Below are 288,358 nucleotides of genomic sequence, written 5' to 3'. Positions count from 1 at the left end.
ATCTCCAAATGTCCCCTAGGGGATAAAATCATCGCCAGTTGAGAATCACTGGTGTAAGCCAACTGAAATAAACTTTCTATTACTCGAGACCGAACTTTGTTTACTCATAACAGACTAATGTCTTTTCACCTTTCCATACCCACCTCTGCCTCCAGACTCAGACCTGCTCACAGACTCATTCACACGATTACACCTTCCCATCAGCCCCCTTCAATCCGGGCCTTCCTTACCTCTGCTTTACATGAGCTCTCCATACTCACTCACTGCAGCTACCACATCCCAACCATCTCTGCTGTCACCACCTCCTGCCATTGGCTGTGGGAGCTGATGGGAGTGCTCTGTGTCATGCTCCTGCTCTGACACAGGTCTCTGCTATTTCTCCCAGGCATCAGGGTGAGGCTGCTCAAAGTTTCCTTTAAACCTCCCCTACCAAGGCTCTTTCCCATCCCTCCATTTCTGCCTCATTTGCTTCATTATCTTTCCTTCCTTCCTTCCTTCCTTCCTTCCTTCCTTCCTTCCTTCCTTCCTTCCTTCCTCCCTCCCTTCCTTCCTTCTATCCATTCACCCATTCATCCTCCTATTCATTCATCTACCCATTCTATTCATCCATCTGTCTGTCCACCTGCCCATCCATTCATTCACCCATCCATCCACTGTTCAACATTTATTTTGCACTCTTACTATGTGTTAGGAGCTACAATAGTCACTGGACAGCAAATTGATTAAGATACAGAACTTGTCCTTAAAGAACACACAGTCTGGCCCTAGCTAGTTTGGCTCAGTGGATAGAGCGTCAGCTTGTGGACTGAAGGGTCCTGGGTTCGATTCCGGTCAAGGGCACATGCCCAGGTTGCAGGCTCGATCCCCAGTAGGGGGCATGCAGAAGGCAGCCGAGCAATGATTCTCTCTCATCATTGACATTTCTATCTCACCCTCTCCCTTCCTCTCTGAAATCAATATATATATTTAAAAAAAAACACACACAGTCTGGCTATGAAAACAGCTTGCTAAGTCAATGAGAAGTGCTACTAATGGTGAAGATCTCAGGCCTATTAAGAACAAATGTGTTTTCACACCCTATGTAGCCCTCGCATTTAATTAGGTTTTCAAGAGGATGCTAGAGACGGTCTTCATCTGTACATGAAGCAGGTCTGGTAGGACTGCATCTGCCAATATGGTTAATCCAGTTCCAGTAACTGCATGAACTTGGGGGAAAGAGAAGGCCTAAGTTTAAACATATTCTGTTAAACTAGACTTTTTTCTTCTTCCCCTCTGGTCTTTTCTCCAACTGGTCTGAATTAGTGAGGTCCAGCTGTTTCTATTTAAAGAAAAAGGCAACAAAATCTTTAGGGCGTGCCTCCAAAACTCATGCCAGAAGACACACACACGCACATGCACACACACACACACACACACACACACACACACACACACCATCGCCACCACCAACTCCATCATCCACACACTGTGCCCCAGGGACAGGGACACACACTGACACACACTGTCAAGCAGTTAAGGAAAAAAAACAACAAAAACCAGCAACTGGGCATCAGCTCAAGCAGCTTGCAGCTAAAGAAATGGAAGGACAGCGGTGAGAGGGCAGGGCCGGAGGGGGGTTGGTGAAGAAACTGTTCCAAGCACAACAGAAAGGTCTCGCCTGAAGATTTTGGATTTCCTCTTTGGTTCTTTCAAAGAATAAGCCTCTGGTTCTGTTTGGCTGGGGGACCCGCGCTTGTGGGGTGTGGCCTTGGGCTCCCTCTTCCCCTGCACAGTAACCCTATTGTTCAGAAACTGTGGCCAATTTATGGAAAGAGGTGGAATGTTTATGTAACTGACTCTGCGTTAGACAAGACGTTTGAAAGGGGGGAAAAAATGACAGATGGAAGCAGGCCAGTCCAAACAGGGTTTTTCTTCCTTTCTGGACACAGATGTTGGAAAAAGGAGGCGCGGGAAGGAGGGAGGGAGGGAGAGAAGAAAGTCGGGGACTGAGAAGGATGCCAAAGTCCGAGCTGGCCAGAGACAGCCAGAGTCTGTCTTTGTGGCCAGGGGCTGAGCCTTGGAGCAGAACCTCCGTTTTTGGAAGCTGCTGTTTTAATTAAATAGGTCAGCCCAGTCGGAGCAGCTCTGGTGTGAGTCTGGATCTCATTAGCCTCCAGTGGGTGGGGTAGAGCTGGCCGTAGGGGAGTGGATCCCCTGGTGTGTGCGTGGGGGGTTGGGGCCAGGGATGAGGGAACTTCTTTACTGCTTTCCCCAAAGCCAGGCCCCAGGCAGCTGGAGCTGCCAGGAGGGCCAGACCACAGATGGAGAAAGCCTTCATTAAGCAGGAGTCCGCTCTGCAGCCTGGAGGCCCAGGCAGACTGGAAAAATCAGAACTGCTTTGAGGGGGGGGGGGGGAGGGGGGTAGGAGACAAGAATTGCCCTCCACCCAGCCCAAGTGGGTGGGGAACCAGAAGAATGGGCCTCGTAACTTCCCTTGAACCTTAGAGGTGACTTGGGACTGTGGGATGCAGAAGACAAAGGCAGTAGCAAGGAGGAGGTGAAATCTTTGTCTTCCTGACCTAGCCCTGTCCTTGGGAGCCCCTATCTGACAGGGGAGACAGTTCCCTGCCCTTAGGGAACCCCAGTTTGATGGGGGAGACCTAATCCCCGCACTTAGTAGATAGCCCTGACCCGGGGGTCACTGGTCTGATGCGGGAGCAGGAGGGCAGTAAAAGAAACAGACATCAGATTCACACGAAATTAGCATGAAAACAGGCTCTGGTGAATTTCACGCCCAGTGAGGACTTGGTATAGCAAAGAACTTCTATTTGCCGTGGGAAAGGGTGAGAAATGATTCCAGAGGAGGCCAGATCCCAGCAGCAGGACAAGCTGAGTGGGACAGTCTGTGTGTGGCACATCCTTAGCTCGCAGGGAATAGAGCTTAGGAGCCCACATCCCCAGAGAGCTGGGTATGGCTGGCTGGGGGTGGCGAGGCAGGGCCTGGATGTCCCACGTCGGATCCTATGAGAATAAAGACAAATCAACTGACTGCCAAGATTTCCCCATGGAATTCAAACTCAGCCACTGGCATGGATGGGCCAGGCTGCAATGACATCTCTGTCAGCACATCCTAGAGGCCACAGGCCTGCCAGGTGTCCCCCAAGAATAAGATGACCATGTAATTTATCATCTAAATGGGGACACGCTGGACAGAGAGGTGGATGTTGTTAATACGTATGCTGGGCCCACAGGCATACATCAGGCCTGTTCCACATAAACCAAAACATGTTGCCACCCTCAGTTCTTCAAAGCTTTAAGGGCCTCGGTGTGTATGCAGCTGAGATTTTAAGAAACCAGATTAGCTTCAAATACCCTCTGCAGAGCCTCAATTCGACTCCAAGATTTTTGGAGAAATGTGATTACTATGCTAAATAAAACATGTGTGTGTGTAGTGTGTACTTATAGAACAGTGTATGTGTATCTATGTCTATATAGGTAGATAGAAATCTAGACACATGTATCGATGTCTATATAGGTAGAGAGCTATACACATACAGTACAGAAGTCTCATGAAGTTTCAAATTTTACTTATATTAAAATGGAGCCATGAGCAGCGCAGGCATCTTGGGACCTCGTTAGCTTGGTGACTGCTCTTTTCACTCATTCTTAACCTTTTTGGTGTCAGAGACTCTGTTAAAAATCAGATCCTCTTTCTCCCTGCCCTCACCCCCCAAAATTACACACACTCTATTTTCTAATGTCAAGGGGGTTGTGGGCAGTTTAAAGCCCATTTCTTTGGGGAGGCAATTCAAAGTTTTAGTCAGACTCCAGAGTGCCGGGGTCCAACCCCAGCGGGTCCAGGGGTCCCCAAAGGTGTGGACGGAGTCGGCGAAGAAGGAATGACACGGAGGCAGCCTTCGGGTGATCATCATAGCCAGGTTCCTCTAGCCAGGTTCAGTAGCCAGGTTCCAGTCAGGTTCTCCTGCTAATCTCTGTAGTCAGGTTCCGTCCAGGATCCCTTGCCATGTTCTCCCGCTAGGCTCTGTCTCTAGGCTCTGAGGCCAGTCCCTGTCCAGGATCCTCTGGCATGCTCTCGCCAGCGAAGTTCTTCTGTCTCTAGAGAACGTTCTGTGTAGGTTCTGTGCCTAGGCTCTGTCTCTCTTGGTCCTGTCTTCTGAGTTCTGTGTTCTGAGTTCTGTCTTCATGAGTTCTGTGTTCTAAGTTCTGAGTCTTGCTGTCTTGTTACATCTGTATTTATACCAGTTGATCCAATCCTATCAATCTCTATTACAAAGGTTAGGGCGTTTCTTATCTCCATTCCAGGGAGTAAAGATTATGTAGCTTAAGCATGATTGTTCATAGTTAAAGTGATTAATTACCCGCCTGGCACTTAGTTGAGGGGTTTTATTCCCTCCCTAACTTCAGGGGAAAATCCCTACCTGGGGATTCAACCTTTCTCGGAGAGGTGACCTTGGTTAAAACACAGCGCCAAGAAGGTGAGCAAACATATTAAGAACCGTATGCCATATATGCCAGGTCCCTTGAAACAGCAAGGATGGACCGGCTCCCGGCACCAGAGTAGATCTGAAACCCCCAAATTGTGAAATGCCTGCCCTCAGGCCTTCGCGAGTGGTGCTCAGAGAATGGAGAATCTATGATGGAAGGGCTGTCTGCCTGCTCCTCTTGGCTCTCCCCCTTGCAGAAGTCTTTCACTTTGTCAAGCCACAGTCTTCTCATCTGTAAAATAAGGACAATGATACCTGTCCTACCAACCTTATAGGATTGTTAGGAGAATTACATCGTCATAGAGGTAGGTACAAGGTTCTGCAGGCTACACATTGTTTTATAATCGGGAGAGATCAATGAGCCAATTTACATTTCCCTTTTCTAACTTCTGGGGGATGGTGGTGACATCAAGTCAGAGTCCACAGAGTTCTTGGCATGAGAACTGGCCCTCACTGATGGTCTCTTACCAACAGGTGACCAATCTCCTCCCCACTCACGGGCCACACTGAGGTGGCATCATGTTCCACTGTGCATGTCACTTCCTTCAAAGTCTTCCTTCCATTGCGCATGCTGCCTGTGGCTGCCTGAGGGCATCTTTCATACCCTGCCCCTTGGGGAACAGTCATGTGGTCACTCACCCACTTCTGTTGCACAGAGCTGCAGGCAGGAAGGGAGGACGGACTTGCTGAGTACGGTGCCATCTCTCCCAGCCTCGTGGCCCTCTCTCACACACTCCCGTTTCTCAGACCTCATGTCTACATTCAGGGCTCGGAACGGATGAACCCAGGGCCCATTCCCCCTTGGGGTGCTCTCAGACTGAGGGGAGTGCAGCCTGGTTAGGGTCCAGGGCACATCCTCACATGCACACACCCAGTCACACTCGCCCGGGGAGGGCTGTGTCTGTCACAGGCCTGACCTGGCCTGCGTGGCACCCAGGCACTACATCAAAGGAGGGGAGTGGTGGAGTCCTTGGTTACTCGGGCATGCGGCTCACCTTCCTGCCAGGATTCTCCAGGCAAGACTTGACTTGCCAACCACATCCTCCCTCCCTGGTAGCAGAGAGGATTAAAGGCCGCTCTGTTCTAACAAAGGCCCCGCCACCCTGGGAACACCACCGTCTGCAGCCCTCCCGCCACCTGCCTGCCCTGTCCTGGCACCGCTCCCTCTGGGATGGCCCCGCACATTCCCTTCTAGGGAGTGGGCAAGATGTGAGGAGGGACGGAGTGGACCAAGGCCAGGCCCGCCCCCAAGATGATGACCCTGGAGTGCCTGGGAGTTTTACTGGGCAATCGCTGGGAATGGCAGCAGCTTCTAATACCTTTTTGTGGTCCCATGGCCTTGAACTAGAGGGCTGGGCCTGAGGGTCCCCAAGAAGCAAGAACATGATGCTTAGACGGCAGGGAGGGGCAGGGAGGTGGTTGTGAGCCAGGTGGGACCCAGGCAATCGTGGGGACCCAGGCTTAGACCCACACCCAGGCCGTGGCCTGGCCCAAGGGTCCAGGACTACACCGTCCACGATGGTAGCCACGAGACACATGTGGCCACAGAGCACTAAGTGATACGTGTTGTAAGTATAAAATCCACACCAGATTTCAGAGGCATAATTCAAAACAAAAAAGAACGTAAAAATACCTCATTCATAATTTTATGTTGATAGGGTGAATAATAATATTTTGTATGTAGTGGGTTAAACACAATGTGTTATTAAAATCAATGTCACCTGTTTATTTGAATTTATGCTTTTAAGGTGGCTACTAGAACATTTAAAATCACATGTGTGGTTTGCATTATATTTCTACTGAACAGTGCTGGCCCTGTAGAGGCAACCAAGGAGCCCCTCAGGGCAGTCAGCTTTGGAGGGAGGGCCAGGGAGGGAGGGCCTGCTGTGCCCACTCACAGTCCTCACCACGCATTCAGCGGGGAACGGGGGCCTCCGAAGAGCTTATCTGAGAGTGAGCTGGACCCGGAACTGAACCTGACATCCATTCCAGTGCTCTAGTCCCTCAAGACAAGCCCCTCATTCCCTCACTCCCAGGGCTGGGCTGAGGATCTTGTGGCGCTTGGTGGAGGGAAGGAAGGTGGTGCCCCCAGGACTCTGGGCATCTGTCTAGCAGACCTTCCCTGCTGGGCCCAATGCAGTTTCGGGGACCAGAGGTGAAAGGGTGGGGGTGGTACATGTTTCTCCCTGCCGGCAGGGCTTGCCACACTTCCGCGCGCAGAGAAGAGACACCCCCTTCCAACAGAGGGCATGTTCTATTATTTATTAACCCTGAGGAGGGCTGCCCACGCTGGCCTTCCAGCTGGTTAATTGGATTTCATGACAACTTTTTTAAAGGGAATGTTCTGAGGAGCAGTGTTGTGTCCTGCCTCAGGGGTCCTGGGAGGTTTTCCTCCATCTCCTTGAAAACACAGCCTCTGCTTTAATCATACATGTCGGGGTGGTCCCAGCCCCACCGGAAGCTGTGCTCAGGGGTGGGAAATAGGTCCCTTTCTTGGCTGAGATGAAAAAAAATAGACACTGTGTCTGATTCGCAGGGGGCTGCTGCTTAATGTGTGTGCCACTTCCGCTTTGATCCCAGCCCCTGGAAGCATGGTGCTTATCCGAATGAGAATGTCAAAGGTTCGCATTTCCTTCTGGCAGGGAGACGCTAATAAACATAAGGTCTTGTGATGATAGTTATTATCAAGGCAGAGGCCTGTACTTAAACAATTACTTTGAGAATAGGCAGCAAAACACTAGGATGTCACGGATCTGTTCATTTCTCTCCTCTGCGGTCAGTTCTGCTTCATCCAGAGGATGCTCAGGGGTGGACCAAAGAGGAGGGGGGGGTGCGGGGGGGAGGGGACGGTGGAGGGAGGGCTGCTGATTCATGGCCACTCACTGTTTCATGGCCTTAGCAACAGATGAGGAGAGACACAAGGCCTGCTGTGCCAAATCCACATACCAGTACCGCCCAACCTGTGTTTGCAAGGACAAGGGAGAATTCTTGGGTTTATGGTAGGCCTTAGGCCAGCGGTTCTCAACCTGTGGGTCGCGACCCCTTTGACGGTCGAACGACCCTTTCACAGGGGTCGCCTAAGACCATTGGAAAACACATATATAATTACATATTGTTTTTGTGATTAATCACTATGCTTTAATTATGTTCAATCTGTAACAATGAAAATACATCCTGCAAATCAGATATTTACATTACAATTCATAACAGGAGCAAAATTACAGTTATGAAGTAGCAATGAAAATAATTTTATGGTTGGGGGTCACCACAACATGAGGAGCTGTATTAAAGGGTCGCGGCACTGGGAAGGTTGAGAACCACTGCCTTAGACTGTTCGATTCCTGCCGGAAGGGGTTTGCTTATAGGGAGTGTTGCTGAGGATGGGTGCTGAGGAACTTAAAGCAAGAAGGCACGGAGCTGAACCCCTGTCCAGTGTCTTTCTTGTGCTAAGTCCTGACACTAGACACTCCTGGTAAGTATGTGCCCCTAAACCATTGTCTCATGGACTCCAGAGAAGGGTCCGGTCCTAGGGTTGAAAGGGACTCTGAGATGAGGGAGGGAAGGCAAGCAGGGAGACGCTGAAAGCCCTAGAGATGAGGCTGGTGGGGGTGCAGGCAACCAGGGAATCCCTTTGACTGTGGGCTCTCTCTTCCTGGCGCCCTTGCCCATACCCTCTGGATTGTCCCCACATTAACAAGGACAATGACCACAGAGGGGTTCGTGTTCTATGCCCACATTGTAGAAAATGACTTACGAGCACCATTCACTTTCACATCTCAACAGCCTAGTGAGGCGGGTAGCGTCATGAGTCTCACTTTACTCACGAGGAAACCCGAGTTTCGGGGAGTCAAGTCATTTGCTGGTTACAAGACATTTATAGTATGTGCCCATTAGCCACTGTTCCATAGTCACAACATTATGTGAAGCCAGCCTTGTAACCAAGGCTTCTGATTTCAAAACCCATGTTTAATTCCTACTGTATAATGCCTTTCTAAAAAAAGAACCTAAAATTTTATATATATATATATATATATATATATATATAATGATTCTAGTTGAAAAAGACATTCTAGAGAGGGGGCATATATATCACATTTTATATGTCATAAAACAGGTATCGAGTAGCCAAGAAGGCTCCCTACAAAATGTGGACCTTGAATTGACCTTGAGAGGAGATAGGCGGAGGTTGTCCCAGGCTGAGGGAGAGGCTGGTGAAGGCTGGGAAATGGGAAGGAGCTGGTCAGCAGGAGAGGATGCCCTCTCTGGGCTGGAGCGGAAGCTTCCCGACAGGGATTGGAAGGTGGGGTTGGGCGAGAGCCCCGGCCAGGTCTGGAAGGCATTGAAGTCAGGTGGGGGGTGGTATGGGAGAGAAAGAAAGCCTGTTAGGCTGGTGCTTTAGGACAGTGGTCAGCAAACCGCGGCTCGCGAGCCACATGTGGCTCTTTGGCCCCTTGAGTGTGGCTCTTCCACAAAATACCAGGTGCGGGCATGCATGTACAGTGCGATTGAAACTTCGTGGCCCATGCGCAGAAGTCGGTTTTCGGCCTGGGCGAGTCTATTTTGAAGAAGTGGCGTTAGAAGAAGTAGGGGGTGTCGGTTGGTCCGGCGACGGGACATGCGGCGCAGGTGGCCCCGGGATACACAGCATGGGGGAGGAACATTGTTTTAGGTACCTTCGCTGAGGTCGACCCCTTCCAACTCTCCCATCCACACTGGTCTATCTGAAACAAGTATACAAGACGAGTGTGGATGGGAGAGTTGGAAGGGGTCGACCTCAGCGAATGTACCTCAATCAGATTGAGGACGTTTTTAGCAAAGGGCAGCTTAGGAGTACCCTAATTAAGTTAATAACAATGTACCTACCTATATAGCTTAAGTTTAAAAAATTTGGCTCTCAAAAGAAATTTCAATTGCTGTACTGTTGATATTTGGCTCTGTTGACTAATGAGTTTGCTGACCACTGCTTTAGGACAATCAGCCACAGAATGGAGGGGAGCGGATGCCTGGGACTGATGGGCAGCTTCTGGGAAGGAGTGAGGTCTGGGGCAAGCCAAGGCTCCCATTTTCAATGTCAAGGTAGAACTGACCTGTTGTGGGAGCAGAAGGAGACGTTCGGGTGACTCTGAGACTGGTTGGAGAATGTGGACAGAGGATCCCTCCCTTCAGCTGCCCCCGGATGGTACGAGGCTGCACCCAAGTCTGAGGGTGCCGGTCCACCCACTGGGCGCTCCTACCCCGCAGGCCTGGCCTGGGGCTCTGGCCTCCCTTCCCAGGACTCCCCTGCCCCCGCTGCAGGAGGCAGAGAGTTCCCTATCTCTCCCGCCTCTTGTTTCTCTAATTTTATGATTGTATGAAAATAAGGTTCCCAAATTGCCTTTAATTAGCTTTAATAAGACAGCCTTTTTGCTAATTAAAATGATTATTACGAAACCATTTATGGAGGATGAACACAGTTGCTAGAACCTAGGAGAATTCCGAACTCTTAATAATAACAGCAGCCACCACCAACCCCCTGGGCCATCCACTCACCTGACCCGTTCCTGAACTCCGATGGGGTGGCTCTCAGGCTGGGGGCCCAGGGTTTCAGCCCTCTCCCCGCATCCCCAAGGCTGCTCTTTTACCCTCTAGAATGTGACCCCCCATTAGTCAGCACTGGGGTTTGCCTATCAAAGGGGTTGGTGCAGACAGAGCAAAGCTAGGCAGGTAGTCAGAAGGCTGTGCCACCTCCAGACTCACTTCCTCTCCCTGGGCCTCTGTCTCCCAGGCCTGGAGGAGGGCGGGTGGGCCTGGGTGGCCTCAGAGGCTCGGGCCCTCTAGAGCTGGTGATGCTAAGGCCTGATGGAGCAGGCGCCCACGGAACCACACACCTCCAGCGGATGAGGGAGCTGGGGGCTGGCGGAGCCCGCAGCTCATTTCAGTTCTCTGCTCCCTCTGCCCAGGAGAGCTGTGCAGGCAGCCGAGGCAAGGGACTGCTGTCGCAGAACGCGTGAGGAGCCTCAGAGACACCGTGTTCCCGCAAGGAAGAAGCCCGCGCGGCGGTGCAGCGAGGCGAGACCCCGGCGCTAGGTCCCCGGAGAGGAGGTGTAGCTCTCCGCTCTCCTGTCCCCAGGTCCCCGGCTGGGGCTCTTCCTCCTGCCCCCTCCCTACTCCGCCCCTGGCTGCGCAGCTGCGCAGCTGCCGACAGCTCCAGGGTGACAGCAAACGACTTGTGCTGTCATCTTCCCTTCCTGGGAGGGGCTGGACCAGGACCTTGTAGCAATTCCCACGGCGGGGGAAGGAGAAGGACAGCTCGGAGCCCAGGGGGTGCAGCCGTGGGGGCCCGGGAGGCCTCGGGCTTCAGTTTCCAGGGACATCGTGGGGGCCCTGTCTCCGTCTCAGACTCTGGGTCCTGCTGCGCGCTGGCCTCCCAGGGTCCTCCCAGGGTCCTCCCAGGGTCCTCCCAGGGACCTGCTCAGTTTGAGTCTGACGGCGCAACTAAAAAGCAGTGGTTTTTAAAAAATATATTTTTATTGATTTCAGAGAGGAAAGGAGAGGGAGAGAGATGGACACATCAATGATGAGAGCGGATCATTGATGGGCTGCCTCCTGCACGCCCCACACTGGGGATGGCGCCTGCAACCCTGGCAGGTTCCCTGACCAGGAATCAAACCGTGACCTCCGGGTTCGTAGGTCGATGCTCAACCACTGAGCCACGCCAGCCGGGCAAAAAAAGAAATGTTTTTAGGTTTTAAAATATTACAGTGGAAAGAACGTGGGCTTTGAGCCCCACGGCCCTGGGCTCCAATTTGGTCGGCAGCGTTACTAGCTTTGTGCCCTTTTGTGACATTTAGCCTTAGTCCCCACCCCCCCCCTCCCCGCACCCCCCAGCTGCTGTACAATAACATGCAGCCACGAACTGAGGTTGCCCAGTCAGAAGCTTGAGGCCAGCGCAGGTGTCTGAGGAACTCGCACTTGACCTCAGTCAGGGGTGGCGAAGGCTCATCTTGAAGGCCCTACACCCCAGGCTGCGGGCCGCTTACTCACGGGCCTCTGGGTGGGGTTGGGGCCTGGTTCCCCAGGGGGTTCCGCGGGGCGGCCTGAATTGAGAACCGGTGCTCTCTCCCCCCACTTTGGGGAAGGGATAAACCAAGGGCCTGGCGGGGAGGCAGGGAAAGGACCTGGTGGTGCCCTTCCGTCTGCTGGCGGCCCTTGCACACCACACTCCCGTGTCTGCACCCTCAGTCACGTGCACGCCTCTGCACACACGCACGCACCTTCAGAGGGACCCACACTCGCCCACTCACGCTGTCACCAACGCTCACATGCACGCCCAGTGTTTTCTCCCCGATGAACCTGGGGGCCGAGACCCCCGCAGACCCCGGGGTGGGGCAGGGCCCGGCCGCTCCGAGGGTCTCGGGCCGGGCGCCCGGGGCGCGCTGCTGCGGGTGACAGCTCCGTAGAGCCCCCGCCGGGCCGCGCGGCTCTCGCTCCGGCTCTTTGTTATGCTAATTCCCCTTCCCAGCTGGTGCCAGCTGCCTGCTCAATGAGCGCCCGGAGCCCTCGCCAGCCCTTGCCAGCCAGGGAGTGGGGGCGGGGCGCCTGGGGCGCGGGAGGGGGGTGGCGCTCGGTGGCCTGCGTCTGGGATCCCGGCTTGGCCCAGCCCGGAGGGGTGGTGAGCGGTCCAATAGGCGGCCTTCCTCCGTCCCCCCTCCCCCACGCTTGCAGGGCCGCGCCCCTCGGGGTCTGCAGGGCACCCACTGATGCATTCCAGTCGCCCCGGCTGCCCGCCCTCCAGGTGCCAGGCCTTGATGAAAAGTAAAAGGCTCCTCGGCGGCTGGGGAGCAGTGCGGATGAAAGAGAAGCAGCCGCCTCGCAGACCACACAGCTAATCCTCCTATAAACCTCGAGCAAATAAGGGAAGAGGAAGAACAGGCCGGCTGCAGATGTGGAGTGCAGCCTCCGGGGATCCCCAAATTAAAACTCGTGCAGGGGAAGCTCTTGGACCACCACCAAATGACACTAATTGGGTTATGGGACCATAATCTTGGCTCGTATGAAAAAACAACAACAACAACAACAAAACACCTAACAGTTACAGTCACAGCTGCAAGGACTGTCTTCAGGGAAAGAGGGGGGAAGTCCGCTATTTTATTACTCATAAATGAGGGAGACGAGGGCTCTCGGATCTCCTGCCTGTGTGGGGCGGGCAGGCGGGCTGGTTGCTTGAAGGGAGGGCAATCTGGTGCCAGGGGGAGCAGCGCGGTGCCTGGCTGGCTCTGGATGTGTGTAGCTAATGGGCTAATGGGGGTGGGGGAGGGGGGTACCAAGGCACCACCGGGGAGCATGGCCTATCTGGAGGAATGCATTTCAGACAATAGGTTGCAGCCATATGCAGAAACCATCATTCTGGACAGGAAAACCGAGAGATTTATTCTTTAAGAAATATCCAGAAGCAATTTCTCAGTTGCTTTTGGAGGGGGGGGAGCAAGGGGGGGGGGGGGGGACAAGGGAGAGGCTTCCTGAGGAAAGAAAGGAAGGGATGAAGGGTAGAAAATTCAAGTGAAAATCTTCAGAAAGATCATCATTGTTAGAATGACAAATCTTAGAGCCAGAAGAGACCAATCTTAGAGGCCCTTTAAGTGCAGCCTCGTCATTGAGGAGAGGAAATTAAGTGGCAGAGCTCGGCTAGAGCCTGTCTCCTAGCTCCGAATCTGGTGCTCTCAATAGTAACTTGGTTATAATTTTGTGGTTAAGAAACAGCAGTCATTTGACAGAAAACCAATGCAATAAACTATGACAATAAGTAAAAAGCTCAAAAATGTTAGAATGATTGAGTTCACGCTTGTTTGATCTATAATGAGAATAAGAGTTGGAAATCAATGAATTCTTACAAATGCCATCCGCGGGTGCTTCCTGGCCTGCATCTATTTATTCACCCATTACAACCCCAAGATGGACAGATGGACACAGGATTTCTTTCTGGGTCCATTCTGTGCAGAGACAGATACTGTTTTCAGAGAGATGCCCTCCATCGCTCGCATCCCTTGTACATTAAAGTCATCTTGGGTAAAACCAGCTGGGTTAAGATTGGACTGGTGGAGAATTGTAATTGATCATCCTTATATATTGGAATCCTATCCACCAAGAAAAAAAAAAATCTACTCCAGCTGCCGAGTTTCCAAACAGGGAGGACAAGGGGCTGGAGGTGGCTAACCTGGATCTTCCCGGATAGGCTGAGGACTCTGGCGCCTACTTCTCATTCTCAAACCAAATGGTTCAGTTTTGTTCTCATTTCAGGCCTACCAATCAGCAAGCATCACTACAGATATACCGCACCTTATGGAAAAGTATATACTCTTTTTGCTTTCTACATTTTAAAAAATCCTCACCCAAGGATATGTTTATTGATTTTAGAAAGAGGGAAAGGAGGAGGAGGAAGAGGAGAAGGAGGAGGAGGAGTTGGAGAGAAACATCAATCAGTCACCTCCCGTACTCACTCCAACTGGGGATCGAACCTGAAACCTAGGTTTGTGCCCTGACCTAGAATTGAACCCACCACCTTTTGGTGTATGGGATGACACTCCAACCAACTGCACCACCCAACCAACCGAGCCACTTAGAGGCCTGAGTGCTGTGTCAGGTGCATTACAGAGATATCTACTCAGTTCTTGCTTGCCAGGACACAAGGGCAAAAAATATATATATTCTTGAAAAAATTGAGAGATATAAAACTATAATTTTTTAAATGGAATCCTATTTTGAAGCCATCAGTTGGGCTCTGAGTTTAAAGGCAACATAAAAAGGGATGAAGTTTTGAAGTAGGGACACTCACACCTTAGTTGATCTGCTTTTTAAACTTGGATCTTATAAGTGGAAACTATATGTTACTTATTTTACAATAGGCCATGGTCTCAAAGTCACACGTATACAGAAATTTCTGCTTTGGCCTCCTTTATTAGATACAGTAACACTAGAAATAATGTTTGTTTTAAATTTATTTACTCAGTTCTGTATTTTTTCTGAGTAAAAACTAGGGTCTAAGAGAATGCTTCAATATAGTAATGAAATAAACTTGAACTTTGGCAAATCCTGGGGATAATTCAGAGATATGTGGTTTTAATCTTTTCACTTGTAAGGGACACCTCTTATTCCCTTCACATGGCCAATGTTCTGATGAAAGATTCTATCCATAGAATTATATTTATTCATTTTCCCGTCAGAGCTCTCTGTCTGTGCTAACTGTGTTAACTCAGAGCTGATTTAATTCCAGCCAAAGGTAAAGAAATTTGACATGGGTTCACCTGGGCAAATGCTTTTAGAAAATTTTATGATTTCCAGTAAGCTTTTTGAAATAGTAAAAATTTCTTAGGGACACCAATGACTACCTTCCAAACTGTCTACGGGTTCTGGGCCCCCAGATTTAAGTTCAAGCTTTCTGTACAGAACCCAGGGGGCTGAATACTTTCCACAAAAAGGAGGAAGTGGTACAGCCAGGTCTGGGCTTCAGGGTGCCAGGGACAGCAGTGGAGGAAGTCCGAATAATCCATAGCACCCATCATGGGCACCCCGGCAAGGGCGAGTCACTTCCCCAGTATCAAAACCTCTAATCTAGACATCTCACAAGGTGGGCACAGTATGCCACCCCATCTTACAGCCAAGGAAACCAGGAAACCGTGGTTGTAGGAGGTAAAGTGGCTTGCTGGTCAAGGCCAAGGTTGTACAACTACAGTGGCAGAGCTGGGATTTGTGTCTAGCCAGTGTGACTCCACACCCCTACTCTGAACCCTCCGATGTATTCCCAAGTAACCCGAAATCGCTGTGCCTGAGCTGAACAAGAGAAGTACCTTGGGCTAATGCCTATACATAATCACAAAGATGTTTTGGTGGGTTCATTGGAAAGCACAGCATCTAACGACCTGACCTGGAGAACAACAGTGAGAAACCCTCCCAGCTCCAAGAAAGGGCGGACAAGGCATTTCTCTCTTTCTGCAAAAACATAAAGGAAATCCTTTAGTCCCTGAAATGGTTATTCCTGTGTTTTTAAAGAGGTCTGACAAAAAAAAAATTGTCTTCTTTCCTTCTTAACTTTAAGACATTCCCTTAAGGAAAGAGAATTCGCTCTGCAATGCACACGGAACACTGTATTTCTCAGACTTCCTTCAGAGATCAACGCCAAACCTTTTGCTGAAACCCCTTGCCTTTTAGCCTGCCATTCTCTGCCTTTTCCTTACTGTGCACTCAGGGGTTTCATGGGTTTTGAGGATGGTATAGATGCCTGAGGTCTGTGCCAGGTGCATTTCAGAGATCTCTGCTCACTTCTTGATGGCCAGGACACAAGAGTTACGTCACATCTGAGCTCAGCTCATTGCAATGGCTCAGAAGGAATCTGCAGAAAGAGCTCCATGTCTAGAAGTTTCCAGGCTGGGTTCAGGTGTGAGCCCACCCATCAGAAGGGGCAGGGGAGGATCACAGGCTGATGCCTGGACTCAGCCGCTGCCATGGAATTACCCGGATGGAGGCAGTGCCTGTTGAAGGCCATGTCCCTCCTCCATAACGCTATTTGCCCACTTGTCTTGGGTTCTTAGCAGGAAGCAAGACCACAACTTATGCATCTGCAAGTTCTTCTCTATGTGTGTTCTCCCCTCCCCTCAAGAGAGGGCATTTTACAAGATTTTATAACTTTAAATCAAGGGAACAGTAATAAAAGTGCAGCTCGGAAACATGGGAAATTTCATGAGAAATGACTTGTTCATCTCCATACATTCTATCAGTCTCATTGTGGTCAAAAGCAGGTGTTTCCAGCCTACGAATAAGTAACTTGCATTTTAAAAATTACAAAATTGGACCTACACCAAAAGGAAAAAAACCAACCATAGGGAGCCCACCAGAGAACAGTTTACCAAGGAAGATGAAACTCCTGGTGGTGGTTTGCAAACAGCGGCAGACTAGCTAGTGTAAATCCCCTTCATTTAGTCATCGGTTCTTCAGCCTGTCACAGATACTGAAGGGAAATGCAGAAACAGGAAATTACAGACTATTTTAAACAGCATGTTTTATTAAACTCACTTGCTGATGCACTTTATGGCAGGATGCGAGACTCAAGTGTTCATAACTTACATTTTTTGCAAGTGCTTTTCCTAAGTGAGTTCTCCCAGCTGAAATATGGCTTGTACACAGAGCTGGAAACAATCTCTAAACTAGTCACTGGCCGCAGGTCATGTAGCTGTGTCACATGCAATGGAAAAGTTTTAGCCATGTGAAGGGAATATACCTCGCTTATCCACTGTAACGCTAAGAAAACGATGTAGTAACTAAAAGATTCTGAATGCATTTATTTTTATCCACAGAATCAAAACACAGCAATTTGTTTTTTAAATGTTTTTTTTTTATTGATATCAGAGAGGAAGGGAAAGGGAGAGAGAGAAACATCAATGATGAGAGAGAATCATTGATCAGCTGCCTCCTGCATGCCCCACACTGGGGATCGAGCTGGCAACCCCGGGTATGTGCCCTGACTGGGAAACGGACGTGACCTCCTGGTTCATAGGTCGACGCTCAACCACTGAGCCACGCCGACTGGGCAAAACACAGCAATCTTAAAATAAATTACTAGGAACTATACATTGCCTCTTTTGTTATCTAAATAGTGATTTCATTCTTCCCTTCCTGGGACAGTTCTGCCTCAAGTTTAAACCATCATTAATGCCATGCAGAATCCTGGTTTTGGAAATTGGCAGAGCTGTGATCACCTTAACTACAAATAAATGACTTCACACTTAAGCGACTGTCATGAAAATGGATTTGATCAACTTATTTTCAAGAACGTTTTCTGCTCACAATTTGAGGGGTAGGAAGGCCTAGCTGTGTCGCAGAAGAATCTATGTCCTCGTCTGACATTGACGGTGAGGGTGACACCTCTTCGGCTATGCATGCCCATGTCTTCTGCAAGGTATTCTGGGCTCTCCTCTTGATACATGGAAAGGAAGTTGTCAAGTGGAGCTGTAACACAAACTCATGATTGGAGGGGTAGGTAGTCACGCCTTGACGGAGTTATCTATGAGCTCTAAAAGTAAATACCTTCATTCACTTGCTTCAGCATTTACTGAGCAAAGTAGCATGCAAAAATGGTCTAAATGTCTATTGTCTTAAAAGATTATGCCAAAGATGCTTTACCCTAATGATTGATTGGTTGTCAAATAGTCACTTTCAACGGTTTTGAGTTTTCCTCCCTTCCTCCCAGGTCCCCATCCCTGCAATCTTTTTTTTTTTTTCTTTTTAAAATGTCAATAGACTTTATTTTTATGAGCACTTTTAGGTTCACAGCAAACTGATCTGGAGGTACAGGGATTTCCCATATCCCTTCCCCACCCCCTCACCCCCTCCCCCGCCCCATGCACAGCCACCCTCATCTCAATATCCCCCATCCCCACAAAGGAGTGCCTTTGTTACCATCTATGCACCTGCATTAATACATCATCCCCCCCCCCAAATTTACATTGGAGTTCACTGTTCATCCCTGCAATCTTGTTCCCAGGACCCCTTTCAAGGTGAAATGTAGAATAATAGGATTTTAGCGTGGAAGCATATAATGGTGATTACCTTTGCCCTTTTAAAGGGCCTTTACAGGCCATCTTCTACATCGCCCACTTTTAGGGAGGAAGGACCAGAGACAAAGGTTCATGATTTGGTTAATGACATGCACCTCGCTGCCTAGGGGTAGCAATTAAAGGCACTCTTGGGGAGCTGGGCCATTTTCTTAAGTGAAGATTTCCCCTCATTTAACTTTGAAAAGTCTGGATTCTGCCACATCAGGTTTCCCTTATAGCTGAGCGCAGCAAGGAGAAAAGGTGCTATTTTCATGTGGGGAGAGAGCAGTGTGAGGTGAAGGAGGGTGTGTTCGATTTCCCAGGCTCAGAGGATACAATATAGAACCCAGTTAATCGATTGAACTTGCTGCTAAAGGGGTGCCATGGCCAAAAGGGGTGCCATGGCCATTCTGGAAAAACCCAGCTTAGTGTCTCCTGAGCAGAGATGACAAGGCAGGCACGCAGGAGGCCCTGGTGCTCTCATCCCAACAGGAACATTTTTGTTATTCAGGTGGATGGTTCGGGATTGTTTTTTTGGTAGTGACAAAGGTATTCCTTGTACTATGTTGGCAATGTCGTGAAACTAAAGCTTGATGACTGACAATGACAAATGTGACACTGCTGGATCCACAGGCATCGCTGCGCCTGCAGGGGAGCTCTAGCGGGCTCTCCGGAGCAGGTGCTGGGCCCGCAGTCAGGTGAGTGCTGTGGAAAGCCACCAGCGCCGCCATTTCCAGATCTGCCATCAGGAACAACATCTGGAAGTGCTGGGCTTTTTAAAAGCAAAACGATAAGTCCTTCCTTTCATATTTAAATCTCCATGATGTATCACACTCATAAGGATGGCACATTTGACAAATTAATTAGCTGCCAACGAGCATTCCCCTTTCTTCAGATAAAATATTAGCCTCTGAGAATAACATGAATACGGAATTGTATGGAGTATTACCAGCAATCATCTGTAGCCGGCTTTACCACTTACAAGGTCATCTTCTTGACAATTTGACATTTCCTAAAGGAATGAACTAGGAGTCAGTATTTACAGATTCATCTTATGCTATTTTTTCCCCCCAGAAACTCTGTCAAAGCTAAAATCGCTGGGTTCTTTAAGATAAAACCTTACTGATGATCAATTACATTGTGCTCTTAATCCATAGAAATCTAAACCTATAAACCAGGACCATTCGAAAACACCTGTCATACTGACTTCAAGTAAAAACTCCCATGTGGCCACTGCCCACTATAGTTTCTAGACGTTTTGAGTTGTTGGGTTGTTTTTTTTGTTTGGTTGGTTTTTGTTTGTTTGTTTTTAAGGAGAAAGAGCAATGGAAAAGAGAAACATGGCCGATAATCATTAAAATAAGAAAATCTTAATGAATTTTGATCATTTTAATAAATATATATCAAGAAAACCTCACTTTATTACAACAACACATTCATATACAAGCGTCTATCATCTAAGTTTTCAACATCAAATGTTTATCAAATATTGAAAATAAAGGACAAACTTTACTAGACTATTTAGCCATAACACAAGAACATGTTTGAAAAATTGGTCCTTGTGGACATTGTCCAAATAATGATCCTACTCATACACTGTATGAATGAGACCTATATTTAATATTAATAGCAATAATAAAAAAAGCTTTATCTTGGAGAAACTGGGAGGACTTACTTATTTCCTCCGTTTGGCATTTGGTTCGTGCAGTCCTGTTTAAGGAGGCCCAATCAAATAGTGACCTTGAAATTGGAACACAGTTAAGCAGGAGGAACTGGCTGGAGCAGAGGGAAGGAGGGTCAGAGGGGCACTCTGAACCCTCTTACAAATGTACAGATTAAAGAAATGATTGAGAAAAACGTTGACCAAATACGTAGACTGTAGCTATTGCCGGCTGAGTCCCATTTCTCCAAAATAACTTTCCCAAACCTAAAATCTTTACATTCTTTAAGATAAAACCTTATTGATCACCACATCATTTATTAACATTGTGCTTCTTAATCAACAGCGAAAGTTATATATAAAAAACCACATGCTTTTATAATCTAAACGAGTGAAATGATGCAAAACAGTTTAAAATATAATGCATGCCACTGGTTCATGAACTTCATTGGACAAGAAAACCAAACCAAACCAAACGATCCCAAACCCAAAAAACCCAACCCCAGCAACAGACGGTTGCCATAGAAAAGCCCAAGCAGCTAGCGCTGGTTCCCAACAGCTCTCTCTATTGTTTCCTCCATCCTTTCAAAAAAATGCCAAATTCAGAAACAACTGGGCATCAAAAATAAAGGAACAATAGAGATGTCGAATCAAAAGTTGAACGCAATAGCTCGAAGGTAACGGTTTCCAAACAATATCAATCCACCCTGTGTGTCTTTTTCCTGTTTGTTAAATCCCTGCTGTAACTCTGATTCATCCTTAATTTTCACATTGGCAAAAATTAAGATAAAGTAAGGCACCGAAAATCGCCCTGTATACCACTTCCCTAAAAGCCTCATCACCCATCGCAGGCAAGCGGGAACTTGCAGGGAGCCCCCTCCACACATAGTGCTGATTGCCGCCCCTAGACAGGTGTGTCTCCTTTACGTTACGTCCTATTTTCATCTGTCACACAAGACTGTTAAATACAAATACTTAACAGTACCATGAAGCCATTTCACCTAGCTCCCTGTCTTCAGTCTTTCATTCAGAAAAAAATACTGTAGCCTATAGACCAGTGGTTCTCAACCTTGGCTGCACATTAGAATCACCTGGGAATCTTTTTAAAATCCTGATTTCTGGGCCTCACCCTCTGGAAATTCTGTTTCTTTGTTACTAATGTGGCCTCACCCCATAACAAAGAAACAGAATTTCCGGAGGATGAGGCCCAGAGATCAGGATTTTAAAAAGATTCCCGGGTGATTCTAATGTGCAGCCAAGGTTGAGAACCACTGCTATAGATGAAGCAGACCTCTTTTGCTGGTTATATTGATTTGTTTACCAAATACCTACCTAATTCATTGGCAAACGTTGAAGTTTCTTAGCTAGTGACAGGCTCCTTGGGGATAATGGACATGTCACAAGGGCGCACTGTCCCCCCCGGTCTAATCTACTGGTCTTTTCTGTAAGAAAACTAAGGTAGACTTTTAAGCATGAAGTCAACTGTTTTCTTGGAAAAATTACCACACTTCTAAGTAGCTCACTGATGCCTACTATACAGATGTTTTACGCAATCTGCTCTCCAGGCATTAAAACGACACGGCATGTTCATGGCATAATCGTATCAGTTGTACAAAACTAGAAAAATCCATTCAGAATAAAATGTAGGCGCGCTAATTGATCATGCTGAGCATGCGTCGGAGTTGCGGTGGGAAGATGGCTCATGTTTCACTTCCTTTTGCTGCAGCACAGTTTGTTGCCCGGTGAAGGCTCCTTTCTCCTCAAGGACTTTTTCCAGGACTCACTGACACTGTGTTTTTCATTAGAGCCAGTCTCAAAATAATCATAAAATTGGCCTTTGCACTCAAAAGCGAGGTCATTTCCCACAGGTTCATGGCTTAGGGGGCCACCAGCCCTGTCAGTGTCATCGTTTGATTTCTCCTCATGTAATTTGGCCTTTTCCTGAACACCAAGCGACCTGACATTAGTAACAAAGATTTCGCTGGCAGGTATATGGCCATCGCCCTTGTAAATTGGTGCACCGCCTACATCAAAATCCACCTGGTGGGAACAACTTGGTAAAGGCAGAGGGGAAGAGGAAGAGGAGGAGGAAGAGGAGGAGGAGAAGGAGGAGGAGGAGGAGGAGGAGGAGGAGGAGGAGGAGGAGGAGGAGGAGGAAGAAGAGGAGGAGGCAGTGGTGGAGGCACTTCCAACATTAGCATTGACAGAAAGGGGTAAATTTAAGTAGTGACCACCACAATCTTGGTAAAAGCAGCAGGCATGAATCTTTTCACACTCCTCTTTGGCCATCCGCGGTCGTTTCCGGTAAGGGCAGTCCTGAGCCACGAACCACTCCTGGGCGGGGGCGCCATTGAACGAGCAGGCAGGGAAGCACCAGTTATTCTGCATGATAATTTCTCCATGGATCCTTTTCATCAAATTGTTTATCAGGACTGATCTTCGGAGGTACACTTCAGGATCGTCGATAAACTTTAGCTTCTCTAAGGACATGTAAAGGATGTGGGCTCGCTCCTCAAAAATGGAGATGGTCTAAAAACCCAAACAGGAAGAGAAAGCTTAGGAAAGGGACTCTATGAATATATCATCGCAGCATCATTCTTTCTGGGCCGTGTCTGGATCTGGGAATGCGTGGCCCTGTTTCCCCAGGTTCCTGTAGAGCAGTGGTTCTCAACCTTCTGGCCCTTTAAATGCAGTTCCTCATGTTGTGACCCAACCATAAAATTATTTTCGTTGCTACTTCCTAACTGTAATGTTGCTACTGTTATGAATTGTCATGTAAATATCTGATATGCAGGATGGTCTTAGGCGACCCCTGTGAAAGGGTCATTCGACCGCCAAAGGGGTCGCGACCCACAGGTTGAGAACCGCTGCTTTAGAGAGGTTGACCCCAGTGATACTAATGGCCCCTTCCTGACTCACCGGTGTGGCCAAGCCCCAGGGAATCCAGCCACAAGTCAGACCTCCGCAGGGACAAGCCAAGTTGTTGCCTCTTTCATGGCACAATGAGGAGGACGGAAAAGATACTGAACCCCTGCTGTAATAAGTCATGAGGATAGTTTCTCTGGAGGGCAGAGAGGTAGTGACTAGAAGGGGAGTCATGGAAGGGTTCTGGGTTCTGGTGATGTTGCTTCTTGATCTGGATACTAATGACATAGATATGTTCACTGTGTGAAATTCTCCAAGCTCTACTCTTATATTGTGCTTTTATGTGTGCAACACACATGCATATATGTGTCGAGCCGGCACGGACATGGCATACTCAGCCCCACATTGGGCGCCTTATGTGCCCCGCCAGCTCAGCCAGGTTCGGTGACCCTGAGAGGGGGCGGTGAAGGATTAGAAAAGACAGACAAGAGAAGAAAGCTGGGTCTGGGTGGGACGCTGCCCTCTCGGATGGAGACACAGCCCCATGGACTATAAGCCGTGTCTTTATTTTATAGCCAGATTCCACAGGGCGAAGTAAGGGCGTGGTCAAGATGTTTACAACATTCTTGTGGGTTTCGATCCTACATGCACCTCAACTCTATCAAGCCCACATCACTCAGGCACATGGGGCCACGTGTTCGGACCATAGGGTCAAGCTTACAGCTACAGCTGTTGGCTATAATTGTGCTGGGAGGGCTCTGCCCTCCAAGCTGAGACTTGCATGTGGCCATGAGAAGACTGTGCCCTCTCATTAGTCCGAAGCTTGAACCTATCCAAACACTGTAGCTGCTCTCCACACATATAGACACACAGACTCACATATTGTATGTCAATAAATGCTTTTAAAAAGATGCCAACATACAAGTCATAATGAGTCTACTTCAAAGCCTGGCCTAGCCGTCCAGGGGCATGAGATCTGGTCTCCATGTTGTCCCTCTTTCAATCCTCTGGGTTTCATATTTGCAAGGATCTTTGCTCGAAAGGGGGACGATGATTAAGGAATGAAGCTCAGAACCTGAAAAGTTCTGAAGGGCCAAAGTAGGCATCCTTCTGGGCCGGGCGGGAGCAGGGATGCCGAGAGGGAATGAGAGGACTCACTCCTGAGCTGGGGGATACCATCACTGTGTGATGGTTGGTACAGATGCAGCAGCAATTGGAAAACTGCTACAAGCACAACACAAGCTAAAGAGGAAACACACTGCTGGTGTTCTAGGGGCCAGCTCTTCCAGCTCATAAAAAAGCCAGTGGTGACATAACCCAAGGAGGGGGGAACCGAACCAGCCCAGGCTGACCAAAGGCAGGTACTACACACGCAGGGAGAAGCCCAACACCTGCCAGTGTGCGCTGATGTCTTCATGAGCAGGGTCAACGTGACTTCTACAGGACACGGGTGGTGACAGGGATGTGGGGGAGTCAGAAGAGACAGAGAGAAAGATGAACCGAACAACTAAAACTCCTCTCTGCCTTTCAGACAACTAGGGTCTGGGCTGATTAAATCAGCAGCAAGGAAAAAGAGATGGTGTTTGAAAAGCTTAGATGGCCAGTTTCATACTTCTACACACTTTCCTGATTCTGTAATTTTCTTATAATACGTGCAAAAAGTGAGCTTTGGTGTTTTCTTGGGAATGGATGATATAGTTGAAGAAACTGAACATATGTAACAAATGTGCAATGAAGTGCAGGTTTCTACTTTCATGCACACACTGGAGGGAGGGTGAGTCCATCCCTAAAGGGTGGGGCAAAGCCCGGAGGAAGCACCCCACGTGGGCACACGCAGAGGGGGCGCTGTCCCAGGAGCCAGAGCTGAGGGCGAGAGCGGGTCAGGGAAGGGAAAGGTCATTTCAGCTCTGCACACGTGAACACCAGGACTAGCCACAACCCATAATACAGCCCAAGAAGGAAATCATCTGTAAAAGAGACGCTCCTTGGATTATATAATTCTGTTATTTCTGGGCAGTGGAGCGCCTGCTGGCTCTTTTCTCAACTCCTTGTGAAAAATAACGCAGGACCCAAAAAAGTGACAACGATTAATATGGCTGTGATGAGAAGTAGCTCCCTTTCATTGCTTGGGAGGAACAATTCAATTTTTGGAAATGGATCAGGCAACTGTTACTCAGTATCTTAAACTCTTAATAAAAGTAATGACTATTAAAAAAACATACTTTATGGCTACAGCTGCTGAGTGGTGGGTGAAAATCCTCTTCTTCCACATACTTCCTCTTAAAGTATGTGATCTTGGATGTTGTTATAGGATGTGAAATTCCCCTGTAATGTGATCCTGTGGTAATAAATCAGATATGACAAATGACATGCGGTTTGCCAGAGGTTCTCCAAACAAAATACTTTTCTCTCCTTTCCTTCTCTAGAAGATAACTTGGCTACGTATCTCTCTGTACATGTGGTGATTAAAAACAAACACTTGTCTTAATAATTGCTATCATACAGAATCCTGTGACCCAGGCCAGGCAAGGCTTTCTAGACAATGAGAGAGGAAAACGACATATTTCAGCCTTCACTACATACTCAGATTCTTTACACAGGCAAACTCAAAAGGGGAGGACTGTAACAACTCTGAAATAATATTAATATATATTCAAATTGTTTAATTAAATCCATGATACCCTAACACCACTCAGATACAGGGTGCCCCCTCCCCAAAATGTATACACTTTAACAGCCGATAGTTCAATTTTGAAAATGAAATGTATTTTAATAAACGCTGTCTTTATAATCATTCAAAGTGTGTGTACATTTTGGGGGACACCCTATATATACATATACTAAGCTATAAGCATAATAATTAAACAACTTTCAAGTATTATTGGCTTTAGGTAAGGAAAGAAATGATTAACGGTACATGGGAATTGTAATATTTCTTCTTTCAAAATATGAAATTTAAAATATTTTGGATAACTAAAGTCCTTTTGGCTCTCAAAAATGGAACATGTCCACCATGAATAAGTAGGGTCTACTTTTTAAAGACCACAGCTTTTCATCCTTTCTAGCAAACCAGACTTCACAAGTACTTGTCTTACATTGTAGGGTTCTTTAAAAATTGCTAGTACTACACACAAATCCAAAGGAGCTTACCTTAAAATATTACAATAAAGAGTGAGAAAGAACGTAGTTCTGTTTTCTGAGCTTTGACGTTTTTCCCTACAATACCAAAGCCAATTGTGTGCCTGATAGGAAGAAGGGACACAACGCTGCTGGCCCCAAGAGCAGATTCCTTTTTGTCTCATGGGACGAGGATTTCACTGTCAAGCCCCCCCGGGGCTTGTCTAGCTGAGAGAACCATGCAATTCCACAAAACCCAAACCCCAGACTGAGAGTTTCAAAATCTGGTTTGGTTCTCTTTAAAAAAAAAAAAAAAAAAAAAAAGACACATGACTTCGACCCGAAGCAGCAGCACATGTCCAGACTCAGATTTGAATGCAATTTAAGTATCACCTCTGGTCCTCTCCCTGGAGCCCTGGGCTCAGGGAGGAGAGATGCACAGGCAGCTTGGAAAAGGCCCTGGAGCTGGGCTCAGCTCAGAGAGGCCCTGCAGACACCCCCTCCTCCCACCAGTCTGGCCTCAGAGAGCAGCAGGCGGAGGTCAAGAGCAGTACCTGCCAGCGGGGGGCCGGCTCCCCGGTCTCCCTGCAGAGGAGCCTGTGCTGGCCCTGGGGGGCTCGGGCCTCCGTAGCTGTCAGCCTCCCATAGTGTCTGGTACCCTGCAATTTCAGCAGCTCCTTCCGAGACAATGGGCTCGCAGAATCTATTCATGGACAGAACCAGAGTCATCGCTGACAGCCTCAGATCTGAAAAAAACAGAAAACAGCCCCGATCAGGAGGAAGCCAGGCCCTGGCCTTGGCATCTTCATCCCTTTGCTCTGGGAAACTTTTACTTCTGGGTCCTCCCTTCACCCTGAAACAGTTGATTATTTTTTCAAAGAGAACCTCAGCAAACTCTCTGGCTGCTGTTAGCTCAGCCTCTGCGTTCTTCGGCAATCTGCATTTCATGGGCGGATCTTTAAAACCCCATCTCGTATTGTTCTCAGATTCCCCTCAGCCCTCTTCAAGACAGCTGCTTTGCCTCCTAAACACATTTTCCTCCTGCCCTTGCCGCAGAAAATGTACCGCTGGCAGGCAAGGCCAAAACCCTTGCGCTTCCTTTCTATTAATAAGGCGAAATCAATTTTCTAGCCAATCCCCCGAGAGTCTCCTTTGATGAAATCCGCTAATCAATCAAAAGAAAGGGGTAGGGGAGGCAGAAACCTCCACCAGGAATCCCTACTGATGCTCTCAGGCTCCTCTGTCCCGCTGCCCCCTCCTCCTCGCGTTTCCGCAGGGCCAGTTCCTCTACAACGCGCTGGGGTTCCCTCCGCTTTCTTCTCCCAAAGCGAAGCAGACAGAGACACACTTGGTAGTTGTTTCCACCAGCCCTGATCGGCCTGAACTGGATCTGCCTCCAGTCAAAACACTGAGAGATGAAGACAGAAAATTGGCTCCAGTTTCAAGCCGTGAGTTGCAGTCCCACAGGAGCCAAGCACAACATCAACGGAGCAGGCAGAATATTAAACAGGAGCCAGGGCTTTGGGGCCAGAGGCAGCCGACAACTCTTTACACGGCAAAGCCCAGACACAAGGCAGGAACTTTCCAAGAGGCAACACACCACACTCATGCCCTTCTCTCCAGTTCATGTCCTTCCCCAGGGCCTCCAGGGAGACAGGGAGCCTTCTTGCTCTGTGAAGCGAGCTGGGCCCCTCCATAACTCAGGTTTGGGGGGTGGTGGGCCATGTCCATGGGGGCTCAGTGCCTTCCCTTGGTCCTAAGTAGGCCTCAAGGTGGGGTCAAGAGTGAGTTCAAGGGAGAAGAGGGTCTGATACTAAAGTAAAAGGACTCAGGGCCACAGATCAGTGGTGACAGAAGAGCAGCCTCGGTGCCTCACTCAGTGCCAGGTCCTTTAGGAGAGCCAAACCTTCACCCTCACTTTGCAGTTTAAAGAACTGTCACCAAGAGTGATGTCAGGCCTGCTTTCTGCAGTTTGACTGTCTTGCACATACGCATGAAGGGTCTAGTTCTTGCTTTCTTCTCCAAATTATACAGCTTTGAATGTTTTGGGGAAAGGGTGACTCCCATTGTCTCGTGGGAGACTATTATTACCTACATGTTATAACAAGGGGCCACTTCCAGGTAAAAGACACCAGGGGCAGGGAAAAATAGCTTCATTAAAGTGACAACGTCCTTCTGACAAACACAGAAGCTCTTGGCAGCAATGGCTCCATTCTTCACACAGGCTTCTCTTGGGGACCCTCAATTCCATCTCAACCTCACTAGAGAGTGAAGCGAAGCCTTCTATAGACAGGGAAGTGTCTGGGGTGGTGGTGGGGGGGGTGGGGGGAGGGGGCTCAGTGGCTGGAATTAGGTCCCAGCTGATTGGGCTTCTAAACCACTTACCCCTTCCATTTCCAAATGCCCTCCAAAGAAGCAGCTGCTAGGACTTATTAGAAAAATCTTATTGCAAGAGAGGAAGAAGAGGAAAAAAGAGGTTCAGTGAATTCTCTAACAAGAAATGGTGGGACACATCATTCATTTTGTCCTCTGCGTCACCAACCAAAGAATTTAAACTACATTGATTGAACAAACTACGCCATTCTGTCCGTCACCCCCTCCAACGCTGCATCCGAACAAGTTATAAAACCTCATGGTAATTTATTCCCTGAAGACTCTCATGACATGGTCCAAACTGAAACTCCTAACCTATTTTAAGACAATTGCATCAGGAAGTGCTATTGCCATGAACATATGAATTAGAGGTTTTTCTGAGGCAGCAGCCCTCTCTTAGTGACTGCAACAATATTTTCCAGCTTGACATTTACCCTCCCTTTTGTGCTGGATTCTAGGAATAAGATCCAAACTTTCTGCCCAAGAAGAACTTTTATTACATTGCAACCAAAGCAGGTTGACAAATCCATGCCCCGTAAGAGAGGAAAGTATTTGCAGGCCCGAGCAGCAATTACCTTTGTTTAATAGGACATTATGTGGGCCCTGGGCTGTGTTATGTCAGTAAGAGTTTGTTTACATTTTAAGGACTTATTGTTGTAGCTTTTCTGGTTAAGGATTTCAGTGTTTCTATTTGTTAGTATTGTTTCCAGTACATAAATATTTATCATCACGCATTGGAACTTGAATCGTGAACTTGAAACCAGGCAAAATTGTTTTTATTTTGGCTGTTTTTTCCCTTTATGATACTAATTTCAGTAAGTTTTTCTTTTCTGAATTGAAAACTTTGACACACAAAATCCTAACCTGGAGAGGCTGAGTTCCACAGCTATTGCGTCTTCCTAGTCTATTTAAAATTTACAGTCGAGGATGTTAACAAATGAAGAAGGCAAGTTTAAGGTTCAGGAAGAATTGGAGTGTGCAGCGCTAAGCACCGATGTTTCACGTGATTCTTTATTTGTGTTATATATGCAGACCGACACTGTCATTATTCTCTGTAGGATGAGATTTACATATCATTCTACTACTGAAGTCAGAAGTTTAAGTCCACAAATTAATGTGCTGTTAATATTAAATATAGCCACCAAGATCTATATTAATGGCAAAATCTGCTTAACATGAGAGATGAGTGGATTAAAAAAACAAAATAAAACAAAAACAAAAGTGTGTTCAAATGTGTTTTGTTCATACATTGGGTTTAAAAAAATCAAAAGGCTCTAACCTTTTATCCTCAGGCTCCTACATGCCTGTTTTGTGAGCCAAGTGGATGTAGTGGTATGACCCCTCCAGCATCCCCAGGCGGCTGAGGGCTCAAGCTTTCCCAGCAAATGCTCCCAGTAAAGTTACCAGGCACTTCTATTCAGTTCGGTTTTTCCAGATGGGCTGGGCTTTTTTTCTCGGAGCCATTATGATGCTAATAGGAGTGACTGGCACACAGAACAGGGGAGCCCCAGATTCAGTGGCACCTTGAATCTAACTGAGGCCTCTGGTCATTCTTTGCCCCGCACCCCCCATCTGTCCTTAGAAATTAGAGAACATTTTATTAAGAGCATTATAGCAGTTAGAGGTCTGATCCCAATCCTGGAAAGCAGGGAAGAAAAGGGCTTGATATTTTCAAAGCACCGACATTGCCCGCCTCAAATGCCCTGCCCCAGTGGAACCAAGCCCAGGCCTCCAGTGTCCCTAATAAGATCTCAACAGTTCAACTCAGCTCTTGATGGCGGTGGTGGGCGAGGCTGGATGGGCGCAATAAAATCCTTCCAACCCTTCCAACATAGACAAGATACCGCTCTTCTGCCAGGCCTGGCAGAGAACACCTGTCTGCCCTGAGAAGTACATTTCTCTGAGGGCCATGAGCTCTAGGTCAGGTCCTGGGCCCGAGGAGGAGCGGTGGAAGGTGGGTGTCCACGTCGCTGGGGCCAGGTCTTCCCATCCCAGGCCGTAGCCTGGGATTCGCAGCTTAGAGGACCGACCCCCTGCGGGCTGGCAGCAGCCCTCAAATCCCGGCTCCCAACCAGACACACCCCCGGGGTCGTGCCCCAGCCTCCGAGCCCCTCGGTGGGGCAGCGAGCAGCGCCCTGGCTACCACCGGCCGCAGGGGAAAGTAAACAACATCCCAAGTGTCTGGGAACAAAGGCAAGTTGTCTTTCCACCGGCTCTCCTGCAGAATAAGAGCTATTATTATTCTTTCTTTTCTTCTTCTTTTTTTTTTTAAACCAAGTTTCCTTCTAAGGGAAATAAACACCAAAGGTGGGATTCCAAGGAAATGACTCAGGGCGGTTGGCTGGGCTCTGGCGATGCTGGCCGGGTCCGAGCTCAGCCCGCAGCCGATGCCGCCCGCCCGCCCGCCCTCCCCGCCAAGCCCGCTCGGAGCCCGCGGCTGCGGGAGCGCCCCGCGCGGCGGGGGAACCGGGGCTGCGGGTCCGCGATCGCACCTCCCGCCGGCGTCCGCCGGTTTGCGCGCCCCCCCCCCCCCCCGCCTCGACCGTCCGCCACAGCCGGACCCTCGGGAAAGTTGCTAGGGCCGCTGGGGGCGGGCGGGGGGAAGGGAGGAGAGGGGCGGAGGCGTGGACCAGGCGGGCAGCCGCCGAGCCCGCCGGGGAGGTGAGCTGAGGACAGAGGAGCCGCCGCCGCCCGCACGCGGCTGGGCTGCCGGGGCGGAGGGTGCGGGGGCGGTGGTGGCGGGGGACAGAAGGTGTCAGCTCCGGCGGCGATTCCTTTTTCCTGCAAACGCGCGCTTCTGGCGTCCACATCCCTCCCCTCCCCACCTGCCAGGTGCCGCGGCGTGCAGACCCGGGGGCACCCCTCCCGCCGACCCCCGTCCTCTCGGATCAGGGGACCAGCGGCCACCCAGGACCCCGAGGGCTCGCCAGGGCTGCCGGAGCCACCTGCCCCTGCGCTCGGCTCGGTGCGCGCGGGCGGCAGCCGGAGCCCCGGGAACAGGAGCCGCGGCGCACCAGCCCCGTGAAAGCCCGGGCCACCTCCGCGCCCAGCTGCGCCCTGGCCCACGCCGCTCCCCGCCCCACCCCACCCCCGGTCCCGCTCAGGCCCGAGCGAAACCACTCGGTGACCTCGGCGCAGCTCGGGGGCCGGGAGGGCGCGGGGAGGCCGCGCGGGTGTCCGTCCTCGCGAGCCGATGCCCCGGGGCTCGGCCCCGCCGCCCCCGCCGCCCCCGCCCAGCCCGGCTCTTACCGCGGGGTCAGCCGGGAGGCGGCGGCCACGGCGCTCCAGCCGCTGCTTGTCCGCTGGGGGCTCGGCGCCAGCCCGGCTGCCGGTGCCCAGTCGCGCCGGTCCCGCCCGGCGGCCCGATCGGCGGTAGCCGCTGGTGAGCGGCGGGCGAGGGTCCGGGCAGGTCCCGCCGCCGCGACTGGGGCGCCGCGCCGCCGTCGCTGCAGACGGTTATGGTAATGAGCGGCTCTGTCTAGCGAGGTGCGTGTGAAACCCGTCAATCCTGTTTGCCATTTCCCCGTGGATTTCCGCGGAGAGGTGGTGCAGGATGCCCCCAGGGTGAGAGAGGGAACATGACAAGCGTGCCCGCTCTCCCGCCCTCCCTCTGCTCCCGCCGCCGCCGCTCCTCCGGCAGCACACGGGGCGCCTTCCCCTCACCCCCACCCCAGCCCGCCCCCTGCCTCCTGCCCGCCCTCCCTCCCCTCTCTCTCCCCTCCCCTCCCCTCCCGGTGCCCGGGGACAAGCGGGCCCAGCTCCAGCCCGCAGCCCAGACCAGACCCCACGCGCTCCCGGCTCCCGCCCTAGCCCTGGGGGCTCGGTTTCAGCCGGATAATGCATTCACTCGGCAGCCTTCGGAGATAGCTTCTCATTTTTTTAAAAATTCGGTTTAGTTTTGTTGTGCGTGCGTGCGTGTGATTAAAAAAAAAAAAATCTGTGCTTTCCCACCCTTTGCAAAAGACTTTCTTCTCCTTTGCCACAGCGAACGGAGATGAGAAACAGATGTCTTTGCAGGACCGAGCAGTTATTCCCCCCTCGCCGCCCGCCCCCGCCCGGTCCCCTCCGGAGCTGCATGTGGATAAAAAAGCAACCTTGGTCTTGCTGCAACTTCCATTGGCAACACTTTCTGGCTGGGGAGCCTCCAGGGAAAACCTCCAGGAAATAAAAAAGCAGTAAAGGAGGCTGTCCTTGGTCAAGAGAATGTAATTTAAACCACCCCGGAATCACGTTATTTTTGCAACTAGTAATTTTCCCCTATATTGGGCTCAATTGGAGTTTGTTTTTTTGAAACATTAATTCATAACTTCAGTCTAGGGACCCCTCGGTAGTGGAGATGGGTCATTTCAGGTGTAATGAACGCAGAAGCTTGGAAGGCAGAGACCTCATAAAAGCAGGGGGAAAGGCACCTGCACAAAAGTGTTACAAAGACTATAATGTTTGTTTACTGCTACTACGCCAGATGTGCTAAATATAACACTTCTTTAAAACAGTGATCCTCCGACTGTGAAAAACCAAACCTCTGGCTGCCTGGCTCCCTGGGAATCCAAGAGAGGCACAGGCTGAAAATGGGGGGGGGGGGGGGGGGGTAGGGGAAGGAGCAAGATCAAGCGTGAGGATTAGCATCTGCAAATTGAACTCTATCTAATTTGCATGTTTATTTCTTAGAATTGTAATTAAATTTGTGTAATAAATGTTTTCCATTTCATTTGTACACTTAAAATTTGGGTGACTGACATGCAGTTAAGTGAATTTCTTTTTGGGGAAAAAAAAAGCAAGTGTAGTTTATTCAATAAAGCAGCAAACAAATATTAACCATAATTAGAACTAATCTGCTTTGAAGGTATTTTTGTTGAACTTTGTACATGAAAGCCCTCTCAGAGGTTTGAAGGGTATTAGGGAGCCGAGAAAAGGCAATTATGCTGAAAACAGACAAACTCCACAGACTTCCAGGAGCAGAATTTAATTTTTTTTCCAAAAGACATTTCAGGGTTGCATGCCTAAAATTGGGAATGGGCATTCATTTTGGCTTTATTCTGAATCATATTAAATTGCATTGGCTCAGGCATGATATAGGCCATTATGATGATAATTTAAGAATTGTAAAGATGCCATTTTGTGCAATCAATGGGTGTTGCATGCCCAGATTATGGGTAGAATATAATTTTCATTTGGGTGGGGGAGGAGGGCAAGGAAATGCACAAGGGCATTCAGAGCTGTGCAAGGACTTGAAAAATCTAAATATCAAAAAGTGGTTAGTGCTTAACGCAAATGAAGAACTAGGCTTGGAGGCATGGCTTATTACTGTTTTTATCTCCCGATATTAAAGTTTTATAGCATTTAAAGGACTATGGGGAAATCCCCACATACACTTGGCTGTGTCAAAATACATAAAACCAAAAGGAGTAAATTAAGCATAAAATTGAGAAATAACATGAGACGAAGTATCAGCATGGGTTGCACTGGCATCTTCGGAGCGTTGGCTCTGAGAAATGAGCCTTCTGGGAAATGGGCATTGCCCTTGGGAGGGGAGGGCTCTTGGCTTTCATGTTACAACAAAATGACACCACCACACAAGTATGAGATCATTGTACTTCACAGCACCCCTTGTGGTTCTGAGTATGAACTTGACCCTCGCCTGTGCAGATATGTTATGTTAGCATGTTGTACTGACAGCTTTGCCTGCCCTGCCTTTAATCGCAAGCTTAATGTTTTCTGAGATGCCGTGCCCAACTGTTGACAATGTGAACCAAAGTCTACAGGTAGAAAAGGCAGTCAAACAAATGTCCATGGAATGAGAAACATTATTTAACCATTTTGAAGAAAAGACCTAATGATAAATCAATAATGAGATATTTGGAATGAGCTAATGTAATTTATAATGAGTTGAAATATTCAACCTGAGAACTATGATGTCATCAGTGTGTGTGTGTGTGTGTGTGTGTGTGTGTGTGTGTGTGTGTGTATGAGAAGTTCCAGGATAGAAATTAGATGATAAAACTTAAAATACCTTGGGCTGCAAGTTCACTGAAGGCAGTGATTGTTTTTTCTTCAGTTTAAAAAAAAGAGGATGTCAGATTCACAGCTGCTGAAACCTAGTTCAGAAAAAGTTTCTGTCGTTTGAAAGGGGGATTTCTCAAGTAAAATTTGACTAACTCAGATTGCTGTGGATACAGCGCTCATTTGGATTAGTAAAATATCTGAATTATGGGCTTTTAAAATAAAGTACAACCTCTTTACAGCAAAAAGAGGTGCCTCTGTTCAATTGCTCTAACAACTCCTCCAGCTCTCAGATCTTCTCCAGTTAGGCTTTCTCATCCCATCCCTCCATTGAAACTGTCATTGTCAGGGTCACCAATGACCTTCATGTTGCTAAATGGAAAGCCTTTTCTTGGTTCACATTTTCCTTGACTTATAAGCAGCACTTGATCAAGTTGATAACCTTCCTTTCCTTGAAACATCTTTTATGCTACTTGCAGGAAAGCATACTTACCTGGTTTGCCCCCTGCTCTTCCTTTTCAGTCCCCTCTGCTGGTTCCTTGCCTCCTCTATAACCTTGGAATGTTTGAGTGCCTCCAGCTCAGTCCTCGAACCTTGCCTCTTCCTCTTAGCCATTCTCTTCTCTTGTAGATCTCATACAGTTTCATGGCTTCAAATACCGTCTTTATTCTGACTCTCAAATAGATCTCCAGTCCAGACCTCTCTCCTGACCTCCAGATTCCAGATGTTTCCTAGATACCACAAGCGTCACCTATCCAATACAGAACCCTGGTTTTCTCTCTCCCCCAACTCTGCCACTCACTCTAAATATTCTCCATTCCAGTTAATGAATCATACTATTTTTTAGTTGCTCATGCAAAAAAAAAAAAATCTTTGGAGTAATGCTTGACTCTCTTTTCTCTTTATGCCCTATATCAAATACATCAGGAAATCCTTCAGCCTCTACCTTTAACATTCTAGACTCTGATCACTTATCTCCACTGCCATCACCCTGGTCAAGCCACCGCCATCATCTCTTGCCTGGAATATTTGCAGTAGCCTCCTAACTGGTCTTCCTGCTTCAGTCTTTGACCCTTTTTACAGTTCAGTCTCAACTCGGCAGCCAATGACGCCAATTTTTGCTAAGATTCTCCCCTAGCTCCCACTTCACTCATTGTAAAAGCCAAAGCCTTACAAAGGCCTACACAGGCTGGAGGTCTCCCTTCACTTCTCCGACCTGTCTCTGGCTCCACCTACTCTGGCTTCAATGTGTCAGGCATGTGCTTACCTCAGGACACGGTTATTCCCTTTGCCTGGAATGCCTGTATCCCAGACAGCTGTGCATATCAATGCTTCACCTCTTCCAAGTCTTTGCTCAAATATCACCTTTTTAACAAGGCCTGACCACTGTGCTTAAAATTACAACACTTCATCTCCATGTCTTATTTTATTTTTATCCAAAGGATTTATCACCTTCTTATAAACTCTGTATTTTGCACATTTACTCTATTTATCATTTATCTCCTCCTGCAGGAAAGTAAGGTCCATGAGGACAGAGATTTTTGTCTTTTAAAAAAATATATATTTTATTGATTTTTTCACAGAGAGAAGGGAGAAGGATAGAGAGTTAGAAACATGGATGAGAGAGAAACATCGATCAGCTGCCTCCTGCACACCCACTACTGGGGATGTTGCCTGCAACCAGGGTACATGCCCTTGACTGGAATTGAACCTGGGACTGCTCTATCCACTGAGCCAAACCAGTTAGGGCTTGTCTTTTTTATTCACTCATGTATCTCCAGCACCTAGCACAGTGCCTGGTACACTGAAAGCACTCAATAAATATGTGTTGATTGATGGAGCCATTGACCAATAGATAGTTTCACATGTGTACATAAACATGAACAAAGCTACTAGAGCTACTCTAGCTAGTTTAGCGAGTGGAGACTAGTTAAAACAGGCAGTTCATTTTTATCACCAACTCATTTGCCTCTCATAGAATTCTCTGGCCCAGTGCTCTGATCTGACCTGCAGTATTCTAGGACCTGAAGACATTCCCAAGATCCCCAGGCGCCCCATGGCACGCTGCCTTTCTGCCTGAGAGCCCCCAATTTCATCCAAGTGGGTTGCCATTTATTGCCAAGATGCTTGTCCTAAAGATATCCTCTTAAAATTACAAAGTGTGTGAAGTTGCTCTCCAGGACCCTGTAATGTTGCTTCTTGGCAAAGCCACCCTTTCAGAAGCCAGAAACTCCTCCACTGTCTTTCTCATCATCCTTCAAAATTCAATAACAGTTTAATAACTGTGTGCATTTTATATGCAAGCATTGAGCTAGGCACTGCAGGTGAAGTAGAGATGAATAAGACACTGTTCTAAGATTTATGGAGTTGTCAGTAGAATGAGTAGCATAAGACAAGCATAAAAATAATGGTACTACTTAATAATGCAGGGCATCATAGATACCATGGGAGTTCCGTGGTGGGACAGATCACATCCAGCTGAGGAGAGCCAGAAAGAGTTATTTAAGAAAGTAAAATATGAAGTTGACCTTGAAGGATAGGTAGGCTTTCGATGGGTGAAAGTGGGATGAAAAGTATTTCAAGTAGAGGAAACCATTTGAGGCACATAGGTTGGAAAGCAAAGGGCATCTTTAGAGAACAGGGAATATTCCAGTCTTGCTAAAGTAAGGGATGTGAAAGAAGGGAGGTGAGGCCATCTAATAATAAACATTTAAAAGCAGGATGAGTTTGATTTTAATTTAAGCAATGGGAAGCATTAAAGGTTTTTGAACTAGAGAATGACATAATCAAAGCTGAGCTTTAGGAAGAGTAAGTACAATGGAGAGTGGTGTTGGGAAGGTCGTTCAGTAGCTTAGGCGAAGAGAAATGCTGGTCTGTGTTTGCGTGGTGGCTCCTGAAGGGGAAGGACAGAGGTGGGGGACAACACCGATTGCGAATCTTTAGGGTGAAATCATTGATTGGTGGTGGGGAAGAGAAGTGTGAAGATGACTCCGAGATTCCTACGTGAGTTACTGTGTGGCTGAGTGAATCCAGTACAGATGAGAAGAGGCAAGTTTGAAGGGAATATAATGTGTTGGTTCTGATTATGTTGACATGTTCATGGTACAGACACATGGAGATGTCCAATAAATAGCTGAATAATCAGGTCTAGCTGACTATGGAATTTAAGAACAAATTATAACAATTTATGATTATTTCAATAACTATTGAGATTGAAGTCTTAGGACTTGATGAAATATGTGAAGACATTATAGAAAATCTAAGTGTGAAGGGCTTAAGTCAGCACCATAAAGAATCTGATAAATGTATTTATTCAGAGGTGAAAATAACTTTTTGGCTTAATGTATGACCTCTTTCAGGGATATTTCTATTTAATTATGTGCAAAGACTCTTTTGGCTTAAATTTAAAAGCAGAAATTTGGGGTGGGGTGGTAGATTTGGGGGAGCAGGCAGTCTCTCTTAACTATCCTACATCACAAGACAGAAATGGTTATATGCTATGCTTCTTTGTGTGGTTTAATCTATTGATTTACCATCACAGGTGGAAAGGGATTTGATATTTCATCAGAGATTCCTGAAATAATCCCCCCAAAATGTAAATAATTGATAATGAGCTTGAAGTGTTACTGGGATATTCATATTATAATAGGAATCTTCTAAATGCCACAAAAACGTTAATCAAAGCATTTAATATAATTAATGACATGATTTTAGATGGACTACAAGCCAATAAGTATTATTTCTGAATGGTCCCTTGCTCAAGCTACTATGTGGAGGGACCTATATTCGTGAATAGGAAGAACAGTTTACAGTAAACAAACCAATTACAGTGGGGCCTTGACTTACGAGTGTCCCCACTAACGAGTTTTTCGAGATACGTGTTGTCTCTTGGCTGAGTTTTTGCTTTGAGTTGCGAACTAAAATTCGGGTTACGAGCCAGCTTCAGATACCCCACCGCTAGTTGGCGCAGCGAACATCACAGTGAACGCCACAACATCAGCCCAGCATCACGTGTCTCACTCGTTCACTTTTTGATTTGACATACAAGTAATTTGAGTTACGAGCTCCGTCACGGAACGAATTAAAATCGTAAGTCAAGGGCCCACTGTCTTTATAAAGAGATGTTCTCCTAACATACTTGGTAATTTTTGAAATTAAAAATTTCTAGTGAAATCATTTTAATGCAGTCAATATCATATTAGCTAAACAAGTGTGGTGATCAGGTGTATATCAGCCCCAACACTCATCCCATGTCTTCAGGGGAAAGATGGGCCATAAGTTAGACAGGAAAGTTGGGTGGGACCTGGATAAGCAGAGAGGAGGAGGAGAGGGGAGCCCTCCATGAGGGTTAAGGGATAACAATCCCTGATCACACATAAGGGCACAAGCACGGAGTGAGGAACTGGATCAAGGGCACAGGAGGAGGGACTGGATCAAGGCTTAAATCTTCGTATTTGGAAAGATGGCAGTGCTATTCGCAGAAGCACAGAAAGTAGAAGAAAGATCTATTTGAGCAAGAGAGGGGTGAAGTGTGGTATGTATGTGCATGTGTTGTGTTGGGGGTGAGATGGGCTTACATTTTTTACAAAATGAACTGAGATAAACAAACAAATAAGAAAAATGACAATGAGACGATAGAAATATTTTCAGAGACTATTACATTTTCTGTTCTAATTTCCTTTTTCTCTTCCAAGGAGATGTTCCCCACCATATTCTTTTCATTCCTGTAGGGGGAAGGGCCTGTACGGTTCGTTGTTGACTGAAAACCTGAACACATAGGTACACACTGCCACACACTAGTTCAGAAGAACAAAAGAATGAATTACTGAATAAAAAGGTGCAATGCTTCATCCAGAACCTTAAGACAGACTTTGTTGAGGCCAGAAAGAGGCTATGCCAGGTTGTGTGAGGGTATCAGAGCCAGACAGCGGAGTGTACTTAAGCCTAAGTATAAATCTCACTGTGTAACAAGGTAGGCCCCAAAATTCCCAACTTTGTCATCCTGTTACAAAAAGACATAAGTAGTAGAGAGACAAACCAAAGAGAGGTAGTCTTTAGAGAAACCATAGCTACTTGTAAATTTGATTTTAAACCCCTTTCCTCCCCTATTTACCTTACCTATACATTGTTATAAAACAAGTAAGCTAAACATTTTATGAAGCTTAATATTAGAAGAGCAGGTTATATTTATAACACTATGTCATCATATCGAAAAGCACTCATTAGGTGACTAATTGTTGCATTGGCACACAGATAATTAATTCAACATGGTTCTTGTAGGAACTGGAAGATTTGTATTTTCTTGGCCTCAACTTCTACCTTGTAGACATGTAATTTCTAGAAGTCTTTTAATCTTAGTGGCTAGTTATTCTATTTTTGTTTTTTAAATTTTTTAAAAGATTAAAGCCTCAAAGAAGAGTTTTGATAACTGGCAAAGGCACTAATATAACCTGATAAAGTAAAAATTTAAGCTACATGAAAATTATAGAGATTTAAATGGATGTTAATTAAATTTATTAAATATTATTCAATGTGCTTTAAGTAGTATGCTCTCTCTGTACTAAAAGAGTCTATATGGAATTTAAGTAAAATGTGTGTTTACACAAGTATGCGTGATTTTTATAGGTCAAACATTTTTTTTTTAATCCTCACCTGACAATATGTTATTTTTATTTACTTATGTATTTACTTTAAAATATATTTTTTATTTCAGAAAGGAAGAGAGAGGGATAGAGAGAGAGAATCATCAATGAGAGAAGCATTAGCAATCAGCTGCCTCCTGCACGCCCCCTACTAGGGATCAAGCCCACAAACCGGGCATGTGTCTAACCAGGAATCGAACCCTGACCTCCTGGTTCATATGTCCACGCTCAACCACTGAGTAACACCGGCTAGGCAACAATATGTTATTTTTAGAGAGAGAGGAAGGAAGAGAGACAGAGAGATCTGAGGGACATATTGATCCATTGCCTCTGATGTACGTGCCCTGACCAGGGATGGAACCTGAAACGTGGAATGTGCCCTGACTGGAATAGAACCCACCACCTTTTTGTGTACTGGACGGCGCTCCAAACACTGAGCCACCCAGCCAGGGCTCATAGGCCAAACATTTTATAGTAGAGACCTAGAATAAGGAAGTCAGTATTATGAAGGCACAAAGCTCTAATTAGGATGAAAACATAAGGGAACTATAGGACATGGTAGTCATTCTTTCCGTCTGTAGGCATTGGCCTTGCCTTGATTTAGAACTATTTCATGAAACGTGCACGTATAGAATGCCAGCAGAGTAAAATGCCTATATTAGCAGCTCGTGTCAGGGGAAGGGAATACGGAATCCTGTTCTGACAGGGGGATTCTTGGGGACAGAGTCATCTTTGAGCATTTCATTCTGTACTCCTTTCTCCTCAGTGGTACAGGGTGTGGAGGCAAAGCAAAGTGCATAACAAAAGCTGCTTTTGCCATCAGGAAGATGTATTTATTTTCAATAATGTAAAGGGAAACACAATTGGGGTGGGGAGAGAGAGAGAGAGAGAGAGAGAGAGAGCTGTGGCAGACATCACCTGAGCAGGAAATGACACAGCCTGCACACACACACACACACACACACACACACACGCTCTGCACACACATGCACAGAATTCATCTCTGACAATTTAATTGTTTAATGGCAGGACTAACAAGGAATCCTTTCTAAAGTAATGGCATATAAAGGCTTCCTAGTGAAGTTAATATTCCTGCTGCATTTGATGGGTGTTTCCCATTTGTGCAGTTCAGCCCTAGCAGACTCCTGGCGCATGGCGGGGGAGGCGGGAGGGGCGGCGGTGTCTGTCTGTGCTCAAGAGCAAGATCTGGAGAACGCCTTAGCCTGTGACCTTAGCCATTACAGCAGTAAATCTGAGGCCACGGTTGGCACCGGAGCAGCTGCTCCCATCGCTTGTCATGTCTTGGCTGGCAGTCCTAGGATCTGGGTTTCTGGACCAGAAGCTGGTGTCTGGAGCAGATTCCTTGCTGCAGAGTCGTCTGTTTTTTCTTAGTTCACTGGAACCTGGGTTTGGCAGCCCTTGGTGCTGAGGTTTCAGGACCACAGTCTGACCAAGTCTCCTAGGAAATGCAATGCACAATGTTTCAGAGACCGGGGTCCGAATGCTCATCGAGCTGCAGGCTCTTCTCCTCCTTTTTCCGTACGGTTTAGCCTTGCTTGTTTCTGTGCTTTAATTGGGTCCCTGGGTGGCGGGCCTGTCCAGGCCTCGGACGTGACAATGGATGATCCGCGGAGAAGATGTGTCTCAAGAAACCAAGTTCTCAAACCAGACCCACATGTTCTCTCATTTGGAAGTTTCCATTCTTAAATCAAATAATTATTGATTTAAGAATAGAACATTTATCACTCTGGTTACTTGGCTTTGAGAAAAAAGTTTCATTGCTGCACCAGAGAAACGCAGAGGAGGCGCTGGGGATGGACTCTGACCACAACAGAGGCGTCCCTGGGCCCGGAGCGTGGTTTCCCAGGCTGTGGACCGGCTCCCGGGCAGTCGGCTCCTCTCGCTGGGGCTCTGTCTGCGCCTTTCAGTCTAGGAAAAGGCTTAGTAGGCAGAGTTGAAAATGACAGGCTATTTTTAACACGAGCATTATATCCCACAGTTCTGGTTCTTACTTCTATTATCATGACTTATTCATAGACTTTTATCCCCAAATATCATTACCCTTTACAGTAATAGGATCAGCAAAGCAACCACTTAAAACCAAACAAACAAATGCAGAACCATTTCCCCCTTCTCTTTAGCTCGCTGGCTGGGAGGGGAGAAGGGTGGAGGGGGGAGTAGGCATTCTTACCAATCACTAAGAAGTTCTGCCGCTTCAGAAATCCCCATGTAAAGGCAGCTTGGCCGTGGGGAATATGAAGGCACAGGCAGTCTAAGGGAAGAGGACAGAGGTAAAGAATTTAAAAAACACAAAAGAGGGAGCGGAGGAAGGTGGGAAGCTCCAAGTGTGCATTCCCTAAACTCGGTCTCAGCAGAGAAAAACCCGTCTAAAACAGACCCCATTACAGTGACTCTAGAGTGGAATCACGTCATTCATTCTCCCCTGGATAGTAACAATACCTAGTATTCTGAGGGCCTACCCAAGCCAGGTGCTTTCTATATGTTTCTATTTGTACAACTTTCAATAGTGGGTACGATTATCCCCCTTTTACAGTCAAGGAAACTGAGGTTTAGAAAGCCCATGTGGCTCATCTAAAGTCATATGCCTCAATTGGGTGGACCTGGCACATAAGATGGGATCGTATCAGTCCAAAAACTGTGTTTATAGCCACTACACCTTTTTCATATTGACACCCACCACGTTATATTGCCTTATATTTTATCCAGTCATTTGTCCCTCCACTCACATATTTATTTACCATACATCTTGTTCCAGAAATTATTTAGGATGGTGCAAATGCCTCGGAGCTATGCACATATCTAAGTAGTCAGGACATCCTCCTAATTTGTTGTTTTGAGCTGTAGAACATCAATGGTCAAGAGTCAGAACTAGTTCACTGTGGAGTCCTCCTTGTTTTTTTATATTTAAAAGTAAACCAGCCAGCCCGGCTGGTGTGGGTCAGTGATTGAGCATTGACCCATGCACCAAGAGGTCACGGGTTCAATTTCCGGTCAGGCCACATTCCCAGGTTGTGTGCTGGATCCCCACTAGGGGGCGTGCAGGAGGCAGCCAATCGATGTTCCTCTCTCATGGATGCTTCTATCTCTCCCTCTCCCTTCCCCTCTTTCTCAAATCAATAATATATACATACACACACACATACATATATATATATATACATATATATGTATATATATATATACACACTAGGGGCCCAGTGCATGAATTCGTGCACCTTGAAAGGAACTGTGGGCCTTGAGGCTGCAGTAGGCACAGGGGCAGGTCTCGGCCCATCCTCCGCACCCTCACCCAGCCCCTCCCACTGTAGCCCCTGGTCCCTGTCTGCTGGCAGTCCCATTCCCACTGTCACCGCTCACACTCACTGACAGCGTGGAGCAACTGGGGCTGGCACCAGCAGAGTGAGTATGGCCGGCACCTTCAGTGGGTGCGAGTGGCAGCTGCTGCCCCGATCACCCCTCAGGAGCAGGGGAAGGTGGAGAAGCCCTCAGGGGTGATCAGGACTAGTGCCGAGAACAGGCAGCAGGTGCAAGTGCCAAGTGGGATCGCAACGCGTGGGAGCAAAGAATTTTCAATAACCACTAGAGGCTCACCCTGATGACAATGACCAGTGCCCCACCTTGGTCTGGCATCCCCGCTCACTTGCTCCACCATCCCAACACAGCCAATGCCCGCCATGTTCTGCACACACCCCCTGGTGGTCAGCACACGTCATAGTGACCGGTTTGTTCAGTTGTTTGGCTGTTTCAGTTGTTCCGCTGTTTAGTCTATTTGCATATTAGCCTTTTATTATATAGGATTTATTTTAAAGTAAGCCAGCCAGAAACCCATCTGTGCAGGATGGCTTGGCCCAGAGACTGGAGTAACTAATCTCCCCAAATCTCTTCTTGATCCACACTTCTATAAAGGGTTAGATTACCATGCTTTTTGGGAATGATCTTCTCTTCACTAATTAATTACAGAAATGTAAAAGGTGAATTGGCAGGAGGGAAAAAGAGAAACTCTACTATAAGTAACCTGACAAACACTACTACCTCAGCCAGGTGAACTAGGCCAACACCAACACTAATTAGTCCTGTTGCTCTTGATCCAATGCTTTGAAAATGGCATATACTCTTGATCCGATGCATTGAAAATGGCACTTTACCTCTTAGGTCTTCCTCCCCCAAAGCCATAACTTCAGTCTAATCGTGAGAAAAACATCAGATAAATCCAAATTGAGGGACATTCTACAAACCACCTCACCATTACTCCTTAAAACTTAAGGTCAATAAAAACAAGGAAAGTCTGAGAAACTGTCACAGTCAAGAGGAGCCTGAGGGGTGACTAATTGTAATATGGGATCCTGGTACAGAAAAGGACATTAAGTGCAAACTAAGGGAAACGGACCTAAGTATGGGCTTTAGCTAACCATAATGTACCAATATGGTTCCACTAATTGTAACAAATATACCAGACTAATGTTAGATGTCAATAATGGGAAACTGATGCAGAATGTATGGGAACTCTCTGTACTACCGTCTCAATTTTTCTGTAAATCTAAAGCTGTTCTCAAAAAAAAAAAAAAGTCTAGCCCTAACCGGTTTGGGTCAGTGGATAGAGCATCAGCCTGCAGACTGAAGGGTCTTGGGTTCGATTCCAGTCAAGGGCATGTACCTTGGTTGCAGGCACATCCCCAGTGGGGGGGCGTGCAGGAGGCAGCTGATCGATGTTTCTGACTCTATCCCTCTCTCTTTTTCTCTGTAAAAAAAAATCAATAAAATATATTTTAAAAGTCTATAAAATATTTACACACACACACTCACTCACACACACACACTCACACAAACACAAATTGACCAAAATTACTGAGAGAACCAGTGGCATGACTAGAAGTAGAATATATGTCCCTGGCTTGAAGGCCTAAGCCAATGAGATGAATGGCTCTTCTTGAGTAATGCAATTTTGTGTCCTGTGGACCCCTGGATTTTTATGAGTGCCTTTGAATATCTGAAGATAGGGCCAAGCTCCTCAGGAGGGGTGCACTCAGTTCCTTGTTTTCAGCAGATGATTCTTATTGAATGAATAAATGCCATTTATTCAACCTTCACTTAGGGAGCCTTCTGGCTCTAGGATGCATATCTCAGCGTAGGTTCCAGACCTTTCGGTGAGGGCACCCTGCATCCCAGACCATTATCAAGGTCAGTCTTGTTCTTCAGAACCCAGCAATCACTCCAGAAACCGATCAAACAATTATTTCAATTCAAAGCTCTAATGCCACCTTCTGTTTGGATTTCTATTTATTGAGAACTGCCAATATCTTACATGTTGCAATATCAGTGACTTTGTCTCCAACAGGAATCACAGATATTTGCATATCACTTTACAGTTATTGTAGATAATTAAAAAAAATCACTTGTACTCATCACTACTTTGGAATTGTGTCAGTTATTAAATTTGCTACTGTATCTTGATATTTAATGCATTAATAAAGAAGCATATGTAGACTGCGTCAAACATATTAAGTATTTTGATGTTTGTACTTTAATATAATTGGTTTCCTTTGTAACCCGATGGTGCTTTTAAAAATGCAATTATAAGCATTTTTCTGAGAAGAGGCCCAAAGCTTTCTGCAGATTCCCAAAGAGTGAGCTCATGGCACAGAAAGCTTAAGAAACCTTGATGCAGTGGAAAGAACACTGAAGCCAGGAGTCACGGGTCCTAAATTGTGTAATCTCCATCAAATTCCTTGACGTCTAGGTTCCTCCTTTTTCCCACCAGTGCCCATCTCAACAAAATAAAAATAAAAATCTGAGCAGATCAAATCAGACAGCACATAAGGAAATGCACGTAACTTCAAAGCCACATAAGTGAAAGGAATCGCTGTTATTATTTGTTATGTTTGGCCATTAGATAAAAATGACTTTTTTTTTTTTTTACACCAAGCTTTTAAATGCAGTTCATTGCTAGGAATATTTCTCACCCAATGATTTAGGCCAGGCGTGCACGAGCAAAAAGAAATGGAAAATTGAGTCAATTCTCTGGGTAATAATTCATGCTAATAGGTTCTTACGTTTGCCTGCAACATCCAGACAATAAAGGAAAATGTGTTTTTAACTTGAGTTATCAGCATAGCTATATCACAATTCTCAACTCTCCTTTGAATGTATAGATTCAACGGCCAGGATTGAAGTTCTTAATAGTAAGAGGAATAGAATTATTTTCTGGCCCGTTTTAAAGATACTCCAGAGGTTCACACTGAGCTAGCTCCTGTGTTCAGAGACATCCATGGTTGACTGTGCATCTAGGCACATACATAGCATTGATTAGAAATTTCATTAGAAATGAAATGTGTTAGCTAAACGTTTTTTTCAACTCTACTTGTATTCACAGATGCCTAAGCCACTTGAACTTCTGTGTAATACCTATGTCTTAAGATGGTGTTGCTTAGTTATACCCTCAGCAGTTTGCCAGTGGGGAGCATTTTAAATGGACAGTGTATAGATCCTACACAATCTATACACAAATATGTGTATCCACTTTTTAAAAAAATATATTTTTATTTATTTCAGAGAGGAAGGGAGAGAGAGATAGAAACATCAATGATGAGAGAGAATCATTGATCAGCTGCCTCCTGCGTGCCCCTACTGGGGATGGAGCCTGCAACCTAGGCATGTGCTCTGACCAGGAATTGAACCGTGATCTCCTGGTTCATAGGTCGATGCTCAACCACTGGGCCACACAGCATTTTTAAAGAAAACTTACAAACCAAATGTAAACAGAAAGGACTTGAGTTAGAAAATAAATGTCTCGCAACTAGAAAGCCTTAGTGATTCTGAGCCCTTCGACTCTGATATAAAAGTAAATTTATTCATTCAGTCCAAAGAAATCGGTAATTACATTTTCTTTCTCTGCTATCTCCCCCCATTACTTTTATATACAACTATACAAATGTAACTCAAGAGGAATTTAATTCAATTGATGGTGCAATTATGTTAGAAGATATACTATAACTAAATTGACGCCCTGGGAAAGATTTGCAACAAAAACAAAATCATCTGGGGAATAGCCCATCACTGAACAGAGAAAACACATCACACACCGTATTCGTTTGCCAGGGCTGCCATAAGGGAGGACCACCAACTGGGTGGCTTAAGCAACAGAAAATTATTTTCTCACAGTTGTGAAGCTGAGAAGTGTGAGATGAAGATGTTGATAGACTTTGTTCCTTCTGAGGGCCATTAAAGAGAATTTGTTCCATACCACGCCCTAAGCTGCAGGTGGTTGCTGGCAATCTTTGGTGATTTTTGGCTTGTAGAAGCATCATTCCCATCTCTGCCTTCCTCTGCACAAGGCATTCTCCTGTGTGTGTCACCATGTCCAAATTTCCCTTTTTTATGAGGACACCTACCATATTGGATTAGGGTCCAGACTAATGATGTCATCTTATCTAATTATAACTTAAATGATGCTATTTCCAAGTGAAGTCACATTCTGAGATACTGGCGATTAAGACTCCACATGAATTTTTGGGGTACACAAGTCAACCCCTAACACACATATGAAATGTTCAGTCTAGAGTATCTTTGACACACTGTATTGAAAGGAAATAGACTTGCAAAGAGCTATAGGGGCAAGCACTTCTTGAGAGGAGGCAGGCCAGACACGCTCTGATGACATTGGAACCATGCATGTAATTCAGCAGCTAAATTAACCCAAATCTCTACCCATCCTTAAAGTAACTTCTAGCAGTAGTTCTTAATTTTTATTCTGAAGTGTCTTCTAAGAGGGAAGGTTGACTACATCTCCTGGGGTTTTATCTAAAAATGTATTGGAATGTTCCACCATCATCCCTAACATAGCTATGTTTTCTAAGACAGCAAAGAAGCTTTACATGAATTACCCTTGGGTAAACTATTTCAAACAATAATAGGTAATTTAAAAAAATATTTTTGTTGCTAAGGGAGAGGGAGAGAGAGATAGAAACATCAATGATGACAGAGAATCATTGATAGGTTGCCTCCTGCACACCCCATACTGGGGTTCCAGCCCGCAACTTGGGCATGTGCCCTGACCAGGAATTGAACCGTGACCTCCTGGTTCATAGGTCAGTGCTCAACCACTAAGCCATGCAGGCTGGGCATGATAATAGGTAATTTTAAAAGCTCCTTTCATGGGCTGGGCACTATGCTAATTACTTCACATGGGTTTTCTCATTGTTTTTTCACAGTGTGCAGTCCTATAATGGACATTATTTCACAGAAGGGCGATAGACATTTAAAGAAGATAAATACCTAGCTGAAGGTTGATGAGTGTGGAGCCAGGGAGGAACCAAGACAGTGTTTTCAAGAAATGGTGCTAGAAATTGGACACCCATAGGCAAAACAAAACAAAACAACCCACAAAGACGAAACTAAATACCTCTGTTCTACAAAAGCACCGAGAAGAAAATGAAAAGAAAGCCACAGACTGGGAGAAAAAAATTGCAAAACACAAAACTCCTAAAGGACTGGTAATCATATTAAATATACAAAAAAGCTCTTAAAAAAACCCCCAAAAACCACAACCTCAAAGATAGAGAAGCAACCCATTAAGAAAAGAGGCAAAAGATTGAACATACACACCAAAGGACAGACAAATGGCGAATAAGCCCTTTAAAGGACACTGAACGTTATTCGTCCTTAGGGAAATGCAAATTATAATCATAATGTGTTACCACTACACACCTATTAGAATGGCTAACATTAAAAAACAAAAAACAACTTAACTTTTCATACAATTCCCATGCAAAATGTTATTGACCCTTTGGAAAACAGTTTAGGTCTCTAGGAGTTTTTAATAAAGTTAACATGTACTTACCGTATGATCCTGAAATCACACACTGAGATATTTACCCAAGAGAAATAAAAACTTACCAGTATGTTCACACACACACACACACACACACACACACACACACACACACACACACACACTGCAGGTGAATGCTAATAGCTGTTTTATTTCTAATCGCCCCAAACTGGGAACACAACAAGCGGCCATTAGGTGGTGCGTGGTACACCCACACGAGGGAACACTGCTCAGCAATAAAACCGGACAGGCTGCTGACAAACACACGTGGGTGCATGCATTCTGCTAAGTGAGAAAAACCAGCCTCGCAAGGTTAAATATGTATGAGTCCACCTCTGTGACATTCTCAAAAGGCAAAAGCACAGGGAGACAGCTGGTGGCACTGAGGGCTGAAGTGAGGAAAGACATATTTACGGAAGTGTGAGGAAAGATCTGGGGAGAGGGAGATGCTATGTATCTTGAGTATAGTAGTGGTATGTGACTGTGAGGACTTGTTGGAACTCAGAATAAATAGAGGACTGTGCTCTATTTACTAAAAGTGATGAATTCTGTTGTATGTAAATGACTCCTTAATGCACCTGAAAGAATAGCCTATAGGATTAGCATTGTAAGACAGTAACCTAATGAGTCCAGGTAACCTTAAAATATGGAGAAGGTATCTCTTTGTTTAATTAGTAAGTCTTCCACATAAGGAAAGGAAGGTTACCAAACTTAGCTCATATAGAAGGTGCTCAGAATTGTAGAGTATCTCTTTAGCATAAATCTAAAAAACCCCACAAAACTCCTCTGGTCATATTTATAGGCATGCTCACATTTTTTTTTTACCTCCCTAATAAAGCTGTTAAGAATGTGAAATCTTTCCAGTTTCCTCTTCAACGACAAGCACTTTTCATTTAGGTGTTCTGGTGTGCATGCAATATAAATTCTGTTGCATCACTTTATACCTTTGGTTGTTTCTGACGGCAGCATTTGCAAGTCATGTTTAATTTTGTTTGCCTGGAATGACAATGAAATGCTAAAATATATGTGTGTCTATATTCTATTCACGCTTCACTCTTACAGCAACAGAAGAGCCTTAATGCACCTCTGTCCTCTGAGGAAGCTTGTGGTAGAGCAGGAGAAACATTATGAATAATTAAAAATATGCTATTTACTCCAGGAGAAAGAAAACTCTTTGAAAAATCTCTGCTGGCAGAAAGCTTCCCAATCAGGTACCGTATCCTTATAAATAAATTGCTAGTCTTTCAGGTGTCAAGGGATTTCACAGTCAGATATTAATAAGATAAAAATGCTCAACTTGATCATTAAGGTGAAGAGGAATGAGGATGGATTACTGCTTGTTCATGCTTATCATTCTTCATTGTTAACTAGCAAGTAGGTACAGGTGCTTAGTGTTGTGCCCGAACTGGAGTTATAGAAAGAGAAGGAGAATCTCAGGGTGAAGAGTTAATTCTGAGAGATTCCATTTCAAAATATTCAGACCTTCCTTAGGATGAAAGCTTAACTTGTTTTCATCATGAAGAGCTGATCTCTTTTATGTGATTGGCCTTTTGGCCTATTATTATTATTTTTTTTACATATTATTACAGAAAAAAAATATATCCTCTAGGTAAGAAAGAAATGGGTTAGTCAATCTGGCCAATCAATGGATATGGTGATCAGCTGGGGTTCAATAGATGGGATCCAGCTCTACTATAACATTAACTAGCTGTGTGACTTTGGACAAGTGACTCAGCCTATCTGTTTTTTTGAAGAAAAATAAAATAAAATATATATTTAAATCCTCACCTGAGGATATGCTTATTATTTTTTAGAAAGAGAGAGAGAAACATCAATGTGCAAGAGAACATTGATTGGTTGCCTTCCATACATGCCCTGACTGGGGAATGAACATGAAACCTTGGTATGTACCCTTGACTGGGAATCGAACCCTTTTAATATATGGGAGGATGCTCCAGCCAGCTGAGTTACACCAGCCAGGGTGGGCCTTACTTTATTTTTATTTCCTTATTTTAGAGAGAGAGAGAAAAGGAGGGAGGGACACACACACACACACACACACACAGAGAGAGAGAGAGAGAGAGAGAGAGAGAGAGAGACAGAGAGACAGAGAGAGAGACATTGGTTTGTTGTTCCACTTATTTATGCATTCATTGGTTGCTGCTCATATGTGCCCTGACCTGAGATAGAACCCCAAATCTTGGGGTGTCAGGACATGCTCTAACGAACTGAACTGCTCAGCCAGGGCCTTGGCCTTGTTTTTCTTATGTGTACATGATGTGGTTGAATTTTATAATCTCTAAAATCAATTATAGTTCTAAAATAATTGCTGATTCTGCATGCAACATCAATTTTCAAATTATTTGAATATTATGTATAAACCTATATTAAGTATAATTAAATCCTCAATAACTCAGAATGCATTTCAAAACACTGCATGGTGTAGAGTCATCACTAAGAATGCCTAGCAAAGTGCTGGTTAAATAGAAGTTCAAGACAAATGGAATACTCATTAAATTAGCTTTTAAAGTGTTTTACACAAATATACAATTTTAATTGTAATAAAAAAGTTTTCCTCATTTTAATAAAACAAAACCTAATTCTGAAATTAACCAGTACCAAAGGCATGTGAACTCCTTATATACGGGTTGAGAAAGTTCACCTATGGCATTCTGACTCTTTCACTTCTGTGAAATGGAGATTATGAACTATGGTTTATAAAAAAAACTTAGACAAGACAGAATTTTCCAATGGTTCTACATAGTTATCTGTGATGCAGTTTATGTGGATTTCACTCTAGTTAGAAGCCAACAAATTAATTTTTAAAAAAATATTTTTTATTGATTTCAGAGAGGGAGGGAGAGAGAGATGGAGACATCAATGATGACAGAGAGTCATGGATCGGCTGCCTCCTGCATGCTCCCTAATGGGGATTAAGCCAGCAACCTGAGCATGTATGTGCCCTGGCCGGGAATTGAACCCTGACCTCCTGGTTCTTAGGTCAATGCTCAACTGAGCCATGCCTGCCACGCTTAAAACTATGTTAACTTACTGTTAAAAACAGTTGCTTGTATTCTGCTTGAGCCCGAGCAGGTACGTGTTAGTGATAGCATATATTAACATATATTTGTAGAAATAGCTTTTTATTATTAATAGTCTGAGATTCATGGCTTCTAATTAGGCAGAAAATAAACAACAGTAAGCTTTACACATTATTCAAGATCATATTATGGGTTTACTGCCATAAAAATTGTTTCTGTAAAATCTATATGACTTATGCAATCCCACTGGATGAATTTTATTGCTTTCCTATGGCTTTGTGCTTTGTCTTAATATTATTTTTGAGCACCCCTTTGAGTTTATATGATAGCATTTAAAAATCATTAGTACAACCCTAGTCGGTTTGGCTCAGTGGATAGAGCATCGACCTGCAGACTGAGGGTTCTGGGTTCCATTCTGGTCAGGGGCACATGCCTGGGTTGCAGGCTCGATCCCCAGTAGAGGGCATGCAGGAGATAGCTGATCAATGATCCTCTCTCATCATTGATGTTTCTATCTCTCCCTCTCCCTTCTTCTCTGAAATGAATAAAAATATATTTAAAAAATAAAAATCATCAGTACTAAATAACTAAACAGAATGCCTAACACAAAATAGAAAAACCAAGCTACATGGCATCTTTACACCAAATCTTCCTTATCCAATTATCTGGATATTTTGATGAGAATTAATTGAGGTCAAGGTTGCACTGACATCTTTTGTCTAAATATATTTGAGAAAAGTTTTGCAATGCTTACGGAATCCAAATATGAAACCTAATGTGTGGCTATAGTTTCACCATTCCAAAGATTTAAATGTTTTCTTGATTATATTCAATCACCCATTTACTTTCCATTTGCTCCCAAACTCTGTGCTATTATTTGGAGTTGCAATATAGAAAATTGTTCATCCTCCAAGTAATGAAATCATATTATAAAAGTCTATCTCTTTAATGGCTACACATTCTCTGTTACTCCTTCTATTAAGAGAAGGTGTCTAATTTCACTCCCCTTGAACTTGAGCTGGCTATAGTGACTTGCTTGACAAATGGAATGTGGCAGAAATAACATTCTAGGGCTCCCGAGGCTACATCATAAGAAGACTTGCAGCTTCTGCCTGGGCCCTGGTATACTCATTTGGAGCTCTGCTTATCTTTTTTTTTTTTTTTTTAATATTTTTTTATTGATTTCAGAGGGGAAGGGAGAGGGAGAGAGCAATAGAAACATCAATGATGAGAGAGAATCATTGATTGGCTGCCTCCTGCACGCCCCCTACAGAGTTTCAGGCCTGAAACCGGGCATGTGCCCTTGACCAGAATCTAACCCGGGACCCTTCAGTCCTCAGGCCAATGCTCTCTCCACAGAGCCAAACCGGCTAGAGCAAGTCTGCTTACCTTGAAGCCACCATGCTGTGAGGATACCCAAGCTAGTTCCTACCCTGTTCTAGCCTCCAGCCACTCAACTCCTACCAGCTGAGGCCCCAGGCATCATGAAGTAGAGAAGAGCCATTCCCACTGTGCAATGTCTGAATTCCAGACCCATAGATTTATAGGCAAAACAAATGATTGCTGTTTGGAGTAGTTACACAGCATAGGTAACTGGAGCATGTTTCGATGCCTTACAAAAAAAGGGTGCTGCCTCAACAAAACCTGTAACATATGACACTGGGCTGGGACTGGGTGGTAGGGGGGACCTGGAAGGGCCCTGATGAGACTGTGAAAGCTGGAAGAGCCTCCTGAGACGCTTAATCAGGCCTTGAGGGATGGCGAGGAGAATGGTACCAGAAGTGGAAGGAAGGTGCATGCAAGGTGTGTCCTGGCAGAACTGCTAGACAACCTGTTGACTGTGGTAATGTGGGGAAGATCCTGAGGATCTGGCTAAGTGGTTTCCAGGCAGCACGCTGAAAGTGCTACTTGGCTTTTTCTAGTTGCTTATTACAAAACACAAGAAGTAAGGGAAAAGTTAAAAGTGGAACTGTTCAAGTTTTGAGGATCTCTAGAGGACATCTTAAGGAGGCAGGACTTTTTGGAGTTTGAAAATAAAACTGTCTTATCTCCAGTCTCTTTCAGCAAAAGATTCTCAATGTAAGAAATAGCTTCAAAGCAAAGGAACTCTTGATATGTGTCTAGATCAGCGGTTCTCAACCTGTGGGTCGCGACCCCTTTGGGGGTCGAACGACCCTTTCACAGGGGTCACCTAAGACCATCGGAAAATTCATATGTAATTACATATTGTTTTGTGATTAATCACTATGCTTTAATTATGTTCAATTTGTAACAATGAATTTGGGGCTCACCACAACATGAGGAACTGTATTAAAGGGTCGCGGCATTAGGAAGGTTGAGAACCACTGCTCTAGATGGATATCATGAATGTTGTGGATCAGTGACTACTATGAACCTTTTGTTCCATCCTCCCTCCACTTTTTTTTTTTTTTGCTGCAAAAAGCTTGTTTCCAACTCTAATGCATGGGAGAGGGCTTCAGGGTAGTTACAAGAATGGCCAGTAGTTTCGGGGAGAGGCTCAGGCAAAAGGCAGACACCAGGGGAGGCAGAGGGGCCCCTCACAGGCCTCTGGGCTCCACAGGCTCCTAGTTGTGCTGACAGTGAGACTTTCCAAGAGCCACTCGCCCAGCCCAGCCCGGGGCCGCAGCCTGCGGAGGGAGCCAGGTGTGGCCCATCTTCTTGATGAGCTTCCCTCCTCACCCGGAAGTGGCTCTGCAGGAAGTCAAAAGCTGAGGGTCTGCACGGGCAGAAGCCAGGGCACGCAGGTGCACAGAGGTCTGGTTCAGGTTCCTCCCCAAGGCCAGGCGGCTTCCCTGGTGCCCTGAGTTCTGCCCACTCACCTTGGGGAGGCCTCAGCATGTCCTGGGGAGAGAGCGTGGCCACCGTGCTGGGTTTGCAACTTTAAGAGACATTCGGAGCCCTGGTGCTTCTTCTCCGCCATCTCGCCCAGAGACAGGTAGGTGTGGGCGGCCCGCAGAGCCAGGGGGACAGGGGGGCCGGGCAGTTGACCACAGCCTCCACCTCGGTGGGATAATTCTGACAAATTTGGGAGCTCATGGTTGTTCAGCAATGAAGAGTTAAGGTAGAAAAAACCCGGTGTGTTGGCTGGTCTCGGAGGTGGTTCTGAAGGTGGTGACTGGATAAGACGCTGGAGAGTGGCCAGAGGCTGGGAGAAGGGGCGCCCCTAGGTCTGTTCTGTCCAAACACTGTTGAAGCAAGAGACAGATCTTAGACTGCTAAGGGCACTCCATCTCCCCCCACTCCCTTTTTTAATGGCAGTGTTTACAGCAGTTACCTACTCTTGTGCCACCATTGGCTACTGGGTGTGTGGAGGAGGCAGAGAACTTGTATCTGTGTGTGTGTGTTGGGGGAGGGGGGCCTTCAGATCCAGAGGAACTGTATTTAAGGAGCTGCATCCTGATGTTTACATGGTGAGATGCTGGACTTTGGGTCAGTGCTGAAATGGGTGGAGACTTTTGGGAGCCTTCAGAGGAGATAAGTGTATTTTGCATGTGGAATAAACGTGAGTTGTGGCCAGAGGACACACTACAGAGATGGTTGTAAATTCCTTGCTACTCTTTCCCACTGGTAGGCAGAGTCTGTTTCCTTCTCCATGCATCTCGGTTGGTCCTAGTGATTACTTAATAGAATGTGGCAGACGTGACATTCTGTGACTTCTGAGGCTGGGTCAGAAGAAACCGTGCAGCTTGCAGCCAGGCCTCTCAGAACCCTGACTGCCATGTAAGAAGTCTGACATCACCGAGGCTGCCATGCTTTGAGGATGCTCAGGCTCGCCATTTGGAAAGGCTGTGCTCATAGAGAGAAACAAGGGGGAAGGGGGAATCTGGGGAACCAGGTGTTCCAGCTCCAAAACATCAGCATGATCCCAGCTGAGATCTCAGACATGGAGCATAGTTAACCCATTCTCGGTGTGGCTTGTCCCAATTCCTGACTCCTAGATTTGTGAGCAAAAGAAATGATTTTTTTGTTTGTTTGTTATCAGGCATTAAGTTTTGAGATTGTTTATTATTTAGCAATAGATCATTAAAAGATCACCCTTCATTCTTAGGGGTCCCATTTCCAGTCCTGTGATACAGACTTGATTTGGGTCTACCCCAGTTCATTGAAAATGTTATTTTATTCTGAAACTTCAGTGGGTGACAATTATATTCTTGCTCCTCAGTGTTTATGTAAATCAGTTTATGCATCACCAATCAATGCAATTTAAGCTGATTGAATCCACACTTTAGTACCTATGAACTAGGCTCGACCCCAAAAAAGATTTTAGCAGTGAGGGGTAAAGAGAAGTTCCTGCCCAAATAAAATTACTGAGGCAATTTTAAAACAATATTCAATCTACAATAAATACATTTCAGGTGTATATTAAACATTAAAGCCAGGTGATATTTTTTAAAACTTCTAGAGATCACACATTCATTTAAAGCCTGGTGATGCTGGAGAGTAGATTCTGCACCTGAAGTTTCTACATTACATCAGGATTCAGCCGCAGGTTCAGGCAATTTCAGAAGAGACATTTAAATAGTTTGCAGAGGAAGGAGCTAGACAGAGTAATTCTGCGAAGTTGAGAAGAGCTGATGCCTAGATCCGGTCGAGAGGAATTCATCCCTAGCTGGTTTGGCTCAGTGGATACAGCGTCGGTCCCCAGACTGATGGGTCCCGGGTTTGATTCTCGTCAAGGACATGTACCAGTAGGGGGCATGCAGGAGGCAGCTGATCGATGTTTCTAACTCTAGCTCTCCCTTCCTCTCTATAAAAACAATAACACAATATATAAAATAGTTCAGTTGGCTCAAGAGGAAATCTAATTGATTTTTGGGGTATCTTGAGGTGCCTCTGTGAGGATGGGGCCTGAAAATCTGTGTTTTAAACATGCATCCATCCTCAGGTGAATCTTAAGTGCATGAAAGCTTGAGTAAAACTGAAAAACCTGAGATTTTTTCCTAGGCCTCCCTCCACCGCCTAACCTTCCAAATACCCTTCAAGATAGTTCACTGTTGCTGCCAAAGAGAAACCCATTTAGAACAAAATCAAAACGAGAAGAAAATCAGAAATAGCTCTATTGGGAGCAAAGTGATTATGTTTGCAGTGTCAATGAGCACGTAATGATGACCAGCCACTGAGGGCTGTCAAGCAATGAATACTAAAAAGCCTTGAGTAGCCCTAGCTGGTTTGGCTCAGTGGATAGAGCATCGGCCTGTGGACCAAAGGGTTCTATTCCAGTCAAGGGTACCTTGGTTGTAGGCTCCTCCCCAGCCTGGGTCCTGGTTGGAGCACCTGCAGGAGGCAACCAATTGATGTGTTTCTGTCTTTCCCTCTCTCTTCCACTCTCTCTCTAAAAAAAAAAAATGCATTGAGTAACCCAAATGATATTTCTTTCTCTTCTATGCTGCAAGCCCTAGGCACATTTCTATAGTTTCTAGTGCATTTGGCATTACTCTAGTTAGCCTTTCATTTTCAAACCATGAATCCCATTGGACTCCTTGAAATATAGCCTTGTGACTCGTATATTTTATTTCACCCAGAGATTTTCATGGAAAATATCTTCTTCACTTGATATTAATACTGCTGCATTCAGAGCCCCTGTCTTCTAATTATTTTATAATAGACTTTTTTAATGAGTGGTAGGAGTGTTGGATATTGACTACACAACCTTCCCATTGGGTTTCATTTGCCTAAATGAGTGTTCACCTATGTAACGAAGGTTATACTATATACTATGGGTATATAACAAACCCCATTTATCCGGACTCCAAATTATTTGAAATTTGATGAACCACGAATCCATGTCTTTAGCTCAGAGTTTTCTTCTGAGCGTCAGACCTTCATATGCAACACCTGTTGGAAATCTCTGGGACATGCCCACAGGCACTGGAAACAGACTTGCTCAGCATCTCTTCCTACAGAGGCTCACCCTGTTCTCTGTTCCTTAGCAGACAGCAACATCCTCTGTCCAACTGCCCAAACCCGAAACTGAGTATCTTCCCATAGTTCTCTCTCTCAAATCCTGCACATCCACTTAGTCCCCAAGGCCTGTCTTCTCGAGCACTTCACGTTCTCTTTTTCTGTATTTCCTCTGCTATCACCTTAGTTCAAGCCCCCAGGGTTTCTCCCCCAGACTTCTGGAATGGCCTGTGTATAGGAGGTTCTGCTTTCAGTTTTTTCCTTTGCTCAAACCATCCTCCAACTTGTTGCAAGAATGGTCTTAATAAAATGAAAATCTTATCATGTTACGCTCTGGTTTGAAACTCCCCAGGGATTCTTCACTGCCTACTGTTACAAGTGAAACGCTTAGCCAGGCTAACAAAGCTCTCCACCAGCCATTCCTTGCCTATCTCTCTAGCACTCTCTTTCATCCTGTGGTTCTCACATGTCACACTCCACTATGAGAGATGACTTACGGTACTGATAAAGAAGCATGCTCCCCATGTCTTCATTCCTGTGTTCAATCTGCCACCTCTCTTCCCAACTCCCTAGAAAATGTATAGACTACAATCATGTATCAGATCCTTGTTAAGTTCTTTCTGATGTGCCCCCATCCCAAAGAAGAACCAGCCACTATGGCATGCGTGAGCCCTTGGGACCATTGACAGGTTTCCCTTATTGCACTTTTAACAATTTTTTGCCTTGTTTTATGTTCAGGTCTGTCTCTCTCCACCAGGCCACATGCTTCATTTGGGAAGGAACCATATCTTGTTTGTATTTAAGCCCTTGGATAAATAAAGTCCCTAACACATAGTAGGTGTTTAATAATTACTTGGCAGATAAAGCCCAAGTAGAAAAGTTTTCTTTGATATTATTCTACTTTTATAACAGGGGCAAATGAGAAAAACTGATATCATAAAATCTATAGTATAGATCCAGATTATAACATGCTCTAAAAAGTATAAAGATTGCCCTAACCAGTTTGGCTCAGTGGATAGAGCATTGGCCTGCAGACTGAGGGGTCCCAGGTTCGATTCCAGTCAAGAGCATCTACCTTGGTTGCAGGCACATCCCCAGTGGGGAGTGTGCAGGAGGTGGCTGATTGATGTTTCTCTCTCATCAATGTTTCTAGCTCTCTATTCCTCTCCCTTCCTCTCTGTAAAAGATCAATAAAATATATTTTTATTTATTTATTTTTTAAATATATTTCTTTATTGATTTCAGAGAGGAAGGGAGAAGGAGAGAGAGATAGAAACATCAATGATGAGAGAGAATCATTGATTGGCTGCCTCCTGCACACCCCCTACTGGGGAACGAGCCCGCAAACCCAGGCATGTGCCCTTGGCCGGAATTGAACCTGGGACCCTTCAGTCCGCAGGCTGACGCTCTATCCACTGAGCCAAGCCGGCTAGGGCAAAATATATTTTTTAAAAAAGTATAAAGATTTTACACACACACACACACACACACACACTTTCATACTCACATCTAGTCTGGAATTCTTTCACTTGTAAATCTGGTATTCATACTAAGTATTCCAGAGTACTGTTTCTGATTCATTTAAAAATATCTCCACTGAAGTTTAACATTTTTTTGTCACTTTGAAATTCTCTGGGTAGCTAAATGCATGTATGGTATGCAATATATGGCAACTTCTAGTTAACAAAATGTGAAACTAATTTGGGTGAACAGCTGTATTACATAGGTTAAGTAGCAAAATACTAGCTAGTGGTAAAAAATAATTCTCAAATTTTTTGTTTTGTTTAAATAAACGTTTTGTGTAAAAGCCTGTAAGTAATTAATATTGAATCCTCACAGTCATTTTGTGCTTCAAAAATAAAGGAAAAGTAAGATAAGTGGTATAAAATGTTGAGACATAAAGTAAACCCTTATGTTCAGCCCCTCAACAGATAATTGGGTACAGGCTCAGATTTTACAGATGAAGGGATGTTAAGATAGTTCAAAAGGATCTGGCTGGAAAGGCTGGAAAATAGGGTTTATTAAAGTTATTAGTATTATTCAGAATAAATATGGATGATTTAATAATGGTCCCTCAAGCATATGAAGTTACTAATGAGTTTCCTTTCATTAAGGAGAAGATGAAAATAAAGAAATAAAATTACATGAACACTTACTAAGGGGCTATGAGAATCAGCTGTGTCAGCAGTGAGAGAACTTCTGTCCTCTAGGGAGGTGCTAATCTAGCCTTTGCCTGAGGCTATCCGGCAAATGCCTCTGTGCAGGGCTTGGGCGGGGCGGGTCGCACAGGATCAACAGGGTGGGCGGGAGAGAGCAGTTATGGCGGCTCTCAGTCCTGTCCCAAGGAGCTCTGCCTCTCTGAGTCCCAGCACCCGCTGCAAAGCTCGTAGAGAAAGCTGCACTCGCTCTGACCGAAGCCAGACAGTCCCGCTTCTCCCGTTTGAGTCTGGGTCCCTAAAGACTCGCCCGGATCTGGTGCTCAGAGTCTGCGACTCCCTCCCGATTGAAAACAACAACCGCGCCCTCCGCCGCCAGCCCGCTCCGCGCACTCCACACCTCAGAATTTGACTTCAGCACTGCGCCTCCTCTGAGTGTCCGTATGCGTTTCTCTTTCCTCCTAGTTGTAGGACTTCCACTCAGCCAGCGTTCCTGTGGTTCTGGGTGATGTCCCTTCCGTTTTTTGGTTTCACTTTTGAAGTAGTTGTTCAAAGCAGCAAACTCCGGCGTTAACCTATGCCGCCATCTTGGTTCTCTGAACACTTACTAAGTACTAGATAAGTAAACCCCAGTAAGTCACTTCAAACTCAACTCTGTGCTGAGTAAGTCATACCTCCAGATGAAATAAGCTCAAGTGATTAAAAAACTTTCGGCCTCTGATCGGTGTGGTTCAGTGGTTGACCTATGAACCTGGAGGTCACGGTTTGATTCCCAGTTAGGGCACATGCTGGGTTGCAGGCTCGATCCCCAGTGTGAGGTGTGCAGGAGGCAGCTGATCCATGATTCTTTCATTATTGATGTTTCTCTCTCTCTCCCCCTCTCCCTTCCTCTCTGAAATCAATAAAAACATATTAAAAAAAATTTTTTGAAGAACTTCTGGTTTCAGTTCCAAGATGCTGGAAAGAGCTTGGAAGTAGTCTCTGATATCCTTAAAACAGGGTCAAGTGAAACAAACTGAAATTCAACTACTTTTCTGATTTGGAAATTAAATGCATTGCTTCTAGCCGAAACCGGTTTGGCTCAGTGGATAGAGCGTCGGCTTGCGGACTAAAAGGTCCCAGGTTCGATTCCGGTCAAGGGCATGTACCTGGGTTGCGGGCACATCCCCGGTGGGAGATGTGCAGGAGGCAGCTGATCGATGTTTCTCTCTCATCGATGTTTCTAGCTCTCTATCTCTCTCCCTTCCGCTCTGTAAAAAATCAATAAAATATATTTAAAAAATAAAAATAAAAATAAAATAAAATAAATGCATGCTTCTAAACAACAACAGGCCAAAGAAAACATCTCCAGAGAAATTTCAAAATATTTAAACTAAATGAAAACGAAAAATATAACTTATCAAATCTGCGGGATACAGAGAAAGCAGTGCTTAGAGGGAAATTTACAGCTTTAAAGGCATATATTTAAAAAAAAAAAAAAAAGATCTAGCCCTAGTCTGTTTGGCTCAGTAGATAGAGCAGGGGTCCTCAAACTACGGCCCGGGGCCACATGTGGCCCGCGGAAAACATTTATCCGGCCCGCCGGGTGTTTTTGCCGCCGCTGTGTGCATAGGAATTTGTTCATAGCTTTTTTTAAAACTAATGTCCGGCTCTCCAACGGTCTGAGGGACAGTGAACTGGCCCCCTGTTTAAAAAGTTTGAGGACCCCTGAGATAGAGCATCAGTTTGCAGACCAAAGGGTCCTGGGTTCGATTCTGGCCCGGGCCCTTGTCAGGGCTCGTGCAGGAGGCAACCAATCAATGTGTTTCTCTCACATTGATGTTTCTCTCTGTCTTCCCCTCTCTCTTCCACTCTCCCTAAAAATCAATGGAAAATATCCTCCGGTGAGGATTAACAACAAAAAAAAATTAAAAAGAAAAAAAAAAGATCCAAAATCAGTCATCTAGGTTTCCACTTTTGGAAACTAGAGAAAGAAGACCAATTTAAGCCTAAGCAATCAGAATAAAAGAAATAATAGAAATTAAACTGAAATCAATAAATTAAAAATAGGAAATCAATAAAGAAAATCAACAAAATCCAAAGATGGTCTCAGAAATAACATACATCCCTTCCACTCACGTTCCAGTTGGCTAGAACTTGGTCCTATTGCCACAGAGTTTTGCAAGAGAGGCTGGGAAATGTAGTCTAGCATGTGTCCAGGAAGAGAACAAGGTTTTTGTTAAATAACTTACATACTCCCTAAGAGAGACAACCTCAAGTCCCACCCAATTACTGTAATCTTTTCAAAGTCCCACATCTCTGGTGATGCACTCTCCATGAAGTCCAGTGACCTGGGAATTTAGAGACAACTCACCACCCCCACCCCCAACTTCCACCAAATATACAATGTAGAGCAGGAGGAAGAGCATTCATGTGAAAAGGAAAAGAAGGAGAAACATACAGCAGTCCTTGCTTTGTAGCAGTGAGAACCCCAGCTTCTCTCTTGGTAGAGGAGTTTTTCATTTATTCTGGATCTTCTCTGAGAAGAGCTCCCTTTCCCATTCTCAGTTGTAACCCACTCTAACTCTGGGCAGGTTGTCCCTTTTCCACTAAATGCCGCATTTTCATTTGAACTCCGTGCAGAGAATCCTTTCCTTCTTGGCGGCTAGACAACATTCAGAGCTCGCTTCATCGGAATCGAGTTTCCCTTGAGTTCCGCTGAAATAAGAGGCAGCATTAAAAGTTCTGATCTTCGGCACATGGCTGTGTCCCTGTGTGTCCTTGGGCAGTCAACAGGCCTTTCGTTTTAGTCTTAAATATACTATTTGGGGTTCAGACGCAGTAAACTTTTCCTTCTTTTTTTTTCCTTAATTTTTAAAAACTTTTTTTAATTGAACGTATTGGGGTGACGTTAGTTAATAAAATTATGTAGGTTTCAGGTGTACCATTTCAGAAGCAGTCAACTTTTCAAAACCCTAAGGCACTTAATCTCTGGGCTCTCTCCATTCCCTTCAATATCTGCTTGAAAACACTTTTTGGCTGACTTTACTGCTTTTTTGTAATATCTTTTAGCAAATTATATATATATATATATATATATATATATATGATCAAATATACGGTTGCCTGGCTCCTTCCATCCGTTTTCCCTAAACTACAGGTTCAGTAGTCACAACGGCCGCCTTTCAAGCGTAACAGGCAATCATTTTATCAAATGTTTGGCATCACATGGGTTAGTTTTCCAGCCTGCTGTATCTACTTCCTCACCGCAGCTTCTACACCAGTGAACATACTGCAGGTTTTCATTCTCACAGCACCCCGGTGGAAGGCCCCAATACTGGTCTTAGTTTTAATTGCTTGCAGGAACAAATGGAGTCTAAAATGTGTAATGGCTCACATATAAGGTTTTTGCCCGGCCGGCGTGGCTCAGTGGGTGAATGTTGACCCATGAACTGCAAGGTCACGGTTGGATTCCTGGTCAGGGCACATGCCTGGGTTGTGGGCTCCATCACCAGTAGGAGATGTTTCTCTCTCTCCTTTCCTCTCTTAAATCAATAAAAATATATTTAAAAATTTTTAATTAAAAAAATATAAAGTTTCCTTCTCGTTTATGTTGACTTTCTAAGGTAGATGATACCTGGTTGTCTCTTTCCTGTGAGGTGACTCAGTGACACAGGATCTTTCCAACCTGTGGCTCTGCCTCTGTTTTTCTCCATATCCTCCTGGTGGAAAGTGGAAGAAGGCATGAAGGCATATTTGTTTCTTAAAAAGCCTCCTTGAAATTGGTATATGTCACATCTGCTCATATTCCATTGGCTACAACTTGGTCACATGGCCATACCTAATTTCAAGGGAGAGGCTAAGGAATATAAGCTAGCCATATGACTGAGAAAAAGAGGAAAACATAGATTTGGTAAAGAGTGGGAAGTTTCTACCACCTATTGAAAGTACTGTTTGGAAGGTTTCCCTTTGGATATATTTTCCTTCTGCCAACTGAAAATAAGCTTTCATTTTTCTTCTTCTTGCTAATTAATGTAAGTTTATGAGATCCTTAATATAATTTGTCTCTATTTATTTGGCATTTAATTGTGTAGAGGTATTTACTGTATTATTATACTATTATAATTCATTATAAAGTACTAATCAAACAAAATATTTTGGTATTTTACTCAGACTTTTTATTTTAAAATTGGGAATGGCTTTATTTTTGAATGGGAAACATCATGGAATAGTTTGATAACCTACAGAAAGAAAAAGTTGACTTAAATATATTTGTTTAAATACTACTGGAGATCAAAGGATTTACAATCAATTTACAATTAAAAGATAATCTTATGTGTTTTATATCTCTTATAAGCATATAAGATGAATATGATCAATAACTAGATAAGTCCCTCTGTAAACAAAAATGATTTAATGATATACTAGTCAGAATGCAGATGTGCCTGCTTTCTGCTGAAATTTCACTTTATTTTTTTTGTGGTTTTATTTATTTTTAATTTTTATTAAATTGATTTGGGTGATATTGGTCTACATGAACATATAAGTTTCATGTGTAGATTTCTATGTTACCAGATCTGTATATTGCACTGTGTGCCCACCACCTAAAGTCAAATCTCCTGTCACCTCATATTAGGACCCCCTTCCTTTCCCACCCCCTTCCCTCTGGCAACCATCACACAGCTGTTTGCGTTCATAAGTTTCAGTTTTCTATCCCACATATGAGTGAAATCATATGGTTCTTAGCTTTTGCTGACTGACTTCACTTAATGTTCTCAAGGTCCATCCATGTTGTTGCAAATGGTGCTATTTCATCCTTTCTTATGGCAATTCCATTGCGTAGAATTTAGGGGTCCTCAAACTTTTTAAACAGGGGGCCAGTTCACTGTCTCTCAGACCGTTGGAGGGTCGGACTACAGTTTAAAAAAAAACTACGAACAAATTCCTATGCACACTGCACATATCTTATTTTGAAGTAAAAAAACAAAACGGGAACAAATACAATATTTGTATTTGCATGTGGCCCGCGGGCCGTAGTTTGAGGACCCCTGGCGTAGATGTACCACATCTTCTTTATCCAGTCCTCTATCCCAGTACACTTTAGTTGTTTCCATATCTTGGTCACCGTGAATCATTCTGCAATGAACATAGGGGTGCATATATCTTTGAGAATATATGGCTTTGAGTTTTTGGTATATACTCAGGAGTGGGGTTGCTGGGTCATATGGTAGCTCTATTCTTTTATTATTGTTATTATTATTGTATTACATGTGTCTCCTTTTACCCCATTGCCAGCCCCCAGCACATGCCCTAGTGTCTGTGTCATTGGTTATGCTTATATGCATGCGTACAAGCCCTTTGGTTGATCTCTCTTCCTTACCCCCTCCCTCCCCTACCTTCCCTCTGAGTTTTGGCAGTCTGTTCGATGCTTCTATCTCTGAATCTATTTTTGTTCATCAGTTCATGTTGTTCATTATAGTCCACAAATGAGTGAGATCATGTGATATTTATCTTTCTCTGACTGGCTTATTTCACTTAGCATAATGCTCTCCAGGTCCATCCCTTGCTGTTGCAAATGGCAGGAGTTCCTTCTTTTTTTGCAGCAGCATAGTATTCCATAGTGTAGATGTACCACAGTTTTCTAATCCACTCATCTGCTGATGAGCACTTAGGCTGTTTCCAAATTTTGGCTATTGTAAATTGTGCTGTTATGAACATAGGGGTGCCTATATCCTTACTGATTGGTGTTTCTGGTTTCTTGGGATATATTCTTAGAAGTGGGATTACTGGGTCAAATGGGAGTTTCAGTTTTAATTTTTAAAGGAAACTCCATACTGTTCTCCACAGTGTCTGCACCAGTCTGCATTCCACCAGCAGTGCACAAGGGTAGCTCTATTCTTAATTTTTTAAGGAATTGCGACTGCTTTCCACAGTGGTTGTATTTAGTCTACAGTCCCACCAGCAGTGAGGACCTCTCCAACACTTGTTATTGCTTGTCTTGTTGATAATGGCCACTCTAACAGGTGTGAGGTGGTATCTCATTGTAGTTTTGATTTGCATTTCCCTAATTGCCAGTAGTTTTGAACATCTTTTCATTTTTCTATTGGTTGTTCGTTATGTCTTCTTGGGAGAGGTGTATTTTCAAGTTCTCTGCCCACTTTTTGATTGGATTGTTTGTTTGGTGTTGAGTTTTACGAGTTCTTTATATATTTTAGAAATTAAACCTTTGTCAGAGCTACCGTTTGCAGATATCATCTCCCATCTGGTTGGCTGCCTGTTTGTTTTGTTGCCCGTTTTTTTGTTTGTTTTTTGCTGTGCAGAAGCTCTTCAGTTTGACATAGTCCCATTCATTTATTTTTGCCTTTACCTCCCTTGCCTTTGGGGTCAAGTCCATAAAATGTTCTCAACGACCCAGGTCCATAAGTTTAGTACCTTGAAATTTCACTTTTTATCTATTGTAATTTTGTGAAAGACAATAAGCCATGATCCAGATAAATGTGACTCTTTTTTGGAGTAAACTCATAAGCAAGTCTATTATTTTTGCTGCTTCTTAAACACCTTACTAATGGAAACCCAAAAATGTTTGAGAGAAAGGGAGAATTCAGCAGCAAGAATTGGGAAGGAATACGAATTCCTTAAACTTAGTTGATTAAATGGTGAACACATTTATTTTAATAAGTGTTCCATGTCTTCATTGTGTTCAGTTCAGACAATTCTTACAAAAAGAAAGAAGATTAAACCAGACCCATTGGGCACTGGTGTTCTACGCTAAACAAAGTTGAATAAAATTAGCTTCTGGTTAATTTATCAGTTGCCTCTTATATGCACCCAGACTAGGGATCGAACCCACAACCTTTTGGTGTATGGGCAGACACTCCAACCAACTGAGCCACCTGAGGGCAACACTTATTTATCAATGATAAAAATTTGGGCTGATTTTTATGTATCATTATCAGAAGTGAGATGCTTACCCATTCCTAGTGCGTACTAACATGTGAAGAGATTTCTCACAGAAAGGTGAAGAAAAGTAACCTTTAACCCACGCAAAAATTTATTTTCTGGAAAATTAAACTGCCATTAAAATCTCTTTAGATTAATAATTTTAACAGTTTGTACATTGTTTACACAGAGGTCAGTAATTTCATTTTGTAATACAATTATACAAAAGGAAAAGGGCACCGAGACAATCGGTGTATATAGATAGTAGAAAAGTAGATATGAGAATAAAATGCAACATGTAGCACATTTTCAATTACATGAAAATGATGAGATATATGATCATTCTATAAAATGAGTTATTTCACACACGCATCTGTTTATATTTTGACAAAAAAATGCCTATTAATGTGACAATAATACAACACTATTGATAACCATACAGATACTTGTATATATTCATAAGACCCATTAATGTTGTAGAGTCACTGGAAACTATGCTGGAGACAGTTTAAGACCAAGGGGAGTGGTGAACAATAATGCATTTCTTCAGGTTAATAGTTTTGCTCACGGAGCATTTAAACTTCATCACACTATTATAACCATTATTAGAAAAATAAGTAAGAAAGCTCTGTAGAAACTCGATTAAGGAAGTTTCTTGTCTCAAAAAAATGAAACAGGAAGGAAGGACGTAGAAGGAAGGAGTGGAATGGAGAGAGGAAGAGAGAGGAGGGAGGAAAGTAGGGATATTGACTAAAAGATTCCACTAACTGAGTTTTCCATGTCACATTATTTTGAGAAATAAAACACAATGCACTGAACAATCATGGACCTCATGAGTTTTAGAAAAAGAACAGAACTCAACATTTATCAAGACCCTTAAAACTCGTAATAGCTGTTCTTCAGCAAAGACTAATTGAACTGAGAATATGGATATACTTTCTCATTTCAAAATTTTAGTAAAAATCCAAAGGTTGTTTGCCACTCTATGACAGCTTTAAAGATTCCTCAAAATTTTCGTCACTCTATTATTTTCACTATAAAAGCAAAAGTCATCTCAATAAAGTTATGCAGAAAAATCATAAATTTTGTAATGCAAGCTATAAGTTTTCTTAAAGTAATATTTATAATTTCACAATACTGTTTGAAGCATCACCTTTATTTTCTAGCTGTACTTCAAGTAATTGTTCAAACATACTTAAATACTAATAGAGCCAATTTATATGCAAAAGCTACCCTGGTCTCTCCTCACAGAAGAAATGGGACTTGATTATAGAATGTTGTAAATATTCCTAATATTTATCCAAAAGACTGCCCCAAACGAAAACCACCACCATCCCCCTGTCCTCTCCCCCTCCCCCCAAAAGGCTTCCTATGATTGACTTTGGTTTCCTTTTGATGAAATTGCCTGGTTAAGAACATTTGAAAAATTTAAAACTGATTTTTAAGGCTTTCTCATAAAATTTTTTGAAATGTGCAAGGCGAGAAGACAAAAAGGAGAAAATTTCGGGCATAAGGACTTAAACTCTCATTTCCCAGGCGCTGGCTTCTACTGCACTAGGCCTGAAGCCCCATTGAGGTGCTATAGCTGCCAACCTATATCAGGGCTCTAAGGTCCTGGCTCTTTACACTTGAGGGATCTTTCCTCCTGCTGGTGCGCATGTATTTCATCAGCATTAATGGGGGTTTTGAACAGGAATCACTGGTGAGAACCTCCCCTGTGGGTATAAAAAGTTTGGTCATTGCTGAAAATCCCACATGGAGATGAGCACACTCAGAAACTGACAAAGGAAGGGTTGGAAAGCGGTTCACAGCCAGATGTGAGAGGCAAGAGAAACCATCCTCAGGGATAAGGGAAAATCCCCATTTTCTCATTACACAGAAGAGTCATATTTAATATTAACTGCGTAGGTTTATGGAAATAGGCATTCTGGCAATATCTGCATATATAAACAAATTTCAGAAAATTATTTCTTTCAGTGTATAATGGAGTATTATATTTCATCCATCTCCTCTCATTCATTTTAAACAGTGTCAGGTGAGCGATCACATGTGAAAGGAATAAACAGAAAGGTATTTTTTCCCCTGTAGAGTAGTCCTGAATATTCAAAGGACAAACTCAAATATCAAACAGTAATCAGAATAATAATAATAAAAAAAGGGTGAGCCCTTTTTTCCCCTTTGGGCTGCGTGGCCATAGCCTGATTGCTTCTATAGCAGTGGTTCTCAACCTTGGCTGCACATTAGAATCACCTGGGAATCTTTTTAAAATCCTGATTTCTGGGCCTCCTCCTCCAGAAATTCTGTTTCTTTGTTATGGGGTGGGGCAACCACATTAGTAACAAAGAAACAGAATTTCCGGAGGATGGGGCCCGGAAATCAGGATTTTAAAAAGATTCCCAGGTGACTCTAATGTGCAGCCAAGGTTGAGAACCACTGTTCTATAGGGAATTTAGTTCAACTCAATATTTACTATGTGCCTATATGAGTAAGGGCTACATAAAGATAACAAGACAAGGCACTAACTACTATCAAGGGGAAAAGAGAAACGTGTGCAATAAAGTTAGTTGTGATCCAGTTATGAAGGGTAGAGGAGAACACAAGGAAGCTGCAATGAGAGCACAAGGGTCTCTCCTCTCACCATTGACATTGACCGATGAATACAGGCTATCCCTGTCCACTTCACAGGGCAGAAAGGCGCTCAGACATAATTCAACTGTCTTGGATTTCCAAAAGTATGCAATGAGTAGAATACATTGATTAATACAGTTTCAGAGTGTCCATATAGGCTAAACTGGCAACCTAAATGAAATCCCCAAGTCTTTGAAAATCAACTACAAATATGACACACATTTGTGTCCTGAGAAGAGAAACAATCTAATTTTCTTTTCTTTGTTTTGCATTTCTCTTTCCCAAGCTCTGTTGTTGTTCCTCCTCCTCCTCCTCCTCTCTGTAGCTCTGCCATTCAACTGAGGTGGTTGGGTTATTGATGAACATAATGTTGTCCTGTTTTTCTTGTAGCCAGTAAAGGGGGATGCAGCTGTGAGATGCATAGTATGGGTTTAGCGCAATTTATACCGGGGTTCTAACTCCAGTTCTGCTTATTGGGTGACTTTGGGAAAGTCAGTTTAACCTCTAGGCTGTAGTTTCTTCATCTATAAAATGTTAATAATATTATTTACCTCATACTGTTGTGAGAATCAAACAAAATAATAACTTATTGTGCTACATCTCAGTAAATTATAACAGTTACCATTATGATTATCATGCGTTTTGGTGGACATAGATGATGTTTTAAAGATAATTTTTAAAAAATGCTTCATAGCATGTTGAACTTTGTGCTCAATATTGAGTTTGGTCGGAGATGGGTGATACTGATGCTCCCTCCAGTGTTGGCCATGGATGAACTGGGGACAGTGAATGGGAAAAAAATAAAAAGTCTGAATAGTAACTATTAATGTGAAATAATATAACTATCAATGAGAAAAATCTCTACGCATTGACTATCTAGTCTATGTAGGAAAGTGGCAATTTTATGCGCGTGGATTTGTGTCATTTCTCCCCATCTGGATAAAGATCTTTGACAAAATTAGTTGGTGACTAGTATTCTTAATTCACCTAAAATTTATACCTTCAAATAGCCTCTCAGTTCACTTGAAAAACCATGATATCATTTGGTCTCCAACTTCATCTTGAAGAACACCCACAATTCCATGACCTCTGCCCCTACTGGTGCGATGTTACTTTGCAATCACTGATTATGCTTTTTATTAGATTGAAAAGCGAAATGAAAATGATGATGGTAGCAAGAAAATAATTTAATATAATAGCCCTGGGCTGGATGACACTGCCTTACCAGGCCCTACACTTTGACATACGTACATTAATCAGGGCAGTTTAGATATTTTCTCATTGCGTTTTCTTTTTCAAAACTGCGGTCCAAATTATTATTTTTGTCACTAAAATATCATATTATTGAGAATTCACTGGATGCAGAGTAAGAAAACATACAAATGGATTTCACACAAAATGTGGATAGTACAGAAGACACAAGACTCCAGAAGGAAGTTTCTGAAAGGTACAGGGATAAAATACTAATATTCTTTACTGATTTGAAATACACTTTGTTTCCCGGGCAGTAATAAATAACTATGTTTTGTAGCTCATTTGGGAGACAAAAAGTCTATAATTCCAGGCTCAGGAAATTATATGAGTGCCAGTCAATTGCCATATTTGGACTATCTCATGTTATTATAAAACTTGGGGGATTTTAAGAGAACAATAAGAAAGTGCGTTGCCTTTCTCGAGTTTCTGAGACAACACCTGCTGCCCCCCAGTGGGTCCCTATTTGCTATAATTGCTGAGATATAAGATTTTTGCCTTTAAGCCTTCATGCAAATTCAAGCACACAAAAGAGCAGTCGGACTGCCTGGTACAGCAGATTCAGTACAGGGAGGGGGTCTCTTGAGCTGTATGTAATCCTTTTTTAAAAGAATAGACAAACTTTTGGAAGTAATTAACTTGTGTCAGTCCTCAGGAAGAAAGATACATATTTTGCTGTGTGTGTGGAGGAGAATGGCAGCTAATAGCACCCAGAACCAAATATAATTTCTCCTAAATAGAGGAGAAAAAGAATCCATCAACTTGATAAATGTTTTTTCTAGTTCCTTTTCTGAAGAAGCCAGGGCACCTTCACCTTTACATACGTGTGTGTGTGTATGCATACACACACATACATAGTGTGTATGTGTGCAGGTGTGTATGCAGATACACATACACATAATCCATAATCTTTGAGGACTTGGTAGCTGGGATGGAGACAGGGTCCTTGTTGAAAGTTTTTAGGATTGTTAATTACTTTTTAGGCCACATTGGATGTGATACTTACACCAGGCAAATCCCTAAGGACACATCAGAGCACACACACAATTCTGGGCACAGGCTGAAGGACAGACTTAACAAGTAACAGCCAGTGAGGTCTTTCCTCACTGAAGGAAAAAGCACCGAGCTGGTTTTATAACATGGATGATTAGGCGTTGTTACAGCTACACATAAGACTGAATCTCTTTTTATTAGGAAGATCCCAGGTGTTAGCAATGCAGGCCGCTGTCTCAAAGCCGGAGCAGATACCTCTGGCATCAAATGCCTAAATCTAATTTCTCAGTAAAGCCTACATCCCCTCCCTGCTTAAAACCCTTTCCATTACTGCTACATGAGATATCACGCCATTTGATTCATGTTCTAACTTTATAACCTAACTCAATTACACACACACAAAAAAACCCCAAAACACCTGGGAAAAGCTGAATAGTGTAATAATAAAAGAACGAATTTTTCCCTTTAATGCAACTCTGTAATAGACAGTCTTAAAACTCATGTCATATATAGCATTTGTATTTTATAATTCATGTGCATAAATGCATAGAGCTGCCATTTTTAAAAATATATCAGGAATTTATTGTGTGTTTTTTTTAATTTTTATTTAAGGCCTTTCAGTTTAGCCACATTGAAACAATATGTACGCATGGTTTTGTTACTGTGATGAAAACAAGCCCTCGCTTAAAATAATACAGATAGTACTTATTTGGGACTAGGAGCAATGATATACTTGCTTTTTAGTAATTGGCAAATAGTTTGCTTTCGTCTAGTTTAACTAAAAATTAGAAAGAGAAAAATATTGTTCGTATATACAAAACAACCTATTTAATAAAGTGTATGCACAAAATTATATATTGGTTAAGAAGCAAAATTAAAAAGAAAACAGCTTATAGTATTCCTGATTAATCAGTGTTCCTAAATATAAAAACAAACGAAAAGGCCTTGCGAGTTAAGAAAAACGGCACATTGTACAGCTTTCACACACTTCAGAGGAAACAGAGCTTGTGACACTGTTCTGAGGAATCTTTCGTTTATAAAAATCGAAGGCCTAACTTTGCAAATACAACTTTCGAGCTGTCTGAGCAAAGTTAATGTACACGAAAGGCACAGGATGACATCACGTTGAAGAACGTATCTGTAAGTTTCATAAAATCTAGTCACAAGTCACTAGAAACTTCATAAGGAATCCCAGAACCTTTTCGAACACGATGTTCTGGTTCAAACCGAGAAGTGGAGAGTCTTTATGTCAGAAATACAAATTGAAGTGAGAGAGCAGAAGATTTAGAGAGAGAACAGTTTCTTTCGCGAATGCTACCTGCTTTGTGCAGTGCTTGCTACTACACACTCAGAGCGGATCATTAAAATGTTCTTTAAGTTGTTTTTCATTTTCAGCAGCTCATACTGTGTTTTTTTTAGTTTGTAAAAAATGTATATGCACATTACTACAATTTTAAAGAGTCAGTCGTTGAAAGGAATTTTAAAGTGAGGTCCTGTTCTATTATTAGCTTCCTACACTGGAATACGAGAATACAGGAAGTGCTTTCAACAGAAAGTTACAGAGTTCTACAGTACAACCTGTCTAAGGACTTGCAAGGGACCGGTACAGTGACTGGGTCTCTTTGGATGGGGCAAAAAGCAGAGGTAAATGAAGAAATGAGTTTTTAAAATAACATTACAAATGCCTTTATGACAATGAAATCTTGCTTGCACTCAGATTTAGTGCTACCGAGAACCGAGGTACAATGAAGCTAAGTGCATAAAGGGAAAATATCTGAAAGAAAACAATTTCCTATGTGACTGAAACCCTTCAACACCAGATATGACTTACAATAGAGTTGGAGAACTACTTTCTTTTATCAAAGTACATTTCAAACACCAGGGACAAGCCAGTCAAAATATGCTTTACGGATAATATGTAGGGTGATACTAAAATCGTGTTGCAACTAAAAATTCTAAAACATCATTGACAATTTTGATTTTTCAGGAAATGACTGGCTCTTTTGCTAAAGTAAAATGAACTTCAACCCAAAAGCATGTTCTTAAAGCTCTGGAGGATCGGTAGCTTAACAATGATGATAGGGTTTTTCATCGTCCCAAACAAACTCTACCAGAGATACAACCTGCCTTCATTCATGTCAGTATTAGATGGTCTTTCCACAGAATTTAAAACATTTTGGTAGCATGTTGAAGGTGATTCTTCAAAGAATAAGTCTTCTAACGATGATCAGGTCAAAACAGCGGCGTTGTCACTGACAGCAATGCTGCCTGCGGCTGCAAATGCTTGTTCTCCTCATCATGACTCTAGTAACGCGTGCCATCTGCACACTTGCTGTCCTTTCGACTCTTTCATTTCGGTCCAGTGATTGAGTTCCTCCTCTCCAGAGCTGTTCAGACCTAGAGAAATCCAGCCTATCATCTCTTTTCTTTTCATGCTGCGCTTGTTATACACTGACAGGATAAGGGTCACGTCAGAGAGCTGAAACAGGGCCACTTGAAAAACAAAAGTTTCCTTGTACACTGGATTTGGCTGCCCTCTGCGGATGGATGTCTTGCATTTAGACATTTCTTGACCCATGGAATTCAGTAGAGTTAATTTAACATACGTATCTATAGGGAAAAAAAAAACAACACAGAACAACATACCACAAATATCATTTGAAACAAACGCAAAAACAACTTTCTTGTAACATTTGCTGAGAAAATTCTTTGTGCTTTGTAAGGATATGGTGTATACCATGTTTAATGGAAATTCAACTAATTCCATTTTGATGTAGATGCTTATGCTATGTGACAGGTACAGAGAATGCTAAGGAGGCAGAAAAATCTTTGGGGGATACTAATATCTTAACCTCACTATTTCTACATTATAGTTAGAATTTAAAGGTATACCTCATAATCCTTCCTCCACCCTCCCAGCCATTCCTTGACCTCCCACGACCTCCCACGACCGCCCCCCCCCCCCCATCCCAGCCCCATTTAGCTTCACTAAGCAGGACATCATAGCATTAATAAACACTTAGCAAGCTCAATTAGCCACAACACTGTAAAGCATTCCACTGTGTTTTCAGAGAATAAGAATAAACAAACAAATAGAAATGAAGGCAAATGATAAAGAGGAAAAGAGGAAGACAAGAATGCAAAGATGACATCAAAACAGCTTAGGATGAAATGTGAAAAAAATCTCTGCATGGATGTGGTTTTTTAATTATATTTTAAAACTATTTAAGAGCCAAAATGAAGCTAAATGCATTAAGGGCTCAAAGTTCAGCAGGTCAAGGAAAACTTTCTCCTGGATTCATGCAAGAGTACATTTAATGTGCTTTCTGGACAGTCAAAATAGATACTACAGGGCTCCTTTTTTGACACAATTCAATGTCCAATTGTAAGTATGGCGTCCGAACTATGTTCATGAATTAGAAAAAAAACAACTGATGTGATGTTTTGTGTACAAAGTGAAACGTAACAGTCCATTGCCTGATTATTTGGGAGATAAACCCTCTCTTCAAACAACTGTGTTTTCAAGGTCGTTTGATTCATGCAGATGACCTTCAGCATGTTGATCCATCATGTGTACTTCTTGTCAAAATTTCAAGTAATTTTAATGAAAATTGCAGTATTTCTGATGAAGTAACTATTTCTGTTGTATGAGTCAAAATACAATGAATGAAAAAAGCCTTTAATTTAAAAAGTTTTGCTTACTTCATACTCTGAATACCATCATCCATAATCAGAGATAAATTCTAAGTTAGTTTTACTTAAAGTACCACAGATAATAAATGTGCATTTTTTGAAACCAACATGGTGGACAGCTTCACTGCTGGCAAGTTTTAGGGTATTTTTGTTTTGTTTTGCATGAAAAGACAACATCCAATTAGCCTCTACAGGAACTCACCTCGGATTATATAAACCTGTCCACCTATCAAGTGTTTTAGACAACAGAACAGTCCATCTGACAACAGGGGGTGGAAAGCAGTAAAAGAAATAATGACCAGATGTCAATTGTTGGGTGAAAGAGGGTCAAAGGTTAGACTTAAAGAGGAAACACTGTTCACTGGAGTGGAAGAACACAAAAATTTAGCATTTTAATTCAGGTAGAAGGTTGAACAAAAGGGTCCTTGGGCAAAACTCATGGAATGAGCATTTTTAAGGTCATTTTGTAACCTGAAACAAAAATTACACTGTTTTAAAGGGGGACACCTTTAAAATGATATCCTCCTGGTCTAAAGCACATTGAACATAGAAGCATGCAAATCATCAGACTATAAAAGACTGAATAAAAGTCATTATAGGATCACTGTTATTATTATCCACAATGTTTAAGTTTATCCATGCAATATTTAATATTTCAAATTCTTTTATTACTACTCTCAATGTAAAATAAAATTAAGTAAGGAAAAGTAAAATAGAATTACCAAAAATTTTTCCCTTGAATACTACTATTGTTTTCTCTGGTTACAAATTAGATTATTCAGTTTATAACACAGTTCAAAGCTTAGTACTAGGTATATGTGAAGGGTCACAATCTTATATAATATATACAGAATAAGATGAACTGACATAACTGTCTTATATTTTACTTTTTTAGCTTATATTTTACCCTGTGTAACTAATTTTAATGTTGACTTGTATTTAATTCAGCTAAACATCCTGATACTGAAGATCTAACTCTAAAATAATGAAAATTGCTTTAACTTACTCTTTAGAACCGGAAAGATCTACCTTATTTTGTGGATGATAATCTCTTAACCTCTTCTACTCTGCTCCTTTCATTTTGAGTCTGATTAGTGATTTTCTGTTTCTATCAAAGTGGGTAGAACAAGGACAGAGAGGCAAACATCACTTCATTCTGCTACTTTTTAGTATCTCAAGTTAAATATTTGTCAAAAAATTAAACTATTAGCTAAAGCCAAAAATGAAGGGCAAACTGATAACTTGTGGCTAAAGGGAACCCCAAAAGTATCTTATCTGCTGCGGTGCTGACAACAATTTCCAATCTGAATGTCTAAATGCAGGGTGTACACTCTCCCATTGGTCACCCACAACGTTTGCTCATTTAAGTTGCTTCCAAGGCCATTAGAGTTTGCATTCTAAGTGTGTATTAATGAAGATAACCAAGTAGCTGTTTATTCTAATAACTGTTTCTTTACACCCTCTGAAATTTTCGTTCTGAAAAGAGGAAGAGGACAATAATAAATCCATCCTTCTTTTATGCACCTTTGTCTGTTTGAGTCTCACATTTACCCTGTGAGAGACACAACTTTAATTTTATGTATAAGGAGACAAACTTAAGGGGAGTTAGGACGCTTGTCCAAGGGTAGAAATATGAACATAACTTTGGCCTTCTGACTTTTAATTCAGGGATAGATACACTTCATGATGTATGTAAGAAGCAAGGTTTCCAAGACTTCTTAGAGCAAACCCGATATGTCTTTATGACTTTTCAGCTTGACTGAAAAAAAATGTTAATTCAAGGGTGGAAAAAGTTTCTTCTCCTTCAAGAATTATTTGATAATTGGAGTAAAAGATTGCTTTAAGCAAGTCTGAAAGAAATCTTTAAACAAATTTAAAGTGACCATTATTATTCAAAATTTCCAAATTTTTAGTTTGGGGCATTAACAACTTTAATTTAGAGAAGTATAAAAAAGCTGCTATTTTCCAGTTTGTGTCCATAGATTTCAACAAATAGTTTCGGGCATACACTGAGTGACAATTTCTCTGTTCTCCCATAACTTACCTGGAGCCGGGAGAGAGATTAGGAGTTGGAAGACTGAGAGGCATAGAGACAGGGCGGAGGTATACTATCTAGTTTCCCTTCCTAGCATTTGGGGTAAATACAAAAATATTCCTTATTCTGTTGGTCCTGGTAAAGCCAAAGCACATTCCATTTAAGAAAAGACTCTGGTGACAGTACTGACTTATAATTTTAAAGAAGAAATATGTGAAAAAAAAAACACAGTTTCTTCTTAAATTGTTAAGGGAGAAAAGTGTATAGTTCTGCATGCAGACAGATAACACAGCATCAATCTTCAGGTAACAGCAATAACTGCCCATATTCCTGATTATCTTGGTGGAATATTAGTAACTTAAAAAGATCCTGTAACTTGTTCTGGCATTAGAAGATAATGGCTATAATGGGGAGAATTTATTCCACTGACATTGGAAAAATTAAGTCTTGACACCTTCCAATTCATATTTTGAATTTCAAATTTTTCTACTTCCCAAATGACTGGAAATAGAAATCATGAAACAGATTAGCTGATGATTATTACACCATTTCATTTTGATCAGTTAAGACTAAATGGTAGGACCGAAAGCTCCTAACACTGAGATTCCCATAAGTGCAGAAAACATTAGAATTTAAAAAACAAACATTTTCCACTCACTGGGTGGTCTGTTTGCTGCCAAGTTTTTGAAGTGGCTGCCTTTGATGACTTCTGCTGATAGTCTGCCAGTGGTGGCGTTATAAAGCAGGCCAATGAGAATTTCTGGAACCGAGCCATGCTCCAGAGACTGACAGGAGGATGTACTTCTACTACAGGACACTTCTGACATGCTCATTTGGGAGTCACAGCCCTGGAACCAAAAGTGAAATCTTTATAGTACTTTGTAAAAAAAAAAAAAAAAAGATATATTGTTAATGCCATGTTTAGTAGAATTAGGCAAGTAAATCACAATAAAGATGAAATGCAAGCAAAATTCCCAAACACTAGATTAGAAATGTTGTTCTGAGCATATTTTAGTCTCTGCATCTCTTTTCATTATATAGCAGTCAAAGAAATGATAGATGAGGTTTTGTAAGTCCATGCATATTTATATACAAATCAGAAGCTAAATTTCTTACTCATAGATGTTAATAAACTATTTTCTGAATGTAAAAAAATGTTTTTAAAGACTTATTGACCTTAAAAGACTGACACAGATTTAGACTCAATTACATTAAACGTAAATGTTTTAACACTGTCTTTAAAGACAAAGATTGGCACACTTTCATTAAATAAATAAGTTAAAACAATCTATTTATAAATCATCATGTAAAACACAGAAATACAGAACGTTGAAAAAAAAGGATGGAAAAATTAACTATGCAAATAATAACCAAAGGAAAATTGACATAGCTACATTAGTCAAGGTTAGCTTTAAGGCAATAACCATTACTTAGAGATGAAGAGATACACTCAATAATGATATAGCTTTCAATTTACAAGGAAGATAAAATAATTCCAAATTTACATGCATTAACAGCATAGGATCAAAACACATAAAGCAAAAACTGCCAGAACTAGAGAAACAAATTCACAACCAGTAGAGACTTCAGTATGTACACTTGTTTCAGTAACTGACAGCACGCAGAGAAATAAACATAGTAAAAGAAAGTAGAAGATTTGAATATCACAATAAGAAAATTGACCTAATGGTAATACATAGAACACCTTACCTTACAGAATATACATTTTCTCAAGCTCACAGTGGAATTTTTATAAATATTTACAAAAATAAAAGCAAATTAACAATGAATTTCAAATAATGGAAATCTTCAGAATGTTTTTTAATCTAGCAATCTAAGCTATCTTCTTGTAAAGAAAAAAATCCTGTATCACTGGAAATTAAGGAAACACTTTTAAATAACCCATAGGTAACAAAATGATAATGAAAATAAGTTTCTTGAAAACATTAATAAAAATAGATAAACGGAGAGTTTAAGAAAAAAAGAAGGTACATATGCCAAATATCAGTAATAAGAAAGGAGACATCACTACATAGCCTATAGACCATAAAAAGGCAAAAGGATAGTGTGAAGAGCTCTCTTCCAATAAATTGGAAATTTTGATGAAATAGACATATACATAGAAAACTATAACCAAAATGGACACAAGAAGAAACAGGGTATCTAAACAGTGTTATTGAAGAAGTTGAATTTGCAATTAAAAACTTTTCAAAAAATCCCACAAAAAAAACCAAAACTAAAAACTAGCTAGATGGCTTCACCAGTGAATTCTAATTAATAATGGTAGTCTTACCCACAATCTTCCAGACAGAAGTAGGAAAGAAGAAACACTCCCTAGCTTCCTTTAAAAATCTAGCAAAACCATCAAAAATCAGACAAGGACATTATAAAAAAGTTACAGGATTTTCTTATTCATGAACGTAGATTCAAAACCCTAACTAAACAGTTAGCAAACCAAATCTAACAACCTATAACATCATAGTTAATAGAAAAAAAATTTTAACGTTTCCCCTTTGAAATTGGGGATGTTGACAATGATGTCAACTATTACCACTTCTAGTAACACTGTAGTGGAGATCCCAGCCAGTGGAGGCCTAGCCTCACTAGAAACAATAAAATGAAATGAAAGGTATAAAGATTTGGAAGAGGGTTTAAACAGTCCTATGGGAAGATTATGTAATTATGCACACATGAAATCTAAAGTCCACAGATGAGTTAGAGCTGCACACGAAGGTAAAAATTTAAACCTATACATTGCTGAATGCCAGCAACACTCCATGAGTTAAATAAAAAGACTATAAGATGGCCGAAACCGGTTTGGCTCAGTGGATGGAGCGTTGGCCTGCGGACTGAAGGGTCCCAGGTTTGATTCCGGTCAAGGGCATGTACCTGGGTTGCAGGCACATCCCCAGTAGGAGATGTGCAGGAGGCAGCTGATCGATGATTCTCTCTCATCGATGTTTCTAACTCTCTATCTCTCTCCCTTCGATGTTTCTAACTCTCTATCTCTCTCCCTTCCTCTCTGTAAAAAAAAATCAATAAAATATATAAAAAAAAGACTATAAGATGTTTTTTTAAATAAGATTTTTAGATTTAACAAACTTTAGATTTAAAAAATCTGAAAATGCCTTCAATGAATCTTCAAGTTTGAATCTACTGCTGGCTATGTAAGTGAAGAATAATTAATACATACTGGGACTGAATGAACTCATTAGACTAATATTCAAAGGGATAAAAATCTCGTATTTTCAAATGTAACTCTAAACCAGCGGAGAAAGCCAAAAGGAATATACAGCTTATACTTGTAAATCATGGGTATACAAAGCACATAATTTGGTATGTTTTCATGACAGTTGGAGGAGAAAACAATTTTAGTAAGTTTCAATTAGGCTACATCATCACTTATGAAAACAGTGTCAAAAACAACGCTCGTGCACATTTGGCGCACTTGCTACATTGGGCTATTATACTAGCAGCATCTGTTAGATGCTGTGAAATACATTCTTCATAATACAGTATTTTTCACATTAACCTACTGTCAGATAATAAGATGTGAATCTAATATCTTCTTATCAACACAGACATCACGGTGCCAATTTTGAGCAACAAAGTGAGGTCCCAGGAAATCCTGGGAATGGCCTTTCTGGTCTTCAAGCCCAAGAAAAGAGCAAGAGTGATACGACCCTTGGTGATCGCATTCTATTTTAGTGAGCCCTGCTGAAGTATAACAGTGTTTAGCGGAAGAAACTGTGGTCTGGATTCACACCTTAGGAAGAGTGCTAATCGCGTGGCCTTCCCGAGCACCACCAAGCAGTGCAGAGTAGCTACATAAATAGAGTAGCTGCAGTGAAGACAAATTAAATGCAGACACGATATACTCCAGGGGCACCTCTCCAATGACTGTTCCTCGGGGCGGGCTGCTCCACTCGGTGTGCACGCGGGAGTCTCCATCTCGTCTCTCTGCAGACCCCAGCACTAATTCACCACTGCAGGTGATTAACCCAAAGTCACACAAATCCCAGCCGTAATTAGGTCTATTTCAAGGAACAGTCCCTCCGGCTCCCCAAAGTAAAACTTCCTCCCATCTCACAGAGTATTTTTTTTTTTAATACTTCCTCTCCTTTCCCCTGAGTCCTCTGCCCTAGGGTGAAGGAGTATTGTGTGAAAGTAGAAAAAAAACCTAGTTTTTCAGAGAAAGGAATAAGCTCTATGGAATGTTTACCATAAGGAGAGTTATTATGGTGCTAATCGGTTAAAATTAGGTGGGAACGTATAACCATAGAGAGAAAAACAGAAGATTAAAAAGACAGCAGCACTTTTATTAAGTAAATGTCTGGACTTTTATTAATACTAAACTGATTCCATCTTTAGACTCGATATTTTTAAGGGAAAACTGAACTGTACAATGATAATTACCATACATGTGAATAGTTTCTGTTGACTTTATTTTCACTGTGGCTGGAAGATGTTTTTATTGTTTAATTTATTCATGAGATGCTTCCATTAGACCAGTGATGGCGAACCTTTTGAGTTTGGCGTGTCAGCTTTTTGAAAAACCCTAACTTAACTCTGGTGCCGTGTCACATATAGAAATTTTTTGATATTTGCAACCATAGTAAAACAAAGACTTATATTTTTGATATTTATTTTATATATTTAAATGCCATTTAACAAAGAAAAATCAACCAAAAAAATGAGTTCGCGTGTCACCTCTGGCAAGCGTGTCATAGGTTCGCCATCACTGCATTAGACTTTTCTGAAAATGGGGTGATGAGGACACAGAGGGTGCTGAAGAGTCGCAAGAGGGAGGTCACCCGCTGCCTCACCTGCTGCCGTGCTGGGGCGGCCCTCAACGGGAGTTGCGTCTCCATCAGCAGAGCCCCTCCCTCAGGGCCTTTCCCAGCCCCGAGGCACTAACCCTCAGCAGCCCAGGTAAGGAGGAGGTAACCCCAGGCAATTTCAGGACAGAGAAAGCAAGAACAGCCTACCTGCTCCAACTCTTGTCCCTCTCCAGCCCACTCCCTCCCAATCTAGTGTAATCTGTAAGATAAAACCACCAATAGACTCTACAGGATAACTTAACAGGGTGAGCAGGAGATGGCTGAGTCGTTTACATTTCAGATGCTGTTGGATTCGGGATTCATGTGGCTGCAAACGATAGAATATCCAACTTTGCCTGGCTTAAGCAACACAGGGGGAACTCAATGGCTTATGGAACATGACAGTTGGTACCCAGGCCTCACCCTGTGTCCCTAGGAACCAGTTGCCCTTCTCCACTTTCTGACTTTGTTTCCCAAACTTGGCTTTATTCTCAGGTAGACTTTTCCTTCCTCATTGCCACACTGTTTTCAGCAGCTCTGAGTGTTGTGGGAAAGAGGAAGGCAGACAGCATCCTGATCGCTCTCACCAAAACCCCAGCACTGGCTAGTTAGGGCTCATGAGATCGCATCCAGGGCTTTGGAACGATGTCACTTCATCAGAGGCACACAGGCAGACTGGCTCTCAAGCGTAATCTGGGTACTGTGGCCGCGAGAAGATACGGATGCTACGCAGAAAAAAACCGATGTTCATTACAAAAACTGAGTTGTTTGTTGCTGCATTTTCCCCCTTGGCCTTCAGGAGGACTGTTACCCGTGTTTCTAAGGAGCCCACAATGTCACTGCCATTGCTCCCATTGTCACTACTTCCCTCCTGCTTTTTGTGGGTTTGGTCTACAGTCCTCAGCCTGGCAAGAGCCCAGGAGGAAGAAAAGGTGGTTCAGGGAACAGAGCTCTGACGTTCAGGTCAGGAAAGAGAGTGGAAAAAAGAGTAGAAAATTCTCACTTTCTCTTTCATAAGAAAAGCTTTTTTCATATTAACACCGAGAACTTAACATATTAATAAGATATAAAAATTATAAAACAAATAAAAACAAAATGTTTTATATTACCCATGTTTGACTACAGCATCATGTAGAAATGGTCATGAGAAAGTCCTGCTCTGATCAAAATTTGCATATATATCCATAGGTCTGTACACTTATGTATATACGTGCACAGATGATTTTTTTCAATCATCTGTATTCAATCTGAACATATTTAATTTGGTGTTTCTGCATATATGCTTGTGACATGGGTTTATAAAGTTTATGATTTTTTTCCCACGCTCTCAACTCCAATGCTATATAAACTATTTCAGAGGATGAAAAGCCAAAGTACATAACTTTTCTTTTAGAATTGTGTGATTCTGATACCAATTAGACAAGAACATAAAAAAATTATAAACCAATCCTACTTATAAGTACATAATGCAGAAATTCCAAATTAAGCGCTATTAAACTGAATTCAGCAAAAATACATACATATATACACATACTAATACATATATATAAACATACATTTTTTTCATCAAATATGCATTATTCTAGGAGAGCTGTATGTTCACTGAAGTTGGGTACAACTTTCCCTTGAAACTCAACCATCTTCCTTTTTATGAAAATCGTTTGGACTACTGATTCACCTTTTTTAATGGTAATAAGTCTTTTTAAGTTTTCATTATTGCTAAATCACTTTTTAGACATTTACATTTTAAAAAATGTTCATCTGTTTTCCTAGAGTTATTGTCTTTATGATTTTGAAATTTCCTCAGAATTGGTGGTAACATGTTGTTTCTTTTCCTTTCTTGATCAATATTTCCAGGGGTTTACCTATTCTATTAGTAATTTAAAAAACAGCAACCAGCTCCTGTTTTTGTTAAACATTTTTACAATTTTTTTCTTTCATTAACTTCTCTTTATTTTCCTTTTCTAACTTCTTGAGTTGAAGAATGTTTAGCTCACCAATTTGCACTCTTTCTTACCTCCTTACAAATATATTTAAGGCTATACATTTCACTATAATACTGTGATACCTGCACCCCACAAATTTAATAGTGTTTTCATTTTGTTTGGTTCTAAGTGTTTTCAATTTCCATTATGTTTTCTTTTCAAACTGTGAGTTAATTGAGAATGTTTTTTGTTTGTTTATTTGTTTGAGTAGCCAAATATATAGATTCAGGTGATGGGAGTGGTAGGTGTACTGTCTCTTTTACCTCACCTCCTACTATTCTACTCCCCAGTCATGGAGTTCTAGCTAAAAAGGCCTCCTGGGTATTCCTTGAAGACAACAGGTACACACTCTGGGCTCTCAGGCTTGTCTGCTCCATCTGCTTACAATGTTCTTTCTCCAGATATGCACATGGCTAACTCCTTGTCTCTTCCAAGTCTTTGCTCGCATGCTACATTCCCAATGAGCCCTGACCTCTTAATTAAAATTACATCTCCTTTCCCCCTAGCATTCTTGATCCTGTTCACCCTGTCTCTCCTCTCACCTATAATACTCATAACCTTCTCATATACCATTTACTTATATTTACTATGTGTAAGGTATCTCTCTCCCTCCCCTCTAATGCAGGTCCAAATTTATTTGTTTTCCATTAATGTACACAAAATAACTAGAACAATGTCTGGTATGCAGTATGTGTGCAAGAGGTATTTGTTAAATGAATTTCTAATTTCATTGCAATGTGGTCAAAGAATGAAATTTACCTGATATTGATTCTTTGATGTTTGTGGAGGCTTCCTTTATGGCCTGGCATATGGTTGACATTTGTGACAGTTCTACCTGTATTACATGTATTAAATAGAGGTCCCATATATATCCATGAAATAAAACTTAAGTGTTATTTAAATCTTCCATATCCTTACTAGCATTTTTTTTTGATTGATCTATGTCTGCTTACTTAGATTTTCTGTATGTTTAACAACTCTTGGTTCATCATCATGTCTTCTATTTCTTCTTTTGAATGCAATGTTCTTCTTATAAAAGTATATGCTTTAGTAATTATTCCAGCAATGAACTATGCATGGTAAACTCTCTTGGTTTTGGCCTGAAAATATCTGGAGTTTGCTTTTTCCCTTAAAAAATAATATTCTAAGTTGGTAGTTCATCTGCCTCGACACCTCAAAGATATTATACCACTGCCTTCTGTTCTCTGAGGCTAAGAAGCCTTCTGCTAGACAAATTGTTGTTCCCTTATATTTTATGGTTATGTCTATCATTTTCCTTTGGTGCTTCAACCTTATGCTGTAATTTTTATAGGTGTGGATTCATTTTCTATAATCCTGCTTAGGGCTTGTGCTTTCTCAATCTGATGACTTACTATGGATTTCAAATACTGCCCCTATTTTCTCTAGTCTCTCATTCTGGAGTTCTTATAAGAAAATAAACTTAACATTCTCATTCCACCTTCTATTCTCCTTACCCTCTTATTCATATTTTTCATTGATTCTATTTTTAAGAACTCCATTTTTCATTCTTGAAGTTCCATATGGTCATTATTTAAATCTGCCTCTTCCCCCATATTGTCATGTGTTTTTCCTTGTGGCTTCTATTACTTCTTTTAGCTCTTTATTCATTTAAAGCATACTTATTTTATAACCTCTTTCACAGTGTGCTATTAATTCATGTCCTAGAGATGCCAATAGACTTATCTTTTGGGTCTGCTGATTGTCATTCACAGTGGATCACTTCTTTCTACTTATACTTTATTTAATGTGAATTCAGCTTCCAGGGAGAGTATTTTTTTTTCTGTGGGAATTCCTTATACTCTAAGCTTGGCTACCTGAACAAAGCAGGATGTCCTTTAAGGTAGAAAGCAATGGGGTTGGTGTCCTGGTAGAAAAACAACAGTGTCCATTACACTGTTGCTAATATTTATATTCTCGAGTTTAATGATTTTTAGAAACACTCCTATTCACCCCACAATAGGGTTTTAAATTCATTTCCGGCCAGAGTTCAGGCTAGTTGCAAGAAGTAATTACTAGACGGTGTACTGCTTATCACACTGAAAGACACAGGACAGAAGAGAAACGAACAGCCAGTGGGATGCTCAGCGGGATAAGCGTTTACGGAAGGTCTGCTCTGCACAAGGCACTGCCCCAGGGAAGAGGCGCGCTGATCTCCAGGCAGATAGCCTCACGTGCCTGGAGACGCTTCATGGGAGAATAAACGTGGGCGCGGTTACCAGCAACTACATTCCTGAGAAGAGAGACATCTGAAGTTGCCCTAAAAGGATTTCAACAGGCACAGGGATGGCCGTCTCAGGCAGAGAGTATGAGCCAAGGCCCAAAGGTGGGAGGCACATTTTAAATGTACACTGATCCGATGTGGCTGGTGCACGTGGGGAGAAGGGTGGAGGATGTAGCTACCAAGGAAAGTTAAGCCCAGCTTCACCCACCCGGCACCCGGGGACATTTCTATCAGAGACTCGCCATACTGCACTGTCACCTTGACTTGGTCTGTGTTTACTCAACTGCAAGTCCCTTGAGGGCAGAACCTTTGGTGTATAGATCTTTGTATGTCCCAAAATTAGTACAGGGCCTATCAGTTAGCAGGTACTTAGTCAGTATTATTGAATGAAAATCATAAATTGTAGAAGACATGAAATGTGGTGGTAAGAAAAACTGGACCTACTCTCTAAGCCAGGCGTGGGGAATGTCCGGCCCACAGGCCGTATAAGGTCCACGAAATCAGTTGGTCTGCCCTGCGAAGGCATTAGGGGTGAGTGAATGAAGTGTTTGACCAAATACAGCAGGCTAATTTTTAAGTTGATGATTTTGTATGGCCCACGAATGAAGCTATAAATACCCAATGGCCCTTGGCAGAACAAAGGTTCCCCTCCCTGCTAAGCAGTGGAAAGCCATGGTGGCGCTTTGAACTGGGGGATCCCATGCTTAGATCTACGCCTGAGAAAAATACCGTAAGGCCAAACCTGTGACATGACCGAGCTTGGGCACAGGCCACATTGCTGTGCTGTGTTCGCGATAGATGTGTCTTTCTGAGACAGTACTTGTAGTCTGTCTTGGTGCCTATTTTACATTTTACTCAAAAAGTTGTAATTTTTTACCCTGTAGCAAAACACAGACTTTAAAAAATATCTGATTTATTACAATCCATCTTGGAGATCTGGAAACATGTTATAGTAGAAGTAATTGTGTACGGTTTCTGTAACCTAACTGCTTTAGCACATATTAAAAACTATGACTTTTACTTCAAAACTAGAGGCCCGATGCATGAAATTCATGCAAGGGGCTCGGCCCTCGCAGCCCCGGCTTCGTCCGGAAGGTAGTCCAGAAGGTCGTCTGGCCAGCCGGTCTAATTAGCATATTATGCTTTTATTATTATAGATTAATCGAGCTGACTTCCCTGTCTTCTCATTGATCTATCACAGTTCTGAAAATTGCAAAAACTTTCCTTCTCTGAAATATCTGAGTCACTGGCAACACATACTGGGTTGCTAAGGCAGTAAAGACGCTGAACCCCAGAAATGCTCTGGGGGAGGTGAGAGCTTTTAAAAATTGGTCACTAAGCTAGTAGAGTACTAGAATCAGTTATTCCTAAGCTTAAAGGGTCTTAGTAAGGTAGTGTCGTATTCCAAATGTCTTAAAGGTTTCCCTTAATTTGTTTTAAATGAGATGATTGGATTCTATCTTTTAAAATCTATCTATATATATTTTACTATTGGAAAACTGAATAGAGTGGCAATTAGAAAATCATTGCCCAAATTTATTTTCAAGTTCCTTCTGAGTTTTGGGTTATATTTCAGTATCCACAGGATACTGGTTTTCCACCTGCAGTTAGTGGAATCCATTAAATTTCAGTCTTAAAATATACTTTTAACTATTTAACAGCTAAAATAATAGATGCAGACAGATGAGTATTAAGACAGAGGCAGTACAATATGCTGGGAAGGAAAGCAGACTGGAGCCAGGCGACCGGGGTCCGTCAGTCATGGGAATGCGACTTTGGGCAAGGTCGTCAGCACCTCTATGCTTTATCTTAAATGTGGAATAACTATCTACTGCCTTAGTACTCATACTGCTTGCTAACATATGAGAGAACGCTAGCGAGTTTTCTATTTGTATTGTAGGTTTAATCCATTACTGTTTACATTTTTTGACTAAAGATTCATCTGCCATTTCTATCTAATTGAGAACAATTTGGAGATTGCAGGACAAGCTGTTTTAAAAAAAGAGTTGCCATTTGTTAACTCCTTACTGTGTGAACCAGCCTTTTCTGTATATTGTATAATTAAAGACATATATTGAATTGCATTTTGAAGCTGAAGACTAACACTTATGATCAGCAATTGCATAATTGTAGGTACCTGTGCTGTGGAGTAAGACAGTTGGGTTTATATGTAAGCTCTGACAGTTTGCCATCTGTATAACCTTGGACATATTTCAAAATTCCCTTGAGACTCAATCTCCTTATCTGTGAAAGGAAGATAGAAATAGTACTATCTCAAAAATTTTATTCTAAATTTTTTGTTTGTCAAAACAGCTCCATAATTTTCAGTGTTTGACATGGTAAGTAGATATTATAAAATTAGATTTCTAAGTAAAATATCACTTTTATCTACTTTATATATTTGGGTTACAAATAGTATTTCATTTGAAATAAAGGGTGTGAATGCTGAAAAACTTGAAAAACCATGTACCATATTCTTTATGTGCATAGTTTCTGAATGGTCCCTTCAAATGACCAAAATTTAAACATTGTAAGACTGTGCTGCCCCCTGCTGACCTAGTTTCTCCAACATATTTTGAGTCTTCTAAGAAGTCAAAACGTATACACTTCAGTATTACAATTAAGAAACCCTACAGTAGGCTAGAAGACAATAATAATGTAGATGGCAAATACTGCATATACCTCTAAATAATATATGAAATTTGTCAAAACACTGAAGTACAAAAAAAAATGATGGTGGGACAAATAAACATAATACACTCCCAACTGTGTAATACTTAACAAATTTAGATATCCCATTCCAAACAACTGCTGCAATTGCTATTATTTAAAGTGCTACTGACACCTTGTGGAAAATTAGCAAAATATATACTTTTTTTGCTTAAATTAAATCTTTGGTAATTATTTCCCTGATTTTTAAATTTAATTAACAGCAGCTTGATCTTTATTTTCCCACATTAGAATGGCATTTGTATTTTGGCTGGTGACAATGTACTAAAATTATACTTTTAATGCTAGAAATCTGGGCATCTTCCTTCTCTTAATCTCACATATACATCTGGTGATTTTCCTCCAGAAATCATCTTAAAATTGCCTCATCCTTACTACAAAAACTCCTCAAAAGCATCTCCTCAGCTAGTAGTGCAAGGTGTACTTAATAAGAAATAGAAGAGCTGAGAGAAACAGTACCTATTTCTAGCCCTAAGTCTTTGGGTAACTTAATATTGAGAGGCTCATTTTTCATGTCATGTCCAGTTATAAGATTACATGAACTAACATATAAGTGCTTTGAAAATAGATCATTGTAAGACAACTTTACTTCTATAATGCATTAGCATGTTAATTTGCTTCTCTCCATTCTGATGCTTCCTATATACCACTATCGATGCACTCTGCCGCAGATGTATGGCGTGGGAATGAGGGATGGGACGGGTGGGGAGAGAGCTGCACAGAAGTCTCCTGTGTTCAATTAGGGCAGTGGTTCTCAACCTTGGCTGCACATTAAAATCACCTGGGAACCTTTTTAAAATCCTGATTTCTGGGCCTCATCCTCCGGAAATTCTGTTTGTTACTAATGTTGTGGCCCCACCCCTTAACAAAGAAACAGAATTTCCGGAGGGTGAGGCCCGGAAATCAGGATTTTAAAAGGATTCCCAGGTGATTCGAATGTGCAGCCACGGTTGAGAACCACTGAATTAGGGCATCCTCCTCATTGTTCACTTAATTTGTTACTTAGCAAAATATATACTTTTTTTGAACCTTTAGCCTTGTAGCTTTCTTCTGATAATATTCTTAGGTTTTACTTCATTGGATGACCACTTGAATCAGCTTACCACACCTTGTGTGGCCAATCTTTATGCTAAAAAAAAGAGACATGAAGCACTGGTAAACTAGACTTCTATAAAATTGGCTTTGATGGTGACATGCCTCTACTAAAAAAATATTTAAGAAAAGAATGGTGAAAGAATAGAACAAAACTCCAAAAAAACCCCAAAAACTAAATAATATGGAGACAGAATCTAATCTACCAGATGCAGAGTTCAAAAAACTGGTTATAAAGATGCTCAATGAACTTAGGGAACAGGAAGATGAACTTAGAAAATCAATGAAGATATAGGAAACATAAAATCAGAATTAGAAAACATAAAAAAGAACCAGTCAGAAATGAAGAATACATTATAAGGAATCAAAAGTGGAGTAGAGGAAGCAGAGGTCAAATCAAAGATTTGAAAGATATGGAAGCAGAAACACCCAATCAGAATAGCAAAAAGAAAAAAGAACCCTAGTGAATTATGATAGTATAAGGAGTCCCTGGGACAACTTTAAGTGTGACATATTTATGTCATGGGGGTGCCAGAAGGAGGAGAGAGAGAAAGGAATTGAAAACCTATATGAAAAAATGACAGAAAATTCCCTAACCTGGTGAAGGGAATAGACATATAAGTCCCAGAAGCACAGAGAGTCCCAAACAAGATGAACCCCAAGAGGCCCATACCCAGACACATGATAAAAATGCCAAAGGTTAAAGACAACGAGAAAATCCTAAGCAAGAGAAAAGCAGTTACTTACTTACAAGGGAGTTCCCATAAGACTATCAGCTGATTTCTCAACAAAAACTTTGTAGAGTAGAAGGGATTGACAAGAAATTTCCAGAGTGATAAAAAGCAAGGACCTACAACCAAGATTACTCTACCCAGCAAACAGTCATGGTTTTTGAAATATTTAGAATTCGAGGACATGTAAATAGCTTTCCAGAAAAGAAATAGCTAAAGAAATTCATCACCACCAAACCAGAATAACAATAAATGTATAATGGTCTTCTTTAACATGAGAGGGGGTCTAGAGGACTGGGTGAAAAGGTGAAGGAATTAAGAAGTACAAATTGGTAGTTACATAATAGTCACAGCGATGTAAAGTGCAGCATAGGGAATATAGTCAACAATATTGTAATAACTATGTATGGCACTGATGGGTACTAGATTTATTGGGTGCTAACTTAGTAAGTTATATAAAGTCTAATCACTGGGTTGTATACCTGAAACTAATATAGTATGCCAACTGTAATAAAAAATATATATTTAAAGTAAAAAAGAGAGAGAGCCTCAAAGACCCGTGAGATACAATCAAGCACCATCATGCACATAAAATGATACCCAACATCATTAGTCATCAGAGAGATGCAAGTCAAAACCACCTTACACTCACTAGGATAGCTAAAAACAAAGCAAAAACACCAGACATTAGCAAGCATTGAACAGGATGTGGAGAAACTGGAACTCTCATACATTGCTGCTCGTGGGATAGTAAAATAGTGCAGCCACTTTAAAACACTGTCTGGCAGTTTCTAAAATTCTAGAGCTAGGTGTACACTCAGGAGAAAAGAAAGCATTTGTCTCCACAACTGTACACAAATATTCATAGCACCATTATTCATAATAGTCAAGAATGTAAACAACCCAAATGTCTATCAACAGATGAATGGATAAACAAAATGCTGAATATCCATACAAGGGAATATTATTAACCCTCAAAAAGCAATGAAGTGTGGATACATGCCAAAACATGGATGGACGTTGAAAACATCACTTTAAGTAAAAGAAGACAGACCCAAAAACCCACAAATTGAATGATCCCATTCATATAAAATGTCCAGATGAGGCAAAGCCAAAGAGACAGAAAGCAGATTAGTGGTTGCCGGGGGCTGTGATTACCAATGGGTGTAGGATTTTCTTTTTGGGTGATAAAAATGTTCTGGAATTAGCAGAGGTGATGGTTGCACAACTCTGTGAATATTTCAAAAACCATGACAGTACACTTTAAAAGGGTAAAATATTTCATGGTATGGGATGAAATTATATTTCATTATATTTCAATAAGTTACAAAAAATTATTTAAGGGCTCCCTATTTCAGAATAATATGATTTCAGAAAATACCTCAAAGAAAATTCAACTAGTGGTTTTCACAAAGTACCCTTTGAAAAAAATTAAATCTTATTCCAGCCCTGCCAGTGTGGCTCAGTGGTTGACTGTTGACCTATGAACTAGGAGGTCACAGTTTGATTCCCAGTCAGGGCACAGGCCCAGCTTGCAGGCTCTGTCCCCAGTGGGCGATGTGCAGGAGGCAACTGATCAATAATTCTCTCTCATCATTGATGTTTCTATCTCCCTCTCCCTTTCTCTTTGAAATCAATTAAATTTTTTTTTTTAAAAACCCACTAATTAGTATTAAATGTGATGCATCAACTCAGTAAAATGTTATGGGCAGACATAAATAATACCTAATTAAGCAATGAATCAACACCAAGTTATACTATTCCTAAGCAAGGACATAATATAAGAATTTCAAGTATATAGAGAGATATGACAGAAGCAGCCTTGTTAGTAACTCTACAGGGAAAAAATTATGTGATGTGTGATGTGAATTAGCATATAGTTTCCAATGAATTAAAATGTTGTACCTAGTATGTGTTTATGCTGATATTTACAATCCTGAATTACACTCTAATTTTAAAAAGAAATTTGAAGCAAACATTTACAGAATCCCAGAAGCATGTCTGTAGAACATGGTTCAAACCCACCTATTTGACCTAAAGTGCTTAGAGATGAGAGAAGTCAGGCCTGGAGAGGCTATTTTTCTCTAAGTTCACAGGAAACAGACTGGGACTCGGACTCTGCGCAGGATTCTCAGTCCCATAGTCGTTTCTTACTGACAAGTATAAACCCCTTCTGGTTTCCAAGGATCTCTATTACTGGCTTTATCCAAATATTCAATCTCATACATTTTTCCTCCATAAGTTGGAAGAGCAGTGAGATCCCAAAATTTCTACTGAGGGAGAATGGGAGAAGCAATCGTTGGGAGAGCGCTGGTGGGATGATGAGGGGGACGCTGGTGGGGAATTTCAGCAGCTCATGGAGAAATGAACACAGGAGCTGGAGGCTGTGCCGTGGGCATTTCCCTCCCAAACAAGGGGGCCACACCCTCTTTCTCTTGAGAGTTCCCACTCTCGCTTGAGAGGGCTTTCAGAGGGTGCTGACAAAAATTATGGGTAGGATCAAGTGCCCTCATACCTGCCTATAATACTGACACAAATCTTTTTTTATAAAAGTTTGAAGCATATGCTTCCATAACCCCTGAAACAGTTCTGCCATCTGACTGTACCATCCTCGTTCCCCCAGCAAGGTTTCAACTGCTAGTCACCTATAAAGTCCACTCATTTGCTGAAGGTTTCCAGTGGCTCACTGCCTTCCTCTTTACCCCACCTGTTTGGCCTGTACGAAAACGTGGTGTAAGCCATAAAGGATATGTAGTATGGTCTATTCATGTAAAATTAAGACTTCAAAAATTTACATTTTGTTTTATATTTTATTTTTGTAATATATTTTTTATTGATTTCAGAGAGGGAGAGAGAGAGACAGAAATATCAATGATGAGAATCATTGATTGGCTGCCTCCTATTACACCCCACCCCGGGAATCGAGCCTGTAACCCAGGTATGTGCCCTGATTGGGAATCACACCATCACCTTCAGGTTCACAGGTTCACACAACCATTGAGCCACACTGGCTGGGCTGGTTTTATATTTTAGAGTAAGTTCTATCTCTATATTAATTAGGCTATCATATCAAAAGTGAGAACTATTTTTTTGAAAAAATTATGTTAACAAGGACAAACGGATTGTGAAGATAATGAATTGTCATTCCCACCAAAACAAAACCAAATTAGACTATTCTTTTGGAAGAAGTAGGTAAAAGGTGAAAGTAATAGTGGTGATGGTAGTAGGAATGTAGTGATGATGATATTAGTAAAACTGATATTTATTGAATGCTTACTAAGTCCCAGGCGCTGTAACCACTTTACACTATTGATAATCTTAAAACGCTCTCACTAAGGCATTAGGACAATGATGGTTTTAGCTTAAATTTATGAACACCTTGAGTTTCAAATTTCATTTCTTAAACTTCAAAATGGCAATGGCAATTCTCTTATGCCACAAAACACGTATTAGAAGATTAGTTCTGAGTCAAATTTTTGATGTTATGAATAATTTAATGACAAATGAAACAGCAAAATATGATTTATATGTTCATTAAAGTATGAATATAGAAGGATAATTCTGAGAATCTCAATGCAACTTGTTGTGAATTCCCTAGCTCCCTGAGTTATTCCACACGATGGTATCACTCTTGTTTTGTATATATCCTCACAGAGCACTCAAAGCATTCCCAGGAAATGAAATGTTAACAGCTAGAGAAACAGCAATGCTTTTTATTTTACTTTATCACGACGTGTACTATTTTGGAACAAATTTTTAGATGCTATTTTCATTCCCTGCCTGTCATTTTACAGGTAAGTCCAGGTGGGCCCATATTCTAAAGACGGCCTTGAGGATTGTTAATGGGCCACTTGGCATATTTCCCCAAATTTGTGTTCCTGATGAGGCCCAGGAAACGCTGAATTTGTCAGTTTATGAAAATTTAGTTCTAATGTCTTGGTGCTATAATAAACTTTGTTTAAATAAACTGAATCCAAAGAAAAATCTAACCTATAATATTCTAGGTTACATGTAATGAATATTTTTTGATAAAACATTTTTTGAATATTTTTTGGTAAAACATTTTTCTTATAGCCCTAAGGGCTAAAACGCCTTTAAACTGTTTGTTTTTTCTCTGTTGTCAGAATATTTCAAGTTTCTCGTGAATCAAGGAGATAAATAATTTAAATATTTTATTATATGAAATATGAAGTTTTGAAAGAAGCCAAAGACAATGAAATGTTAACACTTACTAGTGCCCGTAACCATTTCTGCCTAGTTTAAAATAGTTTATAAAAATTCAATTCTCATTACAATATTTTAAATAAAACAATTTGTATTAGAGGTGATTTTTACAGTTTAGGTGGTTGTAATTTGAGCAGATCATTTTGGGGAAAGATTTTATTCTATTAAGTCTGATAGTCGAGTTTTCTGAATGTTATAGTTTCATGTTGAATATTGTGGTCAGCTGCAACAGACTTTCAACGTGGCAATTACTCATATTAGTCCTCTGACTTTCCAGGAAATAGTGGAGATAAGATAGATTCCATAGAGCAAACAATCAAGGATGTCCAGGCTTTAGTGAATCCTGTAAGAGCTTTTTAAAGTTACAGATACTCTGGTCCAATTCCTTCAAGTTTTTGACTCAACAGGTCTAACTGGGGGCCTATTCATCTTTATTTTAAAAACCTCCCATCATACAAGTGTGATCAGGACCGAGAACCACAATTGTCAGGATTTAGCTCTTAGCCAATTAAGACACTAATTGCAATGCAACACAGAATTTAAGATTCCTAAAGTGATGTGCAAAAAAGTATGTTGGATTCTGAGCTATTTTCAAGTTGATTAAAATAGAATTTCACCCATGATATGTCCAATCACTAACATTTTAATGGTTTTTCTTTTTAAGAAATTTAAACAAACACCATATTAATATTAGTTGGTTATCTCCTTAGCATCCAGTCATCACTTCCTCCCAGTAGTGAAGCTACTTCTGTCTCTTATCTAATGTCCTTTAGGGGAGGGGGGTGACCGTGTTCTAGGGCTGAAGCTCATCAGTGCAGCCCATCCATGCAGCCAGGGATTGGTTCTGGGATGGGCAGATAATCTAGTGCGAAACAAAACGTTTCAAGGGGGCCACTATGTGAAACCTGATTATGAAGCTGATACACAAAAGTCAAGGTGAGGGAGAGGAGAAGAGAGAGAAACCAGGACCTTAGAGATATGACGAGTCAGTGGATCAAGCCACACCTGAAGACAGGCCTCCTCTCTGAACCTTCTCTATTGCTCAAGCCTTTTAGGGTTGGTTTGCACTCACTTGAAACTAATAGAATCTTAACTGATGCAAATATTTACTCAGTGTAATCTCTGGCTCTTCATGGATGTGTAATTTTCTTAAAGGAAACTTATCTTCATATTTTTGCTATCATTTCACTGGCACTTCTTTATAATTCTATTCCCCTTTTAACTACTTTATGAATGCCCAAAGAACATACAATGATAAATATTTGAAAAGGAAGCCAAGACAATAAAGGATGGAAAGATCGATGACACACAGAAAACAGACAAAGTTATATTCTCTGAACTTACCCCAAGGTATATCATCCCGCAGCTCACTCAGATCTGCAGTGTTTGTTTTTTTTGGCGGGGGGGGGGGGGGGGGGGGACAATTTTTATACCAATGGTCTTATAAGTTTAGTGTATTTAATGATCACCTGGGAAATTTACTTAAAAGAAAGATTTCTAGGCTGCTTCCTAGTGATTCTGATTCCCTAAATCTGGTTAAAAAAGTATTCCAGAAGGTTCTGATGCAATTGGTGGGAAAGGTCACTGAGAAATTCTGCTTTTAAGTATCACCTCTTTTTTGTTTTCTTTATTGATTAAGGTATTACATATGTGTCCTTATCCTGCCATTGCCCCCCCACCCCCTCCACTCATGCCCTCACCCCCTGGTGTCTGTGTCCATTGGTTAGGCTTATATGCATGCATACAAGTCCTTTGTTTGATCTCTCCTCCTTACCCCCACCCTCCCCTACCTTCCCTCTGAGAAATTCTGCTTTTAAACTGCAGGAGAGAAGAGGGTTAGGTAGTGTCTGTTTAGCTTTAACTTTACATTTTAAATATTCACTTTTCTGAGTGGTATTTCTAATATGTATGTAAAAGTAGAATACAAATAAACTCATAGGTAACAAAAAGTTATTAACTAGTTCTTATAAATGTAGATAAAGTCCAAAATAGCTAACAGCACAGGCTGTGGAGGCAGATGGATTTATATCCCTATTCTGCAACTAAGTGTGTGACCCTGGGCAATTCAGTTAACCTTTCTATGCCTGCTTTCTCAGCTATAAATTAAGGCTAAAAGTAACTATTATTAGAGATAACTGTGAGGATTAAATGAGTTTATACAAAAAATGCTAAAAATTGCACCCAGCACAAGGGAAGCACCATCACAATTGAAGAAAGTAACTTACTCTTTTCTTTTTCCTTTTACTAATGAAATTATTCTCAGGAATTATGTTAATTATTTTAGTTAGAATCAAACCCTAGTTATAATCAACAGTGTCCATGTATAGCACGAACTGCCTTGATATAAATTAAAAAATCTTTTTTTAAAAAATATATTTTATTGATTTTTTACAGAGAGGAAGGGAGAGGGATAGAGAGTTAGAAACATCAATGAGAGATTAACATCAATCAGCTGCCTCCTGCACACCCCCTACTGGGGATGTGCCCGCAACCAAGATACATGCCCTTGACTGGAATCGAACAAGGGACCCTTCAGTCCGCAGGCTGACACTCTATCCACTGAGCCAAACCGGTTAGGGCTAAATTAAAAAATCTTATTGCAGGGTTAACAGTAAGCCTTTACTGTGAACTTTGTCAGTCAGGGTTCAGGGACAGAACCAGAAATCACTTTAGGTAGAACAGAGATCTGATTCACAAATTAGGTGCTTGCAAAAGTGTTTGGGAGAGCTGGAGGAAGAGGGTCTGGCTGGGCCTGCAGGAATGACTCCAGAACACTGAAAAATTGACCCACAAAAGGAGCTACTACATTCACCAAGAAGGTGGGGAGAGATGAGTGAAAAACCTGTTTTAGTTTGACCAAGGGATCAGGAAGTCATCACTGCCATTGCAATCACCTCTTCGCATCCATGAGGCTGCAAACTAGCTATCAGAACGTTGCTGGAGGGAGAAAAACATCTTTCCTTTAACTTGCCTGCCCTGAAGCAGAAGGGAGGCGGCTTCTGCTTCCCTTTCACTTTGCAAATCACGCAGGAACGAATTTAATAGGTGGAACCTAATTAGCATTCGGAACTCTAGGGAGTCTGGGAAATGCACTCCTCAGAGGTAGAGGAAAGAAACGGGAATGGTTTGGGAATACTGATAGATTGCCAAGCCATCGAATATTACATAGTGACTTTGAGATAGGCCAGTGATGGCGAACCTATGACATGCGTGTCAGAGGTGACACGCGAACTCATTTTTTTGGTTGATTTTTCTTTGTTAAATGGCATTTAAATATATAAAATAAATATCAAAAATATAAGTCCTTGTTTTACTATGGTTGCAAATATCAAAACATTTCTATATGTGACACGGCACCAGAGTTAAGTTAGGGTTTTTCGAAATGCTGACACGCTGAGCTCAAAAGGTTCGCCATCACTGAGATAGGCACTAAAAGGTAGTTTTCTCGTCTGTAGAATGGGGGGGAACCAATTGTACCCATAATAGAGTTGTGATGAGGATTTCAGGAGGTAATAAATATAAAGCACTTACTATAGTGGAAATAACTTTACCCTTGCAATGTTGAGGCCTTTAGCTTCACGGTCTTCCAGCATCGAGCTTTTTGGTGGGGAATTCTGATGCCATTCTAACCTTCATTCGTTTTTATGTTACTTGGGACCTTTGAGGACTTTTCTCTTTACCATGGGATTCTGAAACTTCGCAATGATGTGTGTAAGCCTGGATTTTTTGTTCAGGTCCTTTATTTGGAGACTCAAACCTTTAGCCTGGGCAAATTTTCTTTCTTTTTTCAATTACAGTTTATATTCAATATTATTCTCTGTTAGTTTCAGATGTACAGCAGAGTGGTTAGAAAATCATGTGCTCTACAGACTGGTCATCCTGTTGCTGCAAGTACCCACTTGGCCCCATCTATATTTACGATGATATTGACTACAGTCCCTATGCTGTAATCTGCATCTCTCTGTTCTCTGACTACCAACGTGTACTGCTTAATCCCTTCAATTTTTTCACTCAGCCCCACTTGTCCCTATTCCCTCTGACAACTGTCTGTCTGTTCTCTGTATCCATGAGTCTGTTTCTATTTTATTTAGTTCATCAGCTTGTTGCATTTTAAAAAAATATACTTTTATTGATTTCAGAGAGGAAGGAAGAGGGAGAGATAGAAACATCAATGATGAGAGAGAATCACTGATCGGCTGCCTCCTGCAAGCCCCCTACTGGGGATCGAGCCCGCAATCCGGGCATGTGCCCTTGACCGGAATCAAACCCAGGACCCTTCAGTCCACAAGCTGACACTCTGTCCACTGTCTAGCTAGGGCCAGATTGTTACATTTTAATACAACTTCCTTCCCTCTGTTTTCTTTATGAATCACTTCTGAGGCATATGTTATAAATCCTCCTAGGTTGTCTAAGTCTCTAACCTTTATTTATTGCATTTTCATCTATTTTTTTCTACTCTTTTTATTTTCTATTTCTGGAGTTTTTTTTCATTTCTATCTTGTAACTAAGGGGTCAGCAAACTTTTTCTGTAAATATTTTTGGATTCATGAGCCATATGATCTCATCATACCCCACTCTTCTTTGTAGTACGAAAGACAATATGTCAACAAAAGGACATGTCTGTGTTGCAATAAAACTTTATTTAGAAAAACAGGTGGTGAGCTGGATTTGGACATGGCCATAGTTTACCAATCCTTACACTGATCCTTCTACTACATTCTTTATTTTGAAAGGCAGCTATGCTCACCACTATACCACCAACGCAACCTTACATTCTTTATTTTGGTAACTGTATTTATAATTGCCTTTTCTTCTATGAGTGTTCCTTTTGCAGAATATTTTCTGCTTTTTAAAAACTATGTGATTTTATATACAGTAAAACTTTGACATAACTGACTAATTCGGTCAAGGGGGTGTCCATTAAAGCTGAGAGTCCATTATATAATAGGTTTTCTGAATGCATATGTTAAAAAACTGACAAATTAGTTAGTATACCTGCTTTTACTTAGGTAGATCTTTTTGTGTAGTTAAAATTAAGTATGTCTGAGGTTTAATTTCACAGAAAAGTTTTCTATATGTATTACTGAATTTTAAATTTACACTGACTAGGTCTAGTAAATGGATGCATTCACCAGTCACCACGAATAAACATCCTTAGAGGGCTGGGGTCTGGTTTAGCTCATGGTGGAACATCAGCCACCAAGCACAAGTTAAAACTGCTGCAGAAAGTCCTCCCATGTGAGAACAGAACCAATTACCAGCACAATGTGATGTGATCACGTGCTAATCATTCACCAAACATTGTTTACAAGTGGTGACTCTTGGACTTAAATCTGTAGACTACAGATGTAGATTTGTAGTTTTTATTTATGCCAGAGACATTATCATAGTGTTTTTTCCAACAAATGGCCTAAAGTTTGTTAAAAACAACTGATTTAATTATAAGCAAATCTTGGTTAAAAGCATTTTAAAATTAACAGGGTGTAAATTTTCACATATCAATACTGACTGGAAATTTTGCCAGTTAAATCTGAAGTCCATTAAATTGAGAGTTCACTGTACTAATATCAAACTAAATTAATTCGATCCATTAACATAAAGATAGGCTATTTTTGAGATACAGGTATTTTAGAAATTAAAGGTTGAGATTACAAGTAATTAAAAGATCAACATTGCAGTAAATCTTGAAGTGTGGTCACTCTTAGTAGACTGTGGCATTCTACTCTTGAAGGAGAAATTATAAAGCATACATGTCCCTAATTAATCAATTATTATTTAAAAAATAAAATTATTCTTGAGATGCACACTTATTTGATTTCAGGCCCTTAATAGGGCTGTTTTAAAGATACTGGTACCCATCAGGGAATAATAATATATGGAACTTAGAATTTAAAAATGATCAAGTTTATCTGCACATGTTGATGAATCAATTTAACAAGTGTTCACTGAATACCTATATCTAGGTACTATGAAAAATACCATATATGTAAAACACACATTCTCATCTCAGAGTTTAAAATCTAAAGACATAGATAAAACAAAAACATAATTAGCTACAAAAAACCCGCCATCAGAAACTTAGAAACAATATGTACCACATGCACTCATTTACCCATCCTTCCAACATTTATAAAGCAATAATCAGTACTAATATTTGGTATAAAAAGATTAAGGTCAACTAATTAAATTACATTAGAAATAACTGAACAAATTTCTATAAAGGTGGGAATTAAATTACATTAGAAATAATTGAACAAATTTCTATAAAGGTGGGCTATTTAAATAAAAGGTAAGATTTTTTTAAATTTAAATCATTGTTTAAAACATTACATGTCTCCTTTCCCCCCGCCCGACCTCTCCCCAGCTGCTCCTGCCCTCCTCCCACTATTGTCTGTGACCATTGGTTATGCTCATATGCATGCATACAAGTCCTTTGGTTGATCTTAGTCCCCCTCCCCCCGCCTTCCCTCTTAGGTTGGACAGTCTGTTCTATGTCTCTAGATATATTTTTGTTCATCAGTTTATGATGTTCATTATAGTCCACAAATGAGTGAGATCATGTGATATTTATATTTCTCTGACTGGTTATTTCGCTTAGCATAATGCTCTCCAGTTCCATCCATGCTCTTGCAAATGGTAAGAGTTCCTTCTTTTTTACAGCAGCATAGTATTCCATTGTATAGATGTACCACAGTTTTCTAATCCACTCATCTGCTGATGGGCAATTAGGCTGTTTACAAATTTTGGCTATTGTAAATTGTGCTATGAACATAGGGGTGCATATATCCTTTCTGATTGGTGTTTCTGATTTCTTGGGATATATTCCTAGAAGTGGGATTACTGAGTGAAATGGGAGCTCCATTTTTAATTTTCTGAGGAAACTTCATACTGTTCTCCATAGTGGCTGCACCAGTCTGCATTCCACCAGCAGTGCACAAGGGTTCTTTTTTCTCCACAGCCTCGCCAGCACTTGTCATTTGTTGATTATAGCCATTCTGACAGGTATGAGATGGTACCTCATTGTCATTTTGATTTGCATCTCTTGGATTAGTGACTTTGAGCATGTTTTCATATGTCTCTTTGGCCTTCTGTATGTCCTCTTTCGAAAAGTGTCTTAGGTCCTTTGCCCATTTTTTGATTGGGTTCTTTATCTTTTGTTAAGATGTATGAGTTCCCTGTAAATTTTGGAGATTAAACCCTTATGGGAGATAACATTGGCAAATATGTTCTCCCCTGCAGTGGGCCTTCTTGTTTTGTTGTTGATCTTTTTATTTTGATGTCGTCTCATTTGTTTATTTTCTCTTTAGTTTCCATTGCCCTAGGAACTGTATCAGTAAAGATATTGCTATGACATATGTCTGATACTTTGCTGCCTATGGATTCTTCTAAGATTTTTATGGTTTCCCCCTTATGTTTAAGTCCTTTATCCATTTTGAGTTTATTTTTGTGTATGGTGTAAGTTGGTGTTTTAGTTTCTTTTTTTTTTTCTTTTTTTTTGGCATATATCTGTCCAATTTTCCCAATACCATTTGTTGAAGAGACTGTCTTAGTTCCATTGAATGTTTTGCCTCCTTTGTCAAATATTAATTGAACAAATGGCTTGGGTCTATTTCTGGGTTCTCTGTTCTGTTGCATTGGTCTATATGTCTGTTCTTATGCCAGTACCAGGCAGTTTTGAGAACAGTGGCTTTGTAATATAGCTTGATATTTGGTATTGTAATCCCTCCAATTTTGTTCTTTCTCAGGATTGCTGTGGCTATTCGGGATCTTTTTTATTCCATATGAATTTTTGGAGAGTTTGTTCTAGGTCTGTGAAATATGCCCTTAGTATTTTAATGGGGATTGCATTCAATCTATAGATTGCTTTGGGTAGTATGGTCATTTTAATGATGTTGAGTCTACCAATCCACGAACAGGGTATATATTCTCCCATTCGTTTATGTCTTCCTTGATCTCTTTTTTTCTATGTCCTGTAGTTTTCCGAGTACAGGTCTTTTACTTCCTTAGTTAAGTTTGTTCCTAGGTATCAAATTTTTTTGGTGCAATGGTAAATGGGATTGGTTTTTTCATTTCTCTTTTTGTGAATTCATTATTGATGTATAAAAAAGCCATAGATTTCTGGGTGTTAATTTTGTATCCTACTACATTTATTAAAATCTAGTAGTTTTCTTTAAACTGACAAATGATTATCAAATAATACAGAAATAACAAAGATAGAAGTAAAAAACATCACCTTAAACTTTACTATTCATAAATTGTTATTAAGTAAACATTTTGCAGACATCATTCTATGAGTATGTCCAAAACAGAAATAGGAATAGAAATATTTTCATTAAAATATGGGATAAAACTATATCTTTTTATTTTAAAAATCTATTTTACTTTCTATAAATTTAATAGAAGAAAATGAAATAAAACCGAAAATATTTTTGCTCACGGAAATTATTTTCTAAATAAATAATGTTTCTCTAAGTGACTGCTTCTATGTTGAGGGAGCAACCATGAAGAAAAAGAATACCTGCAGATTTTAGTTAGATATGTTTATAGTTACATAAAGGTATTTGCTGGAGACTTCATGAATTGGTAAAGAACATCCCACCAAAATGAAAGACTTACAGAATGTTATCTGAGCATTCACCTCACCCAAAGAAGTGATTTGCACATCTAATACTTATTTCAATTCCTAGTTGTCGAGAGCAGAGGTCAGCAAAAGTTTTCTGTAAAGAGCGAAACCCTGTGGGCTGTGTTAATTTTCTACTGATGTCTAATAAGTTACTTCAAACTGTAGGTTTAAAAATATCCACTTATTATCTCACTGTTTCTGTAGGTCGGAGTCTGGGTGGGTCCAACTGGGTTCTCTGTAAAGGGTCTCACAAGGCTTTGATCGAGGTGTTGGCTCAGCTGGGGTGTTATCTGGAGGCTCTGGGGGGAAGAATATTCTTCCAAGTTCATTCAGTTCCTTGAAGCTGTAGAACTGATGTCCCTACATTCTTGCTGGTGGTTGGCTAGAGGCTGCTCCATGGTCCTTCTACCATGACCCACTCCGTCTCAGCAATGGAGAACTTCGTGTTGAATCTCACTAATGCTTTAAATCTATTTTATCTGCTACAAATCATAGAAAACTCTTTGCTTTTCAAGGGTTCAAGTAATTGAGTTAGGCACACCCAGATAATACATTATCTTAATGTCAACTAATTAGTAACTTTAATTACATTTTCAAAATCCCTTTGCCATGTTACATAACATAATCATAGGAGTAATACCAGGGAATGAAGGTCATGGGGACCATCTTAGAATTATGCCTACCACAGTCTGCCTTCTGGCCTCCATGATTCAAATACATCCCACTTGTAAAATGTATTCCCCCAATACAAGGTTCCCAAAAGTCTCATCCTATTACATTATCAGTTCAAAGTAATAAGTCCCTATTCTTGAATCTAAATCTCATCATCTCAAAGTCCAAACTCTTATCCAAATTACAGCTCCTGATGTAATCCATTAGCACAACTTCTTCCTATTTATGAACCTATGTAACTAAAGAAGTTAGTTATTTGCCACAAACACTTCCAACATTTAAAAACCAAAAGGTGACAATATAGTATATCCCTATGGGTTTGTAGGATAACATTTAAGTCTTTAGTAGGGAAATTGATAATTTGTTATAATTTTAAATTTCAGAATTGATAATTCAGAAAATGCCTTTAAAAAATTAAATCAGGAATTTATTAGAAGAGAGAAGAAAGTGAAGGCCAATTACATATTCTGCCACTCTTAATGAAAAAATTTAAAAAATCACATTATTTGGTCTGAGTGGCCAGTAGGTAAAATGGTATGGGGGTTCTACTGTGAATGATATTCCAATATGATCAAAAGCTGCATGGTACAAATTCAATGAGACTCTAATCTTGGACTTATGCTTACACTTTTCAAAGCTTAACCACAACCCTTAAATGTTATATTTTAAAATAATGTATCAATCTCTTCTGAAATCTGTGTATTTATATTATAAAAAGTTCAGTATAACAGATGAGCAAATATCATAATTTAATTTATAGCACATCACAGATTTTCTCATAATCTAAGTAACAGTGTGGCATAATGCATGTCCCTGGTTTAAATAAACAGTGCAACTCTCTGGTGATCTGCAATGGCTTGTAGGAATTTAGTTTAAAAATATGAAGAGAGAGAGAGAGAGACTTGTATGTGATCAGAACCTGGAGGAAAACAGAGAAAAGGGAGAACAGATGATGGTACTAAATTTAAGTATTCTTCCAGAAACACTACAAAAATCTTTGTATAAAAAGGTGGAAATAATGAGGTCATGCTTTTGAAGTTTTAAAAATTATTTCATAGCAGTTCTGGAATTATAATCAGTCCTGACCTACACAGCAGTACATATTCTATATGAGCAAATAATATCAAACATATGGAGCTAGATCGTTCTTAATGCATCACATAGTTTTAACCTGGAAAGAAAACAATGTATTCTATAAGGAGTTCAGATGATGTCATAATCAACCATCTAATAAATGTTTAACAAAGGAGCAAATGTTTAAGACACTGGGCTAGACCCTGAGAAGGATAAAATACATAAGATAAATCATATATAATCTTCAAGGGCAACTTATAGATGAGAAAAAATTATACCTACCTATTCAGGACTTAGAAATTTTGTAAAGGTATGGTTATTGGGCTTATTGGATTAAAACTGTGCATATCATAGACCTTGAACTTAAACTATATTTGGGCTATTTGATCAGATACTCACAGAATGATTGTAAGAAGGTTCCAATATCACAGGTAATGACATTTTCCCTTGAAGATTCAATTTTGTTAAATAAAAAATCTTTTCCCCCACCATCTTTTCTTTTTTCATGCGATGTACACCATACAGTCTAAATCGAACTGCATAATTTCCAATCATCTCAGATTCAACATGGTTAAATTTGAATGTTTCTGTGAAGACAGGGCATGGTCCTCTCTGGATGCTGGTTTTTGCTCTCTGTTTCTTTATAGGTAGAAGAACAAGGTGTACTTGCCATGAGTTGCCACCTGTCCTGTTATATGTTGGGATATCTGTGACAGCTGTCACGGTTACCAGGAGCTTCTGTTCTTGTGAGTCATAGTCAAAAGTCACATCCAGTGTGCCATACTTAGCTTCTGGCTCAGGATCAAAGGGTTTGGGAAGCTGTGAAGATGATCCTTGAGCTGACATGTCCTAAGAAAAGCAAATTTAAATGTTTTCAGTTTTAACTGTTATTTAATCTGGCATGTAATTAAACACCTGGTCTGTCTTAGGAAGAGGGTGTGAGAACTGTTTGGTTGGCTGCCACAAAGAATGTGCTAACAATCAACAGTTTAGTATAATCAGAAGCTACTCTACAGGGCCACGGTATACGTGGTAAGCTAACCTCAAAAACTTAGCAAAAAAGAATTTTGTTTTCACCATTACAATTTGGAGAAAGTTGAGATATGTTTTTACAATGAGAACTGAAAATATATACTTCAGTGTGTATCTCTGATCCTGTTGTAGGTACCTATTCAATTTTACTTCCAATATCATAAACAATGCAACTGACAGGTCAACATTAGGCTGGAGAGAAAGCGAACATAAAGTATAATGCTACTGAAGAAAACTGGTCCCATTTTCAGAGTTTGTTCTGAAATGCTCCCATCTATGATAGAATGTAAACACATTTAGGCTTGAAAATCACTGGAAATGTGAAATTATAAACACAAAGAGGCCTCAAAATATTTGCAACCAAATACTTATTTTCTGTAACACACTAATTTTAATAAGAAACCTATTTCTAATACTAATTACTGTTGAAAATGGCAGAATAATACGTATTTCAAAAGTTCAAGAAAGACCAAATTTTAATTATGCGATTGAAAGACATTGTGCCCATTTTACCTGGAATGTGAACAGAGTTTCAGCTAGTTATTGACAGTGTCAAACCCAGGTCTCTGACCTTTCAACTCTACCACCTGCTCCTTCAAGTATTTTAATAAATATTAAATGTTTTCATTTTTAAATGTGGACCAATTTTCTAAATTTTTCTGAACTTTTACTTAGTAGCTCCTACTATTGACTCCCAGTCTTCTCTTATTTTTGCACTTCTCAAAGGAACTATGTGAGTTTTAGCCAGTGACACGCTGTCTCGCAAGAGGCTGTAATTCTAAATTTCCCTCATGGCTGATAAGTCCATGAGGCTCAGGTTTGGCCAATGGGCAGCAAACAGAAGAAATGCTTTGCCCTTCACTTCCTTTCTCTCCCACTCTTCCCACAGAAGAGCAGACACTGAGACAGGATGTATGGGTCAGTATGGACCCCGGGGACTAGGACAGCACCCTACAGATGACAGTGACAACAGAGAAGGAACCTACTCACCCTGGACGTTCGTAAGTGAAAGACAATTTTCTGTGAGTTTTATTCTTTGACTCTTTGTTCTAATAGCTTAATACAGATCCTAACTATTTACCTACTATGTGCCAAGCCCTAGTTTAGGTGGGAGGGAAGTAGTAGAGAACTAAAAACATACAAGTTTTTGACCTTATAAATGATAAATATTACACATCTACCTACTATGACCCCCTTGGTAACATGTATGGAAAAGATGACAAATTAAGAACAATACTTGGGGGAGGGGACAAAGTCTTCTAGAAGAATTGTTTTTTATACAATATAATTCAATCAGAATAAACATATTCTTGCTCTGTAAAAAAAATATTTACAGTTTAGAGCAAAATGTTTTAATGCATGCCATTTCATAATGGTAAATATACATGATTAATTGCAAGGCTTTGAAATTTCAATTAATTGTTTTTTAAAATAGTGTCATGACAGTTATTTCCAGGGCAGTAAAATTTTTTTATAAGGTTCCAGATAGCTATTTCTGAATTTTGTTTCTCTTGGTGCATTCTAACAATTCTCATGACCTTCACAGATTAAGCTCTTATGTGTATTCTGCAAATAGGCAATTAGAACATAACCCTCCTTCTCACGGTATCTTAAAGTTTTGAATAGTGGCCACCAGCGTCTGAGCTCCTTGCCAGGGCTTCTGAACCCTCGCTCCTTTCCCAGCTCAGCAGTGTGAGTGGAGAGGCTCTAAGGTAGCCACATCCTGAATTAAACCAAGAGGAGAGTCAAGATTTTGTATTTCTTACTAAATAGTAAGAAATGGGAAGTAAAATAAACTTGAGAGTGGACTTTATATTACCAGAGACTACTGGCATCTCAATATTTATGTAAAGTGCATTTGCTCTATTTGAATATAGTCAATTCTACTAGAGGAGACTGGTTAGTAACTTCTGAAATATGGGCAAAACTCACCAGCTGTACTAACTATAGATAATAAACAATGAAACAGCTTTGGAGACACAGGCAGAATTCTGAAGATGTAGTAAATATAGTCACTAAGTAACTTGTAAGATAGAAAGAAAAAGAGAAAATATGATAGAACAAGTGAATATTACTTATTAAAAGGGAAGCCAAAGGGATGGGAAGCCTAAGCCAGGACCATGTCACTTCTGGGCTGACAGCTGTCACCCATGTGTTCTAGTAAAGGAATCAGGTAAAACCTATGCCTATTTGGTAGGCTAACTGGCAAGTTTCACTGGTGACCAGGAGTACTTGTCCCTGCACTGCGCCCATAAAATAAGTTATGTGTTTCTGGCCTTTGGCACCCCTGCTCCTAGTTCAACTCTTGTCCTTGCTACCACACCATACCTGGGGGAAACTGATGGAGCAGAAAGAGTGAGACAGGACAAATGGGCATTACATACGCCAGGATTCACATAGTGTGGCCCTGCCACTGCGCCTGCGGGCATCCTGTCCTAAGTGTGGAACCTACCTCCTCTGGATCCTCTCGCTTCTTGTTTTCTATCTGAACATTTGGCAGCAGAGGCAAATTCAGCTAGTAAGAACAATGACACACTACAGTTCTACAGAATGTTGTCTAGGACAGAAGTTGTAAAAACTTGCAAATCTAAAAGAAAAATGTAAAAGTAAATACTACCTTATGAAACCCTCTAGATGACCTTTATAATTTTTACCTTTACAGAAATATTTTTAAAAATTCTTTTTAGAATATGGAAAGATGTCAAATGTGTAACACCCTATTTTTGGTGTAATTTTCACATTTTTTGCTCTAAAAAAGGAAATAACTCAAAACACAACCAATTGACGCCAAGAATTCAAATTTCATTAGTGAAGCTGAGCATGACTTCTCTTCCATATTCTATGATATGAAAATGCAAAATCGTTATTTTGTGAAATATCAATGGGCAGCCTCCCAATATAAAAATATCCCAAATAAAATAAATTTTTAAAAGAGACAAACATAAATAGAAACCTCACTCATTATGAAACAAATACTTCCAGAATGTTTTTAAAAAAATCTATCTTGAGGTTGAAACTTGGGGGAAGCTAATTTTTCAATATTTTGTGTATTGCTCTCATTTTCAGCTCTCCATCTTCCTTTGGGGGGAGGGGGCAGAATGGTAGAGACACCCCTGGTAAGTCTGCTGGTTAAAGATTAGATGGAGGATAGAAACTGGTACAGTAAGCCACAGTCTTCCAGGTAACATTCACTTAGAAAATTCTATGTGCTTTTACTTACTTCAGGGCTCAGGACTGCAGTGCTGTCACTCGGAACATCTTCATATCCTTTATTATGAAAACTTTCTATTTCGTGACCGGTGCTTCCTTCACTTGGGCACTTGTTATAGGAGCGTCTTGGGCTGTTGCTGCAGTGGGAAAATTCACATTTACTGTCCCCGATTTCTGAGGGTGTACATGAGAGGTGGGGAGACCCGCTGTCATCCTGATATGGCGGGGGCTGCAGTTCATCCAGTGGGGGTGTTCTTCTCATTCTCTGAATGCAGTTTCCTGAGAAGGAGTAAGAATCTGATCACTGTTTCCAAGTAGCCTCAACATGCAGCACAGTCCACAATCATTGCAAATAACTTACAAAATAAAACTGGATTGAAGCATGTATGCTTCACTAAAGTTCAGATGCAGAAATGAGCTCATCGGATTTCCTACTCTCTCCTCCCGCACAGTGCTATCAGGAAAAATAAAATATACTCTCAAATACTAGAGAGAGCCAGTTATATAGCATAAGAGTGGGAGTGATAAATATTCGTGAAATAGCTTACCTAGTTCTTTCTTTCAGAACAAACCTGATGCATCAGACTTCCTTATGATCGGTGTTCACCCTCTAGTCACCGTAGGTAAAACACACATAAAAACTTCATTTGTTTCCGTCAATGCCTGAGATGAACTTATTGAACTAGCATTCAGTCCAACAGCATCAGAAACTATTCTTCCACGCCTACCCTAGGTCCGAATCCTGACACACGAGGTGCCCTGGGAGTCAAGGCCCCATCAACCAGCAAAGGCGGAATGAAGGCTGCATTCCCTCCCATTCCATCTCCATCGTCATCATCGGAGGCCACCCCCTGCCCCACGCAGCCTGGGCTCCATCTAATGCGGCTCCACCTCGTCCTCAGCAGGTATCTCTGCCTCTAGCAGTTAATGTGCAACGCTTTCCCTTCACTCTAAATGGTCCTTTGAGTGTTTACCTCCACGGTGTATCTCAATGGCTGAGGACAGGTCTGTGAACAAGGATAGACGTGGGAGCAGGAGGGGGCGGGGCGTAAGGAAACAGAGTTCAGTTTACAATTGCAGAACAGCTAAGTCTGTGTAGGTGAACCCTGAATGCAACATCAGGTATTTAAATACTGCTCACAGTTTTTCTTCTAATGGACTATGGATCTCCTTCTCGAAAGGGACTCTGAAGAAAGGTAGTCTGTACTAGTCTTTTTTCCTCACTAGCTGTTGCATCATAATAATCCTCTGAACTTGCTTTTGTTGTGAGCAGCACGTCATAACTTCTGTCTGGTAATATAATGTTACACCTTACCTCCTTTGGTTTATTTATGTTTATAGCGGGTAGCTCTCTAGCTGCCTGCCAACCAGAGTATGTATACAGCTGAGCTCCGTCACCTGGCTCTTGTTCAGATGTAGTGTACCTGCGCTCCAGGCAAGTTACCCAAAAGAAGGTCAGTGGTATTTAAGGATGCTAAGTAGGCTCCATGAGCAGACCTCACCACTATTTCTGGATTTGAGAGAAATGATTTTAAAGCTGTGAATTGGAATATGAAAATTGTTTTAGAATATACAAATGACATACTACATATATTGGAATGTATAAGTATATATAATTATAAATTATTATTAAAATCCTCAATGATTTGAAAATAATACCTCCCTTTACTCTTTACTTTCCAAGTAAAAAAATACCCAAATGTATGTGGAATAGGAATTTCATTAAAAAAAAGTTATGAGGATTTCTCCTTTTTAAAAACTTTTTCAGTAATGCCTTTTTCCTCAAATAGACAACCACATCACATTGTGCACACAGGATCTATAATAATAAAAGGGTAATACGCTAATTAGACCAGACACCCTATCAGACAAAGTCACAGCAGGCAGAGGCCGAGGAGGCCGGGGGCCGGGGCCCTTGCACGAATTTTGTGCATCAGGCCTCTAATCAACACTAATAAAAGAGAAAAATGGTAATTGGCGTACAAGCTACCCTTTTCATTGGCTAATCAGGGCTATAAGCAAATTAACTGCCAACTAAGATTGGCAGTTAACTGCCAACAAGATGGCGGTTAATTTGCATATGTAGGCACAATGCAGGGAGGCGAAAGGGAAAGCAGGAAGAAGCCCCCTGCCACTGACAGTGATCGGAAACCCAGGGGGGAGAATCAGGTGCCTTTTCCGCCCTGGCCAGTGATAGCAGGAAGTAGGGGTGGAGCCAGCGATGGGAGCTGGGCACGGTCGAAGCTGGCAGTCCCAGGAGCTAGGGGTCCCTTGCCTGGGCCTAAAGCGGAGCCCACGATCATGGGGCCGCTGCAGCTGTGGGTCCCCGCTGCCCGGGCCGGACGCCTCAGCCAGAGGCGTCAGGCCTGGGCAAGGGGCCGATCCTGCGATTGGAGGGTGATGGGGGTCAACGCCTGCGGGCTCCCAGTATGTGAGAGGGAACAGGCTGGGCTGAGGGACACTCCCCCCCACACACACACCCAGTGCACGAATTTCGTGCACCGGGCCCCTAGTAATATAATAACTAAGAGTTGGCTTAAACTTAATTGATATTGGAAAACTTTATAACAACTGTTTGACAAAATAACAATGTATGTTATAGTTGTTATATCACACTGTAAACATCCAAACTTAAGAAGAAACTCCTGGTGGGACGATGAAACACCAAAATGATGCTGCCCTATATTACTTTATCCCTTTTTCATACCTAATTTCATGCACTGTTTTCTGGAAACAACATATCCATATAGGGGTTCATGCATGGGTACATGTTAAGCATTTTAATTTGCTACCTACGGATGGTACAGCACCTACGAAACAAGACAAGGTATCCTCCAGCCCCTGAGAACAACACTGCATGCATGTCCAAGTGACCCAGCTCTAAAAGACAGTGGCCACCCAACACGTGGAGAATTCACTGTGCAAGTGTCTCTGGAAACCTGCCCAAGTTGATTATAGACAGTGGGTAGTAAATTAAGGCTCAACACATTTCACAGAACTGGAACATAAACAGGATGTTTTCTGACCACAGTAGAATTAAACTAAAATCAGAAACAGAAATAGAACTTTATAAATCGATAGAAATGTAGACAAAATAACTAAAACATACTGTTAAATAACCCATGGATCACAGAGGTCACAAAAGAAAGTAGAAAAAATGAAGTAATATCCATCAGAAGTCAAATAGAAAACGTGCTGTTGATAGAAAGCATCAGCTAACCACAAAAGAATTCTTTGAGAACACTGATAAACTACTGGAAGAGACTAATCAAGAAGGGAAAGAGATGGCATAAATTACTAATATTAATATCTAGAATAAAAATAGGACATCATTTCAAATGCCGTGTCAAAGCTCAAATAGGATGCGGAGGGGGTGCACACATAGGTAGCCCTGCACAGCACGTGGAGCCCAGGCTGGGTGAGGCAGCCCAGAAGCAGACCTCAGCAGGGGAAGAAGGTTCCCCACGGAGGGGGGAATCAGCCTGGGGCAACAAGCTCCACCAGGAGGAGTGTGCCTACACTGAGCGAAGGGAGCAACCCTGTGAGTGGAGTCACTGCCCAATAGGACTAGAATCCTGGAGAAGAGACTGGGTGGTTGTCAACGCCCGGGAAGAGGCATCTACACAGGCGTACATACCTGGTGAAGGAGGCAGGCATCCACGCAGACAGGTGGCCTGACGAGGGAAAACCAGAGCTAAGTGGGGGTGGGGCGTGTCCTTGTGTGATGGTGGCCTGGATTGTGGTGTGAGGAAGGCAGCTGTGCGAGGAGAAGGGGGAAGCCTGGAGCCTGGTGTCAGACCCTAAACAGGAAGTTACAGCTTAGGTGGAGTGATGAGAACATCCCGTGGGGCAAACCGGCCTGGGTGTCATTGACACCACAGGGTCCCGAGGACATGCCCCAAGGACACGCACAAGTGGGAAAGCCTGCATGGGATATCAGAACCCAAATGAGATGAGGGGACATGCATACAGAGAGAGGGGCATTAACCAAAAATATGTATAGAAAGGTTAATGAAAGCCAGGTCTCTGGCTTCCATTATTAGAGAAAGGAGTTACAAATGTGGAAAGGGAGAAAAAACTAGAACAAACTCCGTCGTGTTGAATTAGAATTGAAGATTTCAGAGTGAACTCAGTTTTTAAAAAATAGAAGCAAATATAGTGTAAATATTCATATAATTTGTATGTTTACACACACACACACACTTCAGAGTACCCTGGGAGGGTTTTAAGAACAAGGCTGCCCCCCTCCATGGCGAACCTTCTCCCCCAGTCCACTGGGGGAATTTCAGAACAATATGTCAACCAGTGAGCATACCTAGAGCCCAGATCTTGGCTTCTAAATCTATTCTTCACTAAAAGGAACCAGAACTCCATGAAGAAATGGCTAATTCCAGGGCTGGGAAAGGGAAAGCATGAGACAAACTTAGAAAAGCTTATTGTCTAGAGTAGGGGCATACTCAAAGAATGATGGGGACAGGTTCACAGGACACAGAAGCCAGCTGGAAGGGGTTGGCACTGACCAAATCCCACTAACAATCTGAGCTTCAAAATAAATAATTTTAGTAACTATTTACAACACATTGAGGAAAGCCATGAGTTTACCTAGATATAAATATTTGAAGGAACAGGTTACGGACATAGTTACAAAGTACCTCCTGACAGAGTACTTATTAATTAACGAGAGCAACTTTACAGTGAGAAGCCTCGTAGATATACCTCCCTAACGGAGAGATCAAAGTGGGCATTATGAGTAACGGGACAAATCAAAATTGTGCATCACCTCATGAGAAGCAGTGAGAGGAATATAGCACCACTCCGTGGCATTCCAGCTCGGGATGCACAACCCGAATCTCACCGTGAAAAACGTCAGACAAACAGACATTCTAAAAAGGAAATGCCTGCATCTTCAGGCACCAACGACCGAGGAACTGTTCTAGATGAAGGAGACTCAGGAGGCGTGACAACTAAATGCGAAGCATGATTTTGAACAAGACCCTTTTGGTATAGTGGACATTATTTGGAGAGCTGTTGACCATGAATGGGTTCTGAGGATTAGATATAATAATATATCAATGTTAGTAACTTAATTTTGATGGTTGTATAGTGGGTATTTAGGAGAATACTCTAGTTTGTAGAAATACACACTAAAGTACTTGGGGGTGATAAAGCAGGCGGTCAGTGGGCCACTTATTGTCAAATAGTTCAAGGGGGTAAAAGGGACTCTAATATTTTTCCAACTTCTGTTAATTTTGTGAATTTTTTAAAAAAAATCTCCATTAAAAAGACACCTTCATACTTTCTGAAAATAAATTTGAAAATCAGATGATATAGACAAATTCCTAGGGAAACACAACCTATCAAAACAAACTCATGAAGCAGCAGGAAAATTATATATTATTATATCCCTTACAGAAATTGAATGCATATTTTAAAACCTTCCTAACAAAGACAATTCCAGACCCAGATGGCTTCACTGGTGAATTTACCATTTAAGGAAGTAAAAAACACAAATCTTATACAAAACATTTCAGATAATATGAAAAAGAGAAAATATTTCTGAAATTTTTTAACCTTAACACCAGCATAACCTTGATACCAGGGCCTGATAAAATATCTTATAAAAAATAAGCCAACCTATCTTGTAAACATAGATATAAAAATTCTATACAAAATATTAACAACCTAAACCCAGAGTCATAAAATAGAGTACCACATCCCAACCAACTTGGTTTATCCTAAGAATATAGAATTATTCTATAAATGTAAGGAGGATTTAACATTAGAAAATTAATTTATCTAATTAACTGCATTGAAAGAATAAAGGTAAAAATTATCAAGTGCTCTTTTAGTCGTAATGAATTAAAGAGCTCTTAATAAAAGTTATCCATTCATGACAAAAACCTCTGCACAAACTGGGAATAGAAGCCAATTTCCTTTATCTCAGAAAGGGTATCTTTGAAAGTCCTACAGCAAACACGCTTTTAGTGCTGAAACAAATGCTGAGAGCTTTATCTCTGAGGTAGGGAACAAGACAACAATGCCTGTTATCAACACTTCAACTTAACAGTGGACTGGAGGTGCTAGCCAGGGCAATAAGGTGAGAAAAAGATGATGCAGAAGAATCAAAGAAAGAAATAAAACCCATTACTTTCAGATGACAACTGTGATATAGAAATACCAAAATAATTTTAGAGATAAATTAGAGTTAGAAGCAAATTGAGCAAGGTCACTAGATATGAGCGCAATATTAAAACACACACACACACACACACACACACACACACGCACAATTTCTAGACACATGCAATGAGCAATTAGAAAGTGAAATTTAAAAACAATCCCACATATCACTGCATCAGGTAACATCAAATACCTAAGAAGGGATCTAAAATATCACCTTGCGTTATTTTTCCAGTTCTTGGGTTTACAGTTAGAATGTACACTCTTAGCAACTGGTAGAAGCCACACTTTGGCTTTCTAAGCAGCAGCCATTTGGTAGAGGAATGGACAGCTGGAGACCATTGGACCTTCCTTTCTCTAGCAACAAGACACCCCCAGGGAAGAGCAGAGCCTAGTCTACCATCATAGCCTTGAGAACTGCTGATCTCATAAATGTCCTCACTAGCTTGGCCACTGCAAAAATTAACAGGCTTGCCAGAGGATCATAAACTTAATTAGAAGATGGCTGCAACTGGAGATGTCACTCCAGATGGAGCCTCCTTGTTGAGCGAATTGAGGTGTCTCGGTATTTGATAGGTAGCTTTAGTTTAGCAAACGATTTTTCCTTCAGAACAATCCGGAGAGAACAAAGCTAACAGGTTGTTTTCATGGGGCAAGGAGAGCAATACTCCTACTGTCCTGCGATGGGGATTCTTGGGATATATTGCCAGAAGTGGGACTGCTGGGTCAAAAAGCAATTCCACTTTTAATTTTTTTTGAGAAAATCATGAAGACAGTTGTTTCTTATCATTTTTCCCAGTGTTCTAATGATCAGAAAAGCAAGTCCTACAGCAGTTACTTCTTCATGGGTTGAAATGGAAATTCCAAGTCTTCTAATTTTAAACACAATTGGAATAAGCTAGATCACATATTCTTAATGAGGGTAATGTTATACCCAAGGGGGTTCAAATAAGCTCTGAAGTGGGGGACAAAAATTGTAGGTATTTCAAATTTGTGACCAATCAAAGCTTAACCCTACCAGATAAAATCTTAATTACTTAGTAATTTTCTTTTATGTAGAAGTTAAATTCAAATTAAATTAACTGATTTATATAAATTAAATTAAAATTGTCTCTGTAGGGAACCAACAATGGGAAAAGGTTGAGAAACACTGATCTACTTAGTTTGACAAGTCATTCTACTGAGCTTTAAAAAAAAAATCAGTGACTAAACAACCTATAATAATAAAAGTGTAATATGCTAATCAGACTGGACAGCCAGACAACCTTCTGGACAAAGCTGGGGCTGCGAGGGCTGAGGCAAGCCTTTGTGGCTGCGAGCCCCTTGCACGAATTTCATGCATTGGGCCTCTAGTATTGTTATAATCCTAGAGCTTTAAGTATTCATACCTGTGTCACACACTACACAGAGAGAGTCAATGAAAAGTTTCCTGACGTTCTATTCAACTACTTGATAATTCTAGTGTACACACTATAAAGAAACATTTCCACATCTTTTTGTTTTAAATCATAGGAACTAAGTAATGTTTATCCTTACTACATGCAAAAATTATATTTTATGGTCAATATAATTTTATTTTTTAAAATGTTTTTCAAGATCCATAGAATTGATTTCATGATCTATCTGCAATTTGAAAATCACTGTCCCAGCTTTGCCAGACTACTCATGTTTTCCTGAAATTGATGGGTATTATCATGCCTCACCAATATTGGACATGGCTCAATACATTATTCTTTGTTTCCAATGTCAACCTAGAAATATCCTTTGTTTCCAAGATCCAAGCCCCCATCTTTCTAGCATAAAACCTTGCCTATTCTAACAATTCCATCCTTTGTGCCAACATTCTGTACCTAGTTCCCATAGTACTTTGCACTATATGTAATTCTTTAACAAATATTTCCCCAAATCACAGAAAAATACATCTAATGAAGTGTTTACAACAGGTGAAGTAACTGGAAACTTCATACACTGCTGATGGGCATGTACAATGGTACAACCACTTTGAAAAGTAATTTGGCAGTTTCTCAAAATGTTATACATAGAGTTATGGTATGACCCAGCATATTCCACTCCTACATTGTATGCACCTAAAAAAAAAAAATGAAAACATACATTTCACAATGATTTGTACATGAATGCTAATGGCATTATTACTCATAATAGTCCAAAAGTAGAAAGAACCCAAATATTCATCAAGTGATGAATGAATAAAATGTGTTTATCTATACAATGAGATACCAAAATAATATAGTTCTGATATGTTACAATATGGAAAACCCGTACAATCAAAGTGACAGAAATTAGTCACAAATAGCCACATATTACATTACTCCATTTATATGAAAAGTGTGGAACAGGCAAAAACACTATATATAGACGGAAAATAGATTAGTAGTAGCCTAGGCTGGGGAGTCGTATTGAACAATGACTGCTAATGGGTACAAGATTTATTTTTAAAGTGATGAGAATGTTCTAAAATTAGATTATGGTGATGGCTGCACAGCTCTGTAAATACACTAAAAACCACTGAATTGTACACAAGTGATTTTTATGGTATGTGATTTACATCTCAATAAGCTCTTAAAAACATGTATTTCCCCTATTTGTTCTGAGATTCTAAGTAGAGAAACTGACTCTTAATATTCCCAAGGTCTACAATGTAAGGTCTCAATAGATAAATGAATATTTATGATTACCAAAGATATGCTAGTTGTAGGCAACATAAAAGAAAAAAGATGAAGGCCTACTATAAAAATGCTTAATGTTGTTTGCTGAAGGAATGAACCTATGGGAAAGAAAGTTACATAAAAATATAACATTTTACAATATTTAAAAATAAATATGTCATGTCGGTACTGCTATCCACAAATTAAGTCCCAGGTTAACATCAAAGACACACTGTTGGTGTCATAAAATCTATGCAATAGAAACATTATGGAGAATTAGAAAAGATGTATTGCTTTCTGGAGGGCATTTTCTTTTGATAGAAAAGAATTTATAAAATCTGGACCCAAGTCATCTGTAAACAGCCTAACAGAAATTTTTGAAAGAGTGTAGCATTAATCAACAATGTGAATGACAGGACAGGGGTTGCAGGCTGACAAACAGATGCCTATGTTTGTGTCAATGCCTTTTGCTCACACACTGATTTATGGTCTACATGGTACTTAACAATACTTCACTGTGTAAGAGTGTAGTGTTGGGCCTGGCCAGTGTTGCTCAGTGGTTGAGCACTGACCTATGAACCAGGAGGTCACAATTCAATTCTCAGTCAGGGCACATGCAGGCTTGATCCCCAGTAGGGGGCATGCAGGAGGCAGCCCATGGATGTTTGTCTCCCCCTCTGTCTTCTCAAAAATCAATTAAAAAAAAACATATTTAGAAAAAAAAAAAAGAATGTTGGGTTTGGTATTGGACAGCCTGGGGTGTTAGGCAGCCTGGTTCTAACTCCACTTCTGCCATTTACTAGATGTGTGACCCCCTGGTTCATAGGTCCATGCTCAACCACTGAGCCACACCAGCCAGGCCAAAACAAATCCTACACTCTTATACAGTGTAACTTAGAAAGAATATGTGGATTAGAGCCAGATATTTTTCATTATTAATGTTCCTGAGAAAAAGCAACATAATTTCCAAGTTCGTTTGTAGGTTAATTTTGCAAGAATTCTGCCCTGTTAAAACTGTACAGATATATTATGTCACCTTGCTAAAACTGTACAAGAGGCAACAACAAAAAGTAATCAAACAAGGATTTTTCAAAAAGCAAAATACAGGATTACTTCCCATACCAGTCATTTAGCAACATAATCCATGCCATCTACATTAGCATGAGCATCTTAATTTACAACGTTTACTTTGGTTCTCCCTGGTAGTCAATATTAATCATGACCTTAAATTGTTATTAAAGATTCAATTAAGCTAAGTATAAGAAACAAATCAGAAAGATTTCCATTAAAATATTAAAGAATTCTCATGCATAAGGAATAAATTCCTAGTTATCTTTGAGGGATAAAGAATTCTCATGCATAAGGAATAAATCCCTAGTTATCTTTGAGGGCTATAGATAACCACGGGTTTACAATGCTCAAATTCCATCAGAGATGCAAAGAATCTAATAAAATAGAGCTGATTTATTTCCAAGTTCAAATTCTAAATATATGGTACCTTCTCAAGTCCGCAAGATTTTATACCCTCCTAGATTTTCATGCTCCTGTCAATCAGCATATGCTCACCAGTAAATGAAAGTAAAAAATTAAACACAGAAATTAAATCATATCTGCTACCTTTCCCATTGTGTTTTATTTCATCTTTATGACAGACAACAAAGAGCCTTTTTTACAAGTCTGAGTTGTAACTTAAATCAATCAATAATATGAAATTATAAATGTCAGCTTTTATTTGCCTTGTTTGATGGACCAAATCAGAAAAAAAAATCTGGTAAGTGCTATATATGCAATAATCTGATACTATAACATACCAAAGATTTCATTTTAGAATTAGTTTAGGCCTTCTTGAGTTCATATATTACATTTTTTGCTATTAATAATTTGGTGAGAAGTTTTTATATTTGTTTTATGAAATGGGAAAGAACCCATGCTCTTAGAAAGACAAAATATATAATTCAGTTCTGGCCTGTAATATAAACACAGATTTACATGAGATGATGTTAATAGTACAGATTGGTAAGGTGGTGGTTATATACTAATAAAGACAAGAATGAGAACAACTAATTAGCTTTTTCTTATGACATAATCTGGAAATGTGATCTCAATTCCTGGAGGATAAAAGAGAAAGGCTGTTCTCATCCCATTTTGTTTTAAAAGACTTCAGGCATTCTGAGGACTTTTTATTTTTTCATTTTTATAATACCAGCAACCAGACACTTCAAAAATAGATGGTTGAAATTGTAGCAATTTAGAATTATGAAGCAGTTAAGTGCTTCATAATGTTGATGTAATACAGCAATTATAGACCTTTGTAATTCAGTAAAAAGGCTTTGTTTTGTTGTTCATATTGAAACTATACAATATGAGCACCTCTCTATTTTCACTGGAAAGGACTCAAATTTTTAAAAATCTTTGCATTAATGTTTGACCACTGTTATCGGCTCACCATTGAAATTTATTATTTTGTAACTAAAAATAAAATGAAGCACTAAGGAGGAAAAGGTTGTATAATGTTAGAATTTTGATTAGCAATCACAGCTGCACCAGAATTAGTTTCTATAGCAACAGGAAGAAATAATGTGTTGAATTGCAATGCAATACAAGATTATTCTTTACAGATTGCAATTCAAAAGGAAACCTTTAAAGAATTTTGTCTCAAAAGAGTTATTAATCTTTTATCCATAATAATTCTCTCACAGAAAATACTTAATTATTATGGTCTACTTTCCCTGAATCCTGTTTTAACCCATTCAAAGTTAATACGCTCCCAAAAGGTGGAACATTTAATATTAATGAACAATAAGAATTTTGGCTACTGTCTTACTTGCATTTTAAAATAAAAACCCATGGACTCATTCTTGCACACTGTATAGACAGAGTACGTTTCCTAATAAGTACATTAGACTCTACAAGGAAAAGCCTAAAAGGTGCTGTTACGAATAAACTAGGTAGAGGGATAAGAATGAAAACGGGTAAGCAAATTCTACATTTCTATCAATATGAAAATAAGTGTCCCTTTTATTCTGTGTGCACTCCCTTGTCTAAATTATGATTGAGAAACTACACTACTATGAGTATTCAAAGTGTACACCTCTTGTCCTTTAGAAAACGATAATCATTACATTTCAAATGCTGCCCATACCATTTCTAATGGTGAAAAATATTATTTCACGGCACCCTCTCCAGTTCTAGCTATTTTTGGAAACTAATTAAAAACATATGCCTGAACCTTTTATGTATTTTGCCCTTATAATGAGACCTATTACTGCGGCTTACTCTCTACCCATTTGAGTTCCATATCTTTGGAGTCACCATGGATACCAGTGACAAGCATTCTCCCACAACTGCTTTATGTGTTTCATCAAACACGAGGAAACTGACATGGCAGGAATCAAGCCATCTAGACACCATGAATTCCTAATTGTTTGTACTACTATTCATGCTTTTTACAAAAAGGTGTGTGTGTGTGTGTGTGTGTGTGTGTGTGTGTGTGTGTGTGTGTGTGTAGGAATTTTTAAATTAAACAAGCCAGGTGACTGGAGTGTTATTTTAAAAATCTGAGTAGACATCAAATCACGAGGTAAGAAATGAAGAGAGATTAAAAAAGAAAAGGTATACGCATTAAAATAAACTAATATATAACAGCCCATCAGTAAGTCACAGGGTCCAAAGTGAAACCTGAAGCTCAAAATAAACAGGTTTTCAGATCTTCAATAATGAAAAATAATTATATTAAAGACAGTATCTCATAGCAACATTCATATCTATATAGTCCATAATAAAAATTTTCAGAAAAACTCATTTATGAGAACATATAGAATGTCCAAGGTTAACTGCTGTCTTGTAACAAAAACATTGCAAAATGGAACAGCATGTTTAAAAATTATCAGGCAAAATTACCAATAAAAATTATTTGGACTATGTCAGAAATTCTCTCATTCTATCTCTACATTTTTCCCCTCCATACTGTAGCAATTGTTCTTAATAAACTAAAACCTTCTACTAAAACATTTTAAATATCAGAAATTGAGTGTCAGATGTGACTTCTAACAAGAAATATTTTCAGCATCTCCTTTTGTGACACAGTTTTAAAAACAGTATAAATATGTAAACGGTGCTGAGGTGACTTCCTATCAGAAATATAGTTTTACTTTTTAAGAAAATATGCATATAAATCTTAAGTTTCAGTCTCTTCACATGACATAACAATTCACAAGAATTATATTAAATGTGGTATGTCCCTCTAATGAATGTTTAATTATTCTAAGTTTTCTAATTAAGAAACATCAACCTAGTAATATTATTACTCCTACAAGGACTTGTGACCTAAAGATCATATTGGCTGGGTAAACACAAATATTTTTATTACCTAAAATGCAAAAGCTGATTTACTAAGAGAAAGCTCTTGAATTTATAGGCAGCACACACAATGTACAAAAATTCAGTTTGATAAAGTAGGTTCCACGAAGAGGTTCCAGGTTAAACCTCATAATGCCTCAATTTCTTCATTTGTAGAGAAGGAAAGCATCTTTGGTAGCTACTAAAAGACTATAAAAAATTTCTAAATAGAAAACATAAAAACTGTTCAAGGAAATGGGAATACTCTGTTTAAATGAGAATTAGCTGAGAGAAAAATAATACACCTCTACACCTCTGAAACTCTAGTCAGGACTCACAGAACATGTTCAATATCTGTTTTCCTTATCACTAAGGACTATAGCAGAAATCTGTAGAAATTATATTCAAAACTTGAATTTTTTAGTATCATTTCTACAGACTTTCGCCGTAGTCCTTAGTGTTGTGGGAGGGGGCGGGGGGTGAGGGCATGTGCTGGGGGATAGGGGAGGCCGGGGGAAGGTCAATGGGGGAAAAAAGGGAGACATATGTACTACTATTTGTAATACTTTAAACAATAAAATAAAAATAAATTTTTAAAAATTATATTCAGAACTATCCTTGCTGAAAGGAGTTGAACAGCAGAGAAATTTATCCACCTAAACCAGCTTCTCTCATGAGTGCCACCAGAGACCCAATGCCATGCTCTGTTAAGAGTGGTTTGGGAAAATAACGTGTGGATGGACCTATACTAAAAGCACCCATGTGACTTCAACGTGCCTCTTCTGTGCCCACCTACTAGTATAACAAAGTCCAAACCACTTGACACAGGGCAATTCCAAGTTTAACTGTCTTTTTCTCCCAGGAATTGTTAAACAAAATGCATTTGCTTTAGTACCTATTTTGCTAGGCACAGAATTTGTGAAGCTTTCATGTCAGGAATAAGGAGACTAAGAAATATCAAATAGGGAGGGAGGAAACTTGGGTTTGAATCCATGGTCTGCTACAAAGAAACTAAATTAGGCTGTCAACTGGTTCTGTGCACATAAAGTGAAGAAAATGAGCTAGATCAATAAGATCCTTCCAATTAAAAAAACATCTTTGCAATTCTAACTACTATAAATCCATAACATTTAACAGTTCCATTTTGGGCTGGTTTAAAATAAGAGATTAATTTTCTTAAAGTGGAAATTGCTAATGATGCATTGGTTTATAAAAGGAAACTAGAGAACCTCTTTTCTTGAACAAAAAAAAAAACCAATTTTTTTTGCTCAAACCAAGTTTTATGTGTTGATATTTGAGATGTAGGCTTCCCTGCATAATGACATATAACTTTCAAGAGCCCATCTAGCTTTGTAATTCTACAACTAAATGATTGAACAATGCAAAAGGAGATGGAAAGTTGGCCAAAAAGATTGCATGTAAGGAGTTAAAGGAGGAAAAGCAAAAACACATACTTCCCTCCTGAGAACAAGAGGTTTATATCACGTAATGGAAGTGACCACTCCATTTTGCAGACATTTTATAAATAGTTATCATTAATAATTAGAGTAGCCCTACCTGGTTTGGCTCAATGGAGAGAGCATTAGCCTGCGGACTGAAGGGTCCCAGGTTCGATTCCAGTTAAAGGAACATGCCCAGGAAGCGGGCTTGAGCCCTAGTAAGGGACCTGCAGGAAGCAGCCAATCAATGATTCTCTCTCATCACTGATGTTTCAATCTCTCTTTCCCTCTCCCTTCCTTTCTCTGAAATCAATAAAACTATTTTAAAAAATAATAATAGAGTAAATAGTAATATGTAATTAATATTATGCTAAATCTTACATGTAATTTCAACTTGAATGCGAACACTGTTTTCTCTCGATGTTTCTAAATTTCTAAAGCTGTTTAGGATGTTTAAAAACATCCCCTTTTCAATGGCTATTTCTAGAGATACAAAAACCATCAAATTTGGAGACCATCAAAAATCTTTGCACACTACATTATGGCCCAAAGTACTACATCAGGCCAATATGGAATTTAAAAAGACCCCGAATAGCCACAGCAATCCTGAGAAAGAAGAACAAAGTTGGAGGGATTACAATACCAGATATCAAGCTGTATTACAAAGCCACTGTTCTTAAAACTGCCTGGTACTGGCACAAGAACAGACATATAGACCAATGCAACAGAACAGAGAACCCAGAAATAGACCCAAGCCATTATGCTCAATTAATATTTTAAAGAGGAGGCAAGACCATACAATGGAACCAAGACAGTATCTTCAATAAATGGTATTGGGAAAATCGTACAGAAACATGCAAAAAAAACCCACCTAGAACACCAACTTACACCATACACCAAAATAAACTCAAAATGGCTAAAGGACTTAAAGATAAGATGGGTAACCATAAAAATCCTACAAGACTCCATAGGCAGCAAAATATCAGACATATGTCATAGTAATATCTTTACCAATACAGCTCCTAGGGCAATAGAAACTAAGGAGAAAATAAACAAATGGGACTACATCAAAATAAAAAGCTTCTGCACAGCAAAAGAAACCATCAGCAAAACAACAAGAGAGCCCATTGCATGGGAGAACATATTTGCCAATGTTATCTCCAATAGGGGCCTGTTCTCCAAAACTTACAGGGAACTCATACATCTTAACAAAAGGAAAATACTCCAATAAAAAAATGGGCAAAGGACTTAAATAGACACTTTTCGAAAGTGGACATACAGAAGGCCAAGAGATATGAAAACATGCTCAAAGTCACTAATCATCCAAGAGATGTAAATCAAAACGACAATGAGATACCATCTTACACCTGTCAGAATGGCTATCATCAACAAATCGACAAATGGCAAGTGCTGGCAAGGATGTGGAGAAAAAGGAACCCTCGTGCACTGCTGGTGGGAATGCAGACTGGTGCAGCCACTGTGGAGAACAGTATGGAGTTTCCTCAAAAAATTAAAAATGGAACTCCCATTTGACCCAGTGATCCCACTTCTAGGACTATATCCCAAGAAACCAGAAACACCAATCAGAAAGGGTATATGCACACCTATGTTCATAGCAGCACAATTCACCATAGCCAAGATTTGGAAACAACCTAAGTGCCCATCAGCAGATGAGTGGATTAAAAACCTGTGGTACATCTACACAATGGAATACTACACTGCTGTAAAAAGAAAGAACTCCTACCATTTGCAACAGCATGGATAGACCTGGAGAGCATTATGCTAAGTGAAATAAGCCAGTCAGAGAAAGAAAAATATCACATGATCTCACTCATTTGTGGAATATAATGAACAACATAAACTGATGAACAAAAATAGATCCAGAAACAGAAACATCAAACAGTCCGTCAAACCTCAGAGGAAAGGCAAGGGGAGGATGAGGGCAGGGGTAAGAGATCAACCAAAGGACTTGTACGCATGCATATAAGCATAACCAATGGACACAGACACTAGGGGGGTAGGGACATGTGCTGGGGAGTGGGGGTGGCCAATGGGGAAAAAAGAAGACATATGTAATACTATATGTAATACTTCAAACAATAAAAAATTTAAAAATTTTTTTACTCAGGCCAAAGGCAAAAAAGGGAATAAAGCAACATGGAAAAAGTGGAGTGAATAAAATAATATGGCAGAAATAAATTTGAACACATAATTATAATATGTTGCAATAAACATACAGGAACTAAAAAGAGCTATACTTAGAATTAAGAATATAGAAAGGTTTAATGTTACAGCGTTAAAAAATATATGTATACTTGATAAATATCAATAGAAAAAAGCTGTATTGGTATAATATATCTAATGAAATAGTTTTTGAGTCCCTCCTACAAAAGGCATAAAAGTAAAAGAATAAAGAGGGTTATTACCATGTAATGATAAATGGGATTTAACAGAAATATATAAGCCTTAAACATGTTAAGTTCCTTAAAAGATAACTTTAAAATATTTAAAGAAAAGTCAATGAAATTCCAAAAGTCTTACAAATCCACAACCATACTGAAAGACTTAACAAATCTTGCCTAATAATTAAAAGGTAAAGCAGAAAAATATTTAGGAAGGATACAGCAGATTTGAACACAGTAAGTTTGACTAAAGGACATTCACAGAACATTGCAACCAAGAATGTAAGAATACATATTCTTTTGATGGACACACTAAGTATTGACAACCTGCCCCTCCCCCCAACAAATACATTAGCTATAAAACGCAGGGTTGTTTTTTTTTAACAAATGGGAAGAGCTAGTATCACATATATTATGGTATCGGATCACAACATAATTACTTAGAACTCAGAAACCAGAAGAGATTTTTAAAAAAACTCAATACATTTAAAATTTTTCTATAGATTTGGATATTTTTTAAACTTCAAATTAACTTATCTAGAAAAAACATGATAGGAATCAGGGAAGTCATAAAAGCAGATGTAAGTGAAAATATTATAAACTAAAATGTGTGACAGTTAAAAAAATAGAGAAATGCATATCCTTAAGTGTATATGTCAAAAAACAGTAAAACCCTGAAAAATAATAAAGTCTTCAGCTCAAGAAATTAAAGAAAGGTTAACTCCAAAGAAAATAGAAATAAAATAATAAAGAACACAAAATTAATAATATTTTAAAAATATATTTAATAGAGAGGATTGATATAAACCCAAACCATGTTCCTTGAAAAAAGAGACGTGTCCTCCCCCCCCCCCAAAAAATACACATCATAACAAGGTTAAACAAAGAGTACTATTAATACCTTCTAACCATAACTCTAAAACTTATAGAAAATTCCTGGGAAAATAAAATTTACCAGAAACCAATTATACATACAACATTTAGGTACTGAATAAATAAAAATCTACCCACAAAAAAGAAAAATAGGTAATGTAAGGTGATTTTACAGATTGACTCTACCGAACATTTAGAGAACAAATACACTTGATTTTATATAATGTCCTAGAAAATTTAGAAAAAGGAAATAAGCCAAAACTTATTTATCTCACTTTTAGGATTTTGTGAAACTCGACCTGATTCTAAAACTCCAACAAGGAATGTACGAGAAGGGAAAAGTTTACAGTCAGCTCCTGTAGAGCTTAAACCTACAGAAACAAGAGTAAGCAAATTTGATTCAGGAAAATCTCAGGAATGTAGAGTTGGTTGAACACGGAAATATCTTTTAATATAATTTAAAACAGATGAAAGTTTAAAAATGTGTGATTTCATACAAAACAGAAACTGATAGCATTAAACATTAATTAATAAACCAAAACAAAATCATCTTAGAAAGTGAGGAACAGAAGGGAATTTCATGACCTCCATAAATATCTTCCAAAGACCTAGAGCAAACTTCACAAACAAAGAGCATGAGAAGCATTCCCTGCAAAACAGGGACACGAAGCATCCACTAGTATTCCACGCTGCGCAGGAGTTCCTAGCCAGCGCTAGAGGCAAGTATTAGGCATATTAGAAATAATGAGCAAAGCTGCTGGATGAAATCTGTCCTAATAATTTGCCTATACTGTCTGCTTCCCCTTCTAGGCAGACAATCATAACATTTCCATATAATGCCTCACTTAGGCTCTTCTTTTCAAATCTTCACAAATTTTATTTCTTTTTGTCCTATCTGTTGTATCTAGAAGCTCCATCACAATGTTTAATACCATTTAGTAGATTGCCAAAAATGCGTAAGTCTGGCAACTATGAGTGGTGATGAATACATAAAAGATTAGTAAAAATTGCTTGCACACTGTTAAAGCAGCTTTAGAAAATTTTTGTTTTTTTTTTATTGATTTCAGAGAGAAAGGGAGAGGGAGACAGAAACATCAATGATGAAAGAGAATCATTGACTGACTGCCTCCTGCATGCCCCCTACTGTTGATCAAGCCCGCAACCCAGGCAGGTGTCCTTGACTGTAATCGAATCCAGGACCCTTCAACCCGCAGGCCGATGTTCTATCCACTGAGACAAACTGGCTAGGGCAAAAAATTTTAACATAAAAAATGCATAGGAATGATATACACCATATGAGAGATCTTCAACTGTTTCATTTATTTATTAAAATTCTTGGAATATAGTAAAAGTTACAATCTTAAAAAGCTAGAGAATACATGCATCATTATGAAATTATCCTGTACCCATCTGTATGCTGAAAGCATATAATTTAAAAAACAAATTAATAGAAGACCAACTTCCAGTATGACAGCATGAAGAGCTTTACTGATCCACTCACCCTCCAGGGAAATGGATGGAAACTATTTTTTAGAAGACCACTTAAAGTGTCTAGAAATGAACAACAAATGAAGATCGATCTATTCAATTATCATCTATGAAAATTCACTAAGATGAGAGTCTATGGTATTTGACCCAAGTCCATTCTCTCCCTCACTCCTCCCAGCTTAGCAATGTGGAGGCCACTCCATTCTGCTGCAACCCCAAAGGTGGGTCTCCATCTCTCATCACCCACACAGAGAACTTTTCCCTGGGAGAAGTAAATGCCACCATTTTTCATCCTGTCCTCAGCTACCTGTTGCTGAGGCTAAGTCCCAGGCCAGTGTAATTAAGAGACGGGGCTCCCTTCTCCTGCCCAGCCCCCAGTTAGGAACAGAGAACTCTAACTTTGGGCTGAGAATAATGCAGCTTTGATTTCCTTTACCCAGGCCAATGTGATTCCAATCAAAACAGCACAAGAATTACTCTAAAGTTCACCTGGAAGAATTAATGTACAAGAATAATCAGAAAAACATGAACAAAAATAATGTTACAAAATATCATTAGACACTGTAAATGAGGAAGTAATTGGAACAGAATAAAGTTCAGAAATAGACAAAAGTCCAAAAAGAAATTTCGTATGTGAGAAAAGTAGTACTTCATATCAGTGATTAAAATACAGTAAATAAAATAGTGATGAATGGTTAATAATTTGGGGGGAAAAAAGAAAGCTAGAGATCCACTTCATCCTTGCATCAAAATAAATCCCTGCTGGATCAAAGATTTACATGTAAAATATGAAACCATAAAAATACTAGAAGAAAACAAATATGAAAGGTCTTTCTAAATGTAACATAAAATCCAGAAGCCATTAATCGAAAAGGCTGAAAAATCTTAATATTAAATTTCTGAGTTGGAAAATCACTATCAATAATATTAAAATATCAACTACAAAAATACTTTTAAGATACAATAACGAACTCCATGAGCCCTTATGAATCCATAAGAAAAATAACATAAATGCAAAAGAAAAAATGGGTCAAATTTACCAACAGTCACAAATATACATATAGGCCCCAGATAAAATACAAGCACATAAACTTTAGCAACCAAAACACTTCCTATCAAATTCTACAACTAGTGATTATTTTCACAATGAAATAACAATCATGGATTTAGAGGAAATTTACATTTAGAAATGTAAAGTAAAATAGAGGTGTCAAAGATATGGACTGTGCTTCAAATTGACTTATTTCCCAATTTCTGTGGGAGTGAAAGGTACAGATTTTTATGAGACTAGAATGTCCAATTTCATTTGTGAACTACAATGTTTAGTTGTAGCCATTCACAATTCTAGAATTCAAAATGGACATGCTGAGGGTAGGGTGCTATAACTAGCAACAAAAAGCTTCCTGCCTATTTATTTTTTTAAAAAGTATTAGAAATGGCAGGCCTGAACAATTACCTCATAATCTGTGACAGGTGATTCTTACCAGTATTCGCCTGCCCATTACTGTGGTTTTGTTTCCTACTGTCAAAAATTTAACAAATTAGAAAAAAAATCACTGACCTAGTACACTTATTAAACAGCATCTTTTATATTTGTAAAATACAAAAGAAGTTATTATATTGGCAGTCAACCATTTGCACAGATCATCCCTGTATAGTTTTACACTGTAAAAATCAAATTTCCAACTATGCACTTAGTTATTAGTTCTATTTTTAACCTGCCACTCATATGCTGTCATGTACTTAAAATTCAGAACATGTTTACATTATCCATCCAGCAAGCTAATGCAACTGCACACCAGACAGTCATGCATAATTCAAATCAATATCCTCAGGCTTGCAACTCTAAGTCAAAGCTGCCTTTAAAAAGGCTAGGGTGTGACTTTAACATGAATAAAGTATATCTAATTTTTCTTTTTATGTGACAAATTGATACTTTCTGCAATGAAATGCCAAAAATGCAAAGCCACCATATAACAGATCTTTACACTATTGAAAAAAAAAGAGATAATTGAAAAAATAAATAAGGCAACTACCTTAGTCTAAGAAAATTAATTATAGTGAAACAGATACAGCTGAACAAGACTCAAAGAGCAAAACTCACAATATAACAACAGATTATATGAAGTTTTCCAATAACCAGAAATGTACAATAATTATAAAATCAAGGAACCCACTATGAACTGGGAGCTGTTTTTACAATTAAATTCAAGTTATGGTTTTAATATCAGTAAAGTTAGTTTCATTTAAATTCCTTAAATAAAAACTCCTTTACTGGCCCTAGCTCGTTTGGCTCAGTGGATAGAGTGCTGGCCTGTGGACTGAAGGGTCCTGGGTTCGATTCCAGTCAGGGGCACGTACCCGGGTTGTGGACTCGATCCCCAGTGAGGGGCATGCAGGAAGCAGCCGATCAAAGGTTCTCTCTCAACACTGATGTTTCTATCTCTCTCTCCCTCTCCCTTCCTCTCTGAAATCAATAAAAACATTAAAAAAAAAAAAAACCCACCTCCTTTACTGAATTTCTTTAACTAGTAATATGTCTAGAAATGGCCCAGGTCTAGAAAAGCTTGAGTCTATCAAACTTAAATTGAGGTTTACCAGCTAAGTATGTCAAGATACAGTCCTGAATAATTACCACACCACATTCTAGTCTGTCACCTTTCCAGTGGTATTTGCTTTTTAAAAAGATTAAGATAACTGAGTGCTACTTTACAAAGGTCTATTTTCGAGGCTACTAAAAACATAAACATTTATCAAAAACATGAAATGTGACACGTAATTGATTAGCCTATGGATTAAAATTCTCACAAGCAAGAATAAATATATGTATTTTGATAATTTTTCATCCCAGAAGCTTCAAATTTGGCTCGTCATTTAAAGAAACCCTCCAGATATGGGCGACATCATTGCTCGGGCAACTCAATTATGAAAATTTCATGTTAGTCCTATTCAATATTACAGACATACCAAACATAATATCCTCTACAATGACAGTCCATTAATGTCAAGGTGCAGTGATATGAAGGATAAAATTAATGGGATGGCGGGAAAGGATTCAGTGGTATCTGAGATAATGAAAGAAGATTAAATGGCAGGCCTTTGGGAAATACAGTCAAGGCATGGAAGTCCTTTCAAAGAGGAGAGAATTTAGTTCAAGTGAATAAAATATTTCCTTTCCGTTTTCTTGTAGAGATGGAAAATTTAAACAAAAGTGCAAATGACAGAGTGGATAAATCAAAGATGTCTTCATTGATTAAGACCTGAATTTAATTAGGAGCTTATAGATAACAGTTAGCCACATTTGTCCATTAACTATTCTGTAAGAAAGTGGCATAAAAAAAGTTTTATAGCAATTCAACTACTGATTGTTTTGATGCACAGAAATTCAAAATTATAATAGCAACAGCAAATTTAAAAAATACCCTAAAAAAAAGAAGCTCAATCTCACCTAGCAGTAATAGTAGCATGGACCATAGATAATTTTTTTTCCTTTTCTTTAGAGAATATTTCCCTTTACATTTCCATATTTCTTGCCCACAATTACAACCAAGTAATATTTTTAATAATCTCCAAAGATAAATAAACTATTAGCCCATAGTATTACCTTCATATATAAATCCACTTTGGAGAATATTTGTAGTATAGCCTCAAAGTTCAAAGAGCAGAGTATATCATATTAATTTTAACAGAGACTAATAAAAAGTTTTAGAGAAATAGCCAACACAAAAGAAGAGAATCATTACAGACTATAAACTGCATACATACATGATTTACTTTTCATAACTAATTTAAATATGACACTGAAAATTATAAAGGCAATAAAATGAAATTTTAATAGTTGTAGTTTGGAACACAGGAGCTCTGAGAGAACTGGAATGAACTTTATTAGATCACTAGAGGCCCGGTGCACAAGATTCATGCACTGGGGGGTGGGGGTGGGGGAGGCCTCAGCCCGGCCTGCACCCTCTCGCAGTCCGGGACCCCCCCAGGGGATGTCCCCCTGGGGATTGGGCCTAAGCCAGCAGTCAGACATCCCTCTCACAGTCGGGGCTCTCGCAGTCCGTCACCTCTTGCTCTTTACTGCCCACCTGCAGCGGAAGTGGGAGAGGCTCCACCACCACCAGCTATAAGCCCGGCTTCTGGCTGAGCGGCGCTCCCCCTGTGGGAGCGCACTGACCACCAGGGGGCAGCTCCTGCATTGAGCGTCTTCCCCCTGGTGGCCAGTGCACGTCACAGCGACCGGTTGTTCCACCGTTCAGTTGATTTGCATATTAGGCTTTTATTATATTATATAGGATATTGCTCAACCCCATCATTTCTGCCAAAGGAAGCAGAGAGCCTGTGACATGCCCAAAGTAACAGATCATAGGAAGGGCAAGATTAGAAGTCAGGTGTGTCACTTATGGGACTGCTGAGCACCAACCTGTCCAACCACATGATGGCTCGAACCTTTTATCTTAAGTAGGTTTAATCAAAAGAAATAATGAAGTTCCATATAATGTTGTTGTTTTTTAAATATGTTTTTACTGATTTTAGAGACAGAGGAAGGGAGAGGGAGACAGAAACATCTATGAAAGAGAATCACTAATCAGCTCCCTCCTGCCCACAATCCCAGCATGTGCCCTGACCAGGAATCGAACCAGTGACCTCTTGGTTCATAGGTCGATGCTCAACCATGAGCCACACCAGCTGGACTCCATATAAAGATTGAATGGTAATACAGATATAGCAGGGGCCAAAGCTAGACTAGAACTGAGATTCAGGTACAGCTCATAGGTAGCTTAGATGAACCCTTATCCCCCCAACTTCCAACCTCTCAATCTCTGCCCCTTGTGGATCTACCTGTACCTACTGGTTTTACAGGGAGAGAAGCATCCCAGGAAAAGATCTTAACTGAGACTGTATGTAAACCTGTCTGGCATATTGGAGGGTGGAGTGAAGGAGACCGTCCAAATTTCTGAAAGGAGCACTGACACTCAACAGTCATAAAAAGGAAGGCGGTATCTGTCATAGAAAAAAGCCATTCTAAGCAACAGTGTCTGGAGCCAGAGTAGAGACCCTTGTGCACGGTGGTGCCTAGTAAATGAACCCACGTTTGTCAAACCGCTGTGGCTATGGACTCACACTCCGTGCAGAAAACATGCTGTGCACGAACTAGAAGAACGGCCTCTTTAAACTGTTAGTACTTTGGAGCCCTCGACTCTGACAAAGGACTGAGCCTCCCACAGGAGAAGTCTGTTTCTCACTTGCAAAAGAAAGCACAATTGTCATGCCCCTGGGACAACTGAGAACCATGCTGGTAGAGACCAACTGCTACAGCTACGAGCAGTGCTGACAATGTCGGGGTGCAGACCTGGCCAGAGAAGAACGGTTTAGAGCAACAGGCCACAACGGAAGCAGCAGTCTGGGCTAATCTGCGAGCTACCGAATGGCACCCCTTAGAAGCTCCCTAAAACAGCTGAAGGAATGGGAAAGGCGAGAGATTGAAATCTCCATGTGAATGAGTACGTGAAGCTGGCACTAATAAGATTTGAGCATTAATGTTAATGTGTCCTATTCATGTCCATTTAATAGAGCAACTTGGCAATATTGGCACGCTCTCATTCAGATTAGCAGGGAACTTAGCAAATCTTAACCGCCAAATTCATTCCCAAATTAATAAATATTACAAGCTGTATATAACTCTGATGTTGGCCCTAGCCAGTTTGGCTCAGTGTATAACTCTAATGTATTTCATTAAATACAGATTAATATAACTGGTTTTTGTGATATACTATATACATTTATATTTATTACATGTATTTGAAATATACTAAAGCTGAGCCCAACTGATTTTAGATAAGTAAGCAGCTTATTAAACAGTCTCAAGTGGAATATAACATGAAACAGCTTAATTTTCACTCTAATTTCTATGTTTTAATTGTATGGTATGAAATTTCCCCATGCTGCCCTTAATTTGATCTTAGGGCAGAGTTCAGACATTCCCAGTCACTCTCTGTTAGTAAAGAATCTCAAGCTAGTAGAATTTAAAGACTCCATTCCCAAGTCTAACTCAAATCTCATTTCCACACCTCAATTTCTAATGTAAAACAGAGTTAATAACAGTCCACAGCACACAGAACTGTTAGAAGATTAAATGAAGTAATATACAAGCTTCCAACAGTGCTAGTTACATAGTACGCACTTGAAGTATTAGCTTTCATTACTCCCTCCCACGGACAGCAACTAACCTTTTGCTCATGGAACTCTGAGTGGGAGACAAAGTGAGGTCAGCACTTCTAACCCTCCTACTCCAGGACCTCGGCAATGCAGGTTGGAGTACTTTTTCCCCCTTCTCTCTTCCAACTCTAATTACTATGACGTGTAGGGAAAAGAAATGGCAGGAAATGCTAGGATGGCCTTACTGGCTGCCCGCAGGCAGCAGGAAGGCACCCTAATCTCATTCTAGCTTTAGTCCCCTGGGGTAGCTTTTGCTGATGTGATGGTTACGTCACAGGTGAGGCAGCGACTTCATTTGTTCGGCTTCATCTCAGCCTTCCCAGGAGAGGGCAGCCAAGTCTTCCTTCCCCAGCCTTCGGCAGTCCACGCTCCCATCCCCTGAAAAGGTAGGGTGTCCCCTGGCAGGCTGGCCGCCCGCTATGCCTGTCCCCCACAGCTCCCATTCCCTCCCCTGCTTCCCATGCTCCTTCTCAGGAAGCCTCAAAACATCCCCATGCCCTCCCGGAATTCCAAGTGCTCACTGCCAAGTGAGATGGGGGAAAAGAGCTGTTAATTCCCCAACTTTCAAAGCCGACTCTCTTTTACTTCTCAGTGTGTTTATTTGATAAGGGTTAGGATTGGAGATATGGGGGATGGAATGACATTGGGGACTAACAGAACCACTTGGGGCTACCTCGTAGTAAATAATTAGGGAAGTGTTTGGCTCAGACTGTTAGTGGGTGCTAGATAGCTACAGATTTAGGATGGGGTGTGGGGAATTTAGTATCACCTCCTTATTCCATCTTTGGGCCCCTCGTCACCAATAACAAATGTCCCAAGAAAAGTCCCACTAAATCATCCTGAAATAGGGATAAACTACCCTCTCCAAACATCACTGTAACCTATTGTAGGTATACCAGTAGGTCCTGATGCACAAACTGAAACAATCAAATGCCTAGGTTGAGGGCAGACAGGGACCGAAAGTGGGTGCATTCTATATATTTGAAGGATGATCCTCTTTGCCCCTAAATACTCATAAGAAATGTATATAGTAAACGAGGATGCTGTTGTAGCAGGAATATAGCTGTCAAACATGAAAGACTTATTTCTCCCATTCTGGGGGCAAATCAAGAAGAATGTGAAAGCAGAAAGAGCAAAAAGCATGTTAAAGAATCAGACTCAAGAAGTCCAAAATATAAATCATTCACAACATTAATGCTTCAGGATAATGAGGGAAACAGCTTGTAACTAAGAAAATCAGATTCATGACTTCATTTCAATTAAATATAAAAACTGAGTTACTAAGTTTGTAAGGGAACACTATGTGAGAAAGTGAAAATTCACACAGAAGTAAAGTGAAATAAATTATTGCATGAAACAAAAGAACAACCCAAAGCAATTTAATCGAGAGCTACAGAAATTCTGAAAACAGAAAAATCAATGTGTGTGTGTGTAAATGAGAACTTTCATGGCAGAAGCTGGCCCTAACTTTGGCCTTGAAATACGGAGCTAAATAGGCAGAGACTCTGAAGTGCCACATTAAGGTACAATATCAAGGAAGGTACAAAGTCAGGAGTAACCACGATGACCACAGGGAACAATGAAGAGACTAGCTAACTGGAGAAGGTGTTAAACAATAGGAGAACAAGGAAAGCTTACCTTAGATATTTATATACTTCATGCTCAAGCTTGTTTTCAATATTTGGATTTTAACCCTGAATACTATTAATAACTTTCAATAAAAAACTTCCTAGTGACGGGACCTTTTGTTCAAATAAAATCTAAATTATTTAAACCAATAAAAGAATAGATAAGGAGCTACATCTGTATTCTCCTTGTTTGTTTTATTTATTTAAATGCTTTACTGTTGAAAGTATGACATATGTCTCTTCTTCCCCATTGACCTCTCCCCGCCTACTCCCACCCCCCCAACACATGCCCTCATCCCCCTACTGTCTGTGTCCATTGGTTATGCTTATGTGCATGCATGTAAGTCCTTTGGTTGATCTCTTACCCCCTGCTTCTCCCCTGTATTCTCATTTTTATTCCCCACCCCTCATTTTATCTTATTCCCAGAGCAAACTGATACTCACAATCTATAGGACTCATTCCTGGAGCACAGGTTTAAAAATATTGCGGGATATTTTGGGGGTCTGAACTAGCTTTTAGTTGGTCCCATCCTCATCTAATTCCATAGCCTATTTCCTTTACTCATGGTTTCACTGCAAGCTCTTGGGAGACATACACTCCATGAGGCTTAATGTTGGAAATATTTAAGTCAGTACAACTTTTGTAATATAATGTCGTCCAGTGTACTTTAAAGAACATAAGCTTATGAAAATACGGCTTCGGTTTAATTTATGTCAATATTTTAAGTGATTTTAAAATAAGCAAATGTTGTCTAATTATAGAACCTGTATAATTATAGAACTTTTATCAAAATCCAGCTTAGTCTTAGGCAAAAGGGCAAAATACTTGGTTAGAAGAGCATTAAAAAAAAAAAAAAGCTTATTTATATGGTGTTCCTACAGGTCCTATCAGAAGAGAGACGACCTGTTTCGGACGGTTTCTAAAAGGTTTGTCAGAGGTGAAGCGACGAGGGTAGCTGGGGACTCAATTTAAATTTTAAGAGTAACATCCTGATAGGGGAGGAAAGAGCTACTTTGCCTTCTTGACTAATAAAATATCAATAAAAACACAGTTGTTTCCATTTTTTTAAAAAGATAACTCCAAGTTTATAAACTCCTTTTTTCAACAAATTAGACTCAGAAAAGTTAATTATGTCACAGATAAGAACAATCAAAGATAAATTTGAGCCGAAACCGGTTTGGCTCAGTGGATGGAGCGTTGGCCTGCGGACTGAAGGGTCCCGGGTTCGATTCCGGTCAAGGGCATGTACCTGGGTTGCGGGCACATCCCCAGTAGGAGATGTGCAGGAGGCAGCTGATCGATGTTTCTCTCTCATCGATGTTTCTAACTCTCTATCTCTCTCCCTTCCTCTCTGTAAAAAATCAATAAAATATATTTTTTTTAAAAAAGATAAATTTGAAATAAGTTCATCCACAGTGTGTTCATTTCCTGACTAAGTCAGACTATGATGAGAAACAAACCCACGCACTCCACGGAGCTCACCTGGGTGCGGTCTGTGCTAAAAACAAGAAAAGGCGAATGAGAGCCTGAACAATAAGCCATTGACAGCACCCCTACCCCAACTGTGTCCTCCATGCTAAGCATCCCAGCGTCCCACTGAGGGACAGCAGGCAGTGGGGCGGGAGGGGGGGGGGGAGAGGGAGAGGCATACTGACAACAGACCATCAGGTGCAAATCAGTGTGATGAGCGGCGTGATGCTCAGCCACCTTTTAGGACCAGTTCCAAGGGTGCTCGCAGTCAAGCATACACCACACGCCAAAAAGAGGAAGGGTAATGGAGGATTCTTCTGAAACCCAGTATGGCCTCACAGGCTATCCTTGTATCATCACAACATTTTATAATATACGGGAGGAAAATATTCTACAATTTCCAGGGAAAATAAAACATCTAAAAATGCCCAACTAAAATGAAATAGGCTTCTTCTAGCAACACTCCAGGGAGAGGACAATGGCCAAACCATTAATCAGCTAGGAAGTTAGAATAAAGGGACTTTCGTAAGCACGGCACTTCACGGGGCTCCCCTCCGTAACAATCCTTCTCTGGAAACTTCTGGAAGATATATTCCACACCAAAGTGAGGAAGCAAGCCTAAGGCTGTTGATGTCTTCTGTACTTTTATTTACACGAATTACTTTCTTAAGAACTAAAAGGTGTTCGTAAGACTGGGGTTAGAAAGGTGGCTAAGGGCTTTAGGTTTTAATGAGATTGGTAGAAGCTGAACATCTAGGCACTCACTCTACAGACACAATCCACAGAACTGCCTAATGGGTGCTAGGAACTGTTCCATTTAGCTCCTTGACTGAGACTCCTATTATTGCTAAACTAAACTATAACAATTTCTTGCCTGAACAGTTAACTTATCTCCTAATTTCTCACCTCTCCAATCCATTATAGACGGATAGTGTTACCTTCCTCCAACAAATGTCAGGCCATGTAATGCTCCCATTTAAAAGCCTTCTAATGCAGCAGTTCTCAACCTGTGGGTCGCGACCCCTTTAGCGGTCAAACGACCCTTTCACAGGGGTTGCCTAAGACCATCCTGCATATCAGATATTTACATTACGATTCATAACAGTAGCAACATTACAGTTATGAAGTAGCAACGAAAATAATTTTATGGTTGGGTCACAACATGAAGAACTGTATTTAAAGGGCCAGAAGGTTGAGAACCACTGTATCTAATGGCTTTTCATTGCCAAAGATGCAAATTGCTTAGCCCAGCAGCTAAGACCTAAATGATCTCCACCAAGTTAACTTTTCAGTCTCCTGTTTTACTCTTCCAGCCACACACGACCACCTGCTGCTTCTGGGACTCAGCAGAAAGAAGTTAATTTTCTCCAAAAAGCTAGTTTTCTGTCTCTGTCTCAGACATTTCAGAATATACTAGGGCATGAGTTAATGATTCACTGTAAAGCGTTCCTTACAATATGCTCATATCTTGTATATACAGCCATAAACAATTAAAGTTCAGTAAAAATGTTTTTGTCTATAAGTATAGATATCAAATTTCCATGTTTTGGTGTAATTTGGCCTTCTTTAATCAGGGCTATGTATTTACGTGTAAATAAATGAAAGTAGAAAATTTGTAGACATGTAACAGATATCATATAAAACTATAATACTGGAAATCATAAGAAAAAGTAGAGAATACAGCAGAATGACCTTGTCATTTAATAACACACCTAAAACTTCAAGATAACACATGATAAATTAAATTTTATAAAAAGGGAAGAACAAACTTTTGAAAGACAAGTGTAATTATTTAACATACCTTGTTAAGTTCCTATTAATCTGTTGAATGGATCCCTAACCATTTACAATGCTTCCTACCAGCTCTTTATTATTTATCAAATCCCTAAGAATGCCATTGTTTCTGTGCAGAGAGAGCTTTTAATACTTAAAATTGGCCCCAAACAGTTTACCATGGTGGGGGCCTGAATATACTGAAAATTTTGTAATTAAGAGTTTTAAAAAATTGCTCTTTAAGAGTAATTTAATAGACAAGAGCTTGAAAGAAATTCAGTAAGTCATCGTTAGTAATTTGTTTGAAAGCAAGATGCTCCAGATGAATTTCGCTTCAGAACACCAATCCAAGAAATTTGACTATATAAACGCAAGAGTCCAAAAGTTAACATACAGAGCAGACAACAAGAAAGTTCAATAACCTGCTGAAAACAGTGAAGATATAGTTAACAGGCTCAATTCTATCTTCTATAATAATAAAAGCATAATATGCTAATTAGACTGGACGTCCCCTTCGGGACATCATTCCAGATGACCTTCCGGATGAAGCCGTGGTGGGCGGGCACTGAGGCAGAAGCGGCTGCTGCAGCAGGCAGGGGCTGGGGCTCAGGCAGAGGCCCACAGTGGCGGGGGGGAGGGGGGGCCTTGCACGATTTCGCGCATCGGGCTCAAGTATAAAGAAAACAAAGTAACAGATATAAGGCTAGTCTTTCAAAGAAATTTGACATTAATATTCTACAGAAAGTAGTCTGAGAAGTATTTCCTCTATATGTAGGAGACTGGTTGAATAAGCTTCATACTTATTCAAGAGTATAAACTGTAGATGAAAAAAAGGAAGATTGCTATGACCTCATATGGAGTGATTGCGAAGATATCTAAGTGCAAAAGAAAGATGAAAAAGAAAAAATATATATATATATACACACACATTTATACATAAACACATACTTATACATAGTATACTACCTTTTTATATAACAACAAAGGGGAAATAAAGAAGTGCATTCTTATTTTTGCAAAACAAAACACAGGAAGGATAAACCAGAAATGAATGAAAGTGGTTACCTACACAGATAAGTGGGAATGAAGTGGAGGAAATAAAGAAAATGGGATTTACCTGACTATACCTTTTATTTTTAAACTATGTGAATGCTTTATAAATTGAAAAGATGGAAAACAAACCCAGCACTGGATGAAACAAAAATATGAACTGAACTATATTTATACCAAATAAGTACATAACTACAATGAAGAACATAAAAAGAACTAATCAGGTAACTTTTGGACACATTACTTATACACCCTTACTGGGATGTAGTCTAAGGATAATAGAATGCAAACAATTCTTGAAATTTATTTAAGAAGTTTAGTGTTGCGGAAACCGGTTTGGCTCAGTGGATAGAGCGTCGGCCTGCGGACTGAAAGGTCCCAGGTTCGATTCCGGTCAAGGGCATGTACCTGGGTTGCGGGCACATCCCCAGTGGGAGATGTGCAGGAGGCAGCTGATCGATGTTTCTCTCTCATCGATGTTTCTAACTTTCTATCTCTCTCCCTTCCTCTCTGTAAAAAAATCAATAAAATATATTAAAAAAAAAAAGTTTAGTGTTCAAAGTAGTATTTGTGTGGCAATTCCCAAACTGTTTTGTGTGTAATGTGGACAGAACAAATAAATAAATACAGGGATGTTGTTGGGAACCACAGCTCTTACTGCGGTGAGAGGAGGTATAAACTCAGAACAAGAAAAGGAGGGGAAGAGCCCGGTGATGCTGGATTCGAATCAGTGATATCAGAATGGACTGTGTCCTCTGAGAGAGCCTGGCAGCAATGACAGCCAGTGGTAACAAGCACTTCTAGAGCTTGGTTTCTAAATACCATTCCTCACCAAAAGAAAGCGGACTACTTTAAAAATGATCGATTCTGGAATAAGCCAGTCACAGAAAGACAAATACCACAGGATTTCACTTATATGTGGAATTGAATGAATAAAATAGACAGACAAAATAGAAACAGACTCATGGATACAGAGATACTGTCAGAGGGGTGAGAGTTAGGAGCTGGGAAAAAGGTGGAGGGTTAAGCAAACACACACACACACCACCACCAACACCAACACATAGACACAGACAACAGTACATTGATTATCAGAGGGAACTGGGGTTGGAGAGGTAGGAGAGGATAAAGGGGGCTTAAATGGTGATGGAAGGAAACTTGACTTTGTCTGGTGAACACACAATACAATGTACAAGTGATGTATTATAGAATTGTACACCTGAAACCTATATAATTTTATTAATCAAGGAAGGCCATCCCAACAAATTCAATAAAAAATCCAACTAGGATAACTAGTTAAATTTTAAGACAATTATCAATGTCAATTTATTCAACTGAATATGCACAAATTTTAAATTAGGGTGGATTTTTTTTTTTTTTAAGGAACACAATAATCTATTCACTCAGGTATTCGACATTTACTCCTACAGAAAAGCAGATTTCTTATTCAAAATGCTATTTCTCACTATTAGTAGTTTTGCATGTGTAAATTATGTTTGACATTTGATACTGAAGTTAGCAGAAAACAAAATATAATAGCAGTTAATGAGTTTGTAAGGAGAGAAAATGTATTAAAGTTACTTAGATGGGCACCATCTACACATTTTAAAATACCAAGGAACTCCTTTTCATGTTAGTACAAAGCTTTAGTATTGATCAACCACTTCAATCACGTCAAGAGGAACAAAATGTACCAAAAAGAGCAAAATTTTGATGTAGAGAATAACTACAAACTGTACGTTTTTGATAAGGTATAAAATGCAGCCATTGTAATTTTACTGAACATTTTTTGTTTGCCTTTGTTTACTGTAAGCACATAGTAATTACATTGTAAGGTCAAAAACATTACTAATGTCAACCATCTGTATGTTCCAGCAGTTTCCAAAGCGTTATTGGCAGCACAACTGAATGATGTGCTGACTCACACTCTCTTTCTACATCTCAACAATCATCACAGCAAACTGCCAAAGAAATGATTTGTGAAATAATCAACACTTTACTTACTCAAATACCTAATTGTTACTTTAATCTCTTTAGAGAAGTCAGTTAGTTACTAGTCAGATGAAATGATCATGTTAGTGATTAAGATTCTTCCTAAGCAATATCTCCAGTGTATCCTATTCTCAAAATGTTAATTTGTAATGTTTCATACTGCCAATTGTTAATCATCGTGCTCTTGTAAACATAACGCAAAAAAAAAAAAAAAAAAAGAGGCACCTATCTCTCTTGTTATCTTATCCCTGGAGCTTAGAGATGTACAGAATTTTCCTAAACAATAATTTCTAATCTCCCAGAACCCGTCACATTAAGGGAAAAAGTGCTATTTAACATACATGGTGCATGCTGGTATTTTTCCTAATTTTTAAATTTCGTCATACATCACATACAAACGTAATTTATATGAAACATAAACATAATGAGATTATGTAGAGATTGTATTTCTTTTGTTTAGCTTGTCTGCACTCTTTGGTGTTCATTCCCTTTTCTATTTAAGTCTCCCCTCTCTTCCTCATTACTCCCCACACCCACCCCTGCACAGTGTATTCCATAACAACCCAGTATATTTCTGTCTTCTGCCAAGCTCACAGAATCACACACAGACACGAGCAAGAATGCATACGCCAGGGTGGGGGTTGGCGGCACACTGCCAGTGTCCCCAGGTATCCACTTCCCTCTTCTTTCTTTGGGGCCCAAGAGCCACCGCCAAATACGGGCAGGGCACATGGCTGTAGCATAAGGAGGCTGCTTGACCATGTGACTAGGTCTGGTCAAGAGGGATGATGAAAGAGGAATGATTCAGGCAACGTAGACTGGACATTTTCAAAACAAAAGTGGCTTTCTCCCTGGTCTCTTTCTTTCTGAAGGATGACACTTACAGATAAGGTACTGGAGAGCAACCGACACCTCAGACCCAGAGACTGACGCCACATGCTGAGGACGGTGGAACTTCCCCACTAGCCCGGGTCCCCAATGACATCACTGAGCACATCACCCCCTGCACACCCTGGATTGTTATGAGGAGCTCACAAATTCTCTTCTTCAAAGCACTACACCCTTAGCAACACATAATTTTATTATGAATGTTTCACATGCAAAAAATAATTTTTGCATTTTAGATTTTCTCTCCTCAAACAATACCTGCTCTAGTTTTATTTATTCTTTTTTAATGCTATCAATTATTTCTTAATGAGAAAAAAACAAAGTGTTCAAGCATTCCCCTTAATAATTATTCACTTTACATTCAGCGCTTTTCCACCACAAGTAAAGCCACAAACAATATTGTCAGAATGCATCCTGCACACTCGGCTTTGATTTCTACAGGATGGATTCTCAGAAGACCTGCAGATGAGTCAATGGTGGATATACCGTCAGAGTTTGCCCTCTATTAAAAGTAGATTCACATTTCTACCAGAAGAGGATGGAGACCCAGTTTTATTTTCTCCGGGTAAATGACAGGTTATACCAGCATCATTTATAGTCTTTTCTCAATGTATTGATAATAAACTTTGTTATTAAATTTTTTTTTAATATTGATTCTTGGGCAGGGAAATACAAAAAGAAAACAGAACCTGCTCTGCCAGAAGTATTTAAAGTAAGAAAGTGCTCAAGATCCAGTAGGGACGTGTCAAAAAGATACAGGAATAAGCTCGAATGAGCAACAGAGAGCCAAATTTGGAGCAATTTGAACATCCAAATGAAAAAATGACAGGAATGGATTATAACATTATATACAAAAGATGAGTACTAATGCTAAAAGATAGTAATAATTGATTTAGGCAAGACTCGTCAATAAATGCTAAAAACCACTGAGTATTGGAGAACAGGGTAGTCACACAGTCTCAATGTACCAGCTCATTAAAAAGTATGGGGGAACCTTTAAAATGGAGCAGTCTAGTGGAGAGCACACCATTTAAATCAAGCAAAGTCAGTAGCACCAATAACGTGACCAATTGAGATTATGTGGTCCCTACTGTGACACTGAGGACACTTCACCCATGCAAAAAATATTAACCACAAAAAAGTGAGCATTTTTGTTATTCAGATTTTGCATAATACTATAAAACTTGCGTTCCCAAGTCTTGAGCTATAGTCAACCTATGTTTACCAACCTATGTTTGTATTTTAAAACATCTGTAATATTCTCAGGATATTTAATCAGACATCTACTGAAACTATGATTTATGTTAAATTCTTCAAATTAGTTTATATAGAAAAAGGTGAATAAATAATGAAGGCGGAAAAACACTATATGACATTAATTCAATAAACATATACAGGCTACTTTTCTCTGTGTATACTATTTGACAGGTGCTAGGCAAACAAGGATAAGTCTGGCAAAGTAAATGCCACCTTTATTCTTTTCATAAAACTCTCTAATCATAATAAATCCAATGAAAAAAGCAGTATTAACCTAAATTCTGGTCTTAAAGGACTATGCAAAGGTGGATCTAAATTAGTTAGAATCCTCATTTAACTATATTAATCAATATAATAGAAATACTGTAATATAAAATAAGTGTTATATTAACTGATTCATTATAGAAGTAGAAAATATAGTGATTAAAAACAGGGGATTTAGAATCAGACTGGCTGTTTGCATCCTGAGCCCACTGTAATTTTACAGTTCCTCCATCTGTAAAATGGAGCTGATAATATGATGTTATGAAGATTCAATATGTCAGTGCACACAAAGATCTTCGCATACTTAGTGGCAATCACACAAACACACATATGAATGTTCATAGCAGCATTATCTGCAATAGTAAAAAACTGGAAATGCGCTAAATGTTCATCAATGAATGAATGGACAGAGACCATGTGGTACATCTACCACGATGAAATACAGCTCAGTAATACAAAGGAACAAACTACTGCCCTAGCCGGTTTGGCTCTGTGGATAGAGCATCGACCTGCGGACCAAAGGATCCCGAGTTCGATTCCGGTCAAGAGCATGTACCTGGGTTGCAAGCTCCTCCCTGGCCTGGGCCCTGGTCAGGGCTTGTGCAGAAGGCAACCAATCGATGTGTTTTTCTCACATCCATGTTTCTCCCTCTCTTTCCCTCTCCTTTCCACTCTAAAAATCAATGGAAAAATATCCTCAGGTGAGGATTAAAAACAAAATAAAACAAAGAGAACAAAGTTCTGACACATCGACATCAAGAAATAAACCTGCTAAGAGAAAGAAACCAGACAAGAGACTATAGATTATATGGCTCCATTTATATGAAATATCTAGAATGGGCAGATTTATAGAAAGCAGGTTGGTGACTGCCTGAGACTGAGGGTGAGAATGAAGATTAATGGTAAGTGAGCATGAGAGATCTTATTAGGAAATGAAAATGTTCTAGAAATAAATTATGGTGATAGTTGTACCACTCAGTAAAATCACTAAAAAAATCAATGAATCATACACTTGAAATGAGTAACTTTTACACGTAAAATAATCTCAATAAAGTTGTTTTCAAAAAATAGTTACTACTACATGATCTCACTCACATGTGGAATCTAATGAACAAAATAAACTGATGAATAAAACAGATCCAGAGACGCAGAACACTGTCCAGCTTAAAAACCTCCCAGGACTCTGTATTTCCCATGAGACAATGTCCAGTCCCCTGAGCATTCAATCCTATCACCTGCCCATCTAAACCCAGACCCTGAATTAGACCCTGCAGGGCACTCTCTTCTGCTTTCACTCAATCACTATCCATGGTGTTGAGACAGTTTCCTCTCAAGTCCAGCTCACCTCTTCCGTGAAGACTGCATTAGACATCCCCATGTGCCCACCTCCCAAGCGAAGTCTGAGTCACCTCCTGCTCTGTGTTCCCACAGGACTTTGTTCATGAAAGCAACAGACCTCTCATCACATTGCAGTACACATGTACTCATGGTGTTCCCCCTCCAGTCCGTGGCTCTTTGAAAGAAGCTTGTTTTATTCCTATTTCATCCACAGTCCTTAGGCTGGCACATAAAAAGACTTCAACAAATGTTTATGAAATAGATACATCTCATTTCAGAGTGCCTAAAATCCATCTACCCTGGATGTTTTATCAAATAATTGAGGGCAGTCGTGGTAGGAAAGTAAAGATGGGTCCTACATGTTTAGGTAGAATATTTGCCAGCTCCAGTGGTTTAGGCAAGAACAGAAGAGCCACTGAGGTTATGGCCCTCTCCTCACTGCTCTGCCACAGACACAGAGCCACGCTAAGATAACAGGACCACACGGAAGAAGCAACCAAGACGTGTAGGGGATGCGGGAGGAGGAGAAATAAATAGGGAAAAAGACAAATCCCAAACTGAAGCTACAAAAAGGGACGTGTCAAGGGTCACAGATTACAAACTCGGACTTGCTCATGACTACTATCATCTCCGTCACCGCTTTCACCACTCTCACTGGTAGCAACCATTTACTGATCGCTTACCTGTTGGCAGCTGGACGCTGTGCTGAAAACGACCACACATGTCCTTCAGCGTTCATGACAACCCTATCACAGAGGTATTATCCATATTTCAGAGACAATAAAACAAACCTATAAACAATTAACTGCAGTGCCCATGGTTTCATAATTAATATGTTAAGTCATAGAGCCGGGATGTGAAAGAGGGTCAGCTTCAAACTTCTCTTTCTGCTCCGCTATCCACGTGCCAGGGGTGTAAACAAGCTGGGGGCTGGCTTTACTGCTTTGCATTACTTGGTTACCTTTGTGAACACACGTCTTATTTTCGTCATCACTAGAATGATATCTATGAGGGCACAGTCCGTGTCTAATATGCTCTATTTCTTCCCTAGCATCTCAAAATGATTTTTCTATATAGTAATCACTCAGTATTCGATTGGGTTCTTACTATACCTGGTTACTAGTAGAAGTAAAAAGGTTTATCAATCTTTAGTTAGCATTAAGCCAAATACAAAAAAAAGATGATGTAGCTCTTCTGACTATAGTATGTGCTGGGGTAAGACTTTACGTCATCAATTGGAATAGGCCCTAAAACAACAACCACAACTATAAAATTGAGGATGGTTTGGTATAATAATAAAAACGCTAAGATATACTGCTCTTTTCTTTAGATCTGGGTATAAAGATAAAAATTATATACGAATAGTCATATATTATAACAAGCACATGAACTTACTTAGATGTGGAAATCAATATGCTTTAATTGTTAAAACCTCTTATTTCTCTTGTAGAAAGATGTAAAAACATGTGACAGTGGACTTATGTCTTCTACATAGTTCTAAAGTCTATGTCAGTACATGAGGCAAAAATCAATTAGAGACAAAATAATCTTTGAAAAGTCCTTAAATCACCCTTCAAGCACAGTGTAATACAGTACCAGCTCTCAATAAACCCATCTCGACAGTTTTTCCTCCCGCGCGGAGCAAACATCACCATTTCCTCTGCTGCGTGCCACATGGAGTATTTGGCTCACGCCTGGAGGCCACTTTGAAGGAAAGCGCGCATTTACACACGGGCATCACACTCAACACTCTGAGGAACTTCGACTGTATCAGTCCTGGAGCAGGTACTCAGGAACCACTCCACCTGAGAGAACAGCGTATCCCCGTCTTTCGCGTCATGCTTGCTAGGCATATGCTCATTGTGGAAAAAGAGCTAGAGTTACTACTGTATTTAAATTATTTAGTGTTTTGTTTTGGGTGTTTTGGTTTTCAGCGTGAGCCCAAAGATATACATTTGATTAAGTTATATTCCCAGACATGTGACTCTACTGTACCTGCGATCTCTTGTTGATTGTGCAGCCACAGATGCCGAGAGTTTTAGGCACAAATTATCTAACACTATAGTGTGTCATCTAAAAAAAAAACCTGATCTTACCTTCATCTATTGATGCTTCGCTACTGTATCCATCATACTCTGCAGATAGAGGGCTGTATTTTTGTCTTGTTTCCCAAGTATAGTTCTTCTGTCTAGAATCAGCCAATGGGAGCCTGGAATTGTGTGTTCGGGATAAGGCCTCGTGGTATTTACCCAGTGCTTCATCTTCACTTTCAGAGGATGAACCGTGCTCATCTCTGTCCATGTAGGAATTATCTATTTGCAACAACAAGGAGAGCAAATCAAAATTTTAATGCAATAAAGGATGATGAATTTGTTATAGTTTTATATATATATATATATATACATATATATATACACACACACATATGTATATGTATACATATATAATATACACACGTATATGTGTCATATATATCCATATACACACAAATATATACACACATAAAAACAAATACACAATCTAAATTTTCAGCTTTAGAGAAGTATAAACTTTTCACTTAAAAAGCCCAAGACTTTTTTTTTAAAGCCTAAGATTTAGATTTTATGGAGTTTTTAAAATGTATTTTTATTGATTTCAGAGAGGAAGGGAGAGAGAGAGATAGAAACATCAATAATGGAGAGATTCATTGATGGGTTGCCTGCTGCACGCCTCCCACTGGGAATCGAGCCCGCAACCCAGGCATGTGCTCTTGACTGGAATCAAACCCAGGACCTTTCAGTCTGCAGGCTGACACTCTATCCAATGAGCCAAACTGGCTAGGGCTAGATTTTATGTTTTAATAGAAAAAGATTCATTTGTATACTCCAATTACATAAATAATGTTAATCACAGGGATTTCCCTACAATGTTACACATAAAGAAAATAATAGGGCCCATCATTTTACACAATTTTTCTAAAGAATCAATAATATACAAAGGGTGTTATAGGTGTTGCCTAAACATATAGACATGATTCAGATAATTCATGTTACAAAAGATATCATCTTAGCTGAAATTTTCAAAATTGGTAATTCTTATACTGGGAATGAAACAAACGGGCAGACATATACAGGAGTGGGCAAAAGTAGGTTTATAGTTGTGTATACGTGAAACAGACATCTAAAGAACAGAGTTTATTTATTTTTAATTCTCACCCGAAAATGTTTTTTTAATTGATTTTAGAGAGTGGAAGGGAGAGAGAGAGGGAAATAGAGAGAGAGAGAGAGAGAGAGAGAGAGAGAGAGAGAGAGAGAGGAAGAGAGAGAAAGAAGCATCGATCAGTTTGTCTCCTGTACACTCCCTGATGGGGTTCAAACCCGCAACCTTTTGGTGTATGGGCCAACTGAGCACACAGGCAGAGTGTTACTTATTACTATTGTATTATTTGTATTACAACTGTAAGCCTACTTTTGCCCACCCTGTATTATTAGTAAAATTATAGTTGGTAGAACTTTTCTAGAGAACAATTTGGTAATACATATTAAATTTTTAAATCTGTATAGTATCTGATCCATTTCTAAGAATTTATCAATTCCATTTCTAAGAATTCAGCCTAGGAAAATAATTAATAGGTGACAATTCAGTGCATTGTGTTTAATAGTGAAAAAAAAAAACAACAAAAAATAAAATAAAACCTAAACATCCATCACTGGGCCTTGGTTAAGTAAATTATGATCTATCGATGCAATGATATACTTTGCAGTGAATGAAAATGAAGTCAACTTACAAGAACTCACAGGGAAAAAATAACTAAGGTTATAAAATAGAAGGTATATTCATAGTTTCATTTTAAATATATATATATGTATACACACACTCTCTTACATGCAGTAGATACACACATACATGCAGTATATATTTATATACACATACAAAAATGTGCGGAAAAGTATACAAAAACTTAACACTTATCTGCAAATGGTGAAATTACTAGGAAAAGTTTTTCTTACATATACCTATATTTAATATAAAAATTTTAGGTGGTATAAATTCTTTATTATTTTTAAAAGCACTAGGTAAAACTTTTAAAACTGCAGCATGCTAAGATGCATTTAAACTAAGATGCAACCTTCCTAGAATTATAAATCAACTCTAGAAAGATGAAGTGACCACAGAAGGTAGAATTTGTGAGGTCAGTCTAGATATTTTTCTCTATATACTCAGTTGAGATGATCTGTACTAAAGAAATCAAGGTCTGAAATCCAAGTGGGGAGGCGCAGAATAAGTAATTTTACAATATGGGATTGTAACTGAATGTTTAGAGTTAGAGGTAAGGAAGCTTAGGTGTCACCTGGTTTAAGTCCCGCTTTTTAATCCAATAAAATAAAATCACAAAAGGGTAAAACTATGGCCAACGTTTTTGCATTGCCCAACTTGTAGCCACTAGCCACATGCAGCTATTTAAACAATTAAAAATAAAATTTAAAATCCAGTTCAACAGTGCTACTAGCCACATTTTAATTGTTCAGTAGCCATGGGAGACAGTGGTTCTTATACCAAGTAATATGGATAAGCAAAACTTTTCCATCCTTGCAGGCAGTTCTATTGGGCAGTGACAGGATGATGGCAGATCTGGTCTAGAACCAAGGCATTGTGACTTCCGTTTCAGAGCTTTCAGACTTTTGGGGATATCATGGTGGTGAAGTTAAGGTACTGAGGACAACAACTAGAAATTCCACAGTCACACTTCACATGTTATAAAATATTGCCTAACGTAGCCCTGCATTCAGAAAGAGAGAAGAAAACTCTCCCTCCTCTTTTTGTACCTGATAAGCTCTATGTCAGAACCAAGTACATAGGAACTAGTAATATCACAATTTGGCTACATGAAGAGATAATCTATGGGATTAAGTTTGAAAAGGATTTTTAGAATATAACCTGTTTAAGTTTAGTGCTGATTGTAATCTAGAATATTTGAAAGGTATTTGGTTTCTTTAGGTACCAGAATGCTACTTAATAAAAACAAATCAAGACAAAATTTAAAACGCTGTACTGCTACTTGTCAAGTATTTATTACTAGAGAGCACCCTAGTGTTACTTTATGAACAAAATAACACATAAACTATTCTACTTAATATGTATGTCTTTCTTTATTTCTGCTACTTCATGTAATAATATCAAGGCTACCACAAACCTCCGAGTCTAACATTCAAAAGGCTACTAGAAGAGTAGATTCCAAAATGGACATAGAGTTGACCTTTGGTATCTACAAGGGATTGGTTCTAGAACTTTCTGCAGATACCAAAATCCAAGGATGGCCAAGTCCCTTATGTACATCCTGCCAAATACTTTAAATCATACCTTAATCAATAAAGAAAAAAGGAAAAATTAAAAAATAAAGGGGTAATATGCTGCAAAAATAAATAATCTCTAGATTACTTATCATACCCCATACAATGTAAATGCTATGTAAATACTTGATATATTGTGTTGTTTAGGGATTAATAAGAAGAAAAAAGTGTCTGTACATGTTCACTACAGATGCAACCATCACAGGCCTAACTACATAGCACACATCAGCGACAAAGTAACATTTAATATATATATACACATATATAATATATATATATATATATATATATATATATATATATATATATATATATATATATATATATTAAATGGTATATATATGGGGTTTTTTCAACCTGTGGTTGGCTGAATCCACAATTATGAAATCCATAGATGTGAAAGGCTAACAGTATTTCCAAAAACTGGTGTTCCTTTTCAGTTAGCTCATTCATCCTGGATCAGCCTCCATTATATCATTTAAAGAAACATTCATATAATTCATAAATAGCAGATCCTTATTCCATATAAAGTCATGCAGAACTGAAAAAGTCTTCCTCATTTCTACTCTTACTCATATTTTGTTATTTTATGAGAATCTAAATTTATTGAAAAGTTCTAGGTACATATTTTATAAATAAGAACCAGAGTACTTTTGGCCTGTGTTCAGACCAGCAATTAGTGGAAATGATTATGGTATTAACAGAAAGAATTACAGGATTCTGAAGCAATTCTGCAACCAAACCCACATAACTATTGGCTAATTGTTTTGAAAATTGTTATACATATTGTGGTGGAAAATTATAAATGTTTAATTGGAATCTTAATTCTATAGAGAATTCATAAGTAATAGTAGTTTATGTATACTCACTGTATGAACATGTATGGCTAACTGAACAGACACATATCCTGAAGCATATTACTCAAAAAAATAAAATCTATTGTTCCCAAAGGAAAATATAAAACACTTGATATAGGTACCTACTAGGATGGATTTGAAGAGCAACACTGTACAAAGAACTTTGGCGTTAGTTACAAAAATTTTTAAAAAATTTAAATGCAACTAAAAATAAACTCCAACTAAAGGTTTCATACTACTTAAGAAAGCCATGGAGTTTCTGGTTGTAAAAAAAAAACAGACATTTTAAAAACTTAAGGTTGTTGAAAACTGGCCAAGTAATGCAGGGACCAGAGGCAACACTTAGTGTGTGTATTGTTCTTTGAAATGATTGTGAGAGAGAAAAAATGAGTGACTTTAAAAATGTCTCCCAGTAAGAAGAATAAAGAAAGTCTCAAAACAGATATAGAGGCATGTGTAGGAAAGTTCAGAAATTTGGATGATATTTTCCTAATTTCAAAAATCAAGAGAAATTTTATCACTCAAACCCACAGTAGGAGACCTCACCTTTTCCTGGTATTATCTTAGAATATTTTTCATCTTTACTCTTTGCTTTTCCTTTCTTGGCAGAAACGGCTTCACTTTTCTTTGCTTTTACGTCTCCTTTCCCTTTGTAGCATTTTGTTGCTTGTATATGTTCTTTGATTTTTCCATGTAATTTACCTTTAGAGCTAGTTGATGGTGCTAGATGTCTGTCTTCTTTCATAATGGATTTCCGTATCGCATGTCTATCGCTCGCCAAAATATCTTTTGGAGAGTTCTCATTTCCTGAACACTCATTTCCTTTCGACCCTTTATTTTTAATATGGTTTTCAGCTTTCTCTAAATGTTTTTCTCTCTTTTCTTGATACCTTACCTCCTTTAAATCATTCTTACCATTACTAGAAATTCCTAACCCAATGTTTCTATACCTGTCTGTAGGTCTAAGTTCTTGGCAAAGAGATCCAGTCCTTGCATTCTGCTCAACAACTGATATCCCACCATCACTCACATGGCCTTCCACAGAATTCCCAGCATTATTGGTTTCTTGACATTTTGATAGCATCTGTTGCCTATCATTAATATGTTTAAATGGTCTTTCTTCATTTGTTCCTTGATCTTGCCTTTGTGAAACTGAAGTCGTATAACAATTCCTTGGATTTGCTGTGGGCTCTACACTGGATGGCATTTCCTGACAATCGGTGTTTCTGGAGACTTCTGGTGACATGGCGTCTTCTTGTTTAGAAGTATCCACCGCTTCTGCTGCTGACGCGCTTTCCTCTTCTGGGTGAAAGCCATTCATCATGCTTGTCACCTGTTCAGTCACTGCGTCGCTCAAAGCATAGCTGACCTCCCCGACAGCTGTGGTCAGGTCGTCCACAGCGTTACTGATTGTGTCCACCAGGGAGGACACGGAGGGCAGGCTCCGCTGCAGTTTTCTGAAAAATGCCATATTCTATCTCCTTGTCCCTACACGGTGCAATAATGAAATCTTCTCTTCTCAAAATATCAACCACTTGGAATTTGAATTTAACATTTGCCTAAATGTTGCTATTTCTGAGCTGGATATTAGTATTTCGCATGGTGGTTTTTTAAATCGTTCTGTAAATGCATTATGCATTGGAAGAAGCATGTCGAAGCAAAGACTCTTCCAGAAAAAAAGAAAAATCAAACCACTTGCTTTAAATATAATGATATTTTTTCCCACTCCAAAGCTATAACAGCAGCAAGACAATTATTTTCCCCTCAAATACTACTGGTTTTTAATTCTATACCTGTAAGAAGAAGTATAAAAAGGATTTTTACTATATTACTTTTTGTTAATCTATTGATAGTCTATGCAAGGGAACTACCCTATCTTATTAACAAACTACCAATATCAAATTAAGAAAAATACTAAGGGGAAAATATGTAAGCAATTGTGCACAGAGGTTAGAACAGGGGAGGGCAGAGGGTGAACATTTTCTCAGTAGCTATGACAGGCAAAGCATTGTGATTTACAAATTTTACCTTATTTAATCTTATAATAACTCTAGGAGGTAAACACTATTATTCCTATTTAATAAGTGAAAGAAAAACAAGGCTCAGAAAAATTAAGATCCCTGAGAACTTTCCAATGGATTCTCAAGGTCAAAACTATTTTTATAACAAGAGTAAGTAGATATTTAACCTCTCACTTTTAAAAAGAATATTTTTTTAATTGATTTCAGAGAGGAAGGGAGAGGGAGAGAGAGATAGAAACATCAATGATGAGAGAGAATCATCGATTGGCTGCCTCCTGCATGCCCCCCACTGGGGATTGAGCCCTCAATGCAGGCACGTGCCCTTGACCGGTATCGAACCCATGACAGGCCGCTGCTCTATCCACGGAGCCAAACCGACTAGGGCTAACCTCTCACTTCTATTTGCTCACAAAAGAACACTGGAGTCTTTAGCGACTACATGACAGACTGAATGCAGAAGCAGATGTGAGAACCCAGCTGTCCCTTTCTTCTATGCCAGTCATTAGCGATGTTCCAAAACTGTAAAACAATGTCACTCTTCTCACTAAATTTTTTGTTTTAATAAGTATAATTTTTAATTAAAATGTTATTTGTATTAACATGTCATAGGCTTATTGTTGTTTTAATAAATAAATTGATAAAAATAATTAAAACTCTCCTCAGCTTTAACTTCTAATATGATGCATATCAATAGATACAACTCATAAAAAGAAAAGCTCTTTGGGGTGCTCAATAATTTTTAAGAATTTAAAGGGGTCACTGGCCCAAGAAACATCACAAACGCTGGTCCAGAGAATGACTGGAGGCCGCCCAGCGATAGCGTTCGCCAGTCACAAATGATCAAAATGCAGGGCTGAATTATGAGAAACAAATCAAAACCACATAAAGTACTGCAGCTTCCTAATGCAAGTGACAGACGTAATTCAATAGCAAATAGATTTTTACAAACAATGAGGCTGTCACTTTTAAGTCACCAGAAGAGAAAAACCTCTCTCCAATACATGCACACAGACAAGGGGAGCAAATTTTATCTGCGGTAGCGCCTCAAAATTCGTCCACACTAACATCCTGCCTCGATAATGGTTCACTTGCTCCTGCTGTCATTTATGCAACCCAGTCTTCGGAAACAGCAAATAAGGAGCTCAATAACTTTAAAAAATAACTCCAAGGAAATGTTTCCATAAGAGAAAGAACAATATTACAGCCCTCCCTCGTCTTTCCTAGTATTGAGTAACAGTAAGTGATACAATGCCTACGTTGCCACGGAAGGGAAAGGAACACTAATTTTTATACACCAAGTTCCTAAAGAAAACCTTCTCCAAACTATCCAATTATCTATCAGCGGAGAATCCAACAGCAGGTAAAGAAAAGAGTGAAAACTTCCTAAAGCTTTCTAGGGACACGGGGGAAAAGCTAATTCAAGAGTTATTTGGGTAAGAGATTTAAGCCAGACAAAGCAACAAAATTCTCCTTCCTTCTTAAAGCATATCTATTAATGTTATAGTCTAAAAAGTACATCTTTTATCTTAAAAATAAGTTACTTTATAGTCACAGCAATTCATCTTTATGCAATATATTAGCAATTTGTGGACAACATTAAGATTACTGAACCTAATTTACTCAATAGATCTTTTATTCTCACAGAATAGTGGTTCAAATGTTAATTTATAGTATGTCAAAACCAACCTCTTGATTATGTATTTTAAAAAATAATAGGATAGTACAGATAGAAAGAACAAACAAGAGAAGCAGTGACAATACTTACAAATTTTATCTTGTGAATTCTTCCTTGTGCTGTATCCTGAACCAAGATCTGGAAACCCGCCAACATTTTCAAAACAGAACTTCTTATTAATATAGAGAAACAGGAGCAGCATCAAGATAATAAACACCCCAACCGCTGACAAAAATCCAACTGCCTCTGGAGATACTAGAGAGAGAAAAGTCACAGCTGTCAGCATTCACTCCTCTTTTAACCACAAATAAGGAACCCCCCATAGAAATGTCAGATTACTGTCTTTTTAAAATTATATTTTAAACTGTCATAGTTCACAATAGTTTATAAGAAAGACAAACCGCACAGTTTAACAAGTTATTCGATTCACTCAAGAAAATGTATTCAACTCTTCTAAAAGTCTCCCTATAAATTATGTTAGGACAATCTTAAAAGACAAGTCTTCAAACTTGGCAGTTTTACATTTAGCTCATTGAAGCGTATTACAAAAATTTTAACACAAGAATTACAAAAACTATTTCCCATGCACGAGTATATTACTTAATCAAATTTGTGAGAATGTATATCATTACTCCTATCTCTAAAAGCTTCAATGGCCCTTTTTTATTAAATAAACTCTTCAGTTAACCTGACATTCAAAGCCCCAGCCTCTCTTTTCAATATTTTACTCAATCAAATGGTCCCACTCATTGTCTCAGAATCAGGTGCATGCATTACTATACACCTTGTTGTTGCTCTCTCTCTTCCGGTTGCTGTAATGAGCAAGTCTCCTTTCTACCATCTCCCCCTCTACCATCTCCCACTCATCCATTCAACCAACCAATATTTTTGGAGCAGCAGCCATACACCAAGCATTATCATTACACAGTTTGTCTCCCATGAACAGTCTGATGAAAGCAGTTACAACATGGCACAATAAAGGCTATGACTTGGGGGAGGGGGGATTGGTAGGGACTATGAGACCCATAGAAACACTTGATCCAGAGCTGAAAAATCAAGTAAGCTTTTCTGAACATTACGACTTCTATGATTATATTTTAAGAATTAGTAAGAAGTAGCTGAATTAACACTATTCCAGGCAAGAGAAACAGCATGTGCAAAGGTGCAGAAATGGGAGATCATCGTATATTCTAGAAAAATCAGTAAAACTTTGTTATGATGAACCCCCAGATTCTCAAGAAGATCTGATCTCAAAAGAACGCATGAAATCATCCATGGAGAATTTGTAGCATGAAAACAGACAAAATCTTCTCCAACTTCTCCATTCCTCGGCAACCCCTCTTTCCTTTCAACATCTGCCTTATTTGTCACTTCACCAATCATTTGGAGTTAATAGGAACTAAATTTTTGTATCCCCAGTGCCTTAAATATAACACTCAAGTATCAACTGAGAATCAATCCTAAGCCTCAAATACCCTCTCCAACCTACAACCTTTCTTCCTCCACTGCTCAAGTAGCAGCTAAAATGTCATCTCCTCCAAGATTCTTAATCGGAAGAGCCTTGACCATTAGCATCCAACTCACTTGTTTAAAGTGAAGTCACCAACCAGCCAGTGATGAGTGCTCTAATCTCCTAGATTTTCATTCCTTGTGAAAGCCAGGCATCCAGGTGTAGAACCGATATGACACTGCACCTGTTCACAGCGGGGTCAAGTGTTGTGACAGAGGGTGGAGCAGAGAGTGGTGCTGTCAGGGAGGCGCTGAGAGTGAGTGGAGGAGGGGACAGGAACGGGGGGGAAGTGCTCTATGAATATCAGGCTGATGCCGAGGAATAGCTCTTGCTACTAGAACCAAGAAGACAGCTCTGCCCTGCCCCTCTCGCTCTCAGGCTGAAGAATAGACAGGAAAGAAAATAATAATTTAACAGAAAGATCTAAGCTAGATGACAAAAGCAGTGGTATGCACCACGCTGAAAGGTTGAGGTAACAATGAAAACAGAAGAATCATCAGCAGCATTTCTAAAACCTAGGAAGGTCAGAAGCAAGACAGAGTCTGGTATGAAAGGGCAAAATGCTTATTATAGTTTATGAAGAAGCAAAACGCGCACTATCCTTATATTCACTATAACACCGTAAACAGCAAATATGTATAGGAGCTCACCTCTCCCCCAGGCCCAAAACTCACTCAGAAATTTGATGCCTTAAGTGAACACACAGGGTTAGATAATATGTAGTCTGAAAACCTCCCATTTCTTAGAAAACGAAATGAGAGGAAACATAGCTCATTTCACTTAAGAAAGCTATTGCTAACAAAAATAGCAATAAACACATACAGCATGCACTGTTGTAAACACGTTACTAGTACATATATTAACTCTTTTCATCTTCACAAGTGTGCTATTATTATTCCCACTATAAAGTGTGATACAAAGATATAAACAATGTGTCCAGCCAATAAGTAGAGGAGTCAGAGTCTGGCCTCAGAGTCTGTTTTCAACTATTTCTCATCATTTTCCTTCTCTCCTTCCCTTCCTGCCTCAATCCTTCTTTCTGTGTTCCTCTTTCATCTCCCTCCTTCCCTTATTTAAATCTAACCTAGGGGGAAAGATCAACTATAAACAAGTATGACAGGGGAAGTACTAGAGGTATGAATATAAAGTATTACTGGAACACAAAGAAGAACTACTACTTGGGGAAGTAACGAACACTTCAGAAAGGAAATGACACTCAGGCAGGGCATGAAAAATTAACAGAATGCTATTAAACAGTAAAAGGACAGATGAAAGAGCGTGGTCAGAGCCACGGAGACGATGTGCGCGCATTCTCCAAGCACTAGTGGGGTGCTGACACAGCTCTCTGGGCTACCTCTGTATTCTCAAAGCACCTAGCACACTGCCATGTCGCTGACATTAAATAAACAACTACAAGTGAATGAATGTTTGTTCAGAAGAGAGAAAACTATACCGGCAGAGCTGTGACTGCAGATGAAAGCAAGGTCTGAAACGTCCAAGAACCTTCAATATCATCCTAAATCTTTTATACTTGTTGAACTGTTTTCCTTGAAACAATTAGAAAACTGAAATGCAGTAGAAAGTGAATATGAGTAGCAAAATATGAGGTTTGGGGGTTTTTTTTATTTTTTTTTTTACTTCCCCCCCCAAGAAAAATTGGGAGAGAGAGAGATAAAATAGAAGTCCTTACATCAAGTGGTAGCAGTGACACAGAGAAGTGAATCCCAGTCTTTGTTCCAGGAAACGGGTAATAACTCAACGCAGAGAGTGTGGGTGAAGGGAAGGTTAGGATAATTCTAACGTTTCCAGCCCCAGTGAACAGTAATACTATTAACCAAATGAAAAAGTATAAGGAAGGCAGGTGGGTTAGGGAATGAGGCTAAAGAAGGACGCAGGAGAGACGAGGACAATGAATTCAGTGCTTGACACGTTACATGGGAAAGGTCAGCAGATGTGTCCGTGTGGATGCCTGGGACAGAGGGAGACAGCCTGGCGCTCTGGGAGGCTCAGGTCATGCAGAAACCATGTGGGAGTGCTCCCTTTGCCCATCCTAGTCCATGTGAAGGACTCCACTGACTCAACACAGCCCAAGTGCCACACGACAGGTAACAGGCTTTATTAATGGTAAAATCTCTTACTTTACACATTTTTAGATAAATATATACGGTGACACCGGACAAATTAACAAAACATCTTTTCCCACTAGGAAAAGGGGAAAGATGTCTAATGTAAATATACTACTCACACAACTCCCATTTTATCCACTGTCTGACCAAAATGTCCATTTTCTACATTCACTGAAAAATTTTATACACTTAAAATTTTTAAGTGATATGGTTGTAGATAAGAAATAAATAACATATTTTCTAACAGAAAGTATTAAAAAGCTTCAGACTTCTGTTTTCATCCTTATCTCAGGATTAGAATGTTTATTTCAAATGACATGATGCCAGAAGTTGGCCAGTCACAGTTCTAAGTGTGAAAACATTGGATAAATGCCACTTGTACATCAAACTACAATACACTAAAGTTAAACTGAAGACATGAATGCTATTACCCCATCAAAAAATTGAAATTTACTAACTCAGATCTCAATAATATAAAATATATTTTCACCCAGAATAAGAGGGAAATTTGCTGCCACAATTTTATTTCTATTATGAATCTGCTTATGCAGCATAAACATTTCTAAGATTCTGGTTAACCTACCTACACATAAACCTACTTTTTTCAAACATTCTAGATCATCCACTGCAAACAAGTAAATTATATTTTAAGATGCACACATAATACCACTTAAGGAGGATCTTCAAAAATCTCTACTGGCACACAGCCACAACCAAGTGTATAGATATGGGCATTGAAGCTCAGAAAAAAATATGATTTTTGAGTTCTTAAAATTATTATTTAGTGACGGAATCTTGATTTGAATGCAGGCACACTGACTTCTGAACCCTGAATGTTAGTTAGATATTAACCCCTATTGCCAGGCACTGTTATACTCTCTTCCAGTTTAAGCTTTAATGCTGAAAGCCATTTTATGGTAGTTAAGTACGATACATTATCTTAGGCTTTAGATCAGCAAACTGAGGCCCAGAGAGTAGTTAGCTTGTCTAAGGTCACAAATCTAGGAAATGGTAGAACCTGGATTTGAACCCAGACATTCTGCCTTCAGAGCCCATGGTCCCAAACACCAAGCAACACTGCTTCCTTATCTGCCAACCTGCAATGTAAAAAGGGAAAGCAGTGTGATCAAAGTGATATGGCTTACTACATATATTATGAAAACATATTTTATGGTTTACCTTTTAAATATGTCAAAAGATAGCAAATGATTTCAACTTTCTCAAAATAGCGATATAAGTTATAAAACTGGAATCATAATTTTTATATTCAAGATACTTTTCAAAATATTCTAAAATTAATTTTAGCACTATGCTTAGAAACTCAATGTCACGTTAATATGTAATATAGCATGTTTGAAAAGTTGATAAAAGTTTAAAAACTAAAAGTATTCTATAGAATAGTAAGCAGTTGTTCATTAGTAATGCTCAACAAAAATATAGAAAAGGTTTCTGTGAGCTGTATGGTCCTGAATATGAAGACAATACTGCAAAGTAAAAAAGTACCAGAGATAGTAATGTCACCAGAAAATAACAAAAAGTTTAGCTTCTCAAGGGTTAATGATTATTTATGTTCTGTATACTTACTGGCTTTAGTTGTTATCTTTACTATATATTTACAAATATATATAGACACATACATATATACATATATATGCAGAAGATAAATTTATAAAAATATCATTTTTGTCAAAAATTCAAGCTTCAATAAAGTTCATTTGGCCATGACAAAGAAAAAAAGAAAATGACAAAATAATAGTCTTACAAAATAAAAGCAAGAGCAAATCCACTCGACTTGAAAGTATTGCAGAATTCACCTAAATTCTAGTTGGCATTTTATCACACACAAAAAACATTTTCTAGGAAAGCTTATTTTTTTAAAAAAAAATTCTAGGATATACATAAAAATAAGTATAAGGGAAATACTTATTAAGCCAACTTATTTATTTGTATAATACTCTTCTCTCAATAAAACATTTTTATCCAAACAAATCATTCATTGTAAGACAAATTTTACAAAACTATTCTGCCCATTATATTTTAAAAGCAAATTTAAATGAAAAGTACCTATGCCTCTTATAGTTCTTTAAAAAAGAAGGATAAAAAGAAACAACTTACAATTTGCATTATAAGGCCTGTATTGCTGATTTGTCCTGCTGGGCATGAAACACTAGTCCTCCAACTACATGTCACGGAGGCTTTAATAATTCATTTAATAGATGCAATTCTATCTCTTGAACAAAATGTGAACTATGTAAGAAGTCAGCTTTCATTTAAAAGAAAACAAAACACTTTCCATTTAATAAGCCCTAAATATTTTTTCTAATCAGAAAAATTCCACAATGTGTTTTGCTCAGGTTTGAACAGAAAATAGAGAATTTATCAGTATTTTCACGAAACAATGTAGAAAGATAAGATCAATTTAATATGTTTAAACTTCCTTTTGTAACATCTCAGCTACCTGCATAAATAAAATCTCTCTTGCAACCAAAGAACTTATATGCATGCATATTAGCATAACCAATGGACACTGAGACTGGGGCAGTAGGGGCTTGCCCGGGGTGGGAATGGGGTGCGGGGGGGGGGGGGGGGGGGAGGAACAGAGGGAGGTGTCAATTGGGGAAAAAGGAGACATACGTAAAACTGTAGACAATAAAAATTAAAAAAATAACTATAAAGAAAAACAATAAAATCTCTCTTGAAATTTTTATATTATGATACAAATAATGCAAAGCTGGAAGATGGCATATAATCAAAGAAAGGAATATAATAATATATAACTATTAACTTGGTTTTATGTTTAAAAAACCCGTGGGGGAAAAGGCAATTATTCAAAAGTGATATAATTCCTTGCTGAACAGCTTACAGGGACAACAGAGGGGTAGGCACAGATGGCAGTGAGGCCTAGGATCTTAGAAATAATACTGCCCTCTGGAAAAAGTGACCTGACAACGCTGATAAAATAAATTCTACCCAATTTGTTCGAAATGTCAAACCACATAGAATATTTCTTTTAAGCACCATGTAATAAATTAAAACTTCATTCAATGTCATTACAGCAACAAAAAATCCTAAATCAATGTTAAAATTTTTGTTATTCAGTTGTAATATTTTAGATATCAGCCCCTTAGCAGATATATGGTCTACAAATATTTTCTCCCCTTACATAGGTTGCCTTTGCACTCTGTTGATTGTTTCCTTTGCTGTGCAGAAGCTTTTTAGTTTAATGCAATCCCACTTGTTTATTTTTGCTTTCATTAGCTTGTTTTTGATGTCATATATATAAGAAAAAAATCCTCCCCCAGACCAATGTCAAGCTTCTTCCCTATGTTTTCCTCTAGTAGTTTTACATTTTCATTAAGTCTTTAATCCATTTTGAGTTGATTTGTTACATGGTTGTAAAATAAAGGCCCCAGTTCACTTTTCTGTCTGTAGATATCCAGTTTTCCCAACACCATTACTGAAAAGACTGTCCTTCTCTCCCTCGTGTGTTCTTGGCACCCTTGTTGAAGAACAGTTGACTGTAGATGCACGGACTTAGTTCTGGGCTCTCTATTTTTTACACTGGTATATATCTTGGAAAGAGGAAGATTCTAGAATGAGAAAGAGCAAGGGCAAAGCAAAAGGGTAGGAGAATATTTATAGCCAAAAGGCCCAGAGGCAAGAGATAATGGCACGGTAAGGGGACAGAATAAAAGAGGTAAAGTGTTGAGAGAAAAAGCTGGACAGCAGGCAAGGACAAAACCATGAAAGTCCTTGGAAAAATGGACTTGGAATTTTATCCTGAAGGCAAAGAGGACTCAATAAAGTATTTTAAACATGGAAGTGCTAAGGTCACTCTGGTAGATATAAGGTTGGGAATGGAGAACGAGACCTCAGGCAGTCTCCTATAAACAAGCTAGTAAAGGTATAAACACATATCCTGGATTAATCTTAAAAATGCTTTCTCTGTACTTGCTTCATTGATGCTTCTATTTCCAACAATAGAAACCTTCCAATCCATGACATCCTATCACAATCACCTAACAACACATAAATGACTTTGTGATTATGTGAACATATTTCAAAAGTTGTAGATATTTTTTAAGAAAACGTGGCAGTTATATGAGAAAATATTAGTCCAAGTTATCAAAATACTGACGTTCAATTCTCTAGAAAAACACGTGAAACCACGGAGCACCCTTTATTTATGTCTCAGAAAAATATGTCAAGATAACTTATTAATTGCCTTCCATGAAAGAATGACTAATTATTTAGACAAGGAAAACATATGATGTCTAACTTTCCCAAACAAATCTCACCATTTTCTCTAAAATGAAACTTCAGTTTAGTCAACAAACTTACAGATAGGATCTAGATTCTAGATTAAGATTTGAAAGCCCAAGTAAGTCAGGAGGCTTTCTGGCAGCCCTACCACATAAGATCTCTCAGACACACACTGAGAGAAAAACAAAACAGAACCGGTTTTGGTTTTTTTGCCTGTACCAACCTCGCTGCCCAACCAGTATTTGCCTATTGGTGACTAGATCTAATGCTAAAGAGGCCATTCAAGTCACTCCCTCTCTCACTGAATATTCTCTTTTCCTGGCCCAGCAACTTGAGTCAGGAAACAGCAACTAGTTGTGTAGGTGACTAGGTGCTGAAATATATACAGATATGAGACAGCATAGAACCCTGGGCCTGGGATCCCCAGGACACTGGATAAAACCCCCACAGAGCTGGAGCCACCCAGCAGCCCTTATCCTGATCCCAAGGAAGCCAGGGGGCTAGGAGAAACACTGATAAGTCAGCCACAAGAATGTCATTGCTCCTCTACCTCCTGTTCAAAAAAAAAAAAAAAAAAAAAGCAAAATTTTATCTCCCTTCTAACTGCCTGCTTCTCCAGCCCCCAAGGGGAAAATTCCACGCGTGAACCTGCTTGGTGCCCAGCTTATAAGAACAGCCTGCAGAGCCAGCCCCCAAACCAGTTCAGAGGACTTTCCTTTCCTCCGTGTTGCCTCCCTTGTACTCGAGCATAAGCTTAATAAAATCTGTCTGGAAATTTCTCTGGGAGTTCCTCTCGGTTTCTATCTTGGGGAACCCCAAATCCCCAAACGCCAGTAACAGGATAGATGATAGGTAGGTAGGTAGAATGACTATACACAAAAGAATGTACAATTACATCTAAAACGCAATGCCTCATAACCAGCTTAAAGAAAGTCACACTATGCACTGCTACCTAATACCTTTACCAATGACCTGGATGAAGGAATTGAGAATATGTTATTAATTTTGTAAAGAGTCTTAGGAACACTAGGTTGAACATGGTTGCTAATTCATTAAAAGAAAGATGTATACATAAGGGACCTCAATATATTAAAGGAATAATAACATCAAAATAAAACTGAGTTCAATATGGATAATTTCATGTTACTATCCCACCAGGGCCCCAATACTAATAAAGGTTAATGAAAATGTTGGCTTAGTAGAATGTGTCAGGAAAAAATAAAAAATAAATAATGGTATGACAAAAGTCAAGCAGAAATCAGCAGTATAAAGTTTCTGACAGGTGAAAACTAAGCCTTCTATTACGCTCTCAGATTCTTATTAAAGCAGTATGGTCTCCAATTTCAAAATAAAACTGAGAACATTAAGAGACTCAAAGAGAAACAGAAACAAATTCACTAAGCATATGTTAAAAGGCCTAATGCCGAGGGTGAAATTAATTTATACTATAGGAGAAATGACAAAAAGGTATGTATCTAAGGTTTAGTATACACAGACCACATAATATAGAACTCTCAGATTAGAAATATAGAAAATGACCTGTAATGATATCCAAAACATTAGTTACAGAAATACTGTGGGGATTAAGAATGGAAACAGGCTATCAAGAAAGGCTGTAAGAGCATAAAATCTAGAGGACTGAATTAACAGTTTGCTTGAGAGAAAGACTAAGAGGTTCTATTTAAACAAGTCCCAAATGGCTAAAGTTACTGTCATAAAAATGTTTAGAAAGTTCATATTCATAAAGGAATTTTGAGAATTTTCAAATCAGCAAATAAATTAATGGTGATCATTACAATTGCATAAAAACAGTAAAGTACATTCAGTAATTCAGAAGGGTTTTTTTATTAATTAAACAATAGATTTGGAGATTTCACAGTAAGAAATCAAAAGAAACAAAAAGCAAATAAAAAAACATATCAATGAAACTGTCTATAAAGGAAAAAAGCATTAACAACATAAACTGATATTTGTAAGAATTTGGCAATCTCTCTCTCTATATATAAACGGCTAAAGTGACCAACTGTCATCCGTCTGACCGGCCGGTACATATGACACACAGCACTGACTCGTGCGTGCTCTCGCTGGCGCCAATTGCACGTGACTGATGGGCCGGTACATGTGACGAGCACTGGCAATTTAAAAACAAACGTTTACTGCACGAATCTTTCTTGTCATTAATTTCCTTTCAGTGTGCACAAGTCCATGCACCGGGCCACTAGTATTTAATAACTTGTAGAGGGGAAGTGGTTTGGATGCCACGGTAAAACAGAAATAGGGTAGAGATACAGTATCATCCCCTTTATAGAAACTTTTCGAATACTATTAAGCTTAATTTTTGTTTTGCAATTTGGAACAAGTGTTGCTGGGAGCTTGATCTTTTCTAAGTAAAGTTTGTCTTTGCTAGCACGAGCAAGACCTAAAGGCCAGGTCAGTCTATTACAACTCCGACCACTAATTTGAAGAGAGGATATCAACTCCTCCTGTCTCATACTTTCTTCCTTTTTTAAGCCTCTCCTCCTCGGTTTCCTCTAAATTCAGGTGGGTGGCAGCCAAACCTCTCTAAATCTTTTGAAAATTATTTGCATGTTTTTTGCTCCCTCTGGACACCCAAGGACATATATATCCTTCCACTTAGCCTCAACTTCAAAGCACTGACACGTTCCTAAAGGAAGAAAACATTTCTGAGAACTAGAGTTCAATTAATTTTGAAGCTTATTAAAGCGACAAGTCGCTGTCTTCTGGTTAAAATAGTGACTGAGGTGAAATATTAATGAAGTTTGGAACATTATCCTTCTAGGTCTTTTAGAGTGAAAAGACCAAAAGATGAAGGGATGGGAGTGTACCACTTAAAGAGTGTGTGTCACTTAACAACAGGAATATGTCCTGAGAAATGTCCTAGGCGAGTTCATTGTTGTACGAACATCATTGAGTGCACTTATTCAAGCCTAGGCTATGAGCCTGTACAGTGTGTTACATACAAAACAAAAGACTAAATCAAGCACAAGAGGAAATGGTGCCATCAAGAGACATAGTAAATACAGGATGTGTAAGACTGCTACCAGGGCAACATGGCATACTGTGCCATAGCAAACTTTTTAAGTAAGAGCTACTCTTACATAACAATAACAAGTAGAGTATAGTAAATACACATGTTACAGTGTAATGACGCAGCTAGGAAAATTCCAGGGCAAGGGGAATAGGGAAACTGAGACAGGAAAGTTAAAACAAGGCCAAACAGTGCGGGCAATTTGCAGCAGGCTTGTAAATAACCAGCCATTATCTTCCCCAGCCAGGGCACAGAGCAAATGGTTAAAAGCCTCCCTCAGGAGAGAATGCAGGAAACTAGGGTGGGGGTGGGAAAGGGGGAAAGGGCAGTTTTATTCCCTAAACAAAGAAGCCAGCAGCCTCAAGGCTTGGCAAGATAACGTTGCCAAGTGCTCCTCGTGAATTCTGGGAAGGCCACAACAAAGTAAAAAGGGGCCTTGAGAATGAATCTGTACCAAAAACTTCAGCAGACGAATTCTGAAACCTACAGGCAGGCGGACATACATGTAATGCCTCACACCCCCACCCAACTTGCTCTTCAGATGAGCTGGGAGCCCGTCTGCCCTGCGTAAGCCAGATGTATAGATTTGCTTGCCTCACTTCTTTAATAAATTTGCTTGCTTTCATTGCTTTAATAAAATTGGCTTCATCACAATGCAATCCTCTGGAATTTTCTCTTTTAAATTCATTTACATGAAAGACAAGAATCGAGGTCGGGGACACTGCTCTCCCTCCCACTCCGGGGGCTGTCTGAGAACGCCTCACTGGTGTCTGTGAGAGGTGCCTGGAACACATAATCCAGAACAGCCATTTATTATCATTATCGAGTATTATACACTGTACATAATTACCTGTGCTACCCTTTTCTATGACTAACAGAGCAGATTTGTTTATACCAGCATCACCACAAACATGTGAGTAACGTCTTGCACTATGGCATTAAGGCGGCTACATCACCAGGCAACAGTTATGGAACCACTTATAGGTGGTCCCTTGTAGAGCAAAATGTCATTATGTAGTACATGAGCATACAGCACCATAATAATTCCTTTGAATGTTTCATATGCAAATAGTGTCTTACAGTTAAAAGAAGGGAATCAGAGCCCCTCAAAATTGTGTTAAAAAAATAGAAATAGCCCTGACAGGTGTGGCTCGGTTGGTTGGAGCGTCATCCCATACATCAGAAGGTGGTGGATTCAATTCCTGGTCAGGGCACATAGCCAGGGGAGGCAAATAGGGGAGGGAGGCAAACAATCAATGTTTCTCTCCCTCGCTCTCAAATCAACAGAAGCATGACCTTGGGTGAGGATTTAAAAAAAAAAAAAAAAAAAAGCTTTTACAACTGTCCAAGATAAGTTGCTGAGTACTTCCTACGAATCGGGAATGAAAATTTCTAAGACAGAGCAGCTAATTTATAAAAAGTATTATGTTTCCAATATGTCCCAGGCTCTTTACAAAGAAGAACTCCAGGTTTCCCCACATATTAACTGAACTGCCCTTCTCTGCCTCTTTTCTCTCTTCACTCGATCTTGCCAATTTTAATCTCTTATCTTTTGGGATCCTGATCAGGTGTGGATTCCTCCGGAAAGCCTTCTCGGACTAGATTGGATGAGTAAGAGACCTTAACTGTATGCCCTCATGATGCCCTGAACATGCCTCTTTCACAGGACTTATCACAATGGATCAAAACTGCCAGTTTACTTATCTGTCTCCTTCATAAGACAGCTCCATGAGGGCAAGGTCTTCTGTGCATCTCTGGTTCCCTTCCTAATACCTAGCACAGGGCTGAGAAGATGCTGATACTTGGTATTTGTTTTAGGGACAGGGAATCACGTATTTCATAAAAAAAAAAAAATCATAATCTGTGCTCAAAAATTTCATATTCAGGCACTTACAAATCCTAACTGCTGAGAAGGATCATGTAATGGTCTAAAAGGAGCTAGTTGTTTAATTTTTATTGATTGATTGGTTGGTTTTAGAGAGGAAGGGAGGGAGAGAGGGAGGATGGGAAGAGGGAAGAAGGGAGTGGGAGAGAGACCAATCGATTTATTGCTCCACTCATTTATGCATTCATTGGTTGATTCAAAAGTCAAAAACTTATCAAGGTCTAGAGGACCTACATGAGAAAATAAATGAATTTAGGCACAGAGGTAATAGTCAGATTCAAGTGGAGAGATATAGGAACAACTTTTAAAACTTACACTGGAGAAAACTTTTAAAATTGCAGAAATGTTAACAGTATATGAAATCGGGACATTCATCTTCCTGGTATTAGAGCAGCTACAATAGTAATTAAAACGTTGCTTGGTGAGCACAAAAATAGTAACCTGTCTGGTGATGCTGTATGAGACATCAAGAATTATTTTAAAACTGGAATTAAAAAGAGGGGGTGTGGGCACAGGATACACAATAGACCAATCGCACAGATTAGAGAGGCCAGAAATAGACACATGCACATGTGGATTCTGATATATGACAACGAGGGCTGGAGAGAAATCATCTTTTCAATAGACTGTGCTGGGAAAATCAGGAAGATGAGGGGAAAATGAATCTACATACAAATCAACTCCAGGTGTTCAAAAAGTCGTAATGAGGTTTCACTAAACCACGTATTAAAGAATATATTAACAAATTGTAATTAAGTAGTACAGTATTTAAAAGATAGAACAATGAAACAATATAAAAATAATCCACTATACATAGTAAATTGGTATAGGATAAATTTCAAATCTATAGAAAAAATAAAGTTTGCTGGCTATTCAATAAATAGTGTTATCATCCTGGGTATAAGGATAACACATGCTATGTTTCTTTTCTTTTTTTAAAATATATTTTTATTGATTTCAGAGGGGAAGGAAGAGGGAGAGAGAGATAGAAACATCAATGATGAGAGAGGGTCACTGATTGGCTGCCTACTGCATGCCCCCCCACTGGGGGTCGAGCCCACAACCCAGGCATGTGCCCTGACTGGAAATCGAACCATGACCTCCTGGTTCATAGGTTGATGCTCAACCACTGAGCCACGCTGGCTGGGTACACATGCTGTTTTTAATGTTTCCCAAATGTTTGCTAGTAAATTTATAATCCTTTAATATTCAGGAAAATATGTATTAACTATTAGAAAAAATTAAGTCAAATAAATTTTGATTTTAGATAAAATTTATAAACATGAAATAAAATAAAGAATCCGTAAGTAGCCCTGACCGGATTGGCTCAGTGGATGGAGCGTCAGCCTGCGGACTGAAGGGTTCCAGGTTCGATTCCAGTCAAGGGCATGTACCTTGGTTGCGGGCACATCCCCAGTGGGGGGTGTGCAGGAGGAGCGCACTGACCACCAGGGGGCAGCTCCTGCGTTAAGCATCTGCCCCCTGGTGGTCAGTGTACATCATAGCAACTGGTAGTTCTGGTTATTCTGCCATAATGGTGGCTTAGGTTTTTATTATATAAACTAGGGGCCCGGTGCACGAAATTCGTGCACTGGGTGTGTGTGTGGGGGGGGGGTGTCCCTCAGCCCAGCCTGCCCCCTCTCACATACTGGGAGCCCTCAGGCGTTGACCCCCATCACCCTCCAATCGCAGGATCGGCCCCTTGCCCAGGCCTGACGCCTCTGACAGAGGTGTCAGGCCTGGGCAGGGGACCCTCATTTCCCCCCATCACTGGTTCTGCACCCAGCCCAGGCCAGATGCCTCTGGCCCAGGCATCAGGCCTGGGCAGGGGACCCCCAGAACCCTCCGATTGCTGGCTCTGCCCCTTGCCCAGGCCTGATGCCTCAGCCAGAGGCGTAGACCCCATCACCCTCTGATCACCTGATCGGCCCCTTGCCCAGGCCTGACGCCTCCGCCAGAGGTGTCAGGCTTGGACAGGGGACCCCCATCTCCCTCTGATCGCTTGCTCCACCCCCCGCCCAAGTCTGACACCTCTGACCCAGGCTTCAGGCCTGGGCAAGGGCACCATCATATCCCCCCAATCCCCGGCTCAGCCCCCCGCCCAGGCCTGATGCCTCGGCCAGAGGAGTTGCCCCTCATCACCCTCCGATCACCAATCACCGGATCAGCCCCTTGACCAGGCCTGAGGCCTCCGGCAGAGGCGTCAGGCCTGGGCAGGGGACCCCCAGCTCCCCACGGTTGCAGGCTCCGCCCCTGCCCAGGCCTAAAGCCTCTGGTTGAGGCGTCCGGCCCGGGAAGCAGGGACCCGCAGCTGCAGCAGCCCCACGATCATGGGCTCCGCTTTAGGCCCAGGCAAGGGACCCCTAGCCCCCGGGACTGCCAGCTTCGCCCGTGTCCAGCTCCCATCGCTGGCTCCACCCCTACTTCCTGCTATCACTGGCCAGGGTGGCAAAGGCGCCTGATTCTCCGATCATGGCTGGGGGGCAGGGCAAAGGTGGCCCCAGAGCCGCCTTTGCCCTGCCCCCCAGCTCTTAGCTCCCCCCTGGGTTTCCGATCACTGTCAGTGGCAGGGGGCTTCTTCCTGCTTTCCCTTTCGCCTCCCGGCATTGTGCCTACATATGCAAATTAACCGCCATCTTGTTGGCAGTTAACTGCCAATCTTAGTTGGCAGTTAATTTGCATATAGCCCTGATTAGCCAATGAAAAGGGTAGCTCGTACGCCAATTACCATTTTTCTCTTTTATTAGTGTTGATATTGGAACCAAGAAGAGGAAACAAGAACTAAAAATGATAGCCGTTTGCAAGGTTTGTAAACTTGACATGCTTCTTATACTGGTAACTGGTTTTCCATGCAAAATTTGTTATGAATATAACCTAAAATATGTTAATTGCATATATATGCCTTTATCTGTGATGAAAATCAGACACTGATATAGCTGAATTTTAAAAATACTATAAACTGAAAGAAAATATAAATGTTTATATGCACATACATACATACATATACCTTAGTGTTGGAATAAAATTGTACCTTGGACATTTAAAGCAAAGATTTCAGCGTTAAATTTAATCAGCATATAAACAAACTGCTAAGCATTGTGGCACTTACTAAACAGATTTTCATATTAGCCATTAGATGGCACCATATACCTACTAGTTAAGATAACCGTGCACTAATTTCCCCAATGTGCTTAAAAAGTATAACATTTAACTTTTAAGTAAATATGACATGCATTATCTGTTATCACTGTTAAAACTTAAGTTTTAAAGTGAGAAATGGATATAAGCAACTATATTTGTGTCACATTTCTGGAACATTATAATTTAAAATAAATAATCCCTTTCAGAAATCAAACTGGAATGTTCTAAGCCAACTACTCAAAAGTTGAATGTCAGCTGGCTAAAAAAATGTCGTCCCTTAAGCTAACTCTGAGCCAAAAACGAATTGTCTACCTTCACAAATTTTTAAACTTCTTTTCATTCATAAACCTACACTGGCCTATCACAATTCCTATCCATTTTAAGTGTAGTTTCCCCGTCTTAAAATCCTCTGCTCCAGATTTTTGTATGGTCTCTTTAGATACCAAAAATGACCCCATTCTGATAATCACTTTATCCAGGTAAGATGGAGTAACAGGGATAAGATTGACCCTACCACCTGACAACACTAAGGCAATATAAAAAAACAATGGCACCAAAACACTAAGCATCAGCAAAGAAAAGGCACTGAGCACTGAGAAAGAAAAAAATGAGATGATTCTTTTCCAGGCTTACTGCCGGGAGGAAGTTTCCAAGCAACGGCACAGAGAGAAGGACCCACGCAGGGCCAGGGATCTAGCTCCCTGCGCTAAGGATATGCAGACCTGGAGCACAGCTAAGGTCAGTGGCTGAGCACCGGAGGACAAGGAGCTGGACACAGTGAGGACTCTGGACATGGGCACCGAGTAGTCTAAGAGCTGGGGAGTGCTGGGGCCGTTTATGAGAGGGAACTCTCAGAGGCTGGGAAAAGAATCCCTCAAGAGAATTCGAGGGAAGAGTGATCTAAACTCACACGGGACAAGCAACAGGGCCTATTCTCAAGATCCAAAATGAAACACCTCAAGCCTTATGGGGCACTGAGTACTAAGAAAGATCTCGTTCACAACAGAGAAAAAATTACTCCAGAGTAAACCTAGGAATGGTCCCACCTAACGTTTCAAAAGACCAAAAGCAACAACAACAAAATCTGACCCTAAGTAACAAGCGATTACACAGGTCCCAGTGGGCAACTTTCCCAAGATTGCTGTGGCCTCTGACCTCAGGGGCCTTGCCAGTGCCACACCTCTCCCATGTGTCCTATTCTGAGACCTCAGTCCCAGAGTGGGACTTGGCAACCCTCCTGCGTGGCCCCTTTCCGCCTGAGCGCCCAGGACTGTTTCTGAGGGCCTGGACATTCGACAAGAGAGGCTCTGGACAGGCTTCGCGGCCCTGCTGGAGTTCTGGGCCTTTACTCAGGGCCCTGGAGATGACCGGTCAGCCCAGATCTTCCCAGCCCTGCTGTGGAGCCGTCAGCCACCAGAGGGATGGTGCTCGGATTTCCTGGGAGTCCTGAGGGGAAGCCCATCACGCACACAGCCCCCCATCCTGGCCACAAGCTGCTGCGCCGTGATCGGATCCCCTGTGCTGTTCCTCCCAAGACTGCAGCCCACACCAGCTTTCTAAATGCGATTCCTGCTGGTTAAGACTTTGGGTTCCACTTGTTTCCTTGGAGATGTTTGTACATTAAAGAGCGTAATGTACATTAAAGTATTTGAGTTGGGACTAAAAATAAAATAAAAGTAATTATAACAGTAAATTTTACATTATGTATATTTTACCACAAAAATGGGAGGGGAGATCATCAATGCTTTAAACCCAAAATAATAATAATGTAATGAAAAATTCTATGTAGAAATAAAACACATGATAACAACAGCACAAAGGCTGGGATGGGAGGAATAGAAATATATACAGAGTTAAGGTTTTTGTACTACATATGAGGTAGTAAAATTTCACATTAATCTTAAACTGTTAAGAATATGTATACCATGAATCATAAAGTCACTAAAATAATACAAAAAATTATCACAAACTAAAAGTTAGATACAGTGGAAGAATAAAAAATACTTATTCCATGAGAAGGCAAATAAAAACAGAAGAGGGAAAAATGAGACAAACAGAAAACAAAGAGCAAAATGCTAGATCTTTAAAGTCAACCATTAAAAAAAGCACATTAAGTATAAATGTCTCAACATTTCAATTAAAAAGGAGAAACTGTGAGGCAATAAAAATGCCAGACCTAGCCCTGGCCAGGCAGGTCAGTAGGTTACAGCATAGTCTCAATACATCAAGGATGTAGGTTTGATTCCTAGTCAAGGCACATACAAGACTCAACCAATAAATGAATGCCTAAGTAAGCAGAACAACAAATTGATATTTCTCTCCCTCCCTCCTTCTAAAATCAATTTTGAAAAAATTTAAATGCCAGATCTAACTACAAGAAATCTAATTTAAATATAAAGTTTATAGCAAAGAGTTTAAAAAGTAAAGTGACAGAAAAATATACCATCTACACTAATAAAAGAGAAACATGCAAATTGATCATCCCTCCGCTCCGCCCACCAGCCAATCAGAGCGATCTGCAAATTAACACAACAAAGATGGCGGAGAGCAAAGACTGAAGACAGTGTAGAAGGAAGCCAAGCGCTGCAGAAGGGAGAGAAGCAGTGGAGAAGGGAACGGAGCTGAGGCAGCGGACACTGGAGGGAGCGAGGCAGCAGAGATGGAAGGGAGCGAAGTGATGGAGAAGGGAGGGAGCCAAGCAGTGGAGACAGGAGGGAGCAAAGTGGTGGAGATGGGAGGGAGAGAGGCAGCGGAGATGGGAGGGAGCAAGGCAGCTCCCTTCTCTGCTTCGCTCTGGCCTCAGGAAGCCCTATTCTTGCAGGAATCTTCCTTCAATGGGCCTCTAGTGATAATAATAAAAGAAAACTGAAACAGCTATACTTTATTGATATCAGATAAAGTACATTTCAAAGCAAAAACATCATCAGATAAAAAGGTCATTTCGTTATGATAAAGGGATAAATTCAACAGAAGGACATACAATTCTAAATGTTTATAACACAGTTTCAATATACTAGTAGGTGAAACAACACAGTTTCAATATAGGTGAAATAATAAAACCGCTAAGGAACAGACAAATCCACAATTATCATTGGAACATTCAGCACCCCTCTCAATAATTGACAGAACAAACAGAAAATCATTAAGGACACAAAAGAATGGAACACTATTAATCAACTTGACATAATTGACATTTATAAAACACTCCACCCAACAGCAGAATGAACTTTCTATTCCAGTGCACACAAATATTTATCAAGATACACCAGATTCTGAGTCATAAAAAATTCTCAATAAATTTTAAAAGATTCAGGTCATTTATGTATATTTTCTAACCATGATGAAATTGAATTAGACATCAAACTCACAAATATAACTGGAAAATAACCAAATATTTAGAAAGTAAAAATACATTTCTAAATAACCCACAAGTCAAAGAAGGAAGAAAATGATAACACAAGAGATTTTGTGTGATGCAGCCAAAACAGTGCTTCAAGGAAATTTTATAGCACTGAATACTTAAGAAAACAAGGTTTCAAATGATCCAACTTAAGAAACCAAAAAAGCAGGAGCAAACAAAACCCAAAGTAAAAAGGAGAGGAAATAAAGATTACAGAAGAAATCAATAACTAACAAAACAGATACACATTAGAGAAATATCAATGAACGCTATCTAGCTCTTTGAGAACACCAAGAAAATGGATAAATCTGTAGCTGGAATCATCAGGGGGAAAAGAGACAAGACAGAAATTACCAATAACAGGAATGAGAAGATTACATTACTATCAATATTAGTAGGATAAGAGAAATATTGTGGACAACTTCATGTCAATAAATCCAGCAACTTAGATGAAATGAACAAATTCCTTTAAAGACAAACAATCAGAGCTCACTCAAGAAGAAATAGATAACCTGAATAGTCCTATTAAAAAACCAAATGTGTGCCCTGGCTGGTGTGGTTCAGTTGTTTGGGTGTCATCCCATGCACTGAGAGATCACTGGTTCAATTCCCAGTCAGGGCACATGCCCAGGGTTGCGGGCTCGCTTGCCAGTAGAGAACGTTCAGGAGGCAGCTGATCAATGATCTCTCCCTTGCCCTTCTTCTCTAAAATCAATAAAAACATTTAAAAAAATAAATGTGTAAATGTGAAGTTCAAAACCTTCCCACCAAGAAAACTCCAGATTTCTGTAACCTGGTGCAGCATACTATGAAAAACAGTATGGAGGTCCCTCAAAAAATTAAAAATAGAACTACTGTATGATCCAGCAATTTCACTTCTGGCTATTTATCTGAAGTAAACAAAAACACTAATTTGAAAACATACATGCACCCCATATTCACTGCATCATTATTTACAATAGCCAAGACATGGAAACAACCTGTCAATCTTAGGATGAATGAATGGATAAAATGTGGTATAAATACACACACACACACACACACACACACATTGGAATATTACTCAGCCATAAAAAGAATGAACTCTTGCCATTTGCAACAACATGGATGAACCTTGAGGGCATTAGGCTAACTGAAAATTCAGACAGAAAGACGAATATCATACGATGTCACTCATATACTCATATGTGGAATCTAAAAGAGCCAAACTCGCCGAAACCGGTTTGGCTCAGTGGATAGAGCGTCAGCCTGCGGACTGAAGGGTCCCAGGTTCGATTCCGGTCAAGGGCATGTACCTGGGTTGTGGGCACATCCCCAATAGGGGATGTGCAGGAGGCAGCTGATCGATGTTTCTCTCTCATCGATGTTTCTAACTCTATCTCTCTCCCTTCCTCTCTGTAAAAAATCAATAAAATATATTTAAAAAAAAATAAATAAAATAAAATAAAAGAGCCAAACTCATAGAAACAGGAAATAGAATGGTAGTTGCCAGGGTATGAGGAGGGGTAAAATGGGAAAATGTTAGTCAAAGGGTACAAACTTCCAGCTATAAGATAAGTAAGTTCTGGGGAGCCAATAAACAACCTGATGACCATATAGCCAACCTGATGACCATATAGCCAACCCGATGACCATATAGCCATATTGTTTTTTGTAGAACTAAAAAACAAAACACAAAACCCATCTCATAGATAGAGAGAACATATTGGTGGTTTCCAGAGGCAGGAATAGGGGTGTGCAAACTGGGTAAAGGTAGTCAAAAGATACAAACTTCCAGTGATGAAATAAGTACCTCCTGGGGATGTAAAATGCAGCACGGTGATTATAATTAATGCTAAGAGAGTAAATCTTAAATGTTCTTACATAAAAAAATGTGTACTATGTGTGGTAATGGATGCTAACTATACATACACACATACACAGGAATATTGTTGTGATAACCACTTCACAACATAGTCACATATTCAATCATAAAGTTGTAATTAATATGATGTCATAATCTCTTATATCTCAATTTACAATGAGACTGCTGATAAAGCTACAATAATCTAAACAGTTTGATACTGGCAACAAGGCGGGCAAACAGATCAATGGTGCAGGACGGTGTACAAAAACACACTCATAAATATATGATCTACTGATTTCCTACAAAGGGACGAAGACATTCCAATGGAGAAGGAATAGCCTTTTCAATAAACAATCCTGAAAACTGGATATCCATATGCAAAAAAGGTGATTTTTGTTCCATATGTCACATCATATATAAAAATTAATTCAGCCCTAACCGGTCTGGCTCAGTGGATAGAGCGTCGGCCTGTGGGCTCAAGGGTCCCAGGTTCGATTCCGGTCAAGGGCATGTACCTTGGTTGCGGGCACATCCCCAATGGGGAGTGTGCAGGAGGCAGCTGATCGATGTTTCTCTCTCATCGATGTTTCTAGCTCTCTACCCCTCTCCCTTCCTCTCTGTAAAAAATCAATATATTTTTTAAAAAATTAATTCAAAAAGGCTGTCTTCAAAACATGGCCTTTGTCTTTAACCTTTGGTATAGAAAAGAGTTAGCATAGCAGGCCTAAGATTTATCCTTAGAAAAGCCAGCTTACAAGGTTGGCCCTTGGCTGGCTGGTGTCTGGGAACTTGGCTCCCAAAGTGTTCCCCAGTCAATAATCAACTAGTAAGAGTGGTTCCCAGTGCCAAGACCAGTGGTGTAGACCTATGGTTTATGCAGAACCTCTGCTGCCCTTCGAGGAGTCTGGAATTTTCTACAAACTACCTAGAAGGTGTCTATGTGATCAGTCCCATAAAATAACCTTAGGCTCCGAGTCTTTCATGGGGTCCCTAACAGACAAAGAAGAACCATCGCATATGTGTCGCTGCATTTTTTTTCTTGTTGCTTTGGGAAGTATGTCCTCTGTGTGACCTCCTCATGTGAGGGAGAGAGCATAAGGAAGCTTGCAGGTGAAGTCCCTCAGATTCTATACCCATGTCTTTTCCCTTATGATCCAACTGTATATCTTTATTACATCACTGTAATCAATCTTGGCCATGAGTAAAACCATAGTTGAACAATGCTGGGGTAAGTGATGCCAACATTGACATGCAGTCAAAAATCCACCTATGACTTTTGAATTGCCTAAAACTTAACTACTGTCATCTCTCAGTATTGGCAGAGGATTGGTTCCAAACCCTCCCAGATACCAAAATCCGCAGATGCTCAGTCCCTTACATAAAACTAGAAGCCCAGTGCACGAATTCGTGCATGGGTGGGGTCCGACCGGCCTACCCGATTGGGGTGGAGGGAGCTGATTGGGCAGAGGGGCCTCAGGCAGTGGCGGGCAGGCCCCACCCCCTGGTCAAACTCCCGGTTGAACTCCTGGTCAAACTCCCTGTTGAGGGGACAATTTGCATATTAGCCTTTTATTATATAGGATGGCATAAAGCAGTGCACACCTTCGGCCCTCCACATCAATGGGTTCTCAACCACAGACTGAAAACAGTGCTTTCGATCCTCGGTTGAATCTGTGAATGCAAAACCCAGGGGTAGAAGGGCCAACTGTATATTTATTGAAAAAAAATTGCATGTAAGTGAACCCACACAGTTCAAACCCACAGCTGGTTCAAGAGTCAACTGTATATACAAAGTCCCATGAGTCCTTCTAGCAAATCACCAAACACAGGAGTTGCTCCTGGGGACCCTCAACACCTTTTAACCCAAAATGCATTAAATCAATACTGTAGCATGCTGTATGATTTCCCTAACTAAACCATGCCTTCATTCATAGTCCTGGTTGGTTACGAAATAAATATATATATATATATATATATATATATATATATCAGTGACTTCTTAATATGCAAAAAATAACTAGATATAAATAAAAAGTCCCACTCACAACAAAACAAATAAAATGCAATAAAAATAACAATAAGAAATATGCATGCCTATAGAATTCTACCAGGAGACATTAAGAGGAAATGGAGAAAGCTGCATGTTTCTGAATGGAAAAATAAATGTATTGAAGAATTTAAGTTGATCCCATTAGGATTACTTTAGGGCAGTGGTTCTCAACCTTCTGGCCCTTTAAATACAGTTCCTCATGTTGTGACCCCAACCATAAAATTATTTTTGTTGCTACTTCATAACTGTAATGTTGCTACTGTTACGAATCGTAATGTAAATATCTGATATGCAGGATGGTCTTAGGCAACCCCTGTGAAAGGGTCGTTCGACCACCAAAGGGGTCACGACCCACAGGTTGAGAACCGCTGCTTTAGGGAAAGGAAGTGTAACATAAATTGTAGGAGGGGATACTTGACAAGGTGATTCCACAGTCATCTGGAAAAATAAGCATAAGAGAGTAACTAGGAAATTTTAAAAATAAACATTAATCAAGAAGCCCTTTTCTACCAGACAGTAAAAACCACAATAATAAAAGCAATGTGCGAGTGGTGCCAAAAGAGACGATCGGGAAAGAAAAAATACAGAAACTGACCCACATACGCATAATAATTTAGTACATGATACAGTGGCATTTTAAATTATCAAGGAAAGAATGAATTATTCAGTAACTGGTATTTGTATAACTGTCTAATCAGTTCAGATAAACATGAGGCTGGATTCTTCCTTCACAAAGTAGACTGAAATACATTCCAAGTGAATTAAAGACTTAAATATTTAACGATGCCCACATTTTACAGTAATTAGAGACTCACTGAGCTGAACTACCAATTCTTTTGGGAAATCATCTGCAAACCTAAGCCACATCACCAGACTCATCCCTTTAACTTTGTGGATGTATTTCCTTTTTTTCTTTCCTTTTTGTGGATAAATTTCTTAAAGGTTTGTTTTGTTATCTAACTTTGGGGGTTGGAAGGTAGAAAAAATGAAGCATATTTCAGCTGACACACAGAAACTGTCCTCTGCAAATATTTTCCCTCCTCTTGAAAATGGTCATAGGCCAGCAGAAAGAGCCAGAAAATCAAATTTATTGATTAAAAAAAAACCCCTACCATATATTTTTAGATATGAAATGCATTTAAGGGCAATATTAATCAGCATATATTTCACTCTTCTGTCTGGGTCTTAGGATGAAACAGGTCCATAAGAAAGAAATTCTCCCTTCTCCCCTACCCTGCTTCAAATGGAAAAAAGTTAGGGGAGAAAAACCAACTAAATTGGTAATAGGAGTGAGTATTCTGTAAAATGCTTAGACTCTTATCATTGAAAGGGGCTGCAGGGATTGGTACGTAAATCATCCATTCTCTCAGGATAGTAACCGGAATCCATCGCTAATACTCTTTTCTCAAGTATTTAAAAAAAAGAAGAAGAGAGAGAGAGAGAGAGAGAGAGAGAAAGAGAAAGAAAGAAAGAAAGAAAGAAAGAAAGAAAGAAAGAAAGAAAGAAAGAAAGAAAGAAAGAAAGAAAGAAAGAAAGAAAGAAAGAAAGAAAAAGAGAGAAAGAAAAAGAGAGAAAGAGAGAAAAGAAAAGAATCGGTAGATACATCCTGGACATCTCAGCTTCAGATCTATCCTGAGCAAAAGTATGCATGGACATTTCTCTTGGAACAACGGCTGGGCGGTTAAGAACATTCTGGTCCTCTGTCCTAGGACCAATCAATGAACCTCCTTTTTCAGTGTCCGCTATCAGAGCACATGATACAGCTGAATAACGCACATGGGCTAGAAAATACTGAAACAGGCTTTAGCTTTCTGAAGTCGTTCTGCAAAACACCGTAGTTTTATACTCCCAAAATTCCAACTAATAACAGGCTTTTAGAAAAAGAAATAAATGGAGACGAGAGAAAATGGTGCTTTTAGACATAAGTATTTCAGAGGAAGGCAAAGTTGGTAAGGTCAGGACTGGCTCTCACAGTGTCTTCATCATGACTTTGCTCTCCATTTTTATGACTATTCCAGATGTTGTACGCCTGTCACCTTCACAATACATTCTTTCCCCTTACCTCCTAAACTTCACCCACTCGCTCCCCTTCAGATGCTGAGGGCCTGCCTTTCTTAATGCTGATATATATAAATGTACAGCAGCCTGTTTGGACTATAAAACTAAAAATAATGAGCATGAGTCAATGTGGTAGGCTCTTTTCCCTCTGAGCACACATCAACCTCTCATTAAGTTCAAGGAAGCTGAGAATGAATCAAAGAAAATAGAGCTCCGTGATATCCACCTTCTATTAACTTGTAAATGAAAGTGCCATTTTAATTATAGTAATAAACGCTGTATTCTCTGTTACCATCAAGCAAGGCTCTATAAATTCACAATCAAAATGAAAATTCTTGGGCCAGAAAAAGAAGCTTAAAATGTACTCCATCAGAGCAGCTGCAAAAATATATCGGTCCCCTCAATTCAAGGAAATCTCTTATTAGCACTGTCTAGAAGTCACTGAACTAGACCAAAGGGAAAGATATCTATCCTAAGAACCGGGAAAAGTGAATATAGTATAGATGGAGAGAACTATATTACCACTTTAGATATTTAAAAAAAATAAATAAATTCAATTAATTATATGCTGAGAAAAAGAGCACATTATATATAACTAGAGGCCCGGTGCACAGATTCGTGCATGGGTGGGGTTCCGGAGCAGAAGGGCGGGACATGATCGGCCCTCTGGGCAGGCAGTGGGACACCCTTGCCAGCCCAGGGATCTGGATCCGGCCCGCTGACGTTAGCGCAGGTTATTGGGAACCACCTGGTGGCCACTTTTATATCCTTCCTTGTGGAGCATCTAGGGCAGGGTGGGCAAACTTTTTGACTCGAGGGCCACAATGGGTTCTTAAACTGGACCAGAGGGCCGGAACAAAAGCATGGATGGAGTGTTTGTGTGAACTAATATAAATTCAAAGTAAACATCATTACATAAAAGGGTACGGTCTTTTTTTTTTAGTTTTATTCATTTCAAACGGGCCGGATCCGGCCCGCAGGCCGTAGTTTGCCTAAGGCTGGTCTAGGGAGAAGTGGCCGAGGTGCCTGAGGCTGACTTCCGGGAGGCCTGTGGCACTGTCAGGATCGTGCCAGCGGCAAAGGTCCGTTGGTACCTGGTCCATTCTCTGGAGATTGGACCTGCAGGACTACTGAGGAAGTGAGTGGCTGCCACCGGGCTGCTGGGCCACCAGGATGGGTTGGTCAGCTGAGCAGCACTCCTGCTGTGGGAGCGCACTGACCACCAGGGGCAGCTCCTGCATTGAGCTGTGTGTGTGTCAAAGCAACTGGTCGACCGGTCGTTCAGTCATAACAGTTGCTTAGGCTTTTATATATATATGTATACTATTTAGTCAGAATAAAGAAATAAAGCAGAGGAATAGGACAGAATTACAAATTTTACATAATTTTTAGAATTTCACATTTGAGTGCTCTTCAAACCATAGAAGAATGATTTTACTGGATTTGCATAGGAATTGAACATGAAGGTCTGCTTATATGCCAAGATCCAGAAGAAGTATGTCCTTCAAAATCATACCATGCATACATTTGTATGCTCTATAAACAGAAGTTAATGAGACAGTCAACCTTACTTATAAGAGAAATGAAAATCTGAATCATGCTGAACTACATTTTTTTAATTTACCAGATTAACAACAACAATAAGCCCTAGCTGGTTTGGCTCAGTGGATAGAGCATCGGCCTGCAGACTGAAGGGTCCCGGGTTCGATTCCCATCATGGGTACATGCTTGGGTTGCAGGCTCAATCCCTAGTAGGGGGTGTGCAGGAGGCAGCCAATCAATGATTCTCTCTCATCACTGATGCTTCTATCTCTCTCTTCATTCCTCTCTGAAATAAATAAAAATATATTTAAAACAAACAACAACAAAAAAACAATAAAAAATCCAAACGCTTCCCTACCCAGTTTGTCTCAGTGAATACAGCGTTGGCCTGTGGACTAAAGGGTCCCAGGTTCGATTCTGATCAAGGGCATGTACCTTAGTTGCAGGCTCCTCCCCAGCCTGGGCCCTGGTTCAGGCTCGTGCAGGAAGCAACCAATTGATGTATTTCTCTCACATCGATGTTTCTCTGTCTTTCCCTCTCTCTTCCACTCTCCCTAAAAATCAATGGAAAAATATCCTCGGGGGAGGATTAAAAAAAGTTTATGACACATTCTGCAGGCAAAGCTATGAATTTATATATTTCTAGTGGGAATGCAAAATGGTACAATGCGTAAGAACAAGAATTTTGCCATTTCTAATGTAATGTAAGTATTAATCTTTAACTCAGCAACCCCTTTCAGCATCTACCTAAATAACCACAAGAACACATGCACAAAGGTCTTCATTATGGCATTATTTTAGCAGCAAAACTTTTAAAACAGCCCTGACCGGTTTGACTCAGTGGATAGAGCATTGGCCTGCGGACTGAAGGGTCCCAGGTTCGATTCTGGTCAAGGGCGTGTACCTTGGTTGCAGGCACATCCCCAGTGGGGAGTGTGCAGGAGGCAGCTGATTGATGTTTCTCTCTCATCAATGTTTCTAACTCTCTATCCTTCTCCCTTCCTCTCTGTAAAAAATCAATAAAATATATTTTTTTTAAAAAAGAAAGAAATTGGCTGAATAGCAGAAGCGAGATGACAAAGAGAACATCCTCATTGGAAAGTGTCGCAATTAAGATGCGCGCGTTGAGCCGCGGTTGTGGCTCTAAGGCCCACCACCTTCAGAAGTCTACCTGGGCCAATGGGGCTTCCCGGCCAGTGGAGGAAAAGTTTAACTGAAGTGCCAAGGCTAAAGGACGAAATGCCACTGGGACTGATGGAATGAGGCACTTGGAATGGGGTCCAAGAAGGAGAACACCTGAACCCCAGAGGATAGCTGTGGCAGCACCCAGTTCATCTGAAGGATTTCAATGACCAGGCATACAACAAATGCTCTGGTTTTAAAACACAAAAAAGAAAAGTGAAAGAAAGTAGTTGAATAAATTATGGTGTGTATTTTCACATCATGGAGTGAAAATACATACCATAATTTTCTGTCACACAATGCAGTCAGGAAAAAAGACAGAGAGAGATCTTTATCTACTGATTTGAATGTAACTCTATGGTTAGGTGTTATTTTAAATAAAAAGCAAAATACAAAGTAATATACATAGTAGCTCATCTTTTGTAGAAAGGAGAAGTAATAATATATATCATTCGTATTCATATATATCATATATATTTCTTCTTTATATTTTTTCTATAAACAAATATATTATGTATAAACAAAATCCAGAACATGGGGCATTCTACACTCTGCTAAGTTGGTGGCTAGACAACCTTTTCCAAGTGCCTCAAAATGAACAAAAGGTCACACTATCCAGTGACATAGAGGGCTCTCAGAAGAGATGAGATAAGTGACTCATGGATTCCCCTCAGCCATCTGAGCAGAAGCCAAAAGCAGAGATGGACTTATTCAGGAGAGCCCTGTGAAGGAACATCTTGTCTAACGGACTGAATCGCCGGGACTTACTGAGAAGACTCACCAGACTCTTTTATGAGAGCAGAAACACCACCAGCTTGAACTGAAGAGGGAGAGAAGACAAGATGAAAGAAGACCGACAGGCTACCAAACTTTTACAGGCAGGAAACAGGCTGGAAAACTACTCAGTGCAAACATACACTCCCTTTTGGGGAAAAGGAAGGATGATTCCAAAGGCAGAGCCTTAAGCCCAGAGAGTAGGGCCTCAGACCTCAGGAATAAGCACCAGGAAGTACCAGTTTCAGGCCTTGAAACCTAAAAGGTTCTTCCCAGTTAATTTCAAAATTGCTTGGTACCAGTGACTCCCTTCCTTCCTTCCTTCCTTCCTTCCTTCCTTCCTTCCTTCCTTCCTTCCTTCCTTCCTTCCTTCCTTCCCTCCTTCCTTCCTCCCTCCCTACTTCCTTCCCTCCTTCCCTCCTTCCTTCCATTTTCTCACTTTGGGGATGGAAATGTCTATAACTATTAACCTAGGCCTGTTCCATCATTGTATTTTGAGAACAGGTAACTTGTTGTTTCCTAGTCTCACCAGTCTTCAGATGGAAATTTTTTGAACAAGGATGGATCGTATGAGTTTCGCCCATACCTGATGGAAATGATTTAGATCAGGGGTCCTCAAACTTTTTAAACAGGGGGCCAGTTCACTGTCCCTCAGACCATTGGAGGGCCGGACTATAGTTTAAAAAAAACTATGAACAGCCGAAACCGGTTTGGCTCAGTGGATAGAGCGTCGGGCTGTGGACTGAAAGGTCCCAGGTTCAATTCAGGTCAAGGGCATGTACCTGGGTTGCGGGCACATCCCCAGTGGGGAGTGTGCAGGAGGCAGCTGGTTGATGTTTCTCTCTCATCAATGTTTCTAACTCTCTATCTCTCTCCTTTCCTCTCTGTAAAAAAAACTCAATAAAATATATTTTTAAAAATAAATAAATAAATAAAAATTAAAAAAAAACTATGAACAAATTCCTATGCACACTGCACATATCTTATTTTGAAGTAAAAAAACAAAACGGGAACAAATACAATATTTGTATTTGCATGTGGCCCGCAGGCCGTAGTTTGAGGACCCCTGACTTAGATGATGAGACTTCTACATGATATGATAGTTAGATGACATTTTGGACTTTGAGTTGATGTTATAATGTAAGGCTTTGTAGATCAGGGTAAGGCACTTTAATCTTATTTCGTGTATAGTGGGAATCCACAACACAATTCCAACTGGCAAAGTGACACCATCTAATTTACATTTAAAAAGATCTTTGGTTTGTAATGTAAGGAAGTAAGAAGCAGTGTAGGCTAGAGAGGATAAGGACCCAGCCTACAATGATAAGAGCAGAATGGAAAAGAGGATAGATTAAAAGTATATTTTGAAGGTAGAACTGACAAAATTTGCCAATAAACTAAATGTGGAAGAGAATCAGAGAAATATAGAATAATTCTTAAGTCAGAACTTGAGGAACTGAGTAGACTGTTCTGTTTATTAGCTGAGATGGAGAAGACTGAGGAAGGGAGATGCTCATGTGAAGAAATCAAGACTTATATTTTAGACAGGTCAGGTTGTTCTTCTAACAGACATCCAGACAGTAATATTAAGTAAGTAGTTGAATTAAGAGCAGGGAGCTCAAGGACACCTCAGAGCTGGATTTATAAACTTGTGTGGCATTTAAAACAGAACCAGATAAAATCAAACAAGAAAAAAAGATTAAAAAACGATGCAAATCTAGGACCAAACTCTGGTACATTCCAATATGTGGAGGTATGACAGAGAGAAGCCAGCAAAGAAGAGAAGGAAGGAACAGCCAGCCAGATAGAAAGAAATGGAATATCATGTCAGAGATGCCATTTTACCAGAATCACTGAGACCAACTACAATTATTCTATTTTATGTAACCTTCCTATGTTCTACTCTATAAAAGTCCATCTTAAAATGCAACAGCTTTAGCATTAATTTTGAAAAGATTCAAATACTTATGCAATCTCCACTAGGATAGGACACTGTCCTGAATGCTGAAGGGATATCGAGCAGTTTAGAAACTTTTCCATGACATGACTACAGTGGGTTACATTTTTAAAAATTTTAATCACCGACTTAACATTCTATAGAAAAATGGGAGAGAGAGAAATCGGGGCAAGGCGTGGTCTGAGAACTACCTGGCGAGGAATGGAGACAGCAATAAAGAATAGCAAGAGGAGCCATAATGAAAACATGTGCTCATCACCTAACCCTATCCAGGCTGTTTTGTCCACTGTAGCCTTCTGTTCCCACTGTAGCTACAAAAGGCCTTCACACATTTCATTTTCCTCCCTCCTCGCTCTCTATTCTTGTCTTTTTTTTTTTTTTAAATATATTTTATTGATTTTTTACAGAGAGGAAGGGAGAGAGATAGAGAGTAAGAAACATCGATGAGAGAGAAACATCGATCAGCTGCCTCCTGCACATCTCCTACTGGGGATATGCCCGCAACCCAGGTACATGCCCTTGACCGGAATCGAAACTGGGACCTTTCAGTCCGCAGGCCGATGCTCTATCCACTGAGCCAAACCGGTTTCAGCTCTATTCTTGTCTTGATTCTCTCTTCACCTCACCACAGTTTTGATAGCTTTTGATCCCAAGTGATTTGTACAGTAAGTACCTTTTGCTGTCCAAATAAATTCTGTATTTTAGAAGTTTTATTAAGACAGGTAATAACTATAAAATTATTTAACACATTTTTATTAATTCTTGATTAACATATTCTAAAAGACTAAAGATGTTTACGTGGAGGAAGAAAACAATGTATAAATTTTTCCCCTCTGTCCCCCATTTTAGAATAAGAAGCGCTATAACAGTGTGAAAATCATAATCCTAAATTTGACATTTCAGGGAATTGATTTCAATGTTCTCCTTTGTGGTAGCAGGGAAGTATATAGATAAACTACACGTTACTATACAGAAAAGAGGATGTTTCTAAATGAACAGCAATTGCAAGCAGGGACACATAGATAAACTAGTATGACCATGTTCAATTCACCTAGAAAGGATTTTTTCCCAACACTGAAGAAGCTGAGGCTTTTCAGACCTGTTGAAGACTTAATGAAAATATGCGGACATTTCCCTGACATGCCAACCATAATCATGTATCATATGTACTGCCACCGCCACAAACCTTCTCAGGGGGAAATGGTAGGGAGGGGAGTGCAGCTAGCTGGCCAGACTCAGGTGGGCCAAGTCAGTGTTCAAGAAAGATGCAAGATACACAGACTGAAATAAAGAATATTATACAAAGTTCCAACAGCAGACTAGAGGATCGCAAGAATCAAGTCAAAGATTTGAAATACGAAGAAGCAAAAATCAACCAACCAGAAAAACAAAAAGAAAAAAGAATCCAAAAATATGAAGATAGTGTAAGGAGCCTCTGGGACAACTTCAAGCGTACCAACATCCGAATTATAGGGGTGCCAGAAGAAGAGAGAGAGCAAGATATTGAAAACCTATTTGAAGAAATAATAACAGAAAACTTCCCCTACCTGGTGAAAGAAATAGACTTACAAGTCCAGGAAGCGCAGAGAACCCCAAACAAAAGGAATCCAAAGAGGACCACACCAAGACACATCCTAATTAAAATGCCAAGAGCCCAAGAGCAAAAGACAAAGAGAGAATCTTAAAAGCAGCAAGAGAAAAAAAGTCAGTTACCTACAAGGGAGTGCCCATATGACTGTCAGCTGATTTCTCAACAGAAACTATGCAGGGCTCAGAAGGGAGTGGTAAGAAATATTTAAAATGATGAATAGCAAGAACCTACAACCTAGATTACTTTACCCAGCAAAGATATCATTCAGAATTGAAGGTCAGATAAAGAGCTTCACAGATAAGAAAAAGCTAAAGGAGTTCATCACCACCAAACCAGTATTACATGAAATGCTTCTTCCTCTTCCTTTAAGAAAAAAGGAATGAATTCATTTCAATTAATTCATTTACCTTTCATTCAGAAGAAGAAAAAGGTAAAGATACAAATTATGAACAACAAATACACATCTATCAACAAGTGAATCTAAAAATCAAGTGAATAAATAATCTGATGAACAGAATACACTGGTGAATATAATACAATCAGGGGCATAGAAAGGGAGTGGACTGATTATTCTCGGTGGGGGGGAAGGGGTTTGGGGGGTGCGGGAAGAGACTGGACAAAAATCGTGCACCTATGGATGGGGGGGTAAGGGCAGAGGGTGGGGTGGGAACCGGGTGGAGGGGAGCTATGGCGGGAAGAAAGAGGAACAACTGTAATAATCTGAATAATAAAGATTTAATTTAAAAAAGAAAAAGAAAAAAAATATCCTCAGATGAGGATTAAAAAAAAAGAAAGATGCAAGAAAAAGAAAGTCCCCCAAGTTTAAAAAGAGAATAGTAAATTTATGATGACTCAGCCTCTGACCTCCCCAGGTCCATCTTTTCCTTTTTTTCACAGATTTGTTATTACTAGTAAGTGTGGGGACTCCCAAGTTTCTCCTGACTCATCCAAATAGAGAGAATACCTGGTTCCTTGCCTCCCGCCTAATAACTGAGTGACCTTGCCTGGGGCCACCTTGTTGAACCACCCAGTTGCCAGTTGGCTCCTTCTAAGGAAGCACAGACAGATGTTGGTGTCAAAAGATGTTGTGGTCTTTGGACATGTTCCCGATTTGAATTTCAACACCTCCTCACACCTCCCTGCTGGGTACAGTAACAGAACAGAAGTCAACGGGAGATCAGCCTGCACTCAGATTCCAGACTCTGAAAGGGAACAAAACTCACACCCTCCATTCTTTGCCTCTTCACCATGTCCAACAACTAACATGCTAGAAACCAGGCATTCACAGCCCCTCAAAACTAAATAAATAAAGCAACAACTCTCAATATCCACATAAGAAGCAACTGCACTTTATGGGTCTGCAATACAAGTAACAAACATTAATATTTATTAAATTTTATAATGTATAAGTCTAAATTATCCGCCCTACGTCATACACTGTAAAATGTTCATTTTGTATTTAAATATGCATGCAGAGCATTACTTACCTTTCCTAATACAGATAAGTTCATGTACTCCACAGGTTCTTTCTCCACCTTAAAAAAAAAAAATTGTTAGGAGTTAAAAACAGAAAATAACCTGAGTTTGACTATCACAAAGAACCGTTTTTAAATTAGCTTCTAGACATTAACTCAGGAAAAGAGTTTGCTAATTCTTCTCTTTAAACTTCGCCTTGCGAATATGATAACCTAATACCAAGAATTTTCCTGAAGCCATAAATTAAGATTTTATAAAGTCTTAGAATTGATGGGGAAAATAAAATGGGGGGTGGGGGGTGGAGATTAGCAATCTGAATCTGTGCCAGTAACCTGCCTTCTAACTGCACATTCTTGCTTGCAGATAATTAACTCCATTTGTGAAAGAATGTAGGAGGCTAGCAGCCTGACTCTGTACCTAGTTAATGAGTATCCCTAATGCACATTCTTGTTAGCCTATAATCCAGTCACTGCCCCTTCCTTAATTATCTGGTCTTGCAAGACCTATTTACCTAAATACTCCCATTTTACAGAGGCCATAAACCATGAACCATACACAACCCCTGGAGGGGGTTATCAGCGCTGGTGCCAGGCCAGGCCTTTAGGTGAGGTCTCACAGCTCCCATCCCAAAACACGGGGCTTTTTGCAGAGCCCGCGAAAGGTCCAGAAGTCTGATCCATATTTGGGGGACAAAGAAACCAAAGGGTATAAAGGGAGAGCTTCCTCCATATTGGGGGACTCAGGATTTGGAGAACTAACCCCCTACATCACTGTACTAGTACATGTGAAACATCTGAAAAGAAATGGGTTTATCCTGAATCTGAGTACTCCTGTGTATTTTTCGGTCGCCTGGTAAATTCTGTAATAGAATGAAGAGTTTCGTTCAAATATTGATATTAAATGGCCACCTTCCCAAGAGCAGAAACATATCACGATTTCCCCAGCACCTCTCCACGTCATTAGAAGGAAGCACTTCCAGGCAAGACCCACTTTTGTGTCTGAGCCTTGATATATACAGGTAAGCTATTAAGGAAGGATCAGCCCTGTAAAACACTGTTTATACTTTATCACATATACTCATTGTAAAATGAAATGTGATCCTTTCCCCATTCTCCAGCTACCCACTCTTATAAATCTATAATAAGACAGAATTTATAAAGAAATAGTATGATGATCAAAACTAACAAATTTAACCCAAAACTTATTTTATTATAAATATTATCTAAAATTACTTTATCATAAGAGTAATATTATTAGTTACTATAGAAATAGTATTTACTTCACTCTGAAACATAGTGCCACTACTTTATTTGTTAAATATATTTTTACTGATTTCAGAGAGAAAATGAGAGAAACATCAGTGATGAGAGAGAATAATCGATCGACTGACTATCTCCTGCATGTCCCTTACTAGGGATCAAGCCTGAAACCCAAGCAGGTGCCCTGACCAGGAATCAAACCATAATCTCCTGGTTCATGTTATGACGCTTAACCACTGAGCCATACTGGCCAGGCTAGTGCCACTACTTTAACTGAATGTAAGCTAGCCCTAGCTGGTTTGGCTCAGTGAACAGAGCGTCAGCCTGCAGACTGAAGGGTCCCAAGTTCGATTCCGGTCAAGGGCACATGCCTGGGTTGCGGACTCAATCCCCAGTATGGGGCGTGCAGGAGGCAGCCAATCCATGATTCTCTATTATCACTAACTAGGGGCCCAGTGCACGAAATTCGTGCACTGGGTGTGTGTGGGGGGGAGTGTCCCTCAGCCCAGCCTGCCCCCTCTCACATACTGGGAGCCCTCAGGCATTGACCCCCATCACCCTCCAATCGCAGGATCGGCCCCTTGCCCAGGCCTGACGCCTCTGGCTGAGGCGTCTGGCCCGGGCAGCGGGGACCCGCAGCTGCAGCGGCCCCGCGATCGTGGGCTTCGCTTTAGGCCCAGGCAAGGGACCCCTAGCTCCTGGGACTGCCAGCTTCGACCGTGCCCAGCTCCCATCGCTGGCTCCACCCCTACTTCCTGCTATCACTGGCCAGGGTGGAAAAGGCACCTGATTCTCCGATCATGGCTGGGGGGCTTCTTCCTGCTTTCCCTTTCGCCTCCCTGCATTGTGCCTACATATGCAAATTAACCGCCATCTTGTTGGCAGTTAACTGCCAATCTTAGTTGGCAGTTAATTTGCATATAGCCCTGATTAGCCAATGAAAAGGGTAGCTCGTACGCCAATTACCATTTTTCTCTTTTATTAGTGTTGATGTTTCTCTCTCTCTCTCTCTCTCTCTCTCTCTCTCCCTTTCCCTTCCTCTCTGAAATCAATAAAAATATATAAAAATAAATAAATGTAAACTGAACAAAATTTTGTAATGTCCTATAAGTATATTTGTGACCTTATAATTATGCTGTAAATTGTTTAAACTTTGCATAGTATAAATAATTTAATCATCTTAGTTCATTATAAAGCTCATTATGAACAGTTAAGTCATAAGAAAAAGAAATCTCTTACAGCAATAAGATGGGAAATAAAAACCATAATTGTCCACTAAAAAAAAAAAGTAGGTCATCCAGAAACCAAGCTAAAAAACTAGAAAACAGTATTTCTATCACCAAAGTAGGTTAGATCGACATTCTAACTTGGTTGTAACAATGCCATTGCTTCTTTATGATCAACACCACAGACTCATCACTGGTGATCAGGAATATACACTCAGCAAGAAAAAGCACCTCACGTAGCTATGGTTATAAAAGAATTACTGGTCAGCAAACCTCAGTGTAAAATACAGTGAGACCTTATTAACTGATTATTACCACTGAACAACCAATGATGACTTGCTGAAGGGCTTCAGTGACTATACTTACACAGCCCATATCTTTAAAATGGAGAAGACACTAGTCAAATTACTGGAAGAAGAATATTTACCAAATTATAAGAAACAAGCCTCAAGAAATTTAGAAGAATCATGTAACAACAACATAACTAAAATGTACACTGACGCCATCACTAATGTTTGCGTGGGCTCAGAAATGTTTCTTACGTAATCATTCAGGCCTGTTCTCTAGAAGGTAACACTTAAGCTTAGTTTGAATTAGGTACTTAATTCATGTAACACGGCTACACCTTTTAAAACTTGTAATTACAACTAGACTTTCCCCAATATTTAATATAAATTGGTTAGGTTTTACTATACACATCTAATCTTAAATGTAACTACACAGGTTTTTTTTAAGGTTTAGCATTAACAGTAACAATAAAAACTATTATATTCTACGACTTTTCTCCATACTGCGGAATGACAATAAAAACTAACTCACACTTTTAAAAGTATTCCATTTACCTACACATGAAAGAATTGCATAAATAAAAAGCTAAGTCAATAATTAGTATATTTTAAATTTAGAATCAATAATTGTCAAATCTGCCAATGTATGCACAAAAATCACATAACTAGAGAAAGAAAAAGTGCGCTCTACTCCTCTTGCTATTTGTTCTGAAAATTTTAACCAAGTGAGAATTCACTGATGTACACATGGGACTCAAGAGCAATCACTGTTTTACTGAAATGGAAAGGAATATTAATAATAACCAAATGCCAAACAATAAAAGTAAAATTTGGGGGAAAACTTACTTTTAAAAGTACAAAAAAAAACCCTCAAAAAGTTAAATAAACTTCATTATAGTATCAGACACTTAAGTCAACAGTCCTTTTTTCCTCAATCCTTCCTAAGACCAGGAAGACTGTAAGGAAAAAAATATGCATTCTATACGTTAAATGCATGTTTTAATGTACACACATTTGGAAGTGAAAAGGCTACAAATTTTATGCCTTTTTAAAAATCTCTAAAAGTAGATCTGAAAAATGACCCATTTGTAGGAAAAAGGCATGTCATACCTCAACTTAGATATGATGGTAATCCAAAAAGGAGTTCTCTGATTTTAAGAATATAATTCATAACAGGAATGATTTTTTTAATTTCAGCTTTATTGAGGCATAATCACCATATAATATTGTACATTGTGATTTGATACACTTATAATCAAATATGTATATATATGTGTGTGTGTATATATATATACCTCCAATACATAAGGGAATGATTATTTTTTTTTTTACATTTGTCTAGACCATGCATGCAGAAGAGATGAAATGGTTACTCCATCTCAATTGACAATGGTCTAATGTTATTTTATCCCATGCGTATAACTGCTCATAGCACTGAAAAGACTATAGCAGCAAATAAATGGGAAAGATATGATTATTTTTATTGAAATATATTTGACATATAACATTGTGTAAGTCTAAGATGCACAGCCTGTTGATTTATACATTAATAAATGCACTGTGATTACCACATTAGCATTAGATAATGCCTCTATCATGTCATTTAATTACCTTTTTGTATGTGGTAGAAACAATTGAGATCTAGTCTCTTAGCATCTCTGAAGTTTCAAAACAATCTTATCTTACTGTCTATAACAGCCGTGGGCAAACTACGGCCCACGGACCCGTCCAGTTTGAAATGAATAAAACTAAAAAAAAAAAAAAAGACTGTACCCTTTTATGTAATGATGTTTACTTTGAATTTATATTAGTTCACACAAAACTCCATCCATGCTTTTGTTCCGGCCCTCCGGTCCAGTTTAAGAACCCATTGTGGCCCTCGAGTCAAAAAGTTTGCCCACCCCTGGTCTATAATCGTTATACTGTGCATTAATCTCCAGGACTTATTTGTCTATTGGTTGCAAGTTTATATCCTTAAAAAACAGCTCCTCAATTCCTGCACCCTTGAGCCCGTAGTAACCACCATTCTACTCTGTTTTTATGAGTTAGGCTTTTTTAGATTTCACATATAAGTGATATCGTACAGTGTTTGTCTTTCTCTGTCCAACTTATCTCACTTAGCAGAATGCCCTCAATGTCAATTCATGTTATTGCAAATGGTAGAATTTCCTTCTTTCCCATGTCTGAATAACATTCCATTGTACACATATACATACCACATCATTATCTACTGCCAAACCACTTAGGTTGTTTCCATGTCTTGGCTACCCTATCTAATAATAGATAAACATGGTAATTGACCATGCCTTCGCTATGCTTCCCATTGGCTAATCAGGGCGATATGCAAATTAACCACCAACAAAGATGGCAGTTAATTTGCATATGTAGGCACAACGCTGGGAGGCGAGAGGGGAAGGATGGAAGAAGCCACCTGCCGCTGACGGAGATTGGAAACCCAGGCGGGAGGCAAGAGCCGGGTGGCCTGTGATTAGAGAACCGGGGCCGCCTTTGCCCGGCCCCCAGCCGGTGATCGGAGAGGAGAAGCCGGGCGGGGCAGGGAGCGGCCGCCAGCAGCCGCCTCTTCCCTGCCCCGCCCAGCCGGTGATCGGTGATCAGAGAAGCCGGGCAGGGCAGGGAAGAGGCGGCCCTGACCGCTACGTAGATCGCGAGCACCTTTCAAACTGCGCAGGTAAAACCTGTGAGACCGGGTCCTGGCCGCTACGTGCCGCCACATAGATAGCCAGCACCGTTCAAACTGCGTGGGTAAAACCCATGAGACCGGGTCCTGACCACTACATGCTGTGAGCACCCTTTCAAACTGCGAGGGTAAAACCCGTGAGACCGGGTCCTGGCCGCTACGTGCTGCCACGTAGATCGCGAGCACCCTTTCAAACTGCACGGGTAAAACCCCATGAGACCGGGTCCTGACCGCTACATGCTACCACATAGATCGCAGGCCGCCAGCAGCCACCTCTTCCCTGTCCCCCACCTCCACCCCGGCCGGTGATCGGAGAAGTACCTGTATTTTTTTTTTCAAAGTACCTGTATTTTTAATAATTTCTTGACATGGTAAAAGAATTTTACATTACGATCCAAAGGTGGTGGGGTGAGGAGGAGCAGCAGAACAATCCAACAAACAAAAAGGGAAACAGAAATGCATGGTGGAAGGGATTTGAAGGGAGGATAGGGGCACTGCCCAACTAAAATGCAATTGGCTTGTTACTGAGTACTATTCATGGGAAGACAGCATCCTGACTCCTTCTCTATACAGCATATTGGGAGTAAAAATGATGCATCCAGGTGGAAATATGATTAGGGGTTGGAAGACAGACAGGGAAAGAAGAAGTCAGAAATAGACACTGAGAGAGTCACTGGCTGGCTGGCTGCAAATACTGACTCTTCAGTAGTGATAGAATAAAAAAGTGGGGGATATCTCTGGAAGATTCAAGAGATAGGGGGCAACTCTTCAATGGTTTTGACTTGCCCAGCAGATTTCCACATACACACGTGTACCCGCCTATGTTTGCATGCACACACATATACACATAACTGACTGCCCTCCCTGAAAGCACAGAAGAAGCAGCCACCAGAAACAGCAGCCGCCCACCTTTGGTCCAGGCACCAGTGCCTATGGCTGGCTGCAGCCCAGGAGACGGACAAGCCACCCGCCCGAGGTCCCAGGCTGCAGCCACCCGGAGAAGCTGCCAGCCCTGTGCTCCAGGGCGCCAGCGCCTGTGGCCAGGGAAATAGGTTCCCTCTCCTCCTACTGCAGTCATTACTTCCATATTCCCCTTCTGAATTTCTCTCCTGTGCTGCAACCCAACTCCACTTTTCATCGGAAGGATACGGAACAGAGAGAGCCGGGTTAAAAGCTTACATTTCTAAGCCGGTAAGGTTGGTACTTAAACATATACAGTGGGGCCTTGACTTACGAGTGTCCCGACTAACGAGTTTTTCAAGATACAAGCTGTCTCTCAGCCGATTTTTTGCTTTGAGTTGCGAGCTAAAATTCGGGTTACGAGCCAGCTTCAGATACCCCACCACTAGTTGGTGCAGTGAACGTCACAGTGAATGCCACAACATCAGCCCAGCATCACGTGTCTCACTCGTTCACTTTTTGATTTGACATACGAGTAATTTGAGTTATGAGCTCCATCACAGAACGAATTAAACTCGTAAGTCAAGGCCCCACTGTAAATGGAAAACTAGAGTCCTTAAGGTAACCAAGGCTACAAAGGACAGGGACAGCACATGACCTATTATATCCAGCAATCCATATGGGGACTGAAAACTTTGCAATGATGACAATTAGTGAAGATATGAATCAACTAAAATAGTTGACAGGGACAATTCTTCCATCTTTGAAAATATCTACATCAAATCTGTTTAAATAGATTTTCATCTGCATAACATAACACATTCTGACAAGACCACCACCACCACCAATGTGGTCAGTACTGTGCTGATAAATGTTTAATAACTGAGGGACAATCTCCCCCCCCTCCCCCCCGCAAGTGCACAAATTTTTGTGCACCGGGCTACTAGTTATGAATAAGATTGCAATAAACGTAAGTGCATATATCTCTTCAATGTATTTTCATTACCTTTGGATACATTATACCCAGGAGTGAGACTGCTATATCATATGGCAGTTCTTTTAATTTTTTGAGGAACCTCCAAAATTCAAGAAGTGGCTAAAACACTTTGAGAGAATGATTACTTAAAGTAATCAATCGCTTTAGAAAGATGAATCTTCTGCTAAAATAAATAATCATCCCCCAAATGAACTCATATAATTTTTCACACCTCAAATTTACTTCAAAGAAATAACAATAATGAAGAACTGGAGACCATAACAGAATGACAGAATATAAGACTCTTGAAATCAGAAAAAAAGCTGTCCAGCTCATTATAGATAAACAAACCAAGGCACTAAAAGTAAAGTTGCCCAGGGTCACTAGTTAATTGTCAGAAAAAATTACAATACTGGGTTTAACAGAGTGAGAAAATAAAAATCGATTTTTCTTCATTTTTATAAAAAACAAAAATTATACAATTGTTTTCTAACCCTTTAAGGTAATTTAAATAAAAGTAAATTTCTCAAAACTATTCTTGGAGATAATGGTTTTATCTCCAATTATTTCAAGTAGCAATGTTCTTGAAATAATCATCTCAGCAACATGGAAATGAGAAACAGGCAGAAAAATGACAAGTTTAGTCACAGTTACCATCTTTTTCCCTCAGGCAAACCCATGTAGGACCCTAATGTAAACCGGCATAATCCTCTACAATTGGCATAAGTAATGGGTGTAAGAGGAAATAGATGTGTGTGGATGCACACACGTGTGCTGTGAATGTGTGCATGTGTGTGTTTGTGTCTGGACATGTACATACTTGAGGCTGTGCCTGGGAACTGGGGATTTTTAAGGGGTGTGGGGACTTATAAAGTATGTGCTTTCCACATGTCTACACTAAGAAAACAGGTGGTGATGTTGGATTCCTATCAAAATACACCTAGAGATACAAAAATGGAATTAAACCCGAAGACTGAGTTCCTTCGAACTGGATCGAGGAGTCCTTTTTAAAACTGACTTTATTTTTTTCTACCATGTTTATTTTGACCATTAGCCTAAATCACTACAATTTACAGATTTTATTAATTTCTTCTCAAACACTGCAAGGCTACTTTACAAATATTTTAAATTCCATCTCATCTAAAGGCTTATCTCCAAAACACATGCATTAATGTAGTCACAGCCTTTAAATTAACGTCTAGCTTATACTCGTAAGCTGTTAGAGCTAACTAGAGGCCCAGTGCAGGGGGAGCAGGCCTAAGCTGGCAGTAGGACATCCTTAGCCCAGCGGTGGGGGCAGGAGACGCTCCTGCCCCCACCGCTGCACTCATTAGCTGTCAGCCCAGCTTCTGGCTGAGCGGCACTCCTGCTGAGGGAGCGCACTGACCACCAGGGGGCAGCTCCTGCGTTGAGCACCTGCCCCCCTGGTGGTCAGTGCATGTCATAGCGACCAGCTGTTCCCCATTCAGTCGCTTTGCATGTTACCCTTTTATTATATAGGAGGATTCTTAGGCAGAATTACCGTACATTAGAAGCATGAAACTTTAAATATGTCCTATTAATACTACCAAGTCCCCTAACCAACTTAACCCATTTAGTCCAGATAATAATCACTAGACACTTTTTAGTTTTGTCCCTAATTAAGTCCTTCAAAGAATAACACCAATTTTAGTCCCTAACTGAAAACATGGTGTTCGATTTTAAAGTCAGCATCACTTAGTATTATATACTAGTATGTCTTTGTAAACCGCATGCTTGCTACTTGATCTTGGGAGTAAGAAAAGGAGTAAAAATAACTCAAGTCATTTGTAAAGTAGTAATAATAACCACCTCAGGAAAGAAAATAGTTTTTATCTTATATACCAACTAGAGGCCCAGTGCACGGATTCGTGCACCAGTGGGGTCCCTCAGCCTGGCCTGCAGGGATCAGGCCGAAACCAGCTCTCCGACATCCCTCGAGGGGTCTCGGATTGCAAGAGGGCAGTTCTTGGGTGACACACCCCGGAATTGGACTCATCACCCAAGAACCGCAGCTGCTAAGTCACAGTAGCTCAGCAGCTCCTGTGTTGAGCATCTGCCCCCTGGTGGTCAGTGTACATCATAGCTACCAATTGGCCAGTCAGACTGTCGCTTAGACTTTTATATATATAGATTCTATAAAAGTAGCTGCTAGAGTGGGGATAGAGGGCAATGTTGAGAATGATTCTGAAGCCAAGTACACAACTGGTGGGGGCAGGGAGGGGGCAGGAGGAAACACTTTAACAAAACAGATGTCTGCTCCAGTCGAGAGAGAGAGGTAGTGCCATGCATCTATCCTCAACTGAGATGCTGGATGGATGGATGGATGGATGGTGCCTGGCCCGTGGTGAGCACCAAAATATATGTTACTTCCCTTGGCACACCTCACAGATAGGATACAAAATTCAGAGAAAACTTATATTTACCCTGGAAACAGAGGAGACTACGTTTTCTTCTTTCCACAGTATCAATTATGTCATTTCTAACAACCACCTGTGTAAATATTCCAAAATAAATGCTACTCTTCTCATACTTCTTGTCTTCTTTTTAGGTTTTTTTTTTCTTAAAAAAAAACAAAAAAAAAAACACCCAACTTTCAGGTTTCCAACTCTCTGAGAATTATCCTCCCAAACTGCAATTTCTTTACTTTTTTTGTTATTACTAAGCAATTATTGTAGAGTTAAAACCATTTGAATTAGTCTTCGCTATATTTACTTTTACAAACTCCTTTAATCTATATTCCTATCCAATAACAGTCTAAATTTTGAGACATATACTCACCACCAAGTCAGTATAACATAGAATAACCATCTCTTTTCAAAACAATATCTTAGAGCACTTTATGATTTGCAAAGCATACTAAATATTTTGATCCATAAGTACCTCTTTTAATTCATATGTGCTCCTATGAATTTATTTGATAATTTTTCTAAGAGGTGTAAGTTTTATCATATATAAATTTACTGTCCACAAATGTAATCAACCTTTCCCACTTTTGATCACTTTTTAATTCAGTATTTTAATTATGTTTGTGAGTGTCAGAAGCTCATTAAGATACCATAAAGCCCTGAATAACATAGGCTCACCAAAAGGCATTCTACTTCATCTTCTCATTCACTGAGAACACCTTTTGGTTTTGACTACTGCACCAGATCATTTTGTAAAGCTACTAGTATGCATTTTGCATAGTAAGTTCAGAATCCAGAAGATAATTTAATATTTCATTAAAATTCTCTACCTCTGATGACTCACATTACTGTAAATGAGAATTCTAATACAGCCCTCAAAGTGTGAAAATAAGAAACTCTTTTGAATATACATATAGATCCTAGAAGTTTATTTTTAAATAAATTCCATGTAACAACTTTCTGTGCTGTCACTATGTTCTCTTAAAAAATGGTAAATCAATGGTTCCAATGTGTTAGGTTTCAATTAAGATTTAACTGCATGTACAAAATATGCATATCAAGATTTTACTGCATATATAACATATGCATGTAATCATTTTACTCAAAAGCTTGCAGTGTTTTATTTATAGTAGTCTGTCCAATCCTATATAGGCATTTTCATGTTAGGTAGTAACTGGCAAGGATTTGTGGCAGAAAGAATAAAGTCAGCAAAATGGAAATCAAATCCATGAAGACAATCTACTCCACTACTAACATATGCCATGTGCAAACACTGTATGTATGCAATTTAAAGAAAGCAATAATGCAGATAATATTACTCAACAGATTACATAAGTCAATCTCTCTGCTTTCCACACTGGCATACGCTGTTGCCTTCTAATACCACCTAAAACAACAAAAAAATGAAATACTACTGTTTCTCTAGTGTTCCCTATTTTTGTCTAATTTTGTTTAGTGAATCAGAAAAGAAATCTTACATTGTCAATTACTAAAAAGTACTTGCAGAGGTCTCTGAATAAATCTACCTAATATCCAACATGTCTTAAATCTCTGTGGAACATCAGAAATTTTATTGCTGCCTAAAGTCAAAGTACCTGTTGTAGGAACATCATTGATTAAACGGAACTGTAAATCCCCCAAAAATAAACTGTTCAAAATATTGCCTCACTCTGTCAGTCTGTGGATAGGTGTTGAATTAGAATTATACTGTACTCTGTTACACTGCAATGACATTTCTCTGATAATAACATGGAAAGCAAAAAAGAAGTGTGATATTTTCTCTCCAGACTAGTTTGCATTTTTTTTAAATTCAGTATTTTAAATGGCTTTTGGAAGTCCAAATTCTTCCTTGGAAATTAACTTGGGAGTCACAACAAATCTTCAAGAGCATTTCAGAACTGTACTGATGATTTTTAAAATATGTGTGAAAGTGTGTGGTTAACTACAAGGTGCATTATGAATAAAAATATATACATACACACACATTCCCTCTAATTTATCTTTCTTTTACAATTTAAAAGAATGCTACCCAGAAAGGTTAAGTAGTCAAGGTTAAAATATAGCAAGTTAACAATAAAAATTATTATTTTTACTTCACCAAAACATTTTCACAAGGAGTCTTCTGATATTCTTATGGAAGAGACAAAAGAATGTGGGCTGGATGAAAAAAGGGCATAGGCCAGATCATTAAAGACCAGCTTTCTCCTGAGGTTTTAAATAATGTGGATTTGCATTTTATTTATTTATTTATTTATTTAAAATATATTTTATTGATTTTTTACAGAGAGGAAGGGAGAGAGATAGTTAGAAACATCGATGAGAGAGAAACATTGATCAGCTGCCTCCTGCACATCTCCTACTGGGGATATGCCCGCAACCCAGGTACATGCCCTTGACCGGAATCGAACCTGGGACCTTTCAGTCTGCAGGCCGACGCTCTATCCACTGAGCCAAACCGGTTTCGGCTGGATTTACATTTTATAAAGATAATTAGCAATAGTTTAGAAAATGGATTGGAAGGAACTTTAAGACTGGCGTTAAGAAGACAAGTTAGTAAACTAATACAAGTCTCTTAATGAGAGAAAGGAAATAAATGGAAGAATAATAAGTCATAAATTAATTTGAGATGAAGAATTGGTATAACTTAGTGATTAACGAGTGGGGGGGGTGAATTATATCATAATTATAATCAATCTGGATTGATTTCCAGAGGTGTAACTCGAATGCCTGGTTATTTAAAATGCCACTCAGATGGTAAATTTGCATGGAGTAGGGAGTATGGAGGCTGGATTTGGTGGCTGGGATGACAACTTTAGTTCGGGACATTCTGAATGTCCCAAGCTAAACATTGTGGACTGCTATAGGACATCCAAAATATCTAACTACTATCTGGAAATATAAACTAGAAAATTTCTGTGTATTTTTAATTTATTAATTATGAACTTTTACTTTATTGCCTCAGAAAGCATAGTAGGATGAGTAGATAGAAGTTACTGAATAGCAGATGTTTAGTCAAATATCTTGGCAATGGATGCAATCAATGTAAATCCTATATAATAAAAGGGTAATGTGAAAATTGACCCTAATGGTGGAATGACCAAAATGACCGCTCTACCAGTCACTATGAGGTGTACTGACCACCTCTCAGTCCCTTTCCCTGGCCAGCAGACTCTGATTGCCCGATGGCGAATGGGGACTTGGGGTGGGTGGCGGTGGGGAGCAGGGCCAGCTGTGGGACAGTACCCACGCACAAATTTCGTGCACTGGGCCTCTAGTAATGTAAAAAATTCCATCATAGCAATTCAAAAACCATATGTTGAGTACACACTATATTCGGATACAGTGAAAAATCTAAGGAGTATAAAAACAAATAGTCATCCTCTCGAAATCTACAATCAGACTGAGGATACAAATTTATTAAGTGTTTACAAAATTATTCAGTGTGTGCAATCCTAGCAGTGTATATAAAATACAAAGAACATTAGATAGAGTGAGAAGTAGCTAATCAAGAGAGGAAGGGAAACTTCAAAAAACAGAAGATAGTCAACAAAGTCAGATTGACAGAAGCCAACTCTAGAAGATTTAAAACACTGGATAACAATTACAGGTCTTGATAGGCTAGGCCAGCAATTTTCAACTGGTGTATCTTGAGAATTTTTAAAAAATGCAACACCTGACTATTTAATCAGGGGCACTGACCTCTTTTCCCTTAGATTGTAAAAAACAAACAAAAAACAACAACAAAAAACGCCCAACAGCCAACACAACAATAGCCGTCTGATGTAAATGCCCTGTCTTGAACCATAAGCATATAGATCATATAATAGAATTGCATCTTACTGATCACATCAATAAGGTTGCATCAGATTGGTTAATTCTTGGTACCAGAAATACTTATATACAAGTATAGGCACCTGATTTTCTAAAAAGTCACTTTGGAGCAAAAAGGGCAGGTAAGTAGTAGTAGTAGTAGTAGTAGTAGTAGACCAGTCAAAATTATAACTATTTTTTGTCAGATTGGCAAAAGAAAAATATTTTTAGAGTACCACAGAATTTTAGTAATTAGTTTATGTGTACCATGCAATGAGAAAGGTTGAAAATCACCGGGCAAGACTAAACCAGTGATTCACAACCTGGTATCATCAGACCTTTAGGGTAACAATAAGGATCTGTAAACTACTCTTAATATTTCAAAATACCTTTTAAAATTTGTATCTTTACCTAGGATAGGACTAAATTCTTCACCTCTGACTGAAATTATGTTTGCTCAGTGTGGTAACACCATCATCACCTTATATTTGTCTGAAGTACTGATGAGCAGTTACCTGTCTCATTGCTAAACAAAAATGAATGACTACTTGGTATTGTAAAATGAGAATTTTACATAGATGAGGAAATAAAAGTGACCCTTAATACTTCAAAGTCTAAACCCATGACTAAAATGTTAGGCTAGAGCTAACTGAGAGTATGCTTAACAGATATAAATGATGTTTTTCAATTAAAAACACTGGTCAGCTAGGCAAGGAATTGAAGACACATGACTTGAAAGTAGTCCAGGTAAAAGAGATTCTTTCTGGGGTTTTGGTTGATTGCTACTTCAGCCTAAGCCAGCGGTTCTCAACCTGTGGGTCGCAACCCCTTTGGCGGTCGAATGACCCTTTCACAGGGTCGCCTAAGACCATCCTGCATATCAGATATTTACATGACAATTCATAACAGTAGCAACATTACAGTTATGAAGTAGCAACGAAAATAATTTTATGGTTGGGTCACAACATGAGGAACTGTATTTAAAGGGCTAGAAGGTTGAGAACCACTGCAACCTAAGCCAACATGAAGTTTCAAAAAGGCTATTCTAATATTAAGCTACATTAATAATATTAGCCACAAGTCAGGGAGTGGTATAAGTTCTAACGTACACTATTCAACAGTGCATCTGGAATAGAATACCATATTTCAAACTTTAAAACATACAACTACAGACCATCCAGAGGAAGACTTAGATCTTTTGTCTAGAAAAGAAAATGCTTAAGAGATGTCTTCAGATGAGAGAAGGGATGTTATACACACGAGAACGGCGGACTTGTAATTTATTCTTCAGACAGCAGAACTAGAAACGCTACATAGATAAACTACTGAATGGCATATTTTTGGTCAAATACAAAGGCTTTATGAACTATAAGAATTATAGTTCCACACTGACATAGAATGTTCAATAATGTCCATCAGCATATGAATTCAATGAACTCAACATCACTGAATGTTTTTACACGGAAGGAGAATGATCCATCTCTTGGTGCTCATGCTATGTTGTAATTGCATGGTTACGATTAGCTGTCTCCTTCATTAGCATATGTGCTCCTGGAGGGCAGGCATGTGTCTTATTCACCTTTATAGTCCCAGTGTCTAGCACAGAACATCGAGTACAACTAGTGCTCAAGAAGTCTACTGACTTAAATGAAAGAAGTTTCATTGGATGTTTTAAGAACCATTTCATTGGGAAGAATGTAGGATGAGACGCCCTCTTGGGACACTAAAATTCTAAGATGCCGCCAATGCAAAGTCCTCATCAGAGCTCATTTTACTCTGTAACACAACATTAAAAATCTCCTTTAGGCCCTGGCCAGTGTGCTCAGTGGTTAGAGCATTGGCCTATGCTCGGGGGGGTCTCAGGTTCCATCCCTGGTCAAGGGAAGTGCCTGGGTTGCGGGTTCGATCTCCCGTCTGGTTGGGGAGTATGCAGGAGGCAACCAATCTGATATGTCTCTCATATCCATGTTTCTTTCTTTCTCCCTCTCTCTCACTCTCTCTCTCTCCCCCCCTTCCCTCCCTTCTACTCTATAAATCAATGGGAAAAATACCTTAGTTGTAGATTAACAAAACAACAAAATCCGCTTTAGTATGTGAAAATTAGCATTTAAACTAAACTAACCTGACATCTTCATTTGAAATGTTAATATCAACTATAGTTTCTTCGCCAAACTGGAAAAGACATAATTCCTGATCTTTATATAATGAAACCTCACACAAATGCTTAAGTATAAAATCATTTACAAGAGAATCTCACACACAGAAGAATCTCTAGAATATGAGACTTTTAACAATCTTGTTCTTTAAACATACAAGCACTAGTGGGCAGAGCAAATGCCAACATCTTGATATGAAAAAAGAATCAATTATAATTAACCACGGTAGAGGGTGGGGAGAGAAGGGAAGTACTGGGAAAAACTGCAAAATGTTTAAGAAATTACAAATTATAGTCCGACTGGTGTGGCCCAGTGGTTGAGCATCGACCTATGAACCAGGAGGTCATGGTTCAATTACCAGTCAGGGCACATTCTAGAGGCAGCCAATCAATGAGTCTCTCTCATCATTGATGCTTCTATCTTCCTCTCCCTCTCTATCTCTCCTTTTCTGAAATCAATAAAAAATATATTTTAAAAAAGAAATTACAAGTTATAGAATCAAATCTGGATATTATTTGGCTAATTCGTCCACACCTTCGGCATAGTCCTTTTTACCTTTATCACCTGGGAAGAAATCCTACCACAAATTGGTTGGAGAAACAAAGTACAAAACGTAAATCAGTGGATCTGGCTTCCTGATTTTTAACTCTGGTAAAAAGCACAGGAGGGGAAAAGGTTGAAATTACTGACCTGGATTACAAGAATATCAAGGATTACAGGTAAATCTTATTCCCGGTGCTCTCCATCATTTTAGCTAAAGTAGATACTTAAAACTGTCTGAATGACCAATCTCTTCCCTAAATAAGATAAATGTAAACACACAGCTAAAGCAAATTTGGAATCCACAGGCTCTGACAAAAAAAAAAGCCCCCAACACGTGTACTACTAGCGATTAGTCACCTAGAAGGAAAGTGCTTTGGAAAGTTTCACTTAAAGGATCACCTAAAATTTAGGCTAACAATGATACAGCCATCGGCACATCCGTACAGATGAACACACACGGGGAAATTTTACCAACTGCTTTCCTTGTTTGAGTTAATCTAAGAGAGAGGAGCTGGAAGATGCTACGGTCTTTCACCAAGTATCCTAGGCATGTGATAGTAATTTTCACAATATCCTCCTTAAACACAAAGCAAAATGTAGGCACTTCATTCCAGTTACATGTTTTGGAAACAAGAGAAAAATACCCTTTGATGTCAACTACCTCACCCAGGAAATTAATTAAGCTCCTTTTCGAAAACAGGAGAACTGTAAACACTTAATGGACTGAAATATACACAGGCTTCTCAGAGTGTGTACTTGTTGTAAAGATGGATTTACCACTCGTTGTCGTAAAGAAAAAAAGCAGCAGTTCGAGTGTTAAGAAAAAACCACTTGAGGAGGAAATTAACCTCCCTGCGAATTTCCTGGTCCCTCCAACAGCAAGCAGAAGGGGAATGGACGAGGAGTGCGTGCAGCCCAGCACCAGCTCAGGGCAAGGACCGAGGAGGGCCGGGGCTGGGACAGCCAAACGGGACTCCCAGTTTGGTAGGAAGGCGGGTGTTGCGGGAGGATGGTTTGCGGGAGCGAGGTCAACGGAAAGGGGTACACGAGCTCCCCAGCCCGTCCCGCGGGGTCTGCAACACCGCACGGGAGCCCCGTTAGGCGCCGCCAGGAGGAAGCGGCGGCCCGCACCGGACCTGCCAGCCCGACCCGCTCGGGGCCACGGGCCGAGGCCGCCGGATCTGCGAGGGCCGAGCGCGAGTCCGGCACCCACGGCGCCGCTCCGCCCACTCGCCTCCCGGGAAGCGGTCGGGACCCCGGCGCCTCCTCTGCCCGCTCCCCGCCCTTCGGAGACGGCCCCACCCGCGCCGCGGCCCCCGGGGCGCCCCGAGCCCCCGCTCCCGGAGCGTCCCCCTCCTCCCACCCGCGGCCGGCCTCCACTTACCTTCAATCGCCATGATGTGCTCGCCATGGACCGCACCAACTGGATGGCGGGGACGCGGGCGGGCGTGAGCGCGGAGGACGCGCCGAGGCCGCCAGCGGGAGGGGCGGGCCCGGCCCCGCGATCCGCGGGCTGCGCGGCCGGGAGGGGAGCCGCGGGCGGGGCGGGGCGCGGGGTGGGAGCCCCGAGACACGCGAGCGCGGGCCGGGCTGCGGAGGAAATGGAACCTTCCCGGGCCGCCGCTGGCACGTGATGCTGCCCCGCCCCCGCCCCGCCGCCCCCGCAGCGCCTCGCGCCGGGATTCAAAACAGGTGCCCAGTCCTGAGAGCCCGAGCATCCGCACCTGGGACGGGCCGAGCCGCACTGAGCGTGTGCAGGAGGCGCGACCCGTTAGGTCCCGGGCTTCCCAGGGCCTGGACCACCGCGGAGGGGCTGGCTCCTCTGGTGCGTGCAGCCTCCGAAGCCAGGAGGGCGTGGGAAGGATGCGGTCAGCACCATGGACAGCTCTCCCTGGTTGAAGACGAGGCTCAAGGATACCCACCCAGGGACGCGCCGAGATTCTGTAATCTGAAGGTCTGTTTTGTTGTTTGGTTTGCTGGAATCGGCCAGATACTCGCCTCAGATCTCTGCTGTGGGGTGGAGAGACAGCATGTAGGCAAACAGCAAACCGGAGAGAGGGATCCTGAGGACAGCAGCTTCTCTCCCTCTCGCTCTGCCTTCCTCTCCTCTCTCTCCTCTGTCTCACACACACACAGGCATCCGCACACTTCACCCCTCAGCCTCGCTCCTGATAAACCTTGACACTACCCTGAGCTTGGTTTTCCCCTTGGAAATAGGAGTTGGCATTTGTCTGCACATTATAAACACGCATTTAAGGCCATACAAAAAAGTAGGGGTCAGACCACCGTTTTGGCAAAGGGCCTGAAAAGCATGCCACACGCCGGTTTTTAAACTTCACAAACCTGTGAGCATTATGAACAATCACAGGCCAGGTCTGAACACTGCAACAATTGGCCCCTTGATTTTACCTGAGGTGCTTGAGCCACAGCCAGGCGACCCGCTCTCAACTTCATTTGATACTCTGATGACGTACACAATCAAGAGCATAAGCAACATTGAGGAGTAGGGAGTTAGTGATTGTTCCTTGTGAAGAAAATGCTAACTCCCAGTACAAAATTGCTATATTGGGGAGCAACACCAAGAAGAAAATATTTTGAATATTTTGCGCTTATGTAAGTGAGGTTGGACTGTAAATCTAGAGCAGAAACTTTCTTGCCTTTATATAATCTCTCCCTTTGTCAGTTTGTGTTCAATTGAAATTCATTCTTTACCGTTTTCACTAGTTCAGTGAATATTTATTGAATCAGGCACTGTGCGAAAAGCTGGCTATAAGCGAGAATAAAATGAAATGCCTCTCAGAAAATATTAAAATACCTGTGTTTTAGGAAAGCTCTGTGTATGTGTTTACCATTGGTATCTGTGAGATTCAAGAAAAATATGTATAGAGCCAAAGATGTTTTCTCCAGGCAACCTCCCTTAAAATAATCTTGAGCCTTAGCCAGTGTTGCTCAGTTGGTTGGGCCTGGTCTATTGGATTCCTGGTCAGGGCATATGTCTGGATTACAGGTTTCAGGCTCGGTCCCCAGTAGGGGGCATGCAGGAGGCAGCCCATCAATGTTTCTCTCCCTCTCCCTTCCTCGCTCTCTAAAAAAATCAATTAAAAAATGTTTAATTAGCCCTGGTCAGTGTTGCTCAATGGGTTGGGTGTCATCCTGTGTTCCAAAAGGTCATTAGTTTGATTTCCTGTCAGGACACATGCCTGGTTTGGGTTTTGATCCCTAACCGGGGTGCATATGGGACACAACCAACCAATGTGAAAGACTCTCTCTCTCTCTTTTATCTCCAAAATCAATAAAAACATATTTTTTAAATTTATATTAATAAACAGTCTTGAACTCCAAAGCATTGGTTTCTACTTGAAACCACAGTTCTGGTTTGTGGTTTCTGGCTGGCTCTGAGTAATCCGATTGTTCAACCTTTTAAAATTTTTCATATTGAAAGCCAGAAAAACTCAATGATCATTTCATCACCAACTACATAAGTTACTATATATATATATGTGTATATATATATAACCAAGTTATATAAGCATCCATAATCCAGGTTCATATCATGATAGTGTGCTCAGAAAATTAGTGTGTGTGTGTGTGTGTGTGTGTGTGTGTGTGTGTTTTATGAACTTGAGTTTCAAACTTGTCAAATCTGTGAATTTAGGCCAAGGCTATTTAATATTGATAGTGTTCCCCCCCACACACATACACTGACACAGATTATAATGCAGACTTCTTCCTGCTAACATTGCCTTTTAAAAAACACAAAACTGCGCTCTCCAAATACTATTTGGAAATTTTCTATGAGACTAATGTTGGACAATATCATATGGCTTGCCTTAACTTTCCAATGTTTCATATAGCTTCTGAGTTTGCTTAGCAGCCACTTGGAAGTAAGATTTAGCTTCTTATACATTCCTATTTCTAAAGTATGTTATTGGTTTGATACTTTTAATTTGGGGGAATATCAATTATTTATAACTTAAATGTTTTATATCTTATTAACTATGTACATCCTATGAAATGACACAATTATTTTCTAATTTTGACCTTATACCTCTAAACTATCTTTGGTCTACAGTCCCGTGGTCGGCAAACTGCGGTTCACGAGCCACATGTGGCTCTTTGGCCCCTTGAGTGTGGCTCTTCCTAAGCCTTAAGAGTACCCTAATTAAGTTAATAACCATGTACCTACCTATATAGCTTAAGCTTAAAAAATTTGGCTCTCAAAAGAAATTTCAATTGTTGTACTGTTGATATTTGGCTCTGTTGACTAATGAGTTTGCCGCCCACTGCACTAGGGGATGTTCAAGAACTGCTTCATTTTTAGTTCTCTATTAGTTAATTATTTTTCAAAACAGCTTTCATGCATACAGCTCAAGCAATTACCTAATTTTCCCATCATGTGTTGTGGAAGTAGTTAGGGGTTGAAATGGGGGAAGAAGCCCTAACTGGTTTGGCTCAGTGGATAGAGCGTTGGCCTGCGGACTCAAGGGTCCCAGGTTTGATTCCGGCCAAGGGCATGTACCTGGGTTGCGGGCATATCCCCAGTAGGGAGTGTGCAGGAGACAGCTGATCGATGTTTCTCTCTCATCGATGTTTCTAGTTCTCTATCCCTCTCCCTTCCTCTCTGTAAAAAGTCAATAAAATATTAAAAAAAGAAAAAGAAATGGGGGAAGAAAATGTTTTAAAAGTCAAATTAATTCCCTTCCCTGAGACTAGGAAACAGAAATGTGTTTTTGGTATTTCAAGTTTCAACTCAACATTTCATAGAAATATTATTTAAAATGATAGTTTGACTTCCAGGAGAACCACAAAACTTAATTTATTAAGTGGTATGGCTAAAATATCCATGGTAAAGGGAAAAGCTGAAGGTGAATGATGTGGTTTGGTAATTTCACCTACATTAGTTAAGTAGTTTTCATGTGCCAACTAAAATAACCCAGCACTATTAATAGCAACACTATATTGATGGAAAAATATGTTCCAAATTACAAAAGTTCCCAATGTACTTTCAAGAAACAGGTGATATTTAAAGTTGGAATCTTCCTTTATTTAAGCTATTCAATTGAAAAAGACCAGAATCACTAAAAGGATGAAGAAAACAATAGCTAGCAATATATAGTTGCACACATGAAAATGAAGATTTAACAAGTACCCATACCAAAAAACTACATTTTGAAAATTTTAGTAGATGTTAAATTATATTATTCAAGGATTTTGAGCTTTTTTAGTAAGAGAGACAATTTAAACTGTAAGATTTATTAGCAATTGCAATTGTCTGAGAAGATGTAGCTGGATATACAGATCTAATGAAAAATCTAGTAAAAACTATTAATATTGAATTTCTTTCATGAATCATGTCATAGAAATGGTTATAATATTAGTTATTTATTCTGGTAACTTTGCGAATGAGAGTAACTCAACTTGAAGTAGCTTAAGAAAAAAACTACGCACGGAGCATTCTAGAATTGTTTTTACTCAATGAAATCAAATGAGTTTTCCTTCTTGCCCCCTAAAGCTTTAGAGATAGAACAAGTTCTAAGAAAAGAAAAAAAAGAAAGCAAATAGCACAGTCACTGATTTACTACCCTACACTCACTTTCCATTATATTTCCTGAGTCTTCTATGCAGACTGAAGGGCCACCTACACTTCTTCTTTCCTCTCTACATATGATGTGTTCCTGTATAATCTGTTATAACTTCTTATTGACCAATAAAGTTATTTCTATTGGCTAAACGCACAGAGGAGTACACTGTGGTTTGTTGACACAATTACAACACAGCACGATACTGGCCTGTCAGCATGGAGGAGTGAACAGAACTTCCAAACCTATAGACCAATTTAGCACAAAGTATTCAACAAGTATATGCTTAGTAGGATACAACTAGAGTAACTAGCCTACTTATTCACAACAAAGAAGTACATAATTTTGTTTGACATGGGAGTGCTTGATTATATTTAAAACCCTTTGTCACAGCTGGATGGTCCCATGATAATGACAAGTGACAGTTACATAACAGTTTTCATTCAAAAGTCAAAAAATATGCCACATACCTTTTAAATGATGTAAATATGTCACACACCAGTAAATGCAGCCACCTATGCTGTACAAAGCAGAGGCAACCTGTAAAAGGCCTCAAGAATGTACATACACAGGAAGGAAATGGAATTCTACATTTAAGAAAATAAACTGATAATCTGAGGTCAATGAGAAAATCATCTGATGCAAAAAGCCATTCAAATCTCCTTGGTTTATATAACTGCTTATAATAATCAAAATAAGATTGTCAAACATATTTCTTTATATCAAAGTGGATACTCACATTTTAATAAATAAATAAATCATAATAGGCTTAGTTTCATGGATCCTTTATGTTAGTAGTTCTTAAACTTTAATATGTTCAACTACACAACAATCAGATCAAATAACCATTGATGTTTGTGATAAAGAGAAATTTAAAAGAACTCTACCTAGAATCATATATTTCATCATCTTTCCAATGATTTCTTCCCAATATGGAATTTCTTTTTGCTCAACTACATACTGTTATGAATTAAGGGGAAGTTTTTCATGGAGTTTAATATGATATAACATGACATTCTCTGACATTTAAAGAGCTTATTTGTGCTTTTACTTTAAAATGAAGCAATATATTAAAGAAACTGTGGAACATCTGTTGAGGATTCAGAAGGATGGGCCCCAAAAATCAATTATGGGAAAATGATTTGTAAAAGTACAATTTCTTAGTTTTACATGATATGTTAAGGTTTGAAAGGAAAGATTCTAAGCATATGTTTCTATCGCTATGATGTTTTCATTTCATAAGATGCTCACTGAATTTCAAAAGCTCTACAAAATTTGACTTAAATATACATGTTATTAAATTCCTAAGCAATATAATTTCTCTCCTATAACAATATGCACAAATATTTTGTTTAACTTTCAATAGAAAACATGACATAAAAATAATACATGTGCTATTTATTAGGGCACCTGCTAATTCTACCACTTTCTATCCACTACATCTTATTGTTATCAATTTACATGGGAGGAGTATACTTTTTCACATTCTAAGCCTTGCCTTTCTCCTTCTCCACTCAGACTCCTCCCCCAACCCAAATATACTTTGTTGAAATTATTCCTATATTGCTAAATATTCGTCCAACTTCACCCCAGAGGTGGAATTTGTACCTGGGATGAAATCATAGGACTCTAAAGAGCCTCCAAGAGCTAAGTAAGATGAATGAATTGAAAAACCACATCTAGACTCATCCCATCAAATTTCAGAATATCAAGGATAATGAAGATTCTGAAAAATTCCAGAGACAGAAAAAAGTAAAGTCAAAACAAAAAAAGTCAACTCTCCCTCAAAAATGAGATTCATATTGGCATCAGCAACCTCAACAACAAAGTGGATATTAGAAAAGAATGGAGCAATGTCTATGTACTACTGAGGAAAAATGATTATCAGACTCCAACTCCCTGCCCAATAAAACTCAATCAAGAATGACAAAATTAAATTATTTAAGAAATACACTAATGCCCCAAATCAACTTTCATGCACATTTAACTTTTTTAAAATTTAACTTGATGATATAGCCCAACAAAATGAGAATAGAATTCAAGGAAGAGGAAGCTATGGATCCAAGAAGCAGAGAAACTAAACTAGTATGAGTACAATGAAAAGAATGACAGTTGGGCTGCAGGCCTAGAAGGTGACAAATTCAAATTAGAACAGAAAGTCTGAGGGACATGTTTGGGAAGAAAATTCTTTCCATTTAACAGCTAATCTACTAAAAAGCTAGAAGATCTTATTATCATAAAAAGGCATATATTTCTTCTCTCAATAGAAAAAAAGGAAATTACATACTGTAAAGGGAGAAAGTAATTTAGTCCACATATGAAGCAAATTAAAGTTGGCATGATTTTGAGTAGTGTCAGAGTTTAAGACAAGGAAATCCATTCGGCCTCAAGAGTTGGAATATTTTCTTTGGGGCAGCACTGATTTCACAATATAGTGTTACATTTTCCAATTTAGGATGCTACACTACAACTTGGGTAAATAATTTTTATTTAATCATAGTATTATAAATACTATCTATTTGTTCTAAGGTGTTTGAAAAAGTATGAAATATTTACTGTACAGAACAAAATGTAGATGTTATCAATCCCGACAATGTCAAGTAAGAATAGAGGCTAAGAAATGAAGCAGAGTTGATGAGAAATGAAGAATAGTTTATGGATGGTAACTTCTCTCATTTTACATAATGGAGAATTAGAATTCACTTTTAAAAATTCATGGAAAATAAGTAGAAGTTGTATATATTTTTGTTGATATAAATGAGTAATAGAAAAAAAAATATATATATATATATATTATTCTATTAATAGAGGACCAAGGAAGAAGAGGTAGGAAATAATATATATGAGCCAAATTTCTCCAGCAAAAGAAACCATCAACAAAACAACAAGAAAGCCCACTGCATGGGAGAACATATTTGCCAATGATATTTCCAATAAGGGTTTAATCTCCAAAATTTACAGAGAACTCATACAGCTTAATAAAAGGAAGATAAATGATCCAATCAAAAAATGGGCAAAGGACCTAAATAGACACTTTTCAAAAGAAGGCCCAGAGACATATGAAAACATGCTCAAAGTCACTAATCATCCGAGAGATGCAAATCAAAACAACCATGAGATACCACCTCACACCTGTCAGAAGGGCTATCATCAACAAATCAACAACAACAAGTGCTGGGGATGATGTGGAGAAAAAGGAACCCTTGTGCACTGCTGGTGGGAATGCAGACTGGTGCAGCCACTGTGGAAGACAGTATGGAGTTTCCTTAAAAAGTTAAAAATGGAACTCCCATTTGACCCAGTGATCCCACTTCTAGGAATATATCCCAAGAAACCAGAAACACCAATCAGTAAGGATATATGCACCCCTATGTTCATAGCAGCACAATTTACCATAGCTAAGATTTGGAAACAGGCTATGTGCCCATTAGCAGATGAGTAGACTAAAAAACTGTGGTACATCTACACAATGGAATACTATGCCACTATAAAAAAGAAGGAACTTTAACCATTTGCAACAGAATGGATGGAATTGGAGAGCATTATGCTGAGTGAAATAAGCCAGTCAGAGAAAGATGAATATCACATGATCTCACTCATAAGTGGGACATAATGATTAACATAATTTGATGAACAAGAATAGATCCAGAGACAACTGGTAGGGGGCGGAGGGTTAGAGAGCAACCAAAGGACTTGTATGCATGCATATTAGCATAACCAATGGGCACAGACACTGTGGCTGTGGGGGCTTGCCCGGAGTGGGAATGGCTGGGGGGGGGTGGGTGTCAATTGGGGGAAAAGGAGACATATGTAAAACTTTAGACAATTTTAAAAAATTATTTTTAAGTAATTTCCTACTGATAGGCATGTACATTTTCCCAAAATCTTTGCAATTATAAGCAATTTTGCAATGTATTTATCTACTTTGCCTAATACAGTTTTATAGTGTAAAAAAAATCAATAGAAATATAGCCTTGGGTTAGGATTTAAAACAAAACAAACAAACAAAAAAAACACATAAGTTAAGTGTCTCCCACTTCCACTGCCCTCAGGATAAAAATCCATACATACAAGATTCTTGAGACTCTAGTTCCAAATGACCTTTTCAAGCTTGCTTCCAGAATTCCTCCATCTGATCATCTCACTTATTCCTGAATAAGTGTTCTGCTTTTCACTCCTTCTAGATGTCTTTTGCCCAAGATCATCGTCCTATCTTAAGATGGAAGATAGGGATCTTCTTTGCTGGGGAAATTTCTATTCTTCATTTAAGAATAAGATGAGCAAGAAATCATTTAGAAAGGATAGTTGTGAGCCTGGATGGTTTTGCTTAGTGGATAGAGTGTTGGCCTGCAGACTAAAGGGTCCCAGGTTCGATTCCAGTGCCTGGGTTGTGTACTCAGTCCCCAGTGTGGGGCATGCAGGAGGAAGCTAATCAATGATTCTCTCTCATCATTAATGTTTCTATCTCTCTCTTTCCCGCTCCCTTTCTCTCTGAAATCAATAAAAGTCTACTTTAAATATACTATATATGTACATATATTTTTTATCATTCTGTGATCTTTGAATTTTTCACAACTAGCAAGCATAGCATTTAAAGTTAAAAGCATATAGCTATATTCTGAAAATAAAGTTTCAAATGGGTCCTCCCCTCTCTCTAATGCCTCCTAACCCTCTCCCCCTCCCACCCCTGCCAATCAGAGGTAAGAACTCTGCTGACATTTTGCATTTACATATATTATAAAATTTAGAGACTCTCTTCATAATTGAAAGGGCCCTGGACTACGTCCTAAATGAGTAACCCCATCTCCTTTGTCTTCCTGCTCCCCTTTCACGAAGGAGGCTAAACTGGGGGAGTTCCTCACATCGGTTTGATTTGAGCTACACAAGGCAACCTGACCTGAGGGAGGAGGCAGGTATTCAATCCCCCTCTGCCTGTTCTCTCCTTCTCCTGGTCTCCCCAGGAAGGGTTTCACTGCTCTGTCAGGGAACATTTTCTTTTGGTGCAGCCTCCTTTCATGTCTGGGCCTGAGTTATATAACCACTGCCAGGCTCTTTCTTTTCCCACACTTCCCCGGGCAGGCCTTTTCTGTCTGCGCTGGTCACAGGAAGTCGTTTCATGTTCTCAGCTATCTCTCTGCAGAACGAGAGAGCCTGGATCCAGGGGATAATTTGAAAGAAAAATGTGGACAATAACATCAAAGATCCACAGCCCTAAGCAAACGCCTGAGTATAAACGCCTCGAAACTGGGGACGGAAGGTGGACTGGTGGGGTTCTTCTCTCTCTCCTTGCTGCATGGGAAGATCTAGGAAAAACCCAGTCTTGTAGTCTGAACCCCCCTCACTCTGACAGATACCAAATAATGGCTAACATTTCACCAGTCTATATTAAATGCGAGTTTAGGCTTCGGTGGTTGTTTGCGTGGAATATGAAAGTGCTACCTCTAAAACTTTGCTTGAGAGTTCAAATGGCCAATACCTATATTAATCTACATTCTCAGGTTATCAAAGCAATAAGCTGGAGAGGAGACTGGATAAGAACTCTGTCCAGAATACGTTTGCACAAACCTGGGAGGGAGCTTCTGTAAGCTTTGCACCTTAGGGCCTAGACATCTTGCTTAGCTCACCCTTAGTCTGGATCCTGCCACCTCTAGCTTCCCTGGGTTACAGCAATGGAGGGGGTCCCAGTGGTGATAAATCTTTCCCACTCCCGGTGGCCAACCCACAGTAGTTCCTCATTAGTCGCAATGTATTTAACGAATGAGAAGTCTCCAGGAAATGAGTGAAGACACAGTAGAGAAGACCTAGGCCAGAAGCAGCACCTAGAGTGTTCATTGAGAGTGAGTTTAATTTTCATATAGAGGGACTTACTAAAATTAGTAAAGTGATTTTTAGGCTGAAATTTCGATGCTTATGACCTATCATAAAGAAATCAGTAATCCTACTTTTCTCTGCCCTGGTAAGAAAATACCTGGAGGCCCAGGCGACATGGCTCAGTGGCTGAGTGTTGACCTATGAAACGGGAGGTCACAGTTCGATTCCTGGTTGGGGCACATGCCTGGGTTGTGGGCTCGATTCCCAGTGTGGGGCGTGCAGGAGGCAGCTGATCAATGATTCTCTCTCATCACTGATGTTTCTATCTCTCTCTCCCTCTCCCTCTCCCTTCCTCTCTGAAATTAATACAAAATATTAAAAAAAAAAAAGAAAGAAAGAAAATAGCCAGGCCAGTGTGGCTCACTGGTTGAGCATTGACCTATGAACCAAGAGGTCACAGTTTGATTCCCAGTTGGGGCACATGCCCAGGTTGCAGGCTCGATCCCCAGTGTGGAGTGAGCAAGAGACAGCCGATCAATGATTCTCATCATTGATGTTTCTATCTCTCTCCCTCTCCCTTCCTCTCTGAAATCAATAAAAAAAAAAAATGTTTTTTTTAATAAAGAAAGAAAATACCTGGAGTGAATTCAGCAACAAGATATTTTTAATTGCATTCTATGAGAAAAGGTTAAAAAGCTGATAATGTTTTGTCTGAAAAAGAAATGACTCAGGAACTCCATGAAAATTGTTTTCAAATATATGAATGGTTTCCGGATGAAAAGGAATCGGGCTTATTCTGTGTAGTCACAAGGGTTAGAGCCGAGGCCAGTGGGCGGCAGCTGCACAGAAACGGATCTGGGCTTGTTATCAGCCCTGGAGCGCCGATCATTGTCATCACGGATAATCCCTCTTGGTTTAGTGTGTAAAATAATTGGATTTTCGAACCACTGTAAGCCAGACTGTAATCATACCCCACATGGAAGCTCTATTGGAGCAGAACTAGGCCAACAGGCCTAGTCAGCAAACACACTTAGATGTATGGCAGATTTGGGAACAGCCTTCCCTCCTTCCTTCCATCCCTTTCCCCGCTTACTCACTCACCTCTTTTTTTTGCCTCTTTTTTACTCTGTATTGGTGGAGGCATTTGGGATCATGGAAGATGATGTTTTCTCAGGTGGGCTGTCTTCTTACTATAAGACTCTCCTGAAACCCATCCCAAACTTTCTCCATCCCTCCGTCTCCCACAGTCCGGGTCTCCAGTAGCTTCATTCTATCCTAGCCACCTGCTCTCCACATCCTAAGGGCCTCATGCTGGTTTTGTCTCCTAGACCAGACCTCAGATTTTGTACCCTTTCCCTCAGCTATTTCCATCTCTCTTTCTTTCTCTCATCTCCCTCCTCTCTGTCTATGCTTTTGCTGTAATCTGCAGAGATTCACCTCTAACCTCCCTAAGGTCAAGAAGTTAAAGTGGAGAGCAAATGATGTTCATATAGAGACTTTCCACCACTGAGATCCTATTATTCTAAAACAAGTTGGGGATGGAAATAATCATAGGGTTCCTGAAGGACAGTGATATTTTCAAGATACAAACATTGCATTACGGAAGAGTAAGAGTCATATTAGAAGGTTCTGAATGCCATACTGAGAATTTGAGACTCCCCCAAAATTTTGTAGGGCTTTTAGTAAGAAAGCGATACATTGCCCCGGTGGACTGGCTCAGTGCTTAAGCATCAACCTATGAACCAGGAGGTCATGGCTCGATTCCCTATGGGGGCACATGCCCTAGTTGCAGGCTCGAACCCCAGTGGGGGCCTGCAGGAGGCAGATGATCAGTGATTCTCTCTCATCATTGATGTTTCTATTTCTCTCTCCCTCTCCCTTCCTCTCTGAAATCAATAAAAATATATATTTAAAAAAATGAAAATGATACATTCATGGTGATGTTCTGATCAGAAAATTATACGACAGAATAGGATTGGTTGAAGAAGGTTGAGAATAAAGGCAGAAACTAATTAGAAGATACTTCGGTAGTCCAAGAATAAAACAATGGAAGACTATGGGAGCAGCTGTGGGAATGAAAAGAAAGAGTTGGGTTGAAGAGCATGTTAGAAGAATTTTGACAATCCTTCATGTGCTAGAGATTATTGTTTTATCTGTCTGGAAAAAAAATATCCCTTCTTTGTGAGGGGCTGCCCACTCCAGCCGCATGATTCTGGAGAGTACTGAGGTGCAGCCATGACAAGGCGGACTGGCTCAGGGCCCCAGTGGCTGCACTGTGAAATCCATTTCCATGTTTGCACCGAGGCCACGGCTCCCACAGGCTGCTCCTGCTGATGATTATGACGGGAATACTAAGGCAGGCCAGTTTCTAGGAGACAACAGACTCCTTTATTCTGCAACTTTGGCTCAAGAACTACCTGATAGCCCGGCCAGCATGGCTCAGTGTTTGAGCATCCTACCTATGAAGTAGGAGGTCATGGGTTTGATTCCCTGTCAGTGTGCATGCCTGGGTTGCAGTCTCAATCCCCGGTAGGGGGTGTGTAGGCGGCAGCTGATCAATGATTCTCTCTCTCTCCCTCTCCATTCCTCTCTGAAATCAATTTAAAAAATTTTTTTTTTAAATAACTACTTGTTAGCCTTCCTGAACTTTCCACAGACTCCACAGTAGTCAAGATCCAACCCAATCTCTCTCCTTCCCTCAGGGTCAGACTGCATCCGATGGCTTCCCAGCCATTTCCAGCTCTCTCCCTTTCACATAAGCATTTCCCCAAATAAAATCCTTATACATTTCATCCTGCTTTGGCAACTGCTTCTCAAGAGGACAGGATTAACACAACTGCCAATCACAAACCTAGTTCAACATCTCACTAGCCACAGTGATTCGTGCCAGGAACAGGCACATGGCCCAAGCTGGACCAAAAAGAATACCTCCCTGAACTGGCTGAATTTAAACTGGAGGCCATGTCAGTTTTCCTTTATACACATTGAGCTGTAGGCACATGATATCAAGTCTTCTACTGGCATCCACGGCTTGTGGGAAATACCCAGAAAGTCTGTCATCCAGAGAGAAAGAGTACATTCCAGTGGCCCAGTTTGCTGGTTCCAGTTCCGGAGGTTTCTAGACCTGTTCTACTTCCTGCAGCTCTTTCTTTGATTCTGTGAATGACCCCTGGAGACTTCCAGCTAATTCCCCCTTTTCCTTAAGTTATATGGAGTTTCAAACTTCATTGCTTGCGACCTAAAGAGTCCTAAACTAATACGTATAGTGACAAAACAGATATAGGATTAAGTATAGGAAAAAAACAAGACTAATGCCAATGTTATCAATGTGAGAAACCAAAATACGGTGCTATTCAAAGGAATATGGGGATTAGAACCATTTTATAGAAGACGATTGGGTCTCAATAGGAAACCCAAATTAGAATGCGCTGTAGCTTGTTGAGGTAAATAAAAGATAGAAGCCTAGTGAGAGATCTCAGGAATAAGATACAGATATAGCACGACTTACTACTTGAAACTAGAATGTGGAATTAATTTACCAAGGTAGTCCATTGGGCGTGTACAGTGTAATGAGATGATTATTTCCTCTATCTTCATTTTATATCCTTGTACATAACGTCTATGAAATTGTTACTGACATGCATATCCTTCATTAATGTAATTTGGTAATTAGTTCAAATTAACTATATTTTTATTTGTCAAAGGTTTAAAAGGTCAAAGCCAAAATAATGGTTGAACAACACAAACAACACTATGCACTATAAATGTTTTCGGGGGTGTGTGGAGGCAAAGCAAAGTTATAATTACTTTAACAATCTCATATATCTAAAAGCATGTGAGTGAAGAGTGAAAAGAAAATATTCTACTGATGTGTCATTCTATACATTTGTTTGTTTTTTTAAAAAACTAAGGAAAGGAGGAAATTAAATGCTAACTCATCATAAAGCTAAATCAACAATGGATTAAGTTTTTTAAATTTACCTCAGTGAATCCCAGTTTTGAATTATATAATAGCAGAGTTTGCACTTGCCTTAAAAAACGTAAGTCCAGCCCAGCTGGCGTGGCTCAGTGGTTGAGCATCGACATATGAACCAGGAGATCATGGTTTGATTCCCGGTCAAAGCACATGCCCAGGTTGCAGGCTTGATCCCCAGTGTGGGGCGTGCAGGAGACAACTGACCAATGATCCTTCCTCTCTGAAATCAACAAAAATATATTTTAATATTTACATTTAGGGACACAGAATTAAAAATATATATGACTTCTAATAAGAGATAAGAAACTTCTTTCTCATAAAATTAATTAAGTGATGAGGTGGCTGTGCTAATTATGATAATGTGCCATGCCCTCATTGATCTGAATTTTTCACTAAGATCTTTTGGCAGAAACCTCAAAACTCTTGCCAAGAAGAATTTACCCTGGTGGCCATCCAAACTAGTTAAGCAAAATGTCCCCCAAAAGGTTTTAAATAACTGTCTTTTTTTTTAATACCTGTAATAAAATCATATTTTTTAAAAATATATTTTTATTGATTTCAGAGAGGAAGGGAGAAGGAGGGAGAAATAGAAACATCAATGATGAGAGAGAAACATTGATTGGCTGCCTCCTGCATGCCCCACACTAGGATCGAGCCCACAACCAGGCATGTGCCCTGACCAGGAATTAAACTGTGACCTCCTGGTTCATAGGTCGATGCTCAACCACTGAGCCATGCCAGCTGGGCAATAAAATCAGATTTTTATTTGTAGCACAGGGTAAAAAAGACCTCTACGGGTGTTTCTCAAAGTGTGACCCTTAATTCTGCATCAGTACAATCTGGGATTTGATAAAAACACAAATTCCCATACTCCATTTCCCATCAAATGAATCAGAACTTTTGGAGGTAGGGCCTGAGGACCCACATTTTAAAATGCACCCCCTCCAAGTGATTCTCATGCATGCAAAGCGTTACTCTATAAAGACTGATTTTAAATGCAGAATATTTCCTCCTCCATAGAAGATTTTAGGTTAAGAAATCTAACACACAATGACATTTTTCAAGTATGAAAGAATACTGAAGCCCAGCTGGTCAGGACACATGCCCGGGCTGTGGGCTCCATATCCAGTAGGGGGTGTGTAGGAGGCAACTGATCAATGATTCTCTCTCATCTTTGATGTTTCTATCTCCCTTCCTCTCTGAAAATCAACAAAAATGTATTTTTTAAAATATTAAGAAAATATTGAAGAAGCGTTTCTCTGTATCTTCCTATTCCAAGACACATCTCGCTGTCTCTGAGAACAGTTCTGCCAGCTATCAATGGGGAGACCCTGGGCGTCATGCTTGCATAGTCTTTGGATTATCAACAAACTTGAGGCTCAGGTTTTAAAACTGCCTATATCCATACCCGTGAATAGGAGAACACTATTCATTGTTCCAGGAGCGATGACATAGCCCAGAGACTAATGAATCTGGGCCTGTAGTGGGTTCAGTTTTCACACAGTCACATGAGGGAGTGGTGTACAACCAAACAAAAAAACGGTCGTGGTAGGAGGAGGGAAATGGGCACCAGCTGCTATGTAGCCAGCACACACCTACACAAGACAATTTTCCTGTTTTCTTTTATATGTGATTCTGGAAAGTCTCCTCCAATCCACTTTAGACTGAGGAGCAGTATAATAAATACCCACCTACACACAAATACACACACATAAATGTTATCAGAGGGTGTTAAGCACAGCTCAGGGAACCAACACAGTTCAAACAAGTTACTTATATGTTCTACTTTAGCCGCTAGGCCTAGTCACTATGCGGCATATTAACAATAGTCATATTAATTCAACAAATCATATTAATTTAATTAAGTTAACATGGAGCCTATTAACAAGTAATCATCTTAATCCTGTGTTTTGTATATAAATTTAGTTTTCAGTTGACTAAACTAATTAAACTACACTGACAGGTGCTTAGCCTTTTCAGTTTGTGACTCATGCAGAAGAGCTGCCTTCCGACACCTTTCTCAGTGCTGGAAAAGACGCCAGGTGACAAGAATACTCCACTGCCCACTGAGCCTCTGCCTGGGCTCCTCTCATCCCTTCCTCCCCAGCCCTGGTCAGTGTGTCTTTCCTGTGCTGTCCATGAAGGAAAAAAAAGGCGGGGGGGGGGAGGGGGTGGCGGGGGCGGTTATTGTGAAGAGAAAATGTGGAGGAATAGAGAAGAGAAAAACCCAGAAACTATTACTTGGAGGATATTTATAATCAAATTTGAACTGGAAACCTGCAGGGTGTATAACCCATTGTAAATTTGCTTATGTAAAATATTTCCTTAAAAAATTCAGACTATATTAAAAATACAGACTAGACTGTTTCATCGCAATATTTCAAGGTCTTAAGAATGACTCAAGTGGGGGGAGGGAAGGGGGATATATGTAATACTTTCAACAATAAAGATTTTTTTAAAAAAAGAACGACTCAAGTAATATATCAGGTTAAAGCATGAGAATTTATCATTATAGCTACGATTTAATTGAGACTTCTTCACATGAAGTTATTCATTTTAAGTGACATATTAAATACCATTTTTAATAGTCAAATATTTAGTTGCTATAAACTTTTATCTCCCTGAAACTAAATGTAGTTATAATTTAAAATGACATTGAAAATAAACCAAAAATAGTAAAGTATCTTGGATTTTAAAAAATGTCTCAAGGACATTTATTATACCTCCTTGCTGGAAGTATAAGCTATGCTATTAATTGAAGACTATTTTATCCTGTGTATAAATTCCCTTTCATTAAAAAACTAATTAAATATTGTTTCAAAACTGCAGGATATAATTTTAATGGCATTTCTAAACACAGTTATTTGCAGACTAAGAAAATTAGTTCATGAGTAAGCCTGTGAAAGACTCGAGTAGCAACTTTTTAGAATACATAATGTTATGGGAGCTGACTATTTTGTTCATTAGCATTTTTAGGGTTTTAATAGTTTAAAATGATTCCTTCTCACCCAAAGTTAATGCTTTTCTACATAATGTGAGTTGAAGATAAATAGCCATTTCATCCATTGTTTTCCCTTCTGTTTATGGCATTATTGGCCGTGGAAAAGAGGGAATAAGATACGGGGTTCTGCAGGGCCCACTTGGCCTAGGCATTCTGCACGGTCCCTAGGGAGCAAGGCAATTTGACTTGTTAGAGCTAAAAAGTAAGTGAAAACAGAACAACAGAAATATCCTGAGTGTCACTGGAGTGCAACCACCCACACCTTCTCGGCATTAAACTATTTTTTAGGAATTATAATCCTGTCCTGTTTATATTTTGTTTGGGGTTTATGGCACTGCAGTTACAAAATGTCCCTGTAGCTATGGTTTTTTTCTCATTACATGCCCTCACCACTCCAAGCTCCATCGTGGTGCCCACCTGAATCTCTGCAGACCCTGGAGCCAGGCCTCATTAGTTGAGGTTGGCATGCTAGTTGAGCATCGACCTATGAACCAGGAGGTCATGGGGGGAAAAACAACCTGGACAGTTGCCTCCAGAAAGTTTACGGGGAGTCGTGTAGAGGGACAATCTAGGGCAGCGGTTCTCAACCTGTGGGTCGCGACCCCTTTGGGGGTCGCACGACCCTTTCACAGGGGTCGCCTAAGACCATCGGAAAACACATATATAATTACATATTGTTTTTGTGATTAATCACTATGCTTTAATTATGTTCCATTTGTAACAATGAAATTGGGGTCACCACAACATGAGGAACTGTATTAAAGGGTCGCGGCATTAGGAAGGTTGAGAACCACTGATCTAGGGGAAACTGAGGAAAGCAGGGCTGGGCAGAGGGAGAAAATGACCCACAACGAGGAGCCTGAGGCCTCAGTTGACCCTGCAGGGAACCTGGAGCCCAGTTAAGTCATTGGCCACCAGCCACCTCTGGCCAGTGATGGAGCCTTGGGTGAGGGAGTCCCCTGCAGCTGAGGGTACTTTGGGGGGGCGGGGTGAGGGGGGGACGACACAGCTCTGAGGCATCGAGCTGATATCCCCAGCAGCTGGAAGGGGGTTGCTTTGACCCCGAAGAGGGTACCTGGGTGGAGTGACATAGCATCCAAGACGTTTCACTCCTTGCTTCCCTCGGGTTCACTTGTTTCCTAGACAACGTTGTCCCTGACAACAGCTTCTCCAGAAAGAACAAGTATAGGGTTGCTCACTAGGGTGCCTGAAAGGGTGGAAGAGAAGTGCAAGCTATTAGGAAGTGAGCGGTAGCAGGAAGCACTACCACCCCCAGGGCCTAGGGAACAAATGGAAGAGATCGAATTGTTAATTCTTAGAAACTAGAGGAGCAGCTCTGAGGAGCAAGAAACTCAGACCTTGAGGAGGAGACCCTGCTTGGCCAGTGTGGGAGGGGTAGGTAGGGGATGGGGCAGAGGGGAGTCTCTGAGTCAGGAGGAGAGGCTCTGAGGGGCTGGGACGCAAACCTCAGAAAAGGCGTACTTGCTGGCCGATGCTGGAGTCTGAGGCGGAGGTGATGAAACAGAGTCTGCAATCGTTGGGAAACCGCAGAGCCAATGTAACCGCTGTCACGGGGAGGACCTGCTGGTGCCAGGGCAAAGCTCACAGGGCTGAAGTTTGAAAGATCTGAACTATACTGGTCGTGGGAACAAAAATAATGGGCAGATAGCTGTCAGATTCCTTTGAAAGATAGAACTCCATGACTGAATGTGGTGATTCCAATGGGAGGTAAACGAAGGAAAGGGAGAAACGATCAAATAGGGGACCTGTTGAAAGGCACCCGATTCGAATGGAAATGCCCGTTCTCCTCACCCTCACAGGAGCCTTTTAGTGACCTTGTGCCAGTTTAAAGAGATCACTCCGGTGACCAGAGAAATGCACGTTGAAGCAAGGCTGAGGCACTGTTTTCTTTTTTTTTCTTTTTTTTTTTTTTTTATTGCTTAAAGTATTACAAAGGGTATTACATATGTGTCCATTTTATCCCCCCGCCCTAGACAGTCCCCTAGCCTCCCCTATCACCCAGTGTCTTATGTCCATTGGTCACGCTTATATGCATGCATACAAGTCCTTTAGTTGATCTCTTACCCCACTACCTCCTGCCCCCCAACCCTCCCCGGCCTTCCTGCTGCAGTTTGACAATCTGTTTGAGGCAGCTCTGCCTCTGTATCTATTATTGTTCAAAAGTTTATAATGGTCTCTATTGTCCATGAATGAGTGAGATCATGTGGTATTTTTCCTTTATTGACTGGCTTATTTCACTTAGCATAATGCTCTCCAGTTCCATCCATGAAGTTGCAAATGGTAAGAGTTCCTTCCTTTTTACAGCAGCATAGTATTCCATCGTGTAGATGTACCACAGTTTTCTAATCCATTCATCTACTGATGGGCACTTAGGCTGTTTCCAGATCTTAGCTATGGTGAATTGTGCTGCTATGAACATAGGGGTGCATATATCCTTTCTGATTGGTGTTTCTGGTTTCTTGGGATATATTCCTAGAAGTGGGATCACAGGGTCAAATGGGAGTTCCATTTTCAGTTTTTTAAGGAAACTCCATACTGTCTTCCATAGTGGCTGCACCAGTCTGCATTCCCACCAGCAGTGCACAAGTGTTCCTTTTTCTCCACAACCTCTCCAGCACTTGTTGTTTGTTGATTTGTTGATGATAGCCAGTCTGACAGGTGTGAGATGGTACCTCATTGCTGTTTTGATTTGCATCTCTCGGATGATTAGTGACTTTGAGCATGTTTTCATATGTCTCTTGGCTTTCTGAATGTCCTCTTTTGAAAGGTGTCTATTTAGGTCCTTTGCCCATTTTTTGATTGGATTATTTATCTTCCTTTTGTTAAGTTGTATGAGTTCCCTATAAATTTTGGAGATTAGGCCCTTATCAGATATGTCATTGGCAAATATGTTTTCCCACACAGTGGGTTTTCTCGTTGTTTTGTTGATGGTTTCTTTTGCTGTGCAGAAGCTTTTTATTTTGATGTAGTCCCATTTGTTCATTTTTTCTTTAGTTTCAAGTGCCCTAGGAGCTGTATCAGTGAAGAAATTGCTTCGGCATTGAGGCACTGTTTTCAATGTGCTGAACCATGATTATGCATTCACAGCTTTCGCTAATGCAGCCGAGGCTGTGGTGAGCCTGGTGTGCGTGCACACTGCGGGTGGCTGGTCAGAGAATACAGCCCTTGGAAAAGCAATATGGGATCGTTGTCAAAAATGATTTAAATGCTCATTTTTTAATAAGTAACTTAAAAACTGAAATGCATAGAAAGGTGTTAGAAAGGTACAGGGCGCCTCAAGGACCTTAGATAATCATTTTAGGGGCAACTACTACTGATGCAAGGTGTCCTTTGGCAACAAAATTGGTTTGACCCAGAAAGCCGTACTCTTGTTCTTACTTTTCACCCTGAGTTCCGCAAATGAACCAATGGGCGTTTTGTTAAATAGGGTTACACAGCCAACCACTAAGAGCAGGCACCTTCCTTCATCCTCGTCTGTGTGGTTAATAATTTACAAGTATGTGGATGGGTTCTCTCACTTAAATTAGACGCTCTTTCAGAAACAGCATGATGCATTGGCTTTTTAAAAAACACACACACAATGACTCAGGCTCCAGCCCCAAACCTCTGCAGCATTCGGGCAGCTCTGGGCTCCTTCCTCCTATTGTCCCCTGCCCGCCTTCAGAATTCCATCCTGAGATAGACTGTGACCATTCCTGTAGCTGCTGCTTGCAAACCTGTTCCTTGTTGGGAATCACGTTCCTTCACGGGATAGCAAGGCAAGCATTTCAGGAGGCCCACGTGTGGGAGGCTGGGGTGTGGTAAGGTTTATTTGGGTGCAACTAGAAGGCTGTCCCCAGGTTCCCAATGCCTCCATCTATCCCGCTGTGGAAAAAGTCCAGCCTTGTCTTTATCCAGCCCAGAACAAAGACCAGGGTCCAGCGGGTCTGTGCCAAATTAACACTTAATCCTTTCCGAGCCTGTTCAGTCTGCCCCAGGCCCCAGGCAGCCTGGCTGCTACAAAATTCACAAGGGCATGGGAGAGCATGTGTTACTGAGTGAAAGTGAGAGAGAAGAGAAGAGAAGAGGGGAGGGGAGGGGAGGGGAGGGGAGTGGAGGGGAGGGGAGGGGAGGGGAGGAGCGGAGAGGAGAGGAGAGGAGAGGAGAGGAGAGGAGAGGAGAGGGCTTTGCTCAGCTTGGGTTGGGCTGGGGAAGGATCAGGTACCTTTCAAACTAACCAATCAACTTCCATGCTTTCCTAGGTAGTGCTGGATTCTCCCCCTAACCAATCCATTTCCTAGATCTTCCCTGGTTCTGTGTCCCTTATCCAATCAGATCCTTTTCCCAGGCTACACGCCCCCCCCCCCCCTTATGGTCCTCATCTTGGCTCCCACTGCCCATGCCTCAATGTGGAAGCACCTTCTCCCCCTTCCCCTCCCCCCCCCCACCACTCTGCACCATGCGGGCCTCTATTGGGCATGCACCCAGCAGAGGAATCCCTCCTGCTGTTTTTATTTCTCCTTCTTGGCTGGTTAATGATCTTCCTGCCTGTGCTTCAGGGACTTGGAGATCCCCTGGGGAGTGTGTGAGGCTGTAGCTTCCTAGTGAAGCAGAAGCCTCGGTTTCCCACTCAGCTCCCAAGCCCGTTAGGCTCAACAATGTCCCGATCCCCTGGCTCCCTCCCTTAATTAATATTTAGCTACCTACCCCCACATGTTGACACTTTGATCAAAGGAGTAGAAAGGCATCATCATTCATTATGACCAAAGTAATGCACTAAAATGTTTGTTCTGTCATGAAGTTTGAAAATATTACTCAAACTATATTGATAAGATGGTTGAAATCTAGAAAATCCATTTCCCTCTCTAGCCTTGCCTCAAAGTCACACCTCCTCCACGAAGCCCTCCTTGTCCTCTTCAGCGTATGAGAGACACTGTCTGTTTCCTCAGTGTGCATAATATTGCACAGACCTTTATTACAGAGGTTCTTCTTTGGAAGCAATGACATTTACATGCTTTTATTCCCCTCTATACCATGAGCTTCTCAAACTGGTTTAGGAGGGGCAACACGTTACCTGTACCCTCTTAGGGCAACGGGGCCTAGGAATTAAGTTGATATAAAACAGATTAAGAGGAGAAAAGCATAAAAATTGTATTTAATATTTGCATTTAATATTTCTATATGAACATGGGAGCCTTCACAGAAAAATGATGACCCACAGAGAATTTAGGCCTGGGTGTTTATACACTAGGTCAGTGATGGCAAACCTATGACACGTGTGTCAGAGGTGACACGCAAACTCATTTTTTGGGTTGCTTTTCTTTGTTAAATGGCATTTAAACATATAAAATAAATATCAAAAATATAAATCGCCGAAACCGGTTTGGCTCAGTGGATAGAGCGTCGGCCTGCGGACTGAAAGGTCCCAGGTTCGATTCCGGTCAAGGGCATGTGCCTGGGTTGCGGGCACATCCCTAGTGGGAGATGTGCAGGAGGCAGCTGATGGATGTTTCTCTCTCATCGATGTTTCTAACTCTCTATCTCTTTCCCTTCCTCTCTGTAAAAAATCAATAAAATATATATTTTTTAAAATATATATATATATATATCTTTGTTTTACTATGGTTGCAAATATCAAAAAATTTCTATATGTGACATGGCACCAGAGTTAAGTTAGGGTTTTTCAAAATGCTGACACGCCGAGCTCAAAAGGTTCCCTATCACTGCACTAGGTTGAACAAAGAGTAGTAATTGTGGGAAAGTAACTAAAATATAGGGGGAGGCTAGAGGAAGGTGCGGGTTACTCGGACAAGGTCTGTTTGTACAGGTTTCTCGTGGCCTCAACTCCCCATCTCTGGTGATGAAAATGTTCTTTTCCTCCTGGCATAGGGACAGCATCTTTCCCATGGAAGTCTCATCTCTTGCTTTTAGAAAGAAAAGGGGAGGTCAGAGCCCTTCTTGCATCTGCTGTTTTTTTAAGTGCCTTTAGCTCAAGATAATCAGTATAGCAAAGTGGCATATTTGGGGTGGCTTATTCAGTAGCATATAGTAGGTACTTAGCAAGTGTTTGCTGAACATCGGTTGAAATAATTTAGCTCCTGTGCAACTCGAACACTCAATCAGCTTCCAGTTATCCATGCTAATGAAGGGGAGGGGAGACTGAGGCTGGTGTCAAACGATTGACAATTCTGAAACCCCAAATCCTCGATTGGAAAGGCTTCGTAAACTCAGTAATGCAGTCACACATCCACACACAAACAGCTAGACCACTAGGAAGGGTTTAGAGCAGTGGTTCTCAACCTTCTGGCCCTTTAAATACAGGTCCTCATGTTGTGACCCAACCATAAAATTATTTTCATTGCTACTTCATCACTGTCATGTTGCTACTGTGATGAATCGTCATGTAAATATCTGATCTGCAGGATGGTCTTAGGCGACCCCTGTGAAAGGGCCGTTCGACCGCCAAAGGGGTCGCGACCCACAGGTTGAGAACCGCTGGTTTAGAGGGAGAAGTCAACCGGTTCAGACTCTCTGCAGGGTGGCGTAGCTAGTCGCGGAAAACAGTAAAACGGATGTGGTGGAATTTGCTCTGCCAGACGCCTTTGCACCAGATTCCTGCCATCAGAGGTTTTTACTGTCACTGCTGCAGGCCAACCGCTCCACTCCATTAACATCGCAGGTGATTAGTAATATCCTACATGGCCAGGCACCAGCTTAAGCCTAGGAGGCAGAAGAAATGCGGTTGAAGATGTAAGCTGGCCTTGCCCACCAGGAGGGCCCTGCCTGCCACACTCAGAAATTTGAGTTTGAGGGGCTGGTGAGGTATCAGAGCGAGAGAGTACGTGGGGAGACGTGCCTTAGTGAGCACCCGTGGAGGGCGACGTGAAGGGGGAGAGGGAGGGGCAAGGTCACCTTGGAAGGGTGAAGAGAACAAGTGCAGAGGAAAACCTCTGAGTGGAAGTGGGGCACACACCTTTAAGGCAGAAAGAGAACAGGCAGAGAAACACGAAGAAAATGAAGAGCTGGTGATAAAGGCCACAAAAATCCCCTCAAATTGGACTCCCCAGTTTATTAATCTTCAGAGCTTTGCATCCTTTTTCTGTAAAGGGCCAGCTAGTGAATACTTTGGGCTTTGTAGGTCGTACGAGTATGTGTCACAGCTACTCACGTCTGCTACTGCCGTGTGAAAGCAGCATGGTCAGGTGTCCTTAATGACCATAGCCGTGTTCCAAGAAAACAAGAGCCCATGAAGGAGACGGGAAACCGAAGTGAGGCCGGGGAAGCCGAGAGAGTTCATTTTAGCTGGTCTTCAACTTCTCAGGAAGGAGGGAGCCAGGAGGGGAGCATCAGGTTTCATCTCTGGGAGGACAGTTTGGTGAGAAACTAGCATCCTGGGGAATTGGAGGAATCAGCTGAAGTCAGTGCGAATAGGGCTTTTCACCCAATAAGAACTGTCATCCCTGCAGTGCAGCCTAGAGGCCTCTGGTTTGGAGAAAAGGGCAAAGAGCAGGTCTCTGAGACCAGATGTGATGGCTGGGGCCACCTCTGCCATACATACCCGCAGAGCGCGTCTCTTTGTTTATCTCCATCTCTTTTCCCCCTTCAATCACTGGCAAGGGCGTACTGAGATCTCTGCTCAACATTCATTCACTCCGTCCGTACTTACAGGGTGCCTGATATGCACTAGACACTGTTCAAGGTGCTGGAGTTCAAGTGAATAAATCACATGAGTTCACAAATCCTGCTCTCAAGGGACTTGCATTCTAGCTGGGGAAACAAACAACTGATAAGTAGAAAATTAATAACGACCCTCCATATTGATAAATGCTGTAAAGAAATTAAATCAGGGTAATAGGACTGGTTTGGAGGAGGCATCATTTGGAGCTGGTGGTCATGAAGACCACAAGTGAGCTGAGATCTGAGACAAGAAGCTCCAGCATGTGAACACCGGAGGCGAGACCCTTCTGGGCAGAGGGGACAAGGGCAATGGCTCTGAGGTAGGATTGGACTTGGCGTGTCTGAAGAACAGCAGGAGAGCCAGTGTGGTTGGGAGGCAGTCAGCTTCGGGGAGAGGGTAGGAGATGAGAGTGGAGAACGAGGAAGCAGGAAGATGTAGCCAGGGCACGGGCTGGGGCGCTGGGAGACTGCATTCTCCTCCAGGCTTTGCCACCGATGTCCTGTGTGACCTGAGGACAGTCACCCTGGATCTCAGTTTCCTTGTTGCAAGAACAAGATGATGTGCCGTCTAGCCTGCCACTTAATGATGTGTGTTTAAAGGGAGAATCTTTAAGGTTCTTTACAGCCTATGTTCTATGCCCAGGGCTGCTCAGTGCCTATCAGGGCTCGCTGCTCCTTATCTAATGGCATTTCCCCTACCTTTTAGGACCCTTTAGCGGGGCTGTTCTCCCTGTAGCCAGAACAGAACACTCTCTGCCTGCCTCCCCAGATCTGCGCATGTGCAACACTCGCCTTTCTTTGTTCTGTCTGTTCATCTCTCATCTGTTCTTTAAGCTCCGGATTAAATCCCACTTTGCTCATAAAGCCTTCCTTGACCACTTATCCTCCTAACTCCAAGACAGTTTATTCCTACCCATTTATTCAATCTGCCCAATGCCATTCTAACCTTTACAGGGTGCTGTATTAGTTCAGCGTTCTCCAGAGAAACAGAATCAATAGGATGTTTATACATGTGTATACACGGAGGGAAAGAGATTTTAAGGGCTTGGTCCACTCAATTTTGGGGGCTGGCAAGTCTGAAATCTGCAGAGGAGGCTGGCAGGCTAGAGACCTAGGGAAGAATGGATGTTGCAGTCTTGAGTCTGAAGGCCTGGAGATGGGATTCTCTCTTCCTTGGGGACCTCAGTCTTTTAAGGTCTTCAACTGATTGGATGAGGTCCACCCACATTCTGGAGGGCAATCTGCTTTACTCAATGTCTATTGGCTTATTTATTTATTCATTTTTCCAGCTTTGTTGAGATATCGTTGACATATAATGTTATGGAAATTTAAGGTGTTCGACATGTTGATTTGATACACTTATATGTTGCAAAATGATTACCACCATAGCTGTTAGCTAACATCTGCATCATGTCACATAATTAATTACCATTTCTTTTTTGTGGTGAGAGCATTTCAGATCTAGTCTCCCAGCAACTTTAAAGTATACAATACTGTATTATTAACTGTAATCACTATGCTGTACATTAAATCCCTAGAACTTATTCAATTTATCTTTGGAAGTTTATACTCTTTGACCGACATCAACCCATTGCTCCAATCCTCAGCCCCTGGTAAACACCATTGTGGTCTCTTGACATTTTTTAATGTCTGCTGATTTAAAATGTTAATCACATCTAAAAAAAATACCTTCGCAGCAACATTTAGTCTAGTGTTTGACCAAACCACTAGACACCACAGCCTAGTCAAGTTGACACATAAAATTAACCATCACAGATGAAGATGGAGCCTTATAAGTATTCATATTTTTCACTGAACTCAGCGCAAATGCATTTTGTGCAGTAAGCACTTGATAAAGAGTTAACTAAAAGACTCTAATTAGTGTTATATATTCCTTCATTCAGGTACTGTCATAAGGGCTAGGCAAACAGCCATGAGTAAAACTGATAATAATTAAATCTGACTCCTTTTCATTCATGTTTTGACATCCTGTAGACCCAGTCGGAGAGGTTACTGTTTGCTTTTAGTTTTAATTTTGTTTTATTTTTAATTAGCTGGTGCTGTAAAATTATAATAAGCGTGTAAACCCTTTGAAGATGTAGTCATCAAAGATATCTAAACCACCCGAGGCTTGCAGAGGTCAGATCATTTGCTTAATTGTGTTAGAGTAAGTGGTAGACGGAATTCTAAATATGGTCGCTCAAGATTCTTGTCCCCTGGTTATCCAGTCAAACACTCATGTAGGTGATGCTGAGAAGGGATTTTGCAGATATAATTACAGTCCTAAGTAGGTTGATCTTGAGAGAGAGAGAGAGACTGTCCAGGCAGTAGATTGCCAGGTAATCCAGAGATTGCCTGACCTAATAGATAAGCCCTTTAAAAGCAGAGAGTTCTCTCCAGCTAACAGAGCTTCAAAGCATGAAGGGGACGCGACTCACACTTGGCTATGTTCTATGCCCAGGGCTGCGCAGGGCCTATCAGGGCTCCCTGCTCCTTGAAGAAGGAAGGGGTCATGAACCAAGGAGGTGACCAATCTTAGGAACTAAGAGTTGCTTCCCATCCATACCCAGCAAGGAAATGCGACCTCTGTCCTACATTCTGCCAGCCAGTGAAATGCACTTAGGAGCAGATTCTTCCCCACATCCTCCAGGCAAGAGCCAGATGGCCAACACCTGGACTTTGGCCTTGTCAGACTCTATGCAGAAAACCCTGTAATGCTCACTCAGACTTCCGACCTATTGACATATGAGCTAATCGAAAGTTGTTGCTTTAAGCATCAAAAGTTTGCGGTAATATGCAGCAAAAGAAAACTAATGGAGAATGTACAGCCACATAGTGGTATGACTCGTTTTAAAATCTTATTTTTTAAAGTGGCCTAGAAAATAAAATACTTTCTCATATGAATAATCTTTAACAAACATTTGCATCAAAGAAGAATGTTTTTTTGTTTTGTGGCCAGTGGTATTTATCTATAAAAATACTGCAAATCTGAGACATGTCAGTTATGCTTTGGGTTGGGGAAAAAAACAACTCTACAGTTTATGGTAAAGTAGTAAGCTATTATGCTAAAAGCAAAATAAATTAATGAAGATCCATAAGCCATAGCCACTGTCATTTGTGTAAAATATTTAGTATCATCTTGATCACATGTTATGAGAATAACTAATAATATGGTCGAACTCCTGGTGTTCAGTACCCCAAGGACTACAGAACTTATGAAGGAAATGAATAATTTGTTACTGCTTTGGAAATGAAGGCTTTAGGCAAGCAGAGCTGAGCTTCCTGTTCTTAATAAATGTAGATAGATGTGTTTCATGATAATTTAATATGCCGGGAATTAACTCCCACTTTGCATCTGGCAAGTTTCTCCCTTTATATTTATTAGATTTTTCCTCTAGTCTCACTCATCTCCAAAAACCTCTAAGAACCACCAACACACCCTGAAGGAATCTGGCCCAAATACTAACTTCTGCATATAAACAGAATATGAGAGAAGGGCAAAGGTCATTGATAGTCTGAATCAAACACCCATTGTTCATATGAGAAAAGTGAGGCCCAGAAAAAGGCCTTGTGAAAGTCACAAGAACAAAAACTTTTTTTAAAATTATAGATAGATAGATAGAGTGATAGATATAGATAGATAGATATAGATATTTCAGAGAGGGAAAGGAAGAGAGAGAGAGAAACATCAATGATGAGAGAGAATCATCCATTAGCTGCCTCTTGCACCACGCCCCCCCACTGGGGACCAAGCCCACAACCTGGGGCATGTGCCCTGACGAGGAATCGAACCGTGATCTCCTGGTTCACAGCTCAACACTCAACCACTGAGCCACACTGGCCGGGCAAAACTTTATTTTTAATGTGCTACGTAGAAATATAAGTGAAGCTGCCTACTAGACTGATTGTCAGATTTAATTTGGTTAACGTGTATGAGTTATTTCTGGCAAAATTAGAATAAGCAGTTTGAGTTTTGAGATCTGGGCCCCTAAACGAGAATTACTAAAGGAAAGTCCATCCTCCCACGCTTTGTCAACTGTAAAAGAAACAGATTTGCAGTGGTGGGCCATCTGTGAGGGTTGTCAGATAGTTTTTACGTGTATAGCTTATAGTCACTAAAGAGTCCTGCAGGTGAGCTGATCTATGGAAATAAAGTTGGCTCTGCTGTAGAACAAAGCAGCATGGAGCTGTGCATAGAGCTGTGAACAGAGCCGGGCAGAAAGACTCTGACCCAGTAATGGAGCCAGTAGTCCTGGCCCTACAATGACCCTCTTTCTCCCTCTACATTCTAACTGATAGATAATAGATATAAGACCCCATTGGCCAAAAAAGGACAAAAATACCAGGTTTATCAATGGCTTGGCAAGTGCCCTATAATCTCCACAGGGTGGGGATCCATGGTACAGCGTGGAATGGAGAAAGCTGCTGAGAACCGGAGCATAGGGGTGGACTTTCAACTCCACACTCTATTCTGGGCTTGGGGATCAGCCCGAGGATCTGGGAGGCGGGGGATACCTGGTGAAAGCTTGGCTCTGTGCCAGCTCACAACAACCCTATGAGGCCCACTGTGTTATCCCCACCTTACAAGCCAGGAAACGAGACTCACAGTAGTACTCTCCCCAAGGTCACACCCTAGACCTCTGGGGGATCGGTTTCCTCATCTATGAAATGGGAGCGATGGACTAGGCCTGAGGTCCCCCTTGGCACTCACATCAGGTGTGACTCTGCGGGAGGTAACAGAGGTAGCGTCCCCCAACCTAATAACTAAGCCCTGGAGGGCTGGTTGGAGGTATCCTTCGAAGAGGACACACATTTCCAGACCCAGGTGGTTGCGTGGATGGTGAGGTCAGTAACAGAAACCGACACGACAAAGGAGGAGCATGTTTAGGGGGAACCCTGCTGAGTTCCGATCTGAACACTTGGACTCTGAAGTGCTGGCAGGATATGCAGATGCAGGTGCGCTCGTGGGAGGTGACAGTGACACACCTGCTCAGTCTTCCCTTCCTTTCTTCGTCTCTGGGTCCACTTTGCACCCTCTCCTTCCCTCCCTCTCTCCCTCCTTCCTGCCCTCTTACTTTTCTCCTTTTAATCTTTTTCATCCTTTCCTTCTTTTTCTCTTTCCCAACTGAGTGCAGAAGACTTTTTGAACTGAAAAGCTATACAAATATGAGACTATTATTAATATTCTTTTTTCTCTGTAACATTTGGCAATGGCTGAAGACTTTTTTTTTTTTGGTTGTCACAGCAGAGGGGATGATACTGGCATCTCGTAAGCAGCAGCCAAGAATGCTGCTATCCTACAATGCACACAACACCCTCTCTTTGCAAAGTTAGTTGAGTGCTAAAGGATCTAATTTGGCCTCATTAGCAAAATAACTGCCTTGTGTCTCCATTTTCTCATCCAAAAAGAAGAAGAAGAAGGAGGAGAAGGAGGAGAAGGAGGATGAGGAGGAGGAAGAGGAGGAGGAGGAGGAGGAGGAGGAGGAGGAGGAGGAGGAGGAGGAGAAGTCGAAGTCAGTAGTGCCACAGTTGAGAAACCCACTCGGTTCCTTAGGTCCGCGCAGCATTGCTGAGTTCTGCCAGTGGCTCTAGCTCAAGGCAGGGAGGACTGGATTTAGTCAGAAGTCAGGCCATTGTAGATGGAGCTTTTAGGAAATCTGAAATTTGGCAGTGGATGGCTTTTCAAATGCAAAAACAATAACTAGCATTTACTGAGCATTTTCTATGTGCTGGGCATTTTTCTAAGTACTTTGCATATATTAACATGGTTATTCCTCCCCCCAACCACCCTTTGAAGTAGGAAGTAACAAGTTCATGCAGCAGTAGGTGGTCAAGCCAGGAAACAAACCCAGGCTGCCTGGCTCCGAAGACACACTCTTAAACACGTCACCGTATCACTCAATAGAGTAACGATGAAACTCCTAAAATGTTTGGTCTCTTTCTTTAAGCATTTTCCTAACAGAGGCCTAGATTATAAATCCCCATTCATACCTTGCCTATCAAGGCTTGCTTTTTTTTTTTTTTTGCTTTTTTAAAAATATATTTTATTGATTTTTTTACAGAGGAAGGGAGAGGGATAGAGAGTTAGAAACATCGATGAGAGAGAAACATCGATCAGCTGCCCCCGCACACTTCCCACTGAGGATGTGCCTGCAACCAAGGTACAGGCCCTTGACTGGAATCGAACCTGGGACCCTTGAGTCTGCAGGCCGATGCTCTATCCACTGAGCCAAACCGGTTAGGGCAAGGCTTGCTTTTCTTAAGCTCCTCTTCATTTTACAATGACTACATGGGCTACACTTTTATGGTCATAAAACAGAGACTTCTCTCTTTGCCAAGTCAGGTAAGTGCTCAAGGATCTAATTTGGCCTCATTAGCATAATAACTACATTGTGTCTCGGTTTTCTCATCTTTGGAATGGAGACATTAACCACATCGTGGGATTTTTTTATGAGGGCTCTTCAACACATGTGCTCATGTGAAGGTTGGTTACTGGTCCTTGGGGAGATAAGTACAGCAATGAAGAATAGGCTTTTAGAAACTTCTATAGCAACTTGCCAGAGAAATTTTATGTCAGTTAAATCTTATAGTAAAAATCCTATCTAATAAAGAGGGGAATATGCTAATTGACCCTCACACTGTTGCAAAGATGGCAGCGCCCACAGACAATAAGGAGGGAATATGCTAATTGACTGTCCTGCCCTCAAAGATGGTGGCGCCCGCAGCCACAAGATGGCAGCACCCAGTCCCCTCAGCCCGGCCTTGCCACGCCAGCCTCCGGAGTCCCCCAGTCCCCTCAGCCCCCCAGCCGCCCAGGGCCAGCCCAAGGTGCAGGCAAGCCTCAAATGGCGGCTGCCCAGCCGCCCAGGGCCACCCGAGGCTCAGGTAACCAGGGCCGGCCAAGACTTGTGGTGCCAGCTGTGGCAGCAGCAGAGGTGTGATGGGCCATCACCTTCTCCTGGTCACGGGGTCGCCTCCCGCCCCTGAGGGCTCCGGGACTGTGAGAGGGGGCAGGCCGGGCTGAGGGACCCCCGCTCCAGTGCGTGAATTTTCATGCACCGGGCCTCTACTAATAACAATAATAATTAAGCTTAACTTTTGCATTTTTTTAAAAATTCACTTTGTAGTAATTAATTTTTATTGAATTCCATGAAAGTATTTGTCCGTGGCAGATAGGAAATTTAAAAAACAACAACACTGGTTTATCATCTCGGATAGTATGAGAAGCATGGAGTTAACGTGCAAATACTTACAACAGCACCTGGCACCAATAAGTACTTGGTAAATGTTAGTTAATAGTAATAAAAGCACGATACTCTAACCAAATGAGCTATCTTTCCCCAATATATATGTTCCTGAGATTTGTCTTCCATATCATTTAAAATTCATCCTCAATTCTGTTAAATCTTTTTCCTACAGTTTGAACCACTAGGGAAGTGCTACTATATTCCTGACTCATTTATCATATATTATCAGACACTAAATATTTTAACAACCAGTGTCTGCCACTGGTCCCAAGCGGAGTATAACCAGCAGAGTACAAAGCTATTCTGGCTGTTATGCTGCCACAAAAGGTGGCATAGTCTTACCCTGAGCCCAGCTGCCAAGGGATCAGTCCCCCTGACTCATCATGAGGGAGGTGTCAGAGAAAACCAGACTCAGACACTGAAATGGCCCAAACAGATCTTATTCAGGACTATTGCAATGGGGGAAAAGAGACCTCAGTATAGAGCCAGGCTCCGTTCCAAGTACAGAGCAGGCAAGTGGGAATTTATAGGAGCAGGGTATGGGTCGGTGGATAAAAAATTACTAAGAGGCCCTGCCGGCATGGCTCAGTGGTTGAGGCAGCCAATCAATGATTCTCTCTCTCTCATCATTGATGTTTCTACCTCCCTCTCCCTCTCCCTTCCTCTCTGAAATCAATAAAAAAAAAAATTTTTTTTAAATTACTAAGAGGAATAATCAGGGGTGAGGGGAGAACTGGCCTAACAAGATTCCTGCTGACAACAGGTCAGGGTAATCGGACATCACTTGGGGGTTGGAGGGAGATGAGGAACCCGATCAGATTTCAAGGGTCAGGGGTTCTGGCTAAACTGACTTAGCAGGGTTCTTGCTAAAACTGGACTTTACAAGGCTAGAGCACAGATGGGCTGAGGGAGAAGGTCTGGCAGCCTGACTAAAGTTTGGTCAAGCAAAGAATCCTTGTCGGAGGGAGACCACCTACTCACCCTCCACCCTTCTGTGGTCCAGCGGCCCTTCCTCGGGAAACATGCTATTTCATAGTCCAGGCTTCATGAGATCATCCCAGCTCGTCCTCGGTTCCCTTCACTGAGGCACCAGAGGCACATGTTTCAAACAAAACAAATTCCTGGGGAGCAGGAATATTCGCACTGAAATGGTTATACGTCTCCCTGGGACTATGGACTACCTCTAAGTTTCACTTAGTGGATAAACGAAAGGGGTGGGAGACGTAGAAGAAATCCATTGCATGCAAGCAGTTCAGCGCATCTGACTCCCTGGACCACACTTCTCCCTCCCTCTGACCTACTCTGTGCAGCCTATTTTCTCTTTCCTCTCTCGAACCCTGAGACTCATATCACCTTCTCTTCTGACACCCAGGGGTTTTACAAAGTCATGGGCAGGCAGGTCCTGACTCCAGCCAGCATCATTGCTCCTCCAACGTAAGGCTGTCACTATACCCTCTGAGTCAGGAATCTCTTGAGAATTTCTTGATGCCCTTGAAGACGGCCAAAAGCACAATGAACTATTGGAATCACAACACGAAGCTCTAGAACAATTTTCCTAAAGACTGGCTTGGCTCGATATTATTGTTATTCAAGGGAATCTCTGGGTTTAGGTTGAGAGAGGGGAGGATGATGCAGCAGAAGATGAAGGATTTAACCACTCCCACCATCACTCAGGGAGCCAAAAAGTAGGTCATCAGTAGGCCAGGTACCAAACTGAAACTCCTTGTGGAACAGTGTTCCGTGTGTCCATTCCTCCAAGAGCCCTTCACGGTGAATAGGAGAGTCGGGCACAGGCTCACACATTTCCTCTTTATTGGAACTCCGAGGGCAGGCCCCTTGCCTGCTTCATCATTCACATCATAATGAAATCTCTTTGCCCCAGAGGAATGCGACTAGATTTCTTTTGTTAAAATCTCATTAAAGCCTGCCTCGGCCTGTAATAATTTGTTAATGGATGGCAGTGTTATTTGGCTGCTATTGGGCTTTCTTCCATTCCTTCTCAGGTCTCATAATGGTTGGCTTGTCTCCAAGGCATCTGGGTGCCAGTGGAGTGTAGAAGTGGCTCTAGCCACTGCAGACCACTCTGAGAGCAGCCCCAGTACCTGTGAGGAAAGACATGTCTCACTCGTTTCCTTCCTCCCTCTATTCCCTGTTCAGATTCTTCCTATTCAGCTGAAAAATATGGGTCTTCATACAAAGCCGAGCCAAATCCTGGGTAGTGCCCCTGCCTGGTGGTTTGAGTGAAGCCTATTGGCCAAGGGCCCCTTTCCGTTGTGTCTCCACAAACCCACCAAAGCAAATATTTAGGTGTTTTCTGGATGACCATGCAAACAGCCACAACTAAAGCATTTCCAAAGGCATGTGACACAGTCTGTCTGTGGGTGGGGAGGGCACTCTGGGAATCACGGGAGATCGTGGAGATAGAAGCGACTTATAAATTGCAGCCTGCAGAGGTGCAGACCATGAAGCGATTGGAAGGACCCTGGGTTCGGGCTGAATTGCAGAAGACTCTGGTGGCCGTAAGCCTAAACAGGCAGAAAGTGCTTGTACCCAACACCGTGTCTACCAGGCCATGAATTCCCTTTATGAAATATAAAGCAGGATGGGGTGGGGTGGGGAGGAATGGGTTGTGTGTTTTCATCTGCATCGCTGCACCTGTCAATCAGTTTCTGCAAACAGAATGCAAACAGGACAGCAGACTCACCTAGTCACCCCATAATCTCTACGATCGTTATGGGGTCAATTCCTTCTGATGATTTGATAGGTAAAATGGAGTTCTAGCAATATTACTGCCACTACTACTGACAACATCAATAGCTAACATTTATTTACCAGGCACTTACTCTCTACTAGGCACTGGTCTAAAATTCGGGATCTTTACTTGCATAATTCCTTTACTTTCACAACACCATAGGAGATCGCTATTATTGTTATTCCCATTTTAAAGGTGAGGAAACTAAGGGTTGAGCTTCAGAACCCGAGCATTCTGACTCCAGAGATGGCTTCTTTAGCTATTTAAGCTCTTTACATTCGCTAAGCTAAAGTGTGCTTCTAGTTATACTAGAAATAAAGGGTCAGCCCAACCTCATTATCCCAAACTACCATAATGGACCTTAGAATGGGCACGTAGTTGAATTTTCCTGAGCTACTGGCCAGCTGCATCAGTTATTGTTCTACCCTAAATCTAACATCAGATCTACCTGCTGGAGAAGGAGGTTCTTTGGGGGAAAGTGACTTAGCTAGGTACACTGGGACCAGTGAGTAGCAGAAGACACAATAAATAAGGCATGGAGGTATAAAGAAGGGTGGGTGACCAGGCAAGTGCGATGAGGGAGGGGGGTTTTTCACCAGAGATAAAGTTGGAGAGACAGCAGAGACACTCGCAGGCTACCTCAAACACCATCCCAAGAAGCTCGGATTATATGCTGAGGGTTTTATTCAGGAGGATAACATCAGCACATCTGCCTCGTGGAAACTGTTCTACAGTAGCATCGAAAAAGATAGAGCAGGGACAGCTTTTCCGTTGCAGTGAAAGGGAGAGACAGTGAGAGCCTGGGGTTGGAGAAAGCGGTAGAGAAGGGAGCGGTCAGAAAGAGAGGTGGTGAGAAGGGGAAAGATTATGTAGGCAGATAAGGGGGCATAGGGGATGAGAGAAGTTCGCTGGGAAGGTTCCCAGGTCTGGGGCTTAGACCTGGGAACCTTCCCAGCGAACTTCTCTCAAGTGATTGGGTGGATGCTGAAGCCAATAAAAAGAATCAGCTGGGCCTGGCCAGTGTGGCTCAGTGGCTGAGCATCGACCTATGAACCAAGTTGTCATTTTATTTTTTTTAATATATTTTATTGATATTTTACAGAGAGGAAGGGAGAGGAATAGAGAGTTAGAAATATCGATGAGAGAGAAACATCGACCAGCTGCCTCCTGCACACCTCCTACTGGGGATGTGCCCGCAACCAAGGTACATGCCCTTGAACGGAATCGAACCTGGGACTTTCAGTCCGCAGGCCAACGATCTATCCACTGAGCCAAACCGGTTAGGGCCCAAGTTGTCATTTTAACAAGCCAAGTGACACAATGTTGAGAGATGGCCTGTGTCCGCCATTTCCTGGGTGGTCCTCTCTGCAGTCCTACAGCCTTTCCCCTCCACGGAGGTGAACTTTCCTACAGAGTCTGTATATAAGGCAGAGTCATCTGTGCTCACTGAGCCTGTGGGAGTCTTCTCCTTAGGAGTTACTACTTTTGGTGAAATAAATCCAGCTCTTTGGAATACAAATCCTTAGCTCGAGGCTGCTTGAGTGGAAATTTTTAATGAGCAGTTCCCTCAGCTACAGAGTTGGGCAAAATGTGATTCTCTTAATGTGTGTGTTCCCACAGAAGCTAATAAATGGGCATTACTCCGGTATGGACACATCCTATTACTCAGCGTGATCCTAGTAGCGCTGGCAAAAAAAATCATTAGCTGCACTGGCAAACAGAGGAATTCATTATGTCCGGCTACATGAATAATCCCCAGACGGATTCCTGTTGACACAGAGAGAACACCAGTCGCCAGTCTGGGTCGGGGGGGGGGGGGGGGGGGGAGGGAGGGGGAGAAGACGGGTGATGACAGGGCTGCCAGCAGAGCAGCCAGTTTTGCCACGGCCCCTTCCGAGGCCCCTGTGCTGTCCCACTAATCAGAAGTCACCACTACTGCTGAGAGGATGATGAATAGCCGATGCATGACACTTCGTTATATTTGAGACCAAAAAAAAACCGGACACCAGGAAGGAGGGAATCTCTGGGTTTAGGCTGAGAGTGGGGAGGATGATGCAGCAGAAGATGAAGGATTTAACCACTCCTGCCATCACTCAGGGAGCTGAAAAGTAGGTCATCAGTATGCAGCCAGTTGCACATGTAATGCTGGCATCTCGGCTGAATGGGCTCACCGACAGACATTCCCTACCTGGAGGCTGAATCATCCCCACACCCATGCCAGCCTGGGCCGGGGAGACTTCTCTGAAAGGAGAGAGCCTAGTCACCTCGTCCCTCATTCTGGGCAGGCACAACCCCATGGAACAAATTTGGGAAGGGTTCCTGAATTCAAGGAGTGACAATCCTTGAGAAAGACAGCACCTGTCATCCTCTGTGAGAATTCCAGCGTTCCATGGAGCCCTCGGTGAGCGGCCTTGCCCTGGGAAGCATGAAGTGACCCTACAGGCCACCAGGCAGTCCCCTTGGCAATCCTTTCTTGGCCTGAAGCCACTTCCATTTTCCTGATAATTCTCAGACTGCTCCATTGTATTCAAAAGAGTTAATTGCTAGAGTGCTCATGCTTTCAAACCCATTGTTTCAACGGGTTCTGTTCCCCTATTGGTTCTCAGCAAAGTTATTTTCTTCCTCAACTGTCCCTGTCTCCAGGCAAACAGGCTGCTAACTCTTTATCAGAAACCTTCTCCATGCAGCTTTTTCTAAACCAAACCCTGCCACCTCATGCCATTTCCTCCTCTATCAATTTGTATCCTACTGTCACTTCATTCATTCATCGGAAAAGCATCTACTGAGCACCTACAGTCTGTAGACCAGGCACTGTTCTAGGCAGTGAGGACCAAGTCATGAACAGGACAGGTAATGTCCTGATCTCTTTCAGCTTACAGTCTAGTGAGGGAAGATTTTCAGTAAACAAGTTCTACCTATTGATGCTGAGAATAGAGTCACAGTTTTGCAGCTGAAGAAAGAAAAATTGTAAGCTCTTCAAATTCTCTGACTCAGGCTTGGTTCAAATTATAACCATAGGTCACAGAGGTGTTTGACAAGCCCTAGGTGGATAGAATCGCTACCACACTGAACATCGCCCTTTTGCTGTTCAAAGTGTTTTCCTGAGGCTGCCAACCTCCAAAATTGTTTTATGATACCATATTCTCCCCTCCTCCTCCTCCTCCTCCACCGTCTCCTCCTCTTCCTCCTCCTCCTCCCAGAATCTTTATTCTTACAGGGCAGCTGCTTAACTAGGTATGAGAGAGAAAGCAATCTTATGGAATTAATTCATACTGATATGTGAGTGAATGACTGATTCACACATAATCCTCAAAGAGTTTTCGTTTTTGTAAGAAAATTTTTACTAACCCTAAATGATATCCAGACTTTTCAGTCCTCAATATAAATTGGAAAAAAGAAGGTATTATAGGGAAAGTTTCCATTAGGTTGTAAGCTGTGGGTTCCTTGAGGGCAGATACTATATCATTTTGGGTACTCAGTTATCGTGCCCAATTAGTTGGGTAGCTAATCAACATGTATGAATTGAGAGGAACAGAAAGAGGGACTAGGACAAGGGAGCGAGAGGAAAGGAGAACAAGGAGAATGAAGGGAGAGAAAAGATAAGAGGGAGGAAGGGAAGGAGGAGTAAAGGAGAGGAAACAAGGAAATCAGAAGAGAGAGAACTAAACACCCTTCAAATGATGGCATAGCTTCTATTTTCCTTTCCACTACAGTGAGGAGGGACATATTCCAATAGAAATGGTGGGAAATGCTGCCCTTTAAAGTGCCAACAAGAGAATGGAGCCAGGAGATGGCTGAGCCCTAAGGAAAGATATTGGTCAGAGCCATGCATTTCTATTCCCCAGCACAGCAGATATGACTCAAGACAGATGACTGGCCACTATCAAATAGCCTCCCAAGGGACCCCTGTACCCGGAAGAATGGGTCCAAGATATCTAACGATCACAGGAACTCGGGCGCTAAGCCTGTTAGGGTTATCAAAATTGATGTCTGTAGATTCAATATCATTAGAGAGACTGCATTCATCTGTAGAAGGCCGCAGCGGGATTTTCCACTCAAACCAAATGCAAATGGAACCTGAGAGAGAAGTGGAGGTCAGAGGTGGGGAGCCAGGACTGCCAATTTTCTTTTGGGTCTCAGGGCGGAAGAGAAGACATCTTTGTTAGATGCTAAAGAAGAAACGTGAAGCAGCAGATCCTGGCTACAGGGAACCAGCGACCAGATGTCCCGGAATTCAAAGAGAAATGGGCCCAGGCACTGGGAACAATGGAATCCTTGAGCGAGGTCGGCCCAAGAACCAAAGGGAACTGGTATTCATTCCTGCCGAGATATACCCGAGAGAGCGCACTCTTTATCCTCTGGGCTTAGCCTGCTTTAGATAAGTATATCAGAAAGAGCTTGGCTCAGCTCACAGCCAGTGAGACTATGTGTTTAAATGCTTGCTTCCATCTGTACCAGCAGGGAAACCACGGTGCCTGGATTCAGTTTCAAACAGAATCTTGACCCTACCACGCACTGGTTTTTATGACCTTGGTCGAGCCCCTTCATCTCTCTAATCCTTCATTTCCTCGTCTGTAAAGTGGAAAAGACTTCCCCTTTCTCTGTACCATTTAATAAGTGCTTTTCTATCGCTGGACACTCCGCACTCACGAATGCAATCCTCTTCGCTCTTTACCACCACCCGACCGGGCAGCATCGTCTTTTGGCAGGTGGGGAACACGGGGTGGGGGGGCGCGGGGAGATGGCCACAGTCTGTCCAAGGTCACACAGCTGGGGGGTGCTGGGCTGGAGCTAACACTTGGTCTAACCTCAGAGTCCACAGCCTCGAACTGGGTGGCCTGCCCCCCGCCCCGCACCCCCTTCCCCAGATGTCCTAAAACCACACTGCTGAACAAAGACGGAGGTTTTCCATGCTTCTGTTCAAATACCGCTGAGGGAACATGCTCCTCCCATCCTGATACGGTTGTGACTAACCCAGTCATTAATAACAGGAAAGGAGCAAAGGGAGAAGACATGAGAGGCATGCCATTGATGTTTCTCTCTCTCTCTCTCTCTCTCTCTCTCTCTCTCTCTCTCTCTCTCTCTCTCCCCTTCTCACTTCCTCTCTGAAATCAATAAAAAAAAAAATATTTTTTTTTTAAAAAGGAAGCCCTCCCCTGTTTATCTTTCAGTTAACAAAAGGCACAGGGGCTTTTCTGGCTTTTCTTTTATCTCAGTGGCACAGAAATATCCTACACCTTCAGACCGGGAGGCCCAGAGCTCAGCTCCAGGTCTCCCGTGAGCAGAATTACTGTAAGGAACTGCCGTTGTCAGCTTTCCTCGGTTCCCTCAGTAGGGCAAGGGCATTGCCAAACATGGTCCCCGCCTCTGTACACCCTCGGCGGCTGCAGCCTTGGCATGCGACCGCTCCAGCTGATTAGAGCAACAGATTATCAATAGGAGAACCGCGGGGGCATTCAGATAGAAAACCGTCTCTTTTTTACGAAGTGACTTAATTGGGAACCATTTTCCCATCAGCTCAGGGGGCAGAGCTTAGCTGGGGCAGCCGCTGAGGAGAGCATTTGGCCTCTGCCTGCCTGGCTCCTTTTTTCTGTTGTCACCTCTTGAAGGAGGAGGAGATCGAAGCCACTTTAGGAAAGACCTTTTCAGGCCGGAGGGTGAGGGTCCGTTTGCAAGGTCTGCGGAGAGTCCGCGTCTGTGATTCTCCGAGTTGTAGCCCCGTTCTCCTGTGCAAGGCTTTTTAAACCCTTTGCTTCTTGCACTTCCCCCTTCTGCTCCTCGCCCTTCGCCAAGACCTCCCGCAGCCCTGGTGGCTGAGAAAACACAATGAATTTCAAAGGGATCCTTGCTGGACATAACTCTGCAGGATGCTTGGGGCGGAGGATTAGAGAGGGGTTGAAACTAGTTGGGTTTCTGTTATTCAGGTCCTGAAGTTTCCAACATTGCATTGGAAATCTGCTTATCTTTTTAAAAGCCTGTGCTCCATTCTGGACCAGCTGGATTTTGACATTTTTGTGGCATTCCCGTCACGTTTCCAGCACTCGAATACACAGAATTCTGATCGGTAGAGCTGACACGTGGCACAGAAATACAGAGGAGCCTCCATCATACAGAGGAGCCTCCATTCCCCACGAATCCGGAATAAGCAGGGCGAGCCTCCTAGGCACCAATGGGTCATATCTCTCTCGCGTGCTCTCTCTCTCTCTCTCTCTCTTTTCCCAGAAGGAATGTGATAAGGGTGAAGTTCAGGATTAGTGGTTGAAGGTACTGCAAAAAACCTGCCCATCAGCATTGAAAGAGTCAATGCTCCATACGTTCAGTCTAGAAAGAATTCATGGAGAAAGTGAGTTTGGAACATGCTTTGAAAACACTTAACAGATTTGTGGCTCCTTTTATGTACATTTAAGCTTTTTTTTGTCCAAGGAAACCAAATAACCACACAGTCTTTCTTCTCGCCTATGAAAATGGCACAGAAATGCGATCTTTCAGAGGAAAGCCTGTTCACGCTGTTGTGAGAAAGCGTACAGTCTTGACGGCACATGAGTGATTCTGTCATCTAGAGTTTCCAAAAAACTGAGCCGAGCTGGGACCTCTCAGTGGGCTGTGAAGTCAGTTGAGTGGATCAGGACCAGCCCTTTTAAAAGGAAATAATCGAATAGGAAAGAACAGAAACCATGAGCATAGGAGTGCAGGTGTGCTCTTGCACGCACACAGGGTCACAGTGTAAAACAAACGTGTCAAACTCAGAGGCTAAAATGGGCCAAATAAACGAGGCATGCGGCCCGTGGGCTGCGAGTTTGACATGCTCGATGTAAAATATAGCTCTTACTGCGGCTCAGAGAGCTCTAAATTTGGCTTCGGGAGACCAAGGTTCTAAATTTGTTTCTTCTATTAAACTGTTACCTTAAGTAGATGCCCCTTCTCTAAGCTTTCCTTTCTTTCAGCACATGTACAGTGAAAGGCTCTGGTGAAACAGGAAAAAATTTGCCCTGGCCAGTGTGGCTCAGCTGGTTGAGCGTCATCCTGTGCACCACGAGGTCGCCGGTTTGATTCATGGTCAGGGCTCATACCCAGGTTGTAGGTTTGATCCCTGGTGGGGGCATGTGAGAGGCAACCTATCGATGTTTCTCTTTCTCTCTCTCTCTCCCTTCCTCTCTTCTCTAAAATCAATCAAAACATATTTTAAACATTGGAAAAAATGTAAATTTATTTCTGCCAAAGTATACTATATCCCAAAGTCAGCTGGAAATGAATTGAGGGTTTTCTGAAGTGACTGTGTAACTGCTCCTCCGGTGACATCTATGTGGCTACCCAAGACTTGACTGAGGTAAGCCTTTGGAGCCATCTAGCCTCACTGTCAAAGGAACTTGAAGTTTATTGCCGGTTTTAGGGAAGGGATATATTGAGTCATGATGGCATTTTAGAAATGAAAGCACACTAACTCGCTTGTGGTCTAAGCATCTTCTCTACCGACACTTCATCTCCCTTTAAAAAAAGAAATATCACAAGAAATACAAAGCTGTGCGGAGCTGGGGATCCTGCCTTGTGAATGTTAAAGCGCAGCTCTGCCCACTGTTTCCCATCCACATGGAATGCCAGGTGCCACATTGCAGAACGCGAGGTTCTCTTCATACGTATGTTTTGCTCTATAAGCTACTCCCTTCTCTGCAGCTGAACAAAGGTCTGACTTTTACTGCATCTGAAGGGCAGTCTGTCGCGGCATTGCTCTGCGGACCAGTCTGTCTGTGTCAGGACTTCTGGGAGAAGGCACGACCATCCATTCTCACAGGAATGCACTGCAGATAACCCGCCGATGTTCAGTAGATCCTACACACGTTACACTGCAATGTCCTTGAACCTGGTCCCTGCTAGCATCTGAAATTGGGATGTAATGGAACTTGATTTAAGTTTTGATAATGGATTATAATACAATCATAGCAATAATTGCAATGTTTTGTAGTTATTACTTGTATGTCTTCTTATTACCTTGTGAATAATTTGATGTGTGCGACTTAATCATGGGTATTGTTAGCTTCCCCTACAGCAAGACCATCAGCTGGCACATTCGGGCTCATGATAAATGATGCTGAGATTCAATTTATTATTGGAGAAAAGAAAAGGTGTTATCTAAAAAAGAACACAAGTAAACTGTTGGTGTTATTATATTGGGGATCTTACACTTAAATGTGTTACATGTGTGGGATAAAAGTAATTCACTTCTAACCTAAAGGAACCATTGAAACTTCAAGGGACTTTGGAGACCACCGAGACCTGGGCTGGCAAGCTATGGCCTAGGGGTCGAGTCCAGTCTACTGCCTGTGCCTGTTGGGCAGGTTTTATTGGAACACGGGCACGTTTTTCTATGGCTACTTTTGTGCCACGACTGCAGAGTTAAGTAGTTGTGGCAGAGACCGTATAACCCACACAATCTCAAATATTTACTATCTAGCCCTTTACACAAAACGTTTGATGAGCCCGGATCTAGACAGAAGACTCTAGTTTTATATGTAAGGAAAGTGAGGCCAGGGAGAAGTGACTTGTCCAGACTCATTAATAGCACAGCTGAGATGATACTGGAGGCCTCACTGTGCTATTTCTCTGTTTGAATACCCCACTCTGTCTTCACCAGTCTGAAGATCTGATGCAGAACAGCCACAAAGCTGCCCCTGCGTCCCTCTGCTTCTCCAAGGCAGTATCTGTAAACCGCTCAGAGCTGATGGGCAAGGGCTTGCTTTCCCACGCACGTCCATTTGCGGGTGGAGTGGCAGGGTCTCAACCGGAACCTAAACTTTGTTCACCTTGGATCCAGACATCCCCGGGCATGTTTGGAGAATCATGGCCTGGGCCTCCCAGGAAAGAGCTCGTCTTAAGGAGCAAAGGGTAGAGTTGCACAAATCTGGGTCCAGGGGAGAGGAACAGAAAAACTAGATGGCCCTCCCTCTCAGCACAAATGACACCTGCCTGAGCCCTTGGGAGAAAGGGATGCAATAAGGAAAGAATTCAGACTAAGTGAGTTGTTCCATGGAAGCTGGCAGGGGCATGGAGGGCATTAGACAGTGCAGAGGATTGGTGGCTGTGGTGCCGGTGGCTGTGGCACAGGAGAGGTGGAGAGTGGTGGACTCCAGGTGGCTTCACTGGCATACGTGATCTGTAAACAGAACTCAGCACAGCAAGCCAAGGCACGAAGAAAATGATGGATACTGGTCATAGCCCAGAGGACTATTTTATGGACACACTAGAGGCCCAGTGCATGAATTCGTGGGTGGGGGAGGAGGGGTCCGGCCAGCCCGGCCCCAAAGGTTGGCCGGCCCACCCTGACCAGGCCCTGATCAGGGCTGGGCTGGCTGGGGGGAGGGGCCTTGGGCAATTGGCCAGCCGGCCCTGCCCCCAATCGGGCTGGGTTCGCTGGCCACAGTGGGCATCATAGCGACCAGTTCGTTCTGGTCGTTATGGCATTAAGGTTGCTGACTTTTTATATATATAGATGTGCCGTGCTCCTAGAACCAGCAGGGAGAACTATGAGGAAGCTGGAGGGTTCATAGTAGCAAAGGGGACTGAACAGAGAAATGCTATTTTTAAATCTCCAGCTGGTCCAGCAGGTAGCAGTAACAGTTACAAGTGCCAATCAATCCTCTCACCTGCCTTTGCTAGTTTTAGAATGCCACCGAGGCGAGTTGGAGCTCTTCCCAAGCCATGACCTCAGAGCTGGACAGTTCCGCCTCCAAAGCTCCATTGCTGAGTTCAGTAACCCTGGTTCAACAGGGCAGGACGAACCTCCCAGCCATTGGACTAGCAATTCCCTCACCGTCAGATACTGTGTGCTATAAAGACTGTCATTGTACTTGATGATATTGGCACAGCCAACCTACACTTGAATGGGATCCAGAGAATGACTTCCAATCTATCAGGGGAAAAGCAAAAGAGAACAAATACGCTTTTAACAACTACAACTCCCATTCATAACAGGAAATACTTGGCTTATAAACCTAGGGCTTAAAATAAGTCAGAAAGAGAGAGATAAGTCTATTCATTCCACGTGGGTGGTTATTTCCAAGGAACATGGAGGAAGATGGGAAAATGGCTAAAGGCGGGGGGAGGAAAGTCGGCAGGGGCTGCAGTTTGGATCCCATACCTTCTGAACACCATTTTCTGGCCTTATGTGTGGTCATGTACAGTGACTTTAATAGGCAAATGGCCTGTGAATCTTATAAAGAGTGAAGTTGTGTGTTAACAAAAATTATCCGAAATTTAACATGTACCATTGTGCCATGCCGTGCATCGTCTAACAAGCCCACCCAAGGATCATGTAATGCCCTAGGGAGGTGACTTAGTTAGACTTACTAACTAACTACTAATAGTTAGAGCCAGACTCTATAAAGTTAGGTGTTAAGAAGATCTTTATACAGTAGAAATGCAAATGAATTCTATCAAATAGAAAACATAACTCCAAAGTCTGATCTTATCGCCATGTGGGATATTAACAACTTTTATGTAACTTTGCAAACCTACTTCCCACATCCTTTCTTTTAACGGTCATATAAAAGTCTCTTGTGTTTGCCTTTGATTTGGCTCTGTCGTCCTGCGGTTCCCTCCCTAATGAGGTAAATAAATCTTCGGCTATATGACTATATGAGCATCATGTTTTCAACATTTTATAGAACCTCTCTCCTCCAAAATTCACCGTGGGCTTCCCTGTTTATAATTATCCATCGTGTTCCGTACATCATAACGAGTTGGATTCATCTGGCTTCTATTTCTCAGCTGGCAGATTAGACAAAGTCTCTTTATTTTAAAAATAAAAGGAGAGCCCGGCCGGCATGGCTCAGGGGTTGAGCATTGCCTTATGAACCGGAAGGTCACAGTTCAATTCCCAGTGGTGCGGGCTGGATCCCCAGTGTAGGGTGTGTGGGAGGCAGCCAATCAATGATTCTCTCTCATCACTGATGTTTCTATCTCTCGCTCCCTCTCCCTTCCTCTCTAAAAATCAATAACAACATATTTCTTTAAATGAAAGTTCAGAAAAAAATAAAATAAAAATAAGGAAAATTAAAAAATGAAAGTTCATTTCTACTTTGAAGCCAATTCACTTTGGCAAGTTGCTCTGACCTTTTGGGCCCAGTGTTATACTGGTTACTCCAGGAATTACAGAAAAAAGGTCACAGTTCTGTCCTTACGTGTCTTACAGACCAAATGGGGAGATGAATCATATGCATTTGTTAGTAACCGTCATCTGCCTCGAGACACTGCTGTGGTAGGCTCAGACCAGTTAGCCACCTTGAGCTCTGAGGCTAATCTCATTTTATCCTGGGATCCAGGGGGGGGAAACGTAGCAAGAAAGATGAGTGGAGCTGTAATAAGTTTCTGCCTCTCTTGGCTCCCACCCAAACTAATCGGCCTGGGAGACAGATTTCCCCTCCAGCCAGCATCTTGTTCAGCATTTCTGCTCATCACGCTTCTGGCACTGCTTCCTCAGAGGACCGTCCATCATTCCTAAACCATCGCCCGTCTTCTTCATAAATCAGCAGGCAGATGCCGGGGATGCAGGATGGAGATATAGAAATTACACCTGATTCAGACTCATTCCTTCCTCCTTCTTGTTACCTTGGCTTCTCGTATCAGAGAGAATCATCGGGCTGTCTGGCGGTGAACCAGGAGGAGGGTGTGTGTGTGTGTGTGTGTGTGTAGGGCTGGGGTGGGAGCTGTTGGAGCAAAAAGATTCCTGGGTCCAGCCAGCGTGGCTCAGAGGTTGAGTGTCAACCTATGAACCAGGAGGTCACAGTTCCATTCCCTGGTCAGGGTGCATGCCCAGGTTGCAGGCTTGATCCCCAGTGTGGGGTGTGCAGGAGGAGAGCCGATGAATAATTCTCTCATCACTGATGTTTCTATCTCTCACTCCCTCTCCCTTGCTCTCTGAAATCAATAAAAAAATATATTTAAAAAAACGAAAGATTCCTGGGGTGAGTTTGAGGGAAGAAAGCTTCTATCTGGGGTGTCCTCTGACCCCTCTGAATGCTTACAGGCCCATCTTTGAGAAAGATTTTGGAGACTGATGCTGACTTTACAGTCTCTTCAAGGTCAGAAACAAAGGCCCGTGTGTTCAGTGTTAACACAAAGGGAGAGGAGGAAAGAGCGGCTTTGCCACCACATGTTCGTTTGGATAAGAGGCCAGGAATTGGCTGGGGGTGGAGTGGGGAGGAGTGGAGACAAATCTGTCCATACTTCTGTTACACGATTCCATAAATGAACCCAGCTGGGGTCTCCCGGTCCCTTCAGATCCAGATAAGGTTTGTTTGAAGTGTCTGGATTATTCAAAAGCTAGAGCCCTCTTGCAAATTTCTGTGAATTATTAAGGGAGCCATGATCGGCTTCAGCGCTGGCTCCAACTTTCTGCCCCTGCTGAGTTCTTGTTCTCTGCCCTACATCTTGTGGCTGTTCCTTTATTTTCACCCTGGTTTTAACTCAAAGATGAAAGAACTGGGCTCCCTTTCCGCAAACTAACCATTCACACATGGAGATGAAGGAACTGTATATGCAGCAACCTAAACTATTTAAAATCGAGTAGTAGATGTTCCTCCCCTTAAAAGCCCTTTGGCCACTCTGCCTGTTGCCCCCAGTCCTCTTGCGCTTTATGCAAAGGCAACATGGTGGACTATTTAGGGGCATGAAAGCTGACTGATAGAGTTCATGTCCTAGTCTAACCCTCACTCGCTGTGAACCTTAGGTAAGTCACTTCACCTCTCTGTGCCTCATTCTTCTCATCTGTAAATGGAGGTAATAATCCACCTACCTCATAAAGTATTTGTGAGCATAAAACAAGATATATGTACCAATAAAAAACATTGAAATTCAAATCAAAACCACTAATGACATATCACTTCACATCCACTAGGATGGCTAGAATAAACAATTCTGATAATAACAAGAGTTGGTGAGGATGTAGAGAAATCAGAACCCTCAGATGAGATCAGAAATGTGAAAATAAGCAGAGTTACCACAACTCTGCAATTCCATTCCTAGGTATATGCCCCAGAGAAATAAAAGCATACATATGTTCACACATAAGCTTGTACCTGAATGTTTATAGCAGCACTATTCATAATAGCCAAAAAGTAAAAACAATTCAAATTTTTATCAACTGATGAATAGATATTCGGCCACAAAAGGAATGAAGTACTGACAAGCTATAACATAGAAGCATCTTGAAAACAGTATGTTACGTGAAAGAAGCAAGTCAGAAAAGACCACATACTATATGATTTTTTTTTTCCCATTTCATATGAAACATCCAGAACAAGGAAATCTACAGAAGGTAGATTAGTGATTGCTTAAAGCTAATGGTTGGGGTATGGTATTAAAGGCATTAATAGCTAAAGATGAGGTTTCTTTTTTTTCTTTTTAAATTGATTTCAGAGAGGAAGGGAGAGGGAGAGAGACATAGAAACATCAATGATGAGAAAGAATCATTGATTGGCTGCCTCCTGCACGCCCCTCATTGGGGATGTAGCCCACAACCTGGGCACATACCCTAATCAGGAATTGAACCATGACCTCCCGGTTTATAGGTCAACGCTTAACCACTAAGCTGGCTGGGCTGGGGTTTCTTTTTGAAATGATAAAAATGTTCTAAAATCGGCATGGCTCAGGAGGCCTTGGGCTTTTTAGAAAAGAGAACCACTATTCCACCTGCTAGAAAACAGGTTTTTCCCTTCTGTCAGCCTTCATCCCTGCCTGTAATGCACACACTCACACACAGTGTGATGTTTCATTTGGTCATTTGTTTGAAAGCTTGTTCCTTTGATGGACAACAGGGGGATGGGAGCATGAGTTTGTGTGTGGGGGGGGAGGTTGGGGGTTAATGGGGGGGATGAGGACACATTTGTAATACCTTAACTAGTAATAAAAAAAAAAAGAAAAGAAAAAGAAAGCTCGTTCCTTTGGCTCCTGTAGAGGTTTCAGGATACCTTTCCCTTTCTCTCCCCACCCGCAAGCCCGCCCTGAGGATTTGCCTCTTGCGAACCAGTACATCAGGTCGTTGCTCGGGGTGATAGGATCAGCTTTTCTCTTCGGCCTATCCAAGGGGCGTTTCTTGCGGGTGGACAGTGGTTCGGAGAATGTAACAATGAATAAGATAGAGTGGGGGTCCTCAGCCTCACAGACAGGTCTAGACAACCAATGGGAAAGTCTGGAGGCGGGCATGATTATGTTTGATAATAAACTGACGATTCCACAGAGATGACCGTTGGAAGGGGGCCTTGAATGATGAGCGAGGGTTAACAGCTTGGACGTGGTGATGGGGCATTCCATGCGAAGGAAGCAGGATGGCCAAAGACCTCCATCCTCTGACCCCGCTTCATTTTCCTCCAGTATTTAGCTCCATCTGAGATTGTATTTCTGTCTAGCTTCTGTTTATTTTCTGTCTCCCCGTTCCAGCGACACCATCCTCTCTGAGTGCAGAAGCATGTCTGCCTCACCCACTGCTGGGTCCTGAGTGCTCAGCACATGTTTGTAGAATGAACAAATCCATGGGTGTGCATGGGAAAGGGAGAGAATTCCTATGATTCCTACCAGGATGCACGTGGTTGCATTTCATTCTTAGCAATACCACTCCCCAAGAAAGACATCATTATCTCTACCTTGCAAATAAGCAAACTGAGGTAAGACTGAGATCAGCAAGTTGCCCAAGGTCACATGCTCAGGAAAAGGTAAAGCTGGGATCAAAGCCTAGGCCACCAGGTCCCAAAGTGAGGACTATACCAAGAAGAGCCTCATCAAGGCCTGAGCGCTGACCAAACTGACCAGACAAAAAAGGGAGAAACCCCCTCAAAGATTCATCTCCATCCAAGCCACCGGTCCTGACACATGGCCTTGGCCACTAGCTGTTTAACTTTGGGAGAATTACCAAATTTCTCTGAGCACCTGTTTCTCCTGCAAAATAATGATGGATGCTACGTTTAAGGTTGTTGTGAGATGATGTAGGTAAAGCACTCAGGATGGTTCCAAGCCCATAGTAGGTGCTCAATAAATCTTTCCCCACAGCCTCCTGCTGTCTTGTGGCCGGGCAAATGCTGTTCTCCAGAGGAAGACCAAAGAGGCAGGAGGTGTTAGGACATCTGGCCCCAGCATAGGTGAAGGAGTGGACCGTCTCACAAAGGAAATGAGCAACAAGCTAGGCCTGGGAGGGGTGGATGGCTAAGAAGCTAGGAAAGTACCCAGCAGAGAAAACTTCCGTCTCTGCAAGATAATCTCTGACTCCTCCAGAAGGAAGGTTCAGGCGGACAACCAGAATTCTAAGTCACTGTGGCCAATCTCTTCTCTTCAGAAAAGGTGTCGCCACAGTGTGGTGACGGGGACCAGGGGGCCATGTGGCTTGGGCCTCATCTATACAGATTTGGCGGTATCTCCAAAGGAAGTTATTCAAAGTTATGATTTTGGGTGTGTATTAGAGATGTCTATTTGAGAAGGGATTTGTGAGTTTAATTATACATTGCACCTGCTTGAGTCTTTCTATTTCTTCAAACATAGCGCTCGCTGCTCTACAGAAATTGTTTCCTGAAATAAACGCACCATCTGTGGAATCGTTTTTATAAGGTATTAACTTATAAATGTAAACAATGAATTATACCACAAGTTTTTGTGCCTGTTTTTGAATTTCTGCATTTGCTGTGTGTTGGCTATGGATCTCTGCAGCCCGGAGCCCAGGACGGCAGCGGCCCAGCACAGCCAGAGGGGAGGGGAAGTGCCGGCTACTGTTCCATCTTGTTCACAGCGCCACCTGGTGTTTGCAATTCATAAAATATCAAACTTCCTCATCCTTAAGAACTGGAATTTGCTGAATAAAATCCCCACAGCTACTTTCTGAAACTTTCTCTCTCCAAAATCTCGTTTGTGTGTTTTTTTTGTTTGTTTTTTTAAATATATTTTATTGATTTTTTACAGAGAGGAAGGGAGAGACAGAGAGTTAGAAACACCAAGGAGAGAGAAACATCGATCAGCCGCCTCCTGCACACCTCCCACTGGGGATGTGCCCGCAACCAACGTACATGCCCTTGACCAGAATCGAACCTGGGACCTTTCAGTCCGCAGGCCGACGCTCTATCCACTGAGCCAAACCGGTTTCGGCCAAAATCTCGTTTTTATTCACTTGAAAAGAATGTGGCTTATAAGCAAGAAAAATCCAAAATAACAGTTGACGTGCCAGGACTTTCTGATGGATGGAAGTCTCACAAAGTCTCGAACGATCAGAGCTGATGAAAAGAGCCCCATCTGTGAAAGCACTCAGGCAGAGGCTGGAGACACGGGTCACGTGGCAGACTGGATCCCAAGACCTTTCCTAATTTTGCTTTGAAATACATCTGGAGAGATGAAAAACAGGTGGCCACTGGCTTTCAGGGTCGAAGTCTGTTTTCTTGCCACTTTTTTTTCTGCTCCTATCAGTTTCCATAAATCCTAAGAGAGGACACCTGTCCTCCCCAATTGTCATGCCTCCAGTATGGACTGGAGATGACAGAGGTGAGAGTGCAAAGTCACAGAGGCCTCAGCACTCCCTCCCCACTGTCCCCAAGTGGCCAGGCATTGACCCTCAAGTCCAGTCCTTCTGTCGGTTTCTGCAGAGAACAGAAGAAAGAACAGGCAGTCGCTGGAATTCAGGACTCTGTGATTCCATGTCTGTCGTCTGTATCGGTGAGGGACTGCTAACAGTAGAGGCCTGGCCTCCGTGGCTTGAACAGATTAGGGGTTTAGATTTCACATAAGAGGGCAAAGGGAGGCCGGTAGGACCAGCGTGGCCACTCCAGAATGTGATCAGAGAGCAGGCTCCTGACTTTCTGCTCCACAACTTCTATGCACAGAGCTTCTGTCCTCAGGAGCCTTGGCGGCCAAAGGGAAGAAGGAATCGGGTGCTCCTCTGAGCTGAAAAGCTGCCCTGAAGGTCTTCCCAATGGTTAGTGCGCACTTCCCTGACCACACCTTATTGCAAGGGGGACTGGGAAATGTGTTAGCTGCATATTGTGCCACCCCAATAAAATCCAGGGTTCTGTGAGAGGGGAGGAGGAGGTGAATACAGGCAAACTACAGCTCTCTCTCTCTCTCTCTCTCATCCATCAGCAGAGTGGGGATTACTGCCTACTTGATAAAGATGAGGAAGCTGAGAAGTAGCCAGGAGCTCCTGCAGTAGGTCGGTGGTGAGGTGGGTCTATGCATTTCCACTACATTCCTCTTCCTGAAGCTCAGTGCCAGCTTTGAGAGATAATGAGAGCAAAGTAGAAACCAATGACCATCTGGACAAACACCAGCTGTGAGCCCAGGGCCATCCCTCCAGGGGGGAGTCAAACTGACAGATGAAGGGGCTGCAGAGGGCAGTGAGGACAAGGGCTGCAGGACACTGGGCTCTGTGTCACTCCCTCGGTTGGCAAGAGGTAGCCAGCTGTGGCCGTGGCTCCGCTGGGAGGACAGATTGGCAGGAAATCAGTGCAGCTTCCAAGTCAGCCAAGCGGCGGGCCAGCGAGGCTCCAGTTCCCACCGGTCACAGCCAGCTGCAGAGGCCCAAGACTGAAGAACCTGACAGCTGGGCCAGGCGCAGCCCAGGAATGTGTCATCCCTCCCGTTGAGGGGGGCCATCAGGAAGATGAGCGAGCGCAGATGTTTCTCCAGCAGAGGGTGGCACCGGGGTGGAGCTCTCCCCCAGGGGCAGGCTCAGATGTCCCTGTGCAGGGCAACGAGCCATGTGGCAAGCAGATCAGTCCGGACCCCTCTGGAGACAGAGGGGCTGTGGAGACAGCCAGCCCATTGTTATGAGCACAGCCTGGAGCTGATCTTTCTCATGCCCTCACCTCCCACAGGAGGAAGGACGTTGTGGCCAGAGGTTAAGGGAAACCCTGGAATTACATGGGAACACACGCAATGGGAACAGAGGCCACGCCTTCCCACGGCGAAGAAAGGAAAGTCCTCGTAGACGGGAAGCACACGCAAAGCAAACTTGAGCGGGAATAGGAACGCGTTCAGCTCCAGGAACAGGACAACTTCCGTTAGAGCACGTGATGTAGGAAGAAGAAATCGGGTTTAGAAAGAAACACACTTTGTCCTGTCAGCTGAATGTGGGGCGGGGGTTGGCGGTTCCCTGGGAAGGAATGTCTAGGCCCAGAAGAAAGAGTGAGCTCTCCTCTCTTTCATCTCCTGAAAACGACACCCATTATGGTTATCTGTGTGGCTCTGTAATTAACAGCTGACTGGTGTTTACTTGGCACTCTATATAGCTAGGCTTCCAGAAAAGCTTTGTCAATGAGAAGTCGGGGGTAGACGTGGTGATGAAGATCACTCCTCAGGGAGAGACTGGGAGGAGACGGGTGGAGGGGAGGGTGGGCTGGCTGTGAAGGCCCGTCCTCCTTGGAGGATGCTCCCTGTCAGGCGAGGTCTACACACTGCCACTACATCCCTCTTCCCGAAGCTCCTGGCACCTCGCGGCCACCTGCAGGCTGCCCAGTGAGGCTCTGCAGACGGTTATAAACAACTTGCAACTCACTCCCTCACCCCAGACCCGCTGCAATTGTAAGACCCTAGTCCTGACCTAGACTCATCCCATCTAAACTCTGCTGCCCGAAGGCCTGCTCCTGTGGCCTTGGAGAGGCTGGGCAGAAGGCGGCCAGCAGGCTCTCACACCTCCTGCCTCCCCAGACCCCCTCGGCAGCCTGGATCCTTGCCCCCACGAAGGCACAATGGGCACTGAGCCTTCCCGAGCCCGCCTTGGCCCTCTGGGGTGCGAGAAGTCAGCAGGGACACACTCCCCATCCCACCGGGGCCATCTGTACTCCATTACAAGCCTTTGGAAGCCAGCAGAGGGCTGTTTAGCTGCTGTTGGTTCTCTATGATTAGCTAGCTCTTGCTTTTTGAATACTGCACATGGTGCAGCCAGCTGTAGGAAGCATTCATGACTCAAAGCTTTTTCCCCGCAAAAAGAAAAGTGCTAAGCTAGTTATTACTATGGGGAAGAAAAGTTTAAAAGTCTTACTTTCTGGGTAAGGTCCTCTTTCTGTCTTATAATTCCTCGTCCTCCCGGGATGGGGACTGTTCCTTTGTCTATTTTCTATAGGCACCATCTAGCCACTTGCTGCAAAGAAGCTTGCTAAGAAATATCAACAGAGCGTGTACCCCATCTGGTTTGGCTCAGTGGATACAGCACTGATCTGCGAGCTGAAGGGTCCCAGATTCGATTCCAGTCAAGGGCATATGCCTTGGTTGTGGGCTCGATCCCCGGTAGGGGGTGTGCAGGAGGCAGCCAATCAATGATTCTCATCATTGATGTTTCTATCTCTCTCTCCCTGTCCCTTCCTCTCTGAAAGCAATAAAAAAATATTTTGAAAAGAAACATAAAATGAAAGAGACATGTAATTCCAGCTCAGGCATTATTACCCATGGCCCAGGAGACGCTCCCTTACTCTGTGTGTGCAAGAGACCTGATGCTAAGGCATCCTTTTAATGAAACCATTCCAGAGACTCAACTGGAATGGTGTAGAGCCAGGACCAACTGCTGAGCTTACCTTCTTTCCCAGGTGCTGAGCCAGGAACAAAACCCAATACTTTGTTCACACTTGAAATCCTCAGTGTTCTCTGCAGACAGGAAGCAGTTGCCTGGCTACAAGCTGGCACCAAAATCACCATGGATGCTTACTAAAACATGTATCACCCAGGCTACACCGTAGACTTGAAATCGGGGCTCACAGGTGAGGGGAGGAATGGAGGAGCTGGAGATTTGGGAGTCTTGTGAATGCTGATAATGAAAGCCAGATTAGCTACAATCCACAGGGAAAAGAAAACGGAATAGAAGATGCAGGTGATCAGCATTCCTTCTTCCTCTTATCTCTGAACTAGACAAATAAACTCATTTCTTTTCTCACAATATAAAAGCTCGATGGTAAACAACAGTACCAATATGCCAATAAGCACAGGGCATTCTATGGATATAAAAGTTCTTTGTTGCGTAGGTTCGGTAAGCTTAAGATTGTCACCTAAATTTTCACAACTTTGGGAACCCATCTACATATGGAATAAATAGTTCTATTTTCCATGTTAGGAAGAGAGAAATAGCCAGCCGGCACGGCTCAGTGGTTGAGTGCCGACCTATGAACCAAGAACTCACGGTTCGATTCCTGGTCAGGGCACATACCTGGATTGCAGGCTCAATCCTCAGTCGGGTGTGTGTAGGAGGCAGCCGATCAATGGTTTTCTCTCATCATAGATGTTTCTATCTTTCTCTCCTTCTCCTTTCCTCTCTGAAATCAATAAAAATATTTTTTTAAAAAAGAGAGAAATAAAAATGCCTATTGAAATAGCAGGAAGACCCTAAAGTGATTTCACTTTTTTAAAAATGTATTTTATTGATTTTTTACAGAGAGGAAGGGAGAGAGATAGAGAGTTAGAAACATCGATCAGCTGCCTCCTGCACACTCCCTACTGGGGATGTGCCCGCAACCAAGGTACATGCCCTCAACCGGAATCGAACCTGGGACCCTTGAGTCCGCAGGCCGACGCTCTTTATCCACTGAGCCAAACGGTTAGGGCTCACTTTTTCTTAATAAGCAATTTTAAGTGCATCCAAGTAGAAGAAAACTTGTACCAATTAAGGGTTGTTCCACTGAGGAAAATGGGAGCCGCATATGTCACTCTTTGTGGAGGGAGTTACAGCTATGAAAAGGGAGAAAACTAAGAGGAACCCTGTGGTGTCAGACTGGAATCAGAGGATGATATGAATTCGTGATTTTCAATATATAGAAAGATAAATAAATGATGTCATATGCATGTGTGTATACATGTAAACACATGTAAATATTCCCCAGCTCTGACCACTGAGATGGCCTGGGACCAGTGGCTCCACAATAGTGTTGAGCACAGCTAGCACTCAAATCCTAGTTTGAAAATAATTTTCTATTGTAGGAAAAATATAAGATGAGAGTGAAATGTCTTACTGTTCCAGAAAGTAAAGAAATGTCCAAGTATATGGGGAGCAAGTCAAAAAGTCACAAGAGTTGGCTTGAGGAGACACTGAAACATCTAAAGAAATAAGGATAATAACGGATCACAACCCAATGAATGACAGATGAAACTACAAGTCTGTAGGCATACAGGTTAATAAGGGGGAAAGTGATTCTACAGTGGAAAACCTGCAAACGCCACCGGAAACAAGAGGTCAGGCAGCCCTCAGGGATGGGACTGCCCCAGCTCTGCCCCACCATCCCGAGATCGTGCCCTGCCTCTGAGAGCAGTGGGCACACAGCATTGCTCCTGAGCTGTTCCTGCCAAAGATGCGTAAGTTAAACCCAATCACAAGGAAACACTCCAAATAACTGGCCTGTGATCTTCAAAAGGGTCATGGTAAAAAAAAAAAAAAAAAGGGTCAAGGTCAAGAAAGCCAGTGAAGAGCAGAGGTACTATTCCAGAATGAAGGACATACAGAGACAGGATAAGTAAAAGCAGCATGTAATTCTGACCACACCCTACCCCTATGAAGGTCGTTATTGGGACATTTGGTAAAACCTGAATGGGTCCAAGGATTAGATGACAAGATATTAATGGCAATTTCCTGATTTGATAGTTGTTTTGTGGTTCCACAGAAAAATGTCCTTTGGTGGTTTTTAAGGAGTGAGAGGCCCATCAAGTCAGCAACTTACTTTCAAATGGTTCTGTACTTTTAATTTTTGTTTAAAAATATTTCAAAAAGTACCACTTCCTTTTTATCTGTTATACGACTTAAAGAATGACTACAATAACGATGAAGATGATGAGGTTGAAGATGGATATTTCAACATCAAAAGTTTCATAAAATTATTTCTTGAAACAGAATAGAAGTTATTTTATATAACATTTTAACTAAAATGTTATATTTGTATAAAATGTATATTTTAACTAAAATATTTACTATTGTGAACTTTAAAAAATCAGTGAATAAATGCACTCTTCTTGGTTGAGTTAAAATCAAGTATTTGTAGTTTTTAAAGTTTGGTTGGGGAAAAATAACAGTTCTACAAAAGCTGTGCAATCCAAAATTAACAGGATATTCAGCAGCGAGAAGTCTTCCAGTTTCTCATCACCAGTTCTCACAAGCAATGACACGTATGCCTTCCTTACTTTAAGAAAATATCAAACAGAAATAGGCAAACTGAACAAATTTACGAAGTGTAATAAATTAGAGGTAAAAATCACAATAAAAGAATTTATGGCTTAAAAAAATATTCACAAGTAGAAGTTTGCTTTATCAGCTTCTAAGAGTCCCTCCCCTTAGTTTGCTCCTTGAAGATGGGAGTTACCAACATTTGGTTTACACTGAAGTTTTCAGGGACACGTAACCTGAAAAGAAGTGTCAGACACGATGCTGCTGGCGCTCCTTCCTATGGCGGTCCTTGTCCCGTAGAAGCGATCAGAATCCAGTCCACGTGGCACAGAACCAAGCGCAGGTATCATGCCAACGACCATTTCCTGCCCACCAAACCCTCATCTCTCTCCAGTAATGAAGAGGTGGACGCTCTTCTTGGACTGCAGCATCTGCGCGGCCCGCTCCACGCCGACCACCGCAGCCAGCCTCTGGGCATCGTACTTGGAGTAGAGGACAGTGCAGGTCCAGGCGGCTTCCTCTCCTCTGGTGGCGGCTCTCAGCATGTTGCAGACTTCGCTGTAGAAGTGGGGATATGTTGGCAGCTCATAGAAAATCAGGTTCCTGATGCCTTTTATAGTGTACCTGTCAGAAGGGAAAGAGAGGCCAGGTCTACTTGAGAAACATATGGGAAAGCTACCGAAGAATCTGCAGGGACGCAGTTCACTCTGCTGCTGTGTGCTCGAGCAGGAAGACAAGGGCACCAATAACAACAAAGGTTACACTCACTAGAGCTTGAAGGGCTTATTTCTGTGACAATATATTTGAATTCCTAATATTTGGCTTAAGAGAATGAGAAAATAAATCACATTTTTGAGTCTGCTCTGGGTAGGCTTGTGTATACTCTGAGGTAGGGTGGAGAAGACAGTAGATTTGGGATTAGCAGTCTGTCAGAGAAAGCTTAAAAGGCAGGCACTTACAATTTAACATTATCCTCATTATAATCAGGCAACACAGACTGTTCTGTAATGACGATGAGGTCAGAGCCAGCACGTAAGATAAACCGCATAAACTGTAAATGCTTTCCCATTAGTCTTTTCTTGTCACTCTACAGACATGTTAACGCCACAGCAGATGTCCCAAGTTCATCCATTTACAAAATCCTGCCTGAGGACCCATTAGGCATTATGGGAAAGCAATTAGTTTAACAGCTCATGCAATTCTTTCCCTGCTGCACAGTGCTGCACAGTGGTGGTGGGAGGGAGGAGGGAGTGGTGGACCCTGGGGACTCACCATATGGTTAGGGTCGAGGTCAATCATTCCCTCTGGGGTACTATAAGGAAGATTTTGTATGTTGACAAGCTTCTGATTTTTCCTGTTCGTCTGGCTCATACATTGCTGACGTTATAGACTCCCCTGGGAATTTTATTTTCTTCACAAGCTTTCATTGCCTTTTTATCCCAGGGCTCTTCCTGATCTCTCTGGAGACCCTCCTCTTTCAAACTGTAACTGCAACCCATTCCTTGGTTCACGATGCAACATCACCTTCTATAAAGGAATTCTAACGGCTAATGAACTTGAGTAAGCTGTTCTACCTCGCTAGTTATTAAAACAAACAAAAACAAACTTGAGCTCCACTTCAGCTAATATGTAGAAAACTCAAAAGAACATTGCTCCCATACTAACAAGAAAACTCCAGAACATATACGAAAGCGTTTCTTTTCTTGAGCCTTGACAGCTGATGTTACGAGGCAACCAGGTGAACTGATTGGATGGGGTGCTGGGAAGCGAGGGTACTGATTTGAAGCATTTGCCCATTTCTGTGGTGTAAATACTCCCACATGGCCTATTTCAAGCTACCAATGTCATGTTGCTGAACTTGGAGTTGGGAAGAGACATGTAATGAGATCTCAAGAGCCAGGATAGGCCAGCTTTAGGCCACTAATGACTATTCCAGAGTGACAAGCCCCTCTGAAAAGAGGACATGAGAACTATCTCCCCTTTGGCAGAGAACAAGAGGAAGAAGAAGCTGCCAAGGAAGTGGGTAGGAAGAAAACTGCTACACTTTCCACAAATTCTTAAAGGATAAGTGTGGGCTTGGTTGATAGCTTAGCTTCCCTGGGATTCCTAGACACTCCCTTAGTTCACATTCACTCATGAGCTATATATATATTGATTTCAGAAAGGAAGGGAAAGGTAGAGAGATAGGAACTACAATAATGAGAGAGAATCATTGATTGGCTGCCTCCTGCATGCCCCCTACTAGGGGATCGAGCCTACAACCCAGGCATGTGCCCTAACCAGGAATCGAAACATGACCTCCTGGTTCATAGGTCAATACCAACCCTGAGCCACACCAGCTGGGCACTCATGAGCTCTTTTCCACAGGCCTTCCCTGGAGGTACAGACATGAACCCTTATACGAACTTTCCCAGACCCATATCGTACATGAAGCAAAAACCTGAAGCCAATGGGAGAGGGCAAAGGTCAACTGCTGGTGGGGGAGCGTAGGTGAAACAAAAGCCATCTGCCCTAAGAGAGGTGCAGTAACCATGCCCCAACTTCGTCCATCCCCACGACCTACACCAAGTAAAAAGCAACAGTGGCCTGTTCCTGGGGAAACAACATGAAACCCATTCGGCCCAAGATCCCACAGACGTGAGCAAAGGTCTGCCACCACAGGGGAGAAGCAGGACCTCTTTCCCACCAAGACCCCTCTACAGACACAATTCGGCCGCCATGAGGGTGTGCAAGAACCCAGAGAAAGTCCCACCTCCAAAACCCAGAATGAGCAAGGCCTGCCTAAAACCAAGCTGACAGAGAGCCCGCTCTCCTGCCTTAAGCCTTGCAGTGGGTAAGCAGGGGCAGCCTGCTGCTGGGGGAGGGGCAGGAGTGTGGAGACAGACCCTTCTCTGACACTGGGTATCAGTCTTGGTGAAAGCTGAGTGAGCAGGACTCTGAGGAAAGGCCCTGCATCACCCAGGCTCCACACGAAGCCATCATCCGCTGGGGGAACAAATGTAAAGTCTGGGCTGTATCCTAGGTTTCTATAGTAACAACCAAAGCCTGACTAGATTCCCAACTCCCACACTAGTGGCCTCACACAAAGAGGTGTGACTGGACATAAGCACTACTGGCCTCAGCCTCCACATTCAACTGACAATTACAAAAAAAAAACAAAAAAAACCCCACACAAAAAAAGCAAGAAAAATACATCAAAACAATGAGGCTATCATTTTGACTACCAAGTCACTGGTAACAAGCAGGGTTTTGCAGAAATGGGCCAGTGAAGAATAAATTATTGTGTGTTTTGGGTAGCAGGGGTGAGGGGGTAGGAAGATAAGGAGAACATGGGAGTGAGCCAATAAGTGGCAATGCAGAGCAAATTTTTAATTGTGTACAGCCTTTGAGGTACCAAGTTTTTTCTTTTCAAATTTATCCTAAGGAATTAACTAGGCAACTATGTCACCAACTATGCATATGAAAATACCAACGGCACATTTCAAAGATCTAGAACAAACTCTCCAAAACTTCATATGGAATAAAAAAAAGACCACAAATAGCCACAGCAATCCTAAGAAAGAAGAAAAAAGTTGGAGGGATCACAATACCAGATATCAAGCTATATTACCAAGCCACGGTTCTCAAAACTGCCTAGTACTGGCACAAGAACAGACATATAGACCAATGGAACAGAACAGAGAACCCAGAAATTGACCCAAGCCATTATGCTCAATTAATATTTGACAAAGGAGGCAAGAGCATACAATGCAGTCCAGACAGTGTCTTCAATAAATGGTGCTGGGGAATTTGGTCAGATACATGCAAAAAAAAAATCAAACTAGACCACCAACTTACACCATACACAAAAACAAACTCAAAATGGCTAAAGGCCCTAGCCGATTTGGCTCAGCGGATAGAGCGTCAGCCTGCAGACTCAAGGGTCCCGGGTTCGATTCCGGTCAAGGGCATGTACCTTGGTTGCGGGCACATCCCCAGTAGGGGGTGTGCAGGAGGCAGCTGATCAATGTTTCTCTCTCATCGATGTTTCTGACTCTCTATCCCTCTCCCTTCCTCTCTGTAAAAAATCAATAAAAAATATTTTTTTAAAAAACAACAAAAAAACAAAATGGCTAAAGGACTTAAATGTAAGACGGGAAAACATAAAAATCCTAAAAGACTCCATAGGCAGCAAAATAGCAGACATATGTCGTAGCAATATCTTTACCAACACAACCCCTAGGGCAATGGAAACTAAGGAGAAAATAAAGAAATGGGACTACATCAAAATAAAAAGCTGCTGAACAGCAAAAGAAACCATCCACAAAACAACAAGAAAGCCCACTGAGTGGGAGAACATATTTGCCAATGATATTTTAGATAAGGGTTTAATCTCCAAAATTTACAGAGAACTCATACAACTTCATAAAAGGAAGGTAAACAATCAAATCAAAAAATGGGCCAGGGACCTAAATAGACTCTTTTCGAAAGAGGACATAGAGAAGGCCAAGAGACATATGAAAACACCCTCAAAGTCACTAATCATCCGAGAGATGTAAATCAAAACAACAATGAGCTACCATCTCACACCTGTCAGAATGGCTATCATCAACAAATCAATAAACAACAAGTGCTGGCAAGGATGTGGAAAAAAGGGAACCCTTGTGCACTGCTGGTGGGAATGCAGACTAGTGCAACCACTATAGAAGACAGTATGGCGTTTCCTCAAAAAGTTAAAAATGGAATTCCCATTTGACCCAATAATCCCACTTCTAGGACTATGTCCCAAGAAACCAGAAAGGATATATGCACCTCTATGTTCATAGCAGCACAATTTACAATAACTAAGATTTGGAAACAACCTAAATGTCCATCAGCAGATGAGTGGATTAAAAAACTGTGGTACATCTACACAATGGAATACTATGCCGCTATTAAAAAAAAAAAAAAAGGAACTTTTACCATTTGAAACAGCATGGATGGAACTGGGGAGCATTTTGCTAAGCAAAATAAGGCAGTCGGAGAAAGATAAATATCACATGATCTCACTTATATGTGGGATATAATGATCAACATAATTTGATGAACAAGAATAGAACCAGAGACAAATGGCGGGGGTGGGGGGGGTGGGTGGTAGAGAGCAACCAAAGGTCTTGTATGCATGCATATTAGCATATCCAATGGACACAGACACTGGGGTGGTAGGGGCTTGCCCAGGGTGGGAATGGCTTGGGGGGAGGGGGGGGGGATATTAATCCGAGAAAAAGGAGACATATGTACAACTTCAGACAATAAAAAAAAACAAAAAACCACAACTACGCATATGGATGTTCTTGGCATTATAATAAAAGGCTAATATACAAATCAACCAAATGGCAGAATGACTGGTCACTATCAAGTGCACTGACCACCAGGAGGCAGATGCTCAATGTAGAAGCTGCCCCCTGGTGGTCAGTGTGCTCCCACAAGGGGAGCGCCACTCAGCCAGAAGCCGGACCCATGGCTGGCGAGCGCAGCGGTGGTGGTGGTGGGAGCCTCTCCCTCCTCCATGACAGTGCTAAGGATGTCCCCCGAAGGCTCCTGAACTGCGAGAGGGTGCAGGCAGGGCTGAGGGACATCCCTCCCTCCACCCCCCGACACACACACCTCCAGTGAACAAATTTCATGCATCAGGCCTCTAGTTGTATATAATAGCATAAAAGAGGGGGAAACCTATACCCTTATTAAAAGAAAACTGGGTTAATTACATATCCATGCAATATAATACTATGCAGCCATTAAAAGAAGCAATACACACCCCATATATAACATTAATTACATAGGAAAGGTATTTTTACAATGGAGAGATGGATGAAGAACAGATCTTCTTGGACCAAGTGATTACACTTAGCATCACAAAGAATGGGATGAATAAGATGCAGTGGGAAGTAGACAATATCCTCTAGGTAGCATTCTTACCAAAAAATGTTTCACCTAAATCAGTAGTCCCCAAACTTGGCTGGATGTTGAATCACCTGTTTGTTTTTTAAAATATCTATGCTTGGGCTCAGCCCCAGGCACTGCAAGTTAACTGGCATTGAGGTACGGCCTGGCAAGGGAATTCTAATGTACAGCAAAGTTTGAGAACCACTGGTTTAAATAAGAAAACAATTAGACAAATTGAGACTGTGGGATTTTCTACAGGAACCTGGATTGGACTCTTCAAAAAATGTCAATGTCGCCCTGGCTGGTTTGGCTCAGTGGATAGAGCGTCGGCCTGTGGACTCAAGGGTCCCGGGTTTGGTTCCGGTCAGGGGCATGTGCCTTGGTTGCGGGCGCATACTCAGTGGGGAGTGTGCAGGAGGCAGCTGATCGATGTTTCTCTCTCAGTGATCTTTCTGGCTTTCTGTCCCTCTCCCTTCCTCTCTGTAAAAAATCAATAAAATATATTTTTTTAAAAATGTCAATGTCATAAAAAAAAAGAGAGAATTATTTTAGGTCACGGTTTCTTAACCTCAGGGCTACTGACATTTTGAGCCAGATAATTCACTGTCCTTGCACTTAGAACATTTAGCAGCATCCAGGCCTCCACCCACTAGAACCATGAGGCCATCAGAATAACCCTTCAGTTGTGACAACCAAAAATGTCTCCAGATATTGCCAAATGTCTTCTGGGAAGCAAAACTGTCCCTGCTTGTTAACTAAGACACATAAAAGAAAGATGTTAACCAAATGCAATGTCTGAGGCTTAACTGAATCTGGGCTAAGGGGGAAACAGCCGCACTGGTCATTTTGGGGACAACCAGCAACATCTGAATAGACACTACATATTAAAGGATATTACTGTAGTAATGCCAACTGGTATGATAATGGTGTTGCGGTTAGATGAAAGAATGTTGTTTTAGAAGCTACATGCTTGCTGGGGGAGGTCATCAAAAAGACTTGACCACCGATCAGGCCATCGGCTGGCTCCTCTGTATGGTCTATAGAGAACAGATCTACCACTTCTAGAACTGGATTCTCATGTAGGAGCAGGGGGTACTCAGAAATACCCCCGAAGCCCTTCCCAACTCCAGGAATCCCACCTCCAGAGTTTCTGACAAGTCCCCGGCTGGCAATCCTCCCTGTTGTGGAACCCACAGATACAGTTCAGAAAAGAGCTTGGAACCTCCCTCTCCCTGGAGGGCCATCCTGACCGAGTGCCCATCCAATTCTAAGATTCTACTGCTTTCATCTCCCCCAAAGAAAATACATCTTCAGACTGAAATTTTTTACTGGCTCACAAATAAACTGTAATATTTCTAACACTGCCTACTTTCATAGAGAACATAAATACAGAATTCCAGAGTTGGATAGTACAGTTCAAAACACATGTGCTTTTCCCAAGGTCAAATAAAAAATCAAATCACAAAGGAATTGCTGATCAAAACATCCATCATCACCTTGGTGATCTCTCAAGCAAAAAATTCTCTAGTTGGGAACCCTGAGATAATTAGCAGCTACAGAACTCTGAAGCACATTTTTTCATGCACCTTCAACACAGGTACACCTATTAACCTTCCAGGGTATAAAGCAAATGGCACATGCTAGGTCACGCTAGGTTTGTCTTCATAATGAGTTTGCAGGCAAACACGGTTTGTTTGGCAAATAAATGAACAGGAGGCTGTCTTGTCTACTTAGGAGGAAGAGCTCCTTTCTCTTAAGTAGGACGCCATGCCCTCTCCCTGAATAGCTGCTTTATGAGGGCAGACTTCATCCAGCTTAATTCACACTTGCTAAGACACTCACACTGGGAAGCTTTCCAGCCTGCCCACTGCACCACAAGGGCTGGCTTTCATCTGTCAAGCTAATAGAAAACTAAGGGCTCTTAAGACCTGCTGAGTACAAGCTCCCCCCAAATATCACTCTCCAACATGAATGAAAAGAACCTGCTGGAACAAAGCAAATGTCAACAAGAGGCATTCATCAACACTCTTTGGCCAACAGCCTTGCCTGCTGGATGAAGCCCACGAAACACAAATGTAGCCATTTCTCCACTCTCCACTCAGATCACCTTGTCAGCAGACTACCCAAAGCGGTCACGTCAGGGCAGCCTGCTCTGCCGGAGAGCTGCGGGGCTCCTCCCTCCCATCTTGGTAACAAGAGCATGTCTGGGGAGCACCATCCTGGTATCAGCATATAGGCGATGCAATGCCAAGATATATCATCCGATATGCTCCAAAGCCTGGGAGATTTCTCTGAGAAAACATGCCCCTTGCTGGTATATATGACTGCGAGTTAATAAAACAGTACAGACAGCACTTAAATTCATTGGACATTATTGTGAATCACGAAGGAAAAGGTATCAGGACACAATTTCCTTCTCTTTTAGGTGAGGGTTCAAATAGGGCCTTTTCATTGGCAGCAGAGAGAATTAGCAAAACAACTGAGAGAAAAAAGGGCTGCAACTGTCCCAAATGGTAACAGAAGGCTCAACATCACCGACTCTCAACACAAATAGAATTGTTTTTAAAAAGGCCAATCTGGCTTATTTTATCAAAGTCGCACGGTGGGGAAGCTAAACAGAGGCTGAAACCCTTAAATAATCAACTCTAAGCCCCTCACCTTTTGCCTCTGCAAAACCAAGGGGCCCCTGACCCTGGTTCTCCTTGGTAAGGAATAAGTGCATGCCTACCTCCTCAGGACACAAACCTCTATGAACATCGACACTGTGCTCAGCCTCTATCTCAACACACGACACAGCTTCTCTGGCAGCCCCTCCCTTCCTGTATTCACTGTGTTGTCCCAGTAAGAGCTGTTCAACTCTGTCTTTCTAAGGTGTACCGGCACAGCTAAGAAAGTACCCTGAGTATGGACCACTCCAGATCTATACACAGTTATGTTGCTGTCACTCATTATCTCCTTTTTCAACAATGCCCATTTTGGGAGGAAACCAAGCAACCAAAAAGAGTCTGTCCAGCCCCCAAACTCTGGCTTCCCTGCAGGAGGCAGACTGAGGGCGGGTCTGTAACGCCAAACAGCCCGGCGTGTGCCGCCATGCTGTGTGCTTGCTCACAGCAGGCCATGATTTGCTCTGCATTCCCCCCACACACCCCGACACAACACCTGGAGCCTCGCACGGCTGTACCTTTTGTAGAAGTGGAAGCGCTCTGTGAGGAGCAGAAACTGCTTCTCCCCGTGAAGGAAGAAGTGTCTGGCCCTGGAGATAGCGGACTTCTGGGTGTACTCGCAGATATGCGTGAAGTTCAGGTCCTCCTTCTTGAAGTAATTTCGGAGACGCACAAAGTCAAAGTAGGAGGGGACATAGATGAGCGTGTGAGACATGACTGCATCACGATACTGAGGCAAAATCTTGTTCACGAAAAAGTTAAACCTGATTGGGAAAGCAAAGGGCAAAGTCAGTGGCCTAGAGGCGAGCCCGCAGCGTCACTACTAACTGAGTGACCTGGGCAAGGCACAACCTCTCTCTGCCTCCCCAAGAGGCCAATATGGCTCACCTCATCGCAAAGCGATTGCCCTAATACTATTTATCATATAATGCAGTGCTGGTTATCCCAGAAAATTATTCTAGGAGTATCCAACCATCTCACATATTCATGCATTCACTCATTCATTCTGTCATCAGTCAGTCAACAAATACTTGCTGAACACCTCCCACATGCTAAACACCATTCTGCTTACCATGGTGCCGCTGACTAAACACAATGAGGAGAAGGGACAATACAGAGAGAATCAGAAAAATAGTTCTTGCCCTGAAGGGCTCACAGTTAGGTTGTTGACTTGGGATACTTTGCAGCACCAAGCAGTGTAATGTAACTTAAAAATGCCAGCCTAGGGGGAAGGACCCTGTTTTACCTTATTAACCCTCCACCATCTATGGGAACTAGGTCAAGGCACCATTTCTCTTTGGGCTTCAGTTTCTTGCTCTGACAATGGCATGGCTGGGTTCGATTCTCTCCTCTCATTTGGTAAATGGTAATCTATAAAACCAGCATGGAACCCAGTTGTAAATTGGCATGCCATTGGGAGGGACCAGTACCTGGCGTCAATCACTGAAGCTAGGTTTTCAGCTTCCATCCTCTGGAAGACGTGGGGGAGCTGCACCAGCACATGACTGATAGAGCCTGTCAGCGGGACGTTCCTCACGGCCACCTGCCAGGAGTCAATGAGAGCATTAGGTGGCGAGCTGTCCCCGTCGTCTCCTCTCCTCTCCTTCCTCCTCAGGACCCAAATGACCCAAATAACACACAATGCTTCAGGAGACCCAGAGGGGGAGAGCGCACCTGGCCTTGCACGTTGACGCAGTACTTGTTGAACACGGAGTTGATCTGGGCATCCTGCAGGGCCCCAAACAGCAGTGTCTGGCGGTAGTACTTGGACCAATTATTGAGGCTCCACATCCGCACTCGAGAGAAGTCCACCCCATGTGAGTCCAAGGGCAGCAGGTTCATGTGGTTCATCAAATGCTTTCAACAGAATTAACACTACCCTTAATATTTACTGAACATTACCAACTGGGCACTGCTATGCATTTTACAAGCCTGTCATCTTATTTAACCCCATGGATAAAGTACGTACTATCATCTCCCAAATGACAAGAAAACTGAGGCTCAGAGGAGTGAGTGACTTGCCCATAGTGAAGTGAACAACCCCAACAAGAAGCTGAAACTGGCCACCTCGTGGACCTTTCCAAGAGGATCAAATGGTACCTACAGAACATCCTTTAAAAGGAAATGCCCCTGGTTACTCTATGGATTCCTCAGCCCCACCTTGGACAAGAAGGAAAATGCCATGGAAAACAGAGCCGCTGTCCTTCAGTGACATGTTCTCTAAACATTACATTCCCAGAGCCACCACACATGCCTCTTCCTCAAATTAAAGACGATGAACCATTAACATGTCTTTTGTATTTAAATTTTTACCTCGTAACAGTGTTGAAGGGTAATGAATACTGTAAGTTATGCTCTCCTTTATAAATAAGTACTCCCTTTTATTTGTCCCAAACTACTTACAAGCCCTGGGCTTGTGGGAAAGGTAAGTTCTCATATGCCTTAAAAAAAAAAAAAAACTAAAGCCAGAACCGGTTTGGCTCAGTGGATAGAGCGTCGGCCTGCGGACTCAAGGGTCCCAGGTTCGATTCCGGTCAAGGGCATGTACCTTGGTTGCGGGTACTTCCCCAGTGGGGGACGTGCAGAAGGCAGCTGATCAATGTTTCTCTCTCATTGATGTTTCTGGCTTTCTATCCCTCTCCCTTCCTCTCTGTAAAAAATCAATAAAATATATTTTAAAAAAAACAAAACAAAAAAAACACACCAAAATACCTATAGCTCCGTGATAAGGATTGTTCTAAAGCATAGGTTTTTAATCCTAAAACTGACAACACTGCAGAATATGTAGAGAGGGAGAAATAAAAATTACAGCACAAATTACAGCAGAGGGATAAAGACATCCACATTTCTCTGCAAAACAAGATCTCACATTAAGAAATTGTGAACAGCCCTAGCTGGTTTGGCTCAGTGGATAGAGTCTGTGGACTGAAGGGTCCCAGGCTCGATTCCAGTCAAGGCCACATGCTCGGGTTGTGGCTTCGATCCCCAGTGTGGGATGTGCAGGAGGCAGCCAATCAATGATTCTCTCTCATCATTGATATTTCTAACTCTCTCCCCATCTCCCTTCCTCTCTGAAATCAATAAAAATATATATTTGAAAAGAAAAAGAAATCGTGCACAATGCTCTCCCATCTCCACTGAAGACCAAACCAAAAGCAAGCATAAACCGTGAGAGGCATGATGTCGAATGAAGACATTCCTAGTGGGGATGAAGAGGCCACACTACAGGTCTGTTAGCAGAAATGACCTTTCAGGGGAAATCTTTTCTGGAGATTTGAAAATATTGACAAGAATTTCTGTCTCTTTGGACAGTTTATTGACCACTCTGTGGGTAATTAGAAAATGTGGACTATGTCCCTGCTTCCAAACGACCCCTGCGTTTAGATCTAGACAACAGAAATAACCCCAAGGACAAACCAGAGCTCCCTGCCCTCTAATGTGAATGACCAGCATTACCAGGACATGCTCCCAGTTCTGCATCAGGTATATGTCAGCTTGATCAATGATGAGAAGCTCAATAGAAGACAAAAAGTCAAAATCCCTCTTCTTCTCCCCTTCTGCGCCAATGATGGTCCTCAAGCCCAGAGGGGAGGCAATGAGGATGTCCGAGGAGTAAAAGGGGGCATAGAGCCGGATGCTTCTCTGAAGTATTGCCACTCCTACACAAAACAGACAAGTACACATCAGTTCATTCATCACTACCCCGCCATTAGCTCCCACCCTCTCCAAGCACCCCAACCTTGTACCTTGCCAACCTTTCCCCTTAGCATAGAACCATGCTCGAACTGACTTATTAAAACCATCATCCGCCGAAACCGGTTTGGCTCAGTGGATAGAGCGTCGGCTTGTGGACTAAAGGGTCCTGGGTTCGATTCCGGTCAAGGGCATGTACCTGGGTTGCGGGCACATCCCCAGTGGGAGATGTGCAGGAGGCAGCTGATCGATGTTTCTCTCTCATCGATGTTTCTGGCTCTCTGTCTCTCTCCCTTCCTCTCTGTAGAGGATCAGTGAAATATATTTTTAAAAAAAACACCCCATCATCCCTCCCTTGCACCTGTGGTCCCTTCTGGCTCCCACTCTCTTCCTTTCCTGTCAAACTGCTCCAGAAAACTGCCTCTACTTTGACATCTCAATGCACCGCAACCCGGCCTCTGATGCTCAGGAGTCACTGAAATGGCTCTTGCTAAGGTCGCGAATAGCGCTCACTCACAATTCAATGGTACTTCAGCCTTTCTTGTCATGAGTGCATAAGCAGCACTTTGCACACACCCTCCTTGAAATGTCCTTTCCTCACTGGTGGTTTTGAACGCTGACTTCCATTTCTATCATTATCGATCTTTCCAGATCCAAAGAGCTCTTCCACAACTCCCTGATTCACCCTCAGGTGCGACTTTCACTCTACACAGAGCTCTGGGTAAATTTATTCACTAACCAGGGTTTTAACATCACCTCTACACCAATTTATATTTCTAGCCCACGTCACTTTTCTAGCTGCAGGCTCATCAGCTCTGTCAGCGCTGCTGGACACCTGCGCGGGTTTAAAACTGCACATCAGCTCATCCCCTAGCACCTGGCACTCCAGCTGAAGCGTGGGTGCATTTTAGGTCGTGCCCGGCTTATTCACCCTGAGGTCTCTGCACAGGCAGTTTCCTGTCCCAAATCTTCTCCTCCACTCTGACCATGCCCATTTGTAACTGGCTAAATCCCACTCAGGTTTCAGCTTAGTACAGATGGCACCTCCACCAGGAGGCCTTCCCTAACCACTCTGTGCCCACGCGGGTAGGGAGACTGTTTTAAATGCTCCCAGAACTCCCACTGCGACCTCTGATCATAACAGTTATCATTCTGGACTGCCTGTTCCCCCATGAGGCTGGACTTCCTTACCAGCAGGCATCATAACTTTTATTCCTATATCCCCAGCTTCTTATCAGTGCCTGGAGCACAGTAGATGCTTAATAAGTGTTTGATGAATGAGCACATTTGACTAATGAATATTTTCCAAGACCTCCTATCAAATATACAACCAACCAAGCACTTGGGAGCTCAATGAGAGACAAGACAAAGTGTGAATGGTGGAGTGGGAGTCAGGAAGTCTTGTGTGGTGATAGTTGGGGGAGGGGGGGCGGGGGGAGAGGGGGAGGCAGGAGGAAGGTCCACCACTGTGCAGATGCTGTTTATTCAGCCTCCCCAGACTGACCCCCTCAGCCCATCACTCCCAGCTCCCCAAAAACTCCGGCAGCAGCTATGCGTGTGCTGAGACATTTCATTATCACGTGCATGTGCTTCCAGAGAACTGCACCCCATCAGTCAAGTGTCTGTCTACCCATCAGCCTCAGCAAGACTCTCTGCCCTGGCCAACAACACGTGTCTAATGCACTCTGGTTCCGTCAGGAGGCTGAGCCAGTGGCCCCTGAAAGATGCCTAATTCCAGGCTTCAGCCTCCAGCTATGAGACCCCCGCACCTCAGGCCCCTCAGGGTCTCAGGTTTGACGGGAGGAATTACCGATCCTGAAGTGGTCATCGATGTTGCCGACAAATACGGCTTCGTAATCCTCAGGCCTCTTCAGGTTGGGTGGTCTCTCCTCGGGATCCGAGCCATACTCTCCGTTAAACCTCTTCTTGTTGCTCACAATTATTTTCTTCTTGCTGTCGCCCTCCAGGAGGCTGATGAAGAGCTGGACCACCCGCAGAGCAGCTTCCCGGAAGGGCACCACGATCAGCACCTGTGGAGGGACAATGGCAGCCATGGTGGGGAGGGGAGGAAGGGAAGCTCACGGTGAGCCTGTGAGAACGTGCTGCTGACGCCCCCTCCGTACAGCAGGGGCCCAGCCCCTTTGCACAGAACCTGGCCCAGTACCAGAAGCTGAGCACCTTTCATACCCACAGCACCACGTCCTGTGGACTTTAATCTCATGGCTCCGTGCGAGGCAATTCTCAAGCAAACCTGGGAAATACCTTTTAGGCTAAAGCAGTGGTTCTCAACCTTCCTAATGCCGCGACCCTTTAATACAGTTCCTCATGTTGTGGTGACCCCCAACCATAAAATTATTTTCGTTGCTACTTCATAACTGTAATGTTGCTACTGTTATGAATCGTAATGTAAATATCTGAAATGCAGGATGTATTTTCATTGTTACAAATTGTACATAATTAAAGCACAGTGATTAATCACAAAAACATTATGTAATTATATATGTGTTTTCCGATGGTCTTAGGCAACCCCTGTGAAAGGGTCGTTCGACCCCCAAAGGGGTCGTGACCCACAGGTTGAGAACCGCTGGGCTAAGTCAATGCCTTTAACAGAGGAGGCCACTAGCAAAAACCCAAGGACATAAACACACAAGCTCTTTGAGGCAAGGAATGTGACTCACTTCTGTCTCCACGAAACTTAGTAAAAGTATTTTTACACATTAAGACCCAAGGAACAAATACATGCTGAATATAAAAAGAATCAGATGCAGTAAGTGGAGAGCACATAAAGCTGGTAAGGAAAGGGACAAATGCATCACTACTTTTCTAGACGTTCTGTAGTACGTTTTTCAGAAATTAGGATAAAGCATTTGGGAAATAAGATCCTATTTTAATGGGAAATATAGGCTTAGTTTTCCGAACATTTCCTAAACAGGTTAAAGGTACAACTATTGAGGGAAAAAACAAAAGATGCTTAAAAAGTAAATAATTTCTAACCACCCTTTTGTAAACAATCCAATCAGTGGAAATAACCCCAATTAGATCATGTAATTCACCATATGCTCAATGTGCTTCCTGGGTAATCTGTCTCTTATTCTTTTTTGCAATTCTAAATGGAAAGACATAATCTCATAACCCTGATGTTCAGGACCATGAGGTAGTTTCTCTGGAAGGCAACCATTATGGCCAGAGAGGGACACAGATTCAATGCAGGGACAATGGATCCAGGGTGGAGAGGGGTGAGCACTGTCCCGGCTGAGACACTAAGTGTCTAGGCTTCGATTTCCCAGTGATCAAACAAGGAGGTTGGACTAAGAAACTCTAAGAGCCCTAGCTGGTTTGGCTTAGTGGATAGAGCGTCAGCCTGCAGACTGAAGGGTCCCGGGTTCGATTCCGGTCAAGGGCATATGCAGGGGTTGTGGGCTCGATCCCCAGTAGGGGTGTACATTGATGTTTCTAACTCTCTCTCCCTCTCCCTTCCTCTCTGAAATCAAAAAATAATTTTTTAAAAAAATATCCTTGGGTGAGGATTATAAAACATAATAATAAAATAAAAATATATTAAAAGAAAAAAGAGCCCTAACCAGTTTGGCTCAGTGGATAGAGCGTCGGCCTGCAGACTGAAGGGTCCCAGGTTCGATTCCGGTCAAGGGCATGTACCTTGGCTGCGGGTACATCACCAGTAGGGGGTGTGCAGGAGGCAGCTAATCGATGTTTCTCTCTCATCAGTGTTTCTACCTCCCTTCCTCTCTGTAAAAAAAAATCAATAAAATATATTTTTTAAAAAAAGAAATTCCATGAGCCACACCAGTATTAAAACTGGGGGACCCCATTAAGCTCAATGGGAACAATCTAAAAAGATGAGGCTTTTTTAATAGGGAGCAGCATGGGCTAAGGGGAGGGAAGGCTGACACAAGATCCAGCTCCATAACAGCATGGACAGTTAACAGAATTAAAGGTGTTTTCTGTCACAGCCCTAAATCCACTGTAGCTTGGCTTTATGAGCCCAAATAAATGTAATCACTTTAAGCAGCAATAACTATACAATGGAAAATAGGGATTTTCCTTTTCCAAGGTTTCTGTATTTCTGTGGCTTGGTGAAGAGGATCTCTGGTTCTCGCCCCACCTCTGCTGCTCCCCTCCTGGCTCTTTAGCAAGGCCCCTACGAATCTGGTCTCAGTCCAGTGTCACGCATGGGGATTAAATTAGAGGCTCAGTAAGGTCCCATCCAGCTCCACAATCACAAAGGAGAGGTGTAAAATAGAGTTACTTACGTATGCTCAGGATTTACCTTAAAGGAGAATTATCATGGAGCGACCTCCTCCTCACAAGTTCCCAGGTAGAGCCAGTTAGAAACAGTCCCAGAGCACTGCTCTGACACTACCTGGTCATCCGATGTGCTCCCTGCTGGCCTCATTCATTATTCTAGTCACTAAAATGCCTGAGTGCCTAGTAAGTGCCCCTCTATGGCAGTGCCCTGCAGCCTCCTTCTTGAGGGCAAGGCTCTCCTGCTCCACTCACCTTGGGCCTTGTCAGCCCTTGGTCCCTGAAGTCGTCATCGTCGCCCACCCCAAGTTTCCGGCTCCGGCGCCTGCTGTTGTTGCCAAGCACCTGGGCGTTGGCTTTGAGGACGTGGTTTATGGCGTGCAGGCAGTACACGTGGCGGATCTCCTCCCCGTTCTTCAGGGCGGTCCTTTCTGGGTAGAACAAGTCCTGGTAAGAATTCATGATCAAGAACAGCTCTTTCTGGAGCGGTGTGAAGGGGCTACTTGATTTCTGGGGACCGGAGAGAAACTGGCTGTTGGTCTTGGTCCAGGTGGATTCCAGAGGCTTCTGGAGATAAAGTGCCTTTAGGTCAAGGTCCTTTGGGGGTTTAAATGTTTCCAACTTCTGAAACTTGGATGAAAAGACAAGCTGACCCAGAGTGGGCCACTAGGAGAGAGACAGAGCAAGAGCTATGTTAGAAACGAATTATAATACCTCATATTCACATAGTACTTTATAATTTACCAAGATCTTTCATGATCTACAGTAATCTCATTCAATCCTGACCACAACCCTGAATGCTCTTCTTACAGTGTAGGAAATGCTGAGGGTCAGAGAGGTTATATGATTCAGACAAATGTTTTCAAACAGTGTTATAGAAATTACAGCAATGGAGAAGATTAGTGGTCACCAAGGATTGGGAATGGGGCCAGGGGAAACAGGAGGGATCTGTATGGTGCTGGAAATGTGCTGCATCCTGACTGTGGTGGAGGGTAGGGGAACCGACTCATGCAACAAAACAGTACAGAACTAAACACACACACAACTGAGCAGAGTAAAACAGAGGACATGCGAGTAAGACAGGTAGACTGGCTCCCACTCCAGCTTCTCAGTCCCTTTCTAGCTACACCTGTGCCCCGCGAGGATCCTCCAGCCTCCCTGTGTCCTGCTCCCCATCAAGCCACCCACCACTGGTGTATGTCCCATATTCAGGGAGACCGCTAACACCCAAGCCCACGGCTTTACTTAGAGCTTCCCTCCCCCGTGACTGAGACGACCAAGCAACACTTACTTTTAGCTCGTGGGTAGTTTTGGGATTTGTGGCAACGGCCTGAATTTCTTTTTCTTTCAGTTCCTTGTTTACATGGTGCAGAAATGGATCTAATTGAGAAATACAGACTGTCAGACACTTGGAGGAAAGGGCAGGCCTGTTTGGGTCTTCCCCTGTGAATGACACGCTGCTCTTCATGGTAACTCCCTTTTCCCGTCTACTTTCCCCAAACTCGCTCCCGGTCCAGAGCTTGAACGTTTCTGACAGCTTCATTTTCTAAAGCACTTTTCCAATCACACTGCTTCCCAGCTCAAAAACCTTCAAAAAAAACTCCTCATTCTGAAATTTGGGGAATTACACGCTGTACCTTCAATACCCCATGAATTACACAGCCCTCAAATTCTTCTGCCTCTGTTGCTTTATTATTATTATTATTATTATTATTATTATTATTACTATTATTTTGTTGTTAATCTTCACCTAAAGATATTTTCCCATTGGTTTTTAGAGAGAGTGGAAGGGTACGAGAGAGAGAGAAGAGCAAGGGAAGGGTAGAGAGGAAATGCACAGTACTTCTCCTCTTTCTCTTCCTTCCCTACTTGGGAAGAAAGTCCACGTCTTCAATTATGAAAATGTGAGGCCTGGGAACTGGCCTCCCTGCCTACCAGTCTTACGCTGTCTGCTTTCCCCAGCAGCTCCCCCACCACACTCCTGACTCCCAGTGCTGCCTAACCATTGAAAAGCACAATCCGGCTGCTAAAGTATCTGTTTTTATTGCTACTCATTCCAGTAACAAGAGATTAGTGTGAATGACCCACAACCTCTGTACTAAGTACCTGATGAATTCTGATCTTGTGACCCTTTCAGAGAACAGTTGCCTCCACTTTCCTCTTCGAGAAAATTGGTTTCCAGGCTGAAAAGTGACTCGTGTTTTGTATCTGTAAACTCCTCCGGGGATTCTTGTTGTGATGTGCCAGGTGGCTCGTCCCCATCTTTTTCCTTGGGGTCAGCAGGTAAGACGTTACCTCCAATTTTGAGAAATATTTTGTAAATACAATTATACATCTGTTGACAAATAAAATCTAATTCCTTAGCTTTTTTCAACACTGATGTTCATTGCCATCATTTACTTTTAAGCAAATTCAGGTGGAAAACAAATTTCAAGATTAAGCTCAATTGTTGACCCAGTTCCACTTCTAGGAACTTATTCCAAGATGATAACTAGACAAAGTACACTAAACTCTACATGTAAGACAGTCAACGCAGCACTGGGTTTTATAAGAAATTACTGGGAAAAATGATTCCATCATTGTCTATCAATGGGGTAATTAAGTTACCACATATCATTACAATGGAATACTATCCAGTTAAGAAGCTAATTTTGAGTCCAGTTACACACATGGAAAAAAGTCCATGTGATATTACTAAAGAAAAAATTAGGTAACAGAAATGTATGAGATCATTTACACATACACACAGATACATGTACATACTCGTCCTTCTATGCATATCTATAAAAAGTAGCCTGGCAAATTTTATAATGCTAAACATGTTTATCTCTAGGTGGTGGGATATAGGTTAACTCTACTACATTCTTGGATTTTTACAGTAAATATATATGCTACTATGCTATTGGATTTTTACAGTAAATATATGTTACTTTTATAATTGAAAAAAAAACAAAAAACAAAAAACTTGATTTTGAAAAATCCAAAACGGGAAAGAAAAATGGAAAATCAAAAACAAAAACAAAAAAACACCTCTAAATCTGAGACAATAAATTTTTATCCTATTAAAACTAATGAATTAAAATACTATGGATGAATCGCAAAAGGAGGAGCTAAAGGAGCCAGACACAAAAGGCTACATGCTTCCACTTACATAAATTTCTAGAACCGGCAAAACTAATCTCCAGTGAAAGAAAGCAGGTCAGTGGTTGCCTGATGCCTGGGATGGGAAACTGACTGTAAAAGGACGAGAAGGAACTTTTTGGAGCTATTGGAAATGTTCCTAGCTTCATTGTGATGATAATAACACAAGTGTATACATTTGTCAAAATCCATTGAACTATATACTTAAAATGGGTCCACTTTATTGCATGTAAATCAGACCTCAATAAAGTTGATTTTAAAGTTAAAGAAGAAAGAAACCTAGGACTCTTAGTGAGAAAGGGTTCCTTTAAGCTTGCAATCCCAGCCCTCCTCTGAAGCTCTCCCTTGTTAAATTACCCTGGCTCAGCAGCTCTTCACCACCTTATATCCAGCTGTTCCATGAAAACCTGCTTCTTGAAAAATTTTGTATATTTGTGTCTCTTTTCCATTAACCTAGGTTTTCTGAGGAACGGAAATCTCTTTAACAAATTGAGACCATCGCAAAAGCAAAATTATGTTCTCTTTCCTCTATTAAGGGAAACTTTGGTGAAGCCCTGTAAATCCTTAGCAAAAATGCTACCTCTGCATGTTTCTCGCAAGAAGGTCCTATGTTGCCCTGACCGGTTTGGCTCAGTGGATAGAGCGTCGGCCTGCGGACTGAAGGGTCCCAGGTTCGATTCCGGTCAAGGGCATGTACCTTGGTTGCGGGCACATCTCCAGTGGGGGGGTGTGCAGGAGGCAGCTGATCGATGTTTCTCTCTCATCGATGTTTCTAACTCTCTATCCCTCTCCCCTCCTCTCTGTGGAAAAATCAATAAAATGTATATTAAAAGAAAAAAAAAAGAAGGTCCTATGTTTTCATCAGACTCTCAAAGTTATTACTAAGGCCAACAAGGTTAGGAATCTCTGCTTTGGATCCACATGCTTTCACCAAACTCACACAGTACAGGGCACTGTGCCCAGGGGGCAACCTGTCTATGGTCCTGGCACAGAGGATGTGCCCACACGGAGGACACTTACTCTCCCGCATCCCAGCAGGTGCTGCCGCTCTCTCTTCCTCCACACTGACATCGCTGTCACCACCTTCACTGTTCATCTCTGCCTCAGCTAGAGCTTCTTCTTCTTCTTCTTCTTCTTCTTCTTCTTCTTCTTCCTCTTCCTCTTCCTCTTCCTCCTCCTCATCTTCCTCAGAAACATTCTTTAATGTGGAGAGCAGTTTGTGGTACCCAGAAACTTGTTCTGGTTCACTCTCTGCTTCACTTTCAGAGTTTGAAGTATCTGAGCTCTCTGACTAAAAAGGAAACGGGAGTTTTAAAAACAAAATTATATTGTTCTTGTTGCTACCTTATGCCTATCATCAGGTCAACAGCATAACAGGCTCAGACTTTCCTAAATAAAAATGAGCTTTTCTGCAAATACACAATCCTATCGATTCAAGCAAGCCCAGCACCACATGTACTTAAAATAGTTAATCTAGCTAAGACCCTAACAAGCATGTCAAACTCGCAGCCACACGCCTCATCTAAATAAAGGCACCACACTTAAATAAAAGGGGCCTGCGAGTTTGACATGCTTGCCAGCTCTTAATCTTCTTTGAACTGCTAATGTTCCATACGGGAAGAACGCTAACCTAAAGCTTTAGGTTATGGAGATCTAACCTATTTAAAAGAGCAACAGGAAAATTACAATACAAAAAAAGAATGCAGGCTGGTAAGCATCCCTAGCAGGTTCTAATAGATTGATCAAACTCTGGTTGCTGTTGAAGTTATCACAATGGCATTTTAATGACACCTGCATTCAAAATGAAGCAATATCACTAAAATAACAGCTTACATCTAGAATCGAAAAGAATGGGAATGTAGCCAAACTTTATTACTACATACTGGGGGGGGGGGGGGGGCAGGGGGATGGATCCCCTCAGCTTCTGGCTGAGCGGCGCTCCCCCTGTGGGAGCTCACTGATCACCAGGAAACAGCTCCTGCGTTGAGCGTCTGCCCCCTGGTGGTCAGTGCGCATCATAGCGACCAGTCAATTTACATATTAGCCTTTTATTATACAGGAGGGTGGATAGGATAATTTTAAAAGTAACAACCCAGAACCAACTATCATAAAGAAGGCAGAAAGCATTACCAGTTGACAAATCTGCGGTTTTGCTTCCTTGCTGGAAACCCTGGGAAGAAACAGGTAACGGTTAACTGTTAGTATGTTGCAATTAGGAAAAAGTCTGATGACACAACTGTCAATAACAAGGGCAGAACATACCACCATAAACACAGTATAACTATAGAGTCGTGTAAAAACAACACGTGCACTGGGACTGCGCGACGGTAAGAAGACAGCAAACAGGTAACAACTGACCAATCAGGAGTCTCCCGAGGTCACGTGGCAAACACTAGCGTCGCACAACTAGGGGCTCTGCTCCCCAAGAGGCTCAAGGTGGCAAACAGGAGGCCTCGGGCTCACCGCGTCTGGCCCCTGCCTTCACCAGAGCATCCCTCTAGGTCCCGGGCCACGCGGCCCGGTGGTGGGAGCAGCCAGGCACGCAGAGGAGACCACGACTACCCACACTTCAGTCCGAAGGTCCCAAGCCATTGTTTAAAGAAAACGAAAAAGAAATCAATGCAGGAAATCTCCCTCCATACAAAAGACGCCCGCCGCCGCGGGAGTGCGGTCCGGCATGGAGTTACGGGCTCAACAAGAGGGAGGGAGACCCGTCTCCGGGGGGAGGCCGCCAGCATCCGCCCAGCGCAGGCCCCGCGGGGCGCACCCGAGTACCCCTATAGTGGGGCGCACCCCGAGTACCCCTATAGTGGGGCGCACCCCGAGTACCTCTATAGTGGGGCGCACTCCGAGCACCCGGGCGCCGGGGAGGCGTGGGGAGAGGCGGGAGCTGCTCCTCGCCATCCCCGGGAGGCCGGCGGCCCAGCCCGGGGAGCGCCTCCCCCCGACCCCCGCCTCCCGCCTCCCGCCCCGAGAAAGACGCTGGCCCCTCCGTACCTGTCATAGAAGGGATGCTCCTCGCCGAAATCCCGAAGGTGCTTCTTCTGCTTCTTGGTCAGGGTGCTGAGCAGCTGGCTCTGGCTGCGGCTGCTGCGTTTACCCATCGCGAGAAAGCCAGTTCGTCCGCCTTCCAGAGCCGCGCCAGCCACCGGCAAGTTGTTCCTTCTGCCCACCAGCGTGGGCTCGCCGGCGGCGCTTTACGGCGGAAGCAAGCTGCCATAAAGCAGACCCGCTTTACGGCGCGCTTTTACGACCGGCGTTAGAAATTCCTAGTCCCGACTCTGCCCCCTAGCGAGGGGCGCTGGAAGCACAGGCACGCGTGCCCTTGTGTTCTAGTCCTAGAACGTGGGCTGGTAGGCTTGGGGCTGCCAGGGCTGAATACATGGGGGGCCTGCTCTGTGCTTCTGTTTGTTTGGGTTGTGGGAGGAGCCTGCATGAACATGCAGTAGCGGAGATGATTATATTATACCATGATGAAAACACCAACCTAGCCCTGGCCGGTTTGGCTCAGTGGATAGAGCAGGGCGGACCGAAGGGTCCCGGGTTCCATTCCCATACAGGGCACATGTCTGGGTCGCAGGCTGATCCCCACTAGGGGGCGCGTGCAGGAGGCGACCGATCCATGATTCTCTCTCATTGATGATGT

At 41.6% G+C, this 288,358-nt stretch overlaps 3 protein-coding genes and 1 non-coding gene across 10 annotated transcripts; all 4 read right to left on the bottom strand.

Moving 5' to 3' along the window:
• Window positions 1-19,423: 19,423 nt before the first annotated feature.
• Window positions 19,424-31,691, bottom strand: SERTAD4 (SERTA domain containing 4). Of its 2 annotated transcripts, none has more exons than XM_059675321.1 (4): window positions 31,314-31,691; window positions 26,246-26,437; window positions 24,797-24,912; window positions 19,424-22,238 (listed from the first exon to the last, which is right to left on the bottom strand). In XM_059675321.1, exons 2-4 carry the CDS (start codon window positions 26,418-26,420, stop codon window positions 21,417-21,419), a joined length of 1,113 nt encoding a protein of 370 aa, XP_059531304.1. In that variant the 5' UTR covers window positions 26,421-26,437; window positions 31,314-31,691; the 3' UTR covers window positions 19,424-21,416. The 2 variants fall into 2 exon arrangements, with proteins under 2 accessions (XP_059531304.1, XP_059531305.1); XM_059675322.1 differs by lacking the exon at window positions 31,314-31,691 and adding an exon at window positions 26,914-27,960.
• A 34,994-nt stretch (window positions 31,692-66,685) lies between these two features.
• SYT14 (synaptotagmin 14) lies at window positions 66,686-190,772 on the bottom strand. Of its 3 annotated transcripts, none has more exons than XM_059673253.1 (7): window positions 190,637-190,772; window positions 156,866-157,030; window positions 148,989-149,204; window positions 109,637-109,905; window positions 105,784-106,233; window positions 77,850-78,039; window positions 66,686-74,073 (listed from the first exon to the last, which is right to left on the bottom strand). In XM_059673253.1, exons 2-7 carry the CDS (start codon window positions 156,975-156,977, stop codon window positions 73,760-73,762), a joined length of 1,551 nt encoding a protein of 516 aa, XP_059529236.1. In that variant the 5' UTR covers window positions 156,978-157,030; window positions 190,637-190,772; the 3' UTR covers window positions 66,686-73,759. The 3 variants fall into 3 exon arrangements, with proteins under 3 accessions (XP_059529236.1, XP_059529237.1, XP_059529234.1); XM_059673254.1 differs by lacking the exon at window positions 190,637-190,772 and adding an exon at window positions 75,359-75,415 and having other exon boundaries at window positions 156,866-157,024; XM_059673251.1 differs by lacking the exons at window positions 156,866-157,030; window positions 190,637-190,772 and adding an exon at window positions 153,626-154,550.
• A 3,957-nt stretch (window positions 190,773-194,729) lies between these two features.
• LOC132221438 (small nucleolar RNA SNORA20) lies at window positions 194,730-194,864 on the bottom strand. Its single transcript, XR_009449987.1, has one exon. It is a non-coding gene; the product is annotated as a small nucleolar RNA SNORA20 (small nucleolar RNA).
• Window positions 194,865-250,802: 55,938 nt separating this feature from the next.
• Window positions 250,803-287,928, bottom strand: UTP25 (UTP25 small subunit processome component). 4 transcript variants are annotated; one of them, XM_059674797.1, is made up of 12 exons: window positions 287,710-287,928; window positions 286,843-286,882; window positions 285,733-286,003; window positions 283,678-283,869; window positions 282,863-282,951; window positions 281,827-282,237; window positions 279,119-279,338; window positions 277,072-277,274; window positions 275,290-275,472; window positions 275,046-275,158; window positions 274,134-274,379; window positions 250,803-250,824 (listed from the first exon to the last, which is right to left on the bottom strand). In XM_059674797.1, exons 1-12 carry the CDS (start codon window positions 287,814-287,816, stop codon window positions 250,818-250,820), a joined length of 2,082 nt encoding a protein of 693 aa, XP_059530780.1. In that variant the 5' UTR covers window positions 287,817-287,928; the 3' UTR covers window positions 250,803-250,817. The 4 variants fall into 4 exon arrangements, with proteins under 4 accessions (XP_059530780.1, XP_059530778.1, XP_059530779.1 ...); XM_059674795.1 differs by lacking the exon at window positions 250,803-250,824 and adding an exon at window positions 264,902-265,672; XM_059674796.1 differs by lacking the exon at window positions 250,803-250,824 and adding an exon at window positions 264,902-265,672 and having other exon boundaries at window positions 283,678-283,866; window positions 287,710-287,927.
• Window positions 287,929-288,358: the final 430 nt, after the last annotated feature.

Source organism: Myotis daubentonii, chromosome 18 (assembly GCF_963259705.1).
Source record: "Myotis daubentonii chromosome 18, mMyoDau2.1, whole genome shotgun sequence".
Lineage (NCBI taxonomy): Eukaryota > Metazoa > Chordata > Mammalia > Chiroptera > Vespertilionidae > Myotis > Myotis daubentonii.
Note: the sequence above shows the minus strand (reverse complement) of the source record. Positions and strands in the feature narration are given on the sequence as shown.

Excerpts from the sequence above, each read along its gene's own strand:
- UTP25 (XM_059674795.1), bottom strand. The coding sequence starts at position 287,816 with ATGGGTAAACGCAGCAGCCGCAGCCAGAGCCAGCTGCTCAGCACCCTG. Across the intron at positions 286,883-287,709 it reads GAGCATCCCTTCTATGACAG|GGTTTCCAGCAAGGAAGCAA; the intron begins GTACGGAGGGGC and ends GTTTCTTCCCAG. Across the intron at positions 265,673-274,133 it reads CGCTTCCACTTCTACAAAAG|GTACACTATAAAAGGCATCA; the intron begins GTACAGCCGTGC and ends CCCTTCTGACAG.
- SERTAD4 (XM_059675321.1), bottom strand. The coding sequence starts at position 26,420 with ATGACTCTGGTTCTGTCCATGAATAGATTCTGCGAGCCCATTGTCTCG. Across the intron at positions 24,913-26,245 it reads AGCCGGCCCCCCGCTGGCAG|GATCACATTACAGGGGAATT; the intron begins GTACTGCTCTTG and ends TTATTACCACAG. Across the intron at positions 22,239-24,796 it reads TCAGCAGCTGTAGCCATAAA|ACCATCTCCATTTTTGAGGA; the intron begins GTATGTTTTTTT and ends TTGGGTTTTTAG.
- SYT14 (XM_059673251.1), bottom strand. The coding sequence starts at position 154,550 with ATGGCATTTTTCAGAAAACTGCAGCGGAGCCTGCCCTCCGTGTCCTCC. Across the intron at positions 149,205-153,625 it reads TAAGATAATACCAGGAAAAG|ATAATTCCTACATGGACAGA; the intron begins GTGAGGTCTCCT and ends TGTTGCAAATAG. Across the intron at positions 106,234-109,636 it reads CTGCAGTCCTGAGCCCTGAA|GACATGTCAGCTCAAGGATC; the intron begins GTAAGTAAAAGC and ends TGCTTTTCTTAG.